This window comes from Dryas octopetala, chromosome 2 (genome assembly GCF_963921425.1).
Source record: "Dryas octopetala chromosome 2, drDryOcto1.1, whole genome shotgun sequence".
Taxonomy (NCBI): Eukaryota; Viridiplantae; Streptophyta; class Magnoliopsida; order Rosales; family Rosaceae; genus Dryas; species Dryas octopetala.
Genome location: NC_141367.1, coordinates 19,060,072 through 19,341,616, shown reverse-complemented (window position 1 = coordinate 19,341,616; position 281,545 = coordinate 19,060,072). Strand labels below are relative to the sequence as shown.

The 281,545-nt window shown below is 35.9% G+C and overlaps 30 protein-coding genes and 5 pseudogenes across 51 annotated transcripts; 18 read left to right on the top strand and 17 right to left on the bottom strand.

The window, feature by feature from the left end:
* The first annotated feature begins 5,653 nt into the window (after positions 1-5,653).
* LOC147293794 (serine/threonine-protein kinase 52-like) lies at positions 5,654-7,348 on the top strand. Its single transcript, XM_086231129.1, has 6 exons — positions 5,654-5,951; positions 6,061-6,182; positions 6,301-6,497; positions 6,618-6,795; positions 6,888-7,022; positions 7,154-7,348. Exons 1-6 carry the CDS (start codon positions 5,654-5,656, stop codon positions 7,346-7,348), a joined length of 1,125 nt encoding a protein of 374 aa, XP_086087255.1.
* Positions 7,349-10,346: 2,998 nt separating this feature from the next.
* Positions 10,347-11,526, bottom strand: LOC147293793 (thaumatin-like protein 1). The gene is made up of 2 exons (XM_086233980.1): positions 11,475-11,526; positions 10,347-11,023 (listed from the first exon to the last, which is right to left on the bottom strand). Exons 1-2 carry the CDS (start codon positions 11,524-11,526, stop codon positions 10,347-10,349), a joined length of 729 nt encoding a protein of 242 aa, XP_086090106.1.
* A 1,999-nt stretch (positions 11,527-13,525) lies between these two features.
* On the bottom strand, positions 13,526-17,019 carry CYN (cyanase). Of its 8 annotated transcripts, none has more exons than XM_086233987.1 (5): positions 16,680-17,019; positions 15,823-15,894; positions 14,845-14,953; positions 14,043-14,104; positions 13,526-13,889 (listed from the first exon to the last, which is right to left on the bottom strand). In XM_086233987.1, the coding sequence occupies exons 1-4, from the start codon at positions 16,946-16,948 to the stop codon at positions 14,069-14,071; spliced, it is 486 nt and encodes a 161-aa protein (XP_086090113.1). In that variant the 5' UTR covers positions 16,949-17,019; the 3' UTR covers positions 13,526-13,889; positions 14,043-14,068. The 8 variants fall into 8 exon arrangements, with proteins under 8 accessions (XP_086090113.1, XP_086090115.1, XP_086090112.1 ...); XM_086233989.1 differs by having other exon boundaries at positions 13,526-13,886; XM_086233986.1 differs by having other exon boundaries at positions 14,047-14,104.
* A 7,926-nt stretch (positions 17,020-24,945) lies between these two features.
* LOC147293791 (protein NRT1/ PTR FAMILY 5.2-like) lies at positions 24,946-28,228 on the top strand (annotated as a pseudogene).
* A 9,570-nt stretch (positions 28,229-37,798) lies between these two features.
* LOC147293790 (protein NRT1/ PTR FAMILY 5.2-like) lies at positions 37,799-44,107 on the top strand. The gene is made up of 4 exons (XM_086231597.1): positions 37,799-37,993; positions 39,865-40,082; positions 42,049-42,614; positions 42,913-44,107. Exons 1-4 carry the CDS (start codon positions 37,876-37,878, stop codon positions 43,772-43,774), a joined length of 1,764 nt encoding a protein of 587 aa, XP_086087723.1. The 5' UTR covers positions 37,799-37,875; the 3' UTR covers positions 43,775-44,107.
* Positions 44,108-44,319: 212 nt separating this feature from the next.
* Positions 44,320-48,539, bottom strand: LOC147293789 (protein unc-13 homolog). Its single transcript, XM_086231596.1, has 4 exons — positions 47,976-48,539; positions 45,968-47,302; positions 45,685-45,871; positions 44,320-45,491 (listed from the first exon to the last, which is right to left on the bottom strand). The coding sequence occupies exons 1-4, from the start codon at positions 48,537-48,539 to the stop codon at positions 44,512-44,514; spliced, it is 3,066 nt and encodes a 1,021-aa protein (XP_086087722.1). The 3' UTR covers positions 44,320-44,511.
* Positions 48,540-58,645: 10,106 nt separating this feature from the next.
* On the top strand, positions 58,646-68,922 carry LOC147293788 (uncharacterized). 2 transcript variants are annotated; one of them, XM_086230368.1, is made up of 24 exons: positions 58,646-58,856; positions 61,524-61,741; positions 61,944-62,049; positions 62,271-62,372; positions 62,512-62,571; positions 62,658-62,736; positions 62,841-62,985; positions 63,467-63,590; positions 63,802-63,982; positions 64,527-64,555; positions 64,761-64,909; positions 65,519-65,621; positions 65,803-65,898; positions 65,989-66,044; positions 66,143-66,266; positions 66,871-66,933; positions 67,037-67,096; positions 67,185-67,346; positions 67,584-67,657; positions 67,742-67,835; positions 67,991-68,127; positions 68,220-68,300; positions 68,398-68,503; positions 68,621-68,922. In XM_086230368.1, the coding sequence occupies exons 1-24, from the start codon at positions 58,683-58,685 to the stop codon at positions 68,690-68,692; spliced, it is 2,595 nt and encodes an 864-aa protein (XP_086086494.1). In that variant the 5' UTR covers positions 58,646-58,682; the 3' UTR covers positions 68,693-68,922. The 2 variants fall into 2 exon arrangements, with proteins under 2 accessions (XP_086086494.1, XP_086086495.1); XM_086230369.1 differs by lacking the exons at positions 58,646-58,856; positions 61,524-61,741; positions 61,944-62,049; ... (3 more) ...; positions 62,841-62,985; positions 63,467-63,590 and having other exon boundaries at positions 63,898-63,982; positions 64,527-64,570.
* Positions 68,923-77,781: 8,859 nt separating this feature from the next.
* Positions 77,782-93,936, top strand: LOC147293787 (uncharacterized). Of its 5 annotated transcripts, none has more exons than XM_086230365.1 (26): positions 77,782-77,882; positions 78,323-78,533; positions 81,621-81,845; positions 86,132-86,349; positions 86,552-86,657; positions 86,879-86,980; positions 87,120-87,179; positions 87,266-87,344; positions 87,449-87,593; positions 88,075-88,198; positions 88,408-88,588; positions 89,133-89,161; positions 89,367-89,515; positions 90,559-90,661; positions 90,843-90,938; positions 91,029-91,084; positions 91,183-91,306; positions 91,911-91,973; positions 92,077-92,136; positions 92,225-92,386; positions 92,624-92,697; positions 92,782-92,875; positions 93,031-93,167; positions 93,260-93,340; positions 93,438-93,543; positions 93,675-93,936. In XM_086230365.1, exons 3-26 carry the CDS (start codon positions 81,672-81,674, stop codon positions 93,744-93,746), a joined length of 2,595 nt encoding a protein of 864 aa, XP_086086491.1. In that variant the 5' UTR covers positions 77,782-77,882; positions 78,323-78,533; positions 81,621-81,671; the 3' UTR covers positions 93,747-93,936. The 5 variants fall into 5 exon arrangements, with proteins under 5 accessions (XP_086086491.1, XP_086086490.1, XP_086086489.1 ...); XM_086230364.1 differs by having other exon boundaries at positions 81,594-81,845; XM_086230363.1 differs by lacking the exons at positions 77,782-77,882; positions 78,323-78,533 and having other exon boundaries at positions 79,426-81,845.
* A 2,836-nt stretch (positions 93,937-96,772) lies between these two features.
* LOC147293786 (uncharacterized) lies at positions 96,773-99,709 on the bottom strand. The gene is made up of 2 exons (XM_086231128.1): positions 98,936-99,709; positions 96,773-96,849 (listed from the first exon to the last, which is right to left on the bottom strand). Exons 1-2 carry the CDS (start codon positions 99,696-99,698, stop codon positions 96,773-96,775), a joined length of 840 nt encoding a protein of 279 aa, XP_086087254.1. The 5' UTR covers positions 99,699-99,709.
* Positions 99,710-103,402: 3,693 nt separating this feature from the next.
* Positions 103,403-104,258, bottom strand: LOC147293785 (uncharacterized; annotated as a pseudogene).
* A 2,821-nt stretch (positions 104,259-107,079) lies between these two features.
* LOC147293784 (uncharacterized) lies at positions 107,080-107,646 on the top strand. Its single transcript, XM_086231127.1, has 2 exons — positions 107,080-107,308; positions 107,399-107,646. The coding sequence occupies exons 1-2, from the start codon at positions 107,080-107,082 to the stop codon at positions 107,644-107,646; spliced, it is 477 nt and encodes a 158-aa protein (XP_086087253.1).
* Positions 107,647-113,560: 5,914 nt separating this feature from the next.
* On the top strand, positions 113,561-129,973 carry LOC147293783 (uncharacterized). 4 transcript variants are annotated; one of them, XM_086230371.1, is made up of 25 exons: positions 113,561-114,022; positions 114,126-114,336; positions 122,360-122,577; positions 122,780-122,885; positions 123,107-123,208; positions 123,348-123,407; positions 123,512-123,590; positions 123,695-123,839; positions 124,321-124,444; positions 124,654-124,834; positions 125,379-125,407; positions 125,613-125,761; positions 126,547-126,649; positions 126,831-126,926; positions 127,017-127,072; positions 127,171-127,294; positions 127,895-127,957; positions 128,061-128,120; positions 128,209-128,370; positions 128,609-128,682; positions 128,767-128,860; positions 129,016-129,152; positions 129,245-129,325; positions 129,423-129,528; positions 129,660-129,973. In XM_086230371.1, the coding sequence occupies exons 2-25, from the start codon at positions 114,163-114,165 to the stop codon at positions 129,729-129,731; spliced, it is 2,595 nt and encodes an 864-aa protein (XP_086086497.1). In that variant the 5' UTR covers positions 113,561-114,022; positions 114,126-114,162; the 3' UTR covers positions 129,732-129,973. The 4 variants fall into 4 exon arrangements, with proteins under 4 accessions (XP_086086497.1, XP_086086496.1, XP_086086498.1 ...); XM_086230370.1 differs by having other exon boundaries at positions 113,562-113,866; XM_086230372.1 differs by lacking the exons at positions 113,561-114,022; positions 114,126-114,336; positions 122,360-122,577; ... (2 more) ...; positions 123,348-123,407; positions 123,512-123,590 and having other exon boundaries at positions 123,711-123,839; positions 124,371-124,444.
* Positions 129,974-130,966: 993 nt separating this feature from the next.
* On the bottom strand, positions 130,967-134,992 carry LOC147293782 (RNA-binding (RRM/RBD/RNP motifs) family protein). 2 transcript variants are annotated; one of them, XR_015120543.1, is made up of 3 exons: positions 134,612-134,992; positions 131,948-133,281; positions 130,967-131,460 (listed from the first exon to the last, which is right to left on the bottom strand). XR_015120543.1 is itself a non-coding variant. In XM_086233228.1 (2 exons), exons 1-2 carry the CDS (start codon positions 134,831-134,833, stop codon positions 132,088-132,090), a joined length of 1,416 nt encoding a protein of 471 aa, XP_086089354.1. In that variant the 5' UTR covers positions 134,834-134,992; the 3' UTR covers positions 131,720-132,087. The 2 variants fall into 2 exon arrangements, 1 of the variants encoding a protein (XP_086089354.1); XM_086233228.1 differs by lacking the exon at positions 130,967-131,460 and having other exon boundaries at positions 131,720-133,281.
* A 2,839-nt stretch (positions 134,993-137,831) lies between these two features.
* On the top strand, positions 137,832-139,399 carry LOC147293781 (FK506-binding nuclear-like protein). Its single transcript, XM_086234114.1, has 3 exons — positions 137,832-137,924; positions 138,110-138,204; positions 138,299-139,399. Exons 1-3 carry the CDS (start codon positions 137,838-137,840, stop codon positions 138,954-138,956), a joined length of 840 nt encoding a protein of 279 aa, XP_086090240.1. The 5' UTR covers positions 137,832-137,837; the 3' UTR covers positions 138,957-139,399.
* Positions 139,400-139,941: 542 nt separating this feature from the next.
* LOC147293780 (uncharacterized) lies at positions 139,942-143,783 on the bottom strand. The gene is made up of 2 exons (XM_086232830.1): positions 143,070-143,783; positions 139,942-140,420 (listed from the first exon to the last, which is right to left on the bottom strand). Exons 1-2 carry the CDS (start codon positions 143,309-143,311, stop codon positions 140,363-140,365), a joined length of 300 nt encoding a protein of 99 aa, XP_086088956.1. The 5' UTR covers positions 143,312-143,783; the 3' UTR covers positions 139,942-140,362.
* A 3,786-nt stretch (positions 143,784-147,569) lies between these two features.
* Positions 147,570-154,251, top strand: ARPC2B (actin-related protein C2B). Its single transcript, XM_086233577.1, has 10 exons — positions 147,570-147,671; positions 149,216-149,282; positions 149,710-149,917; positions 151,496-151,662; positions 152,359-152,436; positions 152,582-152,714; positions 153,041-153,132; positions 153,243-153,299; positions 153,437-153,527; positions 153,931-154,251. The coding sequence occupies exons 1-10, from the start codon at positions 147,613-147,615 to the stop codon at positions 154,119-154,121; spliced, it is 1,143 nt and encodes a 380-aa protein (XP_086089703.1). The 5' UTR covers positions 147,570-147,612; the 3' UTR covers positions 154,122-154,251.
* Positions 154,252-154,831: 580 nt separating this feature from the next.
* On the bottom strand, positions 154,832-157,223 carry LOC147293778 (uncharacterized). The gene is made up of 2 exons (XM_086234274.1): positions 156,235-157,223; positions 154,832-154,961 (listed from the first exon to the last, which is right to left on the bottom strand). The coding sequence occupies exon 1, from the start codon at positions 157,102-157,104 to the stop codon at positions 156,238-156,240; it is 867 nt and encodes a 288-aa protein (XP_086090400.1). The 5' UTR covers positions 157,105-157,223; the 3' UTR covers positions 154,832-154,961; positions 156,235-156,237.
* Positions 157,224-162,309: 5,086 nt separating this feature from the next.
* Positions 162,310-164,996, top strand: LOC147293777 (Pentatricopeptide repeat (PPR) superfamily protein). Its single transcript, XM_086230479.1, has 2 exons — positions 162,310-164,320; positions 164,685-164,996. Exon 1 carries the CDS (start codon positions 162,397-162,399, stop codon positions 163,771-163,773), a length of 1,377 nt encoding a protein of 458 aa, XP_086086605.1. The 5' UTR covers positions 162,310-162,396; the 3' UTR covers positions 163,774-164,320; positions 164,685-164,996.
* Positions 164,997-165,939: 943 nt separating this feature from the next.
* On the top strand, positions 165,940-167,156 carry PGR5 (proton gradient regulation 5). The gene is made up of 2 exons (XM_086230481.1): positions 165,940-166,376; positions 166,873-167,156. Exons 1-2 carry the CDS (start codon positions 166,107-166,109, stop codon positions 166,975-166,977), a joined length of 375 nt encoding a protein of 124 aa, XP_086086607.1. The 5' UTR covers positions 165,940-166,106; the 3' UTR covers positions 166,978-167,156.
* Positions 167,157-167,503: 347 nt separating this feature from the next.
* On the bottom strand, positions 167,504-170,895 carry LSP1 (Eukaryotic initiation factor 4E protein). Its single transcript, XM_086230480.1, has 5 exons — positions 170,592-170,895; positions 169,399-169,567; positions 168,897-169,022; positions 167,897-167,962; positions 167,504-167,826 (listed from the first exon to the last, which is right to left on the bottom strand). Exons 1-5 carry the CDS (start codon positions 170,810-170,812, stop codon positions 167,779-167,781), a joined length of 630 nt encoding a protein of 209 aa, XP_086086606.1. The 5' UTR covers positions 170,813-170,895; the 3' UTR covers positions 167,504-167,778.
* Positions 170,896-176,137: 5,242 nt separating this feature from the next.
* On the top strand, positions 176,138-178,147 carry RD20 (Caleosin-related family protein). The gene is made up of 6 exons (XM_086233424.1): positions 176,138-176,249; positions 176,889-177,038; positions 177,156-177,241; positions 177,577-177,671; positions 177,768-177,893; positions 177,988-178,147. The coding sequence occupies exons 1-6, from the start codon at positions 176,138-176,140 to the stop codon at positions 178,145-178,147; spliced, it is 729 nt and encodes a 242-aa protein (XP_086089550.1).
* Positions 178,148-178,657: 510 nt separating this feature from the next.
* LOC147293773 (acid phosphatase 1-like) lies at positions 178,658-179,873 on the bottom strand. Its single transcript, XM_086234026.1, has 3 exons — positions 179,469-179,873; positions 179,009-179,218; positions 178,658-178,835 (listed from the first exon to the last, which is right to left on the bottom strand). The coding sequence occupies exons 1-3, from the start codon at positions 179,852-179,854 to the stop codon at positions 178,658-178,660; spliced, it is 774 nt and encodes a 257-aa protein (XP_086090152.1). The 5' UTR covers positions 179,855-179,873.
* Positions 179,874-180,824: 951 nt separating this feature from the next.
* Positions 180,825-183,639, bottom strand: LOC147293772 (Ribosomal protein L14p/L23e family protein). The gene is made up of 4 exons (XM_086234171.1): positions 183,527-183,639; positions 182,766-183,050; positions 181,217-181,258; positions 180,825-181,108 (listed from the first exon to the last, which is right to left on the bottom strand). The coding sequence occupies exons 1-4, from the start codon at positions 183,537-183,539 to the stop codon at positions 181,026-181,028; spliced, it is 423 nt and encodes a 140-aa protein (XP_086090297.1). The 5' UTR covers positions 183,540-183,639; the 3' UTR covers positions 180,825-181,025.
* Positions 183,640-184,711: 1,072 nt separating this feature from the next.
* On the bottom strand, positions 184,712-188,415 carry LOC147293771 (putative inactive histone-lysine N-methyltransferase SUVR2). The gene is made up of 7 exons (XM_086231126.1): positions 188,227-188,415; positions 187,700-187,798; positions 185,874-187,241; positions 185,495-185,757; positions 185,071-185,137; positions 184,903-184,953; positions 184,712-184,813 (listed from the first exon to the last, which is right to left on the bottom strand). The coding sequence occupies exons 1-7, from the start codon at positions 188,413-188,415 to the stop codon at positions 184,712-184,714; spliced, it is 2,139 nt and encodes a 712-aa protein (XP_086087252.1).
* Positions 188,416-193,277: 4,862 nt separating this feature from the next.
* Positions 193,278-206,010, bottom strand: LOC147293770 (uncharacterized; annotated as a pseudogene).
* A 736-nt stretch (positions 206,011-206,746) lies between these two features.
* LOC147293769 (uncharacterized) lies at positions 206,747-209,486 on the top strand. The gene is made up of 2 exons (XM_086231125.1): positions 206,747-209,107; positions 209,319-209,486. Exons 1-2 carry the CDS (start codon positions 206,747-206,749, stop codon positions 209,484-209,486), a joined length of 2,529 nt encoding a protein of 842 aa, XP_086087251.1.
* Positions 209,487-213,507: 4,021 nt separating this feature from the next.
* Positions 213,508-217,554, bottom strand: LOC147293768 (cadherin EGF LAG seven-pass G-type receptor, putative (DUF3527)). 2 transcript variants are annotated; one of them, XM_086233199.1, is made up of 4 exons: positions 217,058-217,554; positions 216,768-216,848; positions 214,461-216,330; positions 213,508-213,972 (listed from the first exon to the last, which is right to left on the bottom strand). In XM_086233199.1, exons 3-4 carry the CDS (start codon positions 216,189-216,191, stop codon positions 213,787-213,789), a joined length of 1,917 nt encoding a protein of 638 aa, XP_086089325.1. In that variant the 5' UTR covers positions 216,192-216,330; positions 216,768-216,848; positions 217,058-217,554; the 3' UTR covers positions 213,508-213,786. The 2 variants fall into 2 exon arrangements, with proteins under 2 accessions (XP_086089325.1, XP_086089324.1); XM_086233198.1 differs by lacking the exon at positions 216,768-216,848.
* Positions 217,555-223,563: 6,009 nt separating this feature from the next.
* LOC147293767 (uncharacterized) lies at positions 223,564-227,746 on the bottom strand. Of its 2 annotated transcripts, XM_086233453.1 has the most exons (6): positions 227,475-227,746; positions 226,055-226,090; positions 225,015-225,839; positions 224,428-224,613; positions 224,107-224,232; positions 223,564-223,944 (listed from the first exon to the last, which is right to left on the bottom strand). In XM_086233453.1, the coding sequence occupies exons 1-6, from the start codon at positions 227,520-227,522 to the stop codon at positions 223,837-223,839; spliced, it is 1,329 nt and encodes a 442-aa protein (XP_086089579.1). In that variant the 5' UTR covers positions 227,523-227,746; the 3' UTR covers positions 223,564-223,836. The 2 variants fall into 2 exon arrangements, with proteins under 2 accessions (XP_086089579.1, XP_086089580.1); XM_086233454.1 differs by lacking the exon at positions 226,055-226,090.
* A 9,778-nt stretch (positions 227,747-237,524) lies between these two features.
* LOC147293766 (pre-mRNA-processing factor 19-like) lies at positions 237,525-246,650 on the top strand. The gene is made up of 18 exons (XM_086233398.1): positions 237,525-237,652; positions 237,757-237,842; positions 238,136-238,207; positions 238,349-238,411; positions 239,435-239,521; positions 240,645-240,792; positions 240,880-240,998; positions 241,195-241,311; positions 242,592-242,687; positions 242,775-242,834; positions 243,295-243,369; positions 243,895-243,999; positions 244,526-244,642; positions 244,730-244,807; positions 244,935-245,031; positions 245,369-245,420; positions 246,000-246,070; positions 246,163-246,650. The coding sequence occupies exons 1-18, from the start codon at positions 237,640-237,642 to the stop codon at positions 246,288-246,290; spliced, it is 1,584 nt and encodes a 527-aa protein (XP_086089524.1). The 5' UTR covers positions 237,525-237,639; the 3' UTR covers positions 246,291-246,650.
* Positions 246,651-247,727: 1,077 nt separating this feature from the next.
* Positions 247,728-251,208, bottom strand: LOC147293765 (TLD-domain containing nucleolar protein). The gene is made up of 8 exons (XM_086232463.1): positions 250,915-251,208; positions 249,859-250,265; positions 249,694-249,766; positions 249,515-249,595; positions 249,330-249,393; positions 249,007-249,094; positions 248,818-248,902; positions 247,728-248,037 (listed from the first exon to the last, which is right to left on the bottom strand). The coding sequence occupies exons 1-8, from the start codon at positions 251,020-251,022 to the stop codon at positions 247,999-248,001; spliced, it is 945 nt and encodes a 314-aa protein (XP_086088589.1). The 5' UTR covers positions 251,023-251,208; the 3' UTR covers positions 247,728-247,998.
* Positions 251,209-257,182: 5,974 nt separating this feature from the next.
* Positions 257,183-259,810, top strand: LOC147293764 (S-adenosyl-L-methionine-dependent methyltransferases superfamily protein). The gene is made up of 3 exons (XM_086234060.1): positions 257,183-257,618; positions 258,827-258,979; positions 259,107-259,810. Exons 1-3 carry the CDS (start codon positions 257,183-257,185, stop codon positions 259,808-259,810), a joined length of 1,293 nt encoding a protein of 430 aa, XP_086090186.1.
* A 1,083-nt stretch (positions 259,811-260,893) lies between these two features.
* Positions 260,894-261,401, top strand: LOC147293763 (mitochondrial import receptor subunit TOM9-2 pseudogene; annotated as a pseudogene).
* Positions 261,402-263,539: 2,138 nt separating this feature from the next.
* Positions 263,540-265,980, top strand: LOC147293762 (pentatricopeptide repeat-containing protein At4g33170 pseudogene; annotated as a pseudogene).
* Positions 265,981-269,685: 3,705 nt separating this feature from the next.
* PDLP2 (plasmodesmata-located protein 2) lies at positions 269,686-271,460 on the bottom strand. The gene is made up of 3 exons (XM_086231713.1): positions 270,392-271,460; positions 270,095-270,202; positions 269,686-269,967 (listed from the first exon to the last, which is right to left on the bottom strand). The coding sequence occupies exons 1-3, from the start codon at positions 271,179-271,181 to the stop codon at positions 269,960-269,962; spliced, it is 906 nt and encodes a 301-aa protein (XP_086087839.1). The 5' UTR covers positions 271,182-271,460; the 3' UTR covers positions 269,686-269,959.
* Positions 271,461-276,447: 4,987 nt separating this feature from the next.
* On the top strand, positions 276,448-279,368 carry LOC147293760 (uncharacterized). Of its 4 annotated transcripts, none has more exons than XR_015120336.1 (6): positions 276,448-276,681; positions 276,819-276,893; positions 277,883-277,978; positions 278,117-278,206; positions 278,532-278,746; positions 278,864-279,003. XR_015120336.1 is itself a non-coding variant. In XM_086231716.1 (5 exons), coding segments are annotated over exons 1-5 (282 nt in total). In that variant the 5' UTR covers positions 276,469-276,680; the 3' UTR covers positions 278,372-278,519. The 4 variants fall into 4 exon arrangements, 2 of the variants coding, with proteins under 2 accessions (XP_086087842.1, XP_086087841.1); XR_015120337.1 differs by having other exon boundaries at positions 278,532-278,757; positions 278,864-278,966; XM_086231716.1 differs by lacking the exons at positions 278,532-278,746; positions 278,864-279,003 and adding an exon at positions 278,352-278,519 and having other exon boundaries at positions 276,469-276,681.
* Positions 279,369-281,545: the final 2,177 nt, after the last annotated feature.

Here is a 281,545-nt window from a genome sequence, read left to right as displayed (position 1 = left end):
GAAAACATAATTTATCAAACACTTAATTGCTCTACAGCTGATTTTATTTCACAGCAGTTTTGTCTCACAACAATATCAAACAAAGCCTAAAGTTCAAGGTTCAATGTAGCATTTGTCTTGATTAAAAATTAATTAACACATTATCTTCTCCTACCATCATCATACATGACCTTCAATGAGTTTTTTTGGGCGGGCATTGGGTTTCGAAAATAAGGCTGAATTTTATGTAGAAACTAACGAGCCCAATACCCACTCAAAAAGTTCGGATTGGAATGGGCTTGGATTTTATCAGGTTCATATTGGATTTAAATTGGATATTTTTTGGACTAGTAAATTGATTTTTTGGACTTTTGAGCAATTTCTACACCCCTAGTTAATTAGGGTCACCAAGAGAATAGGCCCAACCCAATTACATTTTTACATCCCTAATTAGATATAGGTTGTTACATTGTCGATCTAACCTTATGCACACAAAAATTTACTTGATCAACAATACAAAATGACAAAGCTAACATTGATCATGAACTATTCATAGTATCCATCATCCTTGTAAGAGGAGCCATTTCCTATGGCCATAAACACTTGGAAGGGTGAAGCCCTTCCTTCCCCAAAGTAATTATATATGTCAAAAAGGAGTTAGATTACACTAGTTGTAACGACCCGACCCAAAGTTGACTTTTAAAAATAATGGACTTTCGTCTTTGACTTTGAGCACGTTGAAAAGGTCTCGAGTCCACGAGTTCGAAGACACGCGGCACGCGTCAATCGGAGTTACGGTTTGAAAGTTATGGGTGTTTAAAGCGAGGGGCAATTTCGTAAAATGACAAATTTGGAGTTTAAAAATTCAGATTTCTAGAAATTTCTCTCTCTCTCTAGAACACTCTCTCTCTCTCCTTTATATATCTCTCTCTCTCTCTCTCTCCCGCACACTCACTTCTCCCTCTCTCTCCCCGACGCCCCTCCCCTGGCACCCTCTCATCTCCGGCCTGCTCCCCTCGCCGTCCGGCCAGGAGACGGCGACGGCACCACCTCAGCCTCCCCCTTCTCTCTCTCTCCTTCCCCGATCCCTCTCTCCCCGCTGGTTTTCTCTCTCTCGGCTGGCTCTCTCTCTCTTCCCCGTGACCTCTCTCCTCGACCCTCGGTCGTCCGGCGCCGGATTTCAGTGATCTGACCGGCGTTGGACTCGCCTCCACGCCGCCGACCTTCCAGTGGGGTCCGATCAGCCAACCAAGCCGCAACGGCGGCGCAGCGACGCCGTTTCTGAACGAAGCTCTCGACGGCGACTCAACTTTTCCGGCGAGTTCGAGGCCGACGACCACTTGGGTTCTCTTCCCCAGGCTCCGGCGAGTCCAGCCGCGTCACCCCCTTGCTCCGGTGATCGCTCACGGTGGCGAAGCGACGATGCAAAAGCCGGCGGCTTCCACCGCCGATTCCGGCATTTCCGGCGATAATTGGCCATCGATCCAGTTGACAAAATCGATCCTCTAGGTACGGGTAATCTTTCCCCTAAGGTGTTGATGTTAAATTTTGAGATTTTAGAAATTCGATTTTAGGGTTTATGTTATTTTTGGATATCTTGAAATTGGACTCAAATTCGTGTTGTTTTTGTGCAATTAAAGGTTCAATTATATGATTAGGATTGTTTGGAGTTCAATTTGGGTATTTTTAAGTTTGTGCCACCGCTGCCGCCGTCGGCTTCGCCACTTGTGGCGGCGGGCCAGGTGATTTTCCTTGTCAATCAGCCTCCCCAGGACATCTAAAGGTCAGTTCTAGGGTTTGTTTGCATATTGGTGAGTGTTTGTGTGTTGTTAGGGCTGGGCAGCCACCGTGCGTGGTGGTTACAGTCCATTTCGGTCGTTGAACGGAAGTTGTGAACTCTGAATATTTAAATGTTGGTTGTCTGGTCTTAACAGGTACATGGGCTCGGGAAATCTCATTCACGTTGCCGTTATGCTGCCGGATTTGGTATCCGAGCAATGGCACCGTGAAGGATATTTCTGTCTTTTACGTAGATAAATTGTGAGTGAAATTTATCGGTTTTTAAAGTAGAGTACTGTTATTAAATTGTCTGTTTTGTGTGATTTGCTGCTTTATGATAGAGGAGACTAAGTATAGGATTTAGATTATGAGAAGGAATAGATGAGGAATTGAGGCTAAGGAATTAATTGGGAATTATAGAATTGCTTTGAGGATAATCGATGAATTAGAGAAAGGAATGTTCATTGTCGAGGTTAGTGAATGATGATTAGGCAGTTATTATACAAAACGATCAAATTAATTATTGAGGAAATGCTAGTATGATTTGAGTGACAGACAAGTGATAGGTCGTGAGTAGGAGTCAACTTCGGAAAAGATTCGGTGTATTTTAGACAAATAGTAAGGGTTGTTGATGATGATGCTTATGTAGATGTGAGTCTGAAAAGAAATACAAGAGGCGTTATATTGTAAAACAAGGATAGTTATGAGATGGTTTGGGAATGTTGTGATTGAGGTTGCGCGGGAAATCCTGCCTGCTCGTGCATTGATACGCTCTGCACGAGAAGTGGCGAGCATCCTGCCTGCTCGTGCATTGATACGCTCTGCACGAGAAGTGGCGAGCATCCTGCCTGCTCGTGCATTGATACGCTCTGCACGAGAAGTGGCGAGCATCCTGCCTGCTCGTGCATTGATCCGCTCTGCACGAGAAGTGGCGAGCATTCCTGCCTGCTCGTGCATCGATACGCTCTGCACGAGAAGTGGCGAGCACACCTGCCTGCCTGTGCATCGATTCGCTCTGCACGGGAAGTGGCGAGCTTATCTGCCTGCTCGTGCCTATGCACGAGATGTGGCGAGTTTAGTTACCGCAGTATTATGACCGACAGTTCTCCGGGTATTAGTGTGGTGTGAGATTTCAGTTTGTGGAGCATTTTGCGAAATGAAATCACATCAGTAAATGTTTTAAATGACAGTTTCAGAAAGGCATTGCGTACTGTTTAAGATATTTTAATAGTTTTACAGCTTCAGAGTATTATTTGCTTTTCAGAGTTTGATTTACAGTTTGAGATGATTTAAAACAAAAACGAGTTTGTGAAAAGATATTAAAGCTGGGGGATTTCAAGGAGCGACGTGAGTGAAATTAGATAGTCTGTATTGTTGCTGTGTGCTCGCGTGCTTTTGTTTGCTAGGACTTGATTTGACTAGGACTGGGTAAGTCTAGGCTTGAATCTTGAGGAATTATGTTTATTTTGGATACTGTTGTGGATTATTGTTGAGCATGGAACGTGAAGGATTATTTGAGGATTATAGTTTAAGTCCTTTTACTCATACGAGCTCTAGTGTGCTTACCGGGTTTGTCGTATAACCTGGTACACCATGGATGTGGTGTAGGATTTGTGTTTTGCAAGTTAAGCAGACTGAGGAAGCAGGGGGAAGAAGACGAGGCAGTGGGACCCAGAAAGATTTATTTAATTGTTTTTACTCAGCGGTTTGTTTAAAATGTTTTTGACAGAATTATATTTACTTATGTTGTTGTGTATGGCTCAAAAATTAAGAGAAAGCAGATTTAACAGTTTGATGTTCAGTATTTTTCATGGGCCCGAGGTTTGGGGTGTTTCACTAGTCCTCTTTTGGTCAATAAATTTGATTAACGTCTTTTAGCGCCTCTTTGGTCTTGTTTTAAAAAGTGGGCCCGCCTTGGATGCACTAGGGTTGGGTTATCAGTTGAATTTGGCTTTTATTTAAGGAATTAAAAAAAGGTTTTTTGGCGCTAAAAATAAAAGAAGAAAAAGTTGTTTTGATGCCAAAACAAAAAAGAAAAAGGGGGGGGGGGGGGGGAGGTGAAGAAACATATAAGAGCCAAATCACCCACTAATTTCATTTTCATTTACATAAAATGGTATAAGAGCCAAATAGTACGTGTTGTTTTGCTTGCGAAGAAAATTTTGATCGATTCACTAATAGGAAGTTTTCGCCACCATAGAGATGTCAATCATCTTAGACTACTTTCATGCCAGAAATTTGGTGGTTCATCTCAAGACAAGTTGGATGTTGCGGTGAACTCCATGAATTGAACGAGCATGCACACTCTCTTTCGAACAAGCTAGGATGCGGTGTATGTTAGAGGAGGAGACTAGATCGACGCCATAATTCGTTTGAAATCGTTACGCCCGAAATATATGGAATCCTCGCGTGGTTCTGATAGTGCAAAACTACAGCTGCAGGCGAATCGGGCTATCAATTAATTATTCATGTCCCATGAAGATTCACCGCCCCAATTATTTTAACTCTTAGTTTTAATTATAGTTTCTTTTAATTTCTTCCCATATCTTAAATAGATATATATATATATATATATACACATATATCAATAATGAATCATTTCATATCAACTGAAGTTTTTTTTTTTTTTTTTACATTGATAGTGTTTTTTGAGAGCATTTACATTGGTAGTTTTTACGCTAGCTCATAGAGAACAAATTTATATTTGGTTATCATAAGTTGGAAAAGTAAGTTTATTATGACCAACATATCATATAAAAGTGATTGACGATAACTTTTTCTTTAAGAAATCACATTTAAAATGTTAACAAATGTTGCACAGTTTAGTGGACTTATTGGCACATGTAATTGACATGACATCATTGATCAATCACCTCCTAAGTTACTTGTTCACCTTGATAAACTATAGCTGTTTTGTTATAAAATAATTTAATTTATTAATTAATTATTAAATAATGCACTTTTTATAGTTTTATTAAACAAATGATAATTTTAGAGTTTCAAAAAAATTCACCAAACCTAGTGAGAGCAACCTATAAAAAAGAGGCAATATATAACATTAATACTTATTTTATGCTTAAAGATAAGTAGAAAAGGTTACTGTGACAATTGGTCGGCCAATTGACCCCTCTATGGCCTAGTTGGAAAGGCCGTAGAATTACTCCTGTGCACCCAAATTCAATCATCTCTTCCCCCTTAGTTAAAAAAAAAATAATAACCGCATAAAATATGTCAAAATTGCAAGTTCACAAAATACATATACATTTTTTTAATGGATAAATAGATCAATCATTGCCAAAAAAAAAATAGGGTAAAAGAGATTTTTTTTCTTTCTATAAATGGTAAAATAGAAGGAAACTCAAAGTGATCAATCCGAGAATACATCACTATCCAAATTTGTACAATATTTATCATCTTCATTGTCAACATATTCTTAAAAAAAAAAAAATTATTATCAATAATTAATAAAAAATGCTTGAGAGTTCAGACCCAATATATTATCAATAACAATTATTCTAAAAACAGAGCCAATATATTCCATAATAATACATCAAAATGCATATATGCTTGAGAGTTCAGACCCAAAAAACAATATAAAAATACATATATGGTAAATCCAAGAATTTACAGCAATGTGAAAGAAAGGAAAGAGGGTGATTAGAGGCGGTACAAAAATGATTGCATGCATTGAGTTACTTGAAGTAGAAGATTGCTTGTACAAGGAAGATAGCCCTAAATCTTTTCTTTAAGTAGTAGGAGAGTAGCCGTCTTCAAGTACTCACTCACTCTTATAAATATTAATCTTGTTGCTCATAATCAATCACAAGTAAGCGGCGCGCAGAAAGAAAGAAAGAAACCTAAGCTAGCTATAGCTATCAAGAAAGAAGAAAGAAAGATGCAGGAAGAACGTCGAGAAACAGAAGGGTTTGGGATTCAGAGGAGGCCGGCCGAGAAGATTGACATACCGAGTTTGGACGAGCAGCTGCAGAAGCATCTTGACCGACTATTATTCACCATGCACAAGAAATCAGAGCCGCAGCAAAACAAAACGATTCGTGTCGTCGTCACGGCGGCTCCGGCGGCCATACAAGACTGGCAAATAATTCCCAGTAAGCTCGTTGTAAAAGAAGTCTTTGCTCGTGGCACCTTTGCTTCTGTCCACAAAGGCCTTTACGATGGTCAACAAGTCGCAGGTATATATATATATATCCTATCTAGCTACACAAATTCAAACGTCACTGAAAATAAATAATACTAATGTTTTTCTTTTTCCATTCTTGATTATTATGTATATATATATAGTCAAAGTGCTGGAGTGGGGAGAAGAGGGAGAAAGAACAAAAGCAGAAATAGCTTCCTTGCAAAGAGATTTTAGACGGGAGGTTTCTGTTTGGCATAAGCTTGATCATCCCAATGTTACTAAGGTACGTAACATCGATCAATCAATTTAATTTGACTCAAATCATCGAGTGCATGCACTAATATCTCTATTGCTTGCTAATAATTAATTAGTATTAATTGTTTCTTTTGATCTTTTGGCAGTGTTTTGGAGCTACAACAGATACATCAGAACTAATCTTCCAAACAAGTAAGAAAGAGCAAATTGGTTCTGCAGCTTGTGTCGTTACTGAGTATCTCTCTGGGGGTACTCTAAAATCTTACCTCATCAAGCAACACAATAAGAAGCTGCCTCTGCCTCTCAACATTGTCCTACAACTCGCTCTTGATCTTGCAAGAGGGTACTCCATCTCCTTCCCGACATATCTACATCTCTCTGTTAATTTAATTTATTTACTTTTTTTGTAATGTACTAATATATATATATATATATATATATATTGATCTGTGCATATTTGCAGGTTGAGTTATTTGCACTCAAACAACATTGTTCATAGAGATGTGAAAACGGAAAATCTGCTTCTCGACAAGAGTACTGGTACACTGAAGATAGCAGACTTCGGAGTTGCTCGTCTCGAGGCCTCAAATTCCAGTGAGATGACTGGCCAAACCGGGACCCTTGGATACATGGCCCCTGAGGTAATAAACTCGATTCATTCAGTTTTTATTTCTCACTAGCTTATGATTAAATGTCAAATATCAAATGCTAATTTGCATCAATGATATTGTAGGTCTTGGAAAATAAACCATACAACAGAAAATGCGACGTTTATAGCTTCGGGATTTGCTTGTGGGAGATCTATTGCTGCGATATGCCATACCCTAACCTCGGATTCTCTGAATTGACTTCAGCAGTTGTTTATCGAGTACGTATAGTCGTATACGTATACATACATGCACACATATATTTGTTTATAAACGCAGCTTTTATTTAGTTGTTATGGACTCCAAACAAGCTTACCTTATACATGTATTTGTTTTATTTGTGTTACTGCAGGATTTGAGACCAGCGATACCCAAATCTTGCCCAACCTCTCTGGCCAAAGTGATGAAACGATGCTGGGATGCAGAACCCAACAGCAGGCCAGAAATGGGGGAGGTTGTTTCCATGCTGGAGGAAATTGATACCCAGCCCAAGGGTTGCTTCTGCTTCTTCAGGCCCACTCATGAAACGGGCAGCAAAAAAAGATAAAAACCAGCCGATGCTTTTATGTTGTTATATTTAATATATATTTTGTCTATTTCAGTCTTTTAATAGTCTGAGATAGTGTGGTTGTCTAAGTGCCACGTTATGGCTATTGACTAATGTGTGTGGCTGAGAATGAGATATATGTTGCTTTAAACAAATCTTGCTGTCTTTTGTAAGAAGATACATGTGAAAACAGAACAGATCACAAAGTAATAGCAAAGTACAGAGCACCATTTCAGTCCTTTTCGATCTTCTTCTTCCTATTCTACTTTTGAGCTATTTTGCTTACTGTTAGTGCAGATTTCTAGGTTAAAGACAAATTAAACCCAACAACAGGCCCTACATTTTGAGATAGCTGCATACTATATAACTGTTAGCCAGCCTTTCAACTTATTTAGTCACACTAAATTTGAGGTTCAAGAATAATGTTCAAGAGCTTTATGATCTTACACAAATTTAACACATTACTATTCAGAAATTAATTATACTTGTGGACTGCATAAAGAAGCCATAAAACAATGTAAATATCACTTTCCCAAAGTTTCATAGCTTAAATTGGCCAATTGAAAGACTGAAGCTTCGGGTGCAAACAAATTACATTGAAAACAGAAGTATTTTGAGGAACAAAACTCAAGAATATGTCTTTTATGAAATAACAACTATGGCATTTTTCATTGCCCTCCTGATAATTCTATGGCCACTGGATATGTAATATATGGCATAAAAACAGCTAAAAATAGTTTCTATTGCATCTTAACAAATTGAAGCACTTAAGAATAAAATGTACCACGAGTTTTTTCTCCTCAATTTTGTGGGGAAGTGTTTTCCTATACTGTTTGAAACTGGAGGATCTGAAAAGGCTACTTCTTTATCCACACAGTAGTGCCATTCTTCTTTCAAGTAGGTACAGAGCACATTAGTATCAAACACATCAACATTAAATAATTGAAACAACCTAGAAAACAGTACATATATGATTTAATCATGGATCAATGAGCCAGCTAGGGCATCTATATATTGTTTCACCTTTTGATATTATGAAAAATTAATCTGTTACTGTGGAGTACAATTGGTCCAGATTCTTCTTGTTCCTTGTCAGGGTTACAAATAATCACGAGACTCCAATGCTGACTGGATATGCCAATTGCCAAACACCGTAATGACATGTATATTCAAATGTTCCAATATTCCAATTTTTAATTTGCCTTCATTCTTACTAACTCGTCTAACCCAATTGGAAGAGGATTTCAGAAGTTAACGACTAGAAACATTTTGTAGAAGAAAGAGCAACCACAAGAAAGGAAACAAGATAAACAATTACCTTTTATTCTAATTGCTCCATCTGTTGGGGAGGCTTGCTGCTGTAGATATCTAGTCAAAAAATCCAAGAAGTGAGTAAATATTTAAAATTAATAGTGCCAAAACATGTTCAAAGAAATGACAATCCAAAGAAAAAAGTACTACATTAATTGCCTTTATAATATATTACAACAGCACATATATGATAAGGAAAAAGAGATTACATATGTAATATGTTTGGTTTCCTATGAAATATTAGAAAATTACAATGACAACACTCGGCTTAAAAATGTTGCCTATTTATCATCTTAATTTGATGAGTACCAGCATAAGACAAAAACCCCAAAACTAAAACTCCCCATTCCCATTCAATTTTTCCTCCATTTCTTATTAGAAACCAAACAGAAAGCAGGGTCAGCCAAACTCTTAAAAACTCTACACATAAAGCAAAGCAGAAGAATCAATCAAACTCTAAAAAACGCACCGTTTCCTCCTCCGCGGAGCTTTTCGCCTTCGTCGGGCAAGGTGGGGTCCGCAAATTGATCATCTGGCTGCTGATCAACTCCCATTGCCGACTGTTTGGGCGGTTGGTCGGTGGTGTTTTGCTTGTCGTTCTTGACGATCAGTACCACCGGTGGGTCAAAATCGTCATCGTCATCGGGCAAGAGTTTGTTCCACAGAAGATCAAGTTAGCTCTCTCTTCTTCCATGCATGTCAACTTGTTTTTGTTGTGCGTTAGACTTGGTTGCCACAAATGGGTGTTGTGGTAGAGATTAAAGTGCGAAGTGGGCCCGGTTCTTCTACTTAACCACGGCCCCGAACCTAATTGAGCTTTTGGGCTTCTGCTTAAGCCAACCCAAATTTGAATAAGCTGGAAGTGGTCTTGGTTCCGTGGTTCATGCTTAACTATAGATAGAGCCCATGAGTGGCCCACTTCTCAACAGTTATAACCCAAATTTTTTTTGTTTTTGTTATTTAATATGCAAAAATAGATAACAAATTTCTAAACATTTTTATTCTTCCTCCAGATAATTATCAGAACACCCTCCCTTATTCTGTTTCTTTTTTTTTTTTTTTATATCATCGGAGAAAAATTAACAAATTTCTAATTTTTGTTTTTGTTTCAAATAATTCTCAAAATCTCTTCCCTATTCTCCTTTGACACTTTGCAACTTAATATTCGAGCTTCAACAATGGAGAACCTACCAATTCTCCAATGTGAAGAGAAAAAAAAAACAGTAGAATATAATTTCTTAAACGCCCAATGAAAGGGCCATGTATATATAGTATATACATGCATGGAGCTTCCACTAAAGAATTTCTTGTGAAGCACACTCCACATAATATTGCAAAAAATTAAGTAAATCACAAAAAAAAAAAAAAAAAAAAAAAGCTATGAGGAATGAAATAAACTTGATATGATTCAACCACTGGTTTCTCAAATTAAGGTATAGAGCATGTTAAGTTTATTTCCACACTAAAGTGATTGATGGTACTCTTAGACGACAATTAAAAAAAAAAGTACTATTAAGCCACAATAGACATTAGAAAAAAAAAAAAAAAAAAAAATCTTCACCATGATCGATGGAGATATACAAGAGCTAGAGTAATAATACTAACAATAAGGATTATTAGTTTTTTCCCCGAGGAATAAGAACAATTGATGGATAATATAAATGTTCAAATGACCTTTATAATTGTATCACGGACAAAATGTAATGGCATAATTGGGTCCACCACTACATGTAAAAATGCTAGATGGATCATCATAAGCATAACTATAAGCCTGAGGGCACTGGCTCTTGAAGATCTTTGAGTAGTCAGTAGGAGGACATGTAGTAGGGGAACCAAAGGCACCAGTGCAACAATATTGAGGCTGATTGAAAGCCGCACATGCACTTTTGCATGCAACCACACCCCCATCTGACCCCTTCACAGCCAACTCTGCGGGGCAAACTGCATTGACATTGGCCGCGCAGCTCGTGGTGCTGCAGCCGCCGGACCCGCCTTGTGGGGCTAATTGAATGGGCAGGTTGAAGCCATCAACAAGACTAATGTCGTAGAAATCTTGCCCGCCATTGGGAGCTAGGGTGAGTTCGGCTAATGATGCTGGTGGAATTGCACCAGCACCATTGCATGCTATCTGACCCGAGGCACAGTCTCCGCTGGCGCAAGTAAACTTGCCTGATGCGTCAGCGGAGCACTGAGTCCGGCCCCAAAAGCGGCCTGACCATCCAGGTGGGACTTCTAAAGATGAGGATGCACCGGGTGCTAACTCAAACCCGGTTGAAGATAATTGTGCACCGATCCCGGTTAGAGTTCCTGGCCAAACTGTGTAAGGGCAATTGTTTTTGAATGTGAATGTGCCTGAATGAGCCCCTGCATGTCATGCAATATGAAACTTCAATGATTTTGCAGTAAACATGAAAAACTAGAAAATCAGTCCTCGTATCAATACAATTAAATGTTATTAAAATTAAAGTCATATATTGCAATGAGTTCGAATCTTTAGTTTATATATGTATTTGTACTGGATATTGTGTTTAAGTTTAAAATTATGTTCGTTCAAATCCTAAATCCAAAAGGTGCATGGGTTGCTTTTTTCATATATCAACTAGAAGAAAAAGTATTTTGGTTATCATTGTTTTTTAATTCGAGTGATCCGTAAGAAATCCAAAGCGTTACAATATATTTTTGAGTTTTACTTTTAAACTCTATATATGATATGAGAAAATCTTTGGATTTCTAACAAACAATTTACATTAAAAAATAAGAATAATCAAGACAATGAGAGACTGGAAATTCAATAATCTATAAGTATTATGCTTGCCTGAGAGGAAGACAGTGATCAATAGAAGAGAGAGCAACGCTTGAGATCTCATTGTTGAATGCTCTGAATTATACCGCTGCTGTAGATATGATTTTCTGATGAATTAGTGTAGTGATTAAAAAGCCAAGAGGGGATGATAAATAAGCATATCATAATATGAGGCTGTTAATCTGGATCGTTCAAATAAAAATCTATCATATCAATGGTTGGTATTCACAAATATGGTATGGTAATCGTACATATCTTTGCTTAATCTTATCTCTCCAAATAAGCATTAAAACACAAAGATTCACCGAGTGCAATCCAAGATTTCTCTCAATTTGTTATCTTGTAAATCCCTGACTTTGTGGTAATTAATGCCAAGTGGGCTGGCTGGGACTGGGCATTCCCGAAATTTTAATGAATTTAAATTTGTCGTCAGGGGTGGATCTACAATGGGGTCAATGGGGTCACTTGACCTCATGAACCCAGAAATGCTAAGCTTAAGGAAAAATCTTGACCCCATGAATGAAGCTTGGGCGTTGGTGGCAGCCATGGCTGGTAGGGGCAAGATTGCAGATTTGCAGGAAGAACCAGAACAGAGGAAGCAGGGAGCAGAGAGCAGGGGCAACGGCCATGGCCAGATTTGCAGGGAGCAGGGGCGACGGCCATGGCTGGTAGGGGCAAGATTGCAGTTGCATTCAGACCAGACCTCCTGCGCACAATGACAAAAATGAAGAAACTCGATCACCCAGATCGAACCATCGCCCCAGCTTGCCTGAACTGCTGAAGGCGACACGCCGACGCCCCTGCACAGCTGCGCGCCTGTCGCCATCACCCCTGCTCCCTCGCCGTCGCCCGTCGCCCCTTGCTCCGCTGCTCGCTCAGTCACTCGCATCCGCCCCTGCTGCCTCTTAATCTTGCCCCCACAAGAGTTGAGTTCTAGATCCGCCACTGTTTGTCGTCCATGCTTTTTTTTTTTTTAAATTTTTTTTCAAGACAATTAATGCACCCATGCCATATAGAGAAAATTATACCGACAGCTACAATACACAAATGCCTTTATAATTCTTAGGGCCGTTTGGTTCACGAATTCCTTTGCATTTTTTAAAGGGAGGGGAAGAGAATGTGAAATTTCATACTTGAGAAAGCAAATTAAGAATTAGAAGCAATATATGCTGTGTTTGGTTAGTTTTTAAATTGTATCATAATCTATTATTTATTTTGAAATAATAACAGAGTTAGTTTTGTCTAAAAATAAGTAATAAATACTTTTCCAAGAAGAGAAAAATCAATTTCATTGCTCCAACAAATGTTTCATTTTCTCCCCAAGGGCATCACATTTTCTTGGGCTATGAATTGATTCCTCTTCCATGTACTTACAAAACATGAGAATGAAATTAATTTCTCATTTTTAGACCTCTAAAACTTGAACCAAATGGGTCCTTCAATTTTGATGGGCTCACTTTATATACTATATTTGTTTAAGTATCATACGATTTATGTACCCTAGACATAATATAATTATTCACTTTTATTGTATTTCCTTATGAAGGGAATTGAAATTGGTGTAAAATTAGTAAGTACTTAAATTTATTTTTCTGCACACATTTAATATGGGGTTTCCTGTGGAAGTGGCCAAACATTATTCGTAACACCAAAAAAATAAAAAGAATAAAACTAAAAGTATATACTAAAATAGCATCAAGAAATACAAATAAACGAACATACATTTTACATTGACACATCATCATTGGGCATCTCATGATTTGAAACCCTTATGAAAATGTTTTTTAGTATGGCCGTAACACCGGTATATGAGTGTTACATGGTAATTGAAGTGACTGAGCCTTGTATGCCAAAAAAGCCCTTTTTTTTTTGGTAATTTAGGGATCATGACTTATAACTCAAATGACGTGGTAGCTGAGATAACCAAGCCTTGTACGCTAGAGCGATCCTTTAGTATTGTTTTGGGATCAATTTAAATCTCTGCGTGCTATGATAACCGATGAAAGGGAGGGATGCAATACTCACAAATGCAGTATTTCACAAATAGCTACCTGCCCTTGGTATATGGTAATGACACTAATGAGTTTCATTGTTTACTCAATGTTAAAGAGCCATACAACTATTTAAGATTTTGTTTAACAAAGCCAGGCAACAGTAAGAACTATATATAGGGAAATGCAAAGTTTACAACACCTGCCTCATCATGAGCTGAGGCTGTGCATTATATTCCTTGCCTTGAAACCATGTTCTCTGGCTTCCTTAAAACACCATACAATTAAGGTTTTGATTGACAAAGCCAGGCAGCACTAACAAAGGGCAATGCAAGGAGTTTATTGATAAAATGGGACATAAAGCATACAATATCTGCCTCAGTATGAGGGCTGTATATTATCTTCCTTGCAGCCTTGAAACCATGTGCTCCGACTTCTGTCCGTAAAAAATGAACCATTTTAAGCACAATTGAGGCAAAGGATTATAGATGATGTCAACTGAACTAGATTTTGAAAAACAAAGACAGGCAGCACTAGCTAGGGAGATGCAAGGAGTTTATTGATAAAGGGAACATAAAGATTACAACACCTGCCTCAGCATGAGGTTGTGAATTATCATTCTAATCGCAGCCTTGAAACCATGTGCTCTGACTTCTGTCCATAAAAATTGAATATTTGTAAGTATGATTAAAGCAAAGGATAATAAAGAATGTTAACTGAATAAAATGTCGTGGGTCAGACTGACGGTCATGAACTGAGCAGTATTTCTAAGGGCAAGGGGCTATAGAGGATAAAAATACAATTTCAAGGTTCTACAATAATTATCCTCCTACAAGAGACGTCACGTTCCTCTCTCCCTAATCTCATAAAGCCGAAAAAGGGCAGCCACTTTCAACAGCATTAGCTGAGTTGTCACCTCAATGCAGGTAGGCCTACAACCTTGAGAAATTCAAGTGGAAGAAGTGTTGGCCTAGACACTCCCAGTGAACAGTTTAAACACAACTAGCCCTGTTAGCAGTCCTTGGATTTTCCAAAATAGATAAAAAGGTCAATATTATCATATAAACATGGCCCCAGTTCTAGGAGGCTGTTGCTTTATTATTTATAAGTCACCATGGGGAGAGAAAAAAGAAGCTAATCTGTCCAATCAGTCACATGAGGTGCTGAGCAGAATGTTGTGCCAACTAAAATACGTAAAACTTGCAAACATTAGTTTGAGATTGGTCTATCTAACCATTAAAATGAGCATTTTCAATCACGATAAACTACAGAAGATTGAATTCAAATTCTACTTCTGCAATAAATTACTACAGATTTTTAGCTTAACCTTTTTCAGTTTCCATTTTCTATAAATTAATTACTCTCATAAAAAGGCACCAATAGCGACTGACCTGCTCAGTATGAGGCAAATATTTCCCATCAAATGTCAGAACTACACGATCCTTACCATCCACACCTTTAACTTTGTCGACTGAGCAGAAGAAGTCTATAGCAGACATACTATACATGAAACAAGAATGAATAAGTTAAAGAAAAAAATGAGCAACGTACATGAAACAAGAATGAATAAGTTAAAAGAAAAAAATGGGCAACAATTTTTTCTAGCCAGGTATACTAGTTAAAATATGTCGTTTTCTTGGGTAATGTCATGAATTACTCACTGCCAATATGTCATTAGAAGAACTGTATAAGTGTCAATGAACTTCAAAGCATATAAAAGACTTACTATATGCTAAAAATTCCCTGGTCAGTAGCCACAGGTTCAAATTCCTCATCATGTAAAGTTTTGAAATGATAATACTATAAAAAAAAATGAACGGCCAAAGTCCATCTACAAAACACAAATCCAGGCCAAAACTCAAACAAACATCTAAAGATTCAATAAAACAATCTTCCAGTAGTTAAGAACCAAATTGCACCCTGAAGTTGACCATGGGAAGAGAAAACTATGTTTTTTCTACCATTTCAACAAGAAATGCAAACCATTATCATCTTCCCTTATCTGCTGAAATGATGAAAGAAGAATATTTCTTGATTCATTGCCTTGATCAAATTCAATCTTTAATAACTTAAGTTTGTTGAAAACGGTGATGAAACCACCAATATAACAAATGTTTTGATTTGAAAAGGAGGCATATAAAATTTTCAAATTAGGAAGGCCTTCTAGATCCATATGGAAAAGTAAACACTTAATGGAGGTAAACTAGTCTAACTTGGACAAGTTATAAATTTCCAAGCAAAAATGTAAACACATTCACAGTTTTTTCAACAACCAATTATTTAACAGTCATTCTGGAAGTGTGCTTGTGGGGAATGTTTGGAATCCTATAGCATTTTGTTAAAATTAAGACACGCAAACTGCAACTTACATGCCATCACCAAATTCCTCATTGATAATCTCCTTGATGCTTTCACCAAAATGCATAACTGCTTCATTCAACCTACAGAGTTGAAAATCAGAAAATGGCAAGCAAACAGCCAAGCTCCTTTAACATATTCTCCTCAACATCAAAATTTGTAAAAAATGAAGATAATAGATGTGAGTATCACAGCCGATAGTGCACAAATTACACCCTCCAAGGCACTCTATGAGATTTGTGCTGTCTTTAGCTATCATTAGTTTTCATGTATATCAATAATATTTGCATTATTACACATCTCTTCTGTTCTAGCCCTTCAAGTACTACTATACAAAATTATGCTCTAATTTCATCCAGTTTACCTTATAATTAATGAGGTCTAACTTTACATTTCTATGTGTTGGTTGATGAATTGATCAAAAGGTGCCAAATTTACCCATGATCATGACTCGTTTCCAATCAATTTGACAAGAATCAGAAATGCAAATTTGGATCACATTGAAAATGTCAGCAAAATATAAACATAAATTTGTTAAAATTAGAGCTCCAGGAACTAAAGTGATATCAAGCCTATACCAAAAGTACAAATTTGCCTTAATGAAATCCCATTTTGGCACAAGAAAGCAAGGCTCGTTTCACCATTTAGTTACCAACTTGATGACCCATATATCCATTTTAAGTCTTCAATCAATGTTTACAAACAATTGACAATATGGTTTGCACAATGTAAAAGCCACCCAAACTACTTAGAAGGCACCCATAAAAAATAGTTGTACAACTCGAAACAACAAAAGAATAGTGAAAACATGAAACCCATTAAGATTATTAGAGCATAAAATCATGGAGCAGAAATTGAGAGGAATAACCTATAAACAGTGGGATCTTGGATCAAATGGGGGTCATAGGACCTCAAGGGTGGGTTCAACATCTCCTGAACGAGGTCTTGGGGCAGATCGGGCAGGGCAGCCTGCAACTTAGGGGCAGTTTCAGGCTTGAGCTGAGCTTGGCGTCTGAGAAGCTGGGCAACATACACGTTGGTGAGGCCTGTCTCCTTCGCCAGCTGACTGTAGGACTTACCAGACTTGCGCTTCACAGCCTGTAGCTGATGGGTTATGCTTGCTTTGTTCTCTGCCATTTCAAGTCTCTCTGTATCTCTCTGTGTCCCTCTAGTCTTTACTTATACACAAACAAAACGCACACTCGCACAGTGTGTCACTGTTGGATTGAAGAGGGAAGCCCAATGGTGTTGGGTTTCTTTGGATGAGTTTTGCTTTGTGTGATTTCGCTTTAATAATTAAAGCATGGCTGCTTTGGCTGCTTCATTTAGGACAAAAAAACAAGAGGGGTGCTTGAGTATCAAATTAGAATATTTTTTCATTTTAATTATCAAAATATTTATATCATTTTATTTTAGATATTAAATTTTAATTTAAGTACCAACATTAAAAAATATAATTATACTAAGTTGTAACTGTCTAACAGTCATAACTTTTTATTGATTTATTGCTTTTTCAATATTTGTAAGGCTTAAACTTTAATGTTTAGTCTTTGGGTTATAGAACTTTATCCCCCAAATCTAAATCAAAAGCATTAAACCCTTATAAATATTGAATTTTTATAAATTTAAAACAGTCACAATAGTATAACAAATCGATGTGTAACATAATCTAAAATGTATTGCTCTAGGTTAGTACCTAAACTAAAAAAAAAAATTAGTGTCTTATTATTTTGTTGAAAAACTATTGATATTTAGTATTTAATTCTAATTTTATAAAAAAAAAATCACTAAATTAATAACATTGGATAACTAAGACATCTCTAATATTGTGGAGAAAAATATAATTAAATATTAAGTCTAATATTTAATTGCAGTTGTTGGGTATCCCAGTTAGAAGGGGCTTAGAATTATCCACAATACATCTAAGTTTGATCCTCCCTTAAAATTATCCACAATACATCTAAGTTTGATCCCCCCTCCCAGACTCAAAACAAAAAAAAAAAATCCAATATCTAATTGGCAACCAAATTATTTATTTATTTTTAACAAAGTACATAATTTGGAAGTTTGGGTTTGGAGCTTTGGATTTCGAATTGATTTGGATTCAACATCTTTAAGCCCAAATTGCCCAATTCAAGGTTTTGGGTTAAGGTCCAATCTGTGGCCTAAGGTACATGTATATATACGTGACTGACTTTCTTTGGTATTTTCTTGGGATAGCCAAGTAGAGCAAGAAACCTTCGTACGTACCCTTTTGGTAAAGGATTTTCTTTCATTCTTTATTGGACAATTAATGAATGACATTGTGATTTTGGTAAGTCAACTTAATTTTTTGAGGGATCATTAGTACGTGGATTTTGTGTAAATAATGGAAAATAAATCAAGATCAAGCAAATTATACATAAAGAAAAAGATTACAATGAATAACAAAAAAGTTAATTATTCCTTACAATAATATTTCTTTCCCATTGTTCTAACTTTTTTTTTTTGCCAAAAACAAATAAATTCTAAAATATTAAAGCACTAATAATCAACAAATGGAACCATTTAGACATATAATAGTGATAAAAGACAGAAAAACAGTGGTGATGACAATCATATGCATGGTTAAATGATTTATGTTTTGATTGATATTTGTAGGGATGACTGTTCAAGGAAAACCTAAAAAAAAAAAAGACGATTTAGTTCATTGAACGATAATATAGAGATCGAGTCTCACAATGTATTCCTTATTTTAGGTAAATAATGGTGTGTATGTGATTAAAAAAAAGTGTATATTCTGAAAACAAAAGGATGTCTGTATTAATATGTTGTATGTGCGCCTCTCTATGGGTGCAGAGACGGACCTCTTCAAGGGCTAGGGTACAGCCCACCCCATTATTTGGCAAAAAAAAAGAAGCTTGTAGTAATATTAGACTATTAGGCTTAGTTTGGGATTGCTGTGAAAAAAAACAGCTGTGAAGTAAAGCAGCTGTGAAGTAAAGTCAGCTGTTAAGTAAAGCAGTTGAGTGTTTGGTAAACTATATTTTCAAAAGTGTTGTGAGTATAAAAAGCAGTATGAAGGTGTTTGGTAAATTGTAATGTAAAACTGCTGTTACTATTTATAATTACTAAAATGAGGGTATTATGGGTAAAATAAATTTTTCATTGTTGCTGTAATTCACTGCTGCTTTCAAAAGCACCTACAAACTTGCTTTCTATTTTTGCTGTGGGGAGTTGAGAATTGTGGGACAAAGCACTTTTTCATTTTTTTACCAAACACCAAAACTGTTGTGGGTGATTGAGAATTGTCATCCACAGCAGCTTTTGGGTCATCCACAACAATCCCAAACGGGGCCTTAGTCCAATAACTAAATATTCAATTGTTGATATACACCCAATAGCCTACTCATAATAGCCTAATAACTCTTTTGAATCTCTAAATTTAGGATTAACTTTTTGATTTATGGTTTTAATTTAGGGTTCTAAATTTTTAATTTAGGGCTTTCAATTTTAATTAAGAATTCTAAAATTTTAAGTTAGGGAATGTTTTAGTTTGTTATAATATGTTATAGAACTATTAATTTTTTTTAACTGTTGATATGTTGTTAATTATTTTACTAACTAGACATTAGTTTTTTAATTGATCACACATAATAGACAATTCTAATATTTCGCACACTATTTACAATTTCAAAATGTGTCCTCCATTTTTGAATTATGTCATGAACTTGTTAGAGTAAGAAAAATCATATTGGTTGATTGAGAGATTGATTCGTCTTGTGTTGACTCTTCTTGTTTCGACGACAACAACTGAGCGAACATTCTCATCCATGAAATTTATTCAAAATTGACTTTGAAACAAGCTAGATATGTGATGAGTTTTTTGCTTATTGTATAATTATCTACATTAAAAAAGATCTTGTTGATACTATCAGTTATGATATAATTTTTATGTTGTGAAGAATCGTAAGACACAACTTAAGTAGATATATTTTTTGTTGTTTATTAATGAAATTCACTTCGAGTTTTCTTTGATTAAATTGCATTTTAGATCAATGAAGTGTTTTAACAAGTTATTTAAATTTGAGAAGTGTCATAAAAACAAACGGTATGCTGCGGAAATTTCGATAGCCTTAAAGTTCAGCCTACCTCATTTTAAATTTCTGGGTCCGTCCCTGTATGGGTGTATGTGTTTGAAATAATTTACATATTCAAAACTTTCATGTTTCCTATATATTCAGATCTTTGATTGAGATTCTCACAAAGAAATTAAGAAAAAATATATGATTGACATATATAAGGAATTTTTATTTGGGCATAATATATATTAATTAAGAATTAATGAATTTAGAGTGTAAGAGAAGTTCTTTCCCTCTTTGTCATGGCGAAAACCCTAAAAATTAATTAATTGAGCGATGAAAACCCTAGAGATCTCTATATAATAACAATGGTTAACCCTGTCTCTTAACCTACGTACGCTCTTTCTTTGTCTCTCGTCACTGGCTTCTAACTACTGTCTTAATTAACTTTGAGTAGCTGGTTTAATTAGACATGGCTTTCACAAAGACTGCCATGCTGATTTTTCTCTTCTTGATGGCTATTATTCTTCTTTGTGAAGGTTCCATTGCTACAGATCATTCTTTTGAAAAGAAGTTCCAAACTTCTGTTGACACCGTTGATCGTAAGTTTCTCCCTCTTTCTCAATCTTTATTTGCAAATATTCTCCCTTAAAAAAAAAAAAAAAAAAAAAAAAGAATTTGTTGGTTTCATATTGTTTCTAGGATATTAATGGCTTAAGCGCCATGTTGCAAGATGTGAGAAATCATCAGTTGCTCACATTCCACGTTAGTAAAAAATTTCATATTTTTATATATGCGAGGGAATAATATTAGATTACCATATTTTTGTACTACATGTATATCAAATTTAGAGGTAATCGAGATCTACTTAAAAATTTAAGAGGTGTGACCCATTTATATATATTTATGTAAACTTTCTTTCAATTACAAATATGTGTACATACATTGGCAAAAAAAAAATATATATATATATATATATGTGTACATACATGTGGTACAAATAAAAACACTCGGATTGATTTTTAAGTTTTCTTCTTCTATCTGCTGTGTCTGCTGTAGTTTTCTGCTTTGGTTCTGTTTGAATTTTCTAGATGTTTGCTTCCCTTGTTTTGTTGCTGCCTTTTTGCCTTTTTTGAATGGAATCCTTTTGTTCTTGGCAAAAAAAAAAAATATATATATATATATATGTGTGTGTGCATACATGTGGTACAAATAAATTCTACTCCAAATGAGTTTATATGTTTATGTTAGTCTTTATTTCACAGTAGATAAGAAGACAGCATGCCTTATATTGTTTCTATTCATCAAGTAACACTGAACTGCATGTTATACTACAACCAATTTAAATTAATTAATACGTTGATTTTAATTGGAATATTTAAAGTATATATTTTAAATTTTATTGTTTGCGTAATTAATCCTGAAAATAAAAGACAATATTGATTAATTAATTAGTTGAATTGATTTGTATACATTTCCATTCATATCATATACTTCGATTTTTTTGCTAAAAATTATATATTTTACATTTGTAAGTTGATCATGATGAACATTGAATCTAATTTTATGACTTAAAGCATGACTATTAAATTAATATATCTGTAAACATGCAGAACATTCATGCAAGTACCCCGAATACCATCGCATAATGCAACAAGCAACTGAGAAAGATTCCAAGCCATGCATCACTGAACACCACTCTGTCTCAGATCATGTGATCAATGCCGTCACAAAACTATCAAAGCCAAGTGATCCAAGTTCAAGCAAATCAGATTATTCTCATGATGATGACTCAGTACCAGTTACTTCTGATGCCGACCCTATTGGAATAGGGTTTCTTGTCATGGGTGCCGTCCTTATTTTTCTCATCTTTTTTGCTCAATATGTTCTACCTATAGTACTTGTTTTTGGTTTTTTATTTGTTTTTTTAGCAATCAAATAGCCAAATGTATGTAGGCTTAATTAAGATCAATTTGGTTAATTATGATCATTGTTTTGTTAATCTTTTGTTATCCTGAGGTTAATTAATTAGGTGATGCTTGGAATATCAAGTAATTATAATAACATTCTTATTAATAAGATTGTTGGACCACTGTATGATTGCTAGCTAGATCCCATTGGCTCGAAACATTGAGAGACATTGGACTCCCTTATTAACAAAGCCCACACCACCTATCCTGCACCAGTTTTTTATTATCTTTTGCTTGGAAAATCTCAAAACATTTCACCAGTTTCCTCCTGTGTAGAGTCTCTCTACATTGGAGAATTTTATTTAGGGAAACTTAGAGTTCAGTCCATTTTATGAGTCTTTCTTAAACTAAGACCGGTAGTGATTTATGATTTTTAATTAAGTTATTTTATTTTTCTTCTTTGACGGTTTTATGTTAGATTTTAACTCCGAGATTTTGGGCGGGGCCCAAAATATCGGAGTTAAAACCTAACATGCACCCTCTACAAAACCCACTCTACACCCTATGAGGGGAAAAACTCTTCAAATTGAGGGAAATACCCTTCAAATCGGGGAAAGACTTTATTATGAATTAAAATGATTTTCTTATAAATTAAAAGAACTTTATCATGAATTAAAATGATTTTTTTATAAATTATTATGAATTAAAATGATTTTCTTATAAATTTTAAAACACTCCCGGTCTTCATCTAAAAACTGTTTTTTTAAAGGACCTAAACCTAATTATCTCTTTTATTTATTTATAATAAACAAAGTGCAGCTATATTTTTTAATGTAAATTACTCCCAAGTTGTGTTTTTGAAAGATTTTTAACTACAAATTAAGTCAATTAAAAAATTAAGTTCAAGCCCAATATGTCCGTATACACGAGTGCGGAGTCGAAAAATTACACTACCGAGTGCTCGGTGGATGCATATGCATATTTTTTAGGTTGCAGATGCCTTTTTTAGAGTGTAGTAGACGAATCTTTTACGGTTGCAGATAACATATTTTAAGTTGTACATGCAGATTTTAGGTTGCAAATGAAGTTTTTAAATGTAGGTCATGTTGCGCAGATGCATCTGCCTAGTGCTCGGTGGACAGTTTGAGTTTCTACTTAATTTTTGGGCCGACTGGAGTTTGGATTAAATTTCTTTCTCATTTGAATTTCTAATTAAAGCACCCTATTTTTTTATCACGTCATCATTTGAAATTAAGGGCTATTATATGCACACCCGTTTTTCTCTCATTACACACCATTCCAATTAATTTGTGAAATTACAAAACCCACCTAATGTGAAATGACCAAGAAGGACATAAAACAAAAACAAAATAAAAACTAGAACCAACCTCAGCCACCTCGTCGGTGACGACCACCCCGCACCGACCTCGTCACCGACAGTCGAACCCCACACTGCCACTAGCCAATGCTTCTCTTTCTCTTTCTTTCTCTCTCTTTTTTCCCTCTTTCTCTTTCTCTCTCTTATTTTCTTCTCTTCGCACTCCCTTTGCCAAATGGAAAGGGAGACCAGCGATCTTGCCGACCTCCAGATCGGAAGTGAGCGACCACCAATCTGGAGGTCGACAAGGTCGCCAACCTCCTTTTCCGTGCGATATGAGGGATGGTGCGAAGAGTGAGGAGGAAGGGAAGAGAGAAAGAGAAAGATAAGAGGGAAAGAGAGAGAAGAGGAAAAAGAGAGAGAAAAGAGGAAAAGAGAAGGAAAGAGAGAGAGTAGCAGGAGATGTGCTGCAGTGTGGGTTCGATGCCAGTGATGATGACGACACTCCTTGTTGGGATCGCAGAGGCTGGTTTCAGTTTTGTTTTGTTTTTTTTACTTAAATTTTTTTTTTTAAGTAGAAATATTTTCATAAATGTAAGGGTGTGTACAGAGAAATTATTTAAAAATTAAAATAACATGGATGTATAGTGAGTAAAGGGTGTGAGCTGAGAAAAACAAGGGTATACATATAGCAGCCCTCTTGAAATTTTAAATTGAAGATTAATTTGTATATTTCAACATATGTAAATAAACATAAAGTATTGTGCAATAATTAATCTTTATATTTTATCCTGTGAGTCGGCCAAGTCTAGTACGTAGATATCTTGGCATTGTGTAAATTAGCGGGCACTACTTGGACAAACTGATGCTGCCAACCAAACTGACATGTTATTACTATATAAAACAATCAATCACTAATTAGTTTTTGGGTGAGGTTCATGAGTCACACCATTTTACATATCATTTTTACACCCCTTCGACAGGGCGACGACACAGTATTAGCATGATGTTGGCACATGAAATTCCAACAAATGTTGATTTTCAATCATTGTGTCGGTACCATGTCAACTTCAATTGACTGCAACATCGTGTTGGCATTGTCTTGTTACCCTGCCGAAAGAGGTGTAAAAATAGTATATAAAATGGTGTGGCTCATGAACCTGATTCTTAGCTTTTTGTTTTGTTTTTAATCGCTATTGGTTTGAACTATATTGTAGTACATGTACAACTTCAAATTTCTTTAATTAGTTAGCTACTAGAAGTCGATCTAAAACAAAAATAGAGAAAATATATGTTAAGAATAACATTGTATAAGTTGCTCTCTTTTAACTATTATGGGCATATCTGAATCACAAAAGCACCAAATTAAGAAAGGCCAAGATGACGACTTAGGACCCAAGTCACCTCTAAGATTACTGCCGAAAATAATTAGTCTATATTTCCCTTTTTATTTTTTATTCTTTGCTTGCTTCGAAAGGAATATCGTATCTTTATTTTATTATCTTTTAATTAGCTTTCTTAATTTTGTTAAGTTATGGATATTATCTAACTTTTACTCTGTAAGATTATAAGTAAGAAGAAAAAAGTAATAATTCAATAGAGGTCTATAAAAAGGCTTGTCTTTTGAAGAAAGGTCAACAAAAGAGGTTGGGCAGTGAAGTGTGAAGAGGAGTTGTATAAAAATCAACGGATAAATCTTGTATGGGGCATGCCCCAGTGGGGCACCTCTCACATGGGTTGTGGGTCCCACCTCATGTGAGAGGTGCCCCACTGGGGCATGCCCCATTGAAGACCCTCTCAAAATCAACTGGGTGGTAGCAAATTAAAGAAAAAGAAGAGGCATTTATGGCTGTTGAAGAAGGGGTGGATGATGAGTATACACAAGATGGGAGACAGTGGATCTGAAAGGAAACCCTGTCCTTAGATCCAAGAGGGGTGGATGGACTGCTTGCTCCTTTGTTGTTGCTAACTCTCTCTCTCTCTCTCTCTTTCTCTCTCTCTCTCACACACACACACACACACACACACACAACTTGGAAGCCATTATATCTCTAGGGGGGATGGTATATATATATACATAAAAAAATGATCACCCACTCATTATAGAAAACAGTTAAATCAATAATTATTTAGTCATTTAAACAGTGCAGACAAACACAGTCTATCAATAAAATTGAAATAATGTTGACTGTAATACACTGGCTAACAATTTCTGATTGATGCCCTAAAATATGAATAGTTCCAATCATTAAAATTCATTATAGGGTAATTAGGTGATCGGTAAACTCAGGCACCCGAGTTCGAGTATCTTGTTCGACCCTTGGAGCCAGAAAGCAAGGGAGGTAAAATCCTTTGTGAATCTCCTAGACTCGGCGTGAATTTTCTGTCTTTGACTGGCCCAAAACATTAGTCTGGTGCGTGAAAACTGGCCCAAGACACCCTCAGTTACCCCAAAAAAAAAAAATTAATAATCTTTTTGTCCCTTTGCTGTGTTCATGAAAGTAAACATTGGATCAAAAGCACAAATTAACCTTACCCACAAGTTAAACTTACAATTATTTAAAGACAAAACAATAATCAGTCTTAGCAACTTAAATGAAATAGAGATATTGTCCAATATATTTTAAGACAGCTCTTTTATATATATATATATATATATATATATATAGTACAAGTCATACATTAATGGCCTTCCCAACTTGCACTTTTAATGACATGCATTGCATGCCCATTTAATTGGGTGCAACCTTTTTCATCACATTGCTTTGTTTGACTTTATTTGTATGGCTTTGACCAAAAAAATAAAAAAACTTTATTTGCATGGCAGTGTATGAGGTGTTTGAACGCATGGCATATTATGCAATATCATCAAATTTGATTCTGTATTTAACAAAAAAACTTCACCAAGGCACAGTCACCTCTGCTAACAATGTGACCAACTGGGTTGGCACCATTTGGATTACTCCTATTTTGGGTGCATTCGTCGCAGATGCTCATCTTGGCCGTTATTGGACCTTCCTCACTGCATCCATCATCTATCTATCGGTATTTCCTTCACAACTCACATATATTAAAGTGTAACCATTGTTAGATCTCTTGATAATGTTCAATCGTCAGACTGCAAATTTAGATTATATATTTAATTAAGAGTTAACATAATTAATAAGACAATGATTTAAATTTATAGTTTGACTATGTAGCATGGATTTTTATGTTGTCAAACTGTACTTCTAGTAAGAAAACATTTTGTTAAGTTTGTACCATTATGATATTATAATACAAATACAATTGATGTGGTACAAAATTGATATGCTTCAAGGCACAAGCCGCACAAAACACCCAAAGAGGAATGAATTTAACATCAACAACTTTTGCAGGGAATGTGTGTATTAACCCTAGCAATGACACTTCCTGCATTAAAACCACCTCACTGCATAGATGCCAATGTGGAAAACTGTAAGAAGGCCTCCACATTACAGCTAGCTGTGTTCTATGGTGCACTCTATACTCTAGCCATTGGAACAGGTGGAACCAAGCCCAACATATCAACCATTGGTGCAGACCAATTTGATGATTTTGAGCCTAAGGAGAAGGCCCAAAAGTTTTCATTCTTCAATTGGTGGATGTTCAGTATCTTCTTTGGGCTGGGCCTTGGGATTTGGGCTGCCAACTCTTGGTCTTCTCATATCTGTTTTAATCTTCTTGGCTGGCACACCCTTTTATAGACACAAGGTCCCAGGAGGGAGTCCCTTTACAAGGATGGCTAAGGTCATAGTGGCTGCAATAAGGAAATGGAGTGTGACTCTCCCAAGTGACCCTAAGGAGCTTTGTGAGCTTGACATGGAGGACTATACAAAGAAAGGAAAATACAGGATTGATTCCACACCAACCATAAGGTTTGTATATTTCTTTTATGCAATTACTTATACTATATATACTAGTTACCACATTAATGATGATTTGGGCATTTGAGAGGGTATATATGCATGGTGGAGCTCTAAGTTTGAATCTAATTTTTGAACAACATATATATAGTATATAAAACTTTACCCATCTTTCACACAAAAGCCAAGATGAAACTTTTCATAAGTAAGAAACTCTAGACCTTAAAATCAGCCAAGGTACAAACTATATATAGTTGTGTGGAGTTCTCCCTTTAACTTAATACCTCTATTCTAAAGATTGTAATGTGTGCATTTATGCGAGCAGGTTCCTCAACAAAGCTTCAGTTAAAACAGGCTCAACTAGTCCATGGATACTATGCTCAGTAACCCAAGTAGAGGAGACCAAGCAAATGTTAAGAATGATCCCAATCTTGGTTGCTACATTTGTACCAAGCACTATGATTGCACAAATTAATACGCTATTTGTCAAGCAAGGAACTACCCTTGATCGAGGAATTGGAAGCTTCAAAATCCCCCCTGCAAGTTTAGCTGGATTTGTAACCATATCCATGCTCATCTCTGTCGTGCTCTACCACCGATTCTTTGTCAAGATCATGAGAAGGTTGACAACCAATCCAAGAGGAATCTCTCTCCTTCAAAGAATGGGAATTGGAATGGTTCTCCACATTTTGGTTATGGTAGACTGGTAGTTGCATCAATAACTGAGAGGCATAGGCTTAATGTTGCCAAGGAGCATGGACTAGTAGAAAATGGAGGACAAGTTCCTTTAACCATATTGATTTTACTTCCCCAATTTGTGCTTATGGGAATAGCTGATGCTTTTCTAGAGGTTGCCAAGATTGAGTTCTTCTATGACCAAGCACCCGAAAGTATGAAGAGTCTGCTTGGAACTTCTTATTCCACGACTACTATGGGAATGGGAAATTTTCTTAGTAGTTTCCTTCTTTCAACAGTTTCTCACATCACCAAGGAGCATGGTCACAGAGGATGGATTCTCAACAACCTAAATGCTTCTCATCTTGACTACTATTATGCATTTTTTGCCGTACTAAACTTCTTCAACTTCCTTGGCCAAAAAAAAAAAAAACTTCTTCAACTTCATTTTCTTCTTGGTTATGACTAAGATGTATGTGTACAAGGCTGAAATTTCGGATTCGATCAAACTTCTCACAGAAGAATTGAAGGAGACAACATGCAGACAATCTAACCAAGAAGAGTCCTAGACATATATGGGTCAAGTACATGACTTATGGGACATAAATTGAAGATAAAAACTGATCTTGCTCATGGTTCAAATCTCTGTTTGCAAGGAATTTATTGGTAAAGGGAACATAAAGTTTACAACACCTACCTCAGCATGAGGCTGAGAATTATCATTTTAATCGCAGCCTTGAAACCATGTGCTCTGACTGTTGGAATTTTGTGATTTAAAATTAAAATGATTTGATTTAAAGTTCAAATTATTATTAATATTTATTTTATACATTTGCGGAGTTTAATTTTAAATTAACTTCTTCTTGAGGAAAAATTAGAGGGTATTACTATGTTTTAATACACCTATTTATTTGGTTTTTTAATTATATTATTATATTAAATTTAAGTTTTATTGTAGGGGGTTCATATAAATTATGAATATAGGCGATTCATGATATCAATGATGATGACTTGAATTTCAGAATGTTGGGGATTAATTCTATAATATTGTATTCATCTCTCATAGAGGCATATATACAATCCTAGCAACGTAATTACAGGAAAGGACAAACTAAGTAAGTTGACTAATTCCTAATCAATGCTAACCACACAATTATTGCCACCAATCACTGCTACCAATTACAGCTAATTTATAGGCAGTTGTCGCAACACTCCCCCTCAAGTTGGTGCATAGATGTCACACATGCCCAACTTGCCCAAAATCTTTGAGAACACTTTATTTGATACAGCCTTGGTGAGAATATCAGCCAATTGATCCTTAGACCGAATCCTAGGCAACTCCACAATCTTCTCATCCAATTTTTCCTTGATGAAAAATCTATCCACTTCCACATGTTTTGTTCGATCGTGTTGAACGAGATTGTGGGCAATATCACATGCTGCTTTATTGTCACAATATAAACGAATTGGTTGCTTAGGCAAGTAACCCAAATCTTGCAAGAGAAGTTTCAGCCATAAAACTTCACAAATTCCAAGTGCTAAACCTCTATACTCAGCTTCTGCACTCGAACGTGCGACAACATTCTGCTTCTTACTTCTCCATATAACAAGATTACCACCTACAAAGGTGAAGTAACCTGAAGTAGATCGTCTGTCATCTATTGCTCCAGCCCAATCAGCATCAGTATAGGCTTCGACTCTATGATGATCCACATTCTTAGTGAATAAAATTCTTTTTCCAACGGCAGACTTCAAGTATCTCAAAATGGGCATAATTGCATCCATATGTTGTTCTCCAGGATTATGCATAAACTGACTAACAATACTCAAAGCATACGCTAGATCTGGTCTTGTGTGAGCCAAGTACATCAATCTTCCTACAAGTCTTTGGTACCTCCCTTTATTAGTAAGCACTTGATTGGGCTCAATTCCTAACTTCAATCCTTCCTCCACTGGTGTATCTACTGGTTGGCATGCTGACATACCAGTTTCCCACAGCAAATCCAAGGCATACTTTCTTTGAGATAGAAAAATTTCTCTCTCAGATCGAGACACTTCAATCCCAAGGAAATACTTCAAGGAACCAAGATCTTTCATTTCAAATTCCTGGGATAAATATCTCTGTAGTGTCTTTCTTTTTCAGGATCATTCCCTGTAACCACCATGTCATCCACATATACAATAAGTGTAGTAATCTTACCCACCCATTTCTTCAGAAATAAAGTGTGATCTACATTACTCTGATGGTAGCCAAACGCTCTTATAGATTTTGTAAACCTCTCAAACCAAGCTCTCGGAGATTGCTTTAAACCATACAATGACTTCTTCAATTTGCACACTTTTGTACTATGCTGCTTCGATATTTTACACCCCGGTGGGAGATCCATGTAAACTTCTTATGTCAAATCACCATGTAAGAAAGTGTTCTTCACATCGAACTGTTGTAATGGCCAATCCAAGTTCACTGCAAGAGACAATAGAACTCGGACTGTATTAATTTTAGCTACAGGCGCAAATGTCTCCATATAATCAATCTCATATGTTTGGGTATATCCTTTCGCCACCAGTCTAGCTCTAAAGCGTTCAATTGTACCATCTCCCTTATAATTCACAGTATAAATCCACCGACACCCAACTGGTTTCTTCCCTGATGGAAGGTCCATAAGTTCCCAAGTTTTATTTTTCTGCAAAGATTTCATCTCTTCATTCATAGCTGTTTTCCATCGTGGGTCAGCTAAAGCTTCCTACACACTATTAGGAATAGATACAGTAGATAATTGATTCACAAATGACTTATTTGATTCTGACAGACGATGATTGGATACACAGTGACTCATGAGATACTTGACTTTACTAGTAGGATCAGGTTCATATGTGGATTTAGGAATACCTCTGGTGCTACGATCAGGCAACTGCTTCCTGGGTGGTTCAGACACTAAATCAGGAACATCTTCAACGAGCGATTGGTTTGGTGGGTCAGACATTTGTGGTGAGAGGGAGTCTGATGATGCTGACGTTGTTGGTTCACTTCCTGGATCCATATTTTATGAGTATGTATCACCACTTTCGTCCAAAAGTTTCCCACTTGTATCCAAGTCACTTACATCTTGGTTAAGAGGCAAAGTTTGTGACTGTTCGTCACTACTTCCATCCAAATTCATACCACTTGTATCCAAGTTACTCACATCTTGGTTAACAGGTTCAGGAATTTCGCCAATTTCAAATTCAGACATGCGACCACTATAATGGAGGGTCTGAACTTGCTCATGGTACTCCCCCTGAAGTTCAGACTCAAGGGAGAAATACATCTTATCTTCATGGAAAACAACATCCAATGTAATAAACATTTTCTTAGTAGGGGGATGGTAACACCTGTATCCTTTTTGATAAGTTGCATATCCAAGAAAGACACATCGCAATGCATGAGGAGTTAACTTACTTCGCTGATGCTTATGGAGGTGTACAAATGCCACACACCCAAATACATGCGGAGGTAAGTTGGCGATGGCTGGAGCCACAACTGTCTTTGTGAGAGCTTGAGATGGTGTTTGAAAATCAATAGTGCTGGAAGGAACACAGTTGATTAAATATGCTGCCGAGGAAAGTGCTTCTCCCCAATATGACAAAGGCATATGTGCCTCAATCAAAGACGCACGGACGACTTCCAATAAGTGGCGATTCTTCCTTTCGGCCACTCCATTTTGCTGGGGTGTATAGGTACAAGTAGTTTGATGAACGATGTCATGTGCTTCTAAATATTGTTGAAAGTCGGAACTCATTTATTCTCCTCCATTATCACTTCGGAGGACCTGAACCTGTGCTTTGTAATGAGTACCAACCATTTTATGAAACTTGTGAAACAACAAACTTACTTCCTTTTTGGACTTCATGAGACATACCCAGGTCATCCGTGTATAGTCATCAATAAAGGTGACAAACCAATGTGATCCACCCAAGGTAGGAACTTTAGATGGACCCCAAACATTAGAATGAATGATCATAAAAGGAACTAAACTTTTATTCAAATTTGATGGAAATGAAGCACGATGACTCTTTGCAAGTTCACAAACATCACAGCGAAAACTAGAAACATCAATTTTGGTAAACAATGTAGGAAATAATTTCTTTAGGTACCCAAAGGAAGCATGTCCCAAACATCGATGCCATAGCCAGATATCAGATTGCCTCTTCTCCCCCTTAGAACCTTCCATGATCAGGGCCTGACACAATTTGTCTGAACTCCTTGACACCATGTCCAAGTAATACAGCTTCCCTCGCCTAACACCACAACCAATCGTTTGCCTCGTTTGGATGTCCTTAAATACACAAAAGTCATGCCAAAAAATGACAACACAACATAAAGAAGCAGTTATTTGAGCAACCGACAAGAGGTTATAATCTAAAGATGGAACAACTAACACGGAATCCAAATTCAAGGTATTAGTAAGAGACAAGGATCTCTCCCCAATAACTGGGGTTGGAGTACCATTGGCAGTGGAGACATATTTTTTGTGGGATGGTTTTAGGGTTGAGACCTATCTAGAATCAAATGTCATATGGTCTGTTGCACTTGAATCAATTCTCCATGTATTGTTCAAAACAGATGCAGAAATATTCAAAACCTTACCACTGTTACCTACAGCTGCCACCAATGTAGAGGCATTTTCAGCAACCCCATCATCTTCATCTATCTTTGTTTCAGCAATCGCAGCTGTAGATTTTTTACTGGAAGTTCTTTTCCTTGAATTACGACTGTGATCCCACCATTCTGGGTACCTCAAAATTTCATAGCATCGGCTCTTGGTATGACCAGGTTGATTACAATGAGTGCACTTGTAAAAAGGTTTTTCTATGCCATTGGTGGGTTTAGAAGTACGGAACCGATTTTGGTGAGATCGGTCCTGCTTGGATTGATTTTGCATCACCATGGCGGAGGCTTCAGAATTTTCTGCTTCTCCATTCATGGTCGCACGATGTGCTACTTCACGACAAACTAGGGCATAACATTCTTCCGGCCAATTCAGGTACAGGTTCATTTCTCAAAATTTCTCCACGAATCTGTTCAAACTCACCCTCAAATCCGGCGAGAAATATGTGCACTTTTTGTCTTTCAATTGACTTCCTGTAGGCTTCAACATCATCAGCATGTATCATGACCACCTTGTCACGGTGGTCCAACTCACGAAAAATTTCAGTCAATTCTCCATAATACACGAAGAGGGTTTTTCCACTTTGTCAGACTGTGAAAGCTTTCTGGTTCAAAGTGAACACTCGTAATTCATCAGTTCCATCATAGAATGCCTTTGACAGAGCATTCCAAATTTCTCGAGCAGTAGGTAAGCGAAGATATTGTTTCATAATTTCTGGAGCCATGGCCATCAACAACCATCTCTTGACTTTCTGATTTTCTGCATACCATTTGTCATACCCTTCCTCTGATTCTGCGGGTGGCTTAGTCTTGCCACGAATATAGTGGAGTTTCTCCCTTTCAGCGATGTGCATCTCCATTATTTGAGACCACACATCATAGTTTGATTACGTTAGAGTAATCCCTGTATTCAATCCCGATCCCTCTGATTGAACAATGATAGGAACATGTTTGCTTCTAGATGACTTTGTAGCATCCTTGCCCATGATAAATAAAGGAACGGTTGTGAATGAACTACTGCTGCAAAGTTTCAATGCGGCAGCGTTCTTTCAAGCTAGGCTCTGATACCAACTTGAATTTTAGAATGTTGGGGATTAATTCTATGATATTGTATTCATCTCTCATAGAGGCATATATACAATCCTAGCAACGTAATTATAGGAAAGAATAATTACAGGAAAGGACAAACTAAGTAAGTTGACTAATTCCTAATCAATGCTAACCACACAATTATTGTCACCAATCACTGCTACTAATTACAGCTAATTTATAGGCAATTATCGCAACATGATGTTGAGAAGGTAATGACTATATAAAGAGAGGAGGATGGCAATGAAAATGGAGAATGCAATCCATCCCATTGTGAAAAGGAATTGATCCAAAACAGAGTCCACTTTAATATTGGACTCTCTAATTCACAAAGCCCACACCAAGGTGTTAAATTTCAATTTTTTGGAATGTCGAAATCGAAACCCATATTTGTTAAATTTTCGGAATAATTTCGTCGAAATTTTCGAAATTTTCGGCGGTAAGACTGAGATCTAGTTTTGGAAGGCTGAGTTTTTGGAGAAAAATGGAGTGGTGGCAAAGGGTGGTAGGGGGGAGATCGAGGGAGAAAGAAGGGGTGGCGGCAGGGCAGCGGCAGGGGGGAGATCGAGGGAGAAAGAGGCGATGGTAGGGGGCGACAGGGGGGAGATGAGAGAGAGAGAGAGAGAGAGAGAGAGAGAGAGAGAGAGAGAGAGAGAGAGAGAAGAAAAAGAAAAAACAGTGGAGCTGCTGAACTGGAGACTCGGGGGGAGAAGAAAGGAAAGGAAAGGAAGAAAAGAAAAAGAAGAAAAAAAAAAGGAAAAAAAAAAAGGAAAAAAAAAATTAAAAGGTTTAGGATTGATTTGGGTTTGGGGCCTTTGGGCAATTGTAAAGAAAAAAAATGGTTTGGAGTTTCGTTTGGCCGTTTTGGAGTTTCGTTTAGTTATTTTTAAACTCTAAACTAGTAAACTATAATATATTTCTATATAAAAAATAATTTAAAATACCCTAAAGGGCCTAAACCCTAATATCATATACCATATCCTAAACAAATATAGAATATAGATTATAAAATACATAGGGTTTAGTGTACAGATTATATAGTATAAATAATATACTAATTTTATTTAACAGTATTTGTCTCCAGCGTGCATTATATTCATTTTATATCACATAAAACCTACTATATAATTTGGTTTCTTCAATATTTTTTATAAATTTAGTAGATAATATGTTAAATAAACATTAGGGTAAAGTTTCATTTAAAATTTCCGTATTTTGATAGCAATTTTTGTCATTTTCGTCTAATTTTTGTTGAAATTTAAAAATCTTCGAAATTTTCGTTGAAATTTTCTTTAAAATTTCCATCGAAATTTTATTCCTTGGCCCACACCACCTTTTTCTTTTCTTTGGAAAATTGAAAAGTTTCACCAGTTTCCTTTTGTTGAGTCTCTGTCTCTGTAGTCTGTGCATTGGCAAATTTTATTTATTGTACAATATTACCTATCACATCACCATTTGAAATTAAAAATTTGAGATTTATTATAATATCTATAAATAAAGATAAATTATTGTGCAATAATTTGTAAGTTTATCCTTTGCGGGTCAGCCAAATCTGCTTACAAACTAATGCTGCCAAACAAATTTGACATGTTATTCTTACGTGGTCACCATGGATTATTAAATTTGCTGTTTAACTATCGTTGAATTTTCGTATGATAAAATTTAATCTAAGAATTTGATATATTATTTTACTTTCTTGTTTGGGATTTCGATCTACCGCACATTTTGTTATTTTTTGGTGACCGGGTGAACAGTTTTGTTATATCATTCTTTACAAAAAATTACTTTGTTGGTGAAAATTCGATTGACTTTTCATATATAATAAATGTTAGAAATATCTTACACATACGATATATATATGTATGTGAAATGTGATGAACATTATAACAGAAAGAGAGAAAATTGGTGCATGAGAATAAATTAATTGGTTAGATGTAGGTATATGTAGTTAGCATTTTATCCTGAAATGTATATGTAATGATTCGAAAATAATCATGTTAATAATAGGAATATAAATAATAAAGTTTTATCTAAAAAGGGAATATAAATTATAAAGTTATTAAGTTAGTTATAAACTCTTATGGTGCGTTTGGACGAGGAAGTTTAGAAATGCTAAGCAAATTTTAAATGACGGAATTTTAAATGATGGAATTTAAAGTCATAAAATTTGTAAAATTTTTTGTTTGGCTAACTAATTAGGCATGATGAAATTCAAAATCTGTGGTGCGGCTAAGACTTAAATTCAAGTTCCTTACTAGCTAGCTTTGCCGTGGTCTCCTCCGCCTAGTGCGGCTCTAGAGCCTTGGAAGCCCAGAGGCTCCCCCTCCTTGTTCTCTCTCTGTCTCGCCACACCTCCTTTTTCTCTTTTGTACATGCTTAGCCTTTTCTTCTATCACCATTGCCTTTCTTCACTCACTAGGAAACTGGAAAAGAACCAAAGTCAAGAGAGGGGCGCACGCCTCTTGTTTCCTTTGTTTTTTTCTTTGTTTCTTTTTGCCTGGTCTTCCTTTTTTTTTTTTTTTTTCCCCGCACTGCCTCGTTATCTTGTTCCCTCTCATATTAGTTTTTCTCTTCTTTTCTGTATAGGAAATGGCAGACCCAAGTCTTTCTTTTTTATCTCCACCGTCAAACCTCTTCTTGTCATTCTGTATTAGCCCTATCTTTTTTTATGAATAGGAAACAAAACTAATCCTTTCCAACTCATAGCAAATCACTCAAAGGTGGCGGGCCAAGTTTCCATCATTTAATCTCAAAGGTAGCAAATCACGTTGTATTCCTCTCAAGATTTTATAAATTTTCAAACTAATAAAATATATTTTTGGTACCCTTAGAAGCTGGGCCTAGGCCGTTGCACTCACTGCCCCCCCCCCCCTCTAGGCCGGCCGACAGTGTTGGGGTGTCGAGGTAGTTGGCAATGAGGGTTGTTGTGGTGATGATATATGGTAGTGGTAACTGTGTTTTATCTTGGAATTTTGGAAATGACATTTATTTAGATGGAATTTAAAATTGGGATTTATGGCTTCCGAATTCCACTTTTTTTTCCACGTAGAATTTTAAGATTTCTTTGTCCATAATACCAAACAAGGGAATTGAAGCTTGTCATTTCACAAATTCTGACTTTTAATGAAATTCCGAGTTCAATTTCCTCATCCAAACACACCGTTAGGGAATATAAATTATAAATAAACAGTGGTGGATTCAGAAATTAACCGTTATGGGGTTAAAATTAAGAAGTCCACGATGCATCTCACGTGACGCACTCTTTATTCCCCTTCTTTTGGTCTTTTTTTCTCTTTTAGACATCTACACAAACACCTTGCTTGCATTCTTGCCCCTGCACCTACCACCAAGACCCAAGCTTCATAGGGTCAAATTTTTCCTCAATCCCAACATTTCTGGGTTCATGGGGTCAATTGACCCCATTGACCCCATCCTGCATCCACCAGTGTATATAAAGGTACCATTTGGTGCTAAAGATTGGACTAAATAGGTTAACTCACTGGATTCAAGTATATTGAAGGAATAAATGGAGGCTAACTAATAAATTTTGTTCAAGTTGAAGAAAGAAAACAGATTAGTCATAATTAAGGGGTTGATATCCTACCATTTTGTGGGAATTGGAATGGATAAGTGTACTTCATAACTAATGCATCTTCTTCTTTCAACTTGGACAAAAATTAGAAGTTAGCCTTTAATTTTCCTTTTATATATCTTCAAATTAGTAAGATAACATATCTAATATAATCATAGACATCAAACATGGCCTTAGAATATGCTATAAAATCATAAAAATTTTATATAATGTTTTTGCATAAATTTTGTTATTTTTAACAAATATGTGCACTTACATATTATTTAACAAGCAAATTTGGTGAACAAATCTAGTGGATGTGGGGTATATTATTATGGGGAATGCTATTCATCTTCTCTACCGACCTTCTCCTTTATTACTCTCATTTCACAGTGTATTTTCATGATCAAAACCGTTCATTTTTTATATAATTATTTGAAGATCATTTATGTAAAAAAAATCGATTAAATCGAAAATCGTTTGGTTATATAATATATCGTTATCATATAAACAAATGGTGAATTAAATTATTACTAAAACCGTCTATTTGTTTGATCACAGTTACTACATAACCAAATAATTTCTAATTTGGTTGATCTTCATAACTGTCTATTTTTTGAAGAAATAATCTTCATAGTTAAATTTAAAAAGTAAACGGTTCTAATCATGAATTTACACTGTAAAATAAGAATAATAAAGGAAAAGGTCGGTGAAGAAGGTGGATAACATTTCTCTATTATTATTTCATAGAATAATAATTTCCAAGAAAAAAATATATATTATATACATTCAACTGAGGTCTATAAAAAGCGTGTTTTGAAGAAAAGATGGGCAGTGAAGTGTGAAGACGAGTTATATAAAACAGAACCGGGAGCTAGCTAGCTAGCTGCAAAAGGAAGAAAGGATATATGGCTGTTGAAGAAGGGGTGGATGATAAGTTTACACAAGATGGTACAGTGGATCTTAAAGGAAACCCTGTCCTTAGATCCAAGAGAGGTGGATGGACTGCTTGCTCCTTTGTTGTTGGTAACTCCCTCTTCATCTCTCTCTCTCTCTCTCTCTCTCTCTGGACAAGCAGCCAACTTTCAAGAACTTTGGGTGAAGAACTGCCTTAGTTGCTGTGTCTAGCTCCATGAAACTTGGAAGCCATTATATATATATATATATCAAAGTCTTTCTTGCAGTATAGATGTTTCTTTCTTAATTAATTTAATTGAGGCATTTACACAAATTTGCAGTAGTATGTTAAAATAGCTAGCTAGCAGTTTTTATTAATTCATATATATGGTTGTTCGATCTTTCTTTGGAAGAGAAGTAATTTGGCCAAAGTTGGTCTGATTTGATCTGAACCAATTCACTAGTTATATATCTCTTTTGTCATATGGATAGTTGTAGCTAGAAATTTAATTCATTTTCTATTCCTGAAAAATTGCATGTAGAAGATATAAAAAATGAAATGAAATAAAAACTACAGTTATAACAGCACTTGTTGCTAGCTATTAATTGTGCAATATTATTGATTGATTAATTTGATTAGTTATTCATGATTAATGATGAGTAGGGTACCCAACCTTCACCTATCTCTCACTATCTCAGTACCTACTTGCATACATATAGTTAATAATCTCATCTCTCCCTGCTGTACTGCTAGCTAGCTAGCTCCTACTTGCATACATATAGTTAACAATCTCATCTCTCTGTACTGCTAGCTCCTACTTGCATACCTATCATGCATTATTCACTCTATTAATTACTTCCCATAATAGCCAAACGTACGTAGTAATTAAATATATAACACTATTTGCATTTACACCTACCCATCACACACACGCACACACACACAATGTCACAAAACACAAAATAAGCATTAATTGCACCTGCCATATGGGTCACATGCATGGTCAGTCACATGACTCACATGTAAGAGATTCGATCTTTTACTTATTTTTTGCACTTTTTTTAATTAATTTGTCCCATTGGTGTTTATGAAGTTAAACATTGAAAAACACAAATTAATTAATGGTAAGAAGATTTAGAGTTCAATTCATTTTATGAATCTTTCTTAAAATAAGATCGGTAGTAATTTATAATTTTTAATTAAATTTTTAAATTTTTCTTTTTTGATGACTTTATGTTAGATTTTAACTCTGGAATTTTGAGCCATGAAGTTAAAATCTAACATGCAATCTCTATAAAACCCGCTCTACACTTTAAGAGAGGAAATACCCTTTAAATCAGGGGAGAATTTTATTAAAAATTTAAAAAAATTTCTTATAAATTAAAAGGACTTTATTATGAATTTAAAAAAATTTCTTATAAATTAAAGGACTTTATTATTAATTAAAAAGATTTTCTTATAAATTTTAAAACACCTTCGATCTCCATTTAAAAATTATTTTTTAAAAAAATCCAAGCCTAATTATCTCTTAACATTATCCCACAAGTACTTAAACCTGCAATAATTATTTAAATATCAAACAGTCATCTATATCTTAGCCACTAAATATAGATGGTCATCTATATCTTAGCCACTAAATGAATCAAACAGTCATCTATATCTTAGCCACTAAATGAATCAATAGAGATATATGTATGGTCTTAATTTGACTCTTTGATATCTTAGGATCGAGATATGTATTATTTTGTCCTCAACTCTTTCACATACATGCATGAACATCAATATCAAGAGTATAGTCCACTAGAAACCAGCTCCTTATCACATGCCACACATTAATGCATGGTCTTCGATCAAGTTGATCATGAATATACATACGTACATATATATCCTTATCACCAACTTGCATATTTGCATGCATGCATGCCAATCATGCATATGGCTTTTATTGCGTGCAACCCTTTTTCACATTGCTTTTTCTTTGACTCGGTATGCATTGCAGTGTATGAGGTGTTTGAACGCATGGCATATTATGGCATATCATCAAATTTGATCCTGTATTTGACAAAAAAGCTTCACCAAGGCACAGTCACCTCTGCCAACAATGTGACCAACTGGGTTGGTACCATTTGGATCACTCCTATTTTGGGTGCATATGTAGCCGACGCTCATCTTGGTCGTTATTGGACCTTCCTCACTGCATCCATTATCTATCTATCGGTAAGTCCTCTAAATCCCACATATCTAAGTCAAACCAATATATTCCACTTTACGATTAATCAGAAGCCAATATAATTTATGAATGACGAAATCGCATGTGGGCCTGAAGTGGCCATAAATGACCCCCCAGTTTGCATGTGGCTCTACGCATTTTTTAAAACAGTTTAGAAATTATTTGTAGTATTCTATAAAGTATTGTGAAGAATTTACACAATGACCCCAACAATTAAAATATATAGGTTGTTGATCCCTTCAGAATTTTAGACTTATAATCTACTCTACTAAAGGAAGATTCGATGAGATCCACTATACCTAATGATGATTAGACTTCATATTCATAATCAGATTATATAACATTAATTATTATATTTCCAAATTATAGGTCTAGCAAGGAAGAGAACATTTTCGTTTTACTTCTATCCTGATAAATTATGAGAAACGCCAACAGCTAGCCATCACTGGTAGGCTGACAACTGTCGAATGATATAGACCTTAAGATAAGTACAGAAGAGTTATCAATAGTTCGTAATCAGTCATAAATCACGATTGAAATGGTCAATTAATTAATGACATTAGCAAATTAAGCTCTAGAAATCCTAATAAGTTAACAAAGATCCATTTAATTATTAATTAAGCGTGGAACAATATTATATAGAATATAGAATTAGTCAATGAGAAATATTATTGCATGCATGGCAATAATATATATTATTGAAATTTCAAACTTGTCGATATATATAGAATTAGTCAATGAGAAATATTGGTGAGTGGTTGGTCTACATGAAACTTTGACTTGGAAAGATCTGTTTTATAAGGCAATAGTAGGAAGATGTCGTTGTCATCTAGAGGTCCCAGTTTGGACTGCTATTGTGAATTCTCCTCAGGTCGGCCGGCACCGGTCATTATCTTCTACATTTTAGTCCAAAGAGCAGCAATATTTCTTGTACGTTGCTTGAGTCAACTCCCCAAGTCCACATAACTATCTACGCGTGTGGATGTAATCGTGTGGATGTAATGTGGTCCTACACATTAGTCAAGCTAGGATCCGGTGAGATTCGGATTTGTTTTTGCTTAATTTTTAATTTCATCTCGCTATTTTTATAAAATAAAAAATTATTAATGATTATATTTTAAGAAAAATGCTTGAGTTCTCGTGGCCAATTAAATAAGCTCCACCATGAGAGAAAAAAGAGAGTTGAAATGGTGGACCCCATCATGGGCTCATTTGATTGACTATAAGGACAATGTTATGTAGTCCTCAAACAGAAAGACCCAAACATTGCTCTATTTTTAATCTTTATTATCAAATTTAAATAAGTTATAAAAAAATTCACTCATTAATTTATAATGTACGGTTAGAATTAAAAGTACTAAACAAACACATAAAAACAAACAGAGAATCGTTTCCGTGTGGAGATGATGTTGAGAATTAGGACAGTTGAGGGTAAGAAAAATACACGTAGGTACAGGCTAACAGGCATATAAATCTAAGAAGCAAACTGCTGCCAAATAAATATTTAATGTGGCTCAATTATACAGCAAAGTTTTTATTGGTATACTAGCTTGTTTTCAATAATCTCATTCATTAATTTCATATATATAAGACCATATGGTCCATATCAGAACCAATTATTGGATTCAACTAAAGTTTAAATATCTTTCTCCTCTTTGACCAATTAAATTGAAGTCACTGTCATTGCGTGACAACCCATACAATACTCAATATCTAGAACCAGAAGGCATCCTTATCTAGATTAAAGAAAAATTCAAGAGATCACAAACAAAATATAACCATTTTTTTTAATCAAACAAACTTTAACTCAAAAATAGTAATAAAAAATTGCTCAATTCGATCATATATAATAAAGATTATTTACTCATCCTCAATTCGAATTTCCCCTCCCTCAAATATGGTTTAGATAATTATACACGCCTGCATATGGATTTAACACTAGAACTTTTGCAGGGAATGTGTGTGTTAACCCTAGCAGTTACACTTCCTGCATTAAAACCACCTCACTGTATAGATGCCAATGTGGAGAACTGTAAGAAGGCATCCACATTACAGCTAGCTGTGTTCTATGGTGCACTCTACACTCTAGCCATTGGGACTGGTGGGACCAAGCCCAATATATCAACCATTGGTGCAGACCAATTTGATGATTTTGAGCCCAAGGAGAAGGCCCAAAAGCTTTCCTTCTTCAATTGGTGGATGTTCAGCATCTTCTTTGGGACACTCTTTGCCAACACAGTTCTTGTCTACATACAAGACAATGTGGGCTGGTCCTTGGGATTTGGGCTTCCAACACTTGGGCTTCTTATATCTGTTTTAATCTTCTTGGCTGGCACACCCTTCTATAGACACAAGGTCCCAACAGGGAGTCCCTTTACAAGGATGGCTAAGGTCATAGTGGCTGCACTAAGGAAATGGAGTGTGACTCTCCCACGTGACCCTAAGGAGCTTTATGAGCTTGACATGGAGGAGTATACAAAGAAAGGAAAATTCAGAATTGATTCCACACCAACGATAAGGTTTGTATACATTAGTGCAATTACTTATACTATATATCCTAGCTACCATAGTAATGGTGATTTGGGCATTTGAGAGGGTATGTTGGAGCTTTAAGTTTGATTCTCTAATTCTTGAACAATATAAATATTGTATAAAACTTTACCCATATTTCAGGCAAAATCCAAGATGAAACTTTTCATAAGTATCTAAATCTAGACCTTAAAATCAGCCAAGGTACAAATTATATAGTTGTGGAGTTAGCCCTTTAATTTAAGTAGCTCTGTTCTGAATAAGATTGTAACGTGTGCATTCATGCAGGTTCCTCAACAAAGCTTCAGTGAAAACAGGCTCAACTAGTCCATGGATGCTATGCTCAGTAACCCAAGTAGAGGAGACCAAGCAAATGCTTAGAATGGTCCCAATCTTGGTTGCTACATTTGTACCAAGCACCATGCTTGCACAGATTAATACCCTATTTGTCAAACAAGGCACCACCCTTGATCGAGGAATTGGAAGCTTCCAAATCCCCCCTGCAAGTTTAACTGGATTTGTAACCCTATCGATGCTCATCTGTGTCGTGCTCTACGACTGGTTCTTTGTCAAGATCATGAGAAGGTTGACAACCAATCCAAGAGGAATCACTCTCCTTCAAAGAATGGGAATAGGAATGGTTCTCCACATTTTAATTATGGTAGTTGCATCTCTCACTGAGAGGCATAGACTTAGTGTGGCCAAGGATCATGGAGTAGTTGAAAATGGTGGACAAGTTCCTTTAACCATATTGATTTTGCTTCCCCAATTTGTGCTTATGGGAACAGCTGATGCTTTTCTAGAGGTTGCCAAGATTGAGTTCTTCTATGACCAGGCACCTGAAAGTATGAAGAGTCTTGGGACCTCTTATGCCATGACCACTTTGGGAATGGGAAACTTTCTTAGTAGTTTCCTTCTTTCAACAGTTTCTCACATCACTAAGGAGCATGGTCACAGAGGATGGATTCTGAACAACCTAAACGCTTCTCATCTTGACTACTACTATGCATTTTTTGCCATACTAAACTTCTTCAACCTCATTTTCTTCTTGGTTATGACTAAGATGTATGTGTACAAGGCTGAAATTTCGGATTCGATAATGGTGCTCACAGAAGAACTGAAGGAGACATCATACAGACTATCAAACTAGACATGGGGCAAGTAAATGGCTTATGCAACTAAATTGAAGAAAAAAAGTGAACTTGCTCATGGTTCTCAGCTCTGTTTGTTGACAGGTCTTTAACAGAGCTTCTAGCTAGCTTGGGATGGTGGATCAATCTAGTGTATGTTTGGTTTTGCTTTTACACTGTCAAGGAAAGTGTTAAATATAAGTACAAAAAAAAAAAGTTGAAATATATGGTACTACCTGCTGTCAGAAAAATCAAATCAAGAGCAGAATAGCTTAAAATATCTGAACAGAAACAATTTCTTGAAACTTTTGTCAATACTTATGAATGATGGTGGTAGCTGCTCTTGTTTTTTATTGGTTTCGTGGACTCATTGTTTTAAGACAAATATATTTAGATTTCAATTTGTTTGTTAATTTGGATTAAATTTCATGACCTACATACAAACTAGGATAATAAAAGAAGCATTATCTTCACAAACTGCAGTTGTGCACTGGCTATGATACAATTCAACTTTGTCCCAACTGCGAATGAGGATTAACAATGCCTTGCACATCAAGACAACAAAATAGTACAATCATCTCTCGATCCCCCAGCAATATCTTGATTTTTAGCATTGAAAGTCCGGTAAATTTGGATACAATCTGCCCCCTCACATTTCCCTCACATGTTCTTTTTGGTTCCTGTACTGGAAGTTAGTACTATAATGCACCATAGTTACAAACTCTCTGCTTCAATTGTACATGGAAAATGATTTTCCTCATCTCCTCTTTGCTAGCTGAAATGTCCTCTTTAAGAATTGATTTGCTGTTTTGTCATTTCTGTGGCACAACACCCTCAATATTGTGTTTGGATCTGATCTATTCCACCTTCCTGTTGTTGGAGGCATGGGGAGTCTTTGCCCTGATCCCACAACTCCAATCCCACTCGTTTCACAAGTCACTATGCTGAAATCTTCCATGAGTTGCTCAGTACACTGGCCCATCAAATCTATCACCCCTTCTGCTGTCTCCGCCTCATGTTCCACCACATCCTTTGCTATCAATCCTTCTCCACAAGTGCAAAAAACCCGTTTTAAGCTGTCGAAATCCTCCACAATCATCTCATGGTCACTCCGGTAAAACACTCGGGAGCTTCCCCCAGCAACCAAAACCATAAGGAATGCCTCAAAGGAAGCCCTCATTACTTCTCTTATTGCCAAGGCCTGAGCTCTATCAGTGAGAATTGCACACAAGAGAGTAAGATTCTGCTTGAGAATTCTCAATGCGGGTCTAATTCGTGCATTGGCTACATCTCCAACATAGAGGCTATCATAGAATACAGAGTTCGAGTCAAGGAAGATCAAGCGATAGGCAGCTACTTCTGATACATGGTTGCAGGCTCCTTGGATGGCTGAGTTGGCAACGTCAAAGTAGGAAGAAGAATTGTTGTGCCTCCTGTTGTTGGCGTTCCGGCTGCGTGGTGTGGGAGGAATGATTCGAGGGGAGAGGGAAAGGTTTTTGTCAATAGAATGAAGGTGGGAAATGAGATAGTGCAAGGTGTTGAGGCGGATGTAGAGGCGTTGTGTTCCTCGGCTTGTTGATGGGCGAGGATGGTGGCCTTCATTTGTTCCATTCTGGTGAAAATCTTCTCCTCCTCCAATACTGCATGGACTAGCTTTCTTCCACAGCTTGAGGAACTTCGAGTCTCGGTTGCATCTTGTTAGAGGTGGAAGTGTGGGGATATAACTCTGTTTGGAACCTGAGAGAAATACTTTGATTGAGATTTAACACAAACATACTATATATGAACACATACATATCATGCATCTCCATATATGAATATCTTGTTGAAAATAAAAATACCAAGTTGACAAGTTTAGAGAACATATTATATAGTTTAGAATGAACTGGTGACAAATGAATGATACTTAATATGAAAGGGTGACTCTTACCACACGCAGCAACAAATGAAGTATAGTCCTTGAAGAGACGCTCCAAACCATCAGCAAGATCTTGAACCAAGTCTTCTGTAATTCCAATTGGGATTTCAAAGAAGTCGTCCACAATTTCCTTGGCCAATTTGATTAGCTCCTCGGCTGATTGTGCAAATGGCTCTGATTTGGACTTTGGATTCCATGTCTGAACAACACAGATAACTTGTTCATTTAAGCTCAAATTCATACATTATGAAGTACGTTTAGATCAAAATCCAAAGCTTGAAATTATTGTACTTACCTCGCTTTCTTTTGCTCGGTTAACACACTCTTTCCCTCTTTTCATTCTCTCGTGAATCCATCTCTTCAAGAGGTTCAATATGATGGAATCGACTTCGAACGGAACCATCTCTCTGACGATTGCTTTGCCCCCGTCTTCACAGTCAGCAGAGTCCTCAACCACCATTTGGAGCAGAACCTTTTCTAGCTTTCCTGCCCTCTGCAATATCTCAACTGTCTCAGCTTTGAGTGTGGACACCCCATTTAAGTACTGCTTCAACACAGCTCCATAGCAGTTGTGCAGTGTCACGGCTGCAATTCCAGCTGCAGTTGTGTGCCACCTCTTGAGAATGGGACTGAAGCTCTCCCTCTCTTTGGAAGCCAATTCATCTGTGTCTTGTGCTAATTGAAGCAAAGCTTCAGTCACCTTCTCCTCTTGCACTTGGGTCACATTCCCATTTTCCATAATCTTTTCAAAAGCTATTTTCATGGAAGAGCGAATGTAGTATTGGACGCGATCACCGGAGTTGTCCACCACCGTGATGCCACCTTTCCCTACCCCTGCCCCTTCCGTGATTGAAACATCTTCACCCAAAATCTTGGAGGATGACAAGGCCAAAGGGAGAAGGTTCTCAATCTGCCCAACAGTCCCTCTCTGGAAATAATCATGGTACCTCAACAACTTCTTCTCCGACCAGGCCTGCATGGAGCTCAACACCGAACTCAAGATCTTCACGTAAATGGCCTCCCTATCCGGCCTCTTGGCATTGTTGGCAACCTCAGCAAGCATAGCATGAGCCGCGCACAGCAGATCCGGCTCAATCTGCGCGGTGGAGACGTACTGCTGAAACAAAACCCAAGTGAAGCAGACATTGTGAATAGGCCTAGTGATCCCCAAAGTGGACCATGTCTTCTTCATGAGCTCGAGGAGCTCGTCGACCTCGTCGAGAACCAAAGTCTCGTCGCGGATGTCGAAGATGGCCTGGAGGAGGGCGACGTAGAGGTGGATGTTGAGGGGGTAGCCGTCGGCCCAGTGGCAGACGTCGGTGGGGGTGCCGTTGGAGCTGCGCCAGGAGAGGGAGACGACGGCGTTGCAGAGGGTGCGCATGGTGTCGGAGTTCTTGCCGGTGTCGATGGGCTTGTTGTCGGCAGCGCGGATGATCTCGCGGAGGCGCATGGCGAAGGTGTTGCTGCGGTCGAGCGTGATGGAGGGGTGCTGGAGGAGGCCGGCCTCCAATATCTTCAGCTGCCGCTTCTGCCAGTGGTGGTACTCGTTCGAGCTCTCGTTGAATTCGGACGGTTTCAGCTGACGGAGGAGCTCCAGTGGGAGGATTATCGTCTCTGCTCGCCTACCCATCTGTACATAATTACATATATACATCATCCACAACAACGACAACACAGTTTTTGTTTTTGTTTTTGTTTTTTTTTTTGTTTTTTTTTTTTGTTGAATATATAAACAACACGTACTTGCAAGTTAAAAGGATCAAAATCAAACCAAACCAAACAACTTTGTGTCATTCTACGTGTGTCAAACTCTATGCACTTAATCTTTTGCTACTCTTGAAAAAAAATTTATTAGATAAGTAAAAATTTTACGAATAATATATTATAATGTTAACCCAAGTTAATTCATGTACTCTAGATTAGACTATTCTTGTCTATTCTAACTTACTCCGGCCTATTTTAGTCTACTTCAACTTACAATATGTTGAAAACTTGAATTCTCCCCTAAGGAGAAGGACATTTCTAAAGAACACAATTTGATGTTTCAATTAACAACTTAAATACCAATTGATGCAGCTTGGCATTGTCAACTCCCTAACTGGTTTCCTTTAAAATGCGAATAAATTTATATTATCATGTCTTCTGTCATCACTCTATTGCTATTTGATATAGAAATAGTACAAGCTAGACATAATCAATTAAATTAAGATGACAAGAGACCTATTTTTTATGATTTGCAACAATGCACACATGCATGCATATGCATCATGATGATGAATGTACATACATAGTAACATACGTACTTGTCCAACGAGGGTCCTCATGAGTGTCTTCCGAAGCCGACTGTCGCTCTGCTCGGTGACCCTCATCTGCTGCCTCATGATCTCGGCTGAAGTCATCGGCCGCCTCGGCCTCGACGGCGGCATCGTGAACGACATCCCGGGAGACGACCCGCTCTCCCTGGGAGACGAGGGATTCGACCAGCCACCATTCGCTACTCCGGACGACATCCTCCTCGACGGGGACCGCTTCAGCATCTTCAACCCGAGGGCCCGCTTTATCCGGCTGGTCGGAGTCGTCACCACCCCGCTCGGCTTACCCGACCCGGACCCGCCTCCCGACCCGTCGCTGTTATTGTCTTTATTGTCGTGGCTGGAGTAGAAGACGAGGGCATTGCGGCCGCCGAAGCCGGGGGAGGAGCGGCAGGCGGTGAAGAAGATCTCGTAGGCGGTCTCGCGGACGTCGTTGCGGTCGATGCCGTCGAGCTTGCCGAAGGGCCAGACGAGGTCGGGGTCGGAGTCGTGGTAGTCGGGGCGGGGAGCGAGGAGGGAGCTGCAGAGCGACTCGCGACGCGCGTGGTGGCCCATTCTGGCGGGGCGGCGGCGGCGATGAGGTGGAGGTAGAGGTGTTTGGTCGGCGTCAGATATCCGGCGGGGGAGACAAAGAGAGCATTTCCCTTAAAAGAAGGGGGGGGTGAGGAAATAATGAAGGATGGAGAGATGTGATTGGGTGGTGGTGATGAATGGAGTGAATTGGAATTGGTTATGGTTATGACAGCGGTTTTCTGTGAGGAAAGAGATCAGAGAAATAGCGGAATTGCCCAAATAGTGGTGAGTGGTGAGTGGTGATGGACATGGCTTTGTTGTGCGAAGAAAACGAGAAGCAAGGGGACATAGATAGCAAAGTCTTTCCCGATTATTTCTGCTCTTGATATCAAATTAATTCTAATTTTATATATTATAAATTATTTCTTTTTTCTAATCCTATATTTTTCCCGGAATTATTACCGAAGCAATTGCATATAAGAGTAGTAGCTAGCTAGCTAGCATGTATAACAGCTTTGGAAAGCTAGCTAGCATTTGTGGATGTTGTAAATTTGTGATGATTTGTGCATGGGATGAGAGTACGTACGTAGCTAGAATCTATTCATCAAGCAGATTTGGATTCAAACGCTGGCTATCTATAGCTAGTTAGTTAGTTAGCTACTGCACCATCCCCTTTACAGAATGAGTTGTAATTCGAATTGCCAGATTGAAATGAACAAACTATGTGTTCACTTGTTTTTAGCCAAGGTTGGCCAAAAGCAACACTTTGGTCCGTTTTCATGTAAGTGCGGGACGTGCCACCGTCAAGCCAAGTTTTGGCTCGATCAGAATGTGATAATGATTGTGTTGAGTAACTGCGCCTAAATTGATTCTTATCAAGCGATTGATCGGCCAAGCTAGGAACCACTCTTGGTCTAGGTTCTTTTCTAGCCTCGGGGACAAGGCTCTTAAAGGCCTAGTCGGAATCGGAATCCGACCCACTAGTTGGCCTCCTTAGAATTAAGTGATCGAATTTGTGCACAAAGTGGTGCAAGTGCCCAAGCAAAATAAAGAAACTATGGATAACAAAAATATAATGAAACTTGTTGATGCTCAAAAATGGTAGAGCAGTCAACGTCGAGTCGAACCACGTAAGCCCGTGGACCCACCACTGAATGGATGACACGTCGAAGTGGGGCAGGAACGGGTAGCGGGGTCCGACTGATGAGTAACGAGAGAGAATGATATCCAAAGCACCCTGCGCAAGTACACAAAAGTGAGCGGGAAGGGCACCGGTGTGGTGCCGGCCAAAGCTCCTCCGACGCTCAAGTCAGAGTTCAGGGAGATCTGAGAGCAGAGTGAGTGAATAGTATAATATTGATTGAATTGTCCTTTTGTGACAAGAAGGTACCTCTTTTATAGTACCTTTGGAAGAGTGTCAACCAATCCGGTGACGACACGTGTCCTTTGTGGTGACTTGCACTGTAGAAGCGCCACGTGGCACCGGTCTCGAGGATCCGAGTGAGTTGACACGGGTCGGGGGCCCGGGAAGCTTGAGCTTGGGAGGCCGGAGCCTAAGAGGCCGGGGCCCAGGGGGCCGGAGCCTATGAGGCCGGAGCCTAGAAGGTCGTGGCCTAGGAGGCCGGAGCCTAGTAGATCAGGGGCTAGGAGCCCAGGAAGGGCTTAGTCTTTTGGGTCTAGGCCCAAACAGCATGGTGTTAGGCCTTGTGTGACTTGTCGTTATGCCCAGACGATTAATCATACAAACAAAACTCAATACGATTTTGACCAACCAAGTTAATTTCAAGATTCAAATAAACAATGAAAATAGCAGCAGACATTAGATTGAGGGCAAATGAAAGAAAAATTGCATTAAAGTTGAAATAAGGACAAACAAAGTTGCATGAAAGTAAAGAACAAAACTAAATCGATACCACAAGCCTTTGTGAAGGATGATGGCAAAGCTACAAACCTAGTGAACTAGAACTATTGAAAACCTAAAAGCGCCTTGAACTGTAGCAACTAAGTAAAATCGAAAGCAAAATAACTTTGAGAGATTCTTGAGAGCTTGAGAAATTTGTGAGTTGATTGCTGTGTGTTGAATGTCTCTTTTTCTCTTCTGAATGTGTCTATATATAAGGGTTAGGATAGCAATGGGCCATTACTTGGCCCGAAATTCCCTCTAGACTCCTTGTACGGATGAGATTTGAACTCTCTTGAATTTAGGATTTGACCGGAATCTTCCTTGATAACCACGTGATCTTGAGCATTGATGGTCGGTCGGAATCCTTTCTGAATTTGAACTCTTTACTTGGACGGAATTCTAGCTTAAGTATAACTTTTTGGTGGATGAGAAATCCTTATGTAACTTGGGCGGAGCCATTATTGGCTAAGAAATTTCATCAAGAAGCTTTCGGGCTTGATCGAACTCTTTGAGGCTTTAAGCTTAATAAAAATTCGGCCCAAATATTGAGACCCAAGTTTAATTAAAAAATTAAAATAAAATGAAACGACCTATCCTCAAAACTAGGCTGGAATCACCTCTTTTATTTTTTTATACCCAATAATAAAACTGCCCAGCCCATTTTTATCTTTAATCGGGCCGATTTCGTTATTTTAAATACATAACCCGGCCTGAAACTAGGCTGAAATTATTTCTCTTTGCTTCAAATTATACATGGCCTAGCAAATTGCATTTAGTTGGGCCAACTCATTCTATAAAAGCATGAGAAAGAGATGAACCAGCCTCTAAATAGGCTGGAATCACTCTTTTATTTGATACAACATAATGGATTGGGCTACTCAATAAAATATTTTGGCCTTTCACTCACTCACTCAAGTCGAGCCACTTTCATGATCCCTCGCCAAAATTCGACCTCCAATAGGCCTTTATAGCCACTCACAAAATATTTTCGCCCAGCTTCTTATAAGCCATTTCTCCCGGCCTCATGTAGTGGGTGAACAACACTTTTGAAACGAAGGGCGGGGTAGCCTGGATAGATTTTAATTGATCACTTTTCATCATGCTCACAAGGTTGGGCGATCAACATAGTTGATATTTGGGTGAAATAATCATGAAAAGCGATTGGGCGATCAAAACATAAAAAATAGGGAAATAAAGTTGCCCAGGCTATGTAGAAGGTATTTGGGTGTGAAAAATGTTAGAGTAGTTGGGCGGATAGAAATAATGGGAAAAAAGCAATCCAGGCCAATCATAGGATATTTTGTAGGTGGAGATAGCTTGGATAGCCTAGAAGAAATTTTAGTAGAAAATGAGAAGAGAAAGACTGGACAAAATAGGAAGAAGGAGGTTGGACAAAATATTTATAGGCTTTGGGTGGCCAACTTCCATGTCTCTTTTTCAAAGTAGTCTGGGCCCATTTAAAAGTAAAAACCACTTTTTGGTCTTTAAAACATGTATTTGGCTAGGCATAATATATATATACTTATATAAATTTATTTTAAAGCCAAATATCTAACCATATATGTATATTATATATATATATATAGGAGGGGGCTATTCAGACCACCCAAATGTGCTGAGTTGACCACCCATTTAAATTGTTACCCATTTTGCCCCTGCATAAAAAAAAAATTTCACCCCTCCAATTTTGGCCGGCCACCACTCCCAGCCCTCCCCGCCGCCGGCGCGACCCACCCAGCCCTCCCCGCCGCCCGATCTCCCTTTTCTCTCTCTCTTCCCTCTCTCTGCCATCTTCTCTCTCTCCCCTCTGTCTGCCTCCCTCCCTCACCGGACCACCATGGGTGGCCGGCGCGACCCTCGATCTGGAGGTCTATGGGGTCGAGCCGGCCACCCATGGTGGTCCGGTGAGGGAAGGAGGCAGACATAGGGGAGAGAGAGAAGATGGCAGAGAGAGGGAAGAGAGAGAGAGAGAAGGGAGATCGGGCGGCGGGGGAGGGGTGGCGGGTCGTGCCGGCGGCGGGGAGGGCTGGGTGGGTCGCGCCGGCGGCGGGGAAGGCTGGGAGTGGTGGCCGGCCAAAATTGGAGGGGTGAGTTTTTTTTTTTATGCAGGGGCAAAATGGGCAAAAATGGGTAAAAATTTAAGGGGGTGGTCAACTCAGCACATTTGGGTGGTGTGAATAGCCCCCCCCATATATATATATATTAGTGCATGTACATAGAAGACCATGCCACTTACTGGCCATTTTTTTTTTCAATTGCATGTATTTATATATATATAGATATATATATATATATATGCACATACAAGATATGTACACTATACAATTAACCCACTTACTAGACTTATATATATATATATAAAAGTGTGTGTGGTTAATGCCACTTTGCTGGCTATCTTCCTTTGACTTCTAATGTGTGTATATATATATACAGGGCCCTTCTACTAAGGGATCCCTCATTTAGTGTTAAATGAGGGATCACCCTGTGTGGCCCACATGAGTCGTTTTGTGTTAATCCGAACCGTCCATTTTTACATCTCTATTGATAGATCATCCCTGCAAAAAATCAGTCAAATCGGAAATCGTTTACCTATTCGTTTAAGCGGTCAAAGTTTAAAACAAATGAACGAACAACAAATTCCTCTATAAACACCTAAACTTTGACCGCTTAATCGAACGGGTAAACAATTTTCGATTTGGCTGATTTTTTGCAGGGATGATCTATCAATGGAGATATAAAAAATGAACGGTTCGGATTAACACAAAACGACTTGTGTGAGCCCCATAAGGTGATCCCTCATTTAACACTAAATGAGGGATCCCTTATTGAAATGGCCCTCTATATCAGGGCCTCCAAGACCCTGATATAGAGGGCCCTTTCAGTAAACAGATAAACAGTAATAAAATATAATATAGGCTACATAACTAATCATTCATGTATATATATGTAGGAGGCTTTGAAGTAAAAGGTACATAGGTGAGTGAAAGATGAGAGTGGCAGTGGTTGGTGCTGGTATTAGTGGTTTGGTGTCAGCCTATGTTCTTGCAAAGGAAGGGGTGGAGGTGGTACTGTATGACAAGGAAGACTACTTGGGCGGCCATGCCAGAACTGTCACATTTGATGGTGTTGATTTGGACCTTGGTTTCATGGTCTTCAATCGTGTAAGTACAACTCCTAGTCTTATTAATTCTATGCATCTCTTGCTTATTTTTGCACATAAATTCTCTGTTTTCTTTCTTATAAAAAAGAAAAAGAAAACTCTGTTTTCTATTTTTTTGGTTAGTAGTATTTTTTGGTTTGAAGTTATTTAGGTGATAGTCTGGTGTTGGTTTTTTGTCTTTCTGTTCTGTTGTTATCTCTCTATACTGTTTTTTGCTTTTAATGAAATTGTAAAGTGGCAAAAAAAAAAAAAAAATCTAAGAGTCATCCAATATCTTTGAGTATTATCAATAAAAAGGACATATATAGACCATACATATACAGCTCAAATTAAAATTTAACTTCTTGCAATCTTTATTTTTTGCCAGGAAAAATTTGGATCATCTCCTTAAATACTTTTTTAGTTCAAATGGTTCATTAAGCAAAATGCAAAAAATTTCCCATATTTTCTAGATTTTAATTGTAAAACTCAAATATACATTATAAACCTTAGATTCCCAAGACACCATTTAGGTTAGAAATCAAGGGGCTAGTTCCAGCTTGAAATGGCTCCACGCTCATGAGGGGTTGAGTGTGCTACTTTGTGATTTATTAGATCCATACATTTTTATTTTTTATATGGGGATTGGATATTCGAACTTTGATTATCTCCCAATAAAGTGAAGAGAAATATTAATTGTTAAACAAATAGCTAGTTTTTTCATTCGTGCGCTAAGATAAACAAATGTGAAACTTTTACGAAGTCTACATTAATTAATGGTTGACGGTTGACTAAATATTCATATGTCATGCGCGTATAATATACTGACATTATTTGGGAAATTTTATAAAATAATCCATTTTAGTGACTGAGTTTCTTTTTTAGCCTTGACCGCAAAACTGTAACTTTTTAAGCTCTTATCCCTTTTTCGAACCAAAATACCCGTTAGAGTTTTGACCAAAATAAATAAAGATATCCAGGATAACGAACAAACCATGAGAAAACACGTCAAACATAGACTTGAAACAAGATGTCAAAAACACGTGAACTTGAAAAAACAAAGAAGCCGTATAAAACTCTTACACTAATTTGGGTTCTTAATTCAAAATTTAAGTAAAGATAATAATACAATATATTTTTACTAAATGATAAATAATGCATAAAATTAGGAATTATCAATTATTTTCTTAAAAATATGATAAGATCAGTGCAAGGGCAGATTTGGGTTATACAATATATCATTTAAATCAGAAATGTTAACGTGAATTAGATTTTTTGACGTGGCAATTAATAAAAGAACCTTAATATGAATTAAAATAATTTTTTTATGAATTCGAAAACACTCCCAGTCTCTACGTAAAAAATGTTGTGTAAAAGGCCCCAAGTCTTATTTTATGAAAATTAAATACCTCTGGTCGACAAAATGGTCAACAAACCGACAAAACCGGCTATAACACCATCTAAAGTGACTAGAGCCAGTTCATCTTTTGACGAACAAACTCATATATGAAAGTCCAAAAATTCAATCTAAATGAAAGAACAGATCGTGAAATGAACAAGATGAAAAAAAAGAAAAAAAAAAGATTTAAGATCCATGAAATGAAAATCTGAATCTATTCCCAGATCTACACATTTTTATGTTCATTGCCTTTTTTTCTTTATTAACAAATCAAGATGAATAACCCACAGCAAAAAGAAAAGAAAAAAAAAAAAAGGAGCTAAACATATTCTTATTACAACATACAAGTCAGAATTGAAGCCACCAAATAATCATCTATGTGGAAAAAAAAAAAAAACTACAAATATTAGATCTTTGATCTATTTGTGTGTACCAGATCTAGAGAATGTGGCGAGTTGGCGACTGGTGAGAGAGAGAGTGACAATTTTGATCTAGGAGTATTTATATCAAGGGTATTATAGTCCATTCAAATGAAGAAAGAAAAGTTATAAATGTTACAATTTTCCCGTATGTGCTAAACAAGTAAGTCAAATCCTAAAAAAGGCTATTTAGTATAATTTCTCTTAATATTTGTTGTAAGGTTCTCACCCAACTTCAATATGATAAGTATATGAGCTGTTTATTCTTGAATTTTGTCTGTAAGAAGGGGGAAGATAATACTAGTATACTACTAGGAGCAGTGATGGGTTCCCATGCAAGGGATTGGGCCCCCACATCGTGAGAATTATTAGGAATATCAAATATGTACAGTTATCTAACATCATTGAAAAGAATATACCCGTGATATATCCGATATACCTAATAATTTTGCTCACACCATAGGATTAAAAAATTATGATGTTTTGCTTTTCGCTTGGTAGATTGCCTTCCGTATCACTTAAACAAATAACTATGAATGTTAGAAAATTAATAAATTAGCTCCAATGTCAAAGTATACATATATTTTATTCAGTTAATCACTAATGCAACGTCATTAGTTGGTAGCTTCCATAATTATAAGCTAAGCACGTCATCAAACTCAAACTATTTTCTAACATATATGTTGTTGCATGTAAAATAGTTAAGAAAATTGTTGGAATCTTTGAAGTAACATATATGTAGGAGGCTTTGAAGTAAAAGGTACATAGGTGAGTGAAAGATGAGAGTGGCAGTGGTTGGTGCTGGTATTAGTGGTTTGGTGTCAGCCTATGTTCTTGCAAAGGAAGGGGTGGAGGTGGTACTGTATGACAAGGAAGACTACTTGGGCGGCCATGCCAGAACTGTCACATTTGATGGTGTTGATTTGGACCTTGGTTTCATGGTCTTCAATCGTGTAAGTACAACTCCTAGTCTTATTAATTCTATGCATCTCTTGCTTATTTTTGCACATAAATTCTCTGTTTTCTTTCTTATAAAAAAGAAAAAGAAAACTCTGTTTTCTATTTTTTTGGTTAGTAGTATTTTTTGGTTTGAAGTTATTTAGGTGATAGTCTGGTGTTGGTTTTTTTTCTTTCTGTTCTGTTGTTATCTCTCTATACTGTTTTTTGCTTTTAATGAAATTTTAAAGTGGCAAAAAAAAATAAAAAAATCTAAGAGTCATCCAATATCTTTGAGTATTATCAATAAAAAGGACATATATATATATATATAGACCATACATATACAGCTCAAATTAAAATTTAACTTCTTGCAATCTTTGTTTTTTGCCAGGAAAAATTTGGATCATCTCCTTAAATACTTTTTTAGTTAAAATGGTTCATTAAGCAAAATGCAAAAAATTTCCTATCTTTTCTAGATTTTAATTGTAAAACTCAAATATACATTATAAACCTTAGATTCCTAAGACACCATTTAGGTTAGAAATCAAGGGGCTAGTTCCAGCTTGAAATGGCTCCACGCTCATGAGGGGTTGAGCGTGCTACTTTGTGATTTATTAGATCCATTTTTTTTTTTTCAATTGCATGTATTTATATATATATAGATATATATATATATATGCACATACAAGATATGTACACTATACAATTAACCCACTTACTAGACTTATATATATATATATAAAAGTGTGTGTGGTTAATGCCACTTTGCTGGCTATCTTCCTTTGACTTCTAATGTGTGTATATATATATATATATATAATAAAATATAATATAGGCTACATAACTAATCATTCATGTATATATATGTAGGAGGCTTTGAAGTAAAAGGTACATAGGTGAGTGAAAGATGAGAGTGGCAGTGGTTGGTGCTGGTATTAGTGGTTTGGTGTCAGCCTATGTTCTTGCAAAGGAAGGGGTGGAGGTGGTACTGTATGACAAGGAAGACTACTTGGGCGGCCATGCCAGAACTGTCACATTTGATGGTGTTGATTTGGACCTTGGTTTCATGGTCTTCAATCGTGTAAGTACAACTCCTAGTCTTATTAATTCTATGCATCTCTTGCTTATTTTTGCACATAAATTCTCTGTTTTCTTTCTTATAAAAAAGAAAAAGAAAACTCTGTTTTCTATTTTTTTGGTTAGTAGTATTTTTTGGTTTGAAGTTATTTAGGTGATAGTCTGGTGTTGGTTTTTTGTCTTTCTGTTCTGTTGTTATCTCTCTATACTGTTTTTTGCTTTTAATGAAATTTTAAAGTGGCAAAAAAAAAAAAAAAAATCTAAGAGTCATCCAATATCTTTGAGTATTATCAATAAAAAAGACATATATATATATAGACCATACATATACAGCTCAAATTAAAATTTAACTTCTTGCAATCTTTGTTTTTTGCCAGGAAAAATTTGGATCATCTCCTTAAATACTTTTTTAGTTAAAATGGTTCATTAAGCAAAATGCAAAAAATTTCCTATCTTTTCTAGATTTTAATTGTAAAACTCAAATATACATTATAAACCTTAGATTCCCAAGACACCATTTAGGTTAGAAATCAAGGGGCTAGTTCCAGCTTGAAATGGCTCCACGCTCATGAGGGGTTGAGCGTGCTACTTTGTGATTTATTAGATCCATTTTTTTTTTTCAATTGCATGTATTTATATATATATATAGATATATATATATACAGGCTCCTTCTGTTGAGGTATACCTCAACTTATTTAAGTTGAGGTATGAACTTGTTGGGGCCCACACGAGTCGTTTTGTGTCGATCCAAACCGTTCACAAGGATCATCTTCATTGATAGATCATCCTTGTAAAAAATTAGCCAAATCGGAAATTATTTGCCTATCTAACTTTGATAAAACAAATGGACGGTTTCATCGAAAATATTTGGTTCGTCCATTTATTTGATCAAAGTTAGATAGGCAAATGATTTCCGATTTGGCTAATTTTTTGCAAAGATGATCTATCTATGGAGATATAAAAATTGAACGGTTCGGATCGACACAAAACGACTCGTGTGAGCCCCAATAAGGTATACCTCAACATAAATAAGTTGAGGTATACCTTAACAGAAGGAAGCTGTATATATATATATGCACATACAAGATATGTACACTATACAATTAACCCACTTACTAGACTTATATATATATATATAAAAGTGTGTGTGGTTAATGCCACTTTGCTGGCTATCTTCCTTTGACTTCTAATGTGTGTATATATATATATATATATATATAATAAAATATAATATAGGCTACATAACTAATCATTCATGTATATATATGTAGGAGGCTTTGAAGTAAAAGGTACATAGGTGAGTGAAAGATGAGAGTGGCAGTGGTTGGTGCTGGTATTAGTGGTTTGGTGTCAGCCTATGTTCTTGCAAAGGAAGGGGTGGAGGTGGTACTGTATGACAAGGAAGACTACTTGGGCGGCCATGCCAGAACTGTCACATTTGATGGTGTTGATTTGGACCTTGGTTTCATGGTCTTCAATCGTGTAAGTACAACTCCTAGTCTTATTAATTCTATGCATCTCTTGCTTATTTTTGCACATAAATTCTCTGTTTTCTTTCTTATAAAAAAGAAAAAGAAAACTCTGTTTTCTATTTTTTTGGTTAGTAGTATTTTTTGGTTTGAAGTTATTTAGGTGATAGTCTGGTGTTGGTTTTTTGTCTTTCTGTTCTGTTGTTATCTCTCTATACTGTTTTTGCTTTTAATGAAATTTTAAAGTGGCAAAAAAAAAAAAAAAAAATCTAAGAGTCATCCAATATCTTTGAGTATTATCAATAAAAAGGACATATATAGACCATACATATACAGCTCAAATTAAAATTTAACTTCTTGCAATCTTTGTTTTTTGCCAGGAAAAATTTGGATCATCTCCTCAAATACTTTTTTAGTTAAAATGGTTCATTAAGCAAAATGCAAAAAATTTCCCATCTTTTCTAGATTTTAATTGTAAAACTCAAATATACATTATAAACCTTAGATTCCCAAGACACCATTTAGGTTAGAAATCAAGGGGCTAGTTCCAGCTTGAAATGGCTCCACGCTCATGAGGGGTTGAGCGTGCTACTTTGTGATTTATTAGATCCATACATTTTTATTTTTTATATGGGGATTGGATATTCGAACTTTGATTATCTTCCAATAAAGTGAAGAGAAATATTAATTGTTAAACAAATAGCCAGTATTTTCATTCGTGCGCTAAGATAAACAAATGTGAAACTTTTACGAAGCCTACATTAATTAATGGTTGACGGTTGACTAACTATTCATATGTCATGCGCGCATAATATACTGACATTATTTGGGAAATTTTATAAAATAATCCATTTTAGTGACTGAGTTTCTTTTTTAGCCTTGACCATTCGTATTTTCATATTTTCATATATGAGCTGTTTATTCTTGAATTTTGTCCATAAGAAGGGGGAAGATAATACTAGTATACTACTAGGAGCAGTGATGCGTTCCCATGCAAGGGATTGGGCCCCCACATCGTGAGAATTATTAGGAATATCAAATATGTACAGTTGTCTAACATCATTGAAAAGAATATACCCGTGGTATATCCGATATACCTAATAATTTTGCTCACACCATAGGATTAAAAAATTAGGATGTTTTGATTTTCGCTTGGTAGATTTCCTTCCGTATCACTTAAACAAATAACTATGAATGTTAGAAAACTAATAAATTAGCTCCAATGTCAAAGTATACATATATTTTATTCAGTTAATCACTAATGCAACGTCATTAGTTGGTAGCTTCCATAATTATAAGCTAAGCACGTCATCAAACTCAAACTATTTTCTAACATATATGTTGTTGCATGTAAAATAGTTAAGAAAATTGTTGGATAATTAGTCTTTTTCATCGCCCATGCACTCAGTCTCTTATCTATTCAATCTAACACAAATATTTAAGGATTTAGAATCAACTGAACTAATGATACATATACTAAATTAAGAGGAATTATAATTGAGAAAAACTTGTACGTAATGGGTATATACATTTTTTCTCTCATAATATATAGTCACATAACTAGAATGTGAGGAGATGTTGTGAGAGAATAATTATATACACTTGTTACATACAAGTTTTTCTCATTCTAATCCAATCTATCTTCGTTTTCGATATTGTTTCTTATATATTACTCTCATTCTACAATGTAGTCTTATAATTAAAACCATTTAATTTTTAGATCAATCTTTAAAGATTATCTTTACCAAAAAACCAACCAAATCATAAATCATTTGATTATTTAACTATTATCAAATAAATAAACAATAAATCTAACTATTACTAAAATTGTTGATTTATTTTGGATTATATACTAAATTTATAGTTGAAATAATAGAGCTTTGTATGGGATTTATGCAACTGAATGAAATATTTCTAAATTGTCTCATCACCTCACCCTATGATTTATGCAACTGTTTCAGTCCAACACAAAACTGAAAACTCAAAAGATGTTGTCAAACCTATGCGTAGCATGTCATTGCTGCATTTTCATATTATTTATCACTGATACTATATATACAAACCTACCATCTTTTATTAAAATTATTATGAGTGATGGTAACACACATGTCATGCCATTATAGTGTTATAAATCCATTTAAATTTTAATACGTGTACAATCATTAAGAATAAGGATTTAGAGTTTAGAATCACATAAAAAAATGTCTCCTTTCATATGCTCATTTTAGTTTTGTTGGTAAATTTAAGGTTACACACAACATGGAAGTTTGAACTCGTTACACTGTAGCTTAGTTAAGAGATTCTCGTCCACACTTGATTCAAACAGAATTCTACACGGGAATCTTTTATGGCAATTATATACATGAAAGCTTCTTGGGACGAGATTCTTTGCGAGAATCCTTTACTTATGAAAAATTTCTTGTATAAGAGAATCATCCTATCTTAGTATATAGTAACTAAAAAAATCTCTCTTAGCTATTTAGTATTTACGTAAGATTTTTAATTGATCCTAACTAGAGTCACAAAGCTAATTAATAGAACAAGTGTGGTCTGTACTTTCAGTTTGATGACGACAAAACTCACATATATAGCAGGTTCCCTGCATAACCCAGATAGCAATTCTGATTTTAATGTTGGGTTATGACAATGGAATGTATATATGGAATAAATTGGACTGCAGGTGACGTATCCAAACATGATGGAGTTCTTTGAGAGCCTTGGAGTTGATATGGAGACATCTGATATGTCCTTCTCAGCCAGCTTAGACAATGGAAGGGGCTATGAATGGGGTAGTCGAAATGGGTTGTCAAGTGTGTTTGCACAGAAGACGAACTTGTTCAATCCATACTTTTGGCAAATGCTTCGAGAAATCACCAAGTTCAAACATGATGTGATCAGGTAAGTAATTCAAATGGTCTCCCTCCATCTGCAGATAGATTGTTGAAAGTATATACCACATTGGGAATGCTCAAGCTTTGTGTTACAATATATAATGTAACTTGATGACAATTGGTTTTTGGTTGGGAGCTAGCTCTAACTTCTACACAGATATTATAGATAACTTAATTATGCATGTCATGTGTTCTATGTTTTGTTGCAGTTATCTTGAGGTGCTTGAGAACAACCCGGACATTGATCGCAATGAGACCTTGGGGCAGTTTATCCAGTCACATGGCTACTCTGAATTATTTCAGAAGGCTTATGTTGTGAGTTGTGAGATCACTCAAGTATTTATGTGACATCTTTTGAGCTTTTTAAGTCAAATAATACTTGATTCCTGACTAAATGCTTCGAGGAATCACCAAGAATTCATAGCTCTGGTGGTGTGGAAGTTTGATTCTCGTCCTCCCCTTTAGCCCTTTGCACCAAAACAACAATTAATATGTTAATTACTTGCTGGAAAAAGTAATGTCATTATTGTTTACAGATTCCAATATGTGGTTCAATTTGGTCCTGTCCTTCTGAAGGGGTTATGAGCTTCTCAGCTTTCTCTGTTCTTTCATTTTGTCGCAATCATCATCTACTTCAGGTACGTTATTATGTTTCCACCTTTTAGCTGAACCCAAAACCCTATATATGTCATTGCAAACTTTCTAAAAGGTTAAACTATTAGGATGTGAGTCAACAATTATTTTGTATTCTTAACCTTGGTGTGGTTTACACTGCAGCTATTTGGCCGCCCACAGTGGCTTACTGTCAGATGGCGTTCACATTGCTATGTGAAGAAGGTGCAAATTTTCCTGAAAACACTGTTTTTAAGGTCCTAATTTAAAGTAAATGTTTTCTGTAGCTCATGTTTGGTTAACAAATTCAGGTTAGAGAAGTGCTGGAGAGGAAAGGGTGTCAGATAAGAACTAGTTGTGAGGTACATAAGGTTTCCACAACTGATGAGGGTGAGTAGTAAAATTGGTAGTTGTGACTCCTTTGGCCTTTTGCTTCTTTTTAAATGAACATGTAATGAGTGATTTACTAACAGAGTTTATATGAGAGGTAGCAGGTACTGTACTCTCTGGAGATGGTTTTGAGGAAATATACAATGGATGCATAATGGCTGTCCACGCCCCTGATGCCGTGAGAATATTAGGAGACCAAGCAACATCAGATGAACTGAGAGTACTTGGTGCTTTCCGATATGTTTACAGGTACACTTTTTATTATCCCACCTCTTCACATTAATACCTGTAATCTTGCTATGTGTTGTTGACTAAACATGTAATAATCATTACTTAAATGGGTTCTATATATTTATGGTTCATGGTTAATGCATATCCTGACATTTGTAAAGTGAATTGTTTTGATATTATATTCTGAGATACATAAGTTTCTATTTGTATCTTCCAGTGACAATTAAGTTCCAATTTTTTTCCCACGGACTATTTTGTTTATTCATATTTGTTGGATAATTGTCATTTCTGTTGAAAGATGGTAATTCTGCTCCATTGAGCTTAGGACTAGGACACTTGAATTCTACTCAGAAAATCAATTTATAATAGTGTACCTGATCATGTGCTATCTCTACCTTTTTGGTTTGGGAAAAATGCGTATGCAGAAGTTGATTTGGCCTATTGTCTCCTATAGCTAATTCAGTCAATGCACAATCATTTTTCAACTCTCTATTGGCAGTGATATTTTCCTTCACCGCGACAAAAATTTAATGCCCCAAAACCCAGCAGCATGGAGTGCATGGAATTTTCTCGGAAGTACAGGCAACAAAGTATGCTTGACATACTGGCTCAATGTGCTTCAGGTATATATAGTGTGCATGTTCGTATGAGAATTTAACTTCTCTTAGTGCTCAACATCATTAAAACAGTAAAATCTGGGAGTTGATCCGATGAGTTTCATATTTTGCCTCATGTGTATAAGAAAAGAAGCAAGTTGTGGAACTTCACTCCAAGAAATTGTTCCCTTTTGCTATTAAATGATTTAATCATTCCCTGGAATTTCTGAATGTGCAGAACATTGATGAAAAAGGTCTACCATTTCTTGTGACTCTCAATCCAGATCATACACCAAAACATACCTTGCTTAAGTGGTCAACAAGCCATCCAGTCCCATCTGTTGCTGCATCGAAAGCTTCGCTTGAGCTTCCTAGTATTCAAGGAAAGAGAGGAATTTGGTTCTGTGGATCATACCAGGGTGAGGTTTTACTGCTTGTGAGAAATTAATAGATATACTAGTTTTTTTTCAATCACATAATTTATGTTTAGCTCTATCTATCTTTTTGTATAAACACCATTGAATGCCATAAGTCTTTCAAATTTCCTGAAACTGAAATTAGGGATTTCATAAATTTGTATGCATAAGCTTGCGTACAAATATGCACTTGTAGAACTTGCAGTCTTAAATGAATATCTTTCTATTGAAGTATGAAATGATGTTTCTTGCTAACTGTTTCCTTTATCTTCAATGAGAGAATAAAAAATTAAAAGCACCAATAAGAGGGGGCTGCAACTCAAGTACCAATGAAAACTCCTGCAAAACCTTTGCATCTAAGTAAATGGAATGTATACAGGTTTTTGGCACTCATACATTTTGTGTTTATGCATTGATGAGATGGTTACTATATTTAGGACTACCTTAATTTCCATTGCACAGAGCTGAGATTTACCTATGTTCCTTTTTTAAATTTTGATTAGCTTTTATTAATCATCTGACTGTCTATGTTACCTTTCATTTTCAGGTTATGGCTTCCATGAGGATGGATTAAAGGTATGATATGATGGAGTAAGTTATTATTTTATCGTATAGCCGATTTAAATATGTTGTGTGGTAAGATACGAAAAAATGGTTGACGTCCTAGGTAGCTCTTCATTTTGACTATATAAATCCCACACAATTCTTTCCTCCAAGGTATTTTCAAAAATCAATAAAATTAGTGGATTTCAGATTAACAGTGAAGTGTACTACTTTGCAGGCTGGAGTGGCAGCAGCACATGGTATGCTTGGAAAAGGTTGTGCCCTCTTGGAAAACCCAAAACACATGGTTCCATCACTGACAGAAACAGGAGCACGCCTTTTCGTTACTAGATTTCTTAGACATTATATCTCAACTGGATGTTTAATGTGAGTAATACATGTGTTCTTAATTAGACTTCTAATTCATAAGCATCTTCTTCCTTCGTTCTTGGCTCATATGAAGCATTCATTTCTAATACCACAAATTCCTTTTTTATCTCTCATGCATCTCAACATCTGATTTTTTTTTTTCTTTATTTCTGTGCCTTAAAAGTGAAGTGTTTATGCAGTAAACTTGGAAAGGGGTATTTTGTGCTTTTTGCAATTGGCTAATTCGTAGCCTTTATCTGCAGATTCTGAAAGCAAAATTCCTTTATGCTGTGTGTTTTTGGACCTTCGCTCAAGTTGAATCATACAAATCACAAGCTTATAGTTAATGATCTGCATTGCATGCGCCAACTATCTTGATTTAATCTTCTTATCTTATATGCATTAGCTTGATATACATTGTTGGTCCATACCCTAACAACTTAAGTTTTTGGGGTCTGATAGTTGTTTAACAATATGATAACTGTTTCTCCAATTTTTTAAAGTCATCCCAATCTTAATATGCCTTTATCGCCACTATAAACTACTCCTTTTATTATCTTTCATTATGTCGAATAAGTTTTATCTGTTATGGAGATAATTATTACATTGTGCCTTGTCATCTTATAGTTTATTAGAGGAAGGGGGCACAATGTTCACCTTTGAGGGAACCAGAAAAGGGTGCTCTCTAAAATGTGTTCTTAAAGTTCACAATCCTCAGTTTTACTGGAAGGTAAGCGTTCTTTGTTTGATTTTAACACTTTTTAACGGGAATTATGTACTACAAGGTATAAAATTTAAAAGGAATTAATTCTTCATTAAGAACAGGCAGACAGTATATTGCCATGTAGAATCATATCATTATAAAAGCAAGAAGTCACTTACACTGATAAGCAGTAGAATTTGTTTTTCAGGTAATGACACAGGCTGATTTAGGCCTTGCAGATGCATATATCAGCGGGGATTTTTCTTTCATTGATAAAGACAAAGGTCTTTTAAATCTTTTTATGGTAAGATAACTGATCAGTGTCCAGTGCAAAATCATTTGTTTACTTTGCAATTTTTCACAGAATTTATTTTCTTGCTAATTTCTTTTCCAGATTCTTATTGCCAACAGAGATTCAAATACTTCAGAGTCAAAATTGAATAAGAAAAGGTGTATTGTGATGGAGTTACTGGCTTAAACTTGAAAAATAATATAGCTAATAGTCCTTTAATCTCATTAGATTCAGAACTCACCTTTGTTTGTTATAGGGGATGGTGGACGCCATTGTTATTCACAGCTAGTATAGCCTCAGCAAAATATTTCTTTCAGCATGTTTCAAGGCAAAATACTCTTACACAGGCTCGCAGGAACATCTCTCGTCATTATGACCTGGTATACAAATTATATCCTGGAAATTAGTTATTATTTTCTATGTTTTCTTTTTATTGATCTTAAAATGATTAAGACTAGAAACTAGGATCTCTACCCAAATCAAAACCCTTTTTATCACCTGAGCAACAACTCAGCTGGTTGCCTAAAGTAATTGTTACATTTGATGTCTTGGGAAAAAGTTGACGAAGGCACTCCTGACAACAAGCTAATGGAGTAAAAATAATCAATATCAATATCAAGTTTCTTAACGTACATATGCATGTTTACATATAAGCATGATTATAGAAATACTTGTAAGATATGCTTCAAGCTTTAGTGCTAATGGAATAAAAAATGAGGGAGGGCTTTAAGAAGTAGTTTTTTTTTTTTTTCTTATTAATGGGTGGGACAGAATAGACTTCAAACTTGATTTATTGTTATACAGTTATACTATGCCTGTGCCAATGGGTTAAGACATGTAGTATGAGACTGAGTTTCCTTTTTCACAGAGAGTTAGTTTGTTTTATTTAAGGTGATGTACTGAATCCAACTTAGCATCAAGCATGAAGAAGCTCACTGTTACTTTGTTTGTTTATCAACTGACTACTACTTTTTTGTGCTCTAGAGTAATGAACTGTTTTCCCTGTTCTTGGACGAAACAATGACGTATTCCACTGCTGTATTTAAGGTCAGAATCATCAGCTTCCAATAAGTTTACTGTGAGCACTGCATGAAAGAAAGTACATTGTAGGTTAACTTATTTTTCGTTACTGTGTTGAGTCATTTTAAAGGCAGAAGATGAAGACTTGAAGACTGCGCAGCTGAGGAAAATCTCAGTTCTCATTGAGAAGGTGAGTCTTCTCTATGAGAACTCTGTCAAGCTTTTGATATACTTTATTCTCTGCTATTTCAATTTGTTTGTCCTTTCAATTAATCTAGGCTAGAATTGATAAGAACCATGAAGTTCTAGAGATTGGATGTGGCTGGGGAAGCTTAGCTATTGAAGTCGTCAAACAAACTGGCTGCAGATTCACTGGCATCACTTTGTCTGAGGAACAACTGAAGTATGCGCAAAAGAAAGTGAAAGATGCTGGCCTTCAGGTATAAACTTTTATCAGTTGTATATTTATATGTAAGCATATATCATGGTGTTGAATGCATGTACATGTAGTGTAAAGCAACATATATCATTTGTAATCTGTATCCTATACTCAAGAGTCAAGGCCTTACCCTCAAATGCTCAAGTCGATCTGTCAACTATGTTATGTAAGGTTCCTACTAGATTGGGATCTTAACTGGCAAGTCACTTCATAATTAATTTCAATAAATTGCTTCCAGGACCATATCAGATTTCTTCTGTGTGACTACCGCCAATTGCCTGCTAAATACAAATATGACAGAATCATATCTTGGTGAGTATTGTTCCCACCCAATTTACTCCATGAATATTGAATAATATTTCTGGGCATACCTTGATCTTTGGTGGAATTTTTCAGCGAGATGCTAGAAAGTGTCGGCCATGAATTCATGGACGAATTCTTTGCTTGCTGTGAATCTGTTCTAGCAGAAAATGGGCTTCTTGTCCTACAGGTAACATCCAATATAGTGCTGTCTCAAGTTAGAACTAGTTAACTATAGTGCTGTAATATCAAGTTGTTCAACTATTTAAACCAATAAATTCAACTCCTAAAAATGGTAACATCCTACACATTGCTAATAGTTGAGGGTATTTGATCTTTCTTTAGTTCACATCAATACCGGATGAACGTTATGATGAGTACAGGCGAAGTTCAGACTTCATAAAGGAATATATTTTTCCTGGTGGATGTCTACCTTCATTAAGTAGGGTAACATCATCCATGGTTGCTGGTTCCAGACTCAGGTATGATCTGTTACCATGGGAACAATGTCATTAGCTGTAAGTTCTTGTTATACTGTTCTTATTTTGACTTAATGGGAATTTCATTACTGCAGTGTGGAGCACTTGGAAAATGTTGGAATTCATTACTACCAAACACTGAGATATTGGAGAAAAAATTTCTTTGAGAGACATAGGTAAGAAGATAACAATGTAAATTGTCATCGTTGTGATGCTAAGATGTTATAGAAGTTTTAGATTATGATGCTGGTGCAATGACTTCTGTGTTTATAGTGAAATACTCGCTCTTGGATTCAATGAAAAATTCATTCGGACATGGGAATATTATTTTAATTACAGTGCTGCTGGTTTTAAGACACATACACTTGGAAATTACCAGGTATATATTTCTACACTTGGCACTCATTCAGTTAATAATTTTCAGATATTGATGCATGCTCTTTGGAGCTACAACAACTAAAGAGTTGCATGCGTATGATATTCTTGTGTGATGCAGATTGTATTTTCACGTCCTGGGAATGTTCCTGAGTTCACCAATCCATACAAAGGCTTCCCTTCAGCATATTGAAAGTTGTGTTTTCACCAAAAGAAAGGAAAGTTGTTATGTTCTGTTATGACCCCAAGGTTCAAGTTCAGGACAAATAATTCGTTGCTGGCATTTTTTGTTTCTTTTTTCTTGATTTTATTATTACTATTGATTTATACAATGAACCCTTCTTGGTCGTTGTAAGAGGATCCGACCTCTTTTCTTTGTTGTTTGACTTTGATCAGAATGTTATGCAGATGGTTTATCTGTCATTTTGGATTGAACAAGCCATCTTTCTTGAAAAACTGATGTGTTCTACATTTACTATACTCTGCTATGATCTTTGCTAAAAAACAGAAGAAAAAATAATCTTTTATCATCCGGCTTGTCTTTCATTTGTAGTTTTATCAGCATGAAAAAAATGAAAGTGATGTCTCACAATTCACATCTAAATACATCATGTGACTAACTCATAACCATCAAATGTGAAACACTCTTTATAAATAGATCATGTGAGTAATACACCACCATTAAATATTATACAACAGATGTCGTTTTTTTGGGGCACAAATTTGATAAGATTATAAAATGTAATTCATAACATCACAAGCTTTGTTGACCTTTTTTTTTTAGTTAGATTCTGTATGGTAGGTGTCCTCTCTTATCCCATACACGCACCAATCCAACTCAAATGAAGAGAGAATTCGGTTTCAAATTCTTCAATAATTCTAAAAAGATCATATCAATTAAAGTCAGTTAACACATGCAAGATTGAAAAATAGAACCAAAGTAATCTGATTTGTTGTAAAAGCCACAAAACAATCACCTAAGGATGGATGTTCATGTTCCTATTATAGAGGGGTGAGAAGTGAGAACTAATCACATTCCATCTTCAGGTATTATATTTATAAGTTTGATTCTTTGTAAAAACTACTCGTAATAAGGAACATGCAAAATTGATCTTTAACCATCTAGAGATTCGTTTTTAACCAACCTTCTCGTATGTCAATTTAGCAAACCAATTAACCACAAGACCATAACTTATTTGATTGTATGTTAACTTAGATAACATGCCGAGAAACATCTAAGGGTACACTGAGAGCTTCCCTGTAGTTCAGTCAAAGCAGGACGCGTCCCAGCACAGATCAAACAAGAAACAGGGCATGGTACTCTAAAACAAGGTAGGAGAAAAAAAGAAAAAAGAAAAAAAAAAAGTCTACTTCTCTTACAACAATCATAATTCTTATTGAAATAAATAATAATGCGTAACAAAAACTAGCCCTCAAATGTGGAAAAATAAATAAATAAAAAACCAATGGAATTTCTACTTCATTCCAAAGTTCTATAAAAACCATTTTTAACAGAAACACCTCATCTCTGCTTCTCTGAACTCTGGAACAATAATCCATGAACTGCTCCTACGATTTAAAACACAGCCTTACACAATCAAAGATATATTAAAGTGAAACTGGCTTAACTGCTCGAGTCAACATACCGTAGGCTGTTCACCTCACATTCTGCCATGCAACCACAAACCTGGGTGGTATTAGTACGAACTAAAATACCACTTATTATAGACTACCAAAATAGATACTGCAAACAACTAGGATTTGAGCAATCCAACCAGTCCCAAAGCATTGCCATCCAACTTGAGCTGTTCCTGCTGCTGCCGCTGGTGATGAGAAACCATTACTAGCTCATGCATAAAGAGATACAGGTCCATAAAACAAGATGAAACTTCAATTGAACAGCCAACCATCAAAACTACTGCTGTTGGGCTTGTCGTGCCTGAGCACTGCCATATCCACCACCATAACCAACTTGCCCAGCGTGAGCGCCATTTGCCTGACCACCATAATTTCCAGAAGCCTGTGATGGATCAGATCTCCAACCAGCATTTCCATAACCTGAATTTCCATTTGAATCGCCATAACCACTTCCGATGTAGCTACCACCACTCCCTTGCTCCCCACCCGGACCACCAAATCCACGAGGACGACCAGTATTTTGGTCATACATTACTACTACATCGGTTACATGGCCAAAACCTTCAAAATACTCACGGAATCCTTCTTCACTTAGAGTGGGAGGCAACCCTCCAACAAATATCTTCTTGGTTCTAACATTTCCACCACTTCCAGCATTTCTGGCAGGATTAGCATTTCCAGTTCGACCAGTGGTTTGCTGCTCCTCTCTTGAGAGGGCCCTCTTAGCCTCAACCTAAAAATTAAACCAGTGGTTATGCAGCAGAAGTAAATATACATCGTTGCATCTATCTAACATAACACGCAAGAGACAATTCAATTGTTCCCACAGAATAGTGTGCCTTTGATGATATTCAGAGATATATAGATATCAGAAGCTTACACAAAGAGACAAGAAAAGAACACTCTCTCACTTAAATGAAAATTATGTTGTTGAAAGGCTTGGTGCCTTGATCTTTCTGCTTATATTCCACCTCTCACTTCTCCTTTTTTTTTTTTTTTTTTTTTTTTTTTTGTGCCTCCTCTAATTCTTTACACCAACCCTAAATCACCTTCTTCTTTTCTCTTAAGTTCTTTTGGTCACTAAAAGCCTGTGATTTACAACCTACCATAGCCATAGGCAGCACCCACCTTGAGTTATCCAGTTAACCTACAACAATTTGGTATCCAACATAAAACATATCTATTTTTCTCCAAATTCATCTTATTTCTTCAATTATAATGGTTATTCAATTGCCTTAAAGATGGATGTACTTGAATCCTCATGGTTATGGCATAGAAGGATTGGTCATCTACATTTTCAAGGTTTGAAGTTTATGGAACAACAAAAGCTAGTGATTGGACTTCCTGTTATTCAAGAGGCATCTGAGCCTTTTGAAGGATGTGCAATTGGTAAACAACACAGAGATTCTTTTCCTAAAAGTCAAGCGTGGAGAGCAACACAGCCTCTCGAGCTCATTCACACAGATGTGTGTGGACCAATGAAAACTGAGACACATGCAGGTAACAAGTATTTTCTCTTGTTTGTTGATGACTACTCACGCATGATTTGGCTTTATTTCTTAAGAAGGAAGTCAGAGGTGCTAACTGTGTTCAAGAAATTCAAGGCTATGGTAAATACACAGAGTGGTCTTCAACTTAAGAAATTGAGAAGTGACAAGGGAGGTGAGTACACTTCAAGTGAGTTTGACAAATTTTGTGAAGAGATGGGACTTGAAAGAGAACTCACTGCATCCTACACTCCACAACAAAATGGAGTGGCAAAAAGGAAGAACAGGACAATTGTTGAGATGGTTAGAACAATGATGCATGACAAAAATCTGCCCTATGAATTTTGGGGAGAAGCAGTGCACACAGCAGCTTAAATACTCAATAGATGTCCCACAAAAGCAGTGAAAGATCTCACACCTATTGAAACTTGGAGTGGAAGAAAGCCTTCTATAAATCACTTTAGGATCTTTGGTTCAATCTGCTATGTTCATGTTCCAAAACAGAAAAGGCATAAATTAGAAGAGAAAAGTACAAAGTGTATCTTTGTGGGGTACAGTAGCCATACAAAAGGATATAGACTATATGATTTGAAGACCAAGAAATTAATCATCAGTAGGGATGTCATATTCAATGAAAATGCAATTTGGGATTGGAAAAACAACTCTGTCAAAGGGTATGAAATTCAGCCTGAAGAGTTTGAAGAAGGAGAAACAGAAATTGAAGTTGAACCAGCAACTTCAATACGAACACCACAAACTGCCAGTCCTCAGTCTACTCAATCTCAAACTTCAACACCAAGTTCAACTCCAATCAAAATGAGAAGCCTTGCCGATGTCTATGCTCATTGTAATTTCTGTGTCTTGGAACCAGAACCTTTTGAAGAAGCGGTCAAGGATACTGCATGGAGGAAAGCAATGAAGGAGGAGATTACAGTAATTGAGAAGAACTCAACCTGTGAATTGGTGAATAGACCCAGTGACAAGGAAGTAATTGGGGTCAAGTGGGTGTACAAAGTCAAATTAAAGGTGGATGGGTCAGTGGAAAGAAAGAAAGCCAGATTAATTACCAAGGGTTATGCTCAGCAGCCCAGCATTGACTTTTACGAGACTTTTGCACCAGTAGCAAGACTGGACATTGTCAGAGTCCTAATAGCTTTGGCAGCACAGAAAGGTTGGTTTCTGCATCAGCTGGATGTCAAATCAGCCTTCTTAAATGGGGTTTTGAATGAAGATGTATATGTAGAACATCCACCAGGGTTTGTTGTTAAAGGTGAGGAACTCAAAGTGTATAAACTTAAAAAGGCCTTGTATGGATTGAAACAGGCACCAAGGGCTTGGTATGGAGAAATTGACTCTTACTTCTTGCAAAATGGTTTTCAAAGAAGTAAAAATGAAGCAACTCTATACATCAAAGTTCAAGGTAAAACTGATATTCTCTTAGTCTCAATTTATGTGGATGATGTGATTTTTACTGGAAGTTGTGAGAAAATGATATATGATTTCAAGACAGAAATGATGAAAAAATATGAGATGAGTGACTTAGGCTTAATGCATCATTTTCTGGGAATAGGCGTGTTTCAAACGAATGACAACATCTTTATATCCCAAGAAAAGTATGCCAAGTCAATACTTAGGAAGTTGGGCATGGCAGGTTGTAAACCGGTCACTACTCCTTTAGTAGCAAGTGAAAAACTTGAAAAAGATGATGGAAGTGATGAAATTGATGCTGCACATTATAGAAGCATTGTGGGCAACTTGATGTACTTAACTGCAACAAGACCAGACATAATGTTTGCGACTTCCCTGCTGTCCAGATTCATGCAAAAGCCAACTCAAATCCATCTTAGAACAACCAAGAGAGTTTTGAGGTACATAAGTGGAACTCTAACTTTTGGAATTGAATACAAAAGGGGAACAGAACCTAGGCTGTGTAGTTTCTGTGATAGTGATTGGGGTGGCAGTAAAGATGATATGAAGAGTACATCAGGGTATGCATTCTCTGTTGGAACAACTGTGTTCACTTGGAGCTCAAAGAAGCAACAAACTGTTGCACAATCAACGGCAGAAGCAGAATATGTAGCAGCAGCCTTGGCTACTTCTCAAGCTATGTGGCTTAGAAGAATTCTTATTGATGTTGGTGAGTTGCAAGGGGAGCCAACTCCTATCAAGTGTGATAGCAAATCTGCTATTGCAATGGCCAAGAATCCTGTATTTCACAACAGGACCCAGCACATTGCACTAAAGCACCATTTCATTCGAGATGCAGTTGAAGATGGAGAGATTGACTTGATTTACTGTCAAACAGGGGAGCAGCTTGTAGACATTTTCACCAAGGCTTTGCCAAAGGACAAATTTCAATATCTTCGTGGTCTCTTGGGAGTTAAGCAATAAAACAGTGAAGGGGAGTAATAGAGTGTTAATGTCCTTTATGTCCTTAGTATAATGTTTTTGCTGTTATTTTTCATTTAGGACAATCTAGTCATTTTGTATAGAACTTGATGTAAGGCTGTGATGAATCCACATCACCTTTGCTGTAATGTAGTATCAGGTTCTTTAGGTCATCTTTTGTTTTCTTTGAAGGTGATGTAAGATGCATGTATTTGAGTTAGTGAGGTGAGCTTACAGCCGCACTCTCAACCAGATTTCAACCTTTCTCTCATTAATCCAAATCTACTTGTTTTAGCTGCATAATCTTGTGTGAATACTCTAAAATTTCAAGTCGCGCGTGGTGGCCCATTCTGGATGAGGTGGAGGTAGAGGTGTTTGGTTGGCGTCAGATATCCGGCGGGGGAGACAAAGAGAGCATTTCCCTTAAAAGAAGGGGGGGTGAGGAAATAATGAAGGATGGAAAGATGTGATTGGGTGGTGGTGATGAATGGAGTGAATTGGAATTGGTTATGGTTATGACAGCGGTTTTCTGTGAGGAAAGAGATCAGAGAAATAGCGGAATTGCCCAAATAGTGGTGAGTGGTGATGGACATGGCTTTGTTGTGCGAAGAAAACGAGAAGCAATGGGACATAGATAGCAAAGTCTTTTCCGATTATTTCTGCTCTTGATATCAAATTAATTCTAATTTTATATATTATAAATTATTTCTTTTTTCTAATCCTATATTTTTCCCGGAATTATTACCGAAGCAATTGCATATAAGAGTACGTAGTAGCTAGCTAGCATGTATAACAGCTTTGGAAAGCTAGCTAGCATTTGTGGATGTTGTAAATTTGTGATGATTTGTGCATGGGATGAGAGTACGTACGTGGCTAGAATCCATTCATCAAGCAGATTTGGATTCAAATGCTGGCTAGCTATAGCTAGTTAATTAGTTAACTACTGCACCTTCCCCTTTACAGAATGAGTTGTAATTCGAATTGCCAGATTGAAATGAACAAACTATGTCCACTTAATAGTATCATATTCTAATTCGGGTTGAAATTGGATTAAGATCCAATTCATCGATGTAAAATATCTGTGTTTATGTGCTCCACTTGGCAAGAAGATCGACTGATACTTGTATATATGAATAAGAAATTTTCATTGACTTTTTTGGGACGGAAAAAAATTCAATGGAAAATCCTTGTTTATCGCCAAAAAAGATGAATTATTTGGTTCCAACTTTTCATTAACAAAAGATAGACATTACATCAGAGGCTCAAAGAAACGGGCCAGCCCAAAACACATCAAACTAAGAAAGAACTCCAAACATATCCAAGCCCAAAAGGCACAATGTATCTATTTCACAAACAATAAACCATGAATAAAAAACCATATCCATAAATAAATCCATATCCCATATGGACGATATGGATGTTTCGGGTATCGTTACTGACATGAGCATATATATCTCCTGTGTGTATATATATATATATTTCGACCAAAAAAAATGTATATATATATATAGACCCCTTGAAGTGTGAGATCTTATATTTAAGCTTATTTATAAGATTCCTCATAGGGCCCACTCTATATTGTATTTTGATAATCGAAACCGTTTATTTTTTTTTATCTCCATTGAAGGATCGTGCTTACAAAAAATTAGGTTAATCGGAAACCATTTTACCGTTGATTAAATGATCACCATTTCAAGTGTTTATCGAAAATATTTTGTCCGTCTCTTTATTTGATCAACGTTTGATAGCTTAATGATTTTCGATTTGTTTAATTTTTTGCAAAGATGATCTTTGAATATAGAATTAAAACATAGACGGTTTGAATCGTTGAAATACTATATGAAGTGGACCCCATAAAGGATCTCACAAATAAGCCTAAATGTGGGATCTCACACCTGAAGAGGCCTGTATATATACAGAAATGATCACTCGCTCACTATAGAGCGGAAAATTTTCTGCTCACCTAACCAGGCTAACCATCCGCTCATCACATAATTAAACCTGAAATATTAAACTGGAATATTAAACTGGGAGGGATTTGATTTGGATTGCGAGTTGAGACTTGGGACTCATATATATGGTGTATAATTGACCAAGTTTCCATGAAAGGTGGCAGCAACCAAGCAACCAAAAATGTGTGGACCTTAACACATTATTTAGAATCTTTATGGCTGTCACAAGCTGACAGCAGACGAACTCCCACTGTCCATGCTCTATCTTTTTTTCCCAAATTATATATAAAAGGAAATTGGAAGTTTCTTGAGAAAACTTGTATATTGCATTCATCATTCAAGTGCACGGATAGAGTGCTCTGATTCATTGTATAATTACAAGTAATAATCATATACTTAACCCATTACATATGTTACAATGATGTGAATTGCTCTAATTTCCCACAAGCCTGCTACTTTTATGAGCATGCTTAAAAAACCATGAATAAAAAACCATATCCATAAATAAATCCATATCCCATATGGACGATATGGATGTTTCGGGTATCATTACTGACATGAGCATATATATCTCCTGTGTGTATATATATATATTTGGATAAAAAAAAAAAGTATATATATCTATAGAGGGCCCTTCTAATAAGGGATCCCTCATTTAGTGTTAAATGAGGAATCATCTTGTGGGGCTCACACGGGTCGTTTTGTGTTAATACGAACCATCCATTTTTTACATCTTCATTGATAGATCATTCATGGAAAAAATCAGCTAAATCGGAAATCGTTTACTCGTTCAATTAAGCGGTCAAAGTTTAGGTGTTTATAGAGGAATTTGTTGTTCGTCCATTTGTTTTAAACTTTGACCGCTTAAACAAACGGGTAAATGATTTCCGATTTGACTGATTTTTTGCAGAGATGATCTATCAATAGAGATGTAAAAAATGGACGGTTCGAATTAACACAAAACGACCCATGTTGGCCACACAGGGTGATCCTTCATTTAACACTAAATGAGGGATCCCTTATTAGAAGGGCCCTGTATATCTATGTATATATATATATATATATAGACCCTTTGAAGTGTGAGATCTCATATTTAAGCTTATTTATAAGATTCTTCATAGGGCTCACTCTATATTGTATTTTGATCATCGAAACCATTTATTTATTTTATCTCCCGGGATGTCGTTCACGATGCCGCCGTCGAGGCCGAGGCGGCCGATGACTTCGGCCGAGATCATGAGGCAGCAGATGAGGGTCACCGAGCAGAGAGACAGCCGGCTTCGGGAAGACGCTCATGAGGACCCTCGTTGGACAAGTACGTATGTTACTATGTATGTACATTCATCATCATGGATGCATGCATATGTGCATTGTTGCAAATCATAAAAAATAGGCCTCTTGTCATCAATATTTCCCTTTAAGCTGACTGTTACTGTACATGTCATCATGCTTTTCAGAATTTAAAGTCTTTGATTAATCTTTATTCCAGGAGCAAGAGTCTAACATGCAGCGTGTGGTGTTATTTCAAAAAATAAATGATGCAGGATCCTATTGTTTTTTATTAAGTTTGAAGAATCTTTTGTTCTTAATAACAACTTCATAAATGTGGTTACCGCACAAACTCTAGTACATATTATATGTTTTCCAAGACCTTACTTGGCTTATCTGTTTACTGTTCTTTTTCTGAAGCAGAAGAGAGAGGGTAGACAGAGTTAGGGAGAGCCTGTAGAGACCACTCTGGTTTCTCTTCTCATCTCCCCTTCATCAATAGTTCTGCATTATCTCTGCTTCTTCTCAATCAGAGAGAGAGAGAGAGAGAGAGAGGGTTTGAGGGAATGCCAGTTATTGTTTGAGGGATTTTGGGGTTAATTTGGATCTGCAGCTGCAACAACTTTGCAGAAGTACTTCAAACCTTGTGGTAAGTTCAGAGCTTTTTCTATGTTTGTTTCCTGAGAAAATAAAAAACCTTCTTAGTGGCATTAAAGGGTATCAGAAAGTTTTCGTATTAGGAAAAAATATTACACAAACGAAACCAGTAAAACAAACTAACCAACTATAACAAACTGATTTTAGTAACTAAAGATTACACGTGTCACAATCCTAATGGCTAACTACAAACTAATGACTAACAGCTGCACTAATATATAGAACCTTGACAGCTGGTATGTGACAGCTGCACACCAATTACTCACTTACCATTTTGTAGTGCTTGAGTCCTAGAAAGTGAAAGCACTGGTAGGTTAATGCAGGTGAATATAGGCATTCAGTTTTTTTTATTTTTTTTTTTCTGGGTTCTGTTTGCTTGATTTAATTTGTTCAAGATTTTGAACTCAAATGCCAAATGACATATATATGTAGGAGGCTTTGAAGTAAAAGGTACATAGGTGAGTGAAAGATGAGAGTGGCAGTGGTTGGTGCTGGTATTAGTGGTTTGGTGTCAGCCTATGTTCTTGCAAAGGAAGGGGTGGAGGTGGTACTGTATGACAAGGAAGACTACTTGGGCGGCCATGCCAGAACTGTCACATTTGATGGTGTTGATTTGGACCTTGGTTTCATGGTCTTCAATCGTGTAAGTACAACTCCTAGTCTTATTAATTCTATGCATCTCTTGCTTATTTTTGCACATAAATTCTCTGTTTTCTTTCTTATAAAAAAGAAAAAGAAAACTCTGTTTTCTATTTTTTTGGTTAGTAGTATTTTTTGGTTTGAAGTTATTTAGGTGATAGTCTGGTGTTGGTTTTTTGTCTTTCTGTTCTGTTGTTATCTCTCTATACTGTTTTTTGCTTTTAATGAAATTTTAAAGTGGCAAAAAAAAAAAAAAAATCTAAGAGTCATCCAATATCTTTGAGTATTATCAATAAAAAGGACATATATAGACCATACATATACAGCTCAAATTAAAATTTAGAGGAAATTACAGATTTGGTCCACTTATTTTATACCTAGTTCAATTTTGGTCCATAATCTTTTTTAAGTTCTGTTTTGGTCCACTAATTGTTTCATTTGTTCAATAAAGGTCCAGATTTGTGACTTTAAATCCTTTGGGTTGTGTTTTCTTCAATTATAATTGAACTATAAGTTATATTTCATCATTTCTTAGTCATAAAAACAAATTTGGAGTATTATAATCTAAAAGAATTGAGATTGGGTGAAGTTTGAAAAATTAGCAGTTTCGGGTACCCTAGTTTGGGGTCAATTATCTTGAGTTTTAGAACTCCAATTTGAATGATTTTTATATGGTTGTAAAGAAGAAATATATAGCTTTAAAACAAGTATATGTTCGCTGAATTTGGGTGAGATTTGATAGGATAAAAAGTATGCCAAATTTGAGAAAACAAATATGGACCTTTATTGAACAAGTGGAACATTTAGTGGACCAAAACAGAACTTAAAAAAGATTGTGGACCAAAATTGAACTAGGTATAAAATAACTGGACTAAATCTGTAATTTCCTCTAAAATTTAACTTCTTGCAATCTTTGTTTTTTGCCAGGAAAAATTTGGATCATCTCCTTAAATACTTTTTTAGTTCAAATGGTTCATTAAGCAAAATGCAAAAAATTTCCCATATTTTCTAGATTTTAATTGTAAAACTCAAATATACATTATAAACCTTAGATTCCCAAGACACCATTTAGGTTAGAAATCAAGGGGCTAGTTCCAGCTTGAAATGGCTCCACGCTCATGAGGGGTTGAGCGTGCTACTTTGTGATTTATTAGATCCATACATTTTTATTTTTTATATGGGGATTGGATATTCGAACTTTGATTATCTCCCAATAAAGTGAAGAGAAATATTAATTGTTAAACAAATAGCTAGTATTTTCATTCATGCGCTAAGATCAACAAATGTGAAACTTTTACGAAGCCTACATTAATTAATGGTTGACGGTTGACTAACTATTCATATGTCATGCGCGCATAATATACTGACATTATTTGGGAAATTTTATAAAATAATCCATTTTAGTGACTGAGTTTCTTTTTTAGCCTTGACCGCAAAACTGTAACTTTTTAAGCTCTTATCCCTTTTTCGAACCAAAATACCCGTTAGAGTTTTGACCAAAATAAATAAAGATATCCAGGATAACGAACAAACCATGAGAAAACACGTCAAACATAGACTTGAAACAAGATGTCAAAAACACGTGAACTTGAAAAAACAAAGAAGCCGTATAAAACTCTTACACTAATTTGGGTTCTTAATTCAAAATTTAAGTAAAGATAATAATACAATATATTTTTACTAAATGATAAATAATGCATAAAATTAGGAATTATCAATTATTTTCTTAAAAATATGATAAGATCAGTGCAAGGGCAGATTTGGGTTATACAATATATCATTTAAATCAGAAATGTTGACGTGAATTAGATTTTTTGACGTGGCAATTAATAAAAGAACCTTAATATGAATTAAAATAATTTTTTTATGAATTCGAAAACACTCCCAGTCTCTACGAAAAAAATGTTGTGTAAAAGGCCCCAAGTCTTATTTTATGAAAATTAAATACCTCTGGTCGACAAAATGGTCAACAAACCGACAAAACTGGCTATAACACCATCTAAAGTGACTAGAGCCAGTTCATCTTTTGACGAACAAACTCATATATGAAAGTCCAAAAATTCAATCTAAATGAAAGAACAGATCGTGAAATGAACAAGATGAAAAAAAAAGAAAAAAAAAAAGATTTAAGATCCATGAAATGAAAATCTGAATCTATTCCCAGATCTACACATTTTTATGTTCATTGCCTTTTTTTCTTTATTAACAAATCAAGATGAATAACCCACAGCAAAAAGAAAAGAAAAAAAAAAAAAAAGGAGCTAAACATATTCTTATTACAACATACAAGTCAGAATTGAAGCCACCAAATAATCATCTATGTGGAAAAAAAAAAAAAAAACTACAAATATTAGATCTTTGATCTATTTGTGTGTACCAGATCTAGAGAATGTGGCGAGTTGGCGACTGGTGAGAGAGAGAGTGACAATTTTGATCTAGGAGTATTTATATCAAGGGTATTATAGTCCATTCAAATGAAGAAAGAAAAGTTATAAATGTTACAATTTCCCCGTATGTGCTAAACAAGTAAGTCAAATCCTAAAAAAGGCTATTTAGTATAATTTCTCTTAATATTTGTTGTAAGGTTCTCACCCAACTTCAATATGATAAGTATATGAGCTGTTTATTCTTGAATTTTGTCCGTAAGAAGGGGGAAGATAATACTAGTATACTACTAGGAGCAGTGATGGGTTCCCATGCAAGGGATTGGGCCCCCACATCGTGAGAATTATTAGGAATATCAAATATGTACAGTTGTCTAACATCATTGAAAAGAATATACCCGTGATATATCCGATATACCTAATAATTTTGCTCACACCATAGGATTAAAAAATTAGGATGTTTTGCTTTTCGCTTGGTAGATTGCCTTCCGTATCACTTAAACAAATAACTATGAATGTTAGAAAACTAATAAATTAGCTCCAATGTCAAAGTATACATATATTTTATTCAGTTAATCACTAATGCAACGTCATTAGTTGGTAGCTTCCATAATTATAAGCTAAGCACGTCATCAAACTCAAACTATTTTCTAACATATATGTTGTTGCATGTAAAATAGTTAAGAAAATTGTTGGAATCTTTGAAGTAACATATATGTAGGAGGCTTTGAAGTAAAAGGTACATAGGTGAGTGAAAGATGAGAGTGGCAGTGGTTGGTGCTGGTATTAGTGGTTTGGTGTCAGCCTATGTTCTTGCAAAGGAAGGGGTGGAGGTGGTACTGTATGACAAGGAAGACTACTTGGGCGGCCATGCCAGAACTGTCACATTTGATGGTGTTGATTTGGACCTTGGTTTCATGGTCTTCAATCGTGTAAGTACAACTCCTAGTCTTATTAATTCTATGCATCTCTTGCTTATTTTTGCACATAAATTCTCTGTTTTCTTTCTTATAAAAAAGAAAAAGAAAACTCTGTTTTCTATTTTTTTGGTTAGTAGTATTTTTTGGTTTGAAGTTATTTAGGTGATAGTCTGGTGTTGGTTTTTTGTCTTTCTGTTCTGTTGTTATCTCTCTATACTGTTTTTTGCTTTTAATGAAATTTTAAAGTGGCAAAAAAAAAAAAAAAAAATCTAAGAGTCATCCAATATCTTTGAGTATTATCAATAAAAAAGACATATATATATATAGACCATACATATACAGCTCAAATTAAAATTTAACTTCTTGCAATCTTTGTTTTTTGCCAGGAAAAATTTGGATCATCTCCTTAAATACTTTTTTAGTTAAAATGGTTCATTAAGCAAAATGCAAAAAATTTCCTATCTTTTCTAGATTTTAATTGTAAAACTCAAATATACATTATAAACCTTAGATTCCCAAGACACCATTTAGGTTAGAAATCAAGGGGCTAGTTCCAGCTTGAAATGGCTCCACGCTCATGAGGGGTTGAGCGTGCTACTTTGTGATTTATTAGATCCATACATTTTTATTTTTTATATGGGGATTGGATATTCGAACTTTGATTATCTTCCAATAAAGTGAAGAGAAATATTAATTGTTAAACAAATAGCCAGTATTTTCATTCGTGCGCTAAGATAAACAAATGTGAAACTTTTACGAAGCCTACATTAATTAATGGTTGACGGTTGACTAACTATTCATATGTCATGCGCGCATAATATACTGACATTATTTGGGAAATTTTATAAAATAATCTATTTTAGTGACTGAGTTTCTTTTTTAGCCTTGACCGCAAAACTGTAACTTTTTAAGCTCTTATCCCTTTTTCGGACCAAAATACCCGTTAGAGTTTTGACCAAAATAAATAAAGATATCCAGGATAACGAACAAACCATGAGAAAACACGTCAAACATAGGCTTGAAACAAGATGTCAAAAACACGTGGGCTTGAAAAAACAAAGAAGCCGTATGAAACTCTTACACTAATTTGGGTTCTTAATTCAAAATTAAGTAAAGATAATAATACAATATCTTTTTACTAAATGATAAATAATGCATAAAATTAGAAATTATCAATTATTTTCTTAAAAATATGATAAGATCAGTGCAAGGGTAGATTTGGGTTATACAATATATCATTTAAATCAGAAATGTTGACGTGAATTAGATTTTTTGACGTGGCAATTAATAAAAGAACCTTAATATGAATTAAAAGAATTTTTTTATGAATTCGAAAACACCCCCAGTCTCTACGTAAAAAATATATATTGTGTAAAAGGCCCCAAGTCTTATTTTCTGAAAATTAAATACCTCTGGTCGACAAAATGGTCAACAAGCCGACAAAACTAGCTACAACACCATTTAAAGTGACTAGAGCCAGTTCATCTTTTGACGAACAAACTCATATATGAAAGTCCAAAAATTCAATCTAAATTGAAAGAACAGATCGTGAAATGAACAAGATGAAAAAAAAAAAAAAAAAGATTTAAGATCCATGAAATGAAAATCTGAATCTATTCCCAGATCTACACATTTTTATGTTCATTGCCTTTTTTCTTTATTAACAAATCAAGATGAATAACCCACAGCAAAAAGAAAAGAAAGAAAAAAAAAAGAGCTAAACATATTCTTATTCCAACATACAAGTCATAATTGAAGCCACCAAATAATCATCTATGTGGAAAAAAAAAAAAAACTACAAATATTAGATCTTTGATCTATCTGTGTGTACCAGATCTAGAGATTAGAGAATGTGGCGAGTTGGCGACTGGTGAGAGGGAGAGAGAGTGACAATTTTGATCTTTGATAGGAGTATTTATATCAAGGGTATTATAGTCCATTCAAATTAAGAAAGAAAAGTTATAAATGTTATAATTTCCCCGTATGTGCTAAACAAGTAAGTGAAATCCTAAAAAAGGCTATTTAGTATAATTGCTCTTAATATTTGTTGTAAGGTTCTCACCCAACTTCAATATGATAAGTAGGGTTTTGTTCATATTTAGTACATGAACTTTGACCATTGTCTTAATGTGGTACCTAAACTTTTATTTGTCCCAATTGAGTACCTAAACTTTTATTTTGTGTCTAATAGGTACCAAAATGAATTTCTGTTAAAATTATCAACAAAAGTTAGGGGCAATATAGTCACTTCAAAAAATTTATTTTTTAATTTATATTTTTAATTTTTTTTGTTTGTTGTGTGTTTTTTTTTTAATGATTTTAAACATATAAAGAAAATAATTAAAATATACTTTGACTATATTGCCCCTAATTTTTATTGACAATTTTAACAAAAATTCATTCTGGTACCTATTAGACACAAAATAAAAATTTAGGTCCTCAATTGGGACAAATAAAAATTTAGGTACCACATTAAGACAAGGGTCAAAGTTTAGGTACTAAATATGAAATAAACCCTGATAAGTATATGAGCTGTTTATTCTTGAATTTTGTCCGTAAGAAGAGGGAAGATAATACTAGTATACTACTAGGAGCAGTGATGGGTTCCCATGCAAGGGATTGGGCCCCCACATCGTGAGAATTATTAGGAATATCAAATATGTACAGTTGTCTAACATCATTGAAAAGAATATACCCGTGGTATATCCGATATACCTAATAATTTTGCTCACACCATAGGATTAAAAAATTAGGATGTTTTGATTTTCGCTTGGTAGATTGCCTTCCGTATCACTTAAACAAATAACTATGAATGTTAGAAAACTAATAAATTAGCTCCAATGTCAAAGTATACATATATTTTATTCAGTTAATCACTAATGCAACGTCATTAGTTGGTAGCTTCCATAATTATAAGCTAAGCACGTCATCAAACTCAAACTATTTTCTAACATATATGTTGTTGCATGTAAAATAGTTAAGAAAATTGTTGGATAATTAGTCTTTTTCATCGCCCATGCACTCAGTCTCTTATCTATTCAATCTAACACAAATATTTAAGGATTTAGAATCAACTGAACTAATGATACATATACTAAATTAAGAGGAATTATAATTGAGAAAAACTTGTACGTAATGGGTATATACATTTTTTCTCTCATAATATATAGTCACATAACTAGAATGTGAGGAGATGTTGTGAGAGAATAATTATATACACTTGTTACATACAAGTTTTTCTCATTCTAATCCAATCTATCTTCGTTTTCGATATTGTTTCTTATATATTACTCTCATTCTACAATGTAGTCTTATAATTAAAACCATTTAATTTTTAGATCAATCTTTAAAGATTATCTTTACCAAAAAACCAACCAAATCATAAATCATTTGATTATTTAACTATTATCAAATAAATAAACAATAAATCTAACTATTACTAAAATTGTTGATTTATTTTGGATTATATACTAAATTTATAGTTGAAATAATAGAGCTTTGTATGGGATTTATGCAACTGAATGAAATATTTCTAAATTGTCTCATCACCTCACCCTATGATTTATGCAACTGTTTCAGTCCAACACAAAACTGAAAACTCAAAAGATGTTGTCAAACCTATGCGTAGCATGTCATTGCTGCATTTTCATATTATTTATCACTGATACTATATATACAAACCTACCATCTTTTATTAAAATTATTATGAGTGATGGTAACACACATGTCATGCCATTATAGTGTTATAAATCCATTTAAATTTTAATACGTGTACAATCATTAAGAATAAGGATTTAGAGTTTAGAATCACATAAAAAAATGTCTCCTTTCATATGCTCATTTTAGTTTTGTTGGTAAATTTAAGGTTACACACAACATGGAAGTTTGAACTCGTTACACTGTAGCTTAGTTAAGAGATTCTCGTCCACACTTGATTCAAACAGAATTCTACACGGGAATCTTTTATGGCAATTATATACATGAAAGCTTCTTGGGACGAGATTCTTTGCGAGAATCCTTTACTTATGAAAAATTTCTTGTATAAGAGAATCATCCTATCTTAGTATATAGTAACTAAAAAAATCTCTCTTAGCTATTTAGTATTTACGTAAGATTTTTAATTGATCCTAACTAGAGTCACAAAGCTAATTAATAGAACAAGTGTGGTCTGTACTTTCAGTTTGATGACGACAAAACTCACATATATAGCAGGTTCCCTGCATAACCCAGATAGCAATTCTGATTTTAATGTTGGGTTATGACAATGGAATGTATATATGGAATAAATTGGACTGCAGGTGACGTATCCAAACATGATGGAGTTCTTTGAGAGCCTTGGAGTTGATATGGAGACATCTGATATGTCCTTCTCAGCCAGCTTAGACAATGGAAGGGGCTATGAATGGGGTAGTCGAAATGGGTTGTCAAGTGTGTTTGCACAGAAGACGAACTTGTTCAATCCATACTTTTGGCAAATGCTTCGAGAAATCACCAAGTTCAAACATGATGTGATCAGGTAAGTAATTCAAATGGTCTCCCTCCATCTGCAGATAGATTGTTGAAAGTATATACCACATTGGGAATGCTCAAGCTTTGTGTTACAATATATAATGTAACTTGATGACAATTGGTTTTTGGTTGGGAGCTAGCTCTAACTTCTACACAGATATTATAGATAACTTAATTATGCATGTCATGTGTTCTATGTTTTGTTGCAGTTATCTTGAGGTGCTTGAGAACAACCCGGACATTGATCGCAATGAGACCTTGGGGCAGTTTATCCAGTCACATGGCTACTCTGAATTATTTCAGAAGGCTTATGTTGTGAGTTGTGAGATCACTCAAGTATTTATGTGACATCTTTTGAGCTTTTTAAGTCAAATAATACTTGATTCCTGACTAAATGCTTCGAGGAATCACCAAGAATTCATAGCTCTGGTGGTGTGGAAGTTTGATTCTCGTCCTCCCCTTTAGCCCTTTGCACCAAAACAACAATTAATATGTTAATTACTTGCTGGAAAAAGTAATGTCATTATTGTTTACAGATTCCAATATGTGGTTCAATTTGGTCCTGTCCTTCTGAAGGGGTTATGAGCTTCTCAGCTTTCTCTGTTCTTTCATTTTGTCGCAATCATCATCTACTTCAGGTACGTTATTATGTTTCCACCTTTTAGCTGAACCCAAAACCCTATATATGTCATTGCAAACTTTCTAAAAGGTTAAACTATTAGGATGTGAGTCAACAATTATTTTGTATTCTTAACCTTGGTGTGGTTTACACTGCAGCTATTTGGCCGCCCACAGTGGCTTACTGTCAGATGGCGTTCACATTGCTATGTGAAGAAGGTGCAAATTTTCCTGAAAACACTGTTTTTAAGGTCCTAATTTAAAGTAAATGTTTTCTGTAGCTCATGTTTGGTTAACAAATTCAGGTTAGAGAAGTGCTGGAGAGGAAAGGGTGTCAGATAAGAACTAGTTGTGAGGTACATAAGGTTTCCACAACTGATGAGGGTGAGTAGTAAAATTGGTAGTTGTGACTCCTTTGGCCTTTTGCTTCTTTTTAAATGAACATGTAATGAGTGATTTACTAACAGAGTTTATATGAGAGGTAGCAGGTACTGTACTCTCTGGAGATGGTTTTGAGGAAATATACAATGGATGCATAATGGCTGTCCACGCCCCTGATGCCGTGAGAATATTAGGAGACCAAGCAACATCAGATGAACTGAGAGTACTTGGTGCTTTCCGATATGTTTACAGGTACACTTTTTATTATCCCACCTCTTCACATTAATACCTGTAATCTTGCTATGTGTTGTTGACTAAACATGTAATAATCATTACTTAAATGGGTTCTATATATTTATGGTTCATGGTTAATGCATATCCTGACATTTGTAAAGTGAATTGTTTTGATATTATATTCTGAGATACATAAGTTTCTATTTGTATCTTCCAGTGACAATTAAGTTCCAATTTTTTTCCCACGGACTATTTTGTTTATTCATATTTGTTGGATAATTGTCATTTCTGTTGAAAGATGGTAATTCTGCTCCATTGAGCTTAGGACTAGGACACTTGAATTCTACTCAGAAAATCAATTTATAATAGTGTACCTGATCATGTGCTATCTCTACCTTTTTGGTTTGGGAAAAATGCGTATGCAGAAGTTGATTTGGCCTATTGTCTCCTATAGCTAATTCAGTCAATGCACAATCATTTTTCAACTCTCTATTGGCAGTGATATTTTCCTTCACCGCGAAAAAAATTTAATGCCCCAAAACCCAGCAGCATGGAGTGCATGGAATTTTCTCGGAAGTACAGGCAACAAAGTATGCTTGACATACTGGCTCAATGTGCTTCAGGTATATAGTGTGCATGTTCGTATGAGAATTTAACTTCTCTTAGTGCTCAACATCATTAAAACAGTAAAATCTGGGAGTTGATCCGATGAGTTTCATATTTTGCCTCATGTGTATAAGAAAAGAAGCAAGTTGTGGAACTTCACTCCAAGAAATTGTTCCCTTTTGCTATTAAATGATTTAATCATTCCCTGGAATTTCTGAATGTGCAGAACATTGATGAAAAAGGTCTACCATTTCTTGTGACTCTCAATCCAGATCATACACCAAAACATACCTTGCTTAAGTGGTCAACAAGCCATCCAGTCCCATCTGTTGCGGCATCGAAAGCTTCGCTTGAGCTTCCTAGTATTCAAGGAAAGAGAGGAATTTGGTTCTGTGGATCATACCAGGGTGAGGTTTTACTGCTTGTGAGAAATTAATAGATATAATAGTTTTTTTTCAATCACATAATTTATGTTTAGCTCTATCTATCTTTTTGTATAAACACCATTGAATGCCATAAGTCTTTCAAATTTCCTGAAACTGAAATTAGGGATTTCATAAATTTGTATGCATAAGCTTGCGTACAAATATGCACTTGTAGAACTTGCAGTCTTAAATGAATATCTTTCTATTGAAGTATGAAATGATGTTTCTTGCTAACTGTTTCCTTTATCTTCAATGAGAGAATAAAAAATTAAAAGCACCAATAAGAGGGGGCTGCAACTCAAGTACCAATGAAAACTCCTGCAAAACCTTTGCATCTAAGTAAATGGAATGTATACAGGTTTTTGGCACTCAGACATTTTGTGTTTATGCATTGATGAGATGGTTACTATATTTAGGACTACCTTAATTTCCATTGCACAGAGCTGAGATTTACCTATGTTCCTTTTTTAAATTTTGATTAGCTTTTATTAATCATCTGACTGTCTATGTTACCTTTCATTTTCAGGTTATGGCTTCCATGAGGATGGATTAAAGGTATGATATGATGGAGTAAGTTATTATTTTATCGTATAGCCGATTTAAATATGTTGTGTGGTAAGATACGAAAAAATGGTTGACGTCCTAGGTAGCTCTTCATTTTGACTATATAAATCCCACACAAATCTTTCCTCCAAGGTATTTTCAAAAATCTATAAAATTAGTGGATTTCAGATTAACAGTGAAGTGTACTACTTTGCAGGCTGGAGTGGCTGCAGCACATGGTATGCTTGGAAAAGGTTGTGCCCTCTTGGAAAACCCAAAACACATGGTTCCGTCACTGACAGAAACAGGAGCACGCCTTTTCGTTACTAGATTTCTTAGACATTATATCTCAACTGGATGTTTAATGTGAGTAATACATGTGTTATCTCAACTGGATGTTTAATGTGAGTAATACATGTGTTCTTAATTAGACTTCTAATTCATAAGCATCTTCTTCCTTCGTTCTTGGCTCATAGGATCTTTAAATTTTAAAACTGGGTACTCATTGTCTTTTGGGTTCAGTACTAGAGGGCATTGGAGCTCATCATTTTTCAAGAGCAGTTTTGGTAGTTTAAAATACAAGTTAGAGAAAGTGTTGTGTCTGAGGGAGAACTGATGTTTTCACCAAACTTTCTCCTCATTAATCATCACCAGACTCCTCTGCCATGACTGTTATGCAGACACTGCCACCACAAAAAAAAAAAAAAAAATGCACCACTCTTCTACCTCCATTCCAAACGTCAATAATCCATTAAATCCTTCATCAACATCACTAAATTCATTTAGTCCTGTGATCACCATAGTAGGCACTAATACAGAAACTCTTGTGACTATTTCTACCTCGCTACTGCCACCCACAACTTGCTTTCTTATGAAGCATTCATTTCTAATACCACAAATTCCTTTTTTATCTCTCATGCATCTCAACATCTGATTTTTTTTTCTTTATTTCTGTGCCTTAAAATTGAAGTGTTAATGCAGTAAACTTGGAAAGGGGTATTTTGTGCTTTCTGCAATTGGCTAATTTCGTAGCCTTTATCTGCAGATTCTGAAAGCAAAATTCCTTTATGCTGTGTGTTTTTGGACCTTTGCTCAAGTTGAATCATACAAATCACAAGCTTATAGTTAATGATCTGCATTGCATGCGCCAACTATCTTGATTTAATCTTCTTATCTTATATGCATTAGCTTGATATACATTGTTGGTCCATACCCTAACAACTTAAGTTTTTGGGGTCTGATAGTTGTTTAACAATATGATAACTGTTTCTCCAATTTTTTAAAGTCATCCCAATCTTAATATTCCTTTATCGCCACTATATACTACTCCTTTTATTATCTTTCATTATGTCGAATAAGTTTTATCTGTTATGGAGATAATTATTACATTGTGCCTTGTCATCTTATAGTTTATTAGAGGAAGGGGGCACAATGTTCACCTTTGAGGGAACCAGAAAAGGGTGCTCTCTAAAATGTGTTCTTAAAGTTCACAATCCTCAGTTTTACTGGAAGGTAAGCATTCTTTGTTTGATTTTAACACTTTTTAACGGGAATTATGTACTACAAGGTATAAAATTTAAAAGGAAATAATTCTTCATTAAGAACAGGCAGACAGTATATTGCCATGTAGAATCATATCATTATAAAAGCAAGAAGTCACTTACACTGATAAGCAGTAGAATTTGTTTTTCAGGTAATGACACAGGCTGATTTAGGCCTTGCAGATGCATATATCAGCGGGGATTTTTCTTTCATTGATAAAGACAAAGGTCTTTTAAATCTTTTTATGGTAAGATAACTCATCAGTGTCCAGTGCAAAATCATTTGTTTACTTTGCAATTTTTCACAGAATTTATTTTCTTGCTAATTTCTTTTCCAGATTCTTATTGCCAACAGAGATTCAAATACTTCAGAGTCAAAATTGAATAAGAAAAGGTGTATTGTGATGGAGTTACTAGCTTAAACTTGAAAAATGATATAGCTAATAGTCCTTTAATCTCATTAGATTCAGAACTCACCTTTGTTTGTTATAGGGGATGGTGGACGCCATTGTTATTCACAGCTAGTATAGCCTCAGCAAAATATTTCTTTCAGCATGTTTCAAGGCAAAATACTCTTACACAGGCTCGCAGGAACATCTCTCGTCATTATGACCTGGTATACAAATTATATCCTGGAAATTAGTTATTATTTTCTATGTTTTCTTTTTATTGATCTTAAAATGATTAAGACTAGAAACTAGGATCTCTACCCAAATCAAAACCCTTTTTATCACCTGAGCAACAACTCAGCTGGTTGCCTAAAGTAATTGTTACATTTGATGTCTTGGGAAAAAGTTGACAAAGGCACTCCTGACAACAAGCTAATGGAGTAAAAATAATCAATATCAATATCAAGTATCTTAACGTACATATGCATGTTTACATATAAGCATGATTATAGAAATACTTGTAAGATATGCTTCAAGCTTTAGTGCTAATGGAATAAAAAATGAGGGAGGGCTTTAAGAAGTAGTTTTTTTTTTTTTTCTTATTAATGGGTGGGACAGAATAGACTTCAAACTTGATTTATTGTTATACACTTATACTATGCCTGTGCCAATGGGTTAAGACATGTAGTATGAGACTGAGTTTCCTTTTTCACAGAGAGTTAGTTTGTTTTATTTAAGGTGATGTACTGAATCCAACTTAGCATCAAGCATGAAGAAGCTCACTGTTACTTTTTTTGTTTATCAACTGACTACTACTTTTTTGTGCTCTAGAGTAATGAACTGTTTTCCCTGTTCTTGGACGAAACAATGACGTATTCCACTGCTGTATTTAAGGTCAGAATCATCAGCTTCCAATAAGTTTACTGTGAGCACTGCATGAAAGAAAGTACATTGTAGGTTAACTTATTTTTCGTTACTGTGTTGAGTCATTTTAAAGGCAGAAGATGAAGACTTGAAGACTGCGCAGCTGAGGAAAATCTCAGTTCTCATTGAGAAGGTGAGTCTTCTCTATGAGAACTCTGTCAAGCTTTTGATATACTTTATTCTCTGCTATTTCAATTTGTTTTTCCTTTCAATTAAAATAGGCTAGAATTGATAAGAACCATGAAGTTCTAGAGATTGGATGTGGCTGGGGAAGCTTAGCTATTGAAGTCGTCAAACAAACTGGCTGCAGATACACTGGCATCACTTTGTCTGAGGAACAACTGAAGTATGCGCAAAAGAAAGTGAAAGATGCTGGCCTTCAGGTATAAACTTTTATCAGTTGTATATTTATATGTAAGCATATATCATGGTGTTGAATGCATGGACATGTAGTGTAAAGCAACATATATCATTTGTAATCTGTATCCTATACTCAAGAGTCAAGGCCTTACCCTCAAATGCTCAAGTCGATCTGTCAACTATGTTATGTAAGGTTCCTACTAGATTGGGATCTTAACTGGCAAGTCACTTCATAATTAATTTCAATAAATTGCTTCCAGGACCATATCAGATTTCTTCTGTGTGACTACCGCCAATTGCCTGCTAAATACAAATATGACAGAATCATATCTTGGTGAGTATTGTTCCCACCCAATTTACTCCATGAATATTGAATAATATTTCTGGGCATACCTTGATCTTTGGTGGAATTTTTCAGCGAGATGCTAGAAAGTGTCGGCCATGAATTCATGGACGAATTCTTTGCTTGCTGTGAATCTGTTCTAGCAGAAAATGGGCTTCTTGTCCTACAGGTAACATCCAATATAGTGCTGTCTCAAGTTAGAACTAGTTAACTATAGTGCTGTAATATCAAGTTGTTCAACTATTTAAACCAATAAATTCAACTCCTAAAAATGGTAACATCCTACACATTGCTAATAGTTGAGGGTATTTGATCTTTCTTTAGTTCACATCAATACCGGATGAACGTTATGATGAGTACAGGCGAAGTTCAGACTTCATAAAGGAATATATTTTTCCTGGTGCATGTGTACCTTCATTAAGTACGGTAACATCATCCATGGTTGCTGCTTCCAGACTCAGGTATGATCTGTTACCATGAGAACAATGTCATTAGCTGTAAGTTCTTGTTATACTGTTCTTATTTTGACTTAATGGGAATTTCATTACTGCAGTGTGGAGCACTTGGAAAATGTTGGAATTCATTACTACCAAACATTGAGATATTGGAGAAAAAATTTCTTGGAGAGACATAGGTAAGAAGATAACAATGTAAATTGTCATCGTTGTGATGCTAAGATGTTATAGAAGTTTTAGATTATGATGCTGGTGCAATGACTTCTGTGTTTATAGTGAAATACTCGCTCTTGGATTCAATGAAAAATTCATTCGGACATGGGAATATTATTTTAATTACAGTGCTGCTGGTTTTAAGACACATACACTTGGAAATTACCAGGTATATATTTCTACACTTGGCACTCATTCAGTTAATAATTTTCAGATATTTTAATGTGCATATTGATGCATGCTCTTTGGAGCTACAACAACTAAAGAGTTGCATGCGTATGATATTCTTGTGTGATGCAGATTGTATTTTCACGTCCTGGGAATGTTCCTGAGTTCACCAATCCATACAAAGGCTTCCCTTCAGCATATTGAAAGTTGTATTTTCACCAAAAGAAAGGAAAGTTGTTATGTTCTGTTATGACCCCAAGGTTCAAGTTCAGGACAAATAATTCGTTGCTGGCATTTTTTGTTTCTTTTTTCTTGATTTTATTATTACTATTGATTTATACAATGAACCCTTCTTGGTCGTTGTAAGAGGATCCGGCCTCTTTTCTTTGTTGTTTGACTTTGATCAGAATGTTATGCAGATGGTTTATCTGTCATTTTGGATTGAACAAGCCATCTTTCTTGAAAAACTGATGTGTTCTACATTTACTATACTCTGCTATGATCTTTGCTAAAAAACAGAAGAAAAAATAATCTTTTATCATCCGGCTTGTCTTTCATTTGTAGTTTTATCATCATGAAAAAAATGAAAGTGATGTCTCACAATTCACATCTAAATACATCATGTGACTAACTCATAACCATCAAATGTGAAACATGTTGTAAAATATGTAGAGATTAGGGTTTGTGGAAGAGAGGAGGCAGAGAGAAATATGATCAGTCCATCTTATTCATGTTATAAATATCCTTATATAGAAGTAGGGTTTACTAGGTTTTGTATATTTACTAGTATGCCCCTACAACTAATTACAGGAATAGCCACATAAAACAATATATTTACAACACTCCCCCTTGGATATTCCATGTCATTAGTGTTGTCTCTGCTATGCGCTTCTAAGTTGCCTCGTTAAAACCTTGCCAAGTAATAAAAACCCTGTGGGAACAAAAACAACCTTGGTCGAAGGAAAAAGAGTGCAACGCGCGTGAGTGTGGAGTAGTCGCATCAGAACCTCGAAAGTAGGTGAAGTCATATCTTCTGGATCATAGGCAAATAGTATGTCTATGGGAGCGGGGTGCATTAGAGTTGCTACACCAAAACCTTGCCCGGTAAACCCAATGGGAAAAAACCCGTGGTCGAAAGGAAAAGATGAGCAAATGCATATATATCAGATCAACACATCTTCAGGATGTAGTATGAGTAGGGTGACCATGCCAAGATGTGCCTCATTAAAACCTTGCCAGGTAACAAAACCCAGTGGGACAAAATAACCCTGGACGAAGGACAAAAGAGTACACGATGGTCAAGCGAGTATGCTTCAGGATACTCCCCCTAATGTCGACTCCCCCTGAAGACTACATACTAGGTAAATCAGCCAATCTACGCAACCCAATACCTCGAACATGCATCAAGAACGTGGACTTTGGCAGTGACTTGGTAAAGAGGTCTGCATGGTTGTCTTGAGATCGGATCTGCTTGACTTCAATCATCTAATGCTCTTGTTGCTGTTGATTGAAGAAGAACTTCGGTGCAATATGCTTGGTGTTGTCTCCTTTAATAAAACTCATCTTCATCTGCTGGATGCAAGTGGCATTATCCTCATAGATAATCGTTGGTTCATCAGTGGTGGAATGCAGTCCACACGTAGTTCGAATATGTTTGGAAACTGCCCTTAGCCATATATATTCACGAACTGCTTCGTGAAGGGCTAAAATCTCAGCATAATTCGAAGAGGTAGCAACAAGGGTCTGTTTCGTAGACCTCCAAGATATTGATGTTTCCCAATGGTAAAGACATAACCAGTTTGAGAACGCGCCTTGTGCGGGTCTGATAGATACCTTGCGTCAGCATATCCAAAAGGCGGGCATCATTCCGAGGATCGAGGGGGTTCGATTCATTCCTTGATGCGTAGCTAGGGATAGAATAAGCCCATATCCGTCGTACCTCTAAGGTGGCGGAAAATGTCTTTTATGCCATTTCAGTGGCGGCGTGTTGGCGCAGAGCTACATCTAGCTAACAAGTTCACAGCGAATGATATGTCCGGTCTAGTACATTGAGACAAGTACAATAATGCGCCTATTGTACTTAGATATGGGACTTCTGGTGCCAATATCTCTTCGTTATCATTTACGGGATGAAACGGATTATTCTTAGGATCTAGACAACAGACGATCATGGGCGTGCTAGAAGGCTTCGCTTTATCCTCATTAAAGCGCCTTAACATCTTCTGGATGTAATTCGATTGATGGACCAAAATTCCATCTGCACGGTGCTCGAGCTCCAGGCCGAGACAGAAGTTCATTCTCCCAAGATCTTTCATCTCGAATTCCAACTTCAGGTGTTTAGTTGTTTACTTGATCTCTTCAAGAGTACCAATTAGATTCATGTCATCGACATAAACAACTAAAATAGCAAAGCCGGAACTTGTTCTTAATAAACACGCAAGGGCATAGAACATTATTCACATATCCCATCCCGATCAAATACTCATTTAGACGGTTATACCACCTCCGTCCAGATTGTTTCAATCCATAAAGTGAACGCCTCAAACTAATGGAGAACGTGTTCCGTGGTCTGGAACTATTTGCATCGGGTGTCTTAAGTCCTTCGGGAACTTTCATATATATCTCTGTATCAAGATCCCCATAGAGATAAGCAGTTACCACATCCATAAGCTGCATACTCAGTTTTTCGGAAACTACCAAACTGATAAGGTAGTGGAACGTTATGACGTCCATTACGGGGGAATACTCTTCCTCGTAATCAATCCCAGGGCGTTGAGAAAATCCTTGCGCCACTAGACGAGCCTTGTATCTCACAATCTCGTTTTTCTCATTACGCTTCCTTACAAATACCCATTTAAATTCTACAGGTTTAACATGGGGAAGGTGTAGGAACGACAGGCCCAAACACCTTTCTCTTTGTCAAGGAATCTAATTCGACCTGGATTGCTTCTTTCCATTTTGGCCAGTCGTCTCGACGTTGACATTCATCAACAGAGTGAGGTTCGATGTCATCGCTAGTTATGATTTCGGTAGCTACCGCGAATACAAATATATCATCGATGATAATCTCGTTTCGATTCCAGAGCTCACTTAAGCATGCATAATTTATAGAGATCTCTATGTTCTCGGGAGTGGGTTCTAACGTTGGAGCGTCCCCCAACGCCGTCTCTTCTGGGACGGACCTATAATCCGGAACTATTTCGTGAGATGGATCGATTGAGATCGCGATGTCAAGGGGACTCATTTGTGCCAAATGTATCCTCTTCCGGGGATAAGAGTCCATCGAACCTAGTGGTCAACCTCACTTCTGGGCAGGGACATATGACTGGTTAGCCACTATTGTTGTACCTCGTCCATCTGGGACGACACGTCCTCCTAGGACGACACGTCCTTCGGGGACGGATATCCTTGCAGGCACATTTGCAGCAGGTATATGTGATCTCGTCAATTTAGCTAGATCAGAGAATGCGTCTGGCATATTATGAGTTATACTCTGTAGATCTAGAATTCTCCGCACTTCACTATCACATTGTGCGGTTCGGGGATCGAGATGAGACATAGTGGGGACATTCCACGTCAATTCACGTCGTTCTTCAGGAACGGTGACGTTCATATCTCCCCCTAACGGCGGGAAGACTGTCTCATCAAAGTGACAATCCGCAAATCTAGCGGTAAAGAGATCGCCTGTCAAGGGCTCTAAAAAGCGTATAATGGATGGGGATTCATAATCGACATATATGCCCATCGTTCGTTGAGGACCCATTTTGGTACGTTGTAGCGGCGCAACTGGCACGTAAACTGCATACCCAAATACGCGTAAGTACGAAACGTCAGGTTCGTACTCAGTCACCAGCTGTAACGCGGAGTAAGGTTGGGTAGCAGTGGGCCTCAACCGGACCAACATGGCTGCATGCAAGATTGCATAGCCCCACGCAGAAATTGGAAGCTTGGTGCGCATAACCAAGGTTCGTGCGATCATTTGTAATCTTTTAATGAACGCTTCTGCGAGACCATTCTGGGTGTGAACATGGGAAACTCGATGTTCAACATTAATCCCAAGGGACATGCAATAATCATCGAAAGTTTTCGATGTAAACTCTTCGGCATTATCAAATCTTCTGGACTTTATAGGATAATCCGTGTGGTGAGCCTTCTGGGCGAGAAGTTTAGCAAAAAGCAGCGTTTCTTGTGGACAATAGTGTAACATGTGATCACTTTGTCGATGCATCAACCAAAACCATAAAATATTTAAATGGTCCGCATGGTGGTTGGATAAGTCCACAAATATTCCCTTGTATCCTTTGTAGGAAAAGGATGGAGTCTTTACTAGTCTTTGCATATGATGGTCTAGTATTCAACTTTCTGAGCGAGCAAGTTTGGCATAATGTGTCACTAAACACAAGATCCTTATTAGTAAGGGGATGCCCGTGTGATGAATTGAGGATACGGTGCATCATACTTTGACCTGGGTATCCCAACCGGTCATGCCATAGAAAGAAACTGCTCGAATTGATTAACTTCTGGTTAACTATGTGATTGGCCTCAATCGATCTAATGGTGGTCATGTAAGACCGCTCGAGAGACATTTCGATTTCTCCAATGTACGCTTCTGGCCATACAAATTGGAGGTTATGCAAAGATATTCCACTCCATTTTCCTCAGTGGTTTCAACGTGATAACCGTTGGCTCGAATATCCTTATAACTCAACAACGTTCTTCTGGAACTTGGAGAATATAAGGCCTCATTAATGGTAATTCAGTACCATTGGACAACATAAAAATGGGCTTTGCCATGGCCCTCTATCAGGTTGGATTGGCCTGATATGGTTGTCACAGAGGTATGAGTAAGCAATAAGTTTGAAAAATACTTCCGATCTTGAAGTATGGTGTGCGTAGTAGCACTGTCTGCCAGACAACAAACTTCCTCACTAAACATGCTTATTCATAAATTTAATTCAATAGATCACATGTATGAAAATAACTTAATTGAATTAAATAATATTCGAGCATAACCAAATTTCCAAAACAAATAATCCAAATCATAAATCACCAAAATAATCTGAATAAGAAAAACATTATTCAGAAAATAAATATGGCACAAGCGCCGATCATATCCATGTCATCGAGTTTCTAGTCCTCGAAGTGTCCAGTAGCAGTCTGGAAATCAGTGACCTCTAAGGTGGTATCCATAGGAAATGATCCCTCAACGAGATTGGTCTCTCGAGTTCCGCGACTGGCGTGATACTCATTTACAGCTTGCGCTGATGCACGGCAGGTGCGGGACCAATGATCAGTTCCTCCACATCGGTAACAGAGATCATTCTGATTCTGATTCTGGTGGCGACGGGCCGGACCAGTGTTCCTCTCATTTCGAGTTCCTGGGGCCGAGAGACCGTGATTCCTACCACGTGAGCCATGGCCACGTTGCCCTCGGTCATATAGGGCATTCATCTGAGAACCTTTCCTTCCATATCTCGGGCGGTCAGACTTTGTGCCCTTTCCATGACCTCGGTATCCTCTTTCGCGGTTTGAATCGCGATAAGCAACAGCGTTTGCTTCAGGCAATGGTGCTGCTTTAGTACCGACAGGTCGGGCTTGATCATTTGTCATTAATAAGTTGTTGTTCTTTTCAGCGAGCAACAGAGTAGTGATCAATGCCGAGAACTTGGTAAAATTTCTCTCCCTGTATTGTTGCTGCAGGACCAAACAGGAGGCAGGGAAGGTGGAGAAAGTCTTCTCCAATAGGTCAGCTTCGGTGAGCTCCTCCCCACAAAATTTGAGAAGCGACCGGATCCGGCAGATCTCCGAATTATACTCATTCACGGATTTGAAATCCTGGAAACGAATGTTCTGCCAATCATGTCTTGCTTCAGGCAAGAAAATGGTCTTTTGATGGTCAAACCGTTCTTCCAGAGCAACCCAAAGAGCTCGTGGATCCTCTTCAGCGAGGTACTCAACTTGGAGTGCTTCTTCCATATGCTTCCTAATGAAGATCATGGCACTTGCCTTAAGAGATTCTGCGACAACATTGTCTGCATTGATTGTCGATCTCATCTTCTTGGCAGTCAAATGAAGCTTAACATCTTGAGTCCACTTTAGATAGTTTCTTCCGGAAACTTCCAAAGCGACGAAATCAAGCTTGTTGAGATTTGACATTCTTTGGTTGAAAGGAACAAATAATCATGATTAGTGCTTCGGGCAATAATATCCATAAACAATAAATAAGAACTTCAAGTTCTATAACATGGTATAGACATGTAAAATCTACTGGTTTTATCATGTATGGTGAATTTATGAAGGAAACTTCAGGTTCCTTATACGGCATTATTGAAGCTACAGGTTCAATATTTATGTATGAACTACTGGTTCATTAATTACCTGCAATTTCTACACATATATTCTAGTGCAAAAATTTAAACAAGTAAAATATTCATATACCCAAGTAGAACAGAAATATATCACAAAATTATTTGAATAAAAGTTTCTGACATTTAGAGTATATATATTAATTGGTTTGCATACTAACAAAAAACCATCAGCAGCACAGTGGTTAAGGTGCACTCTTGGTACCCAAGAGGTCCTGGGTTCAAACCCCAGGCATGACAAGAATTAACATCTCCTTTTTACAAAGTTTCAGGAGGCTCGCCATGTGTCAGCGTGGGAGTGGCAGCGACGTGGCACTGACGTGTCAATGACGTGGCGCCTGCATGGCGCTGACGTGGCAGCGGCTTGGCTGCCTGCGTGGCGGACACGTGGCAGCTGACGTGTCAATGACGTGGCGCCTGCATGGCGCTGACGTGGCAGCTGCTTGGCTGCCTGCGTGGCGGACACGTGGCAGCTGACGTGGCGGGCCTGGGCTGCCTGCGTGGCATCCACGTGGCACCTGCGTGGCGTCCACGTGGCTGCTGACATGGCAGCGACGTGGGTTGGGCCTGTTGGGCCGCTGCGAGGCTGGGCCTTGGCTGCTGGCCACTTGGGCCTCGTGCCTGCTGGCTGGCTGGTGGGCTGCGTGCGAGGGATTAGCAGCGGGCTGCTGCAGGCAGCAAGGCTGCTGCTGGCTGCTGGGAGGCCTTGGGAGCAAGGGCTGCTGGTGGCGCTGCTGCGATGGCAGCAAAGAGACGCTGCTGGCAGCGATGCGTGGCTGCTGCTGGCAGCGATGCGTGGCTGCTGCTGGCAGCGCAAGGCAGCGGGGCTGCTGCTCGGGGTGGTTTTTTCGATCACCCAAAAACTCTTTCTCTTTTTAATCATTCAATTCAAGGAAGCATGTATAAAAATATATAAACCCAAATAAATCAATCTCATAAATTTAGGGTTCATGCTTCATGGAGGATTTTTCAATCAATCAAAGGTTTTAAAACATAAACATAAAATTGTTTTATAAAACCTATTTGGTTGAAGAACAAATTGAAGGATGATCCTCTTTCGTTTATCGATCCACAATCCACAATCCAAAGAGCTTCTCGTGCTTGATTGATTGAAGAACGGATTGAATGATGATCCTCTTTTGTTTGGTGATCCACAATCCAAAGAGCTTTTCGTGCTGATAACGTGTTGTAAAATATGTAGAGATTAGGGTTTGTGGAAGAGAGGAGGCAGAGAGAAATATGATCAGTCCATCTTATTCATGTTATAAATATCCTTATATAGAAGTAGGGTTTACTAGGTTTTGTATATTTACTAGTATGCCCCTACAACTAATTACAGGAATAGCCACATAAAACAATATATTTACAACAAAACACTCTTTATAAATAGATCATGTGAGTAATACACCACCATTAAATATTATACAACAGATGTCGTTTTTTTGGGGCACAAATTTGATAAGATTATAAAATGTAATTCATAACATCACAAGCTTTGTTGACCTTTTTTTTTTAGTTAGATTCTGTATGGTAGGTGTCCTCTCTTATCCCATACACGCACCAATCCAACTCAAATGAAGAGAGAATTCGGTTTCAAATTCTTCAATAGTTCTAAAAAGATCATATCAATTAAAGTCAGTTAACACATGCAAGATTGAAAAATAGAACCAAAGTAATCTGATTTGTTGTAAAAGCCACAAAACAATCACCTAAGGATGGATGTTCATGTTCCTATTATAGAGGGGTGAGAAGTGAGAACTAATCACATACCATCTTCAGGAATTATATTTATAAGTTTGATTCTTTCTAAAAACTACTCGTAATAAGGAACATGCAAAATTGATCTTTAACCATCTAGAGATTCGTTTTTAACCAACCTTCTCGTATGTCAATTTAGCAAACCAATTAACCACAAGACCATAACTTATTTGATTGTATGTTAACTTAGATAACATGCCGAGAAACATCTAAGGGTACACTGAGAGCTTCCCTGTAGTTCAGTCAAAGCAGGACGCGTCCCAGCACAGATCAAACAAGAAACAGGGCATGGTACTCTAAAACAAGGTAGGAGAAAAAAAAAAAAAAAAAAGTCTACTACTCTTACAAGAATCATAATTCTTATTGAAATAATGCGTAACAAAAACTAGCCCTCAAATGTGGAAAAATAAATAAATAAAAAACCAATGGAATTTCTACTTTATTCCAAAGTTCTATAAAAACCATTTTTAACAGAAACACCTCATCTTTGCTTCTCTGAACTCTGGAACAATAATCCATGAACTGCTCCTACGATTTAAAACACAGCCTTACACAATCAAAGATATATTAAAGTGAAACTAGCTTAACTGCTCGAGTCAACATACCGTAGGCTGTTCACCTCACATTCTGCCATGCAACCACAAACCTGGGTGGTATTAGTACTGTTGATGCAAATTTCCGTAAGAAAGTTACAACAACTTAGGGGTAGTGACCTGGCTGATCCAAAGCCCTGCTGGATGATGACGTGAGATCTTCCTGTAAGGGAAAACAAGATCAAAGGAGATGGACTGGTGTGGTACCAGCCAAACACGCTCCGATGATGAAGTCAGTGATGGTGTTTGATGGTAGGTGAGGAAGAACAAAGGATGAACTTGGGAGAATATGAAGAACAAGGCAAATGTTCTGGGTTTATTCTCAGCAAGTCCAAGTGTGATTTTGGTAAGCCAAAGTTTGTGCAAGTGTTTGCTTTGTGATGGCTGGATGGTTAGATTCATTTGTGGATGCCCATTTTGCACATATGAGTTGATATATATAGGCAAAGGAAACTGTGATGAGTAAGTTACCTGCATGTGACTGGCTGGTTGAGAAAGATCCACGAGTTCGGTCGTGAACAGTGGCATGCACAGCTACCCACCTCCTTTGCATTCAATGCTGCATTGAATGCAAGTATGGAAGATCCAGGTGAACTGCCTCAATAGTCATGAATGCAGGCTAGGTTGTCTCTTTTGTCAGAAGACTTCTGTCAGGTGCATTTATGTGTGGCGGTTCACCCCAACGTGATCTTCCTGGGAATGGTGGCGGAGAGCCGAGCCGAGCCGAACACATGATCTTATGCGTATACATGAAGCCCATGTGTGATCGGATCGGACATAGGATTCCAGGCCGAGCCGGTCCAGTAGATAGGGATCTCTCTGAGCCCTAACTGGTCGACGCCAGAACTCGAAAGGAGATTATCTCTGTGCCGAGCCGAGCCGAACCGGGATGACCATGGAAAGATGAACATTCAATCCCTTGGAAGATCATCGGTTCGGTTCGGACCGAGCATGGAGGACTCGGCATGGAGACCCGACCTGAGCTGGCGGAGGAAGTGCTGAGCAGTGATGATGTGGAGGTCAAAGTCTGACCGCTGAGAAGTCAAACATTGAAGTCAGATCTGACCAGCCACGTGTCCAGCCCTGATTGGCTGTTGGATCGGTGTGGGTTTATCCACAAACAAGTACGAACTAAAATACCACTTATTATAGACTACCAAAATAGATACTGCAAACAACTAGGATTTAAGCAATCCAACCAGTCCCAAAGCATTGCCATCCAACTTGAGCTGTTCCTGCTGCTGCCGCTGGTGATGAGAAACCATTACTAGCTCATGCATAAAGAGATACAGGTCCATAAAAGATGAAACTTCAATTGAACAGCCAACCATCAAAACTACTGCTGTTGGGCTTGTCGTGCCTGAGCACTGCCATATCCACCACCATAACCAACTTGCCCAGCGTGAGCGCCATTTGCCTGACCACCATAATTTCCAAAAGCCTGTGATGGATAATATCTCCAACCAGCATTTCCATAACCTGAATTTCCATTTGAATCGCCATAACCACTTCCGATGTAGCTACCACAACTCCCTTGCTCCCCACCTGGACCACCAACATTGTTATTTGGGACACTCCCAGAACGCCCTCCAACAGCACCATACCCATAACCTTGAGTTCCATACCCAGCCACGGCAGTTGGGGATTGACCAGCAGGTGCAGGACCAGGTCCACCACTGCCCGTACCTGCACTGCCGGTTGGAACACCCCCCCCAAGGAGCAGTATTCCCATAGCCCATAGAACCATATCCGGAGGGGGCTTGAGAGCTCCATGAACTTCTAGGGGCACCTGGTGGACCACTACCATAACCAGCATTTGGGGCATTAGGGTTTCCATAGGCAGCAGCAGCTGGACCACCATAGCCAGTATTGTTACCACCATAACTGCCATAACCACCATAACCAATGCCATTACTAGAAGGACCATACCCATAACTAGGCGCACTATAACCCGAGGAAGCATAAGGTGGAAAACCACCTGCAGTACTCTGAGATTGCATGTACCACCTCTCACTTCTCCTTTTTTTTTTTTTTTTTTGTGCCTCCTCTAATTCTTTACACCAACCCTAAATCACCTTCTTCTTTTCTCTTAAGTTCTTTTGGTCACTAAAAGTCTGTGATTTACAACCTACCATAGCCATAGGCAGCACCCACCTTGAGTGAGCGACTGACAGACTGAAATGAGAGGGAAGAACTCAGACATTATTGTGGTAAATTACATGTAAGTCCAATCTCTAATGCTTGGGCAATGGGCATTATTAAAAGATCCCATCATGCTTTTTGGCATATTCACAACAGTAAGCACATAAAGATGAATATGATTATGCCGTATGCAACTTCATTTGTGAGTGCATGAACCCAATGACATCATATGTTAATTGACCAACATACCCTCAACTTCATTCATAGAAATTTTGTTTCTTAATTAATGGGTTTACAATGACTCCCAATCTTTCAGGGGTATTTTGGACAATGGAGGTGTAGTTCTGCCAATTAGTTTAAAATATGAAGGCTGCCATAACAAAATACAAATATATATCCATATATAGCCGAATAAGAGATAGTCATGGAGGAAAAGAAAGGAAAGAAAGAAAAGAACAAAAAAAAAAGTTTGGGGCCTTTGGGCAAATGAAAAAAAAAAAAAAAAGAGTTTGAAGTTTTGTTTGAGGTTTGGTTTGGATTTTTTGGGGTTTCGTTTAGTTATTTTTAAACCCTAAATCTTAATATATTTCTATATAAAAAATAGTTCAAAATACTCTAAAGAGCCTAAACCCTAATATCGATCTTATACTATATCCTAAAGAATATAGAATATAGATTATAGAATATATAGGGTTTAATGTATAGATTATAGAGTATAAAAAGTATTAGGGTATATAGAGTATATAAGGTTTAATATTAAGATTTAGTGTATAGATTATAAAATATAAAAAATATACTAATTTCATTTATTCATGAATCATTATACTAATTTTATTTAACAGTATTTGTCTCCGGTGCACATTATATTCATCTTATATCACATGAAACCTACTATATAATTTGGTTTCTTAAATATTTTTTTATCAATGTAGTAGATAATATGTTAAATAAATATATAGTAAAGTTTCATTCAAAATTTCTATATTTTGATAACAATTTCCTTTGTTTCTGTCTAATTTTTGTCGAAATTTAAAATTTATTCAAATTTCTATCGAAATTTTTACGAAATTCAAAATTTTACTCTTTGGCGGTAACCACATTTATGAAGTTGTTATTAAGAACAAAAGATTCTTCAAACTTAATAAATAACAATAGGATCCTCCATCATTTATTTTTTGGAATAACACTTCACGCTGCATGTTAGACTCTTGCTCCTGGATAAAGATTAATCAAAGACTTTAAATTCTGAAAAGCATGATGACATGTACAGTAACAGTCAGCTTAAAGGGAAATATTGAGGGAAAATCATGTATATCCCACCCCGAAGGTTCACTATCAAGGTCCAATATCCAAACACAACAAGAACCAGCAACGAAAACTGCAAGTACATACTCATACTCTTAACATATAAGGTAGTAAAGCTCATCACAAAAACTCAACAAAGATATAAACAACCATACTTGCAGAATTACAAAAACCAAATAAAAAACACTAAAATTACAAAACCCACAAACTAAATAAATTTATATTATCAGGTCTTCTGTCATTACTCTATTTCTATTTGATATAGAAATAGTACAAGCTAGACATGATCAATTAAGATGATACGAGACATGTTTTTTATGATTAACATGCAACAATGCACACATGCATGCATATGCATCCATGATGATGAATGTACATACATAGTAACAATGCACACATGCATGCATATGCATCCATGATGATGAATGTACGTAACATACGTACTTGTCCAATGCGTGTCTTCCGAAGCCGGCTGTCGCTCTGCTCGGTGACCCTCATCTGCTGCCTCATGATCTCGGCCGCCTCGGCCTTGACGGCGGCATCGTGAACGACATCTCGGGAGAACACCCGCTCTCCCTGGGAGACGAGGGATTCGACCAGCCACCATTCGCTACCCCGGACGACATCCTCCTCGACGGGGACCACTTCAGCATCTTCAACCCGAGGGCCCACTTTATTTGGCTGGTCGGAGTCGTCACCACCTCGTTCGGCTTACCCGACTCGGACCCGCCCGACTCGTCGCTATTAGTGTCTTTATTGTCATGGCTGGAGTAGAAGATGAGGGCGTTGCGGCCGCCGAAGCCAGGGGAGGAGCGGCAGGCAGTGAAGAAGATCACGTAGGCGGTCTCGCGGACGTCATTGCGGTCGATGCCGTCGAGCTTGCTGAAGGGCCAGACGAGGTCGGGGTCGGAGTCGTGGTAGTCGAGGCGGGGAGCGAGGAAGGAGCTGCAAAGCGACTCGCGACGCGCTAATAGAGTGTTAATGTCCTTTATGTCCTTTAGTATTATGTTTTTGCTGTTATTTTTCATTTAGGACAATCTAGTCATTTTGTATAGAACTTGATGTAAGGCTGTGATGAATCCACATCACCCTTGCTGTAATGTATCAGGTTCTTTAGGTCATCTTTTGTTTTCTTTGAAGGTGATGTAAGATGTATGTATCTGAGTTAGTGAGGTGAGCTTACAGCCGCACTCTCAACCAAATTTCAACCTTTCTCCCATTAATCCAAATCTACTTGTTTTAGCTGCATAATCTTGTGTGAATACTCTAAAATTCCAAGTTGGTATCAGAGCCAGGTTGATTTGTGTGAGTGGGTGTGAGTGAAATCGAACCCATTTTCAGAAAATCTAGATCTGGAGGTTGGGTATTTCTTCAATGGCTGACATGAACAACGAGAGGCTCTCATCTCCAGTCTTCAATGGAGACAACTACGACTACTGGCGAGTCAAGATGAGAACACTCTTTATTTATCACGGGCTCTGGAAGTATGTTAGTGTAGGCTTCGAAGAACCAGAAGAAGGAAAAATGCAGACAAATGCAGAGAAGAACCAGCTTGAAGACAACATCAAGAAGGATGCTAAGGCACTCCATCTGATTCAGATAGGTCTCTCTAGTGAGATTTTTCCTCGAATTTGCAATGAAACCAAAGCCAAAGACGCATGAGAAGTGCTTGAGAAAGAATACAGAGGTGCAGAAAAGGCAAGAACAGTTAAGCTTCAGTCTTTAAGGAGGGATTTTGAATATGCTAGGATGAGGGATGATGAATTACTTAAGGACTATCTTACTAGGCTCACAGACTTGATTAATCAGATGAAGGCATATGGAGAAACCATAACTGATAGGAGAATAATTGAGAAAATTTTGATAAGTTTGCCTCAGAAATATGATTCAATTGTGAATGTTATTAAGGAGACTAAGAATCTCGATACTCTGACCATTTAAGAGGTGAAAGGGTTAATAAAAGATTTTGATCAGAGACTCGATAGACACGCTGAGTACTCTGTTGAAAGTGCATTTCAATCTTTAAATATGAGTTCTAGAACTAGTTCATCTCAGTCTCCTAATTTGCAGAATAAGATGAATTCTCTTAAGGCTAGTAGCAACTGGAAACAAAAGGGAAAGAAACCGAATGCATTTGACAAGAAGAACAATCATAACTCTTATGTCAAAGGTGGTAACAATAATCAATTTGGTTCAAGTAATTCTCAAGGGCAATGCAATATATGTGGGAGGAAAAGTCACACTGAAGACACTTGTTGGTTCAAAGGAAAGCCTAAGTGCTACGGATGTGGTAAATTTGGTCATCTACAAAAGGATTGTAGATTGAAAAACAATCAACAAGCAAACTTTACTGAAGAAGTGCAAAGTGAGGGCAGTTTGTTCTTTGCTTGTCTAGCAGCTACAACAGAGAAGAAGACAGTTGATGTATGATTTTTAGACAGTGGTTGCAGTAATCACATGACGGGAAATCAGAAATTGTTTCTTAACATTGACAGCTCACATGTCACTCAAGTTAAAATTGGAAACGGTGAGTTAGTAAAGTCACAGGGAAAAGGAACTATTGCGGTTGAAACCAAGAAGGGAAGAAAAACCATAAGTGATGTGATGTTGGTACTTGATTTACAGCAGAACCTGCTGAGTGATGGTCAGCTAATGGAGAATGGCTACTTGATTCATTTTGAAGGGAATGTATGTGTTATATATGAGAAGAGTGATAGAAATCAGCCAGTTGCAAAAGTAAAAATGGAAAGAAACAGAAGCTTTCCAATCATCTTCACACAGATAATCCTAATTCAATTGCCTTAAAGATGGATGTACTTGAATCCTCATGGTTATGGCATAGAAGGATGGGTCAGTTACATTTTCAAGGTTTGAAGTTTATGGAACAACAAAAGCTAGTGATTGGACTTCCTGTTATTCAAGAGGCATCTGAGCCTTTTGAAGGATGTGCAATTGGTAAACAACACAGAGATTCTTTTCCTAAGAGTCAAGCATGGAGAGCAACACAGCCTCTCAAGCTCATTCACACAGATGTGTGTGGACCAATGAAAACTGAGACACATGCAGGTAACAAGTATTTTCTCTTGTTTGTTGATGACTACTCACGCATGATATGACTTTATTTCTTAAGAAGGAAGTCAGAGGTGCTAACTGTGTTCAAGAAATTCAAGGCTATGGTAGAGACACAGAGTGGTCTTCAACTTAAGAAATTGAGAAGTGATAGGGGAGGTGAGTACACTTCAAGTGAGTTTGACAAATTTTGTGAAGAGATGGGACTTGAAAGAGAACTCACTGCATCCTACACTCCACAACAAAATGGAGTGGCAAAAAGGAAGAACAGGACAATTGTTGAGATGGTTAGAACAATGATGCATGACAAAAATCTGTCCTATGAATTTTGGGGAGAAGCAGTGCACACAGCAGCTTATATACTCAATAGATGTCCCACAAAAGCAATGAAAGATCTCACACCTATTGAAACTTGGAGTGGAAGAAAGCCTTCTATAAATCACTTTAGGATCTTTGGTTCAATCTGCTATGTTCATGTTCCAAAACAAAAAAGGCATAAATTAGAAGAGAAAAGTACAAAGTGTATCTTTGTGGGGTACAGTAGCCATACAAAAGGATATAGACTATATCATTTGAAGACCAAGAAATTAATCATCAGTAGGGATGTCATATTCAATGAAAATGCAATTTGAGATTGGAAAAACAACTCTGTCAAAGGATATGAAATTCAGCCTGAAGAGTTTGAAGAAGGAGAAACAGAAATTGAAGTTGAACCAGAACTCCAGTACGAACACCACAAACTGCCAGTCCTCAGTCAACACAGAGTCCTCAGTCTACTCAATCTTAAACTTCAACACCAAGTTCAACTCCAATCAAAATGAGAAGCCTTGCCGATGTCTATGCTCATTGTAATTTCTGTGTCTTGGAACTAGAATCTTTTGAAGAAACGGTCAAGGATACTACATGGAGGAAAGCAATGAAGGAGGAGATTACAGTAATTGAGAAGAACTCAACCTGGGAATTGGTGAATAGACCCAGTGACAAGGAAGTAATTGGGTCAAGTGGGTGTACAAAGTCAAATTAAAGGTGGATGGGTCAGTGGAAAGAAAGAAAGCTAGATTAGTTGCCAAGGGTTATGCTCAGCAGCCCGGCATTGACTTTCACGAGACTTTTGCACCATCAGCAAGACTGGACACTGTCAGTGTCCTAATAGCTTTGGCAGCACAGAAAGGTTGGTTTCTGCATCAGCTGGATGTCAAATCGGCCTTCTTAAATGGGGTTTTGAATGAAGATGTATATGTAGAACAGCCACCAGGTTTTGTTGTCAAAGGTGAGGAACTCAAAGTGTATAAACTTAAAAAGGCCTTGTATGGACTGAAACAGGCACCAAGGGCTTGCAAAATGGTTTTCAAAGAAGTAAAAATGAAGCAACTTTGTACATCAAAGTTCAAGGTAAAATTGATATTCTCATAGTCTCAATTTATGTGGATGATGTGATTTTTACTGGAAGTTGTGAGAAAATGATATCTGATTTCAAGACAGAAATGATGAAAAAATATGAGATGAGTGACTTAGGCTTAATGCATCATTTTCTGGGAATAGGTGTGTTTCAAACGAATGACAGCATCTTTATATCCCAAGAAAAGTATGCCAAGTCAATACTTAGGAAGTTGGGCATGGCAGGTTGTAAATCGATCACTACTCCTTTAGTAGCAAGTGAAAAACTTGAAAAAGATGATGGAAGTGATGAAATTGATGTTGCACATTATAGAAGCATTGTGGGCAGCTTGATGTACTTAACTACAACAAGACCAGACATAATGTTTGCGACTTCCCTGCTGTCTAGATTCATGCAAAAGCCAACTCAAATTCATCTTGGAACAGCCAAGAGAGTTTTGAGGTACATAAGTGGAACTCTAACTTTTGGAATTGAATACAAAAGGGGAACAAAACCTAGGCTGTGTGGTTTCTGTGATAGTGATTAGGGTGGCAGTAAAGATGATATGAAGAGTACATCAGGGTATGCATTCTCTGTTGGAACAACTGTGTTCACTTGGAGCTCAAAGAAGCAACAAACTGTTGCACAGTCAACGGCAGAAGCAGAATATGTAGCAGCAGCCTTGGCTACTTCTCAAGCTATGTGGCTTAGAAGAATTCTTATTGATGTTGGTGAGTTGCAAGGGGAGCCAACTCCTATCAAGTGTGATAGCAAATCTGCTATTGCAATGGCCAAGAATCCTGTATTTCACAACAGGACCCAGCACATTGCACTAAAGCACCATTTCATTCGAGATGCAGTTGAAGATGGAGAGATTGACTTGATTTACTGTCAAACAGGGGAGCAGCTTGCAAACATTTGGTCTCTTGGGAGTTAAGCAACAGGACAGTGAAGGGGAGTAATAGAGTGTTAATGTCCTTTATGTCCTTAGTATTATGTTTTTGCTATTATTTTTCATTTAGGACAATCTAGTCATTTTGTATAGAACTTGATGTAAGGCTGTGATGAATCCACATCACCCTTGCGGTAATGTAGTATCAGGTTCTTTAGGTCATCTTTTTTTTTCTTTGAAGGTGATGTAAGATGTATGTATCTGAGTTAGTGAGGTGAGCTTATAGCCGCACTCTCAACCAGATTTCAACATTTCTCCCATTCATCCAAATCTACTTGTTTTAGCTGCATAATCTTGTGTGAATATTCTAAAATTTCAAGTCGCGTGTGGTGGCCCATTCTGGCGGCGGCGGCGATGAGGTGGAGGTAGAGGTGTTTGGTTGGCGTCAGATATCCGGCGGGGGAGACAAAGAGAGCATTTCCCTTAAAAGAAGGGGGGTGAGGAAATAATGAAGGATGGAGAGATGTGATTGGGTGGTGGTGATGAATAGAGTGAATTGGAATTGGTTATGGTTATGACAGCGGTTTTCTGTGAGGAAAGAGATCAGAGAAATAGCGGAATTGCCCAAATAGTGGTGAGTGGTGATGGACATGGCTTAATTTGTTGTGCGAAGAAAACAAGAAGCAAGGGGACATAGATAGCAAAGTCGTTTCCGATTATTTCTGCTCTTGATATCAAATTAATTCTAATTTTATATATTATAAATTATTTCTTTTTTCTAATCCTATATTTTTTACCGAAATTATTACCGAAGCAATTGCATATAAGAGTAGCAGCTAGCTAGCATGTATAACAGCTTTGGAAAGCTAGCTAGCATTTGTGGATGTTGTAAATTTGTGATGATTTGTGCATGGGATGAGAGTACGTACGTAGCTAGAATCTATTCATCAAGCAGATTTGGATTCAAACGCTGGCTAGCTAGAGCCTATAGCTAGTTAATTAGTTAGCTACTGCACCATCCCCTTTACAGAATGAGTTGTAATTCGAATTGCCAGATTGAAATGAACAAACTATGTCCACTTAATAGTATCATATTCTAATTCGGGTTGAAATTGGATTAAGATCCAATTCATCGATATAAAATATCTATGTTTATGTGCACCACTTGGCAAGAAGATCGACTGATACTTGTATATATGAATAAGAAATTTTCATTGACTCTTGTGGGACGGAAAAAAATTCAATGGAAAATTCTTGTTTATCGCCAAAAAAGATGAATTATTGGGTTCCAACTTTTCATTGACAAAAGATAGACATTACATCAGAGGCCCAAAGAAATGGGCCAGCCCAAAACACAACAAACTGAGAAAGAACTCCAAACATATCCAAGCCCAAAAGGCACAATGTATCTATTTCACAAACAATAAACCATGAATAAAAAACCATATCCATAAATATATCTCCTCTGTGTGTGTATATATATATATATATTTCGACCAAAAAAAAAGTATATATATATAGACCCCTTGAAGTGTGAGATCTCATATTTAAGCTTATTTATGAGATTCCTCATGGGGCTTACTCTATATTGTATTTTGATAATCGAAATTTTTTTTTTTTTATCTCCATTGAAGGATCGTTTTTACAAAAAATTAGATTAATCAAAAACTATTTGACCGTTGATTAAATGATCACCATTTTAAGTGTTTATCGAAAATATTTTGTTCGTCTGTTTATTTGATCAAAGTTTGATAGCTTAATGATTTTAAGTGTTTATCGAAAATATTTTGCTTAATTTTTTACAATGATGATTTTTCAATATAGACTTATAAAATAGACGGTTCGAATCGTTAAAATACTATATGAAGTGGACCCTATGAGAGATCTCACAAATAAGCCTAAATGTGAGATCCCACAGTATAGATACAGAAATGATCACTTACTCACTATAGACCGGAAAATTTTCTGCTCACCTAATCAGGCTAACCATCCGCTCATCACAGAATTAAACCTGAAATATTAAACTGGAATATTAAACTGGGAGGGATTTGTTTTGGATTGGGACTTGGGACTTGGGACTCATATATATGGTGTCTAATTGACCAAGTTTCCATGAAATGTGGCGGCAACCAAGAAACCAAAATGTGTGGATGTTAACACATTATTTAGAATCTTTATGGCTTGTCACAAGCTGACAGCAGACAACTACCACTGTCCATGCTCTATCTTTTTTCCCAAATTATATATAAAAGGAAATTTGGAATTGAAGTTTCTTAAGAAAACTTGTATATTGCATTCATCATTCAAGTGCACGGACACGGACAGAGTGCTCTGATTCATTGTATAATTACAAGTAATAATCATATACTTAACCCATTAATCATATGTTACAATGATGTGAATTGCTCTAATTTCCCACAAGCCTGCTTGTCCTTTTCCATGTTAATGTAACTGAAAAATTAATTACGACATATAAATGGACCAACATGGGTTGGATTGTGAATGTACATATAATATGTTTTCCAAGACCTTACTTGGCTTATCTATTTACTGTTCTTTTTCTGAAGCAGAAGAGAGAGGGTAGGCAGACTTAGGGAGAGCCTGTAGAGACCACTCTGGTTTCTCATCTCATCTCCCCTTCATCAATAGTTCTGCATTATCTCTGCTTCTTCTCAATCACACAGAGAGAGAGAGAGAGAGAGAGAGAGAGAGAGAGAGAGAGAGAGAGGGTTTAAGGGAATGCCAGTTATTGTTTGAGGGATTTTGGGGTTAATTTGGATCTGCAGCTGCAACAACTTTGAAGAAGTACTTCAAACCTTGTGGTAAGCTCAGAGCTTTTTCTATGTTTGTTTCCTGAGAAAATAAAAACCCTTCTTAGTGGCATTAAAGGGTATCAGAAAGTTTTCGTATTAGGAAAAAATACTGGGGTTTTTGTAGTGCTTGAGTCCTAGAAAGATAGCACTGGAAGGTTAATGCAGGTGAATTTAGGCATTCAGTTTTTTTTTTTTTTCTGGGTTCTGTTTGCTTGATTTAATTTGTTCAAGATTTTGAACTCAAATGCCAAATGACATATATATGTAGGAGGCTTTGAAGTAAAAGGTACATAGGTGAGTGAAAGATGAGGGTGGCAGTGGTTGGTGCTGGTATTAGTGGTTTGGTGTCAGCCTATGTTCTTGCAAAGGAAGGGGTGGAGGTGGTACTGTATGACAAGGAAGACTACTTGGGCGGCCATGCCAGAACTGTCACATTTGATGGTATTGATTTGGACCTTGGTTTCATGGTCTTCAATCGTGTAAGTACAACTCCTAGTCTTATTAATTCTATGCATCTCTTGCTTATTTTTGCACATAAATTCTCTGTTTTCTTTCTTATAAAAAAGAAAAAGAAAACTCTGTTTTCTCTGTTTTCTTTTTGTTTTGGTTAGTAGTATTTTTTGGTTTGAAGTTATTTAGGTGATAGTCTGGTGTTGGTTTTTTGTCTTTCTGTTCTGTTGTTAATTTGTTATCTCTCTATACTGTTTCTTGCTTTTAATGAAATTTCAAAGTGGCAAAAAAAAAAAAAAATCTAAGAGTCATCCAATATCTTTGAGTATTATCAGTAAAAAGGACATAAATAGACCATAGATATACAGCTCAAATTAAAATTTAACTTCTTGCAATCTTTGTTTTTTTGCCAGGAAAAATTTGGATCATCTCCTTAAATACTTTTTTAGTTCAAATGGTTGATTAAGGAAAATGCAAAAAATTTCCCATATTTTCTAGATTTTAATAGTAAAACTCAAATATACATTATAAACCTTAGATTCCCAAGACACCATTTAGGTTAGAAATCAAGGGGCTAGATCCAGTTTGAAATGGCTCCACTCACATGAGGGGGTGAGTGTGCTACATTGTGATTTATTAGATCCCTACATTTTTATTTTTTATATGGGAATTGGATATTCGAACTTTGATTATCTCCCAATAAAGTGAAGAGAAATATTGTTAAACAAATAGCTAGTACTTTCATACGTGCACTGAGATTAACAAATGTGAAACTTTTACGAAGCCTACATTAATTAATGGTCGACTAACTATTCATATGTTATATGTGCATAATATACTGACATTATTTGGAAAATTTGATAAAATAATCCATTTTAGTGATTGAGTTTCTTTTTTAGCCTTGACCGCAAAACTGTAACTTTTTTAGCTCTTACCCCTTTTTCGGACCAAAATACCTATCAGGGTTTTGACCAAAATAAATAAGGCTTATTCGCATCAATGCCATTTAAAAGTAACTTCGATTTTTCAATTTGTCCCCTGAAACTTCATTCCTCCCACTTTGCCCCTCAAACTTTACAAAATTCTTTATTCCGTTAAGTCTGTCTATGAGTCCGTCAAAAAAGCATGCGTGGCGCTTATGTGGAAGGGGCAATAAACTGCCACGTCAGCTTATTTGACGAAACTTGTAATGGACTTGACGGAACATGATATTTTGTAAAGTTCGGGGGGTAAAGTGGGATGACTAAAGTTTCAAGGGGCAAATTGAAAATCGAAGTTACTTTCAAGGGGCATTGGCATGAATAAGCCAATAAATAAAGATATCCAAGATAATGAACAAACCTTAGAAAACACGTCAAACATAGGCTTGAAACAAGATGTCAAAAACACGTGGGCTTGAAAAAACAAAGAAGCCGTATGAAACTCTTACACTAATTTGGTTTCTTAATTCAAAATTTAAGTAAAGATAATAATACAATATCTTTTTACTAAATGATAAATAATGCATAAAATTAGGAATTATCAATTATCAATTATTTTCTTAAAAATACGATAAGATCAGTGGAAGGATAGATTTGAGTTATACAATATAACATTTAAATTAGAAATGCTGACATGTATTAGATTTTTTGATGTGACAATTAATAAAAGGATCTTAATATGAATTAAAAGGATTTCCTTATGAATTCAAAAACACCCTTAGTCTCTATGTAAAAAATGTTGTGTAAATGGCCCCAAGTCTTATTTTCTGACAATTAAATACCTCTGGTCGACAAAATGGTCAACAAGCCGACAAAACTGGCTACAACACCATCTAAAGTGACTACAGCCAGTTCATCTTTTCACGAACAAACTCATATCTGAAAGTCCAAAAATTCAGTCTTGATTGAAAGAACAGATTGTGAAATGAACAAGATGAAAAAAAAAAAAAAAAAAAAAAAAACAGATTTAAGATCCATGAAATGAAAATCTGAATCTATTCCCAGATCTACACATTTTTATGTTCATTGCTTTTTTTCTTTATTAACAAATCAAGATGAATAACCCACAGCAAAAAGAAAGAAAAAAAAAAAAAAAAAAAAGAGCTAAACATATTCTTATTACAACATACAAGTCAGAATTGAAGCCACCAAATAATCATCTATGTGGAAAAAAAAAAAAACTACAAATATTAGATCTTTGATCTATCTGTGTGTACCAGATCTAGAGAATGTGGCGAGTTGGCGACTGGTGAGAGAGAGAGAGAGAGTGACAATTTTGATCTTTGACAGGAGTATTTATATCAAGGGTATTATAGTCCATTCAAATGAAGAAAGAAAAGTTATAAATGTTATAATTTTCCCGTATGTGCTAAACAAGTAAGTCAAATCCTAAAAAAGGCTATTTAGTATAATTTCTCTTAATATTTGTTGTAAGGTTCTTATCCAACTTCAATAGGATAAGTATATGAGCTGTTTATTCTTCAATTTTGTCCGTAAGAAGGTTAAGATATTACTACTAGGAGCAGTGATGGGTTCCATGCAAGGGATTGGTCCCCCACATCGTAGGGCCGCAGGGGTAATTAAAAAATTAGGATGTTTTGATTTTTCGATTGCCTTCCGTTTCACTTAAACAAATAACTATGAATGTTAGAAAACTAATAAATTAGCTCCATGTCAAAGTATACATATATTTTATTCAGTTAATCATTAATGCAACGTCATTAGTTGCTAGCTTCCATAATTATAAGCTAAGCACGTCATCAAACTCAAACTATTTTTCTAACTTATATGTTGTTGCATGTAAAATAATTAAGAAAATTGTTGGATAGTTAGTCTTTTTCATCGCCCATGCACTCAGTCTCTTATCTATTCATTCTAACACAAAATTTTAAGGATTTAGAATCCACTGATTAATCAATAGAACTAATATACACATACTAAATTAAGAGGAATTATAATTGAGAAAAACGTGTATGTAATGGGTAATTGGTATATACATTATTTCTTTCATAATACATGGTCACATGACTAGGATATGAGGAGATGTTGTAAAAGAATAGTTATATACTTATATACACCTATTATATGCAAATTTTTCTTATTCTAACCCAATTTATCTTTCTCTTCTATATTGTTTTTTTATTATTTTCATTCTACAGTGTAGTCTTATAATTGAAACCATTTAATTTTAGATCAATCTTTAAAAATTATTTTTACAAAAAATTAATTAAATCAGAAATCGTTTAATTATTTAACTATTATCAAATAAACAAACAATAAATCTACCTATTACTAAAATTGTTGATTTATTTTGGATTATATACTAAATTTATAGTTGAAATAATAGAGCTTTGCATGGGACCCCATTGGTTCTAAATTTCTAATTCATTTTGCATGCGCTGAAAGAGTGGTGGCCCTAGGCTTTTTTATGTCCGTGGTTGGTTGCCTTTTAAAAGGTTATATGGTCCCCGCTCCTAGCGGTGGGCCGCTGGGTGGTACAGTGGTCCTTAGTTTTGATCTTTAGTTCATACCGTCATAATAACTCATACGCTAAAGCTACTCACAGTAGGATCCATCAAGAGTTATTATTTAATTTTTCATTCAAGTTATTATTTAGATTTTAGAGTTACTTTTTTAAAGGGTCAAATTATAAAAAAAATCAATAAATATTTTCAATATTATAACTTAGTCAATAAACTTTTTCAAAATATTATAATAGTGACCAAAATAAAATTAAGAGAAACTATATAAATTAACAAATGGATGAAAACAAATTATAATTTATGGATCTTGCCACTGTGCTGACATAACTAATTTTTTTAATAAAAATTACATATAAGTCAATAACAACTACGTGCTTTGTTAAAATGGTAATTATGTGATAGTTACCGTTTTTTAATTGGTAATTATGTGACGGTTATCGTTTTTATGTTTTTTAATTGGTAATTGTTACACAATTATTTTTCTTGAATTGGTAACCATCATACAGTTACCATTTTTTAATTCAAAATTGTCACACAGTTAAAGTAATTTAGCAAAAAACCATCAAAAATTTCAAGTTTCATTCATAAATTCATGTAAAAGATGTATTTATTTTTAAGCCACACAGAGTGGCTTAACACTAAACTTTTTTTTTTTTTTTACGTTGTATGTAGTTCTCACAAAGTTACTCCTTTTTTTTTTCTTGTAACTCTTGTAGAGTTACCCTTTATAATATCATAGAGTTACATTTTGCTACAAGATAACAAGAGTTACACTTTATTGAATAATGTAGTATTGTTTTAAGGTTTAAGCGTTTAGAGTTTAGGGTTTTATTACATCATATTTAGGTTTTTAGGCTTTAGTCCTAAATCCTAAAGACTACACTATAAGCCTTAAGATCTAAAAAGAATTTGAAAAATACCGCGGCTATTCCAACCACCCTTACATTGTTGACCACCCACAAATTTGAATTTTTTAATTTCTGCTGAGTTAACCACCCTAATATGACACAAATACCCCTAATTTCATAAAAAGCACCATATTTACTCTCTAAACCCACCAATCAATCCTACCCCACCCCAAACACACCTACCCTACCCGCAGAGATCGAAAGTTAGTTTTGGTCGGTGCTTCCCTCCGTCACTGCTTCCTCCATCGCCGGTGCTTCCCTCCACCGCCGATTCCTCCATAGTCGATGCCAAAATTTTTTTTTAGGTCCCAATATTTGACGGGAAACTATTCGGTGGCAAACTACTGAATATACTTACATAGTTCGATAAGTCACTACCGAATGAGACAATAAAAAAAGGGATACGTTTATTCGTTCGACAAGTCACTACCGAAATATATACATTTATTTGGTGATCATCTACTGAAATATAATATATATTTATGCGAACTGATAGTTTTGAGATTCAAAAAAATTCATGAAAACTAAAAAAAAGACCAAACTATCTTCATTTGATGACTCCAACTTGTCATTCTGAGTGTCCATTCGTCAAAAGTAGGTATTTGGGTACAATGAAATTGTTTAACGCAACAATCTATGTATAGGGTTTTGGTTGAAGATGGTGGTGGTGGAAGAAAGTAGAGTGTTATTTGATAATGGTGGTTTACGTGGGTGAAGCTAGCTGATGAAATTTTTTAAAGCAACAATCTATGTCTAGGGTGAAGGTTGAAGATGGTGGAAGAGAGTGGAGTGTTGTTTGAAGATGGTGGTTTACGTGGGTGGAGCCAGCTGATGGGATTTTTTAAAGCAACAATCTATGTCTAGGGTGAAGGTTGAAGATGGTAGTGGTGGAAGGTTGAAGATGGTGGTGGTGGAAGAGAGTGGAGTGTGAGGATAATGGTAGTGTACAGGTAGAGCCAGCTGGTGGTTGAAGAGGGTAAGGGGTGTAGGGGGAAAACATGTTCTAAAAAAAAAAAAAGATGTCCTTTATGGTTCATTTTCTATCGAGTATATATGTTTTTTACTAAATTAAAAATAGGGTAATCAACTCAACAGTTTAGCGTAGTCGGAATAGTCCCGGCCTTTGAAAAATAATTGAACTAAAATTGGAATTCTCATCGAGTTATATTTTAATTTATAGTGAGAGTTTTTATTTTATAAAGCTATACGCCTATACTTTGTTAAATTGTGTAATTTTCACCAATTTATATTAGATTTAAGATCCTAAATTTGAACAAAAATAAAAAAAATTATAGAAACTAAGAAAAAAATAATGTATTAGTTATTCGAACACTTTATTTGGGTGTTCGAATGCATACTTAGCTCAAAGATCCTACTTAAAAGTTACAATGTTCTATGCTTGAGTTTGAAAAAAAGATAATCATAAAAGAAATTTTAAATTAAGAAAAAAAAATTTGATGAACGTGTTATGCGTTTGAACTCTTTACTTTGGTATGCTTGAGTTTGAATAATATTGAGTGCTCCATAATTTTTTTTTTTTTTTTGAATTGTGCCTTAAAAATATTTTGTGTGGCTAAAAAATATATTTCGTGGCATAAAAACAAATTGATTAGAATTTGGGGTTTTTTTTTTTTAGTCCAAAACGAAAAATACCTTAACTGTCTTGCTCACCTGCAAAAACACGGTGATTGTCCAATCCACTTTAATGAGCTGAGCGCTCGGCACTATCACCGAGCATTTAGTACAACTCACCGAGCGCACGACAAAATGTCACTGTGTGCTCTGAAATTGCCATTGTCAGACAATGACAATCACTGTTACTGTACGACAATATCTATTTAAATTGTAAAAACACTCTATAAATTGCCACTGTCACACACAGTGACAATTTTCCCTTTTTAAAAAAAAACCACTGAGCACTTAGCAAGATACCGAGAGCTCGGCACCAAAAACATGGAACAGAATATAATGTGAGTTTTATTTGTACAAAGTAAATCTATTTATGATTCCAACTTTTTAGGTAGGTTTGTTTATTATTAAGGGATGTAAAATGAATTTTGGAATAATTTACTTTTAGAATTTTAGATTTATGACTAAAAGATGTTGGAATTTGTGGCTTATTGTTAAGGAACTCAAAAAATTATTAGTTAATCTTAAACAAATGAAATATTTCTAAATTGTCTCATTACCTCACCCTATGATTTATGCAACTGTTTCAGTCCAACACAAAACTGAAAACTCAAAAGATGTTGTCAAACCTATGCGTAGCATGTCATTGCTGCATTTTCATATTATTTATCACTGATACTATATATACAATAGAAAATTATGATTAAATATCAAATTTTAATAATTTTTTGGTATACCATGAAGACCATATAATATTTTAATTGAACTACTAAATTTAAATATAGTTTTTCAGATTATGTCACAAATTTGTTGGCCCTTTTGATTTGAGCCTTTTTCATTTGACATTTTTGTCCTTTTGCCCACATATAATAGGTGTTAGTTAAAATTTATAAGGTTTTGACAAAATTTCCCTTGAGACTTTTATATTATCTTGAAAATTTGCTAATGTAGTCTCAACTTCACATTTAGTTGTGACTATACGACATTCACACCTTCAAATTTAGTTATGACTGAACGACAATCACATCTAATTTATGAGACAGTCACAGTTAAGTTGTGACTTAATTAATTTTTTTTTTGAAAAATTATACTACAATATAGTATAAATAGATGTCAAAACAATACTTTTACTCAAAATAATACATAATATAGTAGTGTGAATTGTCTCTTTTAATTTACCAAGACCGTCACAGTTAAGTTGTGATTAGATTGATTTTTTTTTAAAATACAATATAGTATAAATTAATATAATATTTGTGATGTAATATTTCTTTTATTTTTTTATGTAATATTTTAAATTCTAATACCTTTTACTTTATTATTTTATTTGACTTTCAACTAGTACTTAATCTAAAATACTATTTAATTTTGGTACCTAAACTAAAAAGTTATTGAAATTTAGTAGTTAAAATCAATAGATCTTATATACAAACCTACCATCTTTTATTAAAATTATTATGGGTGATAGTAAAACACATGACATGTCATTGTAGTGTTACAAATCCATTTAAATTTTAATACGTGCACAATCATTAAGAATAAGGATTTAGAGTTTAGAATCACCTAAAAAAATATCTCTTTTCATATGCTCATTTTAGTTTTGTTTTGTAAATTTAAGGTTACACACAACATGGAAGTATTGAACTCGTTACACTGTAGCTTCGTTAGGAGATTCTCGTCCACACTTGATTCAAACAGAATTCTACACAGGAATCTTTTATGGCAATTATATACACGAAAGCTTCTTGGGACGAGATTCTTTGCGAGAATCCTTTACTTATGAAAAATTTCTTGTATAAGAGAATCATCCTATCTTAGTATATAGTAACTAAAAAAATCTCTCTTAGCTATTTAGTATTTACGTAAGATTTTTAATTGATCCTAACTAGAGTCACAAAGCTAATTAATAGAACAAGTGTGGTCTGTACTTTCAGTTTGATGACGACAAAACTCACATATATAGCAGGTTCCCTGCATAACCCAGATAGCAATTCTGATTTTAATGTTGGGTTATGACAATGGAATGTATATATGGAATAAATTGGACTGCAGGTGACGTATCCAAACATGATGGAGTTCTTTGAGAGCCTTGGAGTTGATATGGAGACATCTGATATGTCCTTCTCAGCCAGCTTAGACAATGGAAGGGGCTATGAATGGGGTAGTCGAAATGGGTTGTCAAGTGTGTTTGCACAGAAGACGAACTTGTTCAATCCATACTTTTGGCAAATGCTTCGAGAAATCACCAAGTTCAAACATGATGTGATCAGGTAAGTAATTCAAATGGTCTCCCTCCACCTGCAGATAGATTGTTGAAAGTCTATACCACATTGGGAATGCTCAAGCTTTGTGTTACAATATATAATGTAACTTGATGACAATTGGTTTTTGGTTGGGAGTTAGCTCTAACTTCTACACAGATATTATAGATAACTTAATTATGCATGTCATGTGTTCTATGTTTTGTTGCAGTTATCTTGAGGTGCTTGAGAACAACCCGGACATTGATCGCAATGAGACCTTGGGGCAGTTTATCCAGTCACATGGCTACTCTGAATTATTTCAGAAGGCTTATCTTGTGAGTTGTGAGATCACTCAAGCATTTATGTGACATCTTTTGAGCTTTTTAAGTCAAATAATAATTGATTCCTGACTAAATGCTTCGAGGAATCACCAAGAATTCATAGCTCTGGTGGTGTGGAAGTTTGATTCTCGTCCTCCCCTTTAGCCCTTTGCACCAAAACAACAATTAATATGTTACTTACTTGCTGGAAAAAGTAATGTCATTATTGTTTACAGATTCCAATATGTGGTTCAATTTGGTCCTGTCCTTCTGAAGGGGTTATGAGCTTCTCAGCTTTCTCTGTTCTTTCATTTTGTCGCAATCATCATCTACTTCAGGTACATTATTATGTTTCCACCTTTTAGCTGAACCCAAAACCCTATATATGTCATTGCAAACTTTCTAAAAGGTTAAACTACTAGGCTGTGAGTCAACAATTATTTTGTATTCTTAACCTTGGTGTGGTTTACACTGCAGCTATTTGGCCGCCCACAGTGGCTTACTGTCAGATGGCGTTCACATTGCTATGTGAAGAAGGTGCAAATTTGTTATTTTGGGGAGTAACTCCTGAAAACACTGTTTTTAAGGTCCTAATTTAAAGTAAATGTTTTCTGTAGCTCATGTTTGGTTAACGAATTCAGGTTAGAGAAGTGCTGGAGAGTAAAGGGTGTCAGATAAGAACTAGTTGTGAGGTACATAAGGTTTCCACAACTGATGAGGGTGAGTAGTAAAATTGGTAGTTGTGACTCCTTTGGCCTTCTGCTTCTTTTTAAATGAACATGTAATGAGTGATTTACTAACAGAGTTTATATGAGAGGTAGCAGGTACTGTACTCTCTGGAGATAGTTTTGAGGAAATATACAATGGATGCATAATGGCTGTCCACGCTCCTGATGCCGTGAGAATATTAGGAGACCAAGCAACATCAGATGAACTGAGAGTACTTGGTGCTTTCCGATATGTTTACAGGTACACTTTTTATTATCCCACCTCTTCACATTAATACCTGTAATCTTGCTATGTGTTGTTGACTAAACATGTAATAATCATTACTTAAATGGGTTCTATATATTTATGGTTCATGGTTGATGCATATCCTGACATTTGTAAAGTGAATTGTTTTGATATTATATTCTGAGATACAGAAGTTTCTATTTGTATCTTCCAGTGACAATTAAGTACCAATTTTTTTCCCACGGACTATTTTGTTTATTCATATTTGTTGGATAATTCTCATTTCTGTTGGAAGATGGTAATTCTGCTCCGTTGAGCTTAGGACAAGGACACTTGAATTCTACTCAGAAAATCAATTTATAATAGTGTACCTGATCATGTGCTATCTCTACCTTTTTGGTTTGGGAAAAATGAGTATGCAGAAGTTGATTTGGCCTGTTGTCTCCTATAGCTAATTCGGTCAATGCACAATCATTGTTCAACTCTCTATTGGCAGTGATATTTTCCTTCATCGTGACAAAAATTTAATGCCCCAAAACCCAGCAGCATGGAGTGCATGGAATTTTCTCGGAAGTACAGGCAACAAAGTATGCTTGACATACTGGCTCAATGTGCTTCAGGTATATAGTGTGCATGTTCGTATGAGAATTTAACTTCTCTTAGTGCTCAACATCATTAAAACAGTAAAATCTGGGAGTTGATCCGATGAGTTTCATATTTTGCCTCATGTGTATAAGAAAAGAAGCAAGTTGTGGAACTTCACTCCAAGAAATTGTTCCCTTTTGCTATTAAATGATTTAATCATTCCCTGGAATTTCTGAATGTGCAGAACATTGATGAAAAAGGTCTACCATTTCTTGTGACTCTCAATCCAGATCATACACCAAAACATACCTTGCTTAAGTGGTCAACAAGCCATCCAGTCCCATCTGTTGCTGCATCAAAAGCTTCGCTTGAGCTTCCTAGTATTCAAGGAAAGAGAGGAATTTGGTTCTGTGGATCATACCAGGGTGAGGTTTTACTGCTTGTGAGAAACTAATAGATATACTAGTTTTTTTTCAATCACATAATTTATGTCTAGCACTATCTATCTTTGTGTATAAACACCATTGAATGCCATAAGTCTTTCAAATTTCCTGAAACTGAAATTAGGAATTTCATAAATTTGTATGCATAAGCTTGCGAACAAATATGCACTTGTAGAACTTGCAGTCTTAAATGAATATCTTTCTATTGAAGTATGAAATGATGTTTCTTGCTAACTGTTTCCTTTATCTTCAATGAGAGAATAAAAAATTAAAAGCACCAATAAGAGGGGGCTGCAACTCAAGTACCAATGAAAACTCCTGCAAAACCTTTGCATCTAAGTAAATGGAATGTATACAGGTTTTTGGCACTCATACATTTTGTGTTTATGCATTGATGAGATGGTTACTATATTCAGGACTACCTTAATTTCCATTGCACAGAGCTGAGATTTACCTATGTTCCTTTTTTAAATTTTGATTAGCTTTTATTAATCATCTGACTGTCTATGTTACCTTTCATTTTCAGGTTATGGCTTCCATGAGGATGGATTAAAGGTATGATATGATGGAGTAAGTTATTATTTTATCGTATAGCCGATTTAAATATGTTGTGTGGTAAGATACGAAAAAATGGTTGACGTCCTAGGTAGCTCTTCATTTTGACTATATAAATCCCACACAAATCTTTCCTCCAAGGTATTTTCAAAAATCTATAAAATTAGTGGATTTCAGATTAACAGTGAAGTGTACTACTTTGCAGGCTGGAGTGGCTGCAGCACATGGTATGCTTGGAAAAGGTTGTGCCCTCTTGGAAAACCCAAAACACATGGTTCCGTCACTGACAGAAACAGGAGCACGCCTTTTCGTTACTAGATTTCTTAGACATTATATCTCAACTGGATGTTTAATGTGAGTAATACATGTGTTCTTAATTAGACTTCTAAGTCATAAGCATCTTCTTCCTTCGTTCTTGGCTCATAGGATCTTTAAATTTTAAAACTGGGTACTCATTGTCTTTTGGGTTCAGTACTAGAGGGCATTGGAGCTCATCATTTTTCAAGAGCAGTTTTGGTAGTTTAAAATACAAGTTAGAGAAAGTGTTGTGTCTGAGAGAGAACTGATGTTTTCACCAAACTTTCTCCTCACAAATCATCACCAGACTCCTCTGCACAAAAGCAAAAATGTACCACTCTTCTACCTCCATTCCAAACGTCAATAATCCATTAAATCCTGCATCAACATCGCAAAATTCATTTAGTCCTGTGATCACCTTAGTAGGCACTAATACAGAAACTCTTGTGACTATTTCTACCTCGCTACTGCCACCCACAACTTGCTTTCTTATGAAGCATTCATTTCTAATACCACAAATTCCTTTTTTATCTCTCATGCATCTCAACATCTGATTTTTTTTCTTTATTTCTGTGCCTTAAAAGTGAAGTGTTTATGCAGTAAACTTGGAAAGGGGTATTTTGTGCTTTCTACAATTGGCTAATTCGTAGCCTTTATCTGCAGATTCTGAAAGCAAAATTCCTTTATGCTTTGTGTTTTTGGACCTTCGCTCAAGTTGAATCATACAAATCACAAGCTTATAGTTAATGATCTGCATTGCATGCGCCACTATATACTACTCCTTTTATTATCTTTCATTATGTTGAAAGATAATTATTATATTGTGCCTTGTCATCTTATAGTTTATTAGAGGAAGGGGGCACAATGTTCACCTTTGAGGGAACCAGAAAAGGGTGCTCTCTAAAATGCGTTCTTAAAGTTCACAATCCTCAGTTTTACTGGAAGGTAAGCGTTCTTTGTTTGATTTTAACACTTTTTAACGGGAATTATGTACTACAAGGTATAAAATTTAAAAGGAAATAATTCTTCATTAAGAACAGGCAGACAGTATATTGCCATGTAGAATCATATCATTATAAAAGCAAGAAGTCACTTACACTGATAAGCAGTAGAATTTGTTTTTCAGGTAATGACACAGGCTGATTTAGGCCTTGCAGATGCATATATCAACGGGGATTTTTCTTTCATTGATAAAGACAAAGGTCTTTTAAATCTTTTTATGGTAAGATAACTGATCAGTGTCCAGTGCAAAATCATTTGTTTACTTTGCAATTTTTCACAGAATTTATTTTCTTGCTGAATTCTTTTCCAGATTCTCATTGCCAACAGAGATTCAAATACTTCAGAGTCAAAATTGAATAAGAAAAGGTGTAATGTGATGGAGTTACTAGCTTAAACTTGAATTATGATATAGCTAATAGTCCTTTATTCTCATTAGATTCAGAACTCACCTTTGTTTGTTATAGGGGATGGTGGACGCCATTGTTATTCACCGCTAGTATAGCCTCAGCAAAATATTTCTTTCAGCATGTTTCAAGGCAAAATACTCTAACACAGGCTCGCAGGAATATCTCTCGTCATTATGACCTGGTATACAAATTATATCCTGGAAATTAGTTATTATTTTCTATGTTTTCTTTTTATTGATCTTAAAATGATTAAGACTAGAAACTAGGATCTCTACCCAAATCAAAACCCTTTTTATCACCTGAGCAACAACTCAGCTGGTTGCCTAAAGTAATTGTTACATTTGATGTCTTGGGAAAAAGTTGACAAAGGCACTCCTGACAACAAGCTAATGGAGTAAAAAATAATCAATATCAATATCGAGTATCTTAATGTACATATGCATGTGTACATATAAGCATGATTATAGAAATACTTGTAAGATATGCTTCAAGCTTTAGTGCTAATGGAATAAAAAATGAGGGAGGGCTTTAAGAAGTAGTTTTTTTTTTTCTTATTAACGGGTGGGACAGAATAGACTTCAATCTTGATTTATTGTTATACACTTATACTATGCCTGTGCCAATGGGTTAAGACATGTAGTATGAGACTGAGTTTCCTTTTTCACAGAGAGTTAGTTTGTTTTATTTAAGGTGATGTACTGAATCCAACTTAGCATCAGGCATGAAGAAGCTCACTGTTACTTTGTTTGTTTATCGACTGACTACTACTTTTGTGCTCTAGAGTAATGAATTGTTTTCCCTGTTCTTGGACGAAACAATGACGTATTCCAGTGCTGTATTTAAGGTCAGATTCATCAGCTTCCAATAAGTTTACTGTGAGCACTGCATGAAAGAAAGTACATTGTAGGTTAACTTATTTTTCATTACTGTGTTGAGTCATTTTAAAGGCAGAAGACGAAGACTTGAAGACTGCGCAGCTGAGGAAAATCTCAGTTCTCATTGAGAAGGTGAGTCTTCTCTACGAGAACTCTGTCAAGCTTTTGATATCCTTTATTCTCTGCTATTTCAATTTGTTTTTCCTTTCAATTAATCTAGGCTAGAATTGATAAGAACCATGAAGTTCTAGAGATTGGATGTGGCTGGGGAAGCTTAGCTATTGAAGTCGTCAAACAAACTGGCTGCAGATACACTGGCATCACTTTGTCTGAGGAACAACTGAAGTATGCGCAAAAGAAAGTGAAAGATGCTGGCCTTCAGGTATAAACTTTTTTCAGTTGTATATTTATATGTAAGCATATATCATGGTGTTGAATGCATGTACATGTAGTGTAAAGCAACATATATCATTTGTAATCTGTATCCTTATACTCAAGAGTCAAGGCCTTACCCTCAAATGCTCAAGTCGATCTGTCAACTATGTTATGTAAGGTTCCTACTAGATTGGGATCTTAACTGGCAAGTCACTTCATAATTAATTTCAATAAATTGCTTCCAGGACCATATCAGATTTCTTCTGTGTGACTACCGCCAATTGCCTGCTAAATACAAATATGACAGAATCATATCTTGGTGAGTATTGTTCCCACCCAATTTACTCCATGAATATTGAATAATATTTCTGGGCATACCTTGATCTTTGGTGGAATTTTTCAGCGAGATGCTAGAAAGTGTCGGCCATGAATTCATGGACGAATTCTTTGCTTGCTGTGAATCTGTTCTAGCAGAAAATGGGCTTCTTGTCCTACAGGTAACATCCAATATAGTGCTGTCTCAAGTTAGAACTAGTTAACTATAGTGCTGTAAGATCAAGTTGTTCTACTATTTAAACCAATAAATTCAACTCCTAAAAATGGTAACATCCTACATATTGCTAATAGTTGAGGGTATTTGATCTTTCTTTAGTTCATATCAATACCGGATGAACGTTATGATGAGTACAGGCGAAGTTCAGACTTCATAAAGGAATATATTTTTCCTGGTGGATGTCTACCTTCATTAAGTAGGGTAACATCATCCATGGTTGCTGGTTCCAGACTCTGGTATGATCTGTAACCATGAGAACAATGTCATTAGCTGTAAGTTCTTGTTATACTGTTCTTATTTTGACTTAATGGGAATTTCATTACTGCAGTGTGGAGCACTTGGAAAATGTTGGAATTCATTACTACCAAACACTGAGATATTGGAGAAAAAATTTCTTAGAGAGACATAGGTAAGAAGTTAACAATGTAAGTTGTCATGGTTGTGATGCTAAGATGTTATAGAAGTTTTAGATTATGATGCTGGTGCAATGACTTCTGTGTTTATAGTGAAATACTCGCTCTTGGATTCAATGAAAAATTCATTCGGACATGGGAATATTATTTTGATTACTGTGCTGCTGGTTTTAAGACACATACACTTGGAAATTACCAGGTATATATTTCTACACTTGGCACTCATTCAGTTAATAATTTTCAGATATTTTAATGTGCATATTGATGCATGCTCTTTGGAGCTACAACAACTAAAGAGTTGAATGCATATGATATTCTTGTGTGATGCAGATTGTATTTTCACGTCCTGGGAATGTTCCTGAGTTCACCAATCCATACAAAGGCTTCCCTTCAGCATATTGAAAATTGTGTTTTCACCAAAAGAAAGGAAAGTTGTTATGTTCTGTTATGACCCCAAGGTTCAAGTTCAGGACAAATAATTCGTTGCTGGCATTTTTTGTTTCTTTTTTCTTGATTTTATTATTACTATTGATTTATACAATGAACCCTTCTTGGTCGTTGTAAGAGGATCCGACCTCTATTCTTTGTTGTTCGACTTTGATCAGAATGTTATGCAGATGGTTTATCTGTCATTTTGGATTGAACAAGCCATCTTTCTTGAAAAACTGATGTGTTCTACATTTACTATACTCTGCTATGATCTTTGCTAAAAAACAGAAGAAAAAATAATCTTTTATCATCCGGCTTGTCTTTCATTTGTAGTTTTATCATCATGAAAAAAAATGAAAGTGATGTCTAACAATTCACATCTAAATACATCATGTGACTCACTCATAACCATCAAATGTGAAACTCTTTATAAATAGATCATGTGTGTAATACACCACCATTAAATATTATACAATAGATGTCGTTTTTTTCGGGCACAAATTTGATAAGATTATAAAATGTAATTCATAACATACAAGCTTTGTTGACCTTTTTTTTTTTAGTTAGATTCTGTATGGTAGGTGTCCTCTCTTATCCCATACACGCACCAATCCAACTCAAATGGAGAGAATTCGGTTTCAAATTCTTCAATAATTCTAAAAAGATCATATCAATTAAAGTCAGTCAACACATGCAAGATTGAAAAATAGAACCAAAGCAATCTGCTTTGTTGTAAAAGCCACAAAACAATCACCCAAGGATGGATGTTCATGTTCCTATAATAGAGGTATGAGAAGTGAGAACTAATCACATACCATCTTCAGGTATTATATTTATAAGTTTGATTCTTTGTAAAAACTACTCGTAGTAAGGAACATGCAAAATTGATCTTTAACCATCTAGAGATTCGTTTTTAACCAACCTTCTCGTATGTCAATTTAGCAAACCAATTAACCACAAGACCATAACTTATTTGATTGTAAGTTAACATGCCGAGAAACATCTAAGGGTTCTAGTCAAAACATCCAAGTATCTTCTCCTTTGTACACTGAGAGTTTCCCTGTAGTTCAGTCAAAGCAGGACGCGTCCCAGCACAGATCAAACAAGAAACAGGCCATGGTACTCTAAAACAAGGTAGGAGAAAAAAAAAAAAAAATTGTCTTCTACTCTTACAACAATCATAATTCTTATTGAAATAATGCGTAACAAAAACTAGCCCTCAAATGTGGAAAAATAAATAAATAAAAAACCAATGGAATTTCTACTTTATTCCAAAGTTCTATAAAAACCATTTTTAACAGAAACACCTCCTCTCTGCTTCTCTAAACTCTGGAAAAAAAAATCCATCATCTGCTCCTACCATTTAAAACACAGCCTTACACAATCAAAGCTTAAAGTGAAACTGGCTTAAATGCTCAAGTCAACATACCGTAGGCTGTTCACCTCACATTCTGCCATGCAACCACAAACCTGGGTGAAGTTTACAATATTATTGACGTGAGCTCGAGGGTTCTGCAAAATTTGACAGTGTTGGCATGGCCTGGCTGAAGAATGACCTGGTTAATTTCAACTGAACAAAGTTCCCCAAATGGGCCAAATTCCAATCCATGCTGAACACACCCCCAATGAGCATGCCCCACTACGAAGCTCGTGTTCAGCCATGATGGACACTTCACACTTTACAACTTGTGCACCTCTCCTCCTGTACAACACAAGGGCAAATACAGGGGGAAAATGATTATGCCATCGTCAAAGTGTCAACTACCACTATGATTATCGCTACCCATAACGAAGTGATCATCCCATAGCTCCATTGCTATCAGACAAATACCCTCACTACATCTTTGTATTCCTACTTGTCATATCAAATCAAGCATAAGTACCTAATCACTAAAATTACTACAGCATCTAATCCTCAACCAAAAAAAATGGGGAAATAAAGCACTAATAAGATGTCAAACAACAGAATACTCAACTGCAATAAAACGAACATAAGAAGGTTATATAAGCTACTTTAGCTTTAACACTACGGCCAAAAAGGTAAATGCCACTAGCAGCAAGTAGACAATTATAAGCACGCCAAATGTAACACCACTCATAAGCAAAAACTACTAGTACGAACTAAAATACCACTTATTATAGACTACCAAAATGGATACTGCAAACTACTAGGATTTAAGCAATCCAACCAGTCCCAAAGCATTGCCATCCAACTTGAGCTGTTCCTGCTGCTGCCGCTGGTGATGAGAAACCATTACTAGCTCATGCATAAAGAGATACAGGTCCATAAAACAAGATGAAACTTCAATTGAACAGCCAACCATCAAAACTACTGCTGTTGGGCTTGTCGTGCCTGAGCACTGCCATATCCACCACCATAACCAACTTGCCCAGAGTGAGCGCCATTTGCCTGACCACCATAATTTCCAGAAGCCTGTGATGGATCAGATCTCCAACCAGCATTTCCATAACCTGAATTTCCATTTGAATCGCCATAACCACTTCCGATGTAGCTACCACCACTCCCTTGCTCCCCACCCGGACCACCAACATTGTTATTTGGGACACTCCCAGAACGCCCTCCAACAGCACCATACCCAGACGGATTTCCATAGGACGCATCGCTTCCACTGTACCCACCATACCCATAACCTTGAGTTCCATACCCAGCCACTGCACTTGGGGATTGACCAGCAGGTGCAGAACCAGGTCCACCACTGCCCGTACCTGCACTGCCGGTTGGAACACCCCCCCAAGGAGCAGTATTCCCATAGCCCATAGAACCATATCCGGAGGGGGCTTGAGAGCTCCACGAACTTCTAGGGGCACCTGGTGGACCACTACCATAACCAGCATTTGGGGCATTAGGGTTTCCATAGGCAGCAGCAGCTGGACCACCATAGCCAGTATTGGTACCACCATAACTGCCATAACCACCATAACCAATGCCATTACTGGAAGGACCATACCCATAACTAGGCGCACTATAACCCGAGGAAGCATAAGGTGGAAAACCACCTGCAGTACTCTGAGATTGCATGTACCTGTTGGAATCCATTCGGCCATCATATGTATTTGGGTTGCCACCAGATGCCCCATAGCCTTGATAACCACCACCAGCTCCACCACCGCCACCTTGACCTCCCCCCATGACACGGCTACCCCCACCAGGATTGGAATCTTTGGGAAGAGCCCGCTTTACTTCCACTTGCTTACCATTTAAATCATGAAATGTCTTGTGCAAAACCCTATCAACTGCTTCTTCAGTATCAAATGAAATAAATCCAAATCCACGAGGACGACCAGTATTTTGGTCATACATTACTACTACATCGGTTACATGGCCAAAACCTTCAAAATACTCACGGAATCCTTCTTCACTTAGAGTGGGAGGCAACCCTCCAACAAATATCTTCTTGGTTCTAACATTTCCACCACTTCCAGCATTTCTGGCAGGATTAGCATTTCCAGTTCGACCAGTGGTTTGCTGCTCCTCTCTTGATAGGGCCCTCTTAGCCTCAACCTGAAAATTAAACCAGTGGTTATGCAGCAGAAGTAAATATACATTGTTGCATCGATCTAACATAACACGCAAGAGACAATTCAATTGTTCCCACAGAATAGTGCGCCTTTGACGATATTCAGAGATATATAGATATCAGAAGCTTACACAAAGAGACAAGAAAAAAACACTCTCTCACTTAAATGCAAATTGGATTTTGATAAATGAAAATTATGTTGTTGAAAGGCTTGGTGCCTTGATCTTTCTGCTTATATTCCACCTCTCACCTCTCACTTCTCCTTTTTTTTTTTTTTTTGCCTCGTCTAATTCTTTACACCAACCCTAAATCACCTTCTTCTTTCTCTTAAGTTCTTTTGGTCACTAAAAGTCTGTGATTTACAACCTACCATAGCCATAGGCAGCACCCACCTTGAGTTATCCAGTTAACCTACATCAATTTGGTATCCAACATAAAACATATCTATTTTTCTCCAAATTCATCTTATTTCTTCAATTATAATGGTTACAAATGTAGAAATTTATTTAGACATAACGCTTTTACTCAAGATTGCAAAAGCAAAGAGAAAAGAATCAATTGGTTGAAAATGAGGCAAAAAAGGTGTGGAATTGGAAGTTGCAGATTTTACTAAGACATCAATTCTAAAGTATTTATTAATTGGTTAGACAACTTAGAGAGCTCTTTAGGTGACATCACTGGGCAAATAAGCAGAAATTCTTCTTCTTCTTTCTTTCTTTTTTTTGTTTGCGAAGACTAATTTAAAGGGGCCAACTAGAGTTTCTGCGGTAACCACATTTATGAAGTTGTTATTAAGTACAAAAGATTCTTCAAACTTAATAAATAACAATAGGATCCTGCATCATTTATTTTTTGGAATAACACCTCACGCTGCATGTTAGACTCTTGCTCCTGGAATAAAGATTAATCAAAGACTTTATATTCTGAAAAGCATGATGACATGTACAGTAACAGTCAGCTTAAAGGGAAATATTGAGGGAAAATCATGTATATCCCACCCCGAAGGTTCACCATCAAGGTCCAATATCCAAACACAACAAGAACCAGCAACGAAAACTGCAAGTACGTACTCATACTCTTAACATATAAGGTAATAAAGCTCATCACAAAAACTCAACAAAGATATAAACAACCATACTTGCAGAATTACAAAAACCAAATAAAAAACACTAAAATTACAAACCCACAAACTAAATATTTAAAAAAAAAAAAAAAAAATTAACAATAACAAGCTGAAACACACGCACAGAGATAGAGAACCAATTATCTTTAGAGCAAGCTAAACAAAAACCCCTAAAAAAATGGGATTCTCACCGTTCTACCATCGATGGTGTGCTTGTCCTGAAGAACCCTATCGAGAACAGCAGGATCTACAAAGACCACAAACCCAAAACCTCTGGGTCGCCCCGTCATCTTGTCCCTCATAACCACTGTCTGCAAAACTTCGCCGTAGTTGCTGAAGTAGTCTTTAAGCTTATCCTCCGAGGTTTCCCATGAAATCCCACCAATGAACAGCTTGCCCTGATCTGAATCCATCTGGGTTTTCACTTCCTCTCCTTCTCACTCTGTGTGTGAGCTAAAGTTTCGATCTTTATTTATTTGGAGGGGTTTTTTTGGATTTTGGGGTTTCTGATTTGGGGAGGAAGGGAGGGTTTGTGGCCGACTACAGAGAGAGAGAGAGAGATTGGAGGTCAAGTACGTATTTGTGGGCTTTGAGAAGGGACTTGGGAGATTGGGAGTACGTGTTTGGACGGATGAGATTTGCTGGATTGGTTGGTTGGGAATGATTTTGATGTTGGTGGTGGGAGATGGACGGCTCAGATTTGATATGAGTCGTCACTTGTCAGTGAGGTTGGGGAGGTCTTTCCCTTCGCCAGTTTAGTTTGGTAGCTTCGGCTACTTGTCACGTGAGACGCACAGATGATGACATAAAACTAAGTATGGTTCTTGACTCCTTGTGCTGCCTTTTGTTTTTTTAATTTTGGCCAGGACTTCTTGTATTAAAGTTCAATTAAGTTATTATTATTATTTTATTAATTAACTGGGGTAGATGAGTTTATTAATTATTCTCTTTTGTATAACTATGCAAATAAAGATATATGTTTAGTTGATAATAATCAGTGGTCGAGCCTTAACTCGTGATTGGGCCCTCAATTTGAGTTAGGATTCAAGATCCAAAATTTGAACCACAGGACTCTAGTTTGAGGTTTTCGAACTTAATATTTCGAGATTCAGATTCAAAATTTAGACATTACCCTTGGTGTTTGAAATTTGAGGTTCGAAGTTCAAGGTTCAAGTTTGAAACCCAACTTTGAGGTATGAGGTCTAATGGTCCGATTCAGGCGCTGACATTCGCATCTTAGACCGATTCAGGTGCAGACGTTCGCACGATGCGAACGCCCACACCTGATTGGCTCCATGAGGTCTAATGTATCAAGTTTGGGGATAGAGACATCTAGGATCGTTAGTCAATGCTCCAAGTTATGGGACCCCGAGTCCGAGTTTGACGATTCGAGGTCCAAGACATATAAGCCAAGTTCTAGGGCTTATGGCCCTTGATTTGGGTCTATGGTTATTGTTGAAGGTATTGAGGTTTGGGATATGGTGTTTAAGATCTAGGGTTTGAGGCACTATATAAAGTTAGCAATTGTAAAATAGGGAAATTAAAAAAAAATGATTTAAACTTTGACCTTGTGTCAATTCAGGATGCATATTATGAGTTGTAACAATATGGCCCATTTCTTTAATTTTGAAGCCAATTTGTCCCTTCTGTTAATCCAGTTATATTTTTCGTCCAAAAAACAGTCAAGTATGTGAAGTGGTTTGACTATGAATTTATCCACAAAAAAGTGATCATGTGTGTGATTTGTAATCACTTTTGAACCAAATTTGCAACCAAGTTGACAGAAGTGACATATTGGCATTGAAGGTATAGTTAAGGGGGTATATTAATAAAATCCATAATTCATGTCCTGAATTGAAATATAGGGTAAAGTTTAAGTCCTTTTTGAAAAGTTTTCCCTTGAAAAATATTACAATAACATATAAGACTTCAACTAGTCCCATACAAAATACAATCCTATACAACTAGTCTTGAAAATTGAAATTGAAAAATAGTGTTCTTTTATTATTTAGTTTAAAGTAAGAAGCTTTAATTCAATTTTCTTCCTAATAGGATCCCAATGCCTCATTATTTTTCTCAAATATAAGTATGAAATTATGCACAAACCTTTATGTATTTAGAAAATTAGAATTAAATACCAAATACTAATAACTTGTCAACAAAACAGTAAGACACTAATTTTTTTTAGTTTAGATACTAACCTAGAACAATACATTTTAGATTTTGTCACAAATTTGTACACAACATGAATCTTTTGACACCAAGCGCTCGATGGTTTTCTGTTGCTTTTTTTTTTTTTTTTTTTTTCATGTTTGCTATATAGTTGTGACTGACGAACAATCACAACTATATAAAATTCATAAATGACTTAATGCTATATGAACATTATAATATTTAAATTATTTAAATCAAAAGCTATATGACTTTAATGTCTTGCTTTAGGTTAGTAAGAGATGCGATGAACATTATTCACAAGACATTAATGCTTTTAATTTAAGCTTGAGGGATGAAATCCTACAACCTAGATACTAAATATTAACCCTTAAGCCTCACAAACACTGAAAAAATGACAGATCAGTAAAAAATAATCAATTATTTTTCTCTAAGTATTTAAATAATCTCAATTTTATAAGAGATGCGATGAACATTATAATATATGTCTCTCTACATGACATTTGAAACACTCAGATGTGTGTGCCTTTCAAAGAATGCTCCTTATGGTTCAAACAATAATTTAATATTTTTCAAAATTCACTCATTTAGAGCATAGATTTAAGGTTTAGGTATTAACTTTCGATTATTGTATTAAAACCTAAATCCTAAGACTAAATAGTTTCTACCCTATAAAGTCATCTTCCTTGTCAAATAAGACAAAATTGGCTAATCGTTCAAATAACAAGAGATTCCCGTCATTTAGAGTCGAACGGTCTAGTCGAAAAAAATTAGGGATTTCTTTTTAGCAATGTAATGCTAAAATTTGATAATTGTAATATTACTCAAAAATATTGTGGGTTTAGAACTTTGTAGTAGGCCAACGGATAACTTGTTCGAGCATCAAAAAGAACATGGCTATCCTTCGTAAATAAATTCTCACAAGATAAATAGGCAAAGCAAATAAATAAGGGCACAGTGTGTGACAGCCGCATTTTGCAATGCACATCACAGACAGACAAAGCTTTAATTTGTTTGTCCTTCATTCTTTAATAAAACCTCGTGCACCCACCACCACCATCATTGATTGAACTCCAACGTTACTAATTTCAAACCCGTTGGAGCCAAACGGATTTAAAATTCCCATGACGACTACCGTCACCCTCTCTCTCTCTCTCTCTCTCTCTCTCTCTCTCTCTCTCTGCCAGTATATGAAGCCACAATCCTCAGTGTTAGTGAAACTAGTTAGCAGCAGGGACTTCTAACATGGGGTGCTTTCTTGGCTGCTTTGGGTTCTCTAAGAAAAGAAAGCGGCAAAAACCTGCCAATAAAGTTGTAGCTGCTGGTGACCATGTAAATTCTCTAACCTTCAAGCTTTCAGTTATTTGTTATTGGATGTGTTTCATTTACATTGTTTAGTGTCATCACATTAAAATCGATTTGGTTGGGGGGGCTTATAGCTTTAGTTAGAGTTCGACTCTCTCTCTTCCCTTCCTTGAATGAACCCAATTCGTTTTTTTGTCATGTTTTTGCTGCAGAGCCGTGTGAGTTATGAACCATTAGATTCATATCTAACAATCATTGGTGTTGATGGTGCAAAAGAGAGTCACAATATTGCAGGTTCTGAACTCAGGTAAGTTCTTGCTTTTAGTCTCTCCTACATTGTGACAATATGTGGAAGTAGTTATTTTCCGGCATGCATTTTGTTTGAATGTTTGTTGTTTCAGAGACAAGCCTAAGGAGCGGCCAAGCTTCAAAGTCAGGAAGAAAGTTAGCTTCAATTTAAATGTCCAGACCTATGAGCCTATTTCGACTGATTATCATTTCTTGGAGAGTGACGAGGAAGAAGAAATAGAAAAGAATGGCCAAGAAGTGTCAAAAGGAAGCCTATCCACTTCAACATCTGAAAGGGATTCAACTGCATTTGGAATGGGACTTTTTCGTTCAAACTACAGGTACCAAAATTGCCGAGACAGCTACGACGAAGAGGATTATCTAGCAGACGAGGAAAGTGATTTAGATGGCAATGATGATGATGATGACGACGACTATGATGGTGACAGTGATTTTGAAGATCAAAGAATAAGCCAAGAAGGGTTTTCCAAGCAATTCTGTTCTTCATCTATAAAAGGAGAACTGGAATCATTTCGGTGGAATCCAAATCCTAGATATAATATCCAACATGTACATTCTGTACTGAGTCCAGTGGAGAATCTCAGTCAGTGGAAAGCAGCCAAAGCAAAAGCAGCAGCACCAAAGCCCCAAAAGGAGAATATAGCATTATTTCAAGAACCCCAGATGCCTTATAGATCAAATTGTAAACAGTCCAAGCCTCTGTTGCAAGAAATTCCAGTTCATGCCAGCCTTTCAAGTTGGATAAATTAACCAAGTACTAATTAGTCTGGGGCCACATTGATCACCGGTAATTGCACAGTTGCTGTAATTGGGATAATCTCATCCACCAATATGAATACATTGGATGGGTTACATTCATGCAAAAACAGATCGCAATTTCAAACTCAGTTACATTCAGAGAAAGGAAGAGTAAACATAGCCAATTTGATACCAAAAGTTGAAGAGATATTTAATTTCTAGTACATTTTGGACAGTGTGATTTTTAGGGAATTTGTTGTTTGTGTTGGTGTATTTGTTTCTGATTCTCTGGATTATCTTGTAAATGATGATGTTGTTGAGTAGATTCTCTTGGCTGTCTATTGTTATGCCTTTACTGGTTGTGTAAGAAATTGACAGTAAGTCAGTGAAAGGAAACACTTCATGTCAGGGATTTATAATTCTTAATTTGTAATTTACAGCGCAAATATGCGAGTCCAAAACAATGACTTTACCCCAAATATCTGTTGGCTACTTTGGAGGTTTCTCTTACATTATATTTGCTTATGTCTGATGTTGAGTGGACCAAGTTGGACGAATGGGTTTTAAAATTCTTTCTACCCAATAATGCAGAATAGAGTAGGAGATATGCTCAATTATGGGGCATATGGAGGTACAGATTCCAAATAAAGATTTTCTGTAGTAGCAGAATCAATTCATCAATTTTTTATTTTTTTTAGTAAAATTTGATGGAAGAATCAAACTAATACCAAATTATACAGGGCCTAGAAATTAAATATAAAAACATTAAAAGCTTATTCACTGCATAGTGTATGATGTTAGCACATGCTATTTCTTGCAGCAACAATGCAAATCCACTTGGTTCAAATTGTTGATTCTCTAGACATAGGAGACTTCATATTGCAATAATAAATGAAAATACAAGAGAAGTATATTTCGAACACATAACCATATTCATACTGCATGATGGATATCTTTACTTCTTACTGTCAAGTGAACGAATAGACAAGAAACGAAATAAACAGAATCGAAGCACCTTTATTGAATATGATGATTAACAACGTATTCTGTCATTCTAAAATACATACAACGTACAAATATGCATAGCAAAGCGTATCAAAAAAAAACTCAACTGTATTAAATATATTACATATCGTGGAGGCCATGTCACCATTATCCATATCTGCTTTCATTCCCGGAAGGTGGTCCACTCAGTTTGCATCTGGTTGTATGAAAGCTCACTGCAAATCAACCCAAAAAATGGTGGATGCAAAACATTGGAGATTGCCTTGCCTTGGTCTCAGGACCTTCGGTCCATCCTTACAACAGTAGGTTAAAACAGAGCCAGGTTGTATAAGAATCATCAAAGTCAGCTTGGAGCAATGCCTAATTGATTTATCCAGCAGACCTATCCTGGTAACTGGTGTACGGAATGATATCTACATAACAATGCATATGCAAGAATCTGCATCCTCATCATCAGAATCACTATCATCGCTGCAGATAAACAGGAGACAGGATGACAGATGAGTAACTCCGCAATAAATCTGTAAACAGTTATTCAATACTTGTGTAAATCATATCACAAATAGTTACTCTTCTTTGCAATTTCCTTTTCCAATTTTCACTGTTATTACAAGTAAATAGGGAAGGGGATACTTCTTATTTCAAACCATGGAAAGCAAATTGAAGTTCTTGAAAAGGTCCTCTTCGTTTGAGCAATCAATAAAAGATGTGCTAAACCAGCAATTGTTCCGGAATCAAGTGCAATTCCAATTCCTAGCGTGCACAAACCCACATGCACACACTAACATACTAATATACAAGTGAGAAGCTGCTTAATACGTAAATCGAAGAGTTCCTTATGTGTAAGCAGACAATTGACTGCTAGATCAAAGAATATTTCAATATAAAGCTTCACCAGAATACCAGAGACATGAAAGGTGTCCATGATCATAACATACCAGAGACATGAAGGTATCCATTCTCTCAGCAGTTTCATACAGGCCAAAATTTTATAAATGAAATGCTCTAAAGCATAAGATCAATTTAATGACCCAAAAAAATAAGAAGAAATAAGATCAATTTTATAATTTAATATATACCAAGCCTAGATTAACAAAACCAAAGATCACTTTGAGACCAGTGAGCTCTCCCATTATTTAACAGGTGCAAAACTTGCTCTAGAACTCATAGGATAAAAAACATTGTTCAAAATGATCCAGACCATTAGGGTTTTACAGCCCATGCAAACTTGGCATTGGCAGCCTATGTTTGGCAATTTAACTTCTTTCTTTTTCTAATATCATCTTCTCCAAATTCATTGGCTATATTCATATGTATTTAGAATGAAAAACAATCCATACAATGCTTTTCTTGTTTTGTGCTCACTTAAGTTCCCAACAACACATCTAATATAAGGTGCAGAGGGTGCCAGAGCAGGTGCCTTATATCATAAAAGGTAAGATTCTCAATGAAATGAACAGAACCAGGCTAAAATTGAAATCAGTTGACTCAGAAGAGAAGAGAATAAAGCATTCCGGTATTCATCAGAAGTCTGATGGAGAGACCTTCGAAAATGATAACTTTTTTTTTTTTTTTTAAATTCGAGTATCTATAGGACTAATGCCTTGACCAAGATGGATGTGATGCTGTTTAATGGAAACTTTTTCAGAAATTAAAGAAGAAAAAAAAAAGAGTACCTCAATATTCAACCAACCAAACCTATACTAAACATATAATAAAAAAACCTTGTGCACTACGCTAAAATGTAACCTGAATTGATCAACTCTTATAGTCTTATCAATACTCCAGTGCCTGAAAATCAAATAGATTTTCAAAGGTAGGGACAGTAGATAATCACTGGAACTCGCGTATGTAACCAATAACCGTCAAGTAGATAGCTGAATTCCAATGGGCTTAAGATCTCCCATCACAAGCTAATGTTACTACTGTGGTCCATCCAAAATGATGCAAAATCTCTTTTTTGGAAGAAATACGAAACCTATGCTGACAGCACCAAGAACGTGTGCCACAGGATGGAAAAAAGGTTGTCGCAGGCTTGCAGCTATGTTAGAAGCCCATATAAATAAAGGGGAAACTCATACTCCAATGCAGTTGGCTGGTAATGACCATTACAAAAAGACTAAAGGAAAAAAATAGCCCATGTAAAAGGAAACGTTGGATAGCAGAATTGGATATCAAGTGTCATCACAGCTAAAAGGACAATTAAATGAGAAATAACACCCCAAATCAAAGCCAACACAAAGAGCAGGATAGCAACAAGAAAATAGGAGACAAAAGATACTGGCCATGAGTTTACAGGTGTCAGGTACCCTGTTTCCTCAATAAGGTAGAAATACAGAGATATGGGCTGCTCTTTATAATGTATCATAAAATGGATATGCTATTCACTTGTGCTTTATTGGGAGCCATGGGTATAAAGGATTAACTGGTTAGTCTTGTGTTTTTCGCTTAACATTTTCCCAAGAAGGCTTGATAAATTCCTCCAATCTCCTCAGACCAAACCTCCACCATGATGAAGAGAAACACAGAATTACTATTGAATGCGAACACTAACCCCAAGCTGTCATCCTGATTCCTAACACTACCCGGGTAATTCTGTTAATACAGCAGGCAGAAGTGTAACACCTTTGTTAAAAAAAAACCCAAATAAGTCAATCTCATATCATGGAAAATTCGCTCAATCCAGTTCAACAAATCCTCAATTCCTTATGACAAAGACAAACATAATGATAAGGCATTCAGGTCTAAATTGCGAACCAATTTGTATAGAATCAACAGTTTGACATGACCAAAAAAGAAACTGATCTCTATAGTCTAAAAAAATCATCAAACCATTTTCACATATCCCATCAGCATTGAACCATTGATTATAATGAAAACTATCTCATCCATACAAAATCCTAAAGTGCACCAACTTAGTTAAATGCATAACGGATTATTCACCTAAACCCCATTCAAAGCCAAAAACCAAAGCCCAAACAAGTAAACTAAATTATAGAACCACATCACAGCACCACCAACAACAAAACAACAAGGACAAGTAAACCAATAAATCAATACTCTTATACTTTGACCAATACAGTGCACATGTAAAGAAATGTAATTCAGCATATGCATTACCTTGGTTCGAATTCCATGACCTCAACAAGCTTATTCCCATTCTTATCATTCCACTGCACTTTTCGCCTCGTTTTATTCGATTTATTCGTTTTTCTTGACATACCGCCTCTCCGAGGCGGCAACAAAGAACTAGACTCACTATCTTCATCTCCATTTGCATGTTCCTCAACTTTTTGAGTGTCTATGGCATCCAAAGGCTTATTGTCACAGCCATTAGTAGCATCCTTAGCATCCGTATCCATAAACAAATTCACACCACCAACAATACTCAAAAGCCTCAATCCCTCAGCCAGCTCCAAGAAAAAAACACACACCAATAATCACAATTCAACCGGAAACTGGTTAAATGTTTGTCTTTATCAAAAACCCAATTGACCCAAATCCCGGATGTTGAAGAATTCACAAACCCTAACCCTAAAGTTCAAATCTTGAAGGTCGTCGTGGATGTGAATTTCCATTTCCCCAAAAGTCAACGGCCATTCTGGCCACGATCGGGGTTTGAATTGCAGTGAGACAAAATAAAATTAAAAACAGGACGAAATTGGAAAGAAAGAAAAGGAACCTGATAACTTGTAACTAGGAAGAATCAGCGGGAAAAGCATGGCGTTTCCCGGGAAAGTGACGGAAAATTTACAGTTTCATAGATGATAGATCCTTTTGGGAATCAAAACGTGACTGAAAAAATCTGAACCGAATTTGGTGCGAAAACAACTGTGAATAATGAGAGTTTTTATTTTATTTGTTTTATTTTTTTGAAAGGGACGGATCAGAGAGCATAATATAAGAAGTAATAAACTAATAACTAATAACTAATAACTCATACAATTTTCAGCTTTTACCTTCTTTTTTTTTTTTTTTTCTTGTTGGGTTAGAATTCAGAGGTTGCCACGTGGCATACTCTGAGGTTATGTGTGTTAGTTAATGTCGTTGTAACAGTGAGCAGTTGGCGGCATGTGTACTGTGAATCTACCGACAGTACCCAAAAACATATTTTCTCTTTTTTCTTTCTTTTTTTTACTTAATTTATTAGTACATTGCACATTTTTGTCATTATACAAATATTTCTAGCGGTCGGTGGATCTATATTCTAATGAAAAAGTAAACCCACCACTCGTATCTAAGAGATAAAAATGTTTTATATATTATAAGTAAATGTAATATTTAGCTAAAGTTCAATTTAGACACTAAACTATGGAGAGTATTTTAACTGCATCTATCATTTATAAAATTATTCAAAAATATACTCCATCTAAAATCTAAAATGAAAAAATAAAATTTTCTTCCTCTTTTCCTTTCCTATACCTCTTCACCTCCCACTCTCTCTCTCTCTCTTTCCTCTCTCCGGCCAACCCTCCCAACCCCACCCCTACCACAACCACAACCACAACCACAACCTGCCAGACTCTCTCATTCCACTTACCCGAGACTCTCTCTCTCTTTTCTCTCATTTTTCTTCTTCTTCCTCGTGTCTCCCTTTTTTTCTCGCGTGACTTCGCACAGTCCGGCCATGACCAGGCCAACTCAGGCCAAGCCCAGCCGGCGCAGCATCACCAGCCCGTAGCTCCTCTTTCTCCCCCCGACCATCCCTCTCTTCCCTCTCCTCTCCCACGCGACTCCATCCATGTGCGCACGTACCTCATCTCGGCCATTTCTCGACAGCCCAAGGTCACCGGCGGGTCCTCCTGGTGCCGACCATCCCCCCATGAGCTATAGATGGGTCAGAAAGGTTGTGGTAGGGGTGGGTTGGGAGGGGCTAGATTGGGAGGGTTGGCCGGAGAGAGGGAAGAGAGAAAGAGTGGAGGTGGAGAGGGGTAAAAGAGGAAAAGAAGAAGAAAATCTCATGTTTTCAATTTAAATTTTAGATGACACTACAAGAAATGTGAGCAAAGCACACCCCTCATTGGTGGCACAAAATGGGGTGGCAATTGGGAACTTTAGTCCCTATTGCCCAATTGCTATCAATTTTTGTTAAAATCGAGGCACTTCAGTCCTTATTGCCTAATTGTCACCTCATTCTATGCCACCAATGAAGGTGGGCTTTGGTCACATTTTTTGTAGTGTGGGTATGTTTTTTAATGATTTTGTAAATAATGGATACAGTTAAAATACCCCCTATAATTAAGTGTCTATATTGAACTTTAGCCTAATATTTATATTTGGAGAAGCAAACAAGAATCTTGCCCAAATGTGAAAATCATTTGTTCATGTTGAAATTTTGTTTTTCAGTTACAATAAATCCATATCAATAGTACATCATCATTTGATAACAAAAATTTGGGATGTCCCTAGAAATATTTTTTTTTAATCAACCTAACACTTCAAGTTTATTTTATTAGAAGAGATATATTGGTACATCAATATTTAATCCTACAAGATATTATTGGCTTAGAATAATTGTCCACATATGCATATTCTATTTTTAATACATTATACATTTGAGTTTTATGGTAGAATCTACATACAACTACGACTATCAATCACTCTCGCTAGTATATATCATCCAACAATAAAAAAATAAATAAGGTACCGAATTGAAGGATTACCATTCATACAATGGTTCACTTATAAACTAAAACAAAAATTCCATATCCAATGGTTGAAATTATATTATTTATTTGACTTTTGGCAGTATACATTTAAATTTATATATTTGATGGCAAAGCCTTACCGCACTCCAACCTTCTTCGTGCCTTCAGTAGCCCAACCTTTTTACACCTCAAGTACGTCTATAACTAACAACCTAACTTGATCGACCTTGATGACATTAAGGTTTTTCTTTTTGGCCTCTTGATGACATCAAGGTTAAGCTTCTGAAAATTCATCATTTGATGCACCTTGCACCGTGAACCAATGTAATCATAAAATGGTTTGAATTGGATCCTATCTCAGAGATGTCAAATACAAAATTCTATTATTAAAGGATAACATATATTATTTTCTTGTAGCGGTGGGTTTGAAAACTAAAAAATAGAAAAACCGACCAAATCAATCCTAACCAAACTGAAAAAGTTGGTTTTTGAACCGAATTGACTATCCCTTAAGTTTGGTTAAATTGTTCTTCAGAAAACAATAAAAACCAAACCGAAGACCTTCATTTTAAAAAAAAAATCTTTTGTGTAATCTTAATGAATTTATAGTTTCTTTAATTTCTTAGTTGATGCATTGAACTTCCATCAATAATTTAGGATGTTCCAGGCTTCAAAAATGACATAGAACAAGACTAGTAGAAATCATCAGCCTCAAATTTAGAATCGCGTGAAACTTGACAGACTGATTGAAATCAACGAGTTAAACAAATTCTACCGCCATTGCCTAAGTGCGTATTCGGCCAAATTCCATCATTTAGGCTCTCAAATTAGCATTTTTCTTAAATTTTGCATTTTTGGCATATTCCTTGTTTTGTCCTTGTTTTGTATTTTTGGACATTTAAACTTTAAATGTTAAAGCAGGACCAAAAAATAAGTGTCAACCCAAATTAATTGAACCGACCGAACTGATGGGGTTTAGGCTCGGTTCGATTATGAATAATTTTAATGGTGAAACCAATTCCTTGTAATAAATTACGTTTGCGATTCAGCCCTAAAACCCAGCTGAACCGAACTAAACCCACCCCTATTTTCTTGTAAGAGTGATAAAAATTTTCAATGCCAATATTGTCCTAATACTACTACAAGCATATCAATTATCATATTTTCAACAAATTATTATATGCACGTAAATTGAATCATCTTCCCATTAACTTGAACCATTCCTCACTTTTTTTGCTCTTTTTGGCTACGCAATTGAAGGGATTTATTTTCTTGAATTTAATATGAAAATGTCTCAAGAATCAATAAACAACAATGGTTATCTATTAATCTTTTTGGCTTGTAATTGTAGTGGGAATATTTTGAAGCAGTCTTTTTCAAACGGTGGGGTCAACATGAAGATTTCCGTTCTATTCATTGCTAATGCGAACCCAACCAACCACTGGCATAGCTTTAAGTCTTCCTTACATGATTATAGTATCTCCCATCAACAGTCAATATTCAATAGCGCGCTATTGAGGACCACGAGATATACATATGTTACATCTTCAAATTGTCAATTTAAATGATTGATTAAGTGAATTATTATTGAAATGGGTAATCTTAATTAACGGTCTAACTACATGACATATCTAGAACGAGAATATTAACTATACACACATATCACAGTCCAGATACATTGAAAATGAAGATATTACCTCAATAATGCATTTTCAATAACTTAGATTGCATGTAAGAGTAAAAATAAACAAAATCTACTAAGATGAGGATACTGACAGGAAATCACTTTTAGTATGTTTTTCTCAACAAGTTAGCAGCAGAGAAAGGGAGAGTAGGTATACTTAAATTTGAGTGCAGAGGTTGCAAAACTTGAGTGCAACATTTAACTTAAATTTTACTCAAAGTTCATGACCTCCAAAAGTAGTTCGGGTGTGACATTGTATATCAAACTATACATCCCACCACCCATTTTTGAGGAGAAAAAGAGACAGAGAGAGAGGTGGATATTTCTCAAGATGGCATGCTTTCAGAGGGCATCCCCAGCTTTGAAGCAAATCCTGCTCAAACTGTACAAGTAAGTATGTTAAGTTTTCATGCTTACATTGCCTGAATAAGAAGATCTCTGCAAAATTGCAATGATACATTTGTTACATGACTACAACTCATAACACTGAATCTCCTGTACTACATGTACATCTCAGCCACCACCAAATTCGAGTTATGTATTGCAAAAAATCTTTGGTGTAATGTACTATTGCTCATTAAAAAATTATTAACATCTGTTTTTCTATAAGCAAATTGAATTTTGATTTAAGAACATATATTAGAGGAAATTCTGTATGCTTGAAAAGATTTAAAACAGTGAACTATATGTGCTACGTACCAGTTATAATCAGCATACATGTCAAGCCACTAATCATATCCAAAATCTGTCTTACTGTTCAAAACTAACTAAATTTACACAACAGCCGAAGCTATTAGCCATTGATGAAACAGCTTATTTTCTGAAGTAGTAGAAAACAACAATATCTCCATTCATCATAATTTTACAAGGTAGTGTCTCGCAAGCCATTGGCAGAGAGTTACAGATACAGTGCCTCTTCCACAAGTATAGAAAGAGTGAAATTTAATATAAAGAAATATAGAAAGGAAATTTCACATCATAAATATTTTCATAAAACGTACAGCCAAAATGGCAGATTTTACGAGATTGTTGACAATATGAAAGAAAATATCATAGCTAGAAATTATTACAAGACGCATACATGGTAGGAATTTGGCGGACAGGAAGTTGTGGTTTCCAGGTAGACAAGCATTATGTGTCCAGCAATAAGTTGTGGGTAGGATGAACCTGTTGGTTCTGCCACTAAAATCAGTAACTGCAGCATATTTCACCAAATGGAAAAGAAAAGTCATGTTCAGCATCATATTGTACAAATTCAAAAATGGTTAAAAGGGGAATTCCTAATCAGAAGGGCTGTTTCTTTGGTGTCTAATCAATAATGGAAGAAACCATGGTAAAGTACTAAAAACATTTCCCTGCAGATTGGGGAAAAAAGCAATAATAGAATAACACAAAGGGAATAACCAATTTACCTTATCACTGAAAACAAGGAGATAGTAAGAACTAATATGGTCCTGATCACATAAATGGAGCTTTTATAATGATGCAGGAGCAATTGAATGAAATATGGACCTCGGATTCGTAAACAATTCAAAAGAAAATAAAAAACTTGTTAATGTTCCGACAGACTATGGAAGCATATATTTGCTAAAAGTCTACAAAATTTATATGATTACATCACACTTTTTGGAATCAATTTCATGTGTATATGTAATGCTTCCAGTGTTTCAATGTGAATAACTTATTCAACAATTTCATTCTGCTTGGAATTTAAAACACATGTTGTACTGTAGATACTATTGGTCCATATATGGATGGAGACAACAGGAAAGTAGAATTTAAACTCTGGAAGTAGAGGAAATATAATGTTTAAAGCTTTTATAGTCTACTGTTTAATTTCTTCAGTACACTTAGTACCCAAAATGAGTGACACATTTATGCTGTCAGCTCTTTCAAACTCATTCTGATGATTGGTATTGTTGCTTCCATAACAGTGCCAACAAGTCCATAGAGATTGATCATCGCTTGTATGAATTTGGATCTGTGGAATACCATATCCAGGTAAAATCCTCAGCATTCACATATTGAACCTGAAATATTCTAGTCAATCTCTGTGTTCAGTGTTTATTTACTGATTCCTTACTCAGTATCAGTCAAAGCCTTCAATAGAAAGCATCAAGCAAATTGTTTATCATGCATCATCATGTTCAATTCACCTAAAAGGCTAAAACTGAAAACATGATTAACATTTAAGGATCTAGGAATTTAACTGGTTATCTAGTCATGATTATGAATCTAGTAATGAAGACTTAGGCAATATTTCTTGCAAGAATTCTGAAAATAGTTTTTATTTTACTTTTAAGAATCAATTTTAGTTTGGGTAAAAGAATGTGTGAGCATTTGTGTGTGAGTGATCCATACAGAATCCTATGGGATTTCAAGCAAGTATTTTGAGAACTGTTCTGATGATTGTCCTGTAATGTAACAGTCTTCAGCATCAGATACACACCATACCTACTTGTCAGTATCAACCCCACTACTTTCCCCAGGAGTGCAGCTACAATATGGACTTTCACATTATACCAAACAGATGGTGAAGAGAATTTGTCCTGAAGTTGTGGAGATCACTGAACCTGCAAAAGAAGGATACCAGCTTACTTTAAGACTTGATTTTTCTAAAATTCCAAGTGGAAAAGGTTTGATAATACTTCACATCACCATAATAATATATAAAAGCATTTTAACATATGATTTATCTTAAATGTGGATATTTCTTAATGCATGAGCATCTGCTTTTATTAATCAGTACACAGAGTACATTTTCCTTGCTGTTACATTGACGACTTCATTTTATTAAATATATCAATAATCATTTTGATAGCCAAAAGAAAGAAAAGAAACAAAGTAATGAAATTTTATAACCACTTAAACTAACAATGCTTTCTTGAATTCCAAGATTCTTTTTTCTCCCCTCCCTTAAACCAGGCATTATATAAAGATGCAAAAGTTATAAATTTAGTTAAACTCCACGACACAGTAAAAGTCTATTTCAGAACAAAACAAGTCTGTAATAGTAGAACTTGCAAAAAATCTGACCAGAACAAGGTGAAAGGATAAAAGCTTTTAAGTATCTGTAAACTAGTCTGACTTGCATACATGAAGCAAGAGATAGTGAGTCAATAAAAAACAAGGTCAACTAGAAATAAAGATTTCATACAAAGGAATTAAAGTAAAACAATAAAAACCTCTCAAAAGTAGGTTTTAACTCTCTCAAATTGACAAATGAATGAAAAAACAGTTTTGTGTACCTTGTGTGGTCATTTTGTCACTGTTAGAGGCTTCACTTTTTCAGCATTTGTAGAACCCCATAAGGTATGCAGGAGCATCTTTTCATGTGCCATTTTTAAGCCAAACTTACACTGGATAATCGACTGGCGCAAAACAACCTGGAACAGTCAGTCACATAGTCATATGAGGACACTGCAAACATGACTAGCTTTCCCCCAAGTAGGTTGACTAAACTACCATAAAAACTTTAGGGAAATGTTTTTCAAAAAACAAAAACCGAAAAAAAAAAAAAAAAATTCAGGTAGTAAAGGCAAATGGTCCTTGTCAGGGGGTTTCCTAAATCATCCTTCAATAAACAAGCTCCACAGTCACTGAATTGAGGCATGCACCAAAGACAGGTTAATAAAGCAATATAAAATGAAGAATAAAGAATAAAGAACGCACCTCCTCTATCATCAAGTAGATATGCAGAGCATTGAGGTACCTCTCATTTGATTAAAGGGGTTTCCCATTCTGCTCAGTTTTGCTATTTCAAGATCTAATAGGGAATCCAAGTATTCAGAAACACTTGGTTAGTTGAAGGAAACAGAGGGAGCTTATAATAATTATTAAAAACAGTAAGAGAATATTGGGTTAAGGTCATCATATATTTGTCAGAGTTGATAATCAGTAGACTTAATTCATGAATGATTTCTACTAGATAATGAACAGAAACAGTAAGAAAATTAATAAGTGAAAAGAAAATAGTTGCAGGAACATATTGAGAAAAATAATCACGTTGGTGAAAGTGGATCACCTTCGAGATTTTGAAGCATAATTTATGCAAGTGATCATCTTTTTCTAACTAATTGGTTATTGAGTAATAATATGAGAATATGAAAAATGCTTAAGGTAAGATGACAATAATTTACTGTTCAAATTATGCTAAAAGTTTTTTGAATCATATCGATAACTGTATTCATGCAATTTCTTCTTTCCTTCTCCAGATTCTATAAAGGTAATTGCTGAGATTTCTGCTGTGCAAGCAGTAATCTTAAGTTCTCAGCTGAAAGAAATGTTGATGAATGCCAACTCCCATGATATGTTTCAAGGAATGTGCAAACCAATCAAACTTGTATATCACCCAAGAGAGCCTTTCTTTATTGTTAGACAGGTAATTTTCATAGTATTATCATATCTAAATTGGGAACAGTGCTGACAAGAGCCCAAAGAAGAACACCAAAGTATATGGAAAAGTAGCATAACAACGCTTGTCACTTTAGAGATAAATACATAAGACCCCCCAGTAATATGTGAGCTCTTCATATCACCTAATGCACAGCAAGCCACGATTTTCTCGGGATTACTTCAAAGTGGAGATATCACAGTCCTAGACTGAATTCTAAAAGTACTTATTCACAGGCTTAGACACATCCAATGCCATCAATCTACCAACTTTATGTGCACAACAACTATAGTTTCCAGACACATGTAAGGTAACTGCATAAATAATTACTTATCTAGCAATTTGGACCATCTCACAACAACTTTTCATCTTAGTTTAAACTAGTTCTGTAAAATAAAGGGGGGAAAAAGCCATCTTTCATTTCCAGTATGCTGACAAATTCCCAGAATATACAGTTAAACAAAATGATAGAAATATCTGAACATAATTTACGTTTCTAAGGTGGCAACATTTCTATATTTACTTTTCCACAATTGCATCTAACATGACCAAAAACCACCCCACTCATTCAACAATGCATTAACCAAATTCCAGGCTATTTATCAGCAACTGAAACTATTGTGATCAATTTACTCTATACTTTCTAATGCATGGGTTACGATGAGGATATTCATGTTTTGACAGCCACAGAAAATTATAGCAGTATTCCCGATACGTTTGAAAGACAAATCAGATGTCATTATTGCAACAGCCTTCTTTCAGGTTTGTGCCTAATACAGTGAACTAAAGATTTTCCATAATACTAGTAATGAAATCACACCATTCTTGCTATTCCTTACGATAATTGTTTCACTTTTTTCTTTTTCTTAATTTTCTCTTTGTATGCCCTTCTGGGGAATGGAGACAGGAACTTATGGATGTTGGAAGTTCCGAAAAATGGGCCAAAGCACCATCTTGTTGCTGGTCACCCATTCCACCTCCAGAGTTAAGAGGAGAACCTTTTGAAGATTTGAGTACCAATGGAGGATTTGTGTCTTTTGGTATATGCTTCTCCTATCTTTAAGTGCAGAAACCACGCATTGACTGGTTACAGACCAAATTATGAGAAAACAAATCTATATTTGTTCACCAAAAGTCCAAATAAATGGAACTGATAGTACTCGAGATGTAAACTTTCCCTTCAGAACTATAGATTATCTAACTATATAAGTTACAGGGAGAAACAATGCCTTTTTATAAACCTATAAATTGTTTATTCGAATAATAACAATTGCTATTGTTATCCCTTTCTAGTTTATGGTTGGCATTCCATATACCAGATAAAGTTTGGTAGACTCAATCTAATTTAGTATCAACTTATTCGCAGATATTTCATCACATCATGTCGAAGGTAAAAGAATAGACAAGATTGTATGGAGTTTATTAAATTTCTATGCCTATTTTAAATACCACATAAAGGTAATAATTCTACCATTTTCTTTTTCCTTGCTGTGAAAAATTCTCTTTTATTCAAGAATTGTTAAGTATTGGAATCATTACATCTATGGCTGACAAGATTGTTCAACCAGAGCACCAGAGGTTTTATTCAGAGAAGGATGAGAAAGCGTTTGGATGGACTAGTTGAGGTACTGAACTGAAATCCTTAAATACCAAAGCAACTCAAGACTAAATTCTACCAGCAGACAATCTCAATCCTTTTCTCTAAAATCAAAAGATTGGATGCCACAATAAGAGAACAATAATATTGTTTACACACTTGCAGGTCCTGCATAAGCGACACATGGAAGAAGGAGAAGAAGAAGAAGAAGAAGAAGAAGAAGAAGAAGAGGAAAACCACAAGGACAAGGTTCAAGGTATCCCTTCAGCTTTTATATTTCAATAAAACCACAATAAGTAAATAAAAAGATAGCTATAGAAGAAAAGGAATCAGCAGTAAATTTTTCCCCTCAGATGGAGGCACCCACTGGTGCCTTCAGTTTCTGATGGACACAAAATTGGAAATGAACTTAGTTAAACACATTATCACTCATTTCTTCTTCTTTTTTTAGTTTAAACATAAACAACAAATTTCTTATCATCCATTCCATGCCATCTATGGAAAATAGAGTATTAAGAAAGGTATAAAACAGAATCCATATAATGATATAATAACTGGTTTTTCCATTGTTCTTATTAGCTTTTTATCAGAGGACTATGTGCATATTTTCTTAAAATCCGGTTATAACTTTTACATTGTTTGCTTTCAAGCAAATGCAGGATTTAAATGTATGAGAAAACTGGTCCATGTATCAAAATCCAACGTCCTAAAACGAAGGTATAATGACTTGAGCAGAAAGATCAAGAGAATCCGATCCCGAATTAAAATCCATGGATTTGGGCGTTTTCGTCGACGGTGGTTGAAAATGCCAAAGTTTTCTTCTTCGATGGGATATACCAAATTAGATTAAATACTTTCCATATGTCATGGTTTTGCTACTTATGACCGTAGTTAGGATAAAGAAGCATTGCCATATACTGCTTCTTATAGAGAAACAACATTGTGCCAAGTGTTTCATCAATAATTGCTGAATTGCAAGTACCAAGTGAGTACCATATTAACACCTTCATGTCCTTCAAGCTAGAATGGAATAGTTGCTTAATTTGTATGTCTTAAATCTGTCATTCTATGAAAGTCAGATAAATAAACCAGACAACTTTGTGTTCAAAATAATCAAAGAATTCATTTTGCTTTAAGATATTTTAAGAATAAATAAGTAAAGAGCACTAAGGCAGCAGAATGTATAGCCCGAAACTTGAAAAATTAATAGTGCAGTCATAAATTTGCAAATTAATACCAGCTACCTAGAGGTGATGGTAAGATAATAGTGCTAATCTACTTGCTGAGGAATAAAGCAACAGCAACTTTATGTGATCCAAACATTCAAACAGAAAGATCTAAAACTAAATAATATAAATAGTATTTTATCTCTTTATTTTTCATGGATTACGAAGATACTATTAAAAGGTCTGGGAATGACTTACCAGGAAATTTATCAGCTGCCACAATGCCACTGTATCATAGGACACCTTTGGACAGAGCCTCTAACCAATTTGTTTTGCTTCTAAAACTCTGTAATAAAGCAAGTTCAAAATTTTAGTTGTTTGTGCACGATAGAGTGGCACCTATGGTAGCCGGTAGGTCTCCATTGAGCTTGGAAACTTGAGAAATCCAGTTAGCATCTCCAACTTCTAAGGAATGCTTTCAAGTTCTATCTCTCATCCTCTTTCCTTCTAATGAGTGTGGTTCACTGCACACAAGAAAAGTCCAACAGAAATCTCAAAGCTAACTGCTTCCTAAATCAATTGACAGCAACTATCTAACTGCAAGGTGGGAGAGATCTTGTTCTCCTCAAAGATTTTCAAGTGGCAAATAAATTTACCATTTTGGAAAGCATTCATGCTTTTTAATACTTTCAGTCAAATTCATAGACCAACGTATACATAACAACAACTTAATATACAATTTCCAATAATAATCAAAGTTTCTCTTATCAGTACTGTAAACTTTTGTATTCGCTTATTGCATTCTACTGAAATACAACTGCACGAACAATGTGCTGATGGGGCACACTGTTATTCTATTTTCACGTCACCAGAGGAGCTGTATTACCTTATTTATTACATGAAACAGCAGATAGCAAATTTTTCATGAGTTTATAGTCATGAAAACATCTCCTTCTCAGGGTATTCACTAGTGTGCACTAACATTGCAGGGAATATATGGATCCAATGAACTTTAATTATTTTCAATAAGGTTCACTTTGCATACTGCACTTGCACACGCATGCGCACACACTCACACATGAATTTTCAGTTTTCTCATGCTCTTAAATTGCAATTTGGTTTCCCAATCAGCTAGACAACCCACCAAAAGCCAATTTCTGCACTGCAATTGGTTGCAGAAAGGCAGACCTTGGACATGGTTCCAAAATGTCCTGAGTATGCCAACATTGCTAAGTTTATTAAAGCAGCACTAATAAAGGATGAATGGAATCGTTTCTATAATTAAAAATAAGGCTTTCGAAAATAAATGAATTTTAGGGAGTAGCTGCACAACTAGAGCTAATTTGTGTACATGCACACAAACACACACCGTAAACTCTTTATGATAATTACTAACATAATGAAAAAAAAAAAAAACACAAGAGGTCTCAGACGATGTAGTTAGGTTATGTTACTATGCAGCCTTTGGCAATTAGGACCTAAATTATTCCAGTTTTTCCAGTGATTCTCATCATGAGACGTAAAATCAGATAAATTCGTTTCACCTCATTAAGCACACAACATTGATAGTACAAACAAGGTTATCCAGTAACTACAGCTACAGTGAACAGTAATCATCTATTGCTAAATTTGAATTCATGATTAGAGTCTAGAGACAATCTAAAATCAAATGATGGCATGCCATCAAAAAAGAGGTAAACACTACCGACCTGAAGTGAACGAACAAATTGATAAATCTCCATTATCTTTAAACTTTTGAACCATAATAGACAGTAAACAAAAATAGACCTTACATACATTTCATTCCATCTCAAGCTCATGACTAGCACGCATCAAGGCATGCTCCGTATCAAGCTGCGCTAGCAACGGCCCACTGGCCTCTCCACACCGAAAGTTCCAATTACTTGCCACCAATCCAAACAACACAAAACTCAACACCAAGACAACAATTGCATGCACAATGAACAACAATTTCATCACAGCAATACCCCTCAAACCATCCTCCTCAAGATCACACCTCCACTCAGCATTCTCCTCCGTCGGCCAAACTGACATTTTTTTACACCCTTTTAATCCAAATGTATCAGTGTACAAGGACAATCCAAGTTGCAACATCCAAGTACCCTTGAAAACCAGTCCTGTGGAGAACATAAACTCGGCGAAAAACGACCAGGGCCTAATTGATAAATACAAGGAAGAACAAGCACAAAAAAGCGTCAATGCGCCTAACATATCATACATAGCACCACCAAGTCCCGTAATTCCTTTACCGATGACCGAGTACTCGACGAAAAACGAAATGGCAGCCAAAACGAATATGAACCCTTCATCAATATGCAAAGGGTCGATGTTTTCGCGCCAAAGGATCAAAAGGATGAGTATCCAGAACAAGAAAAGGGTCGCTGATTGCTGGAAAAAGGCGAAACGGTACGTGGGGTGGCCGGAGAAGGCCAAGAAGAGGAAGATTTCGGAGAAGGAAGCAATGGGGAGAGCTATGGTGAGAATGTACAAATCAAAGTTTTTCCATTTGGGTTCTGCGAAATACCATGTTTTGGATCGGTAGAGAGTTGGGTTCTTGAGGTAGAGAGTGGAGGAGAAGAGCAGGCGGCTTACGCCAATGGGAAACAGCAACACGAACGCTGAGAAATGGGTTGCTAGTGAAGCCATGTGAATGATCTGTGTTTGTTGTGTTTCCTTCTGCCTTCTCTGTCTGTGTTTCTGATTTTCCTCCTCTTTGTTTTCGTTCCCTCGTTGACGTTGAGAGCTCTGAAATTCAGAAAGAGAGGTTTTTGTAGCTCAAATTCTGAAAGACTTTTTTGATCGTCTCATTCACAAAGAAGGTGGTTAATTAGCCGCGGGTACCCAATATGGATTGGGCTTTTGGGCTCGGGTAATTCTAAAAGGACCCGGCGTTTGTTTTCAAAATTGTATAATTTTTTGAAAGAATTAATTACACTTACACCCTATGAAGTTTATCGTCTTTTCACATATACCCCCTGAGGTTTCAAAACTATTGCATATAACCATTTACAAGAGAAAAAAATAAATAAACAAAAATAATAATATTTGTATTGAGGTTGGACCTTACACCTTGAGTAATCTTATTAGGCCATTTTACCCCTTAGCATGCATTTTTGCATAATTTTTTATTATTTTTCGTCTCACTATAGAAGGTTATATGCAACAGTTTTGAAATCTCAGGAGTGTATGTGTAATTATTGAAACCTTAGGGAGTGTATGTGAAAAAATGATAAATCTCAAGAAGTATAAGTGTAATTAACTCTTTTTTGAGGAGAGCAAATTTGCTCACCACCATCACCACCCTATTATAAATTTGACATGTGTTTTATTAACTAATCAAAGTTAACTATAATTAACTATTTGAATTTAATATATAAAAATGATATTATGATGAGAGAGAAAATTGATTTAGAAATAAAACAAACAAAATAAAATAAAAAGTTAAAATCCCATTAGCTCCCCAAGCCCAACCCGATCGGCCGGAGTACATGCAGGGGCCGCCGTCCCCGAAGGAGGAGGTAGGGGTGGTTGCAGATCGGGTATGGAGGTATACTGGTGAAGGGTCTTTTATTTTGAGAGCAACAGAAAGGCCACTGGAAAGATGGAAGGGGAAGGTGTGGGGTTCTGCTGATCGGGTTGGACTTGGGGAGCTGATGGGTTTTTAACTTTTTATTTTATTTTTTTGTTTGTTTTATTTCTAAATCAATTTTCTCTCTCATCATAATATCTTTTTTAGTGTCTAATTTTAAACCTCCTAATCACCTCAAAAATTTGTCTAAACCTCCACTCATCTAGAAACTCTTTCAAAACCCCCTATAACTTATAATCCTAAATTACCCTTCTGACGTGCGCTGACACATGCTGACACGTGCTGACGCATACTGACATCACTGTAACTAAATTTTGGTGAAACTTTTTTTTTTTTTTTCTGGAATTGAAGTTTTTGCTAAAACTCAATATTTTGCTGAAACTAAAATCAAACACTGAAATTGAATTTCATTACACTAAAACTGAATTTCAAGAATTCAGTTACACTGAAACTGAATTTCAAGAATTCAATTACACTGAAACTGAATTTCATAAATTCAGTCACACTGAATTGAAGAATTCACTTACTGAAACTGAATTAAGTGATGAAACAGTTACACATTGACTAAAATGCAATTACACCTTAATTAAAAAACAATTACACCTTCACTAAAATAATTACACTTCACTAAAACAGTTACACCTTTACATGACAAAAAATAACAATTATATCAATTCAGTGTTTCACTATAGAATAAATTCAGTTTCAGTCTGAATTCAGTTTCAGTCTGAATTCAATTTCAGTGAATTCAGTTTCATTGCATTCATTAAATTCAAATTCAGTTCACTGAATGCATTGAAACTGAATTCAGTGAAATTGAAAAAATATATCTATTGTTAATTATATTTTATATTGTGAGAGAGATATAACTAACAATAGAGAGAGAGAGTTGATGGTGGTGATCTCACTAGCAACCGTAGCGGGACAACGCCACACGCGCCGACGACAGTCGCGCGCAGAGGAGAGAGAACAAAGAGAAGAAACATGATGCAGGAATGTGAGAGAGAGAGAGAGAGAGAGAGAGAGAGAGAGCGCGTGAGAATAGGAGAAAGTATATTGGAAATTGATTTTGAATAACCTAGGGTTATAATAGGAATATTAAAAAAAAAGTCAAATTTAGCTGAGTGTTAGTTAACTAGGGGGTTTTGGAAGAGTTTAAGGTCCCGTTTGGGATTGCGGTGGAGGACCCAAAAGCTGCTGTAGATGACAATTCTCATCACCTACAACAGTTTTAGTGTTTGGTAAAAAAATAAAAAACTGTTTTCCCCCACAATTCTCAACTCTCCACAACAAAAACAGAAAGCAGGTTTCTAGGTGCTTTTAAAAGCTACAGTGAATCACAAGAACAATGAATATTTTATTTTACCCATAATACCCTTATTGATTTATATAATTTTTATTTGTGTTATTTTAAATTAAAAAATATATCTATTGTTAGTTATATTTTATATTGTGATAATTAATTATGATATTTTATTTGTATGATTAAAATTATAATATACCTAAAAAAATAATAGGCATACTTATTTAATAATGTTGTTCTTAAAAAAATTAATGCTAATAAAAATTTGTAGCCACAAATTTAAAAATAAGTAAAAAAAACATTTTTGTTTTACCAAACAAATAAGTGAAAGACACTTTCAGTATCATGTTCATTTTAGTAATTATACACAGTCACAACACTTTTACATTAACATTTACCAAACACTTTAATACTGTTTTTTTTTTGCACTCACAGCACTTTTGAAAACATAGTTTACCAAACACTCAACTGCTTTACTTTACAGCTGACTTTACTTCATAACTGTTTTACTTCACAGCTGTTTTTCCTCACAGCAATACCAAACTGGCCCTAAGTAGGTAATAGGGGGTTTTGAATTAATTATATTAAGGGTGAATGTTTTGAAATAATTAAGTTCTAAATAAGAGGTTATGAATAGTTTCACTATCTTTTTTATATATTAAATTCAAATAATTAACTATAGTTAACTCTGATTAGTCAATAAGACACGTGTCAAATTTATAATAGGGTGGTGATAGTGGTGAGCAAATTTGCTCTCTATTTTTAGCAAATTATAATAACGGTCTTCGAAATTTACGTGAGTATCACTTTAATTCACAAATTTATTTTTTAAATTCTATAATTTATGAACTTTCACTCATGTTATCATGTATCACTTAAGTCCACTATGTAATTCTTTTTTATTTTTTATCGAACACTATGTCAATTCTAATCATTTTTTTTTTCTATCGATTTTAGTCATGTATATCATATTGGGGGGAAGAAAGAGAAGGTGAGTTGTCATTTTATCTCTCAAAAGCAGGTCACATGGTTGACACGTGACTAAAACTGATGGAATACATGAATGAAATTGACAATATTGACTTAAGTGATACATAAGTGAAAGTTGGTGAACTATAGAATTCAAAAAACAACTTAGTGGACCCAAGTGATACTCGAGGTAAAGTTCAATGACCATTGTAATAAGGCTTATTCACTAATTTGTCTCATGAAACTAACTTTTTTTCTCACTTTACTCTTTCAAAATTAATTCTTCTCACTTTACTCCCTGAACTTTACAAATGACTTTCATTAGAGTATTTCAGTCCAACTCCATCCATTTTGCCGTTAAAAGAGCTGACGTAGCACATCAATAGTAGGCGCCACATTAGCTTTTTTAATGAACTAATAGATGGAGTTGAGGGAAAGAGTCATTTGTAAAATTCGGGGAGCAAAGTGAAAAGATTAAACTTTAAGAGGGCAAAGTGAGAAAAAAAGTTAGTTTCAAAGGGCAAATTCGCAAATAAGCTTTGTTATAATTTACTCTAACTTTTTTTTCAAGTTTTCCAACTTAGTTACCCCTTAAGGCCTTAACTAACAAAAAAAAAAATCCAAAAGAACCCAGACATCCCCTCACCCGACACACTGAGCAAGGTCAACATGGTTGCCAGCCTCCTCTAGCACTAGATCGAAAAATAGGGAGAGTGCCCAAGGGTTTAATAAAAGTCATAAATCTCAGTCTATGTATGGAATATTAATCTCGTAGTTGAGACTTTGTTAGGACCTTTCGTTTCCTGTATTTTATTAGAGGTTCTTGTTTTTTTTTTTTAAGGATTCTTGTTTAACGGTTTTTTCTCATTTTAAATCTAAACGAAATAAGTTGGACTTGAGTTTTACTTAATCTTTCACATTATGTATGGAATATGTATAAGCTATTCACGCCTTAAAGCTTACGAGCGTGGGGGTGTGACAATTTGGTATCATAGCTAAGGTTAAAGATTCTATAGACTTAGGAAGAGTTAAAAGAAATTAGTGGGGACTAGTCAGCTGCCAAGTCAATAGAATATGTTGATTATGATATTAGTGTAAATTTTGTTGTGCATGTTTATTTTAGTAATTAATGTTATGTTTTGGGTTGAAGTGATGGATAAGAAAACTGGAAGAGGTTACCTCAATCCTAGGGATGGGATTACAAAAATATGTCCCAGAGGCAGCGGTGGGATGGCCAGAGGCAAATGACTGTGGGTAGGATTGAGTGGTGATTGCTACCATTTATTTTGTTTTTTGTTTTTAATGTAAATTAGTTGTCCTTTATTGTCTTTTAGTATTAGGATAAATTTGTAATTTTATAAATTAAAATAAAGGGTTTTAGGTGAGAAGAAAGGGGGTGTTCAAATAGCAATTCTCAAAAAAAAAAAAAATTGTGAAGCTTTCAAAGCAAAACATTGGGAAAAAAAATAAAGAAGCAAAATATGAGTTAATTACATTTACACCCCTTGAGGTTTATCAACTTTTCACATACACCCCTTAGAGTTTCAATAATTACACATACACCCCATGAGGTTTTAAAACTGTCACATATAACCCTCTATAGTGAGACGAAAATAATGAGAAATTATGCAAAAAAGTATGCTAAGAGATTAAATAGCTTAATAAGATTATTCAAGGTATAAAGTCCAACCTGAATACAAATATTTTCCTTTTTATTTATTTATTTTTTTCTTTTGTAGGGGGTTATATGCAACAATTTTTAAACCTCATGGGGTGTATGTGTAATTATTGAAACGCCATGGGGTGTATGTAAAAAGACGATAAACCTCAGAAGGTGTAAGTGTAATTAACTCAGCAAAATATTGGATCCTTTTAGAATTTCTCTTTGGGCTGAGTTGAAGCCCATTAAGTAGAGCCCACCAACGGCCCACTTCTCGTCTTCAACCTCAAGCCGAAGCTGGTATGTGGTTTAACTCTCATTTCAATTTTATTTTCTTCGAAACAAGTTCTACCCCAATTCTTCTGTCACTCTGCAACTTGGAGGCTTTGGAGCTCGGTCATTGGAGAAACCAAAACAATGCTTTCTTCAATAACCTCTCAACGCCTCAGACCCTTTCTTCTGCTTCATCTCCCTCACGCTCAAAGCCTCCTATATTCCTCTCTTACTCAGCATCCTCACTCTGTTTCCACCACACCGATTTCGATTCATAACCCCACCAACCCAGAACCTCAATCAAATTCAACAATTTATGACCACTCCACGGTACGTGAAACGCTAACTACATACTGCAATGACTGGAAGAAAGCCTTGGACTTTTTCAACTGGGTGGAGACTCAATGTCAATTTCAACACACCACCGAAACCTACAATCGCATGCTTGACATTCTCGGTAAGTTCTTTGAGTTTGAGCTTTCTTGGAACTTAGTTCACAAAATGAAGCAGAACCCAGTTTCTGCTCCCGACCACAGTACATGTCGTATACTGTTTAAAAGATATGTATCTGCACATCTTGTAAAGGAAGCTATAGATACTTATAATAGATTGGAAGAGTTTGGTTTGAAGGATGAGACTTCTTATTGTAATCTTATTGATGCTCTTTGTGAGTATAAGCATGTGGTTGAGGCCCAAGAATTGTTCTTTTGGAATAACAAAGATTTGGGCTTTGATAAGAGTACTAAACTCTATAATATAATTCTTCGCGGGTGGATGAAAATGGGGTGGTGGGGTAAGTGTAGGGACTTTTGGGAAGAGATGGATAGGAGAGGTGTTTGTAAAAATTTGCATTCGTATTCAACATATATGGATATCTTATGCAAGAGTGGAAAACCATGGAAGGCTGTGAAGTTGTATAAGGAGATGAAAAACAAAGGGATCAAACTGGATGTGGTGGCATATAATACAGTTATTCGTGCTGTTGGTCTTTCTGAGGGTGTTGATTTTTCCACTCGGCTGTTGAGGGAGATGAAGGAATTGGGATGTAATCCCAATGTTGTGACATATAATACAATCATAAAGCTTTTGTGCGAGAATGGGAGATTCAAGGAGGCATTCTCGGTGCTTCATCTAATGCCTAAGAATGGTTGTGTACCGGATGTGATCACTTATCATTGTATTTTTAAGCATCTAGAGAGGCCGAGCGAGATCCTTAGACTGTTTAATAGGATGATTGAATGTGGGGTTCTTCCTAGTATGGACACTTTTGTGATGCTTATGAGGAAGTTTGAGAGATGGGGGTTCCTCAGACCAATGTTTATTCTGTGGAATAAGATGGAAAAACTTGGGTGTAGTCCTGATGAGTTTGCTTACAATGCTTTAATTGATGCTCTGGTGGAAAAAGGTATGTTAGACATGGCTAGGAAGTATGATGAAGAGATGATAGCAAAGGGCCTTTCAGCTAAGCCAAGGGTCCTGTTGGGGACGAAACTGCAGAGATGTGAATCTGATGATGGGTAATTGCAATATGATTTGGATGCTTCTGAAATGCTTATGTTTGTATCCGCGATATTCGGCCGTTCCCACCTGCACTGGGTGCTGAAGGATATGATCTATATGGCTCAAACATACATACTATGAGCATTGCCGCTGAAAACATTGGCATTGAGAACAGAGTTTGGGGTAACTGCAGATTCTTGGATGACCTTTTGTGCTGGGCTTGTTATAGAGTGGGCACCTATTTCCTGTTCATAAGCAAATTAGACGTTAAAGCCCTTTCTGATCCAGGATATGGATGCATGGGTAAATTTGCCTGCAAAAGCTGATGATTTGGTTCCCAAAAGTATGCTTTATATGGTTCAGAAGTAGGAGGACACCCTTCTCGGTGGCCTTGCTATTTTCAATGGCTTGAAATAATTTCCAAATTTCTATCCTAAGGACATAGTTGTTCATCCATTTTGCCTTCCACTCTACCAGTCATGTAAATCCAGTGGTGATATTAAGCAAGTTGCCAGTGGTGATATTAAGGTTGCTGTATTGGTGTCCCTCCACCTGCATATTGATATGGGTAATTTTATTGTTACTTTAACTTCATCTTAGAACAAGTTTCCTAATGAGCAATGAAAATTTACAGGGAGGACATTGCAATTGGATGCATTTTATTGGCCAATTAAAATAGTTATTGGAGTTTCTATAGTGTTTCCTTTTCCTTTTCCTTTTTTTTTCAGAGTGTTTTCCCCCTCTGTTTGCGTAATTATGCTATGTAATTGCTAGCTTGAATATTAGCAGCCTAGGTGAGGTGCTGTTTCCTTTTATTTTCTCTTTTTATGCATCCGATGTACCTGTTGCTACTGCTTTGGATTAAAACTGTTGATTATATTGGTTTCCCATACAATTCTTCTATTGACCAAAAAATGTGTTATTTTACATAGAATGATATAGAGAAGTTGGTGTACCTAAGTCAGAAGGATCTTGCATGGATGCCATAATCCTTTCCCTTCATGGTTCTGTGCAGCCTGAAATGCAGACAAGCAAAGACATTCATATTTGAGATGCAATTTTGAAGGTTTTAAACTTCATATGGAATTTGTGGTTGATGCTTCATCTTTTCTATATTTATGGGAATTTAGTTCTCAATCTCCAAATTGTTGGAGATTGTTGTCAGTACAAACATTGCTGTATTTGTGTATGTTTAATGCCTAGCTATTACCTTCATTCTGTTCTTTTTTTCCTGGTTTACATTTCTGTTTTAGAACGGGAGCTTCACTTGGATGAAATTCACTTTATTGTTCCATGGAAGCAATGCCAATATTGGTGAATAGAATTGCAAGAAAAAATCTTGCTACATTTTAGTTGTGTCTTCATATATACGATTTAAGATCAGTTACACTACTTATGCGAAGCAACAGCAGTACAACCCGTCAACTGGCATGTATTCCCTTCATAAGTTATTCATATTAGCAAGTAAGGACTTGGTAGTTTCATATTTTATTATAGCTTGTCTTGGTTTTTTTTTTTTGTCACACTTGAATTTATCTTGTATCTGTTTGTTTTTCTGCACGAGTTCTACTCATAATATGACAACATGATGTGAAGTGGTCACGCATGTTGGGCTAGTGAGAAGATTACCTCTAGCTAATTTCATCATGTGGCATGTTAAGCTTTCACTTTTGTCCTATAATGACTCTTCTGATGTGCATCAAACACCGTCCTGAGGAAGCAAATTTGAAGCCATTCTCAGAATCTTCTTATGACTTCAAACATCAATGGTTGAAAATTCATAGTTTCTTGGTAGGTACGCCGCGGTACAACATGTTGTTCACATGCAGGTAGGAAGTAGCAGGAATGTTGTAAGGTGCAACTTTGCTATTCCAACAGTCTAGTTCAAACCATGAAGTCCTTGGTTATTATGCACCGTTCAATTTAATTCGAAGTTTTGGTTTCTATTATGTCTCTATATGGAAAGTTCAAGAAAGGCAATGAACGGCTAGAATCATCTCATCCATGATGCAGTGGCTTACTAGGAAGGTGACAAGTGGACCATGCCCATTAGGAATTCAGATTCAGATCCTCCTAACAAATGGGGACCGTCAGTCCAACCAAGACTGTACAAGTAGCATGCGTTTTGTGGAAAACCAAAACTATCCAAGGCCAACCAGCATGTGTGGTTCTCAATGGCCCTTGAACTCTCTCTCACGCTGCTATCCGTTTAAAAACCAAAGGCTCTCAAAAATACACCATAATATCTCCTCTTCCACAAGCAAATAAACCCATTAACAACCATCAGAAAGCTCTAACAAAGCAAAAGAACACCCTGCAATTTTCTCAGAGCTTCTTCTGGTTCAACTTTTTCAATGGCAACTTCAATTTCTGCAACCGGGTTTAAAGGAAGCTCCTTTCATGGAAGTTGGGGAACTTCAATGGTTGGTGAAGATTATAGCATGCTGGTCAGATCAGTGCCAACCCAAGTCCGAGTTGGGAAGCCAGTCCGAGCACAACCCATGATGAAGAATATCAATGAAGGAAAGGGTATCTTTGCTCCTGCTGTTGTTGTTGCACGTAATATTATTGGCAAGAAGCGCTTCAATCAAATTAGGGGTAAAGCAATTGCTTTGCACTCGCAGGTAATATAGTCTTCCCTTTGTGACTAGCTACGACTAAGATCACACTATAAAGTTAATTTCTTTTTCTGCCTATGCTGTAAGCTTGACTGAACATGCACTTCTTGCTCAACCATTAGCATTATCAAATTTTTTTGTCAAACTAGAATTCAAAACTACAACTTTGAAAATGCTTTCTCTTGTCTACTGTACGACTCACATATTATGTTATCAGTTTACCGATTTGAACCGCACATTCAAATAAGCATCCATATTATCATTGGTTCGTATTCACAATCTGATATCATAAGATTTCTAGTAAAAGATTGTTTCTTTGTTAAGCAAATAACACCTTTAACCTCTTTTAGTCAACATTCCTCTCAGAGAGTTCGACTCTCATCCCCTCTCTCTCTCTCTCTCTCTCTCTCTCTCTCTCTCTCTCTCTCTCTCTCTCTCTCTCCTTGAACAAAAAAATGGTATTGTAGAATTTCTTAAATTTTGGACACCTGTTTCTCTGCAGGTAATCACCGAATTCTGCAAATCCATAGGAGCTGATGCGAAGCAAAGGCAAGGACTGATTCGGCTGGCCAAGAAGAACGGAGAAAGGCTGGGGTTCCTTGCATGATATGATGAATCAGATACACATGCATATGCCTCCATTTTGTTGTCACCATTAGAAATTTAATGTTATACTTATTTAATTTCATACTTCATTAATTTTAAGCACTTTCAGATGATCAGAATGTAAACTTTGATGTCTACTCCATATATATGCACTTGTCATGAATCATGATCATTCTTCAACTAGTTGCAATTTTATTTCTGTATTTAGTCCTTACAAAACTCAGGAAGAGATTTACTTATCAAAATGATATGAGTAAATACATGTCACAAGCTTTAGCAGTATTTTTTAATTTTTTTAATGATTATTTATCTAAAACGAGAATGAAATAAAGCTGTGAAAATTGAGATTCAGGTTTCCACTCTCAAACCCATTGTTATAAGCTCAAAACTAGCTTCCAATCTATGCAAGCCAGACTAGGACTGTTATCGACAGCCACATTCATGACATGAGTGTGTATTCACGGACATTGAGTGAATGCAGATCTTTAATGGCTCATCAGCAACACAGTAACTATCTACAAGAGACCTAATAGAAAAATTTGGCAAACATGCAGACTTGAATCATTTGGTTGTCAATCCAAGTAAATCACAGGTGTGTTACAAACAAAACTTACTTTAAGCGTACTTGAGAAAATTTTTAAAACTCCTAACATGAAGAAAAAGATTGTATTACATTGGCAAAAAATAAATTATAAGAAGCTTCCTCTAGCTTTTTTCAACAAACAACAGAAAAATTGTGGCCGGGTTCACAAGTTTGGTCACGGAGAGTGAAGACCCATGCAACAAAACAATTGAGCAATGCTCACACATTGTATCGAGGCTTTGCAGATCTTTCCCTTTTAGAATCATCCTGCAATAACAGAGGAAGTGAGATAGAGAACAGGAGTACTCAAAAACAGATAGCACCAACTAAAACTTACATGGAAGCTGTAAGTGATCTTGTCAGTGACATCAATTATGTCCTTCCACTTCCTCCCAATGCTCATCTACATGACAAGATTAAATTCAGTCAGTTGCCCGCATTTTAAATTTGCAACAAAACATGGGATGACAAAAATGCAATGATCACACTCTAACCTAAAAATGTGAGAGCTATGGATGCACACATACTATGAATTATTTTTAAAAAATAAATAAATATTTTAATTAGAGCAGATAGCTGAACAAGTTACGAGAAAATATTGTATCAGTGGTTGGTATAATAGTAGAACCAGCACAAAAAGGAAGAAATCTACCATGCATACCAAACACAACTACGTCGAGGAAAATGCAATTAAGAAATGCAGAATTGCATTCAAGCAAAATGATGGTTTTCCAATCTAAAATAAATTTAAGCAGAGCATCCTCTTTGCAACCATTAGAAAACTATAGAAATTAGTTCAAGAAACATTGGAAGAAGACCTCCTCCAAGCAAAAAGCTTCAGAGGGAAGCCAAAAGATACTTAAAGAACCCATCTCCTTTTCTCAAAGGTTAACTTTTCCCACTAAACCAAATCACATGCATCCGTCATTATAGGAAAATTAACCATCTCAGGGGACCCACCTATGTCTGATGGGGAAGAGGTCAAGAGAGTACATAAAATTATATTTTTCTTGTTTCTGATAATTATGTTTGGGATGGCATCATTTGGTTAGCAATTTAAAAATAAATTCTTTTTCATCAGGGAAGGAAACCAATGTTAGAGGTTTTGATTTTCCTGCAGTGAAGTATTTTTCCATCTAAACAACAAGAATAGAGCACTCAGCAACAACAACCTCACATCAATTAAATAAAAAAGGTTGTAGACCAGATTTGAAAATGTTGGTGGTTTTAACTATTTCATCATCTAACAGCACAGAAGATGAAAAGTCATCCACAGAAATAATATAGATCATCAAAATCCAATAAATCATCCGATTTAAAGTGTATATTTGAATCACCTGGGCAGCCTCGTTAGCAGCATTCCTAGTCCATAATGCAAGTTTATCCTGCCTCTGGCGCACACTTGCTACCACTCCACAAATCTCATCAGCCTCATCAAATTGCTCTCCAATCAGTGCCATCAACTACCCAGTAAAATAATAACCCATTGTTATAAAAATTCCAATAAACCCTAATGTAACAGGAATCAACCTAGTGCTTATCCCAATACACAAAAAGTCATCAACAACTCATCAGTGAGCAAGATAATTGATCCTCACCAAGCGTTTCACCGATGAGGAGATCATGACTATATATAGAGTAACTTTATCTTGCTAGGTACTTTGACATGTTATGTTGCATTTCCAAATAAAACCGTTAAGTAGGTGAAATCAAGTTGAATTCTTGATTCACATTCTAGCAACATAGCATGCCAAAATATCATTCCTCAACATATGTGTGTGTGTGCATACATAATATATATCAATAGAAAGAAAAATGATGAGGAAAGTGAGATCTCACAGTCTCTAGCCACATGGTTTCAAGGTTGGCCTTCCTGGCACTGGTGACAGTCCACTTCCCTCCATTAGCACACTCAGGGTCCTCCCATTTTGGTTCAACCCCAGCCCTGAACAAGTGAAAATCTGCATTTGCTGGCAACTTGCTGGGCTTGAATATCTGATCATAAAGACTGCAAAAATATTTTGCATCTCAACTTCAAATTAAGGGATTGAAATTGGATTAAAGTTCAGAACTTGAATCAAATGACCTTGCATACAACCAGTCTTGAAGGTCCAGAATTAAAAACTAAGGGCAAATTTGCTAACCTTTTCTTTTGCTTTTTTTTTTTTAAAAAAAAAAAATTTAAGAGAGAAAGGAAAACGGAGAGGGGAGAGAGGTGAGAGATGAAGAAGAACACAATGAATGGTTTTAAAATCTGAAAACTAAAATAATGTTACGTAGTTTTGGGCTCATAGTTAATTCAATATATTCTTAACCCTTCCTTCCTCTCCTATCATATGTTCTAAGTCTCACCCCTCTATCTTTCATTTAAATAAAAAAAAAAAAAAAGGACAAAAAATGTCATTAACCATCCCTTAATTATAACTATGAAACTATAATTAGGATGGAAAATAAACTAACAAAAGGCTAGAAACCAAGAAACTAACAGATGCAGAAACTAGGGAACTTATTTGGCTGCATCAATTGGAATTGTAAGTTATAGATTAAAGCATAAAAAAGATAAACCACACACACACACACAAAGGCAAAGCTAAGAACGTTGCAGCAAGCATTTTTGGGATTTCAGGGAATAAACCCCATCAAGCCAATGCATAAATTCAACCATTTTTTTTTTTCTCTAGAACTTTATCAATTCCAGGAAACAATATCAACATCAAACAAAGAAAAAAATAAAAGGACCAATATCCCTGTACGTTACTTGGCTTCAGAGAAAATTTCCCCCAAATTTTCCCATCAACCAAACAGAAGAAGATAATGACAATCAATTACAAATCAACAAAACAGGAAAAATAAGCACAGACCCACAAAACCAACAAGAGTAACAAATCCAAAAAGACAAACCCAAAACAAATACAGGGCAAGAAAAAACCTCAACGACTCAAAGCCATATAACCCAAAAAAAAAAAAAAAACAAATAAAAAAAAAGAGAGAAAGATTTGGAGGAAGGAGGAGATGGGTTATGTTAGGCATACCACCAAAACTCTTGGACAGTCTCGAAGGTGTAGGCTTTGCGAAGCGAGGTGCCCCAAGCAGCGCCTTGCTTGGGCTTGGATTGGTTGTCGAACCAGAAGGTCCACTTCCTCTCCAGCTTGTGGGGCTCGCTGCTCGGCTGTTTGTTTGCCTCGGCCGCCGCCTCTGCTCCGGTGTTCACCTCTATGTCTGCTGGTGGTGCTGGTGCTGCCTCCGTCGCCATTGTTGTCTTGTAGAAAGCTTTTGATTTCTCTCTGTCTGTGTGTGTCTCTGGGTTTTGTGTTTTTGGAAGACAGAGAGAAAATAGAGGCTTTGCTTTTGGAATCGGGTGTTTATATTGGAAGGACCCGGAACCTGCTTTTGCCCCGGCTTGACCCGACGGGTCGGCCCGCGTAAACCTAACTAGATGGGCCGATAGCCAATCTCTCAGTAGGAGTCCACAATGGGGTAGACCCATCATAATTCTCGCCCATAATTCTCTTCTTCTTGTGACCTAAACAACTTAAGAAATAAATGAGAATTGAAGGAAAATTTCAAGTTGGGGGTGTATTTATCAATTTTTTTAGTTTTGGAAGTTTTATGTTCTTAATTGAGATTTTGATTTCTAGGTTGGTTTGAGGTTGTGTGATGGATTGAGAGACTTTATACATGTTTCTAGTAGTTTAAGAAATTGATTTGAAGTGTTGAATTCAAAGAAAATTGAAGTTGGAAGAAATTTAAAAAATCTGGAAATTTACTTTAAAAATGGAGCAGTTTCGAGTAGCCTATTTTGTGATCATTTATTTCGAGTTTTATAGCTCTTTTTTAAATGCTTTCTATATGGTTGTAAAGAGAATATTCATAGCTTCAAAACTAGTATAAAATTGATGAATTTGCTGGAGATTTAATAGGTTAAAAGTTGGGTTAAAATTGAGAAAAAAAATTGAAAAACATAGGACATAATTGACCATTTTGCTCCTTCATTTAACGTCTGTTTATGAAATTTTGACATAATAGACCAAAATAGCAAATGTCATAAAGTTTGTGGATCAAAATGGCGAAAAAAAGTCATGGACCAAACCAAGACAAAGTGAATAATAAGTGGACCATTTTGGTAATTCTCTATTTCTATTTATCTCATCATTTGACAAAGATAGATATATAAAAGGGGGCGAATCCGTGGTATTCTATTTTTGACACAAGTTTTCAATAGGGTTCACTTTATATTGGATTTCAACAATCCAAACCGTCTATTTTTTAGGTGTCCATTAAAGGATTATTTTTGTAAAAAATTAGGTAAATCGGAAATTATTAACCTACAAAGATTAAATGGTCAACAAAATAAACACTTAAAATGTTGACTATTTAATTTTATATGGTAAATGATTTTTGATTTAACTAATTTTTTGCAAGAATGATTCCTTAATAGAGACCTAGAAAATAGACGGTTCGGATCGTTGAAATCCTATATGGAATGAACCCCATTAAAAATTTAGAAAATTAAGATTAAATACCAAATTCCAATAATTTTTTGGTATAGCATGAACACCATATAATATTTCAATTGAACTACCAAATTTAAATGTAGTTTTTTAGATTATGTCACAAATATGTTGGCCCATTTGATTTGAGCCTTTCCATTTGACATTTTTATCCTTTAGCTCACATATGACGAGTGTTAATTAAAATTTATAAGGTTTTGACAAAATTACCCTTGAGGCTTTTATATTATCTTGAAAATTTACTAATGTAGTCTCAACTTCACATTTAGTTGTGACTGTACGACACTCACAACTTCAAATTTAGTTGTGACTGAACGATAGTCACATCTAAGTTGTGAGACAGTCACATTTAAGTTGTGACTTAATTGAATTTTTTTTAGAGAATTATACTACAATATAGTATAAATAGAGGTCAAAACAATACTTTTACTCAAAATAATATATAGTATAGTGGTGTGAGTGTTTCTTTCAATTTACCAAGACAGTAACAGTTAAACTGTGACTGTATTGATTTTTTTTTAATACAATATAATATAAATTAATGTAATATTTGTGATGTAATATTTTTTTTATTTTTTTTATTGTAGTGGCATGTGATGTAATATTTGCAAATTCTATTACTTTTTACTTTATTAATTTGTTTGACTTTTCAACTAGTATTTAATCTAAAATCTTATTTAATTTTGGTACTTAAACTAAAAAATTATTAAAATTTAGTAGTTAAAATCAATGGATCTTTAATTAAAAATTCCTGTCAAAAATATAATGTTATGAATCTTTCTCCTATATAAAATACATACATCCGTCTTATCAAGTTTTTATCCATGAAATGGGTGGAATAAGGTTAACAATCTGAAACTTAAACCTCCATGTAATAAAAAAAAATATATAAATTCAACAATGAGTGATTAAACATACAAGTATGATGCTTGGACACCTCCAAAATTTTTTATTTTGTCCCTATTATTAAAAACTAAACAAAAAAATAAACTAACCCCTTCCTCTCGACCCCCATCTCTCATATAGATAGTCGGCGACCCTTCTCCAAACACCCACCTCTTTTTTTTTTTCACTCTCTCTTCTTTTTTTCACTCTCTCTTCTTCTTTTCTACACCGAACACCTTAAAACTTAAAAGTGACTAAAAACATTACCTGCCTTCAAATCAAAGGTTGCCAAATTAATTAACGAAATGTCCACGTAACGTGATATGTGTCACGCCATCAAATGCTTACATGGACAATTTGTCAACTAATTTGATGAAAATTTTTTGTTTTTGTTGTTGGTGAGAATGGAGACCAAAGGCCTAAACAAACAAGAAACTACACTACAAGTTTATCTCTTCCAACCCAATTAAACCCTCAACCAAAAAAGGCCAAGCACATTGGGGAGGGGATTCGAGTCTTTACTTGTCCTTAATTGTAACTGTTAATCAACTATAAGAACATAATTAGAAAAAAAAAATTAAAATCACAAGAACAAAAATGGAAGATAACTTAAAATGCAGAGACCAAAATGTAATTTAGCTTGGAGAAAATTACAGATTTAATCCACTTATTTTATACTTAGTTCAATTTTGGTCCACAATCTTTTTTAAGTTTTGTTTTGGTCTACTAATAGTTCCACTTGTTCAATAAAGGTCTAGATTTATTTTCTCAAATTTGACCTGCATTTTACCCTATCAAATCTCACTCAAATTCAGCAAACATATACTTATCTTAAAGCTATGCATCTTTTTTTTACAACCATATAAAAATTATTCAAATTGGAGTTCTAAAACTCGAGATAATTGACTCCAAAGTATGGTACCCGAAACTGCCAATTTTTCAAACTTCACCAAATCTCAATTCTCTTAGATTCTAATATTCCAAATTAGTTCTTATGATCAAGAAATGATGAAATATAACTTATACTTTAATTATATTTAAAGAAAACACAACCCAAAAGATTTAAAGTTACAAATCTGGACCTTTATTGAACAAATGAAACAATTAATAGACCAAAACATAACTTAAAAAAAAAAAATTATAGACCAAAATTGAACTAGGTATAAAATAAGTAGACCAAATTTATAATTTTCTCTTTTAACTTGCTCTGAAACGCCAGCGCTATGTGGAAAGAATGTTGCTTAAGTAATCAAAAAGAGGAGAAGAAATTAAGGTAGAAAGAGATGGAAGAATCTGATTGATATTGCAGTTTGTTTCACGCCAGGCACATAATGCACACTGCACACACTACCCACCATCAGGTTTTTTGGATGCATGGCAAGCAACTTGCATGTGTTGTGCACTTGTGCCCCTCGCATGCTATACGTACTCTCGCACCAAAGCTTCTTTAACATATAGGCAGCCAGCTAGCATAGAAAATGGGTTTTAATTACTTGATTTCTAATGACATCTTTTTAATTACTTGCAGTGTTCGTTTGTGTTAAAAAATATTATTGAGTATTCGGTAAAGTCACTAAACACTCAATAACAAGTGTGCATGTTCGTTGATATGTATTTGATCGAATATGATATATATATATAAAAATGTATATTATGTACGTCAACCCTCTCTATGTATTGCTAGCTATTGAATTGGTATTCTCAATTTAATTAATTATTACTTTTGTGTGTAAAAACTAGGCTTATTTGTACATTTGCCTCTTGATTTTTAGGTTTTTTCTCACTTTGCCCCCTCACATTTATTTGTCTCATATAACCCCCTAAACTTTTATGTCGTTTCTCACATTGCCCGATTTCGTCAACACCACCGTTAGAAATGCTGACGTGGCGTCTACGTGGCATGACAATTTTGTCTATTTAGCCACAGAGGATCAATCTTTGCCATGTTTGTGCCATGTGGTCATTTGTGGGACCCAATATGCCATGTTGGAAACCTTACCACATTTTTTTAATTAAAAACATAAAACTGAAATTTTAATTAAAAAATTAAATCTTTGGTTTGGATTGTGCGATGGTGGGTTTGAGGGGAGGTTGGGGGAGGGGGTGTGGGACAGTGGGAGGTGCTGGGTGAAGGCGGGCAATGGGGAGGGGTTGGGCCGAGCTGGGGCTGGGTTGCGTGGGGCGGATCGGGGCAAAGCGAGGGCGGGGCTGGGCTGGCTGCATGCGACGGATCGGGGTAGGGTAAGGCTGTGCAAGGCGGGGGAGGGTTGGGTGGGGCTGGGCCGAGATGGGGCTGGGCTGCGTAGGGCGGGGCGGGTCTGGGACTGGGTGGTACGGGTCTTGGCTGGGTAGGGAGGAGAGAGAGAGAGAGAGAGAGAGAGAGAGAGAGAGAGAGAGAGAGAGAGAGAGAGAGAGAGAGAGAGAGAGAGAGAGTGGAGGAGGTGGTCGACATGTGCAGTGGGTGGAGAGGGTGGGATGGCCGGAATGTGCAAAGTGTGGGAAGGGTGGGATGGCCGGCATGCCCAGTGGGTGGGGAGAGAGTGGGGAAGGAGGGATTTGGTTTTTTTTTTATTTATTTAATTTAATTTTAAAAATTTAATTTTAATTTAAAGTTTTATTATTTTGTTAATTTAAATATTGTTTTAAATATATTTTACTGGTGAAATGACAAAATTACCCTTCCCCATCATCATTTCTAACGATAATATTGACGGAATTAACGGAATCAGGCAATGTAGAAAACAACATAAAAGTTCAGAGGGTTATATGAAACAATAAATGTGAGGGGGTAAAATGAAAAAAACCTAAAAATCAAGAAGTAAATGTGCAAATAAGCCTAAAAAGTAAAAACTAAAAAGTTGTAGCTGAAGCAAAGATATATATTTAATTATTAAAAGGTGATGATTTTACATGCACGAGGCAAGAGGAAGCCAAATGTAAGAAGGCTATGATACAAGGATTGCATGCATTTCTCATACAAGCCACAACTGGCCCTTGAAAATCAGGTGGTGTTTGCATTACTTGCCACGCAAATCATTTTGTGTTGGGACTTGGGACCTTCATCCTTTGGGTCGGTGCATATATGTTTTCTCTCTCTACCCACTCTCTCACCGCTCTTTATAAGCAGCCCAATTAAACTCCTCACATACCAGAGAGAGAGAGAGAGAGAGAGAGAGATCACCATGGCGGCTCATGTGATGGAGAATGAAGCATTAGCAACAGAAGCTCCTTATGCACCAGTGACCCAAGAGAGAAAAGTCAGGACCGACTTGGAAACCACACTTCCAAAGCCATGTGAGTTAATTACTTCATTAATTTGTTAATTAATTGCTAGTTCTCCTTGTAATTAGCTTGTTTATTATTCTTCCATTACATGCATAACAATGGGCCTGTCCTAAGGGTCCTCATTAGCTACTTATGTCATTTTTGGCTTCAATTGATGATTAACATGAAAAAATGCAGACTCCACGTGTACAAAACTAACAGAGAAATTTATTTTTCAACAGGGGTAAATTGTTTTAAAGAATTGAGATTGTGAATAATATCTAAAAATTTTAGTTTAGAGCAAAAGCGTCAAACAGGGGTGGTATTTGTAATTAACCCTTAAAATTATGACTGACAGACATTATCCAAGAAAGTCCTGCAGCTTAATTTGGTTAATTTGTACTTGTTATACAAATTGTGTCGGGCACAGAATAGGGTCTCTATATATGGGCAGAAATAAAGTTTTGACACATGGTCTAGAAGCACATACAAAGTTTTCTTTTGCTTTCTATGAACAAAAATCAAAATCATGCGAGTTATGGGGTTCAAAAGCAAACAATTTTTTGTTTTCTTTTGGATTTTTCTCAGTGAGATACAGATAAATCCAAGGTATTACAGTTTCCTAATACTTAAAGTTGTTTTGTTTGATACATGCATGGCCAATTTCAGATATGCCGAGAGCATTGGTTGCTCCAGACACAAACCATCCAACAGGAACACCGGGCCATCCGAACCGCAACTTGAGTGTTCTTCAGCAGCATGTAGCTTTTTTCGACAGGGACGACAATGGGATCATCTATCCTTGGGAAACTTACACTGGTAAATCTTCATGTGCCTGCTGTAGCTTCATCATATATGCCTTTAGTTTACTCCACAATCACCCTTGTAGTGAATTTATTTGGTTCTCATGTATTGTTTATTTTCCCTTTTAATCAGGAATGCGAGCCCTTGGTTTCAACTTAATCGCGTCCCTTATTATAACTGTTCTTATTAATGGGGCACTCAGTTATGCTACTCTACCTGTAAGTTATATACTGTGCTACAAGTATACCATTTCTATGTCTAAATTTGGTCCTAAATGTAGTCCCTCTTAAGAGTAATGCTACACTTCTCTGTAATTGAATTTACCAAGATGGGGATGTTAGTTGCTAATAGACATCCTAGAAATACTAATTAAGCTGCATCAACTGTGACTCTATCAACTGTTTTGTGCATATTGGTGTGTTTTCTCAAAGCGCGATAAATGTGAATATAAAGGTAACACAGAAGGAAGGTATATCATATATGATATATGTGAGTGTAAAGCATGACTAATTAATCTACATTTTTGTAACTCCTCAATTTGTACCTTTCACAGGGGTGGATTCCTTCTCCTTTCTTTCCCATATACATTTACAACATTCACAGGTCAAAGCACGGTAGTGATTCTGCAACGTATGACACGGAAGGAAGGTATGTAGATATAAATTAAATGTGAGTGTTACAATCTCTGTAATATTGTTATGGATTAAAATTAATCATTAGGACTCATCTGCAATTGTTGTCCAGGTTCATGCCAGTGAACATTGAGAACATGTTTAGCAAGTATGCCCGAACCGTGCCTGACAAGTTCACATTCGGAGAGCTTTGGGACATGACCGAGGGGAACAGAGTTGCATTCGACTTCTTTGGATGGTAAGTCTTTTTTAGGTCCCTTATATTTACTTCAGAATTCCATGGGAATATGTTTTGGTTATCCACTTTGCTGTCTCTGGTGTGGATTTTGCAGGATTACAAGTAAGCTGGAATGGGGACTTTTATATGTTCTTGCCAGGGATGAGGAGGGTTATCTGTCTAAAGAAGCTGTTAGACGCTGCTTCGACGGAAGCTTGTTCGAGTATTGTGCTAAGATGAATGCAGTGGGTTCAGCTAAGAATAAGATGGGCTAAAACAGTATGTAGTTCCTACAGAGGAAGCAGCTACGTATATATGTATCTAGTTTATGTATGAGGTGTTGAAGTTTTAATAAATTGAGGGATGGTCCTCCACACATAAGGCTGATGACCATTAGTTAATTTAGTTCATGCTCTTGGAAATGAAAGACTCCAATCTGATGTGGTTCTTGAAAATTTGAGGCACTTTTCAGATTTTCGATCTTTAGGATGTCTCTATTCACACCTAAGAGTTCATTGACCAATTGTTAATCACATGTTTTATGAAGGTGAAGTGAAATAGAAGAGATGTGATCAACAATATGATCATGTAATGTGGCTGGGATGTTTTTGGCTAAACTGTGCAAATAAAAGAGCATTGCTTGCATCTATTTGTCAATGGAGTTGAAGCTAAAAAAGCATTAAATGGTCATATTTTCAATACTTCATTTCAAGGAAATTGAATTGAATGAACAATCAATTAAACAAAGTAAGAACAAAGAGAGAAATTAAGTACAAGATGGTTTTTCAAGAAACATAGTACAATGGGTTTGGAAGTTTGAATGTCCTTTTAGCGCTTGGAAGTCCCTCAATGCTGCTATATTGATCCCCTACAATGCCCCAAATGTGATACCCAGCACCAATCAATTGGTTTCTCACATCAGCCTTGTAATTTTGCACCCCCTTCAATTCATCATCAGGACCCCTGTACCCCAGAAACAATTTTCCAAGTATTCCAGTGAAACAAATTAGATACAGGACCTTTCTAAGAAACATGTGTGTGTATGTGTGTGTGTGTGTGTGTGTGTGTGAGAGAGAGAGAGAGAGAGAGAGAGAGAGAGAGAGAGAGAGAGAGAGAGAGAGAGAGAGAGAGCTGACCTCAAAATGAGACTTGTCCATCCATAATAGCCAACATTAACAAGGTTGTCAATTGTGGCTGATCTAAGATGCTCCCTCCTTGAAGAAACCAAAATGATCTGCAGCCCTCTGGCTTTCATATCATTGAAGAGTTTGAGTGAGTGTTTTAAAGCAGGTGCCTTACCATGGCTCATCCATTCCTCTACAGAAGTCAGGTTCAACTTCTCACCCCTATTTCCGATCAAGAATAAATACATAGAAGTGTTTTGGTAAATTACCATATCTATCAATCTGGATTGCACATAAAAATCCACAAAATATAACATGCATGATAGACTTTTTATCAAGAGATCATTCATGTTTACCTATACCTAACAGCAATTTAATTCACCAACAATCTTCTAACTGGGTTTATGTAAATCTATATCACAGACATATTTTATATGTGATCTGAATGTTTTGAATGTACAAAATGGCTTACCCAAAATTATGCTTCTTGAAAAAAGGCACAGTAGAAAGGAGTGTATCATCAATATCAAAAATCCATGCATCTTTACCATCTTTCTTCAAATTACAGCTAGTGCTTAGATACACAATGCACTCCTCAATTGCCCTTTCGGAGTCCACCTTGTACTGAGTTGAAGTAACATATTTCCCAATGTACCCAATGCATTCTTGAGGCACCACTTGGAACTCTCTAATGTTGTGGAGCTCAACATTCATCCTCCAACTCTCACAGTAGTTTCTCAAGCTGATCTTCATCCCATTCTTTGTTCTCTGATTCAAAATGTTCCACTGTGGCTCTGCTACTGTTACAGTAACAAAATGACTCAAGCAGCATAATAAGAGCCTTAGACTTCTGCCCATTTTAATCTTCACAATGGGTATGGTCCTCCAACTCTCACAGTAGTTTCTCAAGCTGATCTTCATCCCATTCTTTGTTCTCTGATTCAAAATGTTCCACTGTGGCTCTGCTACTGTTACAGTAACAAAAAGACTCAAGCAGCATAATAAGAGCCTTAGACTTCTGCCCATTTTAATCTTCACAATGGGTATGGTCTACGACAGAGAGAAGGGAATAGAAAGTGGGTTTACGTAGCTATTGTATCTGGAGATTGGACAAAGGAAATAAGGCTGGGTCACATGGGACATGTTCTGCAAATCACATGCTGGGCAGGGTGGCAAATGCGTTGTGTTAAATGGAAATTTTATTATAACTGGTGGAGACATGGAAGTTTGAGTTTTCTTTGGGTTATATGGTGACCTGTAGCGGAAACAAGATTGGATGATGAAAAGTGTTTGAAGCCATTAGTCAATTTATCACTCTGTGTTTAGTTTATGCATTTTGCTGGACTCGGTAGCATGACATTAATACTTGTCGGCACATACATTACAATTGCTCTGTAGCCTCTCCTACAGCCATTCCAACCCATTGGATTCAATTTTGTGGTATTACAAAGATGGAATCAAACCATGATCTAAAGCTTATTGAAAAGGAGATCAGGAGAAGGAAAGTTAAGAATCATTTGTTAATTGTCTAATCATAACCCATTTCCAAGGTATAATAAGCGATAAATTTATTAGAAAGGCCTCATTAATCATTAGAGTAATTCACTGTTAATATGAATAATTCAAAACTGATGTTTTTGTTTACTTGGCAAAAGAAGAATGCAGGAAAAATAGGAGAAATTTTTAGAACAAAGTACAGCCTGCATCAAAGTTTCTGGGCACATGAAATGAATTTTATGGAAAATGAATTTAATTTACTCAATTCTGCTGGTACTGCAATATGGGCATGAAAACTAAACTCATTAAGCAAAAGAGATCGGGGAAGATAAATTCTAAAACAGATCCCTTAAAAGGGCACATTGAAATTCTAGATTCCGAAAATTAAACATAAAAACAGTATCTAGATCAAAACAAACACTTTTGAGTTTACACAACACACCAAAACGATTAAAACAAAATTTAGTTAAATTCAAGGGATAACCTGAATCTACTATCAAAAACAAGGATAACACATATATCTGTCCTAAATTTAAACGATGGCATTAGCTGCACTTGCAATCCTTGGCCAAAGATCAGCACACTCCTTCCCAATAGGACCAGTAATAGCAGAACCTAAACAAAAAGACAGCACACACATACGAAAAGGTAAACAACCATTACTAGATGCTAGTTATAACTTATCTAGGAGAATATTCAAGAAATTTTGATTATAAGCTGTACCTTTCATTTCTCCCTTAGGATTCACAATGACTCCAGCATTATCTGTAAATAAGAAAAGTTCAGTAAGATATCAGATGAACGATGAAATGCAATGAAAGAAATAAGGATGGGTCCAGATGTAGGGTCCAGATGTAACAGATGTGAGCATGAAAAGCAAAAGTACACCTGTAACGATGGGCACTATTGATTTCCCAGACTTGTAACGGCATCAACCACAAAATAAGGAGGATACTTGACTTATGTCTGGTAATCTTATAGTTTTTTAACTCATTATTGGAACAAAATAAACAAAAGGTGTAAACAGAATTGCCCATTTTTAAATGCCTAAACAGATATGTAGGATCCAGATGTAACAGATGTGAGCATGAAAGCAAAAGTACACCTGTAACGATGGGCACTATTGATTTCCCAAACTTGTAACGGCATCAACCACAAAATAAGGAGGATACTTGACTTATGTCTGGTGATCTTACAATTAATTTTAACTCACTATTGAAATAAAATAAACTAGCATTGCCTTCAATAATACAAAATATACAATTGAACCATTACCTAATAAAAATCATATGAGCTTGATTTATATGTCAATGCCAAAAAGATATGTAGAACCCAAATGGAGCAGATGTGAGCATAAAAGCATATGCACACCTGTAACGATGGGCACTATCGATTTCCCAGACTTGTAACGGCATCAACCACCAAATAAGGAGGATACTTGACTTATGTCTGGTCAGTTTACTGCCAACTTTAACTCAACTATTGGGACAACCGAAAAACACACCAGAGTTCCATTTCCAGACAAGATGATTAACATAGGAAAATTAAGACACCTCAAAACTGAAAAGGGGAAGATCAAAGGTATCTAAACATTGAAAGATACAGCAACCTATAGGAAAAGTTACCATAAGGGATATGGAAAAGATGGAAATTGATGTTTCTGGGTGTGCAATACAAAAATTAGAAAGTTTTTAGACAATGCTTGGGCTACAAATGAAGAGAGTATAGGTGTAGAAAAAAGACATGTATCGAATCGCAAAAGGCAAGTTTCTATACAGAAGAGAAATTTAGCTGGTCTCAGGAAGCATCAAATCATAATACGCACATAACTCCACTAATGGAAGATATATATATGCATCGTGACACTGCTTAACCAGCATCCTCCTTTTCTCACGCCGCATCAGGCATCAAACTTACAATGACAGAACAGAGGATTCTAGAATCAGAATAAGTATGAGAAATACCAAAAAAACTGCTCAAAATTAGACTCAGTGAATGCCAAACCTAATTTAAAAGAAATCCAAGGATATGATCACCAGATATTCAATATCACAGCATGCAATATGCTAGATAAGGAGATAGAACTAACAGAGCATGCATATTAGTTAACATGCCATTTAACTCATTATATACAACCACATATCAGAGGGACAGCTTATCAGTTCATCCAATCAACAACAAACCTACAAGGCAATTACAACTGCATAACCAACAGAATAGTAACAATGCAATCAGCAAATTAAATAAATCACACATTAACAAAAATATTTACCTTCAAAGTACATGAAGACCCCATCCTTTCGGCGCCATGGCTTGCGCTGCCTCACAATGACTGCTGGCAGGACCTTCTTCCTCAGATCAGGCTTCCCTTTCTTGACAGTGGCCATCACCATATCACCAACACAAGCAGATGGCAACCTGTTCAGACGACCCTTGATTCCCTTTACTGAAATGATGTAAAGGTTCTTAGCACCAGTGTTATCAGCACAGTTCACTGTGGCCGCCACAGGCAGACCCAGTGACATCCGAAACTTGTTTCCAGCGGACCCTCCGCGCCCTAAACAAGAAAATCAACATAACAAACCATATCATCCTCCATATTCAAAAACCCTTTATCTTCTTTCTAAAATAATTAACAGAATGAAAAGCTATTGTCATTTATTAAATCATTTTTACTCTCTAAAAGTGAAAGAGCTCAGATTCGTATAAAATAAGAAAAAATATTCAAAGTAAAAATAGAAAACATGATTAACATTTTCAAAAACAAGTATCTATGAGACTCCAATGGAAGTTAATAGAAAATGTTCAATCCAACCAATGAACACTTCAAAGCTTTAATTTTTCCCTACCATTTTTCAGTAAGCCAAAGAGACAAAAACTCAAAATTAAAACAAATCCATAAAGGAAAATAAACCGGTAATATAAAGTATAGATTCACATGTTTAGGACTATATTTTCTCAGGATCCAAACAGAAAATGAAATAGAAGCATTAGCAGAGAAACAAAGGAAGAGGACGGCGGAGGCGAACTGACCTCGCTTCGACATCTTCGGCTGCTGCTGAGACGAGACTGAGAGAGCGGTTAGGGTTTTGGACTTCAATATATAGAGGGCTGCGTAGGGTTTTCAGCAAGCCAGCACTTTTTCCATATTCCAATTCAGTCCAAACTCTTTTACAAGATTACCGAATAAGTACTGGGCCTTGAAAAATTTGAAAAGGGACCTCACAAAATACTGAGCTGGGCCTATAAATTTAGGTCTAAGGTCTTCATCTTGATTTCAGACACTGAGCGGGCCCAATGTTTACTTTTTTTCTTTTTTGTTTTTGTTTTGTTTTGATTTGGAAAAGGCATGTTCAAATTTTCACCAGGGTCAAGCACTAAAAATAGTACTTGATGCTTCACTATAAAATCCACAATCTGAAGGCAGAAAGCACAAAAGTAAATCTTTATTTGAGGAGGAGGTATTAGTGGGATGTATATTTTCAATGATAGATCATTTCTTCCATTAGTTAGGAATAAAATTCAATTTTCGTCATTCTCATTTGAAAACAAAAAATAAAAAGACTATCACATCGGCTGTATTATGAGGTAGATATTTATGACACATACCCCACAGGGCCACATCTAAGTCTAAGAGTTCATTCTCTTCCTCTTACTTTTCAGACATTCTAAACCTTCTTTGTTGGGAGGGGGGGAACTCTATGTCACATACATGTCCATCATGGGAGGTGCTATTACATGCTCTATAAATGTTGGCGCCATGGACAAAATTTTGTGCATGAGGTGTGTGAAGACTGAGGATATATACACCTTTTGTATCTTTGATACAGAAACATAGCTGCACCACAAATAGCTTGTGTTCATGAAAATATTGTTAGGAACAATCGTGCAAGGAAGAGCCTCACACAACTCATAGCATGCATCAAAAAAAAAAAACTGGAGATATCTAATGTAACAAAAACATATCCAACTGCATTTTTCATTACAATTCTGTATCTCATTCAGAAAATCTTTTCCAGCAGAATACATTTTTGAAAAGTTCAATTTTCTTTCAAAACAAACGGAGTCTTCAGTGCATTTATATTCTCAAGTCAAAAGTCTAAGGAACTATAATTTCTTTTGGCCTAGGAAAACTGATTGATATAATCGGAATTTCTGTTACATTGCAGTTGTACCTATTTTAGAATTATAACAAGGCATTAAAAAACTTGAACAAGTTTAATGGTTGCGGGGGTTGGGGTCACGACAGAATGAGCTTCCACAGACACAGTGGAACGCCTTCACAGGATGATTGTGGTCACCAAAGTCAATGCCATAGTCCTGCAACAGCAAAGACAATAAAAAGTTGGACAACAATGCCAAAAAAATAGAAATATCAAACATATCATATTTTGGTGAATCCCTCTTACCCAAGTGAGCTCCTCCATAGCAGCAACCTTCCTTGTTGTGAAAAAGGCAACCTGCATGACATTAAAAATAAAAAACACTAAACAACTATAGTAAACTCATATATACTTGTATATAGAAATGCTTTGAACAAGACAAAATGACAAGATTTAAATGCTCAGAAGTCATACATGATAGTAGTGATGATCTGGGGTCTCCACTTCAACAGGGATCTCAACCAAGGTAGCATCAAAACATCTAGCCAATGAAATGAACAATGCATATGTAAGGAGAATTAGCGAAAAATGAGACTGAAGGAGAGAAGAGTAAGTTAACAATCTCTCTCATGAATCAAAATATTAAAGAGCAAACCATTCAGATGTGAGTATGAAAACTCACATCTGCTTGTGATGGACCCAATACCCTGAGATTCATTTGGAGAAGGAAATTTGAAAAGAAGTACAAACACCACCAAAGAATAAGATAATCTTGAAATTTATATAGAAGAGAAAGATAAAAGTCTTGTGAAATTATCCCCTTTAACATTAATTCACCATTCTAATAATTAATTTATTGCTACTACAAAAAAAGCATAAAAGAGTATGGAATTTACACCTGTGATTGATGAATCTTGCAACATTTCCATAAACTGTAGCGTCCAAGCAAAGGGCCTCTTCATCTTTCAAGACACCCTCTGAACCCCAGTCTGCATCTAGTAGCATTGGGTATGTATGCTTCTTATCAGCGCTACATTTATTACGCTCATATAATTCCGTGTTGGTTACTATCTCCCCAACATACTCACAGACAAAAGCCCCTCTTGGCAAGTCCTCCAGTGTACGAAGACCCCACCCTTTCCCATCAGGCGTCAAAAACACCTGAAACATACAAACCCAGGATAACTCCTCAGATGCATTTAGCATTTAAAGCAACCTGATCTGGCTATGATATTATTTGGGGTCACAACAGAAATATTCACAGAGAAAAAACTAACCTGCAACTTCACAGTTATGCCTTGCTGAACAATCCTGTTTCCACAGTTCTTGTTACATCCGCATTTAGCCCAGCATTCCTTTATAAATTTCCGTAATAAGTGGCCCTTGCATGCTACAGAACTCTTCTTCTTAGACCCTTCAAGTGGACACTTTTTACAATAGAAGTAGTGGTGTGCTTTAGGTTCCCGGTTCAAAGATATACATTCTTCCAGAAACTTCTCCTTGACCAATCCCCCAGGTGTGTAAGCAAATTCACCCCGTGTTTCAAAAGCACAGGCACATGGTATTGGCGATGCCAGACAATCCCCATAACAATGTGAGCAGCAACCATCATCAGATATACGAGCAAGTGAAAAATTAACACAAGCATTTTTATAAACTATATTCCTTGGGATGTAAAAAAAGGTTGGCAGATCTTCAGCATTTCTTCCAATTTCCAAGGAAATTTTCACTCTTTCTTCACCTCTAGTTATGTCATCAATATAAACACAGGATTTTACGACTCCAAGTGAAGAATGGTGGTTCTCACTCTCAGAAGCCTCCACCATGCACAATTTTGAAGATTGAAGGCCTTGGAGAACCTTTAATCTCTTTCTACTGTCACCGCAAATGTTCTCAATATCCTTAACTGCGAAACCAATTAAGTGGTGAAGACCTTCGAATCCACTAGAAGCTATATCTTTGGGTACATGGGGTACAATCTTGATAAGATTTTGAAAAACAAAAGATTCACTAGGAAAACTTGGAGAACTGCAATTATTGCCTTGATAATCATCTTTTTTGGCAAGAACATCTTGTGCATTGGAAATATTTAACTCTGGCACATCTCTGAACCTTGTATTTTCATCAACAGTGGAATCAGTTCCAGTTGCCAAAAAGCATTCTCCATTTCCATATGATTTTATGCATCTCTCTTTCACCACTTCTAGATTTGGAAGATTGAAATCAGACTGTGAAGAAGAGTTACAAATCAAAGAAATTTTCTCCTCTCCCTGTGGAGGAGTTGATGCAACATCAATCTGTGGCAAATCTGAAACACGATCTTTGCTGTCCACATTCAAGTGTTCCACTTCCATTATCTTCAACCTGTCTTCATGAACGTTACAACCATCAAAATCTGAAGGACTATCTTCACTTATCAAAATGAATCTTTGTTCCAGCCGCGGATTGCAATTATGAACAGGATGTAAGTTATCCCGAGATACCAAAACCTCTTCTTCCTGGTGTCTCTGGAAAGTTCTTCTCAATAGTGGTTGAGCTTCTTCAGGTTCTTCAGAATCTGAAAACATATCATCATCACTCTGATGTGCGCTTCTTGATGGAGTTGTTTCCAAGAAAGATTTAGAGAAGGACAATGCCTGTTTTTTCTGTTGTATTGTGTATACTCTCTTGGTTTGAAGTTCAACAACTGTTTTAACATTTGATAGAGCTTCTTTGTTCTTAGATTTCACTCCCTAGTACAAAACAAAGATAAATGTAATATTAAAATACCTAAATTAAGCATGCAAATGAAATTGAAAAAAAAATATATTATTCTCATAGATCTCCTCTTCATGGTAGATGAGACCAGGACATGAAACACCACAGCCATAATTTGAAATAAAAGTTTACAGAAATATAAGGAAGAAATCTATATGATAAAGCAAAAAATGCTCACCTTTGATTCACGGATCAAAGCTTCTTCCTCCTGGTGTCTCAGGAAAGCTTTTCTCAATAGTGGCTTAGATTCCTTAGGTTCATCAGAATCTGAAAACAGTTCATCATCATTCTGATGTGCTGCTCTTGATAGAGTTGTTTTCAAGCAAGACTTTGAGGAGGACATTGCCTGCTTTTTCTGTTGTCTTGTCCATAATCTCTTGGTTGGAAGTTCAACAACTTCAGTTTTATCATATGATGGAGCTTCTATGTTCTCAGATTTCAACATCTGGTATGAAGATACATGTATTATTAAAACATTTAAATTAAGCATGCAATGAAATTAAAAAATATTTATCATTCCCATGAGCTCCCCTGCATGGTAGAAGAGAGCAGGACATGAAACATCGCGACCGTAATAGTAAACAGAAATATAAGGAACAGAATCTATAAAGCTTCTTTTTCCTTGCATTCCACTCTCTGTTTAAAGAGCCGTTATTAGCATGCAAAATAGGACAAGGCTTGAGGGTACAAAGTAGAAGCATCATAAGGAAGTGCAAAACAAAACAATTAGATCAATATTTTCATTGTTCTCTTATAAGATTATAATAGATGAAAATAATTAAAAACAAAATCTTAATATAATACTATGCATTCAATAAACCAAACACCATGTAGAGAATAATGTATGATGTAACATATGTCAATAGGGTACACCTCTTTCTCAGGCTTCTTGTCCAATATAACCTCAAGCAGTACTTTGTAATTGTCATCTATAATAAGCTCCCAGTTATTTTCATACAATTTTAGAAGTTTCTTAAGTGCTGCCTTTGTTTCAACTTCCGAAATGCCATATTGCTTCATCACATGACAGGCATCTGCAATTTTGTGATTGTTTGGCGTCATCACTTTTCGTATAACTCAATTTGACAGTTTGTCCCTTCCCTTCACTTTCTGCAACAGGTCCCCAAAGGAAACTAATCCAGAAGAGTGGAATAAGTAATGGATATAAATCATCGTAATTGATCCAAAATTGGAAAATGAATTATGAATATGCCACCCTAGCCCCAAGGTACTGAACTATTTTTAAGGAATGAATAACACTACTACCAACAAATGAAACAGGTAACTAGAAAGGAAAGAAAAACCATATATTTTAACCACGCAAATTTTCTTTAGAAAAGCTAGAGGATTAATGCGTTACAAAGCAACCACGATGATATGAGATATAGTATGTTGTACTTGTAGTTCTGTAAAATCTGAAAATAAACCCAGAATGGATTACAGAAGATATAATGTAGACCAAAATTAATGTATGTTAGACCAAATCCATGAAGTTTTGCTCGCCATCTTGGCAAACTATGTTCAGGTTTCATGGAAAGTTAATAAGAGAAAATAATGAAGTAGCATAAAAACGGAGTCGTCATGTCACCATGAATGCTATTACTTAATGATGAATGAATATACGAAAACGTCATAAAGGCCATAAAAAGAATGAATCATTTCAAATAAATGGTAAAAGAAATATAGTAATTTTATCACTGGTTGTCCATATCCAGCAAAAGTTGATCAATCGTAATGAAAAATGATTAATCTTAAAATTCAGAACAGCTACTACACCTAAATAACTGAAAGAACAGACACTGCCCAATATCTTCACATGGGTTAATGATATTAAAAATTGAAAGACTAAAGGCTTAAACCAGCATCTATATTTAACTAACTGAAAGGAAAAGGAGTCAATGTCATCTATAAGACTTAAAATGGTTCTTTGTTATTGGACTTAATGCTAGTGTTCTGCATGACATTGACAACATACTTAAAGAAAATTGAATTTTGTAAATCTTACACAAACTAATAATAATAATTACATAAAACACAAAAATAATGGAGTCATACACATCCTAACAGCCAATACATGTAATACACAATTAAAACAGCAAATTTCCAAGCAAAAACCAAGACGAATAGAAAACTGAAAAAAGCCTCTTCTTTTAATAGTAAGCAAGCCAAGTCCTGTACATACATTAACAATAGTGAAGGAGTCTTGGAGATAAATTCAAAGCTATAAAATAAGAGTACAAGAACTCTACAGCAAATCATAACACATCTAAGCCATGATGCATAAAAACCATATTTTATATATGAGGGTTAAGAAAAAAAAAAAAAAACTTTGTGTTTCTTTCTTTTTGCTAATAAAGCGGGAGAACCCTGAAATCAATGAGACAAGCTAAGAAGGATAAAGATTAACAAATCACAACCCGAATGCAAAGACCACAGATAATGTGAAAAACTTACAATCTTACAGGGAGAATGGAGGAGTTTAAATTGTGCACTTCTCATTATATTTGCGGCGGATTATACAACCAAAACTTGAATTTTTTTTTTTCATTACAAAAAATAAATACTTGAAGCTAAAAGCTAGCAGTAGGTTAAAGCTAAAGGAAAAGCAAATGAATTTAAAATGCAGAAAATAAAGAAAAATTTTGTGTGCATGAAACACCGAAAATGAAAAGTAAAGGGCAAACACACTATTCTAGATAAGGATTACTTGGTTCGCAAGCTTGAGTGAGAAAAAAAAAAACTAAGAAATACCCATATAGCTGCCCACAAAGAACCAATAAAAAAATGCAAGCAATTCAAGGGCACTCATCAACATGTCGGACCAAATTAACATTTCCCAAATCACTTTTTACAGCTTTCAAAAGCACAATCTCAAAGACTCATCAAAATCATCACCACAAATTTCACGCAATGTCGTGGAAGTACAAAACAACAACATGCATTTCACTTGGGCGAAACTTCATGATAAAACCAGATTAGAAAACAGAAAAAAAATGAAAGAATTGTTCTTGAGGCCTTGGGATAATCGGAATCTATGCCACACTCTTTTACCCATTTGATTTCCCAAGCCCTTTTTATAATAGTGAATGCAATAGAGGACTGAGAAACGCAGCTATATATATGTTTCATTGTATACCTCTACAAGACTAGAAGATGTACAGAGCTCCAGGAGGTCCAAGAAACTAGAGAGCTCTAGGGTTTGGAATTTGAATGGTGCTATGGTGCTAGTGTCACTGACTGGTCCAGTGAGTGTGAAAAGGCTCGGGGGTTGGTAAAGCAGAAATGATTTCAGCTCTTACAAAAACGAGGCTTTTCGCTCTTATCAAAAAAACGCCCAACAAAACGACGGTTTTGCATTAGGAAGCTTCCAGAATTTTGATGATGTCATTTTTTTTTTTTTTTTCCAATAATGTCTTAGACATTCCGATTTCCGAATGATGTGTTGTATACTTGTATCATTGTATGTGTCCGTATTTTTATTTATTTTTTATTACACTATTATATTTGTTATAAATAAATCAGTCTCATAGTAATATAGTATAGACATTTATAAATAAATAGCCACTTTATGATGTTATTTAGAACCATATTATTAGAGATGTCAAACGGCACGTGCGGCCCATTCATATATGTGTCATGTTTGTGTTTTGTGTCGTATTTATGTTGGAAAGCCTTGACAGAATGATTGTGGACCCGTGTTCACAAATTTTGTATTCTTATTGTTTTGAGGATTAAAAACTTATTTAATATTATTTTTATTTTATATAATTAAATAATAACATCTTTTTAGTTGAAAATTGAATTTTTTTGTTGAAAACTTTTCAAAACAAAAAATAATAATAATATTATACGAGTTATGCTTAGTTTGGGTCCATTTAGTGCTCATGTCTTATCGTGTTTAATTGGCTAAAATTTTTGGCTCAACGTAACCCAATTACTTATGTTGTGTTCGTACCGGCTTATCCCATTTTATTGTCGTGACATATTTTGTTTTTGTTGTATTTGTATTGAACCAGTCCTCTTTAATTTTTTTTTTTCTCAAAAGGAGAAATATAAAGTAAAAAATGTAAGAGTTTGAACCCTATATGTTAGTTAGTCATATACAACTTACAATTACTCACAAAAAAAAAATTATATATTATTTTTAACATATTACTTGTGCAATGTTAACACATCACTATAAGAATAGACATAAATATTATAAAAATCTTTGAAAATTCAAAAGGATAAATTTTAAAAGTTTATTCGTACACATCAACCAAAGTGTTTGAACACTCATTTATAAAGTATACAATAAACTTTTGGATCATTAACTGAAGCAAAAAACTAAATGTAATTTTAAATGTGGTTTTTAGTGTTAGTCTAGGTATCCATCCTTATTTCTTCCAATATATTATAATTTTTATTAATCAAATATTTTTTTGGGTTGAATTATCAAGATATCTTTAAACAACCTTTTCTTTTTTGACTCGGGGGAGAAGGAGATCGAAACTTAAGTGCATGACCAAATTTAACAATCATTCCAATTGGACTATCAGAAAAAGTGCATCTTTAAATAACCTTATTTACTTATTTTTTTTACCAATTAAATAACCTTGTTTATAATTACCAATTTATGCAAAGTTGTGTGCTATGTGTGGCATAACTTGCCAGTAACAACTTCTGTGATGATTCAAAACAAACACAAAGTGAAATTAACATACAGGTAATCAATGATGTTCCCAAATACAAACAAAAACTCGTTCGGGAAATAAACCTTGTCTAGTTTAGTAAAAGAAACCAAGCAGTTTACCACCATGATTCACTATTCGAGCCTCTTCATGATTCATCATGCCAACAGTGGAAGCAAACTTGGAGTTCAATCCTTAATCTCCTCAAAACCCACATCTAAACGAGTGCTAATAACTCCATATTTGTTAAAGGTTCTATTAAAACACTAACTTCTGAGAAAACATGAAAAATTTCTCAAGCCAAAACAGCCTGTTGATATTATCAGCCAGACTTCGAATTTCTTTGATTTGAAACTAAAGAATATAGAAACTGAAACTTATTAACTCCACATTCATTAAATAATGTAGAACTTGCTTTTCTGTTTGATAACCAAAGGGAGTCTTGTGAAAGGTTTGCTAATCAAAATGAACTAAGCTTCCACAATTAAAACTCATTTCAAAGTAAGCAAAATTTAAAAGAGTTCTGTGGGAACTACCAACTCTAATGGTATAACCTTATAACACATACTCCACAGGGTTCAATTCTTGCCCTCCCTATTTTCAGACATTTTAAACCCTCTTTGAAGGGAGGGGGGAACTAACTCTATGTCATGTACATTTTCATCATGGGAGGTGCCATTTACATGCTTTATAAATGTTGGGGCCATGGACAAAACTTTGTGCATGAGATGTGTGAAGACTGAGGATATACAACTTTTGTATCTTTGATACAAAACAAAGCATTAGCTGCACCACTAATAGGTTGTTTTCATGAAAATATTGGAAGGAACTGCATTCGGCATTTTCACTCTCCAGTGTGTTTAGTACAATTATGCAAGGAAGAGCCTCACAAGTCACAACTCATAGCATACATCAAGGAGAAAAAGAAAAAAAAAATTAAAATAAAAACTGGAGATTTCTCATGTAAACCTTGTCAACAACATACCCAACTGCATTTTTCATTACAATTTTGTATCTCGTTCAGGAAATTTTTTCCAGCAGAATAGTTCTATTTTTCTCTCAAAACAAAAGGAGCCTTCGATGCATTTATATTCTCAAGTCAAGAGCCTAAGGAACTATAATTTCTTTTGGCCTACAAAAACTGACTGATATAAACCGAATCCACAGAGTAAATTTAAAAGGAGACATAATTTCTGTTACATTGTAGTTGTACCTATTTTAAAATTATAAGAAGGCATTAAAACTTAAACAAGTTTAATGGTTGCGGGGGTTGCGGTCACGACAGAATGGGCTTCCACATACACATTGGAAAGCCTTGACAGAATGATTGTGGTCATTAAAGTCAATGCCATAGTCCTGCAACAGCAAAGACATTAAAAAGTTGGATACCAATGCCAAATAAATAGTATATCAAACCTATCATATTTTGGTGAATCCCTCTTACCCAAGTGAGCTCCTCCATAGCAGCAACCTTCCTTGTTGTGAAAAAGGCAACCTGCATGATATTAAAAATAAAGACATCTAAACAGTTATAGTAAACTCATATATACTAGTATGAAGAAATGCTTTAAGCAAGACAAAATGACAAGATCTAAATGCACAGAAGTCATACATGATAGTAGTGATGATCTGGGGTCTCCACTTCAACAGGGATCTCAACCAAGGTAGCATCAAAACATCTAGCCATTCAGGAGAAAGTTTTAGGAAAAAAGAGACTGAAGGGGAGAAGATCGAGTAAGTTACCAACTCTCTCTCATGAATCAAAATATTGAAGAGCATAGCCATTCAGGTCCCATAAGAGATATTGAGACAACTTCAGTAAGAAGTGATCTCAATAAAAAATTTATAATAAATACAGAAATTGAACGATACACTTCAATGGTTCATATCAACAACTGGTCCTTATATGCATTGCAAGTAAAAGATTCCCTTGATATTTTGGTATTTATTATTGCTTGCTAAAGTTTGAATTTTCAGATGCAAAGTTATTGGAAAATAGTTTAAATTTAAATTTGCAACTAATCTAAGATTACCTTAAATACTAAGCAAGGAAATTAGAGAGTTTGAATTGGCTGAGTGGCAGAGATGAGTACATGTTGACACCCAAGCATTTCGTAGGGTGGACTCATGTAACCAAATGAATTAACTTTGGCAGAAAAAGGTTATAGCTGAATTGAGTTGAGTACAAAGCAATTGGAAGCCACATACAGCAGCCGAGTTAATAATTAGACAATTGTAATCTAAAATTTCTTGTTTAATAAAACAATAAAGCATCCTAGTCAACAGTATTGAAATATTCAATAAAATAAACCTTTCATATTCAATAGTACTGTATATAGATACCTGATACATCATGAAATTATCATCTCTTTGTTGAGAAACAAAGTGCATCACATGTTCTTCCTATGATGTGTTCAGATATATGTGTACATCCTACTAAACTTATATATGGCCATACAATTTATACACCACACCTACATTATGCCAAACGTGACTCTTACAGAATAGGGCAAGTAGAAATAAATCCTGTAAGAGGCAGAAATATCTTTAATGATAGCAGAGACTAAAAACTAGCAGACAAATCCGAAACTCACTTCTGCTTGTGATGGACCCAATACTGAGATTCATTTGGAGAGAAAAACTTTGAAAAGGACAAACACCACCGAAGAAAAAGATAACCTTTAAATTTATATAGAAGAGAAAAATAAAAATCTACTGAAATTATCCCCTTTAACTTACATTATCATCCTAATAATTAGTTTGTTACTACTACTACTACTACAAAAACAAAAACAAAAAAAGAAAAAGAAAAAAAAAAGCACATAAGAGCATGGAATTTACACCTGTGATTGATGAATCTTGCAACATTTCCATAAACTGTAGCGTCCAAGCAAAGGGCCTGTTCATCTTTCAAGACACCCTCTGATCCCCAGTCTGCATCTAGTAGCATTGGGTATGTATGCCTCTTACCAGCACTCCATATTTTTCTCTCATATATTTCTGTATTGGTTACTATCTCCCCAACAAACTCACAGACAAAAGCCCCTCTTGGCAAGTCCTCCAGTGTTCGGAGAGCCCACCCTTTCCCATCAGGCGTCAAAAACACCTGAAACATACATACCCAGAGAAAAAAATAACTCCTCAGATGCATTTAGCATTTAAAGCAACCTGATCTAGGAATGATATTATTTGGGGTAACAACAGAAATATTCACAGAGAAAAAACTAACCTGCAACTTCACAGTTATGCCTTGCTGAACAATCCGGTTCCCACAGTTCTTGTTACATCCACATTTAGACCAGCATTCCTTTATAAATTTTCGTAATAAGTGGCCCTTGCATGCTACAGAACTATTCTTGTTCTTAGACCCTTCAAGTGGACACTTTTTACAATACAAGTAGTGGTGTGCTTTAGGTTCCAGATTCACAGATATACATTCTTCCAGAAACTTCTCCTTGACCAATCCCCCTGGTGTGTAAGCAAATTCACCCCCCATTTCAATAGCACAGGCACATGGTATCGGCAATGCCAGACAATCCCCATAACAATGTGAGCAGCAACCATCATCAGATATACGAGCGAGTGAAAAATTCACATAAGCATTTTTATAAACTATATTCCTTGGGATGTAAAAAAAGGTTGGCAGATCTTCAGCATTTCTTCCAATTTCCAAGGAAATTTTCACTCTTTCTTCACCTCTAGTTATGTCATCAATATAAACACAGGATTTTACGACTCCAAGTGAAGAATGGTGGTTCTCACTCTCAGAAACCTCCACCTTGCACACTTTTGAAGGTTGAAGGCCTTGGAGAACCTTTAATCTCTTTCCACTCTCACCACAAATGTTCTCAATATCCTTAACTGTGAAACCAATTATGCGGTGAAGACCTTTGAATCCACTAGAAGCTATATGTTTGGGTATATGGGGAACAATCTTGATAAGATTCTGAAATACAAAAGATTCACTAGGAAAACTTAGAGCACCACAATTATTGCCTTGACAATCATCTTTTCTGGCAAGAACAGCTTGTGCAGTGGAATTTTTTAAATCTGGCACATCTCTGAACCTTGTATTTTCATCAATGGGGGAATCAGTTCCTGTCACCAAAAAGCATTCTCCATTCCTGTATGATTTTATGCATCTCTTTTCCACCACTTCTAGATTCGGAAGATGGAAATCAGACTGTGGGGAAGAGTTACAAATTAAAGAGATTTTCACCTCTCCCTTTGGAGGAGATGATAAAACATCAATCTGTGACAAATCTGAAACACTGCCTCTGTAGTCCACTTTCAAGGGTTCCACTTCCAGTAACTCCAAGCTGTCTTCCTCAACGTTACTGCCATCAGAATCTGAAGAACTATCATCACTTATAAGAATGATGGTTTCTTCCAGCCACGGATTGCACTTATGAACAGGATGTATGTTATTCCCAGAGAGCAAATCCTCTTCCTGGTGTCTACGGCAAGTTCTTCTCAATAGTGGTTGAGATTCTTCAGATTCTTCAGAATCTGAAAACATATCATCATCACTCTGATGTGCTCTTCTTGAAGGAGTTGTTTCCAAGCCAGATTTGGAGAAGGACAATGCATGTTTTTTCTGTTGTCTTGTGTATACTCTCTTGGTTGGAAGTTCAACAACTGTTTTATGATATGATGGAGCTTCTTTGTTAATAAATTTCACTCCCTAGCACAAAAATAAATATAATATTAAGACACTTAAATTATGCATGCAAATGAAATTGAAAAAAAAAAAAAAAAAACTCATTCTCATAGATATACTCTGCGTTGTAGAGGAGAGCAAGACATGAAACACCACAGCCATAATTTAAAATATTATTAAGCAAAAATATAAGGAAGAGAATCTCTATGATAAAGCAAAAAATGTTCACCTTTGAATCACGGATCAAAGCTTCTGCTTCCTGGCGTCTCAGGAAAGCTTTTCTCAATAGTGGTTGAGATTCTTCAGGTTCATCAGAATCTGAAAACAGGTCATCATCATTCTGATGTGCTGCTCTTGATGGAATTGTTTTCAAGTAAGATTTGGAGGGGGACATTGCCAGTTTTTTCTTTTGTCTTGTGTATATTCTCTTGGTTGGAAATTCAACAACTGTTTTATGATATGATGGAGTTTCTTTGTTCTTAGATTTCACTCCCTAGTACAAAAATACAAGTAATATTAAAACATTAAATTACACATGAAAATGAAATTGAAAAACAAATATCATTCTCATATATCTCCTGTGCGTGGTAGATGAGAGCAGGACATGAAACACCACAGCCATAATTTGAAATAATATTAAACAAAAATATAAGGAAGAGAATCTATATGATAAAGCAAATAATACTCACCTTTGATTCACGGATCAAAGCTTCTTCTTCCTGGTGTCTGAGGAAAGCTTTTCTCAAGAGTGGTTGAGCTTCTTCTGGTTCATCAGAATCTGAAAACAGGTCATCATCATTCTGATGTGCTGCTCTTGATGGAGTAGTTTTCAAGCAAGATTTGGAGGGGGACATTGCCTGTTTTTTCTGTTGTCTTGTGCATAATCTCTTGGCTGGAAGTTCAACAACTTCAGTTTTATCATATGATGGAGCTTCTATGTTTTTAGATTTCACTCCCTGGTATGAAAAAACATGTAATATTAAAACAATTAAAGTAAGCATACAATGAAATTGAAAAATATTATTATTCCCATGAGCTCCTCTGCATGGTAGATGAGAGCAGGACATGAAACATCAGGACCATAATTTGAAATAGTACTAAACAGAAATATAATAAAGAGAATCTTTATGATAAAGCAAAAAATGCTCACCTTTGATTCACGGATCAAAGCTTCTTCTTCCTGGCTGCTTAATTTTGATGGAGTTGTTTTCAAGCAAGATTTGGAGGGGGACATTGCCTGTTTTTTCTGTTGTCTGGTGTATAATCTCTTGGTTGGAAGTTCAACAACTTCAGTTTTAACATATGATGGAACTTCTATGTTCTTAGATTTCACACCCTGGTATGAAAATAGATGTAATAACATTTAAATTAAGCATGCAATGAAGTTGAAAAATATTATCATTCCCATGAGCTCCTCTGCATGGTAGATGAGTGCAGGACATGAAACATCACGATCGTAAGATGTAACATATGTCAATAGGGTATACCTCTTTCTCTGGCTTCTTGTGCAATATAACCTCAAGCAATACTCTGTAACTGTCAGCTTAATAAGCTCCCAGTTATTTTCATACAATTTTAGAAGTTCCTTAAGTGCTGCCTTTGTTTCAAGTTCCGAAATGCCATATTGCTTCATTACATGACAGGCATCTGCAATTTTTTGGCGTCATCACTGATTTAAACTTGTCGTAAAACGCAATTTGACGGTTTGTCCCTTCCCTTCACTTTCTGTAACAGTTCCCCAAAGGAAACTAATCCAGAATAGTGGAATAAGTAATAGATATAAATCATCATAATTGATCCAAAATCGGAAAAAGTGAATTAATTGTTTTCATGAATAACGCTACTGCCAACAAATGAAACACGTAACTAGAAAGGAAAGAAAACCCATAAATTTTAACCAAGGAAACTTTCTTTAGAAAAGCTAGAGGATTAACGCATTACAAAGTAACCACGATGTAGAAACAGTATGTTGTACTTGTAGTCTTGTAAAATCTGAAAATAAACTCAGAATGATTTACATAAGATATAATGTAGACTGAAACTAATGTATGCTAGACCAAATCCATGAAGTTTTGCCCACCATCTTGGCAAACCATGTTCAGTCAGTGTTCATCGAAAGTTCTTAAGAGAAAAATTGAAGTAGCATTAAAATGGCTTTGTCATGTCACCATATATGCTATTACTTAATGATGAATTTATATACGAAAACGTCATAAAGTCCATAAAAAGAACAAATAATTTCAAATAACTGGTAAAAGAAATTTAGTAATTTTTTCACTGGTTGTCCATATCCAGCATAAGTAGATCAACTGAAATGAAAAATAATTAATTTTAAAATTCAGATCAGCTACTACAACTAAATAACTGAAAGAACAGACACTGCGAACATCCTCAAAACTCAAAAGGCTAAAGGCTTAATACCAACATCTATATTAACTAACTGAAAGGAAAAGGAGTCAATGTCGTCTAGAAAACTTTAAAATGTTCTTTTGTTTTGGACATAATGCTAATGCTCTGCATGACATTAACAACTGAATATTGCTTAAAGAAAATTGGATTTTGTAAATTCTATGCAAACTAATAATAATAGTTAAATAAAACACAAAAGTAATAGACTATTATGCATCCCAGCGGCCAATATGTGCAATGAACAATTAAAACAGCAAAGTTCCAACATGAAAACCAAGACAAATAAAAAACTGACAAAAGCCTCTTCTTTTAACAGTACACAAGCCAAGTCCTGTATATACATTAACAACAGTGATGGAGTCTTGGTGATAAATTCAAAGCTATAAAAGAAGAGTACAAGAACTCTACAGCAAATAATAACACATCTAAACCATGATGCAAAAACTCATATTATATATATGAAGTGAAGAAAACTTAAGTCCTTTCTTTTTGCTAATAAGACTGGGGAACCCTGAGATGAATGAAACAAACTAAGAGGGATAGAGATTAACAAATCACAACCTGAATGCAAAGACCACAGATAACGTGAAAAACTTACAATCTTACAGAAAGAATGGGGGAGTTTAAATACAAACGGAAGTTAAAATGTGCACTTCTCATTATATTCGCAGCGGATAAAACAAATAAAGAAACAAAACTTGAACTTTTTTCATTTAAAAAAATAAAAACTTGAACTTTCTTCATTTCAAAAAATAAAAACTAGAACTTTCTTCATTTTAAAAAATAAAAACTTGAAGCTAAATAAGAAAAGCAGTAAGTTGAAGCTAAAGGGAAAGCAAATGAAGTACAATGCAAAAATACCCAAAAGATAAAGAAAAATTTTGAGTGCATGAAACATAGAAAATGAATAGGAAAGTGCAAAAAACAGTAACACACTATTCAAGATAACCATTACTTGCCTCGCAAGCTAGATTGAGGAATTAAAAAATAAGAAATTCCCAAATAGCATTGCCCACAAAGAAATAAAAAAATACAAGCATTTGAAGGGAACTCATCAACACGTTGGAATTTATTAACAAAACCCGTAACACTTTCACTGCTTTCCAAAGCATAATCTTAAAGACTAGAAGAAATAGAAAAACAAACAAGTACAAGATTTTGATTAAAGAACAAAACAACAACATGCATTTTACGCAGGTGAAACTTGCTGATCAAATAAGATTGAAGAAATATAAAAAAATGATCTTGAGGCCACTCTTTTGACCCATTTGTGATAGTTAATACAATAGAGAGGAATAAGTGTATCTATGTTTCATTGTATACAACATTATATATCTATATATACCTCAGAAGACTAGAAGACAGAGCTCCAAGTTTGATAAGCAAAGCTGTGGTTCAAGAAGCTAGAGAAGCTCTCTAGGGTTTGAGTGCATATATATGGGTAGTGTGTGTGACTGTCCCCAGTGAAGGTGAAAAGGGTAAAGCAAAAAAGATGTCAGCTCTTGCAAAAACGAGGCTCTTCACTCTAATCAAAAAAACTCCCAAACCGGCAAAACGTCGGGTTCCTTTTACCTGATGCTTATTAGGAAGCTTCCAGATTTTTCCATTTTGGATGATGTTTTTTTTTTTTTTAATAATATTAGGATTTCAAATTTGAATTGTAAAGGGTGTTTCAGAATTCATGTTAGTATTTTATTTGTTTACATAAATGATAGAGTGGATCCACTCATCCACATATACATGACATGTGTTTATGTTGACCCGTTTAATAGTCTCTTGTATTCGTTCTAACTTAAATAGTTAAATGGATTTGCTTTACTTTCTCTTTATTCTTTTTGTTTTTATAGGGTTAAAAGCTTATATTGTTAAATATTAATTTTTGTTGCTTTAAAAAATGAAGTTTTTTGTTGAAAAGTGTTGATGCAAATTTCCGTGAGATAGATGCAGCAATTTAGAGATAGTGACCTGGCTGATCCGAAGTCTTGCTGGATGATGACGTGGATGTTGATTGGAATCTTCCTGCAAATGAACACAAAACCAAAGGAGATGGACCGGTGTGGTACCAGCCAAACACGCTCCGATGATGAAGTCTGTGATATGTGTTTGGTGGTGTTTGAATAAAAGTGAGGAAGAACATGGGATGAACTTGGGAGAATGGGAAGAACAAGGCAAATGTTCTGGGTTTTCTCAGCAAGTTGGGTGTATTTGTGTGGACTTCTGTGAGCCAATTGCCAACCCCTTCCTTTGTGCATATAAGTGGGTTTATATAGACAAAGGAAGTGGTGAAGGTTAAGTTACCTGAATGTGGATGAATGGTTGAGGGGGATCCACGCGTTCGGTCATGAATAGCAGCATGCACAGCTACTCACCTCCTTTGCATTCAATGCTGCATTGAATGCAAGGATGGAAGATCAGGTGGAATGCCCCAATTGTCATGGCTGTGAGCTGGAATGTCTCATCTGTCAGAGAGTCATGTCAGGTGCACTTGAGTATAGCGGTTCGTCCCAACGTGATCTTCTTTAGAATGGCGGTGGGAGGCCGAGACGATCCGAACACATGTCCTCACGTGTAGACGTGAAACCCATGTATGATCGGATCGGATCGGATTTTAGACAAGTCGGCCAAGCCGATCAGGTAGGTAGTGCAGTGATCCCCTCAAGTGAAATCCGGCTGCAACTAGGATTTGAGATGATGATCACCAAAGACGAGCCGATCCGAACTGGGAATGGAATGGACTGAGTTGATGTGGTGACGTGGAGATCCAAGTCTAATCGTGATCGGTCATTGGGCCGGGCCGAGCCGAACCAATGGTTGAGATGATCAGGTGGTGACAAGATTGTCGAAACACGTCTGATCGTGATCGGTCATTGGGCCGGGCCGAGCCGAACCAATGGTCGAGGTGATCTGGTGGTGACAAGATTGTCGAAGCACGTCTGATCGTGATCGGTCATTGGACCGGGCCGAGCCGAACCAATGGTCGAGGTGATCCGGTGGTGACAAGATTGTCGAAGCACGTCTGATCGTGATCGGTCATTGGGCCGGGCCGAGCCGAACCAATGGTTGATATGATCAGGTGGTGACAAGATTGTCGAAGCACGTCTGATCGTGATCGGTCATTGGGCCGGGCCGAGCCGAACCAATGGTCGAGGTGATCCGGTGGTGACAAGATTGTCGAAGCACGTCTAATCGTGATCGGTCATTGGGCCGGGCCGAGCCGAACCAATGGTTGAGATGTGACTGGAGAAAGATGATCTCCAGATTCGAGCCGAACTGATGGTGTCCGAAAAAGATGATCTCTCAAATTCTCGGTGGATCCCAATGTCGGTTCGGATCGGACATGGGTAACCTGGTGGGCCACGTGTTGGTCTGTGATTGGCCATTGAATCCTTGTGGATTTATCCACAAACAAAAAGTTTTTTCAAAATGAAAAAAAAAAAATATTAAGCGAGTCGTGTCTAGTTTAGGCTCATTTTGCCATTTTGGTCGTATCATTCTCGATCTGTATCGTACTCATATCGTGTTTAACATAATAGATTAAAAACTTCGTCGTGCTCATATTAACTGACTCATTTCGTACTTGTACCGTATAATATCTATATTGTTTTATATGTGTTAGCGTTAGTCAAACTCATTTGACACATTTATGAATTCCCTAACAATTTTTTTTTAATGATGTTATTTAGAGCCTTATAACTTGCTAGTAAGGAATTAAATTTTGAAATTTTTGGCGAAATTTCGCCGAAAATTTCGTTTTTTTAGGGTGTCGAAATCGAAACACATGTTTAATAATTTTTCGGGAAAATTTCGAAATTTTCAAAATTTCTCCGAAATTTATCGAAATTTACCGAAATTTATCGAAATTTATCGAAATTATCAAAATTTTCATATTTTCTATTTTCTCCAATTTCATAAATTCACCAAAAATAGCTCGAGACTCCAAATAATTCACCGAAAAATTCTACAAACTCGTATTGATGAGTACTAATTTCCTATAACTTCAAAATAGTCAAATTGCTTTCAAAAAAATTATGAAACATCCTACTCTTATAATTTAATTCTGAAAAAAATAATAATTGTCAAATTCTTGAATTTTCATTTTCTAAAATTCATTTCCACACAACTATGCTCTAGAACCACAACCAAAGGTCTAAGTTAGTTAAAATAAATTTGAAGAAATTTCTAATTCCTTTAAAAAAACCTTAAAACAAATTTGAAAAATTTAAGTAACAAAATTTGAGTTGTTACACTTAGTGAAGACAAAGTTTGGCTAAGTAAGAGACACGGGAAAAAAGGAAGGAAAGATAAAAAATAAAAATAAAAGACTTAAGAGAGAGGCACGGGAAAAAAAAAGTAAGGAAAAAAAAAAATGAGGGGGGGTTTGGGGCCTTTGGGCAATTGGAAAGTGAAAAGGGTAGTAGAATTATTCACAAATCTCAATGCATCTAAGTTCGATCCCCCTCCCCTAAATCAAAAAAGTGAAAAGATAGCTATGGATATGGGTATTGATATATTTCCCTTATCCCATAGTCTCTCTTTATCTTAAAGGGTAATGGTAGGGGGACCATATTATTGTACCACATTTTTTATACCACATGATGTGGCTTCCTAGCCACCCTTGCTAGAGAGAGAGACTAGCATTACCCTATCTTAAATATGTACAAAGACCCAACAAGTATAAATTCGTCACTCACCTATATCGGATATACATAATAATTTTCGTACAAAAAACAAAGTTTTTGTCGACTTGTTATGGTGGACGTGTAAACTTTTTCTTAGAGCTAGAAAAATAAAAGAAGTAAATGATATGAAAGTGTTTATAGAAAAACAAATTAAAATAACTTTTAATGTTAATTTAGGTATTTGTCCTCATTTCCTCTAATATATTTCACTCTTATAACTTTAAATAAAAATTAAAAACAAAAACATTGTTCAAAAACCAAAAAAAAACTCTGAGCAAGTAAAATGACTCAAATAGAAGCACCATAACAAAGATTCATTTTTTTCATGAGAGTTGTAGCTCTTGTGGTTAGGAGTATTTACCATAGATAAGATTTCGAAAATAACAAAGGGAGGCGATTTTCGCACTCTCATTTTCTTCATTTGGACTTCTTATTATTTTTTAATAATTTTTTTATATTTATATTTCCAAATCTACCCTTCATGCTCTCTCCTTCATTTAGACTTTCTAGATTCATTCACTTTCTCTTTTGCTCTATATCTTTATCTCTCTCTAATATATTTTTCAGATCTCTATAACTCAGATAAATCAATTTTTTCTATAAAAAATTTACATCCCTAGTTTTATATATTTATTAAATGTCATTGATGATCTCTCACAGAGTCTTCTACTGTACTTGATTCTTCATTCCTACCTCGGTAATATTTCGAGGAACATGGGCATATTAAGATCCAAGACCGTAGTATTGATTACCTACTTTTACTTAATTTGTTTCTCCACTTTGATTGGGTAGATTCATCTCACCGAGTAAAACCAAGTCCATAATACATCAATTAAGAAGAAAAAAAAATTATGGAAAAAAGAAGAAAAAAAAAACACAATGAAGTTAATGGAGCTTCTTAATTAATTCTATACAAAGTTAAATTTTTCTTCAATATATATCATATAAAAAGGGAAAGAGAGAGATGAAAAAAGAGAAGCAGAGCATAATGGCAAAAGTGCAAAGACTAAATAAAAGAAACGGTGTAATTTTATTGAAACACAGCTAAAAAATACAAATCAACGTATAGAGGAATTGTTCCATACCAAATAAAAGATAAAAAGTAGAGGAATTGTACTGAGACTGGGGAGGATCCGAATTTATTAATAGATAGAAAACAAAAATGTGTTAGAAGAGATAAAAATAAGAGTAAATATTTTGAAAGTTTATAAAAGGGTAAATTTGAAAATATAAATAAAAAAATATAAAAAAAACATTAAAAAAAATAAGAAGGAGTGCAACTAGAGAAAATGAGAGTGCAAAAATCGCTTCCCTTAACAAAATATCATCATTTTTTATCGACAAAATATCAGGATTCAAAACAAAAACAAAGACAAATTGAAATTAACAAACAAGCAATCAATGATTCAATGATGTTCCCAAGTACGCCCAAAAGCTCCTCATAACTTCATGTTGAGAGTAATGTGGAGCAATGTCCCACATCGGAAAACTAAGGTTTAGCATATGTGCTTATAAGTCTTCGGCCTCTCCACCCATTGCCAATTGGTTTTGGGTTGGATGCTCTAATTATATCATGGTATCAGAGCTAGGTTATCCGCGTGTAAGGCCCAACGGCCACACGTGCTCCCACGTCACCCAATACAATTTGTTCACGTGTAATGCTCAAAATATCGCCACACGTGCGGGGGCGTGTTGAGAGTAATGTGGAGCAATGTCCCACATCGGAAAACTAAGACTTAGCATATGTGCTTATAAGTCTTGGACCTCTCCACCCATTGCCAATTGGTTTTGGGTTGGATGCTCTAATTCTATTATGGTATCAGAGCTTGGTTATCCGCGTGTAAGGTCAAACGGGCACGTGATACCAAAAATACAAAAAACAAAAATAGAACCTCTTGCAGAAAAATTCAATCTCATTCCTGAAATAAATTGTGCCTAGTTTTTTAAAAGAAACCAAGCAGTTTACCACCAACATTCCTTTTTTGAGCCTCTTCATGATTCATAATGCCAACAGAGGAAGCAACCTTGTAGTTCAATCCTTTTTCTTTTTTTTGACCATTCTTCTAGTTCAATCCTTAGTCTCTTCAAAACCCACATCAAAACAAAGACTAATAACCCCACATTTGTTAAGCCTTCCGTTCAGTTCGACCACCATCTTATTGACCCTGTGATCATCAACATACTCGAACTCTCCAATGTATCCATGCTTTTGCATCATCAGAAGAAACTTGATGACCATTAAGCAAAATTCTTGGATTTGAATCAGAAGTTTGTTTAAAAAATACAAACTTCTGAGAAAACATGACAAATTTCAGCCTGTTGATATTATCAGCCAGAGGTTGAAACTCTTTTGTCTGCAAATTTTTTTTTTAGAAGAAACGAGAAATTTTATTAAAAATACAAAGATTAAAAAACACAGTGGATAAGGAATCCACAAACTTAGAAAGAGATAAAAAAATAATAAAAAACAAACTGATCACAGATAGGAAAAAACCCAAGACATCACACTACAACTACAACTAGTCTCACTGCACAACAGCTAACAAATTCAGCATAATAGAAGATATAGAGTGATGAAGAGGAATAATACTGATGGATAAGATTTGGAGTAATAAGTGTTTCAGTTACTGTGCATGCATTTAGTTGTGTATTTAAGTTTCAGTTACTGTCCATGCATTTAGTTGTGCATTTAATTTAATGTTTTGTGTGAGTTATTTTGCATTCATGTATCATCCAAGGGTCACATCTAATAGTCTAGACTCTTGAGCTTACTGATTCTACAACTATGTAAGGGTGGCTTGTACCCTTAGTTAGGCATTCTCAACTTCCAGCAAAACCTTATCTAAAAATCTCTCTTTGAGAGTTTCAATTTCCTTGTGGATTCAAGGTTTCCCTAGCAGAATACGGTGTTATTCTTCTAGTTTATTTTCTATCCTGCATCAGTTGGTATCAGAGCCTCGTCATTCCTTGGTCTGATGACTAACTCACAAAACAATGGCAATTCCTTTGGCGACGGTGAGCGTGAAAGAGAGGCTCTTACAAGGGCTGAGTTTGTGGAATTCCAACAACAGACCCAGCAGACATTACTCAACATTCAAGCAGCTCTTGATCGGTTGGCGGTGGATCCGAATAATATTCAGGGAAGAAGAAATGTTCGAAACAATAGGCAAGACAATAATCGAGGCCCTGTGCATCGAAATCAACGTCAAGTATTTGATGAAAATTCCAGCGATGATGAAGATTATGCAGAAGATTTATTTGGGGAACTGGAAGGGGAACATGGTCCTCCAAGACGTAATAATCAAGGTCTAAATAGAGACTACCGTATGAAGATTGATTTACCCAGTTTCAATGGGCACCTCCATATAGAGGATTTCTTGGATTGGCTGAACGAGGTAGAGAGATTCTTTGAATATATGGAGATTCCTGAAGAAAGAAAAGTCAAATTTGTTGCCTACAAGCTGAAAGGTGGAGCCTCTGCATGGTGGGAACAAGTTCAAATGTCACGAACACGACAAAGGAAGACTCCGGTGAGATCTTGGATGAAAATGAAGCGGCTGTTGAAAGCAAGATTTTTACCCCCTGATTATGAACAAGTTCTTTTCCAGCAGTATCAAGATTGTAAGCAGGGAAGTAGAACTGTTCAAGCCTATACTGAAGAGTTCTACAGATTATCATCACGCAATGACCTTATGGAAACTGACGCACAACAAACAGCAAGGTATATTGGTGGTTTACGTCTGGCTATTCATGATAGAGTTAATTTGCAGTCAGCCATTACTTTGGTAGATGCTGTTAATTTAGCCACAAGGGTTGAAACACAGCTGGATAGATCCAAGAATCAAGTGTTTCGAGGTTCTCCATTTGACCAGTCACGATCCATGGCAAGTAAAGGAAAACAGACTTCCTCACTGCAACCAACCAGCAACCCTCATCGGGAAGCTGGTGCCAGTAGTGGCTCTTTGCAGAAATCTGAAGCAACTAAGCCCCGTAAAGAGATGTCTCAAGATCCCTATGCAAAGCCTCGGAAGGATAAGTGTTATAGGTGTGGACAATCTGGGCATTTCTCTAACCATTGCCCTCAAAGACGGACTGTTAATTTTTTAGAAGCAGAAGAAGGAGACGAAGAGCAGTCACAAGATAATTTCGAAGAAAATACAGTTACTTATGAAGAAGAGGATGTGACTAGGGAAGATGAAGGCAAATTATTTGAGAGATCATTGGTTATCCGCCGGTTGTTGCTGGCACCAAAACAAGAAGAGCCGCCTCAACGACATAATATTTTCAAGACCCGGTGCACAGTGAATCAGAAAGTTTGTGACGTGATCATTGATAGTGGCAGCAGTGAGAACATTGTGTCCAAGACAATGGTGGAAAAATTGGGTTTAAAGACAGAAAAACATCCCACACCTTACAAAATTGGTTGGATCAGGAAGGGGGCTGAATCAAAGGTAACTGAAATTTGTCCCATTACTTTTTCAATTGGGAAGCATTATGTTGATAAAGTAATTTGCGATGTGGTTGAAATGGATGCATGCCATATGATTTTGGGAAGACCATGGCAATATGATGTTGATGCAACCCATAGGGGGCGAGACAATGTTTACATTTTTATGAAGGGAGGACAGAAAGTTGTTTTGGGGCCAATGAAAGACGAAGTAAAATCCAGCAAGCAAAGAAAGTCAGTATTTATGGTGAATAATGATGAAGATTTCTGGAACGCTGAGATTAAAACAAGTGGCAGGGTTTATGCACTTGTAGTTCAAGGGAGTTTGCCCAATGCATCGTGTAAAATTCCAGATACATTGCAGCCCTTACTTATGGAGTTCAGTGACCTTATCCCTGATGAGCTACCTGCAGATTTGCCTCCTATGCGAGATATCCAACATGAGATTGACTTTGTGCCCGGAGCTAGCCTTCCCAATCTTCCTCATTATCGAATGAGTCCAAAAGAAAGTCAGATCTTACAAGATCAGGTGGAAGATCTGATGAAGAAAGGATTAATAAGGGAAAGTATGAGTCCATGTGCTGTCCCCGCACTCTTGACACCAAAAAAAGATGGCAGTTGGCGTATGTGCATTGATAGCAGAGCCATAAATAAAATTACAGTAAAATACCGGTTCCCCATACCAAGATTAGATGATATGCTTGACAATTTATCCGGATCTAAGATCTTTTCTAAGATTGACCTGCGTAGTGGGTACCATCAAATTCGTATACGACCTGGAGATGAATGGAAGACAGCTTTTAAGACAAAAGAGGGGTTGTATGAATGGCTAGTAATGCCATTTGGGTTGTCCAATGCACCAAGTACCTTCATGCGGGTAATGAACCAGGTATTGAAACCATTTATCAGTAAATTTGTCGTTGTATATTTTGACGATATCCTGATTTATAGTCGAGGTGAGGATGAGCACATGTCACACTTGAAAATGGTGCTCAATGTTCTGCAAAAAAAATAAATTGTATATTAATTTGAAGAAATGCAGCTTTATGACCCCTTCTCTAGTATTTTTGGGGTTTGTTGTTAGTGGTGATGGAATACAGGTTGATGAAGAGAAAGTTAAAGCAATTCGTGAGTGGCCAGCTCCTAAAACCGTGCGAGAAGTTCGAAGCTTCCATGGTTTAGCCACCTTTTATCGGCGGTTTGTCAAAAATTTCAGCAGCATCATGGTTCCAATAACTGAGTGCTTGAAGGAAGGAAGGTTCCAATAGGGTAGTGAGGCAGAACAAAGCTTTGCAATGATAAAAGAGAAGCTATCAACAGCACCAGTCTTGGCCTTACTAGATTTTGACAAGCTATTCGAGGTGGAATGTGATGCTTCAATAGTTGGAATAGGTGCTGTCCTCACACAAGAGGGGAAACCAGTTGCATTTTATAGTGAGAAGCTTAGTGATGCACGAAAAAAATGGTCTACCTATGAGCTGGAGTTTTATGCAGTTGTTCGAGTTCTTAAGGTATGGGAGCACTACTTAATTCAAAGGGAGTTTATTCTTTATACTGATCACCAGGCCCTGAAGTTTATAAACAGCCAGAACAAGGTAAATCGCATGCATGGTAGCTGGATTGCTTACATGCAGCGATTCACTTTCTCATTAAGGCATAAATCAGGACAGCAAAACCGTGTTGCTGATGCTTTAAGCAGGAGGGCTTCACTCCTTGTGACCATGCGTGCTGAGGTCATTGGCTTTGACTATCTCAAGGAGTTGTACAGTGAAGATGAAGATTTTTCTCAAGTTTGGGAGAAGCTACAGTTGGGTCAAGCAGTGGATAATATGCATATTCATGATGGTTACTTATTTCGAGGTAATCAGTTGTGTATCCCTAGAGGGTCGTTGAGAGAACACTTAATTCAAGACTTGCATGGCAGCGGATTAAGTGGACATTTTGGAAGAGATAAGACAGTGGCTCTTGTAGAAGAAAGATACTATTGGCCACAATTGAAGCGGGATGTGAGAAATTTTGTGAAAAGATGTCCAATTTGTCAAGTTGCTAAAGGACAATCACAAAATACAGGTCTCTATATTCCTTTACCTATTCCCGAGGCCCCATGGGAAGATTTGTCTATGGACTTTATTTTGGGATTACCCCGAACCCAAAGAGGAGTGGATTCAGTGTTTGTTATTGTTGATCGATATTCGAAGATGGCACATTTTGTTGCTTGCAAGAAGACTGCCGATGCAACTAATGTCGCCAACCTATTCTTTAAGGAGATTGTTCGTTTACATGGTGTTCCTAAATCCATCACTTCAGATCGCGACACTAAGTTCTTGTCTCATTTTTGGAGAACGTTATGGCGGAGATTTGATACATCACTTAATTTTAGCAGCACAAGTCATCCCCAACCTGATGGCCAAACCGAGGTAGTGAACCGAACCTTGGGAAATCTGATTCGTTGCATTTCTAGGGACAAACCAAAGCAGTGGGATTTGTCTTTAGCACAAGCTGAGTTTGCATATAATAGCATGGTTAACCGTTCTACTGGGAAGTCTCCATTTGCTATTGTTTACTGCCATCCACCAAATTATGCCTTGGATTTGGTTCCTTTGCCCAAGCTACCAGGCAAAAGCATTGCTGCAGAAAATATGGCGGAAAGAATTTCATCAATCCAAAAGGAGGTCCGACAAAATTTGGAGATAGCAGCTCACAAGTACAAAGAAGCTGCTGATAAAAAGAGACGTCGGAAGGTTTTCAAAGAAGGTGATCTAGTAATGGTTTACTTACGCAAAGGACGGTTTCCTGTGGGCACTTATAATAAACTGAATGACAAAAAGTATGGTCCTTATCAAATTACGCGAAAGATCAATGATAATGCTTATGTTGTCGACTTGCCAGATCACGTGAACATCTCCTCTACGTTCAATGTGGCAGATTTGTTTGAATACCATCCTCCAGATGAAGCTGACAGTTCTAGCAACAACTCGAGGTCGAGTTTTTCTCAAGCAGGGGAGAATGATGAAGAGGAATAATACTGATGGATAAGATTTGGAGTAATAAGTGTTTCAGTTACTGTCCATGCATTTAGTTGTGTATTTAAGTTTCAGTTACTGTCCATGCATTTAGTTGTGCATTTAATTTAATGTTTTGTGTGAGTTATTTTGCATTCATGTATCATCCAAGGGTCACATCTAATAGTCTAGACTCTTGAGCTTACTGATTCTACAGCTATGTAAGGGTGGCTTGTACCCTTGGTTAGGCATTCTCAACTTCCAGCAAAAACTTATCTAAAAATCTCTCTTTGAGAGTTTCAATTTCCTTGTGGATTCAAGGTTTCCCTAGCAGAATACGGTGTTATTCTTCTAGTTTATTTTCTGTCCTGCATCATAGAGTATGCCCAAAAATCAGCCGTAACTGATGCCCATAAAGCAGCCCAGAATTTCGCTCGCTCCCAAAGAACTTCCACTTCAACCCCCTTATAATCATCGAAAATTCTTCTGTTGCGCTCCATCCGTAAAACCCAAAAAACTGCCAGCAACAAGCAGCTCCACAAGGTTTTAGCTTTTTTCCCCTTCCCGGGCCTGAAAGCAGTTACTCAAAAGCTCAGAACATTTAGAAACACAAAAGGAAACAATTACACATAAATTATTTGATTTAAAACTAAAGAATGTAGAAACTGAAACTTATTAAATCCACATTCATTAAAGAATGTAGAATTTGCTTTTCTGTTTGATAACCAGAGTCTTATGAAGGTTTGCTAATCAAAATGAACTAAGATTCCACAATTAAAATTCATTTAAAAAATTTGATGTTAATGATACTTAAATTTGATGTTAGCCACCCAAAAAAAAAAAAAAGGAAATTCTTTAACAGATATAATAAAAAGCTAAATCGTAGGACAAAAAACAAGATAAATCAGATTGATTCAATCAACATAATTAACCAAACCTAAACCCTTGAAACCCTACAATTTAGAACAATATGGAAATTACCAACTTTTTTTTATTACAATGAGCGTACCTTGGCAACATTGGTTTCAATGTGTTCATGTAACGCCATCTATCATCTCTCCTCACTTTCCACTCCCTTTCCCATCTCTATCTTTACTTAAAAGAAGAAACCAAAAATAAAAAGATTAGCCCAAGTAAGCATGTTCAAATAACAATTTATCATCCCTGCTTCTGACTTCTGACTAACTGTATAACACGAACTATCAGCAATGATCTTATGATACCATAGAGGGGCAAATTTCTAAAGGAAATGATCAGCCATGAACTCATGACATAAAACATTTTCATAAGCAGGTTTAATATGCACATTATTATGTTAAAAAAAACAAATATATGCACATTATTAAGCTAAAAGTAGATCAACAATTGAGACATATAAGAGTTATCCAGAATTCTTGACCTGCTTCTGTGTAGATGCAAAATGAATTTTCCAGAAGTCTTATACTTACAGTAATCATACAGGATAGAAGTCAATGGTGACCTGCAAGTTAATCCCATATACTTCCAGAGTGTTCAAGGTCCTATTGAATAAGCTTGAAGTTAAATCTCTTTCTTGTTCTTTTTCTCTTTAGAGATTCGCTAAGTGGATTAATTGTATTGTTGTCCTCCTTGATTTTCTATCAGTACAGATGTGTGTGTGTGTATGTGTGTGTGTGTGTGAGTTTCTGCGTGATTCCTTCTTTTCTATTATTTTTCCTGGTCAGTAATGGATGCTAACCTCAAAAGCATTCTCATTATTTTTCTTTTCTCTATCTTGGATAGGAAATATGAAGTTAAGTGAACATGCCTTAGAAAACATAACAAACAAACAAATAAAAGAATAACACACCTAATTAAATTGCTGTCATCTTTTAAAATTGCTCACTTTCATGGTTTGATATGACATGGTTAGAAGCTATTGGTATGTTTCTCACCTTATCTTGTGATTATGAAGGGGATTGCTGACATAGTTACAGCTAGACAAGTAAAACAAATCCAATATGTCAAATGTAAGCCCTGTAATTAAAACACGTCCCAATTACAACAAGTAAAAAGAGAAAGGAAGGAAAGGTCCAGGGAAACTTACTTTGTGAAGCACAAGAATGATGCATTCCACATAAGAAGACAATTATGAACAAACTAGTGTTGACCAGAGCAAGAATGTTGAGAAGCTGTAAATGCTCTAGATGGAGTGGAGGTTGACAGAAAAAGAAAATCAAAATTACAATAGTAGGTTTTGGTCTAAGGATGGAATTCCAGTTCAGATTAATCTACAACAAAACTATAAAAATACCAATTTCAGTGTTTTTAATTGCCCTCAAGATCATTTTCTATGAATTTAACTATACCAAATCTTGTACATTCAACACTAGAAGCAAATTACAAGGGTTTCTGGTTTAAGAATCAAGGGATTAAAACCCAACCAGTACCAACTAACCTAGAATCAGAAAACTGTCTGATATCACTATAACAGGGTAATCAAAAGCCATAAAACAGAGCAGAAATCATCATGATTCCAAGTATAAATACATATATTGTAAATTACTTACTGTTGTATACAGTAAGAGTGTTACAAAGACTATAAGTTTCAACCCTGGATTTTGGTACTTAAAACTCCTGTACATTTGGGCTGGAGAGTGGGACTCTGTGTATGGATAATTGCTACTGCAATTGAGAAAGACTGCAGAATGGACAGAGTTGGTTGAAAATGAACAAAATACAAACCGTCACGGACATTCAGCATCCTTAATGTGGGAGCACCATGCATTGAACCCTGAAGAATTTGAAATGAGAGATAAATATCTTTGCTCAAAAAGTTAAGTACGAATAAAAAATTCAAATAACAACAATAGATTAGCATGTGATAAATTATTCCTGAAATCATTTCAACATCAACCAAAATATCGTAGCCTTGCAAAGAATCAATGTATTGTGATGGAAATATTAAATGCCAAGTTTCAGTACCTATCAGCTAAGTCATAATAGCATTTCATTCTTCTTTTTCAAGCCACAAAAAAATATTGCACATCTATCTTATTGCCAAAAACAATATCATTTTTTCAGATTATGTATAACCTCAATAATGAGAAATTGAAAGACAGCAGAAGAGCCAGAACAATGAGTCATCAAGAGAAACACAGGATGTACAAATTTTGTAAACATGTATGATGGCGTAAGCCAATTTTAATACTTGCTCAATAAAATTTCTATTTCACATTATACATTAAGGGGGTGGGGGAGAGAGATAGAAGATTGGGATACCTGTGTATTTAAATCAAATGACTTGCACTCCCCCTGAGTGTCTGATTGAGACAAAATGTCTTCTTTGTTTGATGTGGTTTTAAGTACTGTGAGAGGGCACCCCATGTCCCAACCACCACAGTCACAGTGTCCACCAGATCTCCATCTTTCAGTAAGACTTGAAGGACCACCATTTCTGGTTCTTGGCCCAGCATGAAGACCTGCTGGGATTAGAACATTCATACTTGTAGAGCAATCACCATTATTTCGACAACATTTGAAAGGTGTTGAGGGTTCCACAGAGTCAATGGTCTTCTTGACCCCAACCTTCTTTAGAAATTTCAAACCCCAACCTCCAGCTTCCTCCTTACGATTATCAGGGAGATGATCTTTCACAACAATGGCAGCCAATTCAAAATTCGGAGGGAGATGATCTTCTAACAAATTGGGTACACCTAGAGCATCTTGATTGTTGCCTGTGTCTAGGCATGATTCCTGAGAAGAATTTTCAAGTATGGAACTCGGTCCACTCAATTTGGAGATGGTTTTTTGTTTGGATGAATGACTTGACCTGAACACTTTCACTACCTTCTTTGATAACCCCTTACTTTTCCTGAGATTATGGCTGGAAGTGTGCACCTCAATACCACCACCAAATAAAATGAACTGAGTCTCCATGATCTTTGACTTGTTTGAGCAGAGGGAGACCATATTATTCACCTTCATCTTACCGACAAGGTATGACTCACTATCACGAATCTCATGGTCCTTTTGGCCACCCTTTCCCGAATGGAACAAGTATATATAGTCCAGAGTCTTGTCCTCTTCAGACTCAACCTTCCACAAGTTGGCTACATAGACCTCCCTCTTTTCATCTGTGGAGAACACAAAATGAGGATCCCCTCCCTTCCACGTGCATTGGAGCATTCCTTGAGAAACAGTGGCAAGAGTAGGAGAAGATTGAGCGGAGCATGTAGAGTTTGTGCTACACATAGAAACAAGCCTTTTGTGGCCAGTATCAGATCCATTTTTATGGCTTCCCTTAATTGGTGTTTTCTTTTCAAGCTTCGGTGAAGGAGAGAAACTTAATCCACCAGGAGACTCTGTGAAATCATAGCATATTGAGCCTCTGTTATCATTCGAGTTTATTCTTCCGAAGTCTGCATTGCTACCCAAGGGGCCCAATTGGTGAAACAAAGGGCTTTTCAATATATTTATCATGCTCTTGCTGCCCATAACTGTACCTACAATCCACCGTCCTGCAGGGCTTATGACTACACTCCCACCTCCAGCTGCCAATGGACATTCGAAAACAAAACTAGCAGAATCATATGTATCTCTACTTCTAATTTTGGTCACATTCAAGCTGTCTGACAAAACACCCATATTTGCAGAGCTCAAATTCACAGATACATTGCATTGGGCAGCTTTGGATGCACTAATATGGATCAATTCCATACATCGACGACGAAATCTTTCATCTAAGCTCAGTATATGCCTTGGAATCCTACTGTCCAAGCCAAGAGTACTTTGAAACAAGGTACTTTTTGTGCAACATCTACTAATTTGTGAACGCTTAACATTTAAAGTTAGGGCATGCTGTGGATTTGCCCATCTGACCAACCTTTTCAACTTTGACCCAGAGGATTTTAAAGTACCTTCTACTGATAATTCTCTCTCCTTGCTCAATGTATGCAATGAATCCTCTTTTCCCTGGTGATCTTTCTGAGCATTTACAAATTTATCATCCATCTGCTGACCCCAATTAAATAACGCACATTAATGGTAGATAACTTCTTTCTCTATATTCTGCCTCAAATGGAATCATATAGATTGTTGGTAAACAGAATTACATAACTTCTCCCCGTCCAAGTCTTATCTTACAAGAATCCTGAACAGTAACACAAGCGTCAAGCGGTAAGCACAAGTCATCAAATTGCAAAAGTAAGAAGATAATAATTGGAAGAAATCCAAAACAAACATGTCAGAGTATCAATGAAATAATTATCACCCAGAAGTTTTGGAAATAAGTCCAGAATTTGGTGGAAGTTTTGGAAATAAGTCCAGAAATTGGTGGAAGCTTTGGAAATAAGTCCAGAAATTGGTGGAAGTTTTCAGATACCATGCTTGGAAGATTGTTTTCAAAATCTGAAGCTTGAAGCATCAGGCTCCAGGCATAATCGTAAACAAGTTTGTTTGGAGGTTTTTAATTATTTGTAGTACTTACCAAGACCAAATACAATAAATCTTCCAACTTTGCCTTGTTGGCTTAAATTAAGTTTTTCACTAATCCAAAACAGGAACAAGCAAGAAATATGGAATACATACAAAAACACCACCCCCCATAAATCTCACCAACCCAACTTAACTCCTCGTCTCCAACTGTTTACTGTACTTCCTTTCCAAAAACTGAGAAAGAAGAAGACAGACTGAAAAGATTCAATCTTACCACCATATAATAATAAAACCCAGAAAGGAAATTCAAACATACATTAGAAAAATCACAATTAAAGCCACAAAGTAACCATAAAAAACAACAAACAGACACCTAAAGTTCAAACTATTTTAAAAAATTAAAAGAATATAATAAATGCTAAAAGACCAACTTTTTCTCTTACCTCAAGAATGGGATCCAAGAAGAATTAAGAAGCACAAAAAATGAGATGCACCCAAATACGCAAACACCCACAATCAAGCAGCTGATGGGCAATACATTCAACACCCAAAGTCTTTTACTCCACAAACTTTGAGCTTATCAACCTATCCCCAAGAACTTTAAAACAAAGAAAACTGAAAGGTGAATAGGGGAACACAAAAAGGAAAGAAAGAAAGAAAGGTGGGCAGTGAAGAATAACCAAAGGAGCACATGGAAAAGCAAGCAAGATAAGCAAGAGCCACCACCACCACCACTAATGAGATTACACGACTCACAAGTCACAATACTAGGTTCCAAACCAAACCCTTGTGTTATTTTTATTTCCAAAGAAAAAGTGGGTTAGACTGAGTGAGTGACTCTGTCTTAGACAGACACCATTGAAGAAAGAGAGCGAGAGAGTGACTGAGTGAGTGGAAAGAAAACTGAAAACTGAACCAAGAGAAAAAGTAGCGGTGGAGTGGTGGAATTAAAATGGGCTCGTAAGCCACGTTTTATGGGTTGAATATTGGTTGCTACTTGTTGAGAAGTGACAACCAAGTCCGGGTTTTAATTGTGGGACCCACTCCTAACATATTCTTGCGTTTTCTATGCCAATACGGCAATACCCATCGGTCCCAAAAAAAAAAAAAAGCCAATACCGATTGACCGAGAAGTTTACACAAAAGTAGATGCGTGATAAAAGGTTTGTAAATTTTATGCGCCTTGTTGATTTTGTGTTAAAAAAAAAAAAATTGCAGAATTTCAATTTAGACACATAACTATATAAGCTATTTCAACGGGGTCCATGAATTTTAAAATATTTCAAATATACACCCGATCTATTATATAAATTGAAAAATGAATTTCTGTCCATTGATTCGTTGAGATATTAGTTAAATGACAGCTTGACTTTTGCTGACCGGGATTAATTGGCGACGTAGCGCTATCTCAGCAAATATTTCTCGCCAAATGAGCGACACGAGCCCACAATTTAATAATAATAGAGAGAGAGAGAGAGAGTTTGTGGGCCCGTGTCAGGGGTTAAGTGGACTCATGTCGCTCATTTCCCGCCAAATGAGCAACACAGGTCCACCTAACCCCTGACACAGGTCCACAATTTCATCATCTCTTTCTCGCTCGTTGAACACAAGTGAGAGATTTATATTCGAATTTGGGGGAAAACGTGATGTTTTTTGGAGACTAAATGGTCAGGAGAGTGTTCGATGAGCGGGAAAGAGGTGATGAGTGTGTGGGCCCGTGTCAAGTGGACATGTGTTGCTCATTTGGCGGGAAATTTATGCTGAATTGGTGTCACGTCGTCAATTAATCCCTGTTAGCAAAAGGCAAGCTAACATTTAACTGATCTCTCAATAAATTGATGGACGGAATTTCATTTTTCAATTTACATAATAAATCATGTGTATATTTGAAATATTTGAAAGTTCGTGGACCCCGTTGAAATATCATGTATAGTTATGTGTCTAAATTGAATTTATGCCAAAAAAAAAATCTTAAGGCATGGCATGAAACATATGGGACACAACGTGAGTATTAATAAGAAATGAGTACGACAAGAAACACAAATGAGTTTAATTTAAATAGATTCAACTAGCATGACACTACCCATTATCAAATGGGTAGTGCTAAGGAAATTATGTCTTTATATTATTTAGTGTATCATCTCTTTAATAGATGTGAGATTCACCAATATAAATGGAGCTCATTTTTATTAAAAAAATGATACACTAGATGGTACAAAAAAATGATCTCTTAACATTTTTCGTTGACAATATTAAATGAATCTAAATATTTTTTGTGCTTGTGAAAATTTGAACTTAAAATATTTCAATTTACACTCCCATGGCTCCATGCCATGTTCACCTTTAATATTGATTTTGAGAGGGTGGGAAAGGAACGGGGGTTCGTGGTGAGCTGGTGCGCATGATACTGATGGCCAGGGAAACTCCCCAAATTGGTGAGGGCAAAGACCAACTGCTACTACTACTACTACTAGCCAAATAGGAGAAAGACACATCAGCTAAATTGCCTCTATTTTATTGTTTTTGTTGTAATAATTATTGTTTTTGAGCAATTGGGTTTTATTCCAGACACATTTTGTTTTGTTTCTTTGCTTTTGGATTTTGATTCGAGAGAGAGACATGTGAGAGAGAGGACAAAGAAATGGGATGACGTAGGAAATGGTCAATACATACATACCTCTACTCAACTGCCAATCTACATTACATTCTCTTATTTTTTTCTGTTTATTTAATGCCTTCATATTCTTCTCTCCTACTTATTTATTATGCCGGCCGCCCGGAGAAACGGAGAATGAGATCGGCAATCACCTCAAATATTTATTTCCAGCATTCAAGGTTGCAAACTCGCAATCATAAAAATAATTAATTTATGGCAACCAAACTATAAATAAATAAATGAATTTATGGACCCAATTAATAATAAATGTAATAAGGTAGCGGTTGATATTATTGTCTTTCAAAGTCCGTTTTTAGTATTTGGCCAAAAAAAAAAAGTCCGTTTTTAGTATTCTTTGTGCATAACTGCATATCATTTTTTTTATCTATGATATTTAATTATTTATGGATGAAATCAAAATCAAAATTTTTTAAAATGATTTTGAATTTGAGACTTTTCTAATATGAGAAATGCTATCTGGTTATTTGTCTTCTCATTTCTACCTTCTTCATCGACTTCTTCTTTATTATTTTTATTCCGCAGTGTAGTTTTATGATCGTAATCGTTTATCTTTTAGATCGACCTTTGAAAATCATTTTTACAAAAAATCAGTCAAATCAGACATCATTTGGTCATGTAACTGTGATCAAATAAACAGACGATTTTAATAATAGTTAGATTCACCGTTTCTTTATTTAATAATAGTTACATAATTAAACGACTTTCGATTTAGTTAATTTTTTTACAGAGATATCTTTAAAGGATGATCTAAAAATTGAACGGTTTCAATCATAAAATTATACTACTGAACAAAAATAATAAAAAAAAATATTGGAAGAAAAAATAGAAAAGAGAATATAGATAGCATCAAGAGAGTTAATTGATTCACGATAAGTATGTTTAATGTTGGCTTCAAGTGTATTAACTTTTACCCGCTTAAAATTAAGATAAATCATTTGGTGGCTACCAAAAGTCTTTGATAAAGAATTCAAGATAATAAATAATTTATGCATACTCACAAGTTGAAGTGTTGAACACTCGATCTAATGGAATAATTTATCAAAAGAAATCTAATGGGATAACAAAATTAAAAAAGCCTCTCCATATGCATTTTTCACTACAAATGGTGGACTAGTTCTCCAATCTTCTCCATTCATATGGCAAATGGAAATGAGTTGGATTCGGCTTCAATTCGATGAACTTATAGGCCTAGCTCACGGGTTTTTTCCTTTCTTTCTTTTTTACTCTCAACTAAATAAAAATGGAAATAAATTATAACCTCCTAACCTTAAACACATTTAGTAATAAATTGAAAAATTAAAGTTAATATATATATAGTAATCAAGCCTACTTTCTACTCGTCCATTTTTTTGTCTTCCACACCTTACAATTTCTATTCTTATTATAACTTTCATACATCTTTTCCACTATACTACACATGCATCGGATGGATATTCGGATGTGCATGTATTTATCTTATATCTTATAATAATGAAAATTAATAAACTAAAGAAAGAACTTTTTATGACTCAGAGCTTGAGTTGTCACAGCACATGACCAAGAATTACCACTAATCACAACTTAGGGACCCTCCCAATGTACAGAAGTTAATTGTTTACATAATTACAAAAAGACTGAATTAATCCCACATAACAGCTGCAATGAAAGCTAGGAAATGCATACAGTAAGTTGTTGAATATAGTTGGTGGGAATCAAGTTTTAATTTCTTAGTAATAGTGAATATATAGTAATTAATCAGACCAAAACAAATATATCTATATATATAGTAATAGATAGTGGTTGGTAGGTGGTATCTACTATTTCTGGCTAGCTAGGCCAAATTTCCGCAGGGGAATTATGGGTGTATAGAGATTAGTGAGTTTAATGATCAAAATGTATCACATCCCCACTACCACTACTAGAATTTATCAGATGTTGCCAATCTTGGTTCTTATGGCATCTCCACTATCTATCATATATGTTCATGTGCATGAGAATCTTTCATGTATAAATTTTATTTATTTATTATGTTAATCAATAGTACAGGAGAATATTGTTTGTCAACCATTATCTTATCCATGAGAGTAGGCTATGCATGTGGAAATTGTTACATATTCAAATTTTTTTCTTTTAGGTTACACAAAATGGCCTGCAACTATAATATATTTCGATCATCATCTTATTCATCTCATATCACTTCATTCTTCATTTAAAACTTTAATTGAGCGGTCAAAGACAATTAATTTTAAGTATTTTTTTTCTATTTAATTGACATTACTAAAAATTAAGGACGAATCACTGTCCAAAGCCGTGCCCTAAGGAATCAAAGGGCGGCGTGGTGCCCTAAAGTCTTTGGACATTGCCTTGCTACAGATCACTTGATAATATATACATATATATATATATATATAGTTCATAGTAATGCATGATATTTTAGTCTCTCATACCAATATTCCCTGCATTTTGAATAGGACACTACTTGGGTCACCCCTTGGGGGTACTCCAAGGTCACCCCTCCCCCCAAAATAATAATTTTGGTAATGTCAGCGCATGATCGGAATCGTTCACTTTTTAGATCACCTATTATAGATCACCTCTGCAAAAAATCAACTCAATCGGAAATCGTTTGATTATATAACTGTTGTTGATTAAATAGAAAAAATCAACAGTTTGGTCAAAAAATCACTCTTTAATTGAAAACCATCAATTTTTTCTACTTAATTGACAACAGTTATATAACCAAACGATTTCCGATTGATTTGATTTTTTGCAGAGATGATCTATAATAGGTGATCTAAAAAGAGAACGTTCCGATCATGCGCCGACATTACCGAAATTGTTATTTTGGAAGGAGGGGTGATTTTGGGGTACCCCAAGGGGTGACCCAAATATTTTCCTTTTGAATATTCAAATATTTAAACTCTGTAGTAGTGGGTGTGGTGGGTGGGACCAAGTGAATCTTGAATTGGGTATGCATGTGCAGAGCCAAAAATTTTGGGCAAATGCAGACTGGAATGGATGAACTTGGTTCTCATTGAAATTTCGGTTTGACATAAAAAATGCTTGTCTATTCAGAGCCGTCTAACCAACAACCTGTTGACAAAAAATGAAGGCATGTTTTGTCTTTTGCAATGTTCCAATCCTTACCTAACACTTTGATTTCTGAAGCTACCTTATTTTTCAAATATATATCAATAGACTACACAAGTCAAGACTCAAGATTATAACATTAATTTGGGCTTGATTATGACCTTCAAAATTACTGGTGCAGAACCTGGGACAAACTGAACAGGCCCCTCTTCATTTCTCATTGCATTTCAGTTCATTTGAGTGGCATATATATGACTGTGTGCACTCTGCATAAGTGAAACACTGGGGAAAGACATCACTATATGGCACTGTTTTTGTTTTTCTTCTTCTTATTATTATTCCCAGTTGGGAGGACAACAATCAAACTCTTATCATGAATGAGGATGCTATGACTATGGTACCCATTTTGAAAATAACATACAACAAAACATTAGTGGTAACTCTAAAAAATGGAAGATGCTAGCTATCTTGTAATTTGTTATCTCAGCCTATGTGACACATTGTATGCACACCACATTATTACATTAGAAAGACAATAATCGGTAAATTTCTAACAATCTAATACTAATTGACTCTCACATTTAATTGTAATCACATAATAGCATGTTGTCATTAAAATGTTCTAGCTGTTTCAATTAAACTTTATAACTTGCAAAAAAAATTTCAGGCTTAAAATAGAATTCTATGTTTCTTTCTCTTTAGTGCTTGGATGAAAAATTGAACTCGGTCTTTTAAAAAAAAAGTCAAAATTTGAGAAATCTGAATCTCTAAATTCGTTATTTGGTATCATTAATAAGGAAGTCTTAAATTTCAACTTTAATTTCACCTAAATATATGTCATTTTTAAAAAATCAGGACAATGAAATTTTAAGAAAAAAACTGTACTTAACACCACCCAGGGCCAGCCGTGACCCAAGGCCGGCGTGAGGGGAGGCCGAGTAGGGAGTCTCCTCGGCCCCCAACTACCAAGGCCCCCAAATTTTGTAGACCCGTTATATAATATGTTAGGCCCAAATAATAAATAAAAAAAAATTAGAAGCTCCAATTCAAAGAGGCCCATCATTTTATTAAACCAACAATCCAACTACACAAATACTCAATTATTTTAAAGTAAATTACTCAAGAATGAATGACATAAAATTGTTCCACTACTACTAGTATTGCAGTAAGTAATATACCATAAAATTGTACAGCTTACGGATCTTGAAGTTGGTACAAGAAATAGTATACAAAAACTTACATTGTTATGCACTTTCTATACAGTCCTGAGTCCTGACTCAATTATTTATACGGATAATAAAATGACCCAATTATTCATTGATTTATTAAACCAGGATACAGGGTCCTGGTGGAAACAGGGTCCTGCAAAATTGGTAGATTAGTCTAGTGCCAAATTGCCAACATACTAGTCAAATCCCAGATTGTATGGGATGGATATAGCTGCATTTGAATTATGTCTAATGCCAATATTACTAGTCAAATCCAGGATTGGATTGGGTAGCTGCATTTGAAAGAGTTCACCCCACTGATATGAGCAAAGATGTCTGAGGAATCAACCATATCCTCTTCCTCTTTCACAACTACCTGTAAGGAATATATACTAATGTGAGGTGATAGAATAAAAAGGAGTATAAACTTTGTAAGGTGACAAGACAATGAGAATAATCATGAAAATTCAACAGCTTGAGAATCGTTTCTTGGTAGATATAAACGATAAGGTGCGTGTAACAGTGTAAGAAGTATTACTTCATCATCTTCATCTTCTTCATGATTGCTACAAGCAGGTCTATGAGTCTCTCCAAAGTCATCATTCTTTGCAAATCTTCCTCTAACTCGGGGCCTGCTGTCCGCAAGAGTTTTGCGGCAGGCATACTGCATATTTGGTTGCATCATTAGTAAGAGTTTAAGTCCTAATCTATAGCATGAAACACACATAGTTGCATACATACATAGATCCACATATGAATAGAGGCATACGCTTTGCACACATGTATTTTTATATAACTATAATTAAGTAAGAAGATATAGCATGGTGATGACTAAAAGAACCCATATCAGAGAGAGAACCTTGATTTTCTTGGTGAAATTCCTCTCATTCCTTTTCTTCATGTACCTATGGATCTTCTCTTTCCTCTCTTCAACAGAGAGCTTTCCTACTTTAAAATTCGGGTCTTCTGCGATTGGAATCTCTGTTGGTAAAGAAGTACTATTCCCAGCTCCATTCACAAGTTGTTGACTCTCAGCGCTAAGCGCCTTTTAAAAAAGGAAAATGGTGAAAATTACAACAAGAAGAAAGAAAAAAAGGTTGCAAAAAATAACATTAGTCCCTTCTAGTGCAGATGAAAAAAGTACTTCTATGAGGGCGATGATAAAAGGTTGTTACTTCAGTTCTTCAATTTTCAAGAACTGTTCACCATACTGGTTAAAAACTTCGGAAATCAACTTGATATAACTAGTTTAACAGGATTGCATTTTTCTTTCTTTGATAAGACTGCCTTTTCATATAGAAGGGTGGAGGAACTCCATTTACCTTGTCTCTTCTATCTATATGGTGTATCAAACTTCATAGAAATTAACTAAAACTGTTTGGTGTGCTTCTGGTGAGAGAACATAATTATTCCATAAATCCCTCGAAGCACCTAAGAAAGCAGTACCTGAAGGTCTTCAAGGTGAAAAACTCTCGGTAATGATTCTGGACAGAAAATTCCACCATTGTCTCCCTGGTAGTCCATATCTTGTGGTTGCAGTTCAGAAGCCATAAGAATGCTACTGGTGAAAATTCCAGAACTATCAGAAGATAATGCAGCAGTATTTATGGTCCCAGCAGGCATGTACGTTCCCATAGGAGGACCAAGAAAAGAACAGGAAGGAGAAGAAGGGTTCAAAGGCACATAAGAAGGCACTGAAGACAAGCAATCCTCTTCAAAAACTGATGATAATGGAGCTGCCATAAGAGGTGCTACAGGATCAGCAGGGTACTGTGAAAATCCCTCAACAATAGAATCTACTAATGGGATTTGAGCTGGCACTGAAGAGAAATCAAATTGTTCTTGTTGGGGCATGAGAAATGGAGGTACAGAAAAGGGAGGAGATGGAGAAAAATCAATGGAAGCTGAGATGTCATTGTCAATTTCTTCTTGGGAATCAAAGAGTATGGAAAGATTGCCACTATTGTTGTTGGCGGTGTTAGTGGTAGGGGTAGTGGTGGTGGTGGCGGCAGTGGTGGTGGTGCTGGTGGTGGTGCTAGTTGTTGTGGGGGTAGGGGCAATGGTTGTGTCAGTGTTGCCATTGTTATCCTGGTAGGTACTGAACTTAATATCTAAATCTTGGGGTAGTGAAAGATTTATTGCATAGGAGGAGTTTTCTTCATAGCAGCAATTTGAAGAAGATGTGACCTCAGAATTCTGTAGGGTCTCTTGGAATAGTTCAGGATCACAAAATTCAAAAATTTGAGCACTAATCTGGCTTGAAATTTCATCCTGCAAAACATTAGAGAGCAATGTTAATTACACTAATAATATATGACAAGAATATATGCCAACTTTATCATCTCAATAATAAGATTGTAATAATTAACCTTTTTTTTAAGCCAACTAGAAGCATCATTCTTCATATTTTTGAATCCAAAATTTTTTAATTATTGTTAGACAAGATGTTGACATAGGCATGCTACATGTTGTTACATAGATACAACCTGTGTCACAGCAGAACTTTCCCTCCATCCCTCTGCCTTTCTCATTTGTATATGCACAAAATGAACATAACAAGTAAAAAGTAAAAAGATAAAAATAAGAATGGCGCAGTTTTCCAAATTTTGTATGTGGTTGCCATGGACCAATCTTCCATGCATATATATATGACTCAAAAACACATAAGTTCTCAAAAAGAGGATGGTCTGATTGGGGATTTTTGTGCAAAGTAGAAAAAGATGTGCATTTGTGCTCCATGTGACATGTAGGAAGAATGTTACCCAATTGCAGCTAGAAACCGATGGCGTATACAAAGAAGGAAGCTCATGGTATGCTAATTTTGTTCAATTTATAGAAACAGCTCAGTTGGACCCAACAGTCAGAATTTAAAGGCACTTGAAAGAACCAATTATGTTATCCATGTGAAATGCTTGTCACTAGTCTGCTTTACCCCTCTAAATGAAAAAAGAATCAAGATTAGAAAAGCTTTAACGAGAAGCAATGAAAGCTAAATATATTCCTATTCTAATCAAAAGAAAAGTCGAAGTAACTAGCTAGTAGAGAAATTCAGTATTAGAATACTTAGGTGATGGTACCCTAGACAATGACAATTTTGGTGCGTATTCTTGGAAACAAGATTGAAATATCTGTAAGGAGTGTGAATATGAAATAGGCCTATTTAAATTGACTCAATGAATGGTGGCACAAAATTTATGGGAGCTGCTTGTGCATTCTATTTAGAGTAAAAAGCCTTCACCCCACAAATTCTTTGGGACTTCAAACCAAGTCTAATACAATAACTCATGCCTGATGGCCTGATGACCAAGTTTTAATCTTAATCAGTGGCTCTAAACCTCCGAACATTCTGATCGACCGGTGCATGAGCAATACATATAGTTAAGGATGATGATGAATTGTTTTGGAGATGTGTCATAATCAACAAAGACATTGAATAATAAATGCACACGCAGCCGGAAATGTAGATATAGATGCGAAAATGATTGTACAAAGGATGGCTACAGAACATAAACGCAGAAAGAGGGAAGAAAGGGAAAGGGGATATGGAAATTCCTTAGCCGCTTGACTCAACTAATTTGACCAATAAATTTGACCCAATAAAGCATGAACATTGAACGTGAATCAATTCTAGTTATAGTGTTATACCAACCACAGCATAAATCATCAAGAACATATGCAATAATTGTGCATGATTTTGAAAGTTCCATTCAATAAATTGATCAGCACACAAACATATTTCATCCAAAAGATTAATTGCCAAGAACCCATTTGCACAAACACACTAATTTGAAGATTAAACTAGTAAAGACAAGAAATTGCAATTAAACATGAACCATTGAATGAATGAATGCACACATGCATGAACAAACTAATTAATGAAGAAAACAGAGAGCTTCAATGGATAACCTGGTCCTGCTGCTGCTGCTGCTGTTGTTGAATCACGTGCTGCAACATGGTTCAAAATGAATTCAATTCCCTCAGAGGCAAAACCCCAGATGGACAGAGCTTTGATTTTTTGTTGATGATGATGATCACACTTGCTTACAAGAAATATCAAAGAGATAGATTAATAATGTATGAATGTTGTGATCACAGACATGCATGCTCCACACCCTTCTCTAATTGTGAGCTATAAAAGCTTCTATAAAGCTATTGATTAGGATCAAATTATACGTGTGTTTGTGAGAGTGGAGCCAATGCATGCATTAACATAAAACAACATCAAAACCAATTAACCCAAACGGTTCAAACAAATTCACAAACAGGACAACGACACCAAGAGAAAAGAAGAGAGAGAGAGAGAGAGAGAGAGGGGGGGGGGGGGGTTGTGTTCAGCTAAGAAAATGGAGGGTATGGGGTGGCGAAGCTTAGCTTTTGTTTTGGCGAAGCTTAGCTTAGTTATATATAGTTGGGAAGGAGGTATATATGTTAATGGGGTTGGTGGCTGTCCGTACTTAGACGTACGTCAAGCCTGGCAGTGGTCAACCCGAAGGTCACGGAAGACCGCACTCTGGGTGAGCCTGGGGACACGTGGCACATTGGGTCGAGCGTGGCGAGTTGGCTGCCTCTCTACTCTTGTGTTATTCCTTCTTGTAATAACTAACTAATGACTCCATCGTACGGAATTTGGTTGACCAGGCATTTGTTTTTATTTGTTTATTTTTTTTTTCCGATTCATTCTTTGCCTACTCTTTCCGAGTAGAATGGACTTTGGCGCTCTTTTCTAGCTTTTTACTTTTTCTTCCTTTTGGGGTTCTTTTTGTTGTTGAGTGAAGTTCCTATAATAATTTCAGACCAAAAAAAAATGAAGTTCCTATAATAACCCTGCATGTACATCTATTTGGAAAATGAAAACAAGAGAAAAATAGCTTCTTACTAGCCTAAAAGTCTTATTCGGTAGTCAAAAGTGTTTTTTATGATATTTAATAGGAATAGTTAAAAATACTTTTTTAGTTATAAAACCATTTTTTTATGCTTATTTTGAGAAGCAGATAATAGTTGCTTTCTCAAAAAGCACTTCCAAAGCATATTAGGAAGCCTTCTGATTTCAAATAAAAAGTAAAAGAGTCTATTTGTACCCACTTTTTTTACTATAGTATACCCATACCCATTTTTTTTAAATTGTAAATAAAGTGACATCTTTACCCTCATCTTTAACATGTTATGTTTTTTCTTTTTCGTTTTCTTTTGAAAAACCAATTTGTAGCTCCTTCACCTTTGGCCAGTTGGTGACTCATCCCCAAGTGTGCCTTCTTCCACACTGGAACACTAGGGTGGCTAGCTAGTGAGGTCGCTATCTTTCTCTTTCTCTCTCTATCTCTCTTCTCTCTCCCACTAAAATTAGGGGCAAAGGAGGCCTGCAAGGTCGTCGGGCTCCATTACTGCCAGTTTGAGTGAAAAAGAGAGAATAGAGATAAGAATATGGATAGATAGAGAGAAAGGGGGAGAGAGAAAAAGCTGAGGCGGGGGACAGAGGGTGGACAAGGCGCACCAACTTGGGGAGGAGCCACCAGCCAGCCAAAGGTGGATGAGCTGCAGGTTTTCTTTTTCCTTTTTTTTTGGCCAGGAAGAGCTGCAGGTTTTCATCTTAAAAAAAAAAAAATCAAATGTTAAAGATGAGGGTAAAAGAGTCACTTTATTGACAAAATCTTTTGAAGTGGGTGTACTAAGTAAAAATGTTGCTAATAATAGACCCCTCCCTAAAATTTTTTTTACGTGCTTCTCTAATAAAAACTCTATCAATAAAAACAGTTTCTACATGCAGTATGTACTTCCAAACAACATGCTAATATTCTCTAAATAATGTACTTTTAACAATTTTTTATTTCGGTCCAATGTAGTTTATAAATAGTATTTGTATATAGATATTTTTTATTTTAAGCATATATGATTTCTAGGGTTCATTTGGTAATTAAAACAGAGAAAAAGCAAATAATATCGATCTAGCTAGTGGACATCAAATAATTTCAACTTGCAATAAAATAACCCAAGTTGAGATGAGTCAATCATTTCATGGGTGTCCTTATAGTACGTACAACATACCTCTAGCTCACTTTTGTTAAAGCCTAAGCCTAAAGCCTAAAGGGAATGATTTTTTTGGTTATTAGAGGGAATGATTGTGTCAAACAGAAGAAAAATGATGTTATTAGAGTTACATGCATAGTAGAATATGGAATAAATGGTATAATATCGGAATTAAGACTAATGACTTGGGAATTATATACGCAGTGGATAACGAAGAAGTTATTCCGGTCCACTCAGACAATGTCCAAAATAATTTCAAAAGAATTCATTCAATTGATCATGGGTCATGGCGTCATGCTATCTCATCTCACCTGATAGATGCCAAAAGAAAGAAAAACTCTACATATATATGGTCTCTCCCTTCGAAAAACACCATGCTTTGATCTACAACTACAAGGTTAGGTTGTTGACTCATTCTCAATTAATGTCTCTCAATATCAGGGATTTACATATACGGATATACCATATAGCTATTCTGTTAAATACTTAAAATGATAATTTTTTAAAACTTCAAAAGCTTTTTCGTAAGAAAAACCCTAGCCCCACCCCAAAAGAAAAAACTCTCTCCTCTCCTCAACCTCTCCATGGAGGAGGGGCGGCCCTTGTGTTCTCACAGACTGCTCCTCCCATCGCCCCTCTCTCCTTTGTTTTTCTTTTCCTTTTCCTTTTTCTATATTTTTATTTTTGTCCTTTGGGATACTCTCATCCCAATAAGTGAGAGCGTTTCTATCTCTCCTTGTGAGAGTTTCTCCACCTCTCTTCGTGAGAGTTTTTCAGATTTTGTTTGTTTTGGTTTGTTTTGTGTTTTGATACTTTCAGGTTTTATCTAGCGCTCATCACAAGGTGTTAGTAAGTTACTATTTTCGCCCGTACCGGTCATATTTTCACCGATCACAATTGCCACATCCGCCACTTTGCGCTATTGTCAGCCTCGACTTAGAGATGTTGATAGGATCGTGAATCCAAACGCGACTAGTTCGCTAATTCCTACGGTGCCTCTCTAGCTCCATTTGATGGCTATGGTATCTGCTCCATGCCGATGTTATGAGATCTTCGAATTTCTATGGGTTTTTTTGCTCCACTTTTGTGGGTTTTTGTTTTCTTGTAAGCCTTTGGGCTCATATTTTGTATTCTCTCTGCCTTTTTGACTGTTTTAATACAATAATATGTTTTATTCTAAAAAAAAAAATGATAATTATTTAATTAAATAGTTAAACGGTGTACTTTGTTTAATTTTTATAGGAATAATTTTTGAAATCGTAGAAAATAGACAACTCTAATAATTAAACTACAATATAAAATAAATCCCATAAATAATATTAGCTATAATGAGGTATACCTCATTCAAAGCTTCCTTGATAAAAGACTATATAAATACGCAATATTAAGTTTGGGCATGACTTGCTAAAAATAGGCTATTGTTCAACCCGCAATCTATAAAAGCACTCTTATTTCCTATTCTCTTATATGTCGAGGAAGATTTTATAAAGAAAATTCTTAAATAAACTCATTTTATAGCTAGACACATTATGGATTTCTCTGTATTATAGTTTAGTTAATAATCCAAACCGTTTTATTTTTAGATCTTTATTTAAGAAATCATTCTTTAAAAATATATAGATAGATAAAAAATCATCTAATAATGAAATATTATGTCGTGGAATCATAAATTTGGGTTTATGAATAATTTATGAAAGGTATCATGATCTTCGCGTGACAATCCCTTCTTCTATTTCGTTTTATGTTTATATATTTGCTTTGTTCTTTTTTATTTAACGTTATTTTGCACGTGTGCCAAAAGTTTAAGATGTAGAGTTGTAAACCATAATTATATTGCGAATGACAAATAAAAGTCATAGATGACACGTCCTAAAGCATACCCCCTTGACGATGCATGCATTTTCATAACTCTTTTTTAATGCTTGAGTTTGGATTATGTGAATGTCATCACTAAAACCTACATGAATACAACATATATATATATCATATATGTATATACATGAATACAATATATATATATATATATATTGACTAAGAGCATGAACAGTTGAGCACTATTAATGAGCAGCTACTAGCACAAAGCTCGAATGAAAAGGTAGCTCCACCTCCACCTTTTGATTCCGAAGTCAGTGCAAAGGACAAACGAACCCGAGGCAAGGAGCACCTAAAATTATAGTTTCTATGTATGCTAAGGTTTGCTTTGCATCAACTATTTTCTATTTTCATATATATAGCACAAAGGAATCTATATAAGTATCCATGTGGAAGTGAACTTCACTTATTATTTATTTAGTTCAATTTAGTGCATGCACTGATATTAAATAAAAGGTAAATTACATTTTGCATTCTTCAAAGTGTAGGTCGTTTTTCATTTTAGTATACGATATTCAAAACGTTTCAATATAAAACTTAAAATTTATGAAAATTACAATGTGCTCATTCCGTTTAACTTTTTTGTTAATTTTGATTGCATATAGCATGTATGAGATTTATTTATACTGATGTGGACAGTAAATTTAAACCACATGAAAAAAAAGCCAAATTAAAAAATTTAGCTAAAATTTTATAGGTTAAAAAAATAAAAATCAATAAAAAAATTTAAAAATTGAATAAACAAAAAACTGGGAATGAAAGAAATGAGGTAGGGTTGAACAAGATAAACTTTTATATTTAGTTTTAATGTTATCTTTTAATTTTTTTAATATAAATAATTTAGCTACCTTTTTTCTAATTTCTTTTTTGTTTATTTAATTGGTTTATTTTATTTGTCCATGTGGTGTAAATTTACTGCCCATATCAATATAATTGAATCTCACACAAGCTATATGCCGTTAAAATTAATAGAAAAGTTAACAGAAATGACATATTGCAATTTTTATAAACATTAGGTTTCACATTGAAACATTTTGAACATTAGGTATCAAAGTGAAAAACGACCTATACTTGAGGGGTGCAAAGTGTAATTGATCCTTAAATAAATAAAGAGGGCTGCTATTTGCACACTTTTTTTTTCTTTTTGCACACCCCTTCTAAAAAAAAACCCCATGGGAAAATACCTTATACCTCATTTATTTTTCTTTTTGCACACCCCTCCTAAAAAAAAAAAAACCAACACTCACACACCCCATCCCGACCATGCCGAGCAGCCCACCACCGTCGAAGCCCACCACCGTTGGCGACCACCCCACCCCCTCCATGCCCCTCTCTCCTCTCTCCTCTCCCTTTCTCTCTCTTTCTCTCCTTCCCCCTCTCCTTTCTCCCTTTCTCTGTTTCTGTCCAGCCTTTGCAATTTTTTTTTAAGGTTATGGTTGTCTACAGGGCGAGAGGAGAGAGAGAGAGAGAGGAGGGGCTGGGTTGGGTTTCGGGGAGAGAGAAAGATGAGGGGGAAGAGGGGCTGGGAGGTGGCGGAGAGGAGAGGAGAGGAGGGCTCGGGGGGGAGGTGGTTGGGGGGGGGGAAGAAGAAGAAGAGAAATGGTGCAGGTGGGGGTGGGGGGAAGAAGAAGAAGAACAAAAAAAAAAAAAAAGATATGGGGATGGGGTATGTGGGTGAGGGAAGGAGAAAGAGAGGGAAAGAGGGCCAATGTGGTATTTTTTCTTGATTTTATTTTATTTTTTATTTTTATAATTTTTAGAAAAAGTGTGCAAATAGTAGCTCTCTAAATAAATTGTGTATTTTGTTGTGTGTATATTTGATATTAATTGTCGTGATGGTGAAATTTCAAGTTGATTTTAATTTTGAATTGGTAAGGGAAAAATTCACTTTAAATATGATCTTTGTTAACAACTCATGCGCAAAATTTATCCTTACAAAACCAGCTTATTACAATTGAAGTGTGCCTAAGTGCTTATGTACTTTTTTTCCGGTCAACGTGCTTATGTACTAATGACTACACATATTTCAAAGGTGTTCAGGCAATGGGAAACTATATATGTTAGTACGTACGATCTCTCTTAGCGATAGGACTAGAGCCACTCAGCACCCCCCTTCCTGCATAGCTACATCTAATATCATTTTAAATACATGGCATGGGTAGATTTTATAAAAAATTATAGGATTAAATATCAAATAATAATAATTTTTTAAAATAGCATAAAGACCATATAACATTTCAATTGAATTACTAAATTTAAATGTAGTTTTTTAGATTAAGTTATAAACATATTGGCTCTTTTATTTTAGGTCTTTTCATTTGACATTTTTGTCCTTGAGACTTTTATATTATTTTGAAAGTTGGCTAATGTAGTCTAATTGTACTTGTGAGCATAAAATTACAACGTTGTCCTTAATTTAGTTCAGGGTATAGAAATATGATGTAGGGTATAAAAATGAAGTGCATGGTATATAAATGAGATTTAGGGTTCGAGAGCTAAACCTTAAACCGTTTTGCAGCGTAGCAGTCAAACAAAAATCTAATATTTTTTTTATTGATTTATTTATAATTGACCATATTTTTTTTTAATATAGTGATATGTGATGTAATATTTGTGAATTATAGTACCCTTTACTATATTATTATGTTTAACTTTTAACTAGTACTTAATCTAAAATCCTATTAAATTTTAGTATTTAAACTAAAAAACCATTGAAATTTGGTACCTAAATTCAACGGACCTTAAATTTTATCTTTGAAAACCGGCTTACAAGAAAATGATATATCCAAATACTTGTATACTTCATATTTCAAAAATACGTAGAAGATAGGAATATGATGTTTAAAATTACCAATGTGGTATCCCTCTCAACTCTACTAGAATGATGCAAATACGGCCCCAAACATGCCTCATGCACATGAGCGGATAAATCTTCTATGGGGCGTGCCCCAGTGAGGCATGTCTCACATGAGGTGGGACCCACAGCCCCACTGAAGACTTACTCTGTTTAACAAAAGTGGGGATCAATCCCATCATGAATAACCTCTACTTACAATGTGGGACGACTATGCTTATGCTATTCTGGTCAAGTACTTCTCTAACTCACAACCAACCTTTTGCATCCTTTTAGAGCTTCCCATTTTCTTGCTTTGGCAAAAATTCTGCAGCATGAAGTGATTTGCGTGTTGATATGTTTTGTATAGATTTTGCAGAAGGAAGTGAAATATACGCTTTTTCAGAATCTAGCTAAGATTGTGTCGACTAAGTTACCTACGCCCTCTCTCACCGGAAAGCTTGATTGATCATGAAACAAATTCCATGTTAAAGGGACTAAGAAGGAGTACTTTTCACATGGCCGGTTTTGCCATTGATTATATATATATGCTAAGATTCTTGAGAGACCAAGGCCATTAGCTATATATAGCTGCTAGCTAGACTCTAGACAAGATGACTTGGGATGAATTAATAATTAACTCATGATCCATCATCCATCACTTATATATACCTCACACATATATTTATGTTTTGACAAAACGATTGTCAGTTGTTGATGTATGTGAGTTTACAATAAATGCGGTTAAATTGTGAATTTCACAACACATCAACAAATTACAATTCGTTTACTCACACACAAATATAGACGAACTACTTTTAAATGCCTCTTACTTTGTAGAATCGATCAAGTAATAAAAAGTTTAGTCATTCAACTTTATATATATAATATATATTGACTTATATATGTAATTAAGATTTAGTGGTTAATAATCTAATATGATATCAGAATTCTGGTTCTCAGAGTTGATTGGTTGGAAACCTTTAATTTACATCCCCTTGCTTATCATTTATAACTAGCATGTATGTTAACCTGCAAGATAGGGCATGTATGTTAGCTTACATCTCACAGTTGATATATTGATTGTACTTTTCTCTTCATTCATATCCGACATACCAACACAGATGATCGAAGTGGTTAGTTTCATTGGAGAGCTATTAATTAGTCAAAAGGTTCTGTTGTAACATCAATCTAATCTGATATAAGTTTATAACATATAATGCATGAGTTTTATCCTTGATATTAAGCATGATGGATACATATTTCTTCACTAATTAATCACTTCATGGTTCCAAATTCTTATATTCATATATATTATTCAGACATATTTTGGAGGAATTTTAACAGAACTAGAAAAAGGGCATCTATTTTCACACTTTTCCAATGACTGTGTGTTTTTCTATTATCAGATAAATGGTACTTGATTCAAGTTTGAAATATCAGAGTGCCATGTAATTTGTGCTAGCTTATGAATATTGCAATACTATCCTAGGTAATTTCTTAATTTATTTGTGGGAATTTGTCTTGCTTGTACCATTTGTAGTCATATAATATAATTAATTTTGATTTGATGCAGAGATGTCTGGTACTTTGTAACACTTTTTGATGCACAAGATGTATAATTTTTGGCACATTTTACATATTCTTGTTCATGTGTCCCTATAATCTTTTTCCAAACTTAAGTAGAAAGGGCTATATATGCCTAATTGCCTACTGATATAAAAGTACGTAGCAAAGCTGATTTTGGAGCGAATATAATTTAAATCACCAGAGCTATAAGGTTCCTCTCCTTTGTTTTATTTTTCTTTTTGGCTAATTACAAAAAAAAAAAAAAAAACATTTTGTTCGATCCTTTTGTTACAGAACCTCAAATTTAAGTCAAATCAATCGAATCAATAATTAATGCTAAACATCATAAGTGAATTTGCAAGTTTAGAGCAATCTCACTCACCAATGCTTGAATAACGTACAACAAATTTTGAGTATCTACTATCTTATGACTAAAAGTAAATAGGGTCCATATAGAAAAGATAAATAAGATTTACTTATTGTTCATATATCTCTCTGGACTCTTGTAGTTTTGATATTTCAAATCCTACCAAGTCATTAATTTTAAACATAAAATTCAATCTTTTTTCTTGATTTCAATTCCAGCCTTATGAGAATCAATTGTTAGCAAGCTGTGATATATCAGAAAATGATATATATATATATATATATATATACAATGTCACTTCATTGTCTGATAGTTCTAATAGCTTAAGCTTTTAGGGTGGATTGGGTAACAATGAGTGCATGGTAGTATGGCACAGAGCTTTGGGATACTGGGTTTTGCTAGTTTTCAAGAACAAAGCCTCGTGAAGATGTTCATGAAATAATGGTTTGTTTTTGTTTTTGGTGATAAGAGAGCTTTAATTGGTTTATTGGGTTGACGTACTGACAATGGAAAACTAGAAATTGGATAGTTTGGATGGGACGACAGGAAGTGTATTCAACCTTTGCCCACATGTATTGTTCCACAGAGAACACATATTCTCCCAGCCATAAACATAAGAAAATAAAAAATCTCCCTCTTCAACTTAATTAGCCCGGTGCTACAGATGGAAGCTATAATGCATGTTTGCATATGTAGGCCAGCATTTGTAGCCTTTCTGGTACTTGCAATGGAAGCAAGAGCTAGCCTCCAAAATATTGGCCATGGAAACCAACTTTTATTTAGTATTTTAAAGTAAAAAAGATAAGGAAAAAAGTTAATTAAACAGTAATTTATTATAAGTAAATTCTAGAGGGGTATAGAAAGAAATAAAATTTGGGTTGGGAAATTGACTATGAGTACTACACATGACCAAAGTTTGGTAGAATTAATTCATCCAAGTCATATTGTATACCAAATTAGGATAAAATAAAAGAATATTTTTTAGCCGTAAGGACAAAATAAAAATTTGAGTATGAATAATAATAGTTCATCTACTTAATTAAGACAAGGGTCAAAATAGGCGTAATGATTGAAAAAATTCTTTAGTTTTAGTTTTAGTTTTAATTCTCTTTCTAATGTTTGGCAGTTCATAGGCCAACCCATTTAACTCTGGGCCAGGTTAGCACAGGCCCATCTGAAGTGGGCCCAATTTTTTTGGTATCATCATGGTTTTTACTGTTGTACCCCTACTAAATACAATAAAATCCAAGCCATCGACCTGATTGTGTTTCTTTCACAAACTCCCTCCTCTCTTAATCTTTAGTCTTCCTCACAACGAGACAGGGTTTAGAGCTGCCTTCTTCACTCCACCGAGTCACAAGCAGCACAACCGCTCCGACTCAAACCCTAGCTCGCTCTCTGCCACAATGAACTGCGCAAGTAAACCTCTTTTGCTTTCTCTCTCTTGCATTCATTGTTTTACTTCGTTAACTTCAACTGATCTCGCTTCTGTTTCTTCATCTTCGTCTTCGCTGTCCGTACAGTCTCCGGCGAGGTGCCGGAAGAGCCCGTGGTCTCCAAGAAGTCCGGGTTGCTCTTCGAGAAGCGTCTAATTGAGAGACACATCTCGGTGTGTTCCTTTCTCTCGTTCTGTTCATTCTAGGGTTTTGTTTTGCTTTGGTTTACTAGTATACGCTGCTTGCTTACTGAGAAAATGTCGGAAAATTAGAGGAAACAGACATGTGAAAACTCCTTGGTTTTGGTTAAGTTTCTGCCCGTTGCATTTTGTTTATGCTATTTATTGCTGCTAGAAAAAAAAAGCTCTTATTTTTTATATCTTAATATTTTTCGAAATAAATTGCAATTTGAATGCTACATGTGATAGAAGACTAAGTTGTTGTAGTTGTTGTATCATCTCACTAGGAATATGGAAAATGCCCGATAACTGGGGAACCTCTCACCGTTGATGATATTGTGCCAGTCAAAACGGGCAAGGTATGCGTAATTTCAATACATGTACTTATTTTCATTTCATTCTTCGTAGAATTTTGTGTTGATCTTTTAATCTGGGGATCTGAGTGTCCAAGAAACTTTATAGCTTTCAATGTTAATTTACTCTGATGGCTTCTCATGCAGATAGTGAGGCCAAGACCTGTACAAGCTGCTAGCATCCCTGGCATGCTTGGAATGTTCCAGCATGTATGTCTTCTGATTTATACTATTATTATCTTCAGTTTTTGTCATGTACATTTATCTTATAGCTTTGGATGTTGTTGCAGACCCTGTATGTTAATCTGTGTTCACGACTAATCCAAAAAGAAATCATGTTTTATCATACATGATATTGATTTATATTTACCTTGTACCTTGATTGTTCAATAAAGGCTGCCACTTGGTTTCTCTCATCTCTCTCTCTCTCTCTCTCAGTTTTCACCTTTTTGTCACATATTATGTACTGGAATCTAGACTAGGTCATCAACGCCCTGATAAATCTAGACTACGTCACACAAAATTTTAAAATTTCTTAACTGTCTATTTGAGAATTGCTGACCAAGAATTAAAATCTTCGGAAACTTCTAGTTAAACCAGGAAAGTATTACTAAAACAGAATTACCAAATGTCATGACTAGATGACTTCCAACTTTGACTCAAAACAACTTGAATCCAGAATATTACTGATATATTTTTAGTATAAGTTTTAATGTTCCTGAAATAGGCAGCTAGAATATGATGCTGACTATAATCCACCAAAAGTATGGCAATGATTAGTGTGGTCAATTAACAAACCCTGCATTTCAAGCTTTGTGAGTCCATTAGCATCAGCCCACCTGTGAACTGCCTAACTGGAAGTTACGATAAAATTTATGGGGAATTGAATGGTCCTTGTGTTGGGTAGCATGTGAAATATGCTACAAGCACTCTACCAAGTTATTAAAATAACATGGCCTTTGTTCAATTTGTTTGTGGTAGCAGTTTGGGCTCTATTCTAGTGAGTTATGAATCTTCCTTAACAACTAGTTTTGGATAGAGTGTTAATTTCACACTATGGCTTTAACATTTTATTTTATTTTATTAATATTGATTGTGTTGGCTAATGTTATTGTTTTGATTTCAGCTAATTTTATATCTCATAGGAAGTACTAAATTGTTTTTTAAACATTGTTTGTATATATGTAGTGTTTCTGTAATAAAGGGATTTTTGTTTTCCTTTCCTACCAATAGGAATGGGATAGTTTGATGCTATCCAATTTTGCAATGGAGCAACAACTACATACAGCAAGGCAAGAGTTAAGTCATGCTCTGTATCAGGTACTGCCATCCTGGTGATTTTTCTCCTATAATTTGCATTACGTATAATTTTCTTGATGCAGTGTATTGTGTTTTAGTTCATGCGAAATAATGATAGTATGTTGTTCCTTTTTTTTTTTTTTCCAAAAATTTTGTAGCTGAGTTCTTAGGAACATGATGAAATGTGCTGAAATTATCTGAACAATGGCTTCTTTAGTAATTCTTCTTACTGAGCTTTTAAATTTTTATATTTACTCTTTAGCACTTTGATTTATCATTATTTAATTGTTTTTGCTTCATCTGTTGTGCACTTTTTTTTGTTTCATTCATTTTGTACTTTAATGGATTAACACTTGGGTTCAAATCCTATTTGCTTGAACAAGAAAAAGATCATTTGTTGTCCCTTGAGGCTTTACATGCAGAAACCTCAGAAGAATCCAACTTTATTCAGGCTTCTGAAAATAACAACCATCTTGAAATCTTTTATTCTTGATTATGGTCATTTGACTCATTCCCTACATATATATGTCCATTTTTTATACAATTGTCTTGTTGACAGGAGTAAAGTGATGGAAATGGTCAATGTTTCCAGGGAGTCTAGCATGTTATGTTGCTAGACCATGAATCCTGACCTTTGATTAGGTGTAATCATTGTTTTTGTTTCCATAAGGTGGAATCATGTTAGAATATGCAGTTTTGATTCAAAGTTCGGCAACATAACATGTTAGATATTTAAAAAGAGAGTATTACCCCTCCCTCAGGATTCTGTAGATGACTTTTTCTATTATTTTTCTCCCACTTTGTGAAATTATGTATTGAAGTCAACTTTACTGTAATGTGATAGACAAATAGACAATTCATTGAACTTTATGCAAGAAGGTCATTGTTTTTTTGTTAAATTCACATTACGGTAATTTCATGATTTGGTTTTGATTAAGGAAAGTTCTTAAGAATTGAAGAGGACTATGGGTTTCAGGGTTTTTTTGGTCTTGTTTCCTTTATTTTTTTTCTTTCAAATCTACATAGGTAGCATATATGTCTTTTTGCACTTTGTTGGTAATTTTTTATTTTATTTTATTATAAATGGAATATGACTTTGTGTGGTTGAATGACCTAATTTTAGTAATCCGTTGTATTTTGGCAGCATGATGCTGCTTGCCGTGTTATTGCAAGACTTAAAAAAGAAAGGGATGAAGCAAGGTCATTACTTGCTCAGGCCGAAAGACAAATTCCCATGTCAGCACCATCAGCAGTTACAGTAAATGCTTCTGTTCATAGCAATGGAAAACCAGGTTCTTTTTTTGTATGCTTCTTGGTGCATCCAATATAATTTCATAAATCAATCTGCTAACTCACTCAATGTCCATTTTCTTCTATAGTTGCTGATGACCAGGTGGGACCTGGTGCGAGGAGTATACGCCCTGGAATATCTGCCAGTATCCTAGCTGAGCTGACTGATTGTAATACGGCTCTTTCACAGCAGAGGAAGAAGCGGCAGGTACTGTTTATGAAACTTTTGCATTTCACTTATTTGTAGGATATCATTTGCTGAATTTTTAATAGGTTAGTCTCCATTTGTGGTTTTTGTTAACTTTTATTGAGAAAATATGTTGATAAAGTTCAGGTGTTCTCACAGCATTTATTTGACAAGTTCTGATAGTTCTTGTTTTTATCTTATGTGGGTTTCTGTTCAGATATCCCCAACATTGGCTCCTGTTATTGCTTTGGAGAGGTATACTCAGATATCTAGTCATCCCCTTCATAAGACGAACAAACCAGGAATTTTATCCATTGATATTCATCATAACAAGGTTTGGCTTATTATTCTTATATTATTTATTTAGTTCAAGCATCACTTTGAATTAGACTCCAGTAAAAGAGTCTTAGCATCCAGAGCCTAAGCTGGTGCCAAGGTTTGGTATGAATTTTTAAGAGAATGCCTTGCATAATGGTCACTGCATGCTTTTGCTCTTCAACCTGACTAGATACTTTTTTCAATGCATTTGTTTTGCAGTAGTGTTTCCATAGAGCTTAAGTTTTATTATACTCCCATAGAACTTGTCCAAAGAAAAATTCAGCTAAATGAAGAAAATAAGTTTTGAAGGTACATTTTAAAATTCATTGAATCTGAAAGTTCTCCTGTTTTGAGGATCTTTTGCATGCTTTTCCTACAAGGTATATATATGGAAAAAGTTATTCATCTTGCCTGGCCTGTTTGTCTTACTAATATTTAGTGCTAAAACCTTGAAAACCAATACCCAAGAAGGATGAAATTTTTTGGCTTAGTATATATGCCAAACTTTAGCTTTAGCTTATTACTGATAATTATGTCTTCCCTATGTAAAACAAAGCCTCTCCTGGTCATGTCAGGGGTTTGATTGTTGTAATAGTTCGTGTCATCCTTGATTTCCTCAATTTCTTGAAGGCCTCCTGTGGTGCATGTAATAGTTCTGCATTCTGCTGCACTCAAAGATGAACTATTGCATGTTTATCGGTTGACTGTATTGGTGTCTTGAAAAGCTGAGTTTATATCAGGTTTTGCCCATAACGTACATTTGCTGCATAATTTGTGGTTTTAACTTGGTGAGTTATTAAACAAAGATTAGATGTAAACCCTCACGATTAAGGTGGGTTGTTTTCTATTCAAGAGAACCTCTGTTCCTTCAATAAAGCTTGGATAATTGATGAAATGTTATACAATTCATTCATATGCGACTTCCGAATACTGTTGTTACTAGAATCTTTAAGATTTGCCCCTGCACATTAAAAGTTGGGATCTTGCCCTTTTTTCTTTCCCTTTTGTTTTGTTTTTAGAGAAAAAACTAGTTGATCTTGTAAGAATCTGACATTGTGTATGGGGTGAGATGTTGGAGCATGATTTCTCAAACTGTCTTTCTGTTGCATTTGAATATTTTTCCCCCCTGTCCAAGTTATCAGCCTTTCTACTTATTTCATATTTCTTTTTTTTCTCCCTTCCCTTTGGGGGAATTGTTTTCGTGCTCTAGCTATCAGTAGCAGGCTGGGGCAAATTAGTTAACTCAGTTATGCTTCCACTTTGCTGATCAAAGCTCTTCTTTCTTTTCCATGGCAGGACATCATTGCAACTGGAGGGGTTGATACAAATGCTGTAATCTTTGATCAACCCTCAGGACAAATCTTATCTACACTTAGTGGTCATTCAAAGAAGGTTACAACTGTTATTCTGTATCAAACAATTGCTGGATATTCATTTCATTAATGCATATTGAATGATTGTGCATCTTTTCTTTGGTAGGTTACCAGTGTGAAATTTGTAGCTCGGGATGATCTGTTCATAACTGGGTCAGCAGACAAGGTAAGCTGCATTAGTTTTGTTCTCTTCTGTTTTCATGGTTATGAACTGGTGGCATCTTTAATACTTGTATTGATTTGTTTATATTTTGATTACTATTTTATTTTATCTTCAAAACTTTAATTGTTAGCTTTGCATATTATTCGGTATGGATGTTCACCTGGCCACTGATTAATTTTGCATACTCGGATTTTTTATGTTTCATTATATGGACCTACAAGAATTTAATTGATATACTAGATTTCTTTATATGGCTTTACGTAATGTAACTGGGTTGGTGACCAACCTATCTTGAGGAAGGAAGAGAAGGAACAAGTTCAGAAAGGAATAACAAAACTTGTAGTCGACACAACATTTACATGCTTGCAATCTAGATTTTAAAGGGTGTAACTTAACAGATATGCAATCTAGTATAATCCATCTTTTGATGTTATCATATCTTTTTTTCCCCTTGATATTGCAGACAGTTCGCATATGGCAAGGGGCTGATGATGGAAACTATAACTGTGCCCACGTTTTGAAGGATCATACCGCCGAGGTAAATGAGTTTTGACTCAACCTTGTTCCGTAACATGTTTTTACCAAAATATGTGCGAAGCTAAAACCCTTTTAAGTTCACAAAAAATGTAATGAGCAGAAAATTGAAAAATGAAAAAGGCGAACTTCTTGTAAGCCTAGAAGATTTCGACCCATAGTGTAGGTTTCCAAATTGAGTTTATCATTCTGAATTGCAGGCCATTGACCTGAGAGAGATAGGAAGTGGAAGAAAAATTTGGACACTTGTCATCTGCTTGATTTGTTGGAATAACATGAATATACTTTCAGTACTTCAACAACCACGTTATTCTCATACTTTCTTGGGGTGTTCTGTATTCTGTGTTGTGGAATTGTTGCTTTATATAAGATATTTGATACCATTAATGAATAATGTCTGTTTTAAAAAAAAGAAAACTTCTATTTGGCAATCCTCTTTTTTATTGGATATTTGTTTGGGACAATGTAATGTATTGCTATGCTGTATTGGTTATGTGCTGTCTATATTAATGCGTCTAAAAATTTTCAGGTGCAAGCTGTTACTGTACATGCCACCAATAACTACTTCGTGACCGCTTCTCTTGATAATACATGGTGCTTTTACGATCTTTCATCTGGGTTATGTCTAACACAGGTTATAATCTCTCTCTCTCTCTCTCTCTCTCTCTCTCTCTCTCTCTCTCTCTCTCTCTCTCTCTCTCTCTCTCATGCTTCGGAATCGTGTACTATGTTGAGTAGTGTTCTATTTAAGATCATCTTCTATTGTGAGACAGTACTGTACAAATGCTTAAACTTCTGTTTCGATATCTTTATTTAGCTCATTTTATATGTTATATATGCAGCTCATTGTATTTCATGAATTGATAAAGTGTAGAAGCTTCTTTAAAATATTTTTGGCTGATTAAATAGACACATGTTTGTAGGCTTATATGTGCTTCTAAATTGATTGTGGTTACTAAAAAATGGAAAAAGAGAATGGGATAAATCTTTGATTTAAAATAACTTTCAAGTACTTGTTTTTTTTTTTTTTTTGGGGGGGGGGGGGGGGGGGGGCAGAGAGGAGGGGCCAGAGGGATGGGTGTTTCAAAGCAGAGTTATTTAATCTTTTCTTCACCTTCAAGTTCCCTGATGATGCAATAAAAACTTCTTTGGCTCTTTAGGTCGAGGACACTTCAGCACATGAGGGCTATACATCTGTGGCATTTCATCCTGATGGTCTCATCCTTGGAACTGGCACCTCAGAGGCTCTTGTTAAAATTTGGGATGTAAAAAGTCAGGTACGTTATGTAGTTATTTTCTTCTACATTTAACCTTCATTTTTCAATTCTTCTGATTTTACTTTCTTTACTTCTATTGATTAACAGACAAATGTTGCAAAGTTTGATGGACATGTTGGTGCCGTAACTTCCATCTCCTTCTCTGAAAATGGTTACTTTCTCGCGGTAGGTGCTCCACCAAGGGGATAAAAAAAAAAAAAGGTAGATGATACCAGACTGCAGCTAGTGATGGCAGTCTGGTATTAAGTTCTGATAATACCATGTCCTGATATTTTACATTTGAATTGGACAGACTGCAGCTAGTGATGGCATTAAGTTGTGGGATCTACGCAAATTGAGGAACTTCAGGACGTTCACTCCATATGGTCCTGACACACCAACAAACTGTGGTATGTATATCTCCATTCCTTTCTGCTCATAGTTTCTTTTTAGAAATCAAGCAATGACAAGCATTTCATTGACATACTGTCACTTTGTAAAAAGTCAGTTGAATCGACTTGACATCTTACATGCATATCTGATTCTTTTTTTTGTGCTAGTTGAGAGAAGTTTTCGAGGTTATTTGCTTTTTTTGTTATAGTGTGTACTATTTTCCCATTGTTTGGGATCCTTTATTAGTACTAATGAAGTGGAAAATGTTTCTTAGCTTAGATTTGCTTTTATTATCATACAAGTCTTGCCTAGAAGAATGGAGTATAATGGAAGCTCTGTTTCTGATCCTTGCAGTTGAATTCGACTTCAGTGGAAGTTACCTTGCAGCTGCAGGCTCTGATATAAGGTCGGTGTTTAAAAAACCGTACATTGTTGGATTAACAAGCTGAACAATTCTATATTAGGCAAATGCTGAATTCGCATTTTACTAGTTTGATGTACATATGCATTTTCGTTTATATTAATAATATTAAGAAGCTTAATATATTATCATAGTAGTATCATACAAATTGTAATCTTATGAGGGCAATTATGGCATACCAAACAAATCCATTTGCCCTGCTCCACCTGCCTTCTCAGTTCTCCCTCCCTTTCTTCTCCATTGAAGAAAATATAAAATGGATCACTGGCTTTTGATTTACTAGACATTAGTTTGATGGTCCTAAGGAGCTTTAATTTGGCATAATAGTAATTAATTGCTTAATTTGTCCCAAAGTAGCCATATTTCTCTAAGAATGGATGTTAGAAAGCTGACATTGTATATTTTGTCAAGCCGGCGTAAGCTTGATATTCTTTAAAGAGATCTGTTAAGTATTAACTTTGAATTTGAAGTACATTTTATTTTCTAAACGCTCATCTCCTAATGTCAATTCAGTACTTTCCAGGCAACTTTTGAACACTGATTTTGGGTCTTGTACTTTTGCAGAGTCATCCAAGCTACTAGTGTCAAATCAGAATGGAACACCATCAAAACTTTTCCTGATATATCTGGCACAGGTTATTTCTCTTTCACTCACCTGTCAATTGTTGGTTTTGGCCTTAAATTCGAATTAATTCCTGATGTCCATTACATTCTTGTGTGGTTGTAGGTAAAGCAACTAGCGTAAAATTTGGCCCAGATGCAAAATATATTGCAGTAGGATCGATGGACCGAAACCTCCGCATTTTTGGCCTTCCGGGTGGTGATGAAGCATTGGAGTCCTCAATGGAGTCCTGAAGTGTATTAAAGTTGCCCCATCTTGCAAGTCGACTGATTAAGGGTGCCTGCAGACTGCTGGTTAGCTGAAGTGGGTGATAATCCGATGGTTATTTGATTTATCTTGTTGGTCCGAATCAATGGACAGGTTTCAGGCAAAGTGTACCTTTCGGCATTCTGCTGTATTTCCATGTGTAGTGTCAGATGAGCTTTAAACATTTTTCCAGGGAGAAAAGGAAAAATAGGAAAAAGAAAAAACTGAGATTGAAATAGTGGAATATGCTTAAGAGATTTTTGATTATCTTAGCATCATACTTTTGATCACTAACGTTGTATTATTATTTCCATATGTTCTTAATGAGATTCCACCCTTCTAGAACATCCCAAGTGTGCCATCCTATTTCATGGATGGATTAATTTAAGGTTTGCTAGTACATATTTTTATTATCTAGAAGAAGCCTAAAACCTATATTTTGTAACAATGGGTCCTTTCTCAATGGTACGTAGTAACTAAATAGCACTTGCAATTCTGTAATTTGTAGTTGCACAATGTAATTTCACTACTGCATTGCAGTTACAGTAATGTATCCTCAACAAATGAATGTTAACCTAGATCTTAAACTCTCTAAACCGTAGTGGGCCTATCCCATTTGTATAAGCATTAAAAAAGAAATGCATGGCTGATTGATCGACCCATGCAAGATGTCTCCATGAACATATTACAAAATGTCGCATGAAAAAACCCTTTATGGTTTGCGAATTAAGACTGTTTTCAAAATTTTCTTCCATGTTTTATCTATAATACCATAGATGAAAACAAAACAGGGTTTTGGTTTGCGAATTAAAAACTGTTTTCAACATTTTCTTATTTTATCTATAAATACCATAGATGAAAACAAAACCAGCATTTCCAAAAGGATGCTAATGGGCCCGTCACACAAAATATGCACACTAGAGCGCAAACTACCACTAGCTAGTTGGTATATTCAGTTGTTGTTGATAAAATGAAGTCGTGTTTGTCACCAATACCACATTCTCGTGGATTAAAATTTTGAGAAAATAATTTGATGTTGCACTGTGCATGGTTCTTTTCACTATTCCCCCCCTGTTCCAGGAGGCTTTATATGAGCATGGTTCATGCATCTTCAGAGTATGATGCTGCTAATGAACTTGAACAATGTAGTAAAGTACATCCCAGTAAACTACAACGACGTGATAGAATATTTTGTTTCTTTTTGTGAGTTGAGGTCGATTAGCTGGAAAAAAAAAATACATGGGGATGCATGAGAGAATTCTACAGTCCAGCACTAAGTCACAAAAACTCTTCCCAAATTTAAATCACTTCATGATGACAAATTTGGAAATCACCACATGATGTGTAACATGTCAATATCTTGTTAAAAATAAATACGACTCAGGAGAATCATAAATATTAACAAAATAAAATACTATCATAAATAATCAAAACATTTGGGATCATATGATTCATATATCAATAGCTGTTCAAATATGCATACTACACTTTTTTTGTGTAATTGTAGCATAGCAATTAACCCCATGAGCTAACACTTCAAATCTAATTACTTTCCTAAAGCCTTATCATTCCATGTTATATAAAGCCCTCCTATTGAATTGGGGATCAAACTAGAAGAAAATGAATAAAGAATGTGATCACCAACAAATACACAGATACAGATGAGTAAAACCATCTTGGATTCTTGGTCTTGTATCAGGTAAGGTAGCGTGAAGCATGTGTAAACCCCCAAAGCTGCATATGTAAAGGAATGCGTAAGTACGTAGTTGGGTAAAATTAATGGAGGTAAAGTTAAAATTTGCAGCTAAGATCATGACACATTGTAAAATGTCAACATATGTTGGAAAGAGAAAAAAAAAAAAAAAAAAAAGAGCATAAATCAATTAAGGTTGCTTTGATACTGTAAGTGTTTTTAATCAAGTCTATATAAGAATTGATTCAGTAAGAATGTATTACTGTATATTACAGATAACAAAACAAAAAAAAAAACTCTTTGCATACTTTTCTTGGTTAATAACTAACAATGTTTTCTATTTAACTTTTTTGTTGAAAATTAAAGTTGCATTTTGTAATAGAGATGTAAATTTTAGCAATCCAGGGTGCAAATGCACCATATTTTGGCTCCTGCAATTCGGGATAGTGGAATGTAAGAGGTCGAGATCCCTGTAACAGTGGGAAGTGTCCTTTCAATGAAAAAAAAAACGTGTCCATTTTAATATACTATATAGCTCTAATAGAGTGGTGAATACTTTCAAATACTATCATTTGAATAAGAGGTGAAAATTGGTTTTGGCCAAGGGAATACTATGATTATACAAGTTTCGGTAGTAATTTTATCATTCTACTTAATTATTTGGGCCATGATTTAATATTTATGAAGGTTTTGCTTTCGTTATTATCATAATTTTTTCAAAGTTATGCTTAAAATAACAAACACCAACACAAAGAGGTTGCTCATATAAAATGACAAATTGATATATGATCCAGCCAAAAAGAGTAATATAATGAGGTTACCTCGACATTCTTCAACTCAAACTCTGGGTTATGCGCCAAGCATAAGTTCCCAAATGTTTCACATGCTCCGCTTGATCCGCTTAACCTTTTTCAAAAAACAGTTTACAATTACGAGAAATGAATCTGTAAGTATTTCACCACCTGGCTACTGGAAAGAAGTCCAAACAGAGCATTGGAAAAGTGACTTACAGATCTCCATCTAATCGTAAAGCAAAGTCACCACCACCCCCAAGAGCTAGCATGTCATTCAAACACATGTAATAATATCGGTTGGCTCCTATATTACAAATTAGACACAGCTTCAGCAACTACTATTAAATCTAGCATATTTCAAGTTTCACAACAAGAGCCACCCACTGTCAGACTGAGGTATCATTAGCATCTCCTAATACCTACCCAAGAGCTAGTGGTCTTGATATGCACACCATCAGTTATCTTTTCTTGTAACCCAAAATACATATCAACTCCAAATTTTTATCGCTAAATCTTCCAAAATAGGACAAATTGCTTACCAGTTGGTCTAAACAGCCTTGGCTCACCATATATGGTTGTAAAAACAAATGTTTGGTTTGTTCCCTATAACCAAAAAGCACGGGTAAGAAGATGTTTATATTAAAAAGTAAAAGAAAGAGAGTGCAGACGCATAAATAAAAGAAGTTTATAATATCAATACTTGTAAAGTTACAAGCATGCTTACTTGATATTTTCTCTTTGCCGTAGGTTTCAAGGGGCCCTCTAGAAGTCCGCCGAACACAGCACCTTTCATATCTCCAGAAATCTAAAAAAGAATAAATACAATACACATTGTCTTCACATTCCAACAAATGATTTAATTGTACCAATTTTCACATCTCATTGGCAGAGGTATTAACATACCAGCAAACAAGGACCAGAAAGGGCAGAACTGTTGCGGATAAGTGTACGGAGTGATATACCATGTTTCAACGTACTGCCCTTCATTCGAAAGAATTGATACTGATCAAAATCCAAATGCAATAACACTACTTCTAATACAGGCTACAAACTCCTCAAGAAACTTACCTGTACAGCAAAACCCATTGGCATCCTTTCACTATATTAGGAAGAGATGACAGCAAGAATTCATGCAAGTGTGACGAAATAAAGACAGAGTCATCCATGAGATTGGGTGGAGGCTTCTGTGGACTATGCTGGTCAGTTGCTTCTTCAAACCCTTCAGAACCACTGGTGCTCCCTCTAGAAGCATGGTCTTCATCGTTTTCTTGATTACTTTCTGTTTCCTTCATCGCACTTGGTGAACGACATTCTACATATGTATCTAATGGTTCATCTTGGGATTCAAAGTTTCCATTACTAACAGGGAGGAAGGGTTGATGCTTGTCTGATCTGGATCCACCAAGGCCTACTGATGGGATAATGTAGGAAAAGTATGAAGATGCTGTTTTACCCCCTTTAGAATAAGGTCCGGCCTACACATTTGAAGACCTCATATCAAAAATCATGATACATAGAACAAGTCAAATTTCGAGAAACAACCTTCTGCTTGAAAAATGTAAAGATAGAGAAAGCAGAAAAAAGAAATCAACAATGATTATTCCCAGAAAAAGAAAAAAAGAAATCAACTCAACTAAACCATAACTTTTAGCATGCATGGCTAAGATAAACTTTTGGAACTCAAGAAGGACGAAGAATTTGAAACGAATTACAAATGGAGCTAAGCTTCTCCCAAAAAAGGTCATAAGACTCTCTTTTCAAATGTCAAGGCAGATTATCATCATAATAACTACAATAAGTGATGACCCAACTCTATTGTTTTGGCAGTTATATGAATTACATGAATATATTTAGCTTCAGATCACTAAAATATTGGCATTCCCTTCTTTCCCATGAGATCTCAACTAGACAAAATCAAAGCAGAACCATATTACAACATATAATCCAACTGCAAAACTACGTTATGTAAGACACCCAGATCTCAAAATTCTTAAACAAGAAAGATCACATCATGAAATCAACATTCCTAACAAACCCATCAAGCTCAATCATTTAAACCAAGAAAATACATTAAGAAAAACAAAAAAGAGAGGTATAATTAGATCAGGGACGGTACAAAATTACCTCAGGATGATGCTCAAGTTGGGAAGGAAGAGAAGGGGATAATGAGTTGGGTGAATCAGCAAAGAGACGTGAGAGTCTCTCTGTAACTTTCTCTTTCAATGTCAACATTATGATTAGCTGATTAAAGCCGTGAAGAGATGGATGTATTTGCAGGTTATATGAATATCAGGCCTTTCTCTCCCTCATATATATATTTTTTTTTATGGGCTTTCGTTTTGGGGTTTGCTTTTGCTTTTTTGTGAAGGAGAAACAGATGGGTACGTCGGTGGAAAGACGAGTGGCAAAGACAGCAATCAACGGAGAAAAGGAAGGAAGGAAGTCAGTCCAAAAAAAAAAAAAAAAAAGGAAGGTTAGGTGGGGCACTGCGATTTGGATAGAGTGCTGCTATTTACACTCTTTTTTTTCTTTTTGCACACCCTTTTGTAAAAAAACAATAAAAAATTTTAAAAAAAGACACACTTACCCTCACCCAACACACCCCAACTCCATTTTTTCTCTTTTGCACACCCTATCAACAGACAAAAAAAAAACACACACACCCAGCCACACACACCCCCCTTCATCTCCCTCACCCGACCACACCCACCCACCCACGCAGCCCTCTGTTTTTTTTTCCTTCCAAGCCTGGCAGCCCCTTTCTCCTTTCCACTCGCCCAATAACCACCGCGCGCAGCACCACCACCGCGCGCCACCACTAACCACCATCTTCCTTTCTCTCCGCATGCACCATCACCACAGCACCCCCAAAACAGCCACCACAACCAGCCCGGAAGCCCCTTCCTCGGCTCCTCCATCTCTCTCTCTCTCTCCTTCCCTCTCTCCTCTCTCCCTTCTCTCTTCCCTCCCTTTCTCTGTTGCTGCGGTTGGTTCGGTAGACAACCACCGAACGAAACTAATGGTTTCGGCAAATGACTGCCGAACGAAACTAACAGCTTCGACTGATGGCTACCGAACGAACCCGCCGGTTTCGGCGGATGACTACCGAACGGCCTGCGCGCGAGGATGGTCCGGTGGTGGTACTGCTGCGAGCAGGGTGGTGCAGAAGGTGCTGCGCGGGTGTGTTAACAGAGAAAGAGAGAGAGGGAAGGAGAGAGAGTGGGGCCGGGGCTGGGTGGAGGGGAGGGAGGAGGTCGGGCTGGGTTGGGCGCTGCGCGCGGGGAGGGTGGTGCAGCAGGGAGGAGAGAGAGGGGTGGTGCATGGTGGTGGGCACGGGGAGAGTGGTGCAGCAGGGTGGTGGGCGCACGGTGGTGGTGCTGCGCGCGGGGAGGGTGGTGCAGCAGGGTGGTGGGCGCAAGGTGGTGGTGCTGCGCGCGGGGATGGTAGTGCAGCATGGTGGTGGGCGCGGGGAGGTTGGTGCAGCAGGGTGGTGGGCGGCGCACGGTGGTGGTGCTGCGCGAGGGTGGTGCAGCATGGTGGAGAGGTGGGGAGGGGGTGTGTACGGGGGGGGGGAGATGGGGATGTGGTGTGTGAGTTTTGGGTGTGTGTGTGTTTTTTTTTTTTCTGTTTAGGGAGGGTGTGCAAAAAGAAAAATGGATGGGGGTGTGTGGGTGAGGGAAGGGCCAAATGGTCTTTTCTCTTGAGTTTTTTTTTTTTTTTCAAAAAAGGGTGTGCAAAGAGAAATTTAGGGTGTGCAAATAGCAGCACTCTTTGGATACTCTTGTTCTACGCATCCATCCTATTTCCTATATATGTCCTATGTTTGGAATATTCACAATTCATTCTTTCGTCGTTTATATATTTTTTTTCCCAATATTTTTTGAGAAATTTTATTCAAAAACATTTTTAAATATACATTAAAATTTTTTGATCCCCCGTCCCAAAACTTACAATAATTACCATTTTACATTTTTTCATACCAAAATATCCATTTATATATGTAAACATCGCCAGAATCCATCAAAAATTTCACAAGTTACTACACCTTCTTCCTGCAACAGTCAAATTCTCCTCCACTTTCTTCCTGCAGCAGTCATAGAGAGTGACCTCTCTCACCGGCCAATGATCCATCATCTCCTCTCTCTATCTCTCTCCCATTCTCTCCCAACCCAAATTAAAAAATAAAATAAAAATCGAAAACCCATATATGGGTGTTTTTTCTAAATGGGTAAGCAGGGAAGGGGAGAGAGAGAGAATAATATATTTAATTTTGCATCTTCTTCCTCTCCATTGCTGGGTTTTGTGTATTTAAAAGGATCATGTCTATCGCATTATCCACTAAGTTCTATAGCACCACCATGTGTCGACCAAAAACCCAAATTTGAAAATTTTGCATATTCTTTTTCTCCATTGCTGGGTTTTAATGGGCCTGATCTTTTAAAGAATCAACAATTTTCTGAGTTTTTTTTTTTTTTGGTTTTGCTGGACGACGTAAGTTTTTTTCATTGAATTTTGCTGGGTTTGCTGCTGCAGCGGCGGAGGATGAGGGCGTCGACGGCTGGGGTGTGGTGGCGAAGGGGGCAGTGGTTGGCTGAGGAGGGAGGGGGTAGTGCTTGGCTGGGGAAGAAAAAAAAAAAAAAAAGGTTTTATATGGTGGGTATTATGGGTATTTTAAGTTAAAAAGGGTTATAAATGTTAGTTTTGAAAATAAGGGGTCAAAAAAGTTTAGGGGTATTTAAAAAGGTTATTAAATAAAATTTTTCATATTCTTTGTTGTTTTGATAAATGATTTTGTATACCATAATACAAAATACAGTCCACGTGTTATTATATAGATGAACTTATTAATAATATATTATAAAAATATAAATTCATCATTTACTCATATTAATAATAAGTTATTTAGCCTAATTATTCAAAAAGTTGTTTGATTCATACAACACTATGCATTCACTATTTTGGTCTTATTATTTGCATTGTACATGCATTGATTGGCCTATTGACAAGATGTCAAGACCCATTAAGTAATGTACTATATAACAGTGTTACGATAATATAAAATAATTTTTCAATTGTTTAACATGTACGCCACCACGATGCTTCCAAGTTTCCAACTTTCTTTGAATTCTCCAAAGTTTCTTGGTTGCTATGTAACTCCTCTCACATACCAAAAATATTTTGATTTGATAAAAGATGAAATTTGTTGCCTTTTGTTTTTGGGCAAATGAAATTTGCTGAGGTTTCATAATAGAATAAATCTTCTTTTGGCAACATTTTTATCAAAATTATAAAAGACTTTTGTATCAATTGGGATTATAATGAATTTTAAAAGAATTTGAAAATCTGTAGAAATTTAGCTGTATTCAATTCAAAATTTTAAAGATTCTATATAAATACTGATGTATTTAATTTAAAATTTTAAAAATTTCATAAAATATATTCAAAAACTCATTAACTTTAAAAGATTTCATTAAATTGTGGATTTTGTTCAAAAAACAAAGGTTGAATTTCAATATTTTCCCTTAAATTTTGATGGATTCCATAAAATTCAGTCAAAATTAATAGAATCTATGAAATCTGCAAGAGTCTATTAACTGTTTTAAAATCTATTAAAATCTCAATTGAATACACCTTTTTAAAATTCTAAATCTCATTAGGCACATCCCTTTAGCTCATAATTTACATTAATTAGAGGAAGTGTATTGTGTAAGGCAATTGGTTGTAGATTATCAAAACATTGTCCCTCTTTTTTTCTTTTTTTCTTTTTTTTTTTTCTATAGGCTTCCCACCACATTGTAAGAGAGCTTTTATTTCCATTAAGAAGTTGATCTCTACACCCAAGTTGAAATTCTTAATAACCATTGTACACCTATTTTTAATGAAGAATTTCTTAAAATTGAAAACAAAATTAAACTTGAAGGAAATGCAACTCATGTGCAAATGTGCCCACCTGGTTTGCAAGGAAATGGTGTACTAGACCAAGATGTTTTAGTTTTCCAGTGTGAGATATTGGGTTCCTAACATTACACCACGCTGTTGTTATGTCTCGTACCCAATGTCCTCATTGACCCACTCTTTCAATATTGGCAAGATAGTTCTATAACTATTATAGCAATTTCCTTCCTTTAAGGGCGACTTTCATTTACTTATTAGTTATTACTAACATAATACAAATGTTCATTTTAATTTAGTTTATAAATCCCATATTTTGTGGAGTGTAGCTCAATTACATTGGAAAACTTGTTCTAATACCCATTGATAGGAACTATGGGTAGACCTTCTTGAAGCAAAAAGGACTTGTAAGGAAAATGTGCCAATAGTTCATATACTAGAACAAAACATTATTTTTCAATGTGAGATATTAAAGATCATGACACTCGGAATCTTTACCATGTTAATCATGAGTCAAGACTAACCATTTTTTTCCTTAATTTTGTAAAGTTTAACATAAATAAAAAAAATGAACTTTTATAGTCCGTAATTTTAAATCCCCTAACCACCCAAAAAATTTGCCTAAACCTCCACCCATCTAGAAACTTTCTCAAAACCCCCTATAACTTATAATCCTAAATTACTTTTCTGAGGTGCGCTTACGTCACTGAAACTGAATTTTTTGTTAAAACTCAATATTTTGCTAAAACTAAAATCAAACACTGAAACTGAAAATCAAATATTTATTGAAATTGAAAATAGAATATTCCCTCAAAATAAATATTCAAATTGTAACTAAATTGAAAAAATAACACTGCAAAAAATAATTTAATTATACCGTCACACTGCTTAAACATTCTATTACACCTACAATGAAACAATTTCACATAAACACTAAAAAAAAATAGTTACACAATCACAAAGCTTTGAGTATTTTTTCAATTACAACTGAAACTGAAACTGAACCAAAATGTTCAAAACTTCAAATCCTCAAATCTTCAAATTCTAACTGAAACTGAATAATAAAACAATTTCAATAAAAAAGAAATGAAACATAACACTATAATTATATACAAAACATAGTTATAAGTGAAACTGAATTTTCACGAACTAAAACTATTTCACAAATTGAAACTAAATTTTCACGAAAAAATGCCCATGAGACCATTTCAGTGTTTCAAAATGCCAGATATATTGATTTGAATAAAAATAAAATATTTACAGCTACACTGTAGAGAGCAAATCATACCAAGTTAGACAGATATAAGCTAAAAGCAAGTCTTATTTGCTAGGTTGAATCAACTGTAAGGACCAAACATGACATGTATGATTCATGATGATGATGGTCAACTACAAGTTAACTAGAGGCTAGATAACTTGAACAAGAATTTCAATTTTAGTATCCAAATCAAAGAATTGATTAAACAAACATAAAGAATTCAGAGAGAGGAGCATTTTAATACCAAAACCTTAACCATGGGTGGTTAGAGCCCCAAAATCCAAAAGTGACAGCGGCAGGGGTTGGGGTTTTCAAATTAGGGCTTTTGAAATTCGAAGCAATTGAACCCAAACTTGTATACCAATAGAGATAGCATGTCGAGGGGAGAAGAATGAGACCAGAATAACTTCAATCCACCCCCCAGAATCGCCGTCCACGGTGGTCAATTGGAGAATTGGAGACCACCATCACACTCACCACATCGAGATGAAGCTTCTGGAAGTGGAGAGCGGCTGCGGTGCCGTCGGAATCTCAAAGTCACCGCTGAAGATGACGATCGGACTTCAGGCTGGGTTTGGGTTTATGTGAGTTTTCTGGGAAAGAGAAGGCCATGGATAAATAGAGGAGGAAGAGGCGAGGAGAACCCAACTAGTTTCGTTGCCGTTAGTTGCCAGATGACGACGATATCGTCGAACAAATTAAAGGCGTGGGGAGAGAAAGTGACAAAAGAGAAAAAGGCTCGGGTTGGAGGACAGAGAAGTTAAATCTGAAATGTGGCTTGATATATTCTCAAGGGTTATAATTGGAATATTAGAAAATATGAGGGTCAAATCTAGCTGAGTATTAGTTGACCTAGGATTTTGGGAAAGATTAAGTCGCTAATAGGGAGTTTTGAATTAGTTTTATTAAAGGTGAGAGTTTTGAATTAATCAAATTCAAAATAGGGGGTTATGAATAGTTTATTAGAAATTTTAAAGGTAGTTTTTTTTTTTTTTTGTGGCCAAGAAAATTTTAAAGGTAGTTTGAGTATTTAGCAAAAAGTTTCATTAAATTTTTCCTTGTGTAGGGGTGTGGTGATAAAACTTTCGGGTGTGATTGGCACGTCTTTATACAGAGTTTAGGCTATCCGGAAACCGGAATATGTCTACCCTTATTACTGGAACCAAACAGTAAAACCCCGACTTGTGAAAAACATAACAGAGGGAAGTGGAACCGTCTAGGGGTTTATACTTCTGGGGGGTGATGTGGCGCAGAGCTGTGTCACGCGCGAAATGGAAGAACTTCCGGAACCTTTCAACCGCAATACGACGCCGTATCGAGGACGAGGGCGACTGGTCGTACGCCTCCGAATGGTGGGGGACCGAATTCGAAGGCCACACCGTCCTCCGCTCCACATCCGACAAAGGAAACGGCGTCGTTTCGGTCGTCGCTTACCCTTCGTCCGAACCCAGTGAGGTTTACTGGTCAACCACAGAGAGATGGCTACAGCATAGGTATGCACAAATACATAAATCTCACGAACACAATGAGAGGTTCAGAGTGCTCGGATATCAATGGCGGGCTCTCCGCTTCAACGACGATACTCGACAAAGCACAGTCAAAGTATTGGCTGCTTATCGCCATTCGGAGCCTGACTCTATCGCTCTTATGCAGCAGCCTCATTGTTTGGCTGTTCCGTGTAAGTAAACCCTTTTAGCCTCTGATTTGATTTAGGATTTGTCTTAATTTTATACCCAATTTAATTTTTAGCTGAGATTTGGTTACAATTGTATCAAATTTGCATCACATTGTTTGGTGGTTCAACTTCTATCCACTATTTCAGTGTGCATGATTCATGTAGTAAACCCTTTTATCCATGGGCGAATCTACGTTATGGGCTGCCTGGGCTGCAGCCCAGGTGATTTTTTTTGTTTTTTAAGCCTAGTACCTATTTTCAGACCAAAAAAAAAGAGTTCAGTACCTATTTTTTATGTTTGTTGTGCTTAACCATCATTGTAGTCTTGTAGACTTGTAGTCACGTTGGATGTGGAAAGATTAACCAAAAAATAAAATTTTTTTTTTTTCTGCTGAACATTAAACAAAGAATTAATAAAGTTTCATAAAAAATTTGTTTCCTTCTCCCTTCCCAATTCCTCCAATCCCCAAAAGACAAAAGGGCCAAAATAGAAAAATTCAAAATATTTGATTCCATTGCTACATTATGTCAACTATAGTGGAAACAGGGTTGGCAAAAGACTACCACTTGATTATTAGATTGATTTGTCTGGTGTTGAATCTTCATGTTTCTACATCAACGACAGAACGAGCATTTTTATCTATGAAGTTTATTAAAAATCGACTTCAAAACAAGATAGAGGATAAGTTTCTTGCTAATTATATGATCATCCATATTGAACGAGAATTTTCTAATAGTAGCGATAATTGATATTTTTACTTGGTGAAGAAATGTAGGGCCCAACTTAGATAGTCTTTATATAATATTTACATTGCATGTTTAATTATTGTTATACTATCTTTTTTTGTGTAGTTTTTTATGTTTAGATATGCATTTTAATGGGTAAGGCTCATTACGTCCCTCCTAATTATGTGTAACTTTTATTTTATGACAAAAATATTTGGTAAGCTAAGTTTAGCCCAGTCTACTTAGAAATCCTGGATTCGCCCCTGCTTTTATCCTGCTGATTTGATTTAGGTTTTGTCTTAATTTAATACCCAATTCAATTTCTATCCAACATTTTGTTACAATAGTATCCAATTTGCATCACATTGGTTTGTGATTGAACTTCTATCTAGCATTTCAGTATGTGTTGTTAATGATTGCATCAAATTTGGTTCCTTTTCGCTTTCAAAAGAATGATATTTTGGTGTGTTGATTCTGTTTTTCAGATCTTAAGAGTATGCTATCAGTTGGGTTGGCTAGTGTAGCATCTTGTAATTACGATTTGAAGAATGTGGTGACCGGGAACGAAAGTATGCGTATTTTATGCATTGGCCATGGTGGGGGAAGCTTACCATTGTTTTTGGCTAGTAAAATTCAAGGTAGCTATGAACTTTCCTTTTCTGTTGCTGCATTTCCAGTTGGGTTGTTAATGGTAGTCAGAAGTTGAAGAGCCATTTTTATCTTCTGTTTCTTGGTGCTGATTCTTGCTGGTCTCCAAACTTTCAGGTGCTGTTGTTGACATAGTTGAAATCGACCCTCTTGTTATCTCAGCATCAGTTCAGGCTATGGGGTTTCCAGCCTTTTCAATTATGACTCAATCCGGCCAGCGTGCTGTCTCCAAACCTGATACCATGGATGAGCTTCTGTGGAAAGGCGTCCACGAGAGGCTGTTCCTGCATGAATCCGATGCTGAGGAGTTCATTCTCAACACCACCAGTCAGTATGATATGATCTTCATTGATGCTTATGATGGCGAAGATATCTTCCCTCACAAGTTATGGGATCCACATTCCCCATTTTTGAAAGCTCTCAGCAGTCGGCTTCACCCGGAACATGGCACGGTTGTGGTGAACCTTCATTCGGATTCTGACATCTTGAACCCGGATGGCTCTGTTCCATCCATTCTGGAGCAAAACTTGCCTTTGGGGAAGTACGTCTCTGGGGTTTCCCGAGCATACAAAGATGTGGTGTTGGGCAATGGAAGTTATGGTGGAGGGAAAGACATTGGTTTGGGGTTTACTGTTTCAGTTCCTTGGGTGTGCAATACGTCTCTGGTTGTGTGCAGAGGCTTTGGGATTAAGGGTGGGCATAACAACAGGGATGTGATCATGAACACTCTCATATCCAAATCCTTTGAAGTGGAAAATGTTCTCAACTTACCATTCTCATGTTTGCAATATTTAAAGAGAGGTTTTATACTCGTTGATTAATTTTATTCACAAGTTTACACCTAACTTTTTCACAGTTCTAGCATTTGTGTTCTGCTTTTTGCAATTGGAAAGAAAATTTTTGGTGTTGTTATCCTCCCATGCTTAGCATGTAGGTGCTTTGCTTGGCTTAAGATCAATGGGCATTGCCCAGTGGGATTTACATGTGCATCAAGTCCTTAGGGGAGGTTTGAAGAGATCAATGAAATCTTCTCTAAATACAATATTTTTCTTTAGGTTAATTAATCTTTTAGCAGACTTATGGAAATAGTAGTACCGAATCACCATGGACGATTCACAGACGTTAAGAAAAACTTTATTTATTTATGGATATGATATGATACAAATATATTTTTAACTCATAAGTTTTGACATATTTTTTATATCCTAACCATAGTTGGTAAATTTGTGTATAATGCACATATTATACGCACACGTATGTATTTTTAACAAAAACGAAGTTTTTCATATTTTCCAATCCAAACATAGAATACACATATTTTTCAATTATATGCATATTAATCTCGTATTTTTCAATTACACGCTTATTAATCTTGAATTAAATACATATTATTCCCGTATTATCACGTATCATGCCATATTTTTCATGTAGTATTCGCCTTTTTTAAAAAATAAAAAATTTTATTCCAAATAATACACGTATGTATTTTATACATATTTTTTCCATTCTGTTTACTAACTATGATCCTAACAAATACAATTTTTTATAAATGAAATTACATTTGATTAGAGCTCAAGAACGAGTACATAAAGTCTCTAGCAAAGAGCGTCCTGAATAAATTCACAGGGGGCTCAAGCTGCCAGAGAATACAATCAAGAGCAGACATAAATAAATTAAATTTTGACGCTACATTTTTATGATTAGGATGTAGATTTACGAACTGATACAGAAGGTAGGATCTATGATATTGTGGAAATTATGTAGGACCCACACTATTTATTAAATTATGGTAGTAAGTTATTTTAAATTTATAATGGGCTGTTGAGGGCCCATTATTATTAACAAGGCCCGTAAAAGTTGGTCCAACTAACTATACGCTTCCAAAACCCTAAATCCCCGAACCAAAACCTCTCCTTCCACACAGAGAGAGAGACAAACACTCGGTTACTTACAGAAGGCAGAGAGCAATTAGAATGGCGTCTCAGGGCAAAAAGCGACTGTCTCTGCGAAACAGCAGCGACGAACAGGGTCTTCTAACCAGGGTCTCAGAGTCGGCGATCGTACAGCAGTCGAAGCGCGTGGCGAACGACGCGTCGTTCGTGACGATGAAGCTGCTGAAGAGCACCGGAAAGGCGGCGTGGATCGTCGGCACGACTTTCCTGATCCTGGGGGTCCCACTCATCATCGGAATGGACCGCGAGCAGCAGTTCATCGAGCTCGAGTTGCAGCAGGCCAACATCCTCGGCACTGCCCCTACCAAGTAAAACTCGCTCAGAGAAGAACAAGGCCTCTTCTTTTCAATATTTTCATCTATGGATATGTTCATTTTTCAGATATTTGCCCTTGTTATTGTTATATTCTAATTCTTACAATTTTTCTTTGTTGGTAAATTGGAAGGCATAATTCTTACAATTTTAACATGTGGGTTTGATTCCAAAATTTCCTCTCCTTCATCTTTGAGCTTTTTGAGCAATTGGGTGGTGACAAATCGACAATAATCAGTAGCAAATTACTAGCTAGTCATGGTGGTGTGTTTATCAGTTTTTTGGGTTTGTTTTGAAATGTCATCTCATGCCAATGTGAATTCCAAATCACATGCTTGCAAGAAGGAACAGAGCATCACTACAATTACATGCTAAGAATGGTGTCAATGAAGAATGAGTTCGTTTTTTATTTTAATTTTTTTTTCCTTTTGATCTTGCTAGCATTTAAATCAAGCGAATTTTGATTTGTGTATACATGAATTTGTGATGCCTGCGTATACAATATGATTAATAAAGAATCAATCTGAATACTATTTAATGAGATATTGGATTAGTATCAAGTTATATGGTACAATTCGTTAAAAGAGATTAATGGAGTTGCAATCCAACAAGGAGTATCACCTTCCCTTAAACCTATGAATGGAGACACCTTATTGCAGTAACTTCATCCCCACCTTTCTGGTGGCTTAGTTTCTGTCTGGAGAAATCTTGCAGACCATTATTTTCTATCTACACATATGCTTGAAAGCCTCATTGGCAATCCTTGCAAATCCTCATATTCTTCACGATCCTTAATGACTTTCCTGGTGGTGCAGCACCACAACCACCCCAAATGCTAATGCCAACATCTCACCGTGTGATACCGGAATGCTTCCTTTTTCATCGGTTCCCCCCCCCCCCCCCCCCCCCCCAACTTCATGCAACAACCCATTGTCAAAACAGCATGAATCCTAATTTTTCTTTGTCCTCCGTCAACTTTGTCAATTTTGCAGAAGCCTCATCTGTTCTCTCATGCCTTCTGTCCCCAGCCAAAAACACTTGAACCCTTTCCCTCGTGCCTCAGTCCAACTCCACCAGTTTTCTGTCTTCACCCTCTGCACTTCTACAACTTCATCCCACCTTCTAGCATTTGATAACACATTTGCAACAATCACATAAGCCGAATTGTCATGTGGGTCAATTTCCAATTAGCCTTTAGCCATGCACCTAGCCATATCAGGTGCCTTATGATGTGCTGAAGTGCTGAACTTGATAGCAATGATCGCCAGTTCGCCGCAATGCAGCATCTGGCACAAAAGGCATAGTCATTGCAACCCTTTCAGCTTCTTCCAATTGACCAAACACGCATAATGTCAAGTGTTGATTCCAACCCATAATCTAGTCATCTTCCTTCATCTGGGTCAGCCACCAATCAGTCTCAAAGACCAAACCTGCATTGCAAAAGGAAGTTAAAATTGCTGTAAAGCTATATCCATCCGCCACAAACCCTCGAGCTTCCATTGCATTCTCATCCCCCTGTTGTGTATAACCCGCCAACATGGTATTCCATACACAACATTCATCCTTCAGCAAATTATTATCATTAAAAACCTGTCTAGCATAGACACAAGCCCAGGCTTGAAAAGAAGCAAAGCAAATTATATAGAGAATCACATTGTGTGGTGGCCACAAATATAGTTATTATGACATACTAATCACATTATCACACAGGTGCATTCAGCATGCACACCTTAATGAAAACCAAAAATCCCTTTTTGGTTTTCATTAAAGAATTTTAACTTTTTTTTTTTAAGTTTTAAAAATTTGACCCTTAACTGGTGTTTAAGAGACATTCAAATATTTTTAAATAAAATTTGAGCGGTACTCAAGAGTTAAAAGCTTTTACTTGACTCTAGTTTTACAAATTTCTTATTCAATTGCAAGTGCAAGCAATGACCAACAGACCAAGTATTGAGTTCATACAGCCCAAGTTCGATACAATTCAAACTCAAGCTTGAGTTGAATCCTTTCCTTGAACCCTTTCCTTATGTCCCTAGCCAAAAACAGCTTGATACAGTTCGAACTCAAGCTATATGAATAAGCTCGATACAGCTTGAGTTTGTATTAGATTCGATTTTTTTTTTAGCTCATTCGAGCTCGGCTTGTATAAGAAACAAGCCAAGCCAAACTCAAACTCGGAAAAATTTAAAACAAGCCAAACTTGAGCACGGTGGTATTCGGCTTGACTCGGCTCGTTTACACCCCTATGGATGGTGAATGAACAAGCAATCACACTTCCTTGAAAGAATGATCCAAGCAATAGAGGCAGCAGCCCCTTCACCACCGCCACCCAACTCCGACCCTCGCGTACTCCACGCCCGAGCCATAACAACCGGCAACACTGACCGTTTCCTTCACAACACCCTCATCACCCTCTACTCCAAATCCAACCTCATCTCCCACTGCCTTCGCCTCTTTCACCAAATCCCATCCCCCAACGTGGTCTCATGGACGGCTCTGATCTCAGCCCACTCCAACACCCACTTAGCCCTCCAGCATTTCGTTTCTATGCTCCGCCACCCCACCTTCCCCAACCAGCGCACATTAGCCTCCCTCTTCAAAACCTGCGCCTCCCTCCCTTCTCTCTCTTTCGGCCTCGCCCTCCACTCGCTTTCTTTCAAGCTTGGCGTCGCAGCTCAGCCCTTTTCTGGTTCCGCGCTCATTAATTTTTACTGTAAATGTCAGCTGCCCGGTGAAGCTCGCAAGGTGCTTGGTGAAATTCCTCACAGAGATGAGGTTTGTTATGCAGCGGTGGTTGTTGGGTTGGCGCAGAACTCGAGACCCACTGAGGCGTTATCGGCTTTTGCTGACATGAAAGCATCTGATGTTGGGTCTACTGTGTATAGTGTTTCGGGTGCACTTCGTGCTGCAGCGGAGCTTGCTGCGCTGGAGCAATGTAGGGTAATACATGCACATGCTGTTGTCACGGGACTTGATGCCGACGTGTTTGTGGGGAGTGCTTTGGTTGATGCATATGGGAAAGCTGGGCTTGTGTCCGATGCTAGACAGGTTTTTAATGAAAATTTGCCGCGGATGAATGATGTGGGATGGAATGCAATGTTGGCGGGCTATGCACAACAGGGGGATAAGAATTCCACGCTTGAGCTTTTCAATGCAATGAAAGCGCAAGGGTTTGTGCCGGATGAATATAGCTTTTTAGCACTTTTAACGTCCTTTTGCAATGCAGGTTTGGTTTCCGAGACTGATTGGTGGCTGACCCGGATGAAGGTAGATTATGGATTGGAACCAGCACTAGAGCATTATACATGTTTGGTTGGTGCAATGGGTCGAGCTGGTCAATTGGAAGATGCTGAAAGGACTGCAATGGCAATGCCTTTTGTGCCAGATGCTGCAATGTGGCGTTCATTACTAGCAAGTTCAGCGCATCATAAAGCACCTGATTTGGCTAGGCGCATGGCTAATCGGTTATTGGAAATTGACCCGCAAGATGATTCAGCTTATGTGATTGTTGCAAATGTGTTATCAACTGCCGGAAGGTGGGATGAAGTTGCAGAAGTGTGGAAGATGATGAAAGATAGGAAGGTGAGGAAGGAAGGTGGGAGGAGTTGGATTGAAGTTCGAGGGAAAGTTCATGTGTTTTTGGCTGGGGACAGAAGGCACGAGAGAACAGTTGAGGTTTATGCAAAATTGGCAGAGTTGATGGAGGAGATAGAAAAATTAGGGTATGTGCCACTTTTGGATGAGATGTTGCATAAAGTTGGGGAGTGGGAGAAAAAGGAAGTCCTCGGGTATCACAGTGAGAAGTTGGCATTAGCATTTGGGGTGGTAAGTGGTGCGGCACCACCTGGAAAGTCATTAAGGATTGTGAAGAATTTAAGGATTTGCAGGGATTGTCATGAGGCTTTCAAGTATATGGGTAGAGTGTTGGAGAGGGAGATTATAGTGAGGGATGTGAACAGATACCATAGATTTTTTAATGGTAGCTGTACTTGTGGAGATATTTGGTAGCTTTTTTTTATAATATTTAATATAATGGTCAGCAAGTTTCCTCCAGACAGACAGTAGTTCAGCCACCAGAAGTGGGATGAAGATGCTACAATGAGAGGATGGAGCACCTAAAGGAAAAGTTACTCCTAACAGCCTTGCACAATGCAATGAGGTTTGCCATTCATAGTTTTAAGGGAAGGATTACTCCTTGTTGATTAGCTGAGCCACAGACCAAAAAATTTTATTATATGAAAAAGAATTGTTTTGGTGAGGAACAGGAGGGATGATAGAAAGGGCAATGGGACATAAAGAGGGGTTGAGTAATGCCCAAAGGATAGTCATGTGTTTCTTTACGCAATTAAAGGCAAGAAGATGGTAGAGATTTACAGAAAGTTGGCGGCTTTAGAGATGGAGATGGAAAATTTTGAATTTTTGATAGTTTAAAATGAGATTTTGCAAGAAAATGCCAGAGACATACAGAGGTGGAGTCGCTTTGTTAACATGGTTTATAGTTAGCAGTGTCATGTGCTGGCAAGCAGAGCTGCACTGCCAGGGAAGGCATCAATTAATGCTACTTCTCCATGTAAAGCCGCTGAAGGCAAAACCTTGAGAGAATGAGAGGTACTCTTTCTCAATGCTGGTAACAAAAATAATAAGGGATTCAGATCAAAAGAGATTTATGTAGTTATCGATTGTCTCAGGAAGAATTGGGCTGCTCCATGGAGTATTTGCATGCCACATCCTAGCATTCACAATAAATTGGTCATGTGAAGAGAAGTTCTAATAATGCTTTATTTAACTGGTTTGCCACTTTTTCTCGTTTTTCTTAGCCTTTTGTTTTTAATGTTTTTCTAGTGAAGCAAATTTATTTTGCTGACCTCCCTTGCTTTGGGCCGAAGAGAGAGAGCGAGGGCCAAGGGGGTCGTGGGTCAGTGAGGGTGGTGGGGTTGGCCTGCGGGGTGATGGATGGAGGTAGGGTGGGGTGTCTGAGGCTCGGGTAGAGGGCTTGATTTGTGTTTATTTTTACAATTGAAGGTAAAAATGTAATATTAAAGAAAATAAAATTTAGGGAGTAGGGTAGTAAGTAATTGGGGTACATTTAGAAGCTTTGTTAAAACACAATATTTCAATAAAGCATTAAAATGATTACGACAATAATCACTTTAGAATTACAGAAGTTTTATGAGCGAATGTGTAAAGAAAACTTGGTTTTATAATGAACATTTTTTAATGGGTGAGAGGCTTGTAAAATGGGTAGGCCCGAGGCAGCTGATCTAATACAAGTAAGCTAGGCCCAAGCCCTATTCAAAGACCTACAAACCTTCGGCTTCGGGTCACTATGCTGGATCCAGTTTGCCCTACAAAATGTACCCCACTCGAGTCATCTTAATATAGATTAAAAATGAGAAATTTGGAAATTAATCTAAATTTAAGTCAATTAAATATGATCATCGAGTAGTGCTCGTGGAGAGCTCGAGCACCCCTCAAGCACTCAATAGGATTCGAGCACTACTCGAGAGGGGTTCGAGCACTTTTTGAGAGGAACTCAAGTAATATTGGAGGGTTAAAAATCTTAATTTTTTATAAATAAGGTTGAAAGTTTGTAATGGAAATAAAAATGGGTTAATTTTCTAAATTTATTTGTTTGAGGTGGAGTTTGAAGCCAAGATCTATTAAGTTTTACCATAGTTTATATGTCACAATAATTAAAGGTATTATTTGTTAGAAAGAATAGAGAAAGAGGGATTTGAGATTTGATGAACTCCTCCAAGAAGCTAGCTAGCATTATTAGAGGGAAGAAAAACTATAAAGTGGCCGGCCTATTGTATGAAAGCTAGCTAGCAAGCAAAGAGCGTAACACGAGGAGGTGCATGACATGTACATGTACATGTACATGTAAGATATGTGGGACCCATGTCCGATCTGTCATTACACACAACATGATTTGTTTCACAGCGTGGAGTAGTGATCGAGTGTCCACTCAATATGCTTTGTCGTTTGGCCTTTTATGTAAATGGTGAATATATGTTTGATCAATCAAATCAAATCATACAAGAATAAGCAATCCTTTGACGCACAGAAACACCAAAACCAAATGCTACCTGCAGTGCTGATGAGTCTGAGTGTGTTTATTTGACCTCAAATTAATTGGATTAAGCAGCAAATTAAGCTCAAGATGCTTACACTTGATTTCATTTGTCTAATTAAATGCCCCACAAACTATATAATCATATCTATTGGAATCACTTCTCAGAAACCTCTGTTTTCCTTCTTTGAGCTTAGAATTCTTCTTGTACAAGCCAAGCTAGTCCAGATGCAAACTTTCATGCAGCTAGGGTGGCAATTGAGTCGGATTGTGTTATTTGGATTAATTCGATTCGAATATAAGCTAATCAAAACTTGATCTGTTTAAGTAATCGTCTTAGATAATTTGACACGTATTCAATTTGTTTATTACTTACAAAGTTTCGGATCAACTCACATATCTCGTACATTACAAATTTAAGATTAGTAGATCGATCTCCTAATTCTCATAAACTAAAACTAATCCATATAATCATCGATGCTAATTAAGATGTCGTGTTAGTTATAAGTTCACACAAATAATGACTAACCTTTATCTATCTAACAACTTCACATTGAATTCAAGTTGTGTTATTGTGTCATGTTCAAAATTGTCATCTCCTGACCAAAAAAATAAAAAAAATTTGTCATCCCTGCTTTCATGGTCACTATTCACGAAATCCTTCCTTAATGAAGCAATACAATTATTCATAGTCCCACACATTGATGGGTTAAATTATAAACCTCACAAAGAGGGAAATGACATTAGATTACAAGCTCCTAGGTTATTTTTAGTGATATGAAAAAAGATGGAGAAAAACCTCAAACTACCACATCAACAAGCTAGCCTTTACCACCATATTATCGGTTAGCATCTTAAACATCATATAAAATCTATAAACACTCACCCAAGATTTCCCACTGAATGAGAGAGTACCAATTGTAGCCTCTTGGGGCCTTTTTACCCCCATGCATTACTAAAGTGGAAGTTCCTTCTTATGCCTCATTGTTGATTGTACTATTTTTATGAGCAAATTCTTGTATAAGGAAAAACTTATATGAAACGAGTTTATATACTTTTTTCATAATTTTTACATATTAATCATGTGATCACTTATGAAAAAAATAATGTATACAACCTTTACATTTAAATTTTTTCATTACGTGACATGTTGAACGTGAGAGAGAGAGAGAGAGAGAGAGAGAGAGAGAGAGAGATTGTATGATTTGTATCCATTTGTATACAAGATTTCAATATTTTGAGGTGTAAATCTCGGGTCTAGGTTTTTTGCTTTTTCCTCTGCTTGCGCAAATCAAATGTATAGCTTCACAATTCCTTACCAAAGAATGTCTATATCAAATATCAAATGTCTAGGTGTCAATATTAGACGGCAAGGACTGTGATACTTTCATGTTTCATCCAAAAGAAAAAGCCAAATACTATCATACAAAAAGCGCCTCGGCCCCATATACCACTTCTAAGTTCTAATTAGGATTATTGGTCAAACAAATTTCTCTAATTTGACTTTTACAAATAACATTTCAAAAAGCATTGAATGGAAAAAAAAAAAAAAAAAAACATTCAAAAAGCATTGCACGGAAAAAAAAAAAAAAACCAAGCATTTGTCAAAAGGCAAACTAAACTCTCACCATGATAAAATGATGAGCATTAGAGGAACTATAAACTTATGGTCTATTTAGCCCTGCTTCTTATAAAGCATTTTATTTATTTATGCTAAATTTTATTAAAATATTTTTATTAATCCGAAAGCGTTTTTGAGAGTTCAAAAAAGAAAAACAACTGAATATATCTAATACATGTTATATTACAAGTATGCTCGTATCCGGATTCCAAAGTAGTTTTATTTTAACATTTTGTACCAAATGAGAGATTGGATTGTGAGGAGTTTCCTCAATAGCTTAAAGAAAAGGCATTTCAAAGAGTGTGAACTTTATTTTTTGGCCATGGATTGGTGTCAATAATGTGTCATCCTACTTCTTGTAAGCTTCAAATTTGGAGCAGTGCATGAGCCCAAAGCGCGTCGAAACTGTTGTCTGCTGTGTGTGTTGGATGGCATTAAAAATTTAAAATGAATATGAAATTGACAGTGAAACAATTTTGTCACAGACTCACAGTCATTGTCAGCCAATAATAAAATACACAAAACCAAACCTCAAAAAATAAAAATTAAATTAAATAAAAAAAGGTCTGTACTCTGTAGTGTGTGCGTTATGAGAAAAGAGAGAGGGAGGTTACAACTTTCTAAAAAGCATAAAAGTTGTGAAGAAATCGGAGAAGCATTGGTCTGGAGAACTGAGAAAAGAGACGAGCACTCACATGGCTTTATCAGGGAAGCAAAAAACAATAAAGAAATAAAGGAAGAAGCCAAACTCTGTTACCCATTAATTTCTTTTTCTTGTTTTTTCTTCTCATCCATACAAAATGACAAACATTCATTCCTACACCAATTTTCACCTCTGGGAAAAAAGAAATTCTTTCTCAATTTCATGCCCTAATTGCTTAACAGAAGATTCAAAATTCACATTAACCCCATTTTTCTCTTTAGAAGAGGAAGCAAAAGTGAGAGAAAAAAAATTGTAGCAAGTATCCACCTTTAAAGAGAGGCTTGTCTCTTGAGATCCCATCTCCTCCTATCAATAATCTGCACAAAATAACACATTCCAACCATGACAGATTAGAATTTAGAACCAGAAATTGAAAAGCTAAAAAAAAAAAAAAACAGAAAAAAAAGGTCCATTTCATATTCTGTGTATATAATGTGTGCATACCATCATGCTTCTTCATCAAATTTTTGGCAAACATCAAAAATATAACTAGAAACCCAACTCCAGCTGCTCCTCCTAAAATAATAGCCACAGTCCTCCCTGTATTTGACCCTATGACAATCAAGCACATCCAAAATCAGATTAACACTAATATGCAAATATAGAAATAAAACCATTCTTAAGACACACACACACTATTATAACTTAAACAAAAGCCCTCTTTCAGAAATTGGATCATTTTAAGAAGAAAAAAAAAGCCTAGCCCCAAATCCAAACTTTCAAATCTAAATTCCCTTTTACCTGATGAAGATGAAGAAGAAGAAGATGATGATGATGATGAAGATGAGGATGATCTCCTGGGAACCCCATTTGGATAATAACTGTAACTAAGAAAGCACTTGTGGAGATAGATTTGGCCTGAAATTGCATTTCCACATTCAACCTGAGCTCTCTGCACAGCACTCTTCATACACTCACCACAATCTGAGTCTCCCACATCCCCTTGGCACTGCCCCAAGACATAGACTTGTTGATAGTTTGTTGTGTAGAACCCATGGCCACTAACAACACCATTCTCCAACACTGTGAAGGCAGTGTCCCTTCTCTCTTCAAACCCACTTCCTGCCACATTTGTACCCCCACAAGTCTTGTACAACATTTCCATGCCTGAAATTTGAGCAAACCCAGAAATTTCATAGAGGATGTAGCACCCATAGAGCTGAACCCTAGCAGCAATGGTTTTGCCACAGAGGCTGTCAGACATTTGTGGCAGTTTGCTCACACAGTTGTAGCAGTCAGAATTGCTGAGGTCCCCTCTGCATTGGAAGAGGCCAGAGATGGTGGTTTGGCCACTGCCAGAGGTGGTCTTGAAAAACTTGGCCTTGGAGGCCTGGGACACCAAAGACCCAAAAAGGGCTGATAGGGATTGTGAGTATACCCCAGTTGGATCTGAAAAGGTCTGCTTTGCACAGCCCTTGTAGACCAAGGAGGTGTAATCAGAAGCAGATTCAGCAACTGGAATCAGCTCAAGATTGGAAAACAAAAGCAAATACAAGAGGAAACTGGAAAAGGGTTTTGAGAGAAAACCCATTTGCTCGTCTCCTTTCTAGATCAAATCATGTCAGTTCTTGGAAGGATTGAGAGGTGTTCTTGGGGGGTTTTGGGAGATACCCAAAAAAGGAGTAAAGATTGAGTCTTGGAAGGTAAAGATTGTAGCTTGGTGTTTGAAGCTATGATTTTTCTGAAAAAGTTGGGGTTTGGGTTTGGGTTTTGGTTTGTGGTTTTCAGGTTTTGTATGGTGCAGCAGTGGTGCCTGGGATTTTTACCTCCCCTTTGGCTTTGGATGGCCTACATCTCTGTACATGGCAGGGGCAAGGGGTATCTTTAATTACACCATAGTCCAGAAGTACAATGTATAATTGATAGTATAGTAATAAATAAATTATTATTATGGGAATGATAGATCATTGGCTTTATTTTAAGTACTATTTACTTGTTTGAACAGAAGAGAATGAGAACAAAATGGTTTATATAAAATAATAATCTCGAACGGAGAATAAATATTCCCTGTGTAAAGAAGGTTTGGGTTGGATAGTATGAAATAAAAATAAAAGGATTCTGATTTTGGGGGGAAGAAAGTTATGAACTTCGACTGAGCTACCTTCATATTAGAGTAATTGAGTTAGATTAGATTTGAATTGAATAACAGTTCAATTTTTTTATAAGGTGTATATAGAGTGGGGTCCAAGGGGTGGTCCATATTTAAGCTTTAATGCAGAGGAGCCTGAAATGCATGATATTTGCAAAGACTCTGTTCACTTGGATACAAGCCTCTTTACAAAATATTGAATCAGTTGTAACTTGTACGTTTGTACCAGGCTAGCAAGTTGCCTTACAATTTTGTTGCATTGTTATGAGTATCAATTTATGTTCCTCTTTCTCAAATATCACAATTATAAAAAGTTAAAAAAATGTGTGATCATACACACATTACAAGATCTAATGTGTGATTATATATTACAAAATTTGTGTGATAATGTGATTATACACATATTACATGCATGTATTAAATCATTTAATGAAAATCTAACAATTAAAACGACAAAAGTTTAAATTTTTACAAACGATTTGTTGTCTCATACAAAAGAAAAAAATCAAACTATTTGAAACTTGTATACTTTCTATTAAAGTAAGAAGTCAAGGAGTTGTATGTTTACCATATTTCAAGTTTATGATATTAAAAAAAAAAAAAAACAAAAGTGAGTATGATATAGACAGGGTCACAAAACATGAGTGTTAAATTTTTAATACAATATGTAAAAATATATTTTCTGTAAAAAGTTTGAGTGACATTAGATATTTGGCTTAATTATCGATTTATCACCTAAAACTGGAATTCATTCTCACTTTGTCATCTGAAAGTTTTTTTGTCTCAGATTACCATTTGTAACTTACATCCGTGTCCCATTTTATCTTGTTCCGTCAACAATTCTGTTAAAAATGATGACCAGTGGCAGTTAATACTGACATGGCGCGCTGGATGTGCGCCACATGTCACATCTTTGCTTTTATTTTCTAATTTTTTTATTTTTCTATTTTTATAAACTTTAAAAATTAATTAAAAATAGCTCCGAACTCATAAAAATACACGGAAAATTCCTACGGACTCGTCTTAACTAGAACTAATTTACTATCAGGTTAAATTACCAATTTGCCCTTTAAAAATTTCCAAAAAAATTAGAAAGTCTAAATTTATTTCTAAAAAATTAAAATAAATTTCCCTCAATTAAATAAATTCTAGAATTTTCGTAAACTCTTGGAAAAATTCTCAAAAATATTTTAGAAATTACCAAAAGTCTATTTTAGAGAATTATTTCGAGACTTTACAGAAATTCTAGAATTTTTCTAAAATTTATTTTATAGGGAAATTTATTTTCCTCTAAGACCAAGAGGACTTTTGGGTAGCAAGTGTTCAGGAGAAAGGTATTGTTAGTTTTTAGAAGACTAACGGTGTAAATCTCATATTTTTTGGAGTTCGGAAGATTATCCTATGAATTTTCAAAGAGTCTAAAGTATTTTAATTTTCTAGAAATAAATTTAGACTTTCCAAATTTTCTGGAAATTTTTAGAGGGAAAATTGGCATTTTGACCCCATAGTAAATTAGTACTAATGAAGGCAAGTCAATAGGAATTTTTCGTGTATTTTTCTAAATTCGAAGCTATTTTTAATTAATTTTCAAAGTTTATAAAAATAAAAAAATAAAAAAATCAGAAAATACAAGAAAAGATGTGACATGTGCGTCACGTCAGCATTAACGGTTAGGTCATCATTTTTAACAAAATTGTTGACGGAACAAGGTAAAATGAGACACGGATGTAAGTTACAGATGATAGTAATCTGGGACAAAAAAACTTTCAGGTGGCAAAGTGAGAATGAGTTACAATTTTGGGTGATAAATCGATAATTAAGCCTAGATAATTATATGTTGAATGTGAGACACATATAGAAGTGAGTCTCAATTTTATTAGTGATGTGTTGTCCATGGTACAAATAGTTTTATTTCTTGTTTACTATTTACATGATGTGGCTTGAAGTCCCAATTTTATAAGATATCAAAATGCAGGGGGTGCATTTAGCTGTACTAAGTCGGCCTTTCTTCAACTTTAAGAAGTAAGAAACAAATATTGAAAGCTTTGACACATATCTGCCAAATGAAAAGAATATATTAAGCCCTTTTTTATTTATAGAGCACATGCTGCAAGTAAGATATAGATATCGATATCGATATAGAAGAAGATTCATGGAGTATGGAATATCTCTGTGCCATGTTTGATCCATCTAATAAGGATGACAACCAATTTAAGATTATTAATATCAACAAGAGCAAGTTATTGGTATTGTTTGTTAGAAGCGCTTTCATTTAGTAGTGTTTTTACTAAAAACGTTTCTGCTAAGAAGTACAAACAAATTTTTATAAAAAATTATAAGTGGTTCATGCAAACATATTTAAAAGTGCTTTTTTAGAAAACACATTTTCAATAAACTTTTTTAAAAGCACTTTTATTTATTTACGGTAAACTCAACTAAAAGTGTTTTTATTAATTTGAAAATATTTTTGACAGTTATAAAAGTAATGTGAGCTCTTTTAAGTACTTTCCAAGATAATCAATGACTCATAAATATCAAATTGGATACAACTGGCTATATGAGAAGGAGATTGGAACACCAAACACGAAAGTCTATCAATTTTCTGACCCAAATCCTTTAAGGCGTTTGTTTGTTTCTCAATATGTATGTTTAAGTTCAATGCGATCCATATATGAAATCAAATATCTTAAGATAATATTCTTTGTCCTCTATGATAAGAAAATTATTAATCTTACCCTTATTATATTAAATAAAATATATATATTATTTTTTTTATATGAACTCGATTTTATATAAGAAAAATTCTAATTATCCCAGACCTTTACTGAATTTTTTTTTCTTAATCTATGTGGCACAAAATATGCACACTACACCATTGCATTAAATTGAGAATAAAAAATTTAACAAAAAATAGTTGAACCAAATAACATTGTCCATTATATAAACCATCTCCATTGTTATTTAACCTTGGTGTCGGGATGAGGATGGGGATGAGACGAGTAAAGATCATGCAAAAATGTGGAGTGTTTTCATATTGAAAAATTGTAATCTTACATATAATAGCTTACAAGAGTTTTAGATTATTTTTTTTATTGCTAATTAATTTGAAGATGAATACCTAGAATTCTTTATGTCACATAATATTATAATAATTGTTTTAAAAAAAGAAAATAAAAGTCATTGCTTGTTACTTTCAACTTTTTGGTCCTTACTTCCAACTTTGAGTTGTATTGAAGTATGATTATTTATTTGTGTAAAAAAAATAAAAAAACACCACCACTTGGGAAGCTTGTTGGTAAACACTCATGCTCCTATTTAATGTTTGGATTCAAAAGTGTGAACATATATAATGTGCACTGTAGTATATGTCTGATTTTGCTTTGTGGTAGGTCTCAACTATTTAGTGAATATTGATGGAGAACTGAGAAGAGAATTTATGATGTAAGAGTTGGATACACCCGGTCTTTTATTATAGTATCCATATGATCAATTAATGATAGAGAATTCGCATGAGTTATAAATTCTCAAGAGTATGGGTGCTTAAAATATTCCAGACGTACTTGAATTGATTACAACCACACCATGCAAATGACTACTGGGGAATTGAATTCGAAGCACCGACTTTGACTTATCCCGGATTCAACAAGATATATGTGACAGAGGCTGTAAACGACATGTCGTGCCCTGAATACAATACATATTATTATTACGAGCAAATTACAATTTAGTACTTCAATTTTACATGTTGTTTTAATTTAGTACCCAAATTTTGAAAACTTGTAAGAAAGTACCTCAACTTCCATTTTGTGTCAAAATAGTACCTTTGTTAGTTTTTCTGTTAAATAAACCGTTATTTGCTGACATGACAGAGATAGTTTCGTCTTTTTCCCCACATTTTAAAATAATCATATTTTTTAAAACTTTTGAATAAAAAAATTCTTTAAAAAATTTAAAATTTTTTTAAAAAAATTGGGGTGCAGGGGAGGGTCAGGTTGGGTAAAAGGGGGTGAGGGGGCTGGGTTGGGGTTTTGGGTAGGGGTGAAGGTCGGGGAGGATTGGGTTGGGTGGAGAGAGGTAGGGGGTGGACGAGGCTAGGGGTGGGGGGGTGCGACGGGACTGGGGCTGAGGGGGAAAGGGTAGGGAGAGGGGGAGGATGGGCAGGGGCAGGCTAGGGAGGGGAAGGGTGGGGGCGGGCTGGGTGCAGGTTGGGAGGGGCTTGATGGGGGCAGGAAGGGGAGGGGATGGGTGGGGGAGGGCTGGGATTGGGTGGTTGAGGCTGGGGGGTGGTGCTGCGTGGGGCATGGCTGGGGAAGGGGGAGGGGGAAAAAATTCTTTAAGAAAATTTTTTATTTTAATTATTTTAAGAAATATTTTTATTCAAAAGTTTTAAAAATATTATTATTTTTTAAATGTAGGTAGAAAGACGAAAATACATTTGACAGAAAAATTAACGAAAGTATTATTTTGATACAAAATAAAAATTGAGGTATTTTTTTTTATAAATTTTTAAAATTAAGATATTAAATTGAGATAACATGTACTAAATTATAATTTGCTCTATTATTTACAATCGGCATAAAAAACAACGAGGCCAAATGAAGCCGTTGGGCGTTGCTTGCTGCGTTGACAATTCCATTTGGCAAAGCGTGGTCAATTGCGTTCCCGATTGGGACTGCCAAGTGCCTAACACAGTACTTCAGGGTCTTTGACTTGATGATGATTCCTTGCACGTCCCTCCTTCCATCAATCAATTACAGAATCACAGAGACCCCAGAAAAGCAATTTAGTATTTTAGTCCAAACTTTTTGAACAATCCCAACTTTCACAGCCATTCATTTCATGCTCCAGAACCAACCCATTTGGACCCTTCACTCCATACTTCCATTAAGAACTGAACAAGCTCTCAGAAGTGAAAGAAGAAGAGGAACAAGGAAATAAAGAAGTGGGTTTGTCATGTTTCGTTCATTCTTGCTTGCTTTATTTTGTTTGGGTTCCTTTTTTGGACTTTTTTATTAGAAGGTAGAGAGAATATGGTTTTGTTCTGATATGGGTCTTGTGTTTCTCTTTGGAATCTTAAAGTGTACCCGAAGGTGAAGGTCAGGCAACAACAAGACCAAGATGATCAACATGTCGTTCTTGATTTTTGTTCTCCAGGTTTTTCTTTCATCCTTTGTTTCCTAGTTTAGAACAATATATCAAATTTCCAAAACTTTGCTTCCTAATTCTTTTGCAGTCCTGGTGTATTGTTATTCATTGGGTAATGAGTTATAGTACTTTTGAAGCTACCTGTTTTGTTGATTGGCGCATACTGGACATTGGGTGTTTGAATATTTATATATTTCATCATCCAATGCTTGGGTGATATTGGAACTGTTTTCTTGCTTCCTTTTTTGGTGAATTGGGTTTGTTCTACTCTTGGGGTATTTAATTTTTTGTTCATTTGCTTATTGCCCAGAATCGTAGCTCTGGCTTTGAAATACGTATTGTACTTGATATTGTTCTTAAATTTTGCGGTTGTCAAGTTGAAGAAAGTGTGAAGAACTTAAAGTTTGACTTCATTCCTTTTGTAATACTGAACATCCAACATAAAAAGAAGAGTGAAGAAAATTGAAATTCATGATCTCTGTAGATATTAAGGCATTAAGCTCTCTCTTCCAATAGTATCAATGGTTATACTCTTCAGTCTTCAGAACTGTGATCAAACATTAATGGTAGGGTCAAGAAAATGGTTTCATGCCACATTCCAAGTATTTTGGAATGAGAAAGAATGTAGTTTATTATCATCAGACTTCAGTGTGCAATTTGCTAGGTGATCAGTTTATGATTGGAATGCGTATTTCTGTTCATTCTCATCATTGTGAACTCATGATATAAAAGTTTTAGCAAAAACCTCTTTACTGATGTTTTTCCTCAGACAAAAGAAGCCTCAGCTTACTCCTATAATGAGTTGATGATTCAATCCTTAGTCCTAAAACAATGATACCATTCTTTCAAAAACTCTCTCACTTTAGAAGCATTCCTTCCCTTCCTCTTTTATTTACCCTTTTTAATGCTATGATAAAATTATCCATCTCATTTTTATTTTTATTTTACCTGAGGATTCATTGGTCATCGGGTGATTTGGCAATTCTTCTTATCTACAGTTAACGAGCTCCAAGACGGTTCTCCACCCACTGTTGCAAGAATTCCAAAATCTTACGTGCAGAGTGTAGTTATGCCATCGGTATCTGTAGCTAAAGGTTAGTCACAAACTCATATGCTTACTGGCAATAAAAAGGCCATTTCTGTCTATCATACTTATTTTGGGGAAAAAAAGAAGAAGATTCTTTCTGTGGTATATCTTGCATTTTTTACATTTGATTTTATCTTATTGATAGGAGCAAAGGAGAATAAAATTGAAGAGAAGAATAAACAAAATATTAGAGCCAGCTCAATCCCTCGCCCGCGTGCTGTCTTATCCAGTCCTGGTAATTTCTTTTGCGTCTTTATCCATATCAAGGTATTTCATGCAATCAGGCTGTATGGTTTACACTTATTTAGTGATTGATGTCATGATATAGCTCTCATAAACTTAATATGGATCCATTTAAGAATAATACTCTTAATGAACAGATATTGTACAGAAACTGTAAAACTGAATAGTTGAGGATGGGGTACTTGATGATAATACTTTTTGGTTCTGGGAGATAGCTTGTTGTTTAGTATGCTGATGATCCATGGTACAAGGCGCACACACACACATACACACTTAATTATAGCATACTGAATTCTAACTGTTATGATATTCTTCAGTAGCACGAATTTGTCTGTCATTGCACAACCAAGCTTCATTGGAATTACAGAGGCTTGTCTCATCTCCAATGAATGAACCCCTTAAAGTGATGGAGATCTAATTATATTTGGCTAAATTCCAGAATCATTAAGATGTTTCTTTTTGAAAGATTGAAGAAATTACCATAAACAATTTCAGTTCCATATGTGCTGCTTGAGACAGCAGCATTACCTAGGTTGTATTCAGGTTACATATGATCAACTTTTCTAATTTATCCTTTTTGGTTTACATACAATCTGTTTGCTTACCATGAAGTCCTCTAAACTTTGCATTTGGTCGTTTTTGTTTGCAGATAATGATATGGTGATTGGAAATAAAAACAAGATCAAAGCAGAACGACCATCTGCTCCGAAGAATCATAGCTCGGTTCAGAACAAACATACACAATGTGTTCCACGCCATATTACTAAAAATGATTTAAAAGCAAAAAAGTCCAAGGAGGCTCCAGACGGGAACAGTCTTAGGGAAAGGAAAGGATCAGCAATGACAGTTCCAAGTCAGAGACGACCCCTTAGAACCGGGAAACCAAGCTGGGTGGGAAATTGAGTGTTTCAGTTATTTGTGCCACTAGATTGGTGGTAATTTACACTGATATAGAATAGATCTTCCTTTGCTGATGAAACAGCATGTGCTCTGTTGTAGCCATGCTCCCTGAGGATATGAGTGTTTGTTTTGGTAACCATTTGATCGGTGCTCATGCTTGAGTGAACTATACTGATTTACATTTGTTCTGCCTTTTTTGATGCAGCAGCATATGCTTTGTTTGTAAGTACCTCTCACATGATAGAATTCACAAAACAAGGAAAGTTTTGCACATTTCATATGTTTGTCCTTTCTTTTTTTTATTAACGTACTTTTTTCTTTTATTCTAATATTAGTGACACATCAAATTTGTTTCCATTTTTTTAAGTTTTGGGACTACCTCAAGTGGTACGAGATGGTGGACAAGCGGATTAGGATTATGTAATGAAAAATTTTTTTAGTTTTTAAGCCTCTGTTTTTTTTCCTATTAAAAACCTCTTCACAGTGCATACTTCATAGTGAGGGTTAGAATTAGAACTTAGAAAGCCAATCATAATTATGGAAAACACTATTCAGTTGGTTCTATTTGGACTCCATAATTTGTTCATCTTATCCCTCAGAATTTAACGACAAACTTTTTTCTATGAAAAAAGGTTGAAAACAAAAAGAAAATTAAAAAGAAAAATACTATTTCACCTTTCCACTCTTCCCCTCCCTTCCTGCAAATGAGAGACGCCAACAACTGTGTCTCTCTGGGTAGAAGAGAATGTGGGTCGGCATTTTTTTTTATGGAAGAGACACAGGAACCTGTGTTGAGAGAGAGAATCCCACATTGGGAAATTAAGGTCTTACACGGTGATTTATAAAGTATTAGCCTCTTCAACTATTCATTTGTTATAAATTGATTTTGTGTTGGATTCATCAATTTTCTTCATTTTTAGCATGAGGTGCCATGAATAAAATAAAGGGTCCATTGCGTTAGATTCTAGGCTATAGTTAAAAAAATGCAGATGCACATTTAGGTTAAGTTAGTATCTCAATGTTATTAATAAATGAATTTTTTTTTTTTTTTTTTTCATATTTAGTACCTAAGCTTTGATCATTGTTTTAATGTGGTACCTAAACTTTTATTTCTCTCAATTGAGTACCTAAACTTTTATTTTGTGTCTAATAGATACTCATGTGAATTTCTGTTAAAATTATTAACAGAAGTTAGGGACAATATGGTCACTAGGGGTGGGCGCGGTGCGGTTCGACTCACTTTTCCCCCAGAACCGTGCGCCGCGCCGGACATTAATACACTGTGCTTAAAACCGTGAAAGAAATAAAAAACCAAACCAAACCAAACCAAACTATTCAAGGTGTGGTGCGGTGCGGTGCGGTTCTCCACCGCGGTTCTGGGCCTAATGGGCTATTATTCAGATTAGCACTTTTGGGCCTCACATTTATTTTTTTAAGCCTAAACCCAATTATTTAATGATGCAAACTCATCCTAATTAACAAGTTTTGGCAACAAAAAAACAAATTTACAAGTTAATTCAATGAACTTAACCAAAAAGACTCACACATTGAACTTTGTTTAACCTGTTTAGTACTTAAAACTTAAAAGTTAAAAACAAAATCAATTATACAAGTATACAACCAATGACTATAACTATAAGTTAAGCACCTGCTTAAAACAAAGTTACTAACTTACTAGTTACTACAAGTTATAAACCTTATATGGCATATACCCTATACACTTATATACTCTTATATAGTATATAACTATATATTATACTCTAGAACTATAAACAATTAAAAAATTTAGTATATAGAATATAAACTATAAATAATATAATAATTTTTTTTATATAGAATATAAAGAATATACTAATTTTATTATATAGGGTAATGGGTATAACTAAAATTATATACTAAAACATTATTAATTTATTATTATATTATATATCTAGAAAATAGGTCATAGGGTTATATAAAATATATTTTAGGGTCTAAACCCTAAAATATAGCTACATTAATATTAATTATAATATTTTATTAGAGTTTAGGGTTTATGGTCTAAAGTGTATAAAAATGTGTACAAAAAATGTATAAAAAGTATATAATAATCGTATAAATATATATATATAATGGTGTATATGTGTATAAAAATATAAAAAAAAATATTTTTTGCAAGTATGCGGTTCGGTTCGGTTTTTTTGGCGGTGTAGACTTTTTTTGGTCAACGCGGTTTTTTGACGGTGCAGTTCGGCCGGTTTTGGCGGTGCGCGGTTAAAATGCCCACCCCCAATGGTCACTTTAAAAAAATTATATTTTAATTATAATTTTTTGTTTTTTTTGTTTGTTGTGTTTTTTTTTATATAATTTTAAACATATAAAGAAAATAATTAAAATATAATTTTTTTAGTGACTATATTACCCCTAACTTTTGTTGACAATTTTAACAGAA

What these genes read in the sequence shown, in the direction of transcription:
- LOC147293794 (XM_086231129.1), top strand. Translation starts at nt 5,654, where the DNA reads ATGCAGGAAGAACGTCGAGAAACAGAAGGGTTTGGGATTCAGAGGAGG. An exon ending in GCTCTTGATCTTGCAAGAGG is followed by an intron (nt 6,498 to 6,617) that starts GTACTCCATCTC and finishes GCATATTTGCAG; the next exon opens with GTTGAGTTATTTGCACTCAA. An exon ending in CTTCAGCAGTTGTTTATCGA is followed by an intron (nt 7,023 to 7,153) that starts GTACGTATAGTC and finishes GTGTTACTGCAG; the next exon opens with GATTTGAGACCAGCGATACC.
- LOC147293767 (XM_086233453.1), bottom strand. Translation starts at nt 227,522, where the DNA reads ATGTTGCAGCACGTGATTCAACAACAGCAGCAGCAGCAGCAGGACCAG. An exon ending in ATTTCACCAAGAAAATCAAG is followed by an intron (nt 224,233 to 224,427) that starts GTTCTCTCTCTG and finishes CCAAATATGCAG; the next exon opens with TATGCCTGCCGCAAAACTCT. An exon ending in AAGAAGATGAAGATGATGAA is followed by an intron (nt 223,945 to 224,106) that starts GTAATACTTCTT and finishes TATTCCTTACAG; the next exon opens with GTAGTTGTGAAAGAGGAAGA.
- LSP1 (XM_086230480.1), bottom strand. Translation starts at nt 170,812, where the DNA reads ATGGCGACGGAGGCAGCACCAGCACCACCAGCAGACATAGAGGTGAAC. An exon ending in CTGCTAACGAGGCTGCCCAG is followed by an intron (nt 167,963 to 168,896) that starts GTGATTCAAATA and finishes CTTGTCATGTAG; the next exon opens with ATGAGCATTGGGAGGAAGTG. An exon ending in AGATCACTTACAGCTTCCAT is followed by an intron (nt 167,827 to 167,896) that starts GTAAGTTTTAGT and finishes CTGTTATTGCAG; the next exon opens with GATGATTCTAAAAGGGAAAG.
- LOC147293783 (XM_086230371.1), top strand. Translation starts at nt 114,163, where the DNA reads ATGAGGGTGGCAGTGGTTGGTGCTGGTATTAGTGGTTTGGTGTCAGCC. An exon ending in GTTCTGTGGATCATACCAGG is followed by an intron (nt 124,835 to 125,378) that starts GTGAGGTTTTAC and finishes TTTCATTTTCAG; the next exon opens with GTTATGGCTTCCATGAGGAT. An exon ending in ATCTCAACTGGATGTTTAAT is followed by an intron (nt 125,762 to 126,546) that starts GTGAGTAATACA and finishes GTCATCTTATAG; the next exon opens with TTTATTAGAGGAAGGGGGCA.
- PDLP2 (XM_086231713.1), bottom strand. Translation starts at nt 271,181, where the DNA reads ATGGGTTTTCTCTCAAAACCCTTTTCCAGTTTCCTCTTGTATTTGCTT. An exon ending in TTCTTCTTCATCTTCATCAG is followed by an intron (nt 270,203 to 270,391) that starts GTAAAAGGGAAT and finishes TGATTGTCATAG; the next exon opens with GGTCAAATACAGGGAGGACT.
- LOC147293788 (XM_086230368.1), top strand. Translation starts at nt 58,683, where the DNA reads ATGAGAGTGGCAGTGGTTGGTGCTGGTATTAGTGGTTTGGTGTCAGCC. An exon ending in TCTCTCGTCATTATGACCTG is followed by an intron (nt 66,267 to 66,870) that starts GTATACAAATTA and finishes TTTGTGCTCTAG; the next exon opens with AGTAATGAACTGTTTTCCCT. An exon ending in GTTGCTGGTTCCAGACTCAG is followed by an intron (nt 68,128 to 68,219) that starts GTATGATCTGTT and finishes TCATTACTGCAG; the next exon opens with TGTGGAGCACTTGGAAAATG.
- RD20 (XM_086233424.1), top strand. Translation starts at nt 176,138, where the DNA reads ATGGCGGCTCATGTGATGGAGAATGAAGCATTAGCAACAGAAGCTCCT. An exon ending in TCCTTGGGAAACTTACACTG is followed by an intron (nt 177,039 to 177,155) that starts GTAAATCTTCAT and finishes CCTTTTAATCAG; the next exon opens with GAATGCGAGCCCTTGGTTTC. An exon ending in ACGTATGACACGGAAGGAAG is followed by an intron (nt 177,672 to 177,767) that starts GTATGTAGATAT and finishes ATTGTTGTCCAG; the next exon opens with GTTCATGCCAGTGAACATTG.
- LOC147293777 (XM_086230479.1), top strand. Translation starts at nt 162,397, where the DNA reads ATGCTTTCTTCAATAACCTCTCAACGCCTCAGACCCTTTCTTCTGCTT.
- LOC147293787 (XM_086230365.1), top strand. Translation starts at nt 81,672, where the DNA reads ATGAGAGTGGCAGTGGTTGGTGCTGGTATTAGTGGTTTGGTGTCAGCC. An exon ending in GCTTTCCGATATGTTTACAG is followed by an intron (nt 87,594 to 88,074) that starts GTACACTTTTTA and finishes CTCTATTGGCAG; the next exon opens with TGATATTTTCCTTCACCGCG. An exon ending in GTCTTTTAAATCTTTTTATG is followed by an intron (nt 90,939 to 91,028) that starts GTAAGATAACTC and finishes TTTCTTTTCCAG; the next exon opens with ATTCTTATTGCCAACAGAGA.
- CYN (XM_086233985.1), bottom strand. Translation starts at nt 16,948, where the DNA reads ATGGCAGAGAACAAAGCAAGCATAACCCATCAGCTACAGGCTGTGAAG. An exon ending in GAGGAATTTGGTGATGGCAT is followed by an intron (nt 14,954 to 15,822) that starts GTAAGTTGCAGT and finishes TTTCATGTATAG; the next exon opens with TATGTCTGCTATAGACTTCT. An exon ending in ATTTGCCTCATACTGAGCAG is followed by an intron (nt 14,108 to 14,844) that starts GTCAGTCGCTAT and finishes TTTTATGGACAG; the next exon opens with AAGTCAGAGCACATGGTTTC.
- LOC147293793 (XM_086233980.1), bottom strand. Translation starts at nt 11,526, where the DNA reads ATGAGATCTCAAGCGTTGCTCTCTCTTCTATTGATCACTGTCTTCCTC. An exon ending in GATCACTGTCTTCCTCTCAG is followed by an intron (nt 11,024 to 11,474) that starts GCAAGCATAATA and finishes CATGACATGCAG; the next exon opens with GGGCTCATTCAGGCACATTC.
- LOC147293764 (XM_086234060.1), top strand. Translation starts at nt 257,183, where the DNA reads ATGTGGCGCAGAGCTGTGTCACGCGCGAAATGGAAGAACTTCCGGAAC. An exon ending in TCATTGTTTGGCTGTTCCGT is followed by an intron (nt 257,619 to 258,826) that starts GTAAGTAAACCC and finishes TCTGTTTTTCAG; the next exon opens with ATCTTAAGAGTATGCTATCA. An exon ending in TTTGGCTAGTAAAATTCAAG is followed by an intron (nt 258,980 to 259,106) that starts GTAGCTATGAAC and finishes CCAAACTTTCAG; the next exon opens with GTGCTGTTGTTGACATAGTT.
- LOC147293782 (XM_086233228.1), bottom strand. Translation starts at nt 134,833, where the DNA reads ATGGATTCAGATCAGGGCAAGCTGTTCATTGGTGGGATTTCATGGGAA. An exon ending in ACACCATCGATGGTAGAACG is followed by an intron (nt 133,282 to 134,611) that starts GTGAGAATCCCA and finishes TTTAATTTTCAG; the next exon opens with GTTGAGGCTAAGAGGGCCCT.
- LOC147293769 (XM_086231125.1), top strand. Translation starts at nt 206,747, where the DNA reads ATGACTAACTCACAAAACAATGGCAATTCCTTTGGCGACGGTGAGCGT. An exon ending in TCATGCGGGTAATGAACCAG is followed by an intron (nt 209,108 to 209,318) that starts GTATTGAAACCA and finishes GATGGAATACAG; the next exon opens with GTTGATGAAGAGAAAGTTAA.
- LOC147293773 (XM_086234026.1), bottom strand. Translation starts at nt 179,854, where the DNA reads ATGGGCAGAAGTCTAAGGCTCTTATTATGCTGCTTGAGTCATTTTGTT. An exon ending in TTCAAGAAGCATAATTTTGG is followed by an intron (nt 179,219 to 179,468) that starts GTAAGCCATTTT and finishes GATCGGAAATAG; the next exon opens with GGGTGAGAAGTTGAACCTGA. An exon ending in TGGACAAGTCTCATTTTGAG is followed by an intron (nt 178,836 to 179,008) that starts GTCAGCTCTCTC and finishes TCTGGGGTACAG; the next exon opens with GGGTCCTGATGATGAATTGA.
- LOC147293772 (XM_086234171.1), bottom strand. An exon ending in GGTCTTCATGTACTTTGAAG is followed by an intron (nt 181,259 to 182,765) that starts GTAAATATTTTT and finishes TCTTATTTACAG; the next exon opens with ATAATGCTGGAGTCATTGTG. An exon ending in TCCTAAGGGAGAAATGAAAG is followed by an intron (nt 181,109 to 181,216) that starts GTACAGCTTATA and finishes CTTTTTGTTTAG; the next exon opens with GTTCTGCTATTACTGGTCCT.
- PGR5 (XM_086230481.1), top strand. Translation starts at nt 166,107, where the DNA reads ATGGCAACTTCAATTTCTGCAACCGGGTTTAAAGGAAGCTCCTTTCAT. An exon ending in CAATTGCTTTGCACTCGCAG is followed by an intron (nt 166,377 to 166,872) that starts GTAATATAGTCT and finishes GTTTCTCTGCAG; the next exon opens with GTAATCACCGAATTCTGCAA.
- LOC147293766 (XM_086233398.1), top strand. An exon ending in TGCTTGGAATGTTCCAGCAT is followed by an intron (nt 238,412 to 239,434) that starts GTATGTCTTCTG and finishes TCCTACCAATAG; the next exon opens with GAATGGGATAGTTTGATGCT. An exon ending in GCTGCAGGCTCTGATATAAG is followed by an intron (nt 245,421 to 245,999) that starts GTCGGTGTTTAA and finishes GTACTTTTGCAG; the next exon opens with AGTCATCCAAGCTACTAGTG.
- LOC147293765 (XM_086232463.1), bottom strand. Translation starts at nt 251,022, where the DNA reads ATGTTGACATTGAAAGAGAAAGTTACAGAGAGACTCTCACGTCTCTTT. An exon ending in AACTTGAGCATCATCCTGAG is followed by an intron (nt 250,266 to 250,914) that starts GTAATTTTGTAC and finishes TCAAATGTGTAG; the next exon opens with GCCGGACCTTATTCTAAAGG. An exon ending in CGGCAAAGAGAAAATATCAA is followed by an intron (nt 249,394 to 249,514) that starts GTAAGCATGCTT and finishes TTTTGGTTATAG; the next exon opens with GGAACAAACCAAACATTTGT.
- LOC147293790 (XM_086231597.1), top strand. Translation starts at nt 37,876, where the DNA reads ATGGCTGTTGAAGAAGGGGTGGATGATAAGTTTACACAAGATGGTACA. An exon ending in TGCTTGCTCCTTTGTTGTTG is followed by an intron (nt 37,994 to 39,864) that starts GTAACTCCCTCT and finishes TATGCATTGCAG; the next exon opens with TGTATGAGGTGTTTGAACGC. An exon ending in GATTCCACACCAACGATAAG is followed by an intron (nt 42,615 to 42,912) that starts GTTTGTATACAT and finishes GCATTCATGCAG; the next exon opens with GTTCCTCAACAAAGCTTCAG.
- ARPC2B (XM_086233577.1), top strand. Translation starts at nt 147,613, where the DNA reads ATGGCATGCTTTCAGAGGGCATCCCCAGCTTTGAAGCAAATCCTGCTC. An exon ending in TGGAGGATTTGTGTCTTTTG is followed by an intron (nt 152,715 to 153,040) that starts GTATATGCTTCT and finishes ACTTATTCGCAG; the next exon opens with ATATTTCATCACATCATGTC. An exon ending in CCACAAGGACAAGGTTCAAG is followed by an intron (nt 153,528 to 153,930) that starts GTATCCCTTCAG and finishes AAGCAAATGCAG; the next exon opens with GATTTAAATGTATGAGAAAA.
- LOC147293771 (XM_086231126.1), bottom strand. Translation starts at nt 188,415, where the DNA reads ATGACGCCAAACAATCACAAAATTGCAGATGCCTGTCATGTGATGAAG. An exon ending in ACAAGAAGCCTGAGAAAGAG is followed by an intron (nt 187,799 to 188,226) that starts GTGTACCCTATT and finishes TCTTCATACCAG; the next exon opens with ATGTTGAAATCTGAGAACAT. An exon ending in CTATGGAGGAGCTCACTTGG is followed by an intron (nt 184,814 to 184,902) that starts GTAAGAGGGATT and finishes TTGCTGTTGCAG; the next exon opens with GACTATGGCATTGACTTTGG.
- LOC147293786 (XM_086231128.1), bottom strand. Translation starts at nt 99,698, where the DNA reads ATGTCAAATCTCAACAAGCTTGATTTCGTCGCTTTGGAAGTTTCCGGA. An exon ending in CTCACGTGGTAGGAATCACG is followed by an intron (nt 96,850 to 98,935) that starts GTCTCTCGGCCC and finishes GTCCCTGCCCAG; the next exon opens with AAGTGAGGTTGACCACTAGG.
- LOC147293778 (XM_086234274.1), bottom strand. Translation starts at nt 157,104, where the DNA reads ATGGCTTCACTAGCAACCCATTTCTCAGCGTTCGTGTTGCTGTTTCCC.
- LOC147293781 (XM_086234114.1), top strand. Translation starts at nt 137,838, where the DNA reads ATGGGGTGCTTTCTTGGCTGCTTTGGGTTCTCTAAGAAAAGAAAGCGG. An exon ending in TTGTAGCTGCTGGTGACCAT is followed by an intron (nt 137,925 to 138,109) that starts GTAAATTCTCTA and finishes TTTTTGCTGCAG; the next exon opens with AGCCGTGTGAGTTATGAACC. An exon ending in ATTGCAGGTTCTGAACTCAG is followed by an intron (nt 138,205 to 138,298) that starts GTAAGTTCTTGC and finishes TTGTTGTTTCAG; the next exon opens with AGACAAGCCTAAGGAGCGGC.
- LOC147293760 (XM_086231715.1), top strand. An exon ending in TCTTGATTTTTGTTCTCCAG is followed by an intron (nt 276,894 to 277,882) that starts GTTTTTCTTTCA and finishes TCTTATCTACAG; the next exon opens with TTAACGAGCTCCAAGACGGT. An exon ending in TGCTGTCTTATCCAGTCCTG is followed by an intron (nt 278,207 to 278,863) that starts GTAATTTCTTTT and finishes TTTTGTTTGCAG; the next exon opens with ATAATGATATGGTGATTGGA.
- LOC147293789 (XM_086231596.1), bottom strand. Translation starts at nt 48,539, where the DNA reads ATGGGCCACCACGCGCGTCGCGAGTCGCTCTGCAGCTCCCTCCTCGCT. An exon ending in TGAGGACCCTCGTTGGACAA is followed by an intron (nt 47,303 to 47,975) that starts GTACGTATGTTA and finishes AATTATGTACAG; the next exon opens with ATGGGTAGGCGAGCAGAGAC. An exon ending in ACCGAGCAAAAGAAAGCGAG is followed by an intron (nt 45,872 to 45,967) that starts GTAAGTACAATA and finishes TGTGTTGTTCAG; the next exon opens with ACATGGAATCCAAAGTCCAA.
- LOC147293768 (XM_086233199.1), bottom strand. Translation starts at nt 216,191, where the DNA reads ATGGATGATAAATTTGTAAATGCTCAGAAAGATCACCAGGGAAAAGAG. An exon ending in CATTTGATTTAAATACACAG is followed by an intron (nt 213,973 to 214,460) that starts GTATCCCAATCT and finishes CAAATTCTTCAG; the next exon opens with GGTTCAATGCATGGTGCTCC.
- LOC147293780 (XM_086232830.1), bottom strand. Translation starts at nt 143,311, where the DNA reads ATGGATACGGATGCTAAGGATGCTACTAATGGCTGTGACAATAAGCCT. An exon ending in GTCATGGAATTCGAACCAAG is followed by an intron (nt 140,421 to 143,069) that starts GTAATGCATATG and finishes GTTTATCTGCAG; the next exon opens with CGATGATAGTGATTCTGATG.
- LOC147293784 (XM_086231127.1), top strand. Translation starts at nt 107,080, where the DNA reads ATGGCTGACATGAACAACGAGAGGCTCTCATCTCCAGTCTTCAATGGA. An exon ending in ACTCCATCTGATTCAGATAG is followed by an intron (nt 107,309 to 107,398) that starts GTCTCTCTAGTG and finishes ACAGAGGTGCAG; the next exon opens with AAAAGGCAAGAACAGTTAAG.